The following is a 288358-nucleotide window of genomic DNA, read 5'->3' on the forward strand; positions in this document are numbered from 1 at the left end:
TTCACTGGGAAGTAGCAAAAGTGATCAGGCCAGCTCGTGATGAAACCTCCTGTTCCAAGGATATTTTGGCTATCTAATGGATCATAACCCTGGTGTGGTGGCCATAATGATAATGTCACTTTGTTATAGCTTTATGAACATGGTAGGCTGGCTCATAATGAGACCCCCTATCCTCCATCTGAAATTTTGTTGTTATTACACATTTTTATGATAAATAGAGGGAGGCTCAGTACTCCTAAAGAGCAGGGATGGTAGAAGAAGTTGAACATGTCAATAGAAGAAAAAAAATACCGATAATCTTACTTATAATATATAGAGAGAATTATAGCCAGGAGAAGTGGAACCCCCATGGTAAAGATGATCAATCAGTATCATATACAACAGAAATCAATATAGTAAATTAATATATAAATACTTGTGTCCCTTTTGTTTTTTTTTTTTAAACCTATCATCAAGAAGTTGTCTTTTTAAGGATCATAACGTTAAGGGTATTCCCTTGCCTCAATAGACTCCATAATTTTTGTCCTCATAAAAGTATTGTACTTCATGCCATGAAAGGGAATCAGAAAAATGGGCTGGGATGAGCTAGGAATAATCCCACAAGAGGAAGGAGGTGCTAATCACAACACTCAAAAATTCACAAGAAGCCAAAATATTATTCTAAAGAGGGAACAACAAAAATACTCTAAAAGTGTTTTTCCCTAGAGGGAACAACAAAAACTCAAAAATGCTCAAAAAAATGTTGTTTCCTAGAGGGAACAACAAAAACTCTAAAAGTGTTGTTCCATGGAGAGAACAACAAAACTCTAAAAATTGTTGTTCCCTTGAGGGAACAACAAAAAAAACACTAAAAAAAAGTGTTGTTCCCTTGAGGGAACAACAAAACTCTAAAAGTGTTGTTCCCTTAATAGAACAACAAAAAACAATCCAAAAAAGTGTTGTTCCCTTGAGTGAATAACAAAACTCTAAAAGTGTTGTTCCCTTGAGGGAACAACAAAAACACTCGAAAAAGTGATGTTCCCTAGAGGGAACAGGAAAAAAACACTCAGAAAAAGTGTTGTTCCCTGGAGGGAATAGCAAAAACACTCGGAAAAAGTGTTGTTCCCTAGAGGGAACAGTAAAAACACTCGAAAAAGTGTTGTTCCGTTTAGGGAACAACAACTATTCCCTAGAGGGAACAACAACAAAAAAACACTCGAAAAAAGTGATGTTCCCTGGAGGGAACAACAAAAACACTCGAAAAAGTGTTGTTCCCTTTAGGGAACAAACAAAAAAATACTCGAAAAAAATGTTGTTCCCTAAAGGGAACAATATCTATTCCTTGAAGGGAACAACAAAAAAAAAAACACTCGAAAAAAGTATCATTCTATTTAGGGAACAACAATTGTTCCCTAGAGGGAACATAAAAAAAAACAATCAGAAAAAGTGTTGTTCCCTAGAGGGAACAACAAAAAAACACTCGGAAAAAGTATTGTTCCCTTTAGGGAACAACAACTATTCCTTGGAGGGAACAACAAAAACACTCGAAAAAGTGTTGTTCCCTAGAGGGAACAACAAAAAAAACACTCGGAAAAAGTGTTGTTCCCTTTAGGGAACAAAAATTGTTCCCTAGAGGGAACAACAAAAAAAACACTCAAAAAAGGTGTTGTTCCCTAGAGGGAACAACAACGAAAAACACTCGAAAAAAGTGTTGTTCCCTGGAGGGAACAACAAAATCATACTCAGAAAAACGTGTTGTTCCCTGGAGGGAACAATGGTTGTTCCTTGAAGGGAACAGTAGCTGTTCCCTGAAGGGAACAATAGAGGAAAACATATAGAAAAAGTGTTGTTACCTTTAGGGAACAACAAAAAAAATACTCGCAGAAAGTGCTATTCCTTTCACGGAACAACAAAAACACACAGAAAAGTGTTGTTCCCTAAAGGGAACAACAGCTGTTCCCTGTAGGGAACAACAAATCAACACACGAAAAAGTGTTGTTCCCTGGAGGGAACAGCAGCTGTTCCCTGTAGGGAACAACAAAAGAAAACAGGGAGAGAAAAAAACACAGACAAGCAATCATCCTTACTTCTCTAAACAACAGAAGCGCAATCATAAAAAGAAATAAAAGCAATAGAGAAAAGCAGGGAAAAACAATTGTATTTATAGAAAAACAGAGAAAAACAAGCATATTTACAGAAAGATAGAGAAAATCAATCATATTTACAGCAGCAAACAAACAAAGAAAAACACATAAAACAATCATATTTATAGTTTAAAAAGATTTTTTTTTTTTACAGAAATGAAGTTACTGAAGGATTGCCTTTTGCAACTGAAACTTGCATGGTGGGGTCCTCATTATTCAATCACCAATGGACCGGAAACTAGAATTTGAAGGAAGCAACCTGAAACATAAAAACATAAGAGAAATTAAAAAAAGAACAACATTTTATATAAAAAAAAGAATATATAAATAAATAAATTAAGTTACAACAGCGATGATATTATTTCCTAAGGGAATATCAATCTGTTAATGGAAAAAAAATGATCTCTTGGAAAAATGTTTTGGTAGCAGTGACATGAATCTTCAAATGGAAATCAATTCTTCATTTCTTCTATTATGAATCCGTTAGGTAATGAATTGGATGAAATTCCCTTGTTTCATTAAAATTTCTTTCAAGAATCGCTTGTTCATAAATTGACCCTCTTTATTCTCCTAAGACCTGCAAAAACCGAGTGTCTACCTGCAATAAAACATTAAATCATGGAGAAAGAGAGGTGATCAGGCTCCCCTAATCCAAGAATTATGCAAAAAACTAACAAGTAGTTACTCTGTAAAACAAATCCATGGAAAAAATAACAAAGTAAAATTTATTTGTCACCTGCGGGAGAGCAGTGGTCGACCATACTAACTAGCAGTGTTTTAATCACAACTCCTTTGTTTTTGGTCTGATTCGAGTGATTCAAAATCCAAATGAGAGCTAATTCAAATTTATATCACCAATAAAAATATGTTTTGAAAATTCCATGATATGATATGTCAATTTTACTTAGAACAACCTGCATAACAGAGTCATTTTCGATTTCCCCACTTAAAACAACAATGGATATTTTAAGCATAGTTTTTTCATTTGATGACAGATTTGAATGATTTAAATTGGAAATGAAAGTAGATTCAATTATTTATCTCCAATATAAACCAGTTTTGAAAAAAAAAAAGAATTGATAGGTAAAATACTCTAATGAACAGCCGAAAAAACAGAGTTTTAAGAGTGCTGATTTACGATAGACAGTCAATATTTTGGTCATAACTTTTTCATACGATATCAAAAATGAGTGATTCAAATTGCATTGTAAACTAAATTCATAGGGGAATATATCATAGAAACAAATTTTGAAAATATATTCATTTATGCCTCCAAAAATTGATTGTCCCAACTCTGTTCCTGAGTTGCCTACTAGACACCCAGTCAATATTTTGGTTATAACTTTTCGTTTCAAATCCAAATTGAGTGATTAAAATTGGGCTAGAAAGTATACATCAAGGGATACTTAGGATAGAAATATGTTTTAAAAATATAGTCATTTAGGTCTCCAAAAACTGACTGTCCCAACTCTGTTCCTACGCTGCTTACTAAACACCCTATCAATGTTTTGGTTATAACGTTTTCGTTTCAAATACAAATTGAGTGATTCAAATTGGGTTGGAAAGTAGACATCAAGGGATAATTTGTATATAAATAGGTTTTAAAAATATTCCCTTTTGGTCTCTCAAAACATGACTGTCCTGACTGTGTTTTCAGAAATTTCATCAAGCCCACAAGCCAAAAAATATGATATTCAAGCATTTTTTCCAAATCGGTGATAAAAATGAATATGAGTGTTTGTAGAACTGTTATTTCCATTATAATACATCTACATACACAAATAAATTAAAACATTTATCACCGATGTTGATTTCCATAGCGTGTTGTAACAAAAACAACTATTTTTACATAATAATAAAAATGCGTTTATTTTATTTCCTTATTTATTTTATTTTCTACACTAACCTACTCTGCTTTGAAAAATGAATATGATTATGTATAAGAGTACTTCCAGTGGAGCCATTTTCAAAATAAGGCCTCAAGTGTATATATATCCAAATTTGAAAAATGCATGTTAATGAATATTAGGGTATGAGGAGCCAACTTCCCTTGAAAAGATGGTGTCAAAAATTGGAGTATGGAGTGATGCTGCAAGCAAATGATGGAGTGAAACCAATCTTCAATATATCCTTTACTTTCTTGATTTCCCATAGCCATCATATCATGAAGTTCTTGAGCTTTTAAAATGACTTGTTGATGCAGACTAGAAGAAACCTCATTTTCTTCCATAACTTCTACAATTTTTGGATTTGAAACATTCTGAATCTCAATATAAGTTTTCTCCAATGGTGCATGTGAGATAGAATGGGTGGCAAGGGTGGGTAAATTTTGCAATTCAACACTGTAGGCATGTTGTATTGGTTTATTATGGTGAGGGTGTGGAATGAATTGAGCAGGAAATTGTGTAGGGAATGGAGCATTTTGATGATGTAGTTGATTGGGTTGAGTGGATGATTTTGATAGGCAAGAAAGATGTTGTGGAAGAGCTGGTGAAGAATATGGAGGATGTGTTTATGCTACAAGATGAGGGAGAGTAGTCATGCACTAATAAGATGAACCATGTCAAACTTGTAAACAATATTTGTGGGGGTTATATTGAGATTGACATGGCTACCCTAACACATGAGTATTCCATAATGGATTATGCAAGTAAGAAGATGGAGAGGAAGTGTTTTGAACCATACCTGTAGGCCATGCTTTCCATGGTTTTGACCTTGTTGCAGCTTCCTCATCTCTTTGATATGCTACTTCCATCCTAGATAAGGAAGAACAACTATCTATGGGATGCTCCTTTCGGTAATGAGGGAAAAACACTTCTTCAATTTCTTGATTTTTCTGAACCTACAAAACATCCAATTTTGAATTTAGAGAGCTAATAAAATCAACTTTAAAATTTTCAAATAAAACATTGATTTCAGCTCTTATGTCTCCTGTTCTTGTAGCAGATTTGGAAAAGAAAGAAGAAAATTCTCTAGAATTCTTACCAGCCTTGGAGATTCCTCTTGAATACCTTATGCACAATTCACAAATATCATCATATGACAACTGAAAAACATCACCTTTTCCAATCAGATTTAAGAGTTCTAAAAATTCATCTTTGATTCCTTTGAGTAGGAATGTTTTTAAGATCTCTTTTTCCAAATACTTATGCTTTGATTTTTGAAGGTTATATTGAAATCGCTCTAAATAGTCCTCCAAGATTTCATCTTCTCCTTGTATCATATTGAAAATATCTTCATCAGCCTTGCCATAGTTTTGGTACTTCTTCAAGAATATGTTCTTCATGTCATCCCATGTTTGGATGCAGTTCCCACCTAGGCTCATGAACCATTGGAGAGCTACTCCTTTTAGAGTAAGAGGAAACACTTTCAACCTTTGATCATTAGTACAATAATCATATCCTCTACAAAGTATTTCAAACTCAAATAAGAATGTATCTAGATCTTCATTTGTCAAACCATGAAAATTTGGTAGAGAAGATGGGGGAATTATGTGCATTTGTGTCACTCCTCCTAGATCTTTGATAGGGAATTCAAAAGTTGCAATGTGAGCCATTTCTTACCATAATAGAAGATGTTTTTCATGTGTTTCTTTGAGGCTCCTCCTTCAAATGTTCTTGTCAATTGGTTAGTGAAATGGGTGGTGCTTACATCACCACTTGAGTGGAATTATGAGATTTTTTCAAAAAATCTACCTCTAAATTTCCTACTTCAATTCCTACGAAATTCTGCTGAAAAGCGGGCGGAGGAGCAAGCACTTTACTTGCTCGTTATGCAGGTTCTTACCTTCTATTTTTAATACCCAATTCTTTCACAGTAGACAAACATCAAACACCTACTTCAACTTCTATGCAATTGTGCTAAAAATCGGGCGGAGGAGCAAGCACTTTACTTTCTCATTATGTAGGTTCTTACCTTCTACTTTTAATACCCAATTCTTTCCCAGCGGCAAATATCAAACATACATCACTCTCTGTGAAATGGAAACACTCTCCCCAACAACGACGCCAAAATTTTGGGTGCTAATAGGTGTCTTTTAAAACTCCTAATTGCCTCACATTAATTATCAACCTGGGTAAGTCTTTTTGTTTCAAGAGTGTACACAACATGTGCAAGCTACAAATCTAGAGAGTAATGCTTTTTAAGTTGAACTATAAAACTTGATACAAGAGTAAACGGATGTATTTATAAAACTCAAGCTACAACTGTTAACATAAATATTACATCCAAACATCAAGACTTAATCTCAAGAAAAACCATAATCAGATCTGAAGCAAGCAATTCAATTGAAAATAGCATCAACCGAGAGCATAGTAGCATTAACCAATCTCTTCTAGTTGATTCTATCTAAATCACACTCAATCTCAATTAAGAAATTCAAATGGAAATGATGTCAACCGAGAGTTCAGTAGCATTAACCAATCTCTTTCAGTTGATTCTATAATAACCACACTCTTATTGTAATCAATAAGATTCAATGTCTTAACTGATAATTAATTCAATCTACAGTGAGCATAAATGAAATCGAATGACAAAGTTTTGAAGTACATGAGATTAGAATAAATGAAAGTAAACTAACTGCAATGTAAACTCACAGGAAATGAAAAGATATCAAACAGGATAAACTTGCAGGAAATGTAAAGATATAAAACAGAATAACCTTACAGGAAATGGAGAAGTATCAAACAGGGAATAGCAGTAAGATCTGCCAGAGACCAAGCCCTAGCCATCAGTGAATACTGCTGAGCTACTTCAAAATATCTGAATGACCAACAACACAAATTATATATTAATCATTAAATTCACTCCTCATTACAATACAATCTGTCCTTCAGAACAACATTCTGTATATAGAAATTACAATTGAGGTCCCAAGCAAAAAGCTAAATCTCTCCATTATCCCCTCTCCTCCTATCCTATCATATCTTATCTCTAATTATCCCCTTCTTTGATCTTTGTTTTCATTTAAATACATAGAGAGTAGAGAGAAGTTACAACAGAGATGATTAAAAAATAATTCCCATAAAAAAATTGGATTGTTCACAACAAAATTATCAGCAAGATCATATCTGAAATATCTTTCCATCAGTATTCAATAGGAACAGGTTGAATTTGGTATTGCAACTGAGATAATTTGGAAACCGGCCGCAACAAAGAATCTGAGAAAATTGTCTTTAGAGAAACTTCCATTTCTCTTAATACAAACTAAATTTGGGAAAACTGCTCATAATAAAACTAATTTGGTCCGTTCTGAACAAAACCCATGTTTTGGATTTTCCAGATTCTTCTCCATTTGCCTGAAACATCTAATGCAAACCTATCACTTCTTATTCCAATGAATTTCTGAGTTCGAATATTTAATGATGAGTTGGAGATCAAATCTGCAATCTGAAAAATATCTTGAAGACTAAAATGGTGAGTGATGTTACAACAAATTTATTAATAAACCATTATTAGTAAAATCATGCATAATAATCATCAATTTATTAAAAATAAAGGAGAAGAAATAATATTTATCCATAAGAGCATAAATAATTATAAAATGGAATTATATGATAAATCATGATAAATGACGTGATAAAGAAGGGTAGAAATGGATGAAATAGGTGTTAAAAAGTAATAATAATAATGACATATTAGCTGCCCAACTCCAAACTACTTCGTGTGAGACCTCAATCCACACTCTGCGGATTGTTGGCAAAAGGGCCGGTAGTACTGGGATTTGTTTGGCTAAATCACCGCTGAACCTCAATCAGGCCCCTACAAGCCAACAAATGATTCTGTTGTTAGGACTGAGATCTGCATAAGGGATGTTTGATGTCGTGCCATTGGAATCCAAGAAAGAAAGAAATTGAAGGGTGGTTGGATAAGAAGATTCACAAGTTCGCAGCACAGGAAAATAGAAATCCACGAGTACCTAAGGAACAATGGTTGGAGCGCTACTTGTATACGGAAATCCACGAAATTTTATTTGCATCCTTTCCTTCTGAGCTATATGAGTGGATCGCGAAGCTAGCAGACAGTCAAGAAAGGTGTAGGCTCGATAAACCAATCGTGTGGACTTCGTAAGTAATGCGCAGGCTAGAAGCATCAAGAGATAAGATCGCGTGAGCTGTAGATGATGGGCTCGACTGAATTATATGAGGATTTATCATTGAGTTCATGGTAGACGCGACCGTCAGCTATAATGAGGTGAAGCGACGTTTCCTCAAGGGACTGTGAGGTAAGTATATTAAATATTTGAACACTTGGATTAAGATCCTATTGTGTGAAAAGCGGGTTATGTGAATAATTTAATGTTTGGGACTACGCGAAGTGGGAAGATCTACAGGAGCAGAAGTAGTGAAGAATTAGAAACCAGTCCCTTAATTTTCCCCTCGTGGGAAATTGAGGAAGAGCTCGCGAAAGTTTCTCTAAGAAGCGTGGTCAGTCTGATAAGGCAACGAATTCCCCGCTTACCACCTCCACTTACACCGCCACTTTTCTCACCCTCCTCACCTCCATCTCCACCCATCCCACCTCTGCCAACACCATAGTTCAGTATGGTGAGTGCGATCAAACTACCGGTATTCAGAGGAGTAGGGAATGAAGATCTGGACCAATTCTGGTTCGTGGTAAGGGCGGTATGGGAAGCACAAGGCGTCATGGATGACAATATCAAGAAGGCTATGCTGGTGAGTGCATTGCAGGATCACACACTAACATGGTACATCAAGAATTCTCATGACCATCCAAATGTAGGAATTGCAGAAATCCAGACTGCGCTGAACAGGGAATTTAGCAGGCCAAGTTCAGAAACACATTCAATCATTAGGTTTAAAGAGATTGTGATTCTCCTGAGCGATAATCCCTAATCTAGACCAAAGGCTGAAGGGTCTGATTCACGAAGCCAACATGATGTTGATGGATGGACAACACCACGCATGGTTTGTAGCGTCACTAACACTGCACTTAAGGATGGCATTGTCACAACAAAAACTTTCCACCCAGGCCGAAGCTTTGGAGATGGCAATGAGATTGCATGAGACCCCTATACAAGACCCTAGTCTGGGAGTCCAACAAATCCATGCACAACTACAAAATTTGTGTCTGGAGATGAAAAGTTTGAAGCAGGATAGGACACCTCAGCTAGAGGCGTCTGAGGAGGTATGGTGCATAAAATGCAAAGGCCAGGGGCATGACAAGGACCACTATCCAGCATTCGTGAATTACTTGTTAGGAGGAGTGCCGATGTCGTTAAGACTTGAGGCACAGGCAGGGCCAAGCATGGCACCTGCATTATGGTGCATGATCTGTTAGACAAGAGGGAAACACACTGGATAATTGTCATCTATTATAGAAGTATACGCAGACATCCCAGCAATTGTTTTGTAATTTCTGTAGGTTGGTAAGCCAGGATGAATGCACCTGCAAAAGCTATGAACTAATGATGGATCAGACTTCTTCCTATAGGGTGCAGACTGAAACGCGAGCCCTCAACCCAAATGCAGGATTGGCGTGCGCTATATTTCAGGGGCACGGTCGAGGTTGAGGTGGAATGAGACCAGGAAGGGGTCGCAGACAATTAATTTGTTACAATTGCAGAGGGATAGGGCACTATGCCTGCGATTGTACAAACCCGACAAGGACATCACGTTTGTACTATAATTAGTTTGATCATGAGGTAACAGACTACCCTACATTGATAATGAGGTTGTGCAAAAAAGGGGTACTTTAGCCCCCTTCGACTAGAATTTGCAGATGATGAGATCTAAGTTACGCGAAGATGACCTGAATGTAAACATGATGCTAAGGAGCGGTATGACCACTGTCGATGATAGAGGTAAGCAGTCAGAAGAAAGTGCGTGGTTTCACAAGGCTCCTACAAGGGAACCTGAATTTGATTTAGAACGCGCGAAGGAGACATTCATGGAAGCTAAGAAGAGCTTCATGAAGGCCTCCACTTCAGGTAGTAAGGATAAACTAGAACCAGGGATGGATCCTTTAATGCTCACTACCTTTCTGGAGACATGCATGAAAATGCTATGGAAGAGAAAGGTAGTAAAAGGACTATAGGAACTTATCACTAGGTGCGGGGGTCAGGAGAACCATGCGTGGTCTGGAAACTCGGAAAGCATGCATTGTGCACAGGAAGGGAAATGAGGTTGATTGCGCAAATCGGCGAGTATGAAATGGATTAGGTAATCCTGGATCTCGGATCGGACATGAATGTACTACCAAAACAAACATGGGAATGCATGGGCAAACCCGTGCTATAGTGGTCTCCTATTCAGTTATGAATGGAAAACCAACAGAAGATCTTGCCCATGGGAAGATTACAAGGGGTAACAGTAGATATTGAAGGTGTGAGTGCGCAGGTGGATTTTGAAGTGATAGAGATTGTCAATGACAGTAATCCCTATCCCGCGCTACTAGGAATAGACTGGGCCACCAATATGAATGGAGTCATAAATATGAAGAAGCGCAAAATGATCTTTGAAAAAAAGTCACTACGCATAGTAGTACCACTAGATCCAGTCGAAGGAGCGCAATACACTGAACCAGTGCGCGACGATGATAGTGATGATGATCTTGACTGTATTTACAAGATAACTGTGTGAGAAGAGGATTGGGTGAATCCGACCATAGATGGAAGGATTTCATGGGAGCGCGAAAGCTCCTGCACTTCGGATTCAGATGAAGAGATAGAGTGATGGCAGAATTGGCTGCACGAAGTAACAACGCTTAATTGCAACATGATGGTTAGATCACTGTGCTGTGTGACAACAGAGACAAGGGATCTGCTTACATATGATGGGTTGACAACGGTGGATGAATTCTTGAACAAATTTTAAAGTGTAGTACCAGAACAAGAATGGTTCGATGCTCTAAAATGGGCACTACGCACAACACCCACAAGATGGTGGGGGACGCATCAAGGAAGTTTTGAGGACTGGTGCGGATGTAGAAGGATGATGTGCCTACAATTTGGAAAACCCCAGCTCAAGGTGAGAGCCAATCACTAGGGGCAGAACAACTTATGCGCTCACCTTTCTCGATGAGTACGGACATATGCCATACAACCTGCACAAGCGCACACCACTCTCAGAAAAGAGAATCGGAACAAAACGCAACAGCGGGAAAGGCGACATACACTACCAATTATCCACGAAGAAACATTCGATAGGGTGTGCGAATTACTGAACAGGGTTCCCCAGGCGAGACACAATGATTGGGACCTGCACATACCAGTGTTTCAATGGGACTATAGGATCATGTGCAAAACCCTGACCGCGAAAACGATTCCAAAGGTGAGGAACAGAGTAGGGACCATTATCTCTTAAGAGAATGGAAAAGGGAATCCACACATAATCGCGCCCACAGATGTGACAGTGCATGAAGCCTAGGACGAATAAATCACACAGCTACACGAGGTCAAACACATAAGGCTTCAGGAAGCCATTCAGCGAGGGAACCTTAGACTTCACAAACTCAAAAAAAACCAGGTACAACTGAGGAAGAAAAGCATGTTGATGGACGCAGAGGTCAAGAGGCTGGAAAACGAGATCAAGTAAGCATGTCCTGTCGATAAACCAATGATGACAAGGTAGGGTGCAGATGGTCATACCACTAAATTAGAAGAATATCGTCAAGAATTTATGACTCTGCTGCCATGGCTACGACCACATCTCACCAAACACAGTAATCAAGGTAGTGCACTACATACGATAGAACGTGCGGTGCCTCCTATCGCGAGGGAAATTAAGGATTTTCCACGGACTATATTGGAAGGTGGGCTGAAGCCTCACACAGGTGGAGCGACCACCTGACTAGCCATAGGAAGTACAGTCTCAGTGCTCCAGGTAGTTGAAAGAGAGCGCGGGACTATAAAAGAGTCTGTTTGGGAGCTGCGTGATAAGGGAGGTGCATGCAGAATCAACATGTCACAAGGTTCACGCCCACGCATGGGGGTCTGCACTGTCGTGCGGGTAGGCTGGGAAATGACCGTTGGTGTCACTGTTCATGACGCGATGTCTGATTTAAGGCCAAATGGAGTGGGCGTCGGGCATTTAAGACGCAAATTATGGGCAATATTTTGGACAATCTGCCACCAAGAAAGCATTGATGGCCCGAAATTGAGGGGAATGGTCGAATTTGAATTCAAAAGGCACTATAAAACCCCAAGGGCTAGCCACGAGACAACACTTGCTCACTTGAGATTTGAGCAGTTGATTAGAGCATAGAGTGTTAAGCGCCGAGCGATATTAGAGCCCCTAAGTTCGTGAAAGACCACATAAAGTTCAAAGAAGATGTCGGCTATCAGGAGAGGTTTGGACTTTGCAGAAGGAACCACTGACGAGGCCATGCAAAACCCCACAGTACACGATGTTCCCAAAGATACTGGGGTCGTGCCAGAAATCCCGAAATCTCCTTGGATGCCGAGACTGAAAAAGGATAAGCAGGGAGCGGGACCAGTCTGCATGTCCCCAAGGAATTTGCAGTTTGGTAAGCTCTCAATGGAAGAAAAGGGCAAGGCTGTCATCATTGAGACAGATGACGAGGAGGAGGACCTACATGCTCTCATTGCTGAGTTAGAGGAAGCAGAAGACATGGAATAGGATATCTAGTCGGTGCACTTTGTAGTAAAATTTCCCGAGTACGTCCCTCTGCGAACAGGGAAAACTAAGATATCAAAGGATCTGGATGCCACAAAGAGCACACTCTAGACCCCACTCCTCCTGGATGGAATTGTGTTTGAGGGTTCACACTTGGGCTACATGCCCACAATGAAGTTTGAATATTGGGACCTCGTGAATAGTGAGAAGTTCCCACACTTAGAGACGGAGAGCATCATGAAGTAGAGCACGGAGGGACCAGTAATAACATTAGAGCCACGAAAATGGTTGCACGGTGTGGAGAAGGCTGGATTGCTTCATCTGCTGTGGATACCACACTTTCACCATGCGCCCATCACCATTTTCATCATCAGGCAGCTGCTTTTCCTGGTGCATGATGGGTACTTATGGCTGGAGGAGCCTATTCCCATCACGGCAGCTCTCAACCACAAAATCTCTTAGCTTCCCTATAAGGGAAAGGACCCCACAATGATAGTAGGAAAGAGCGGTGATTTGGCTCTTGCAGAAGCCATGAAGAAAAAATATAAGCTCGAGAAGAAAAAGAGGGGTTACGCCATCAACAGTATCAAGGATAAAGGGGTGTGCGTAGCCACCCAACTCCTGGCCAAGAAGGTAATGAGAAAATGCCGCGGTGATGAAGTACTAGCGTCGGTAGTTGCGTTGGTCGAACAATGCACAGAGGGGGTCTAATTCAACTAGGCTGAGTTCCTCTGTAAGGAATTCTTGATCAACTGCAAGGAAGCCTAGGAGCAGGGTAAGACCTTCCACTATACGTGGTTGCTCTTGTCCATTTTGCTGGTAGCGGGAGAACTGCCGAAGGACAGTCAGTTCCCAAGCATTGAGCGTGACTTACCAGAGGCCGCAAAGTACATGTCGCTCTAGGCTACCAAGGACGTGAAGTGGATTTGTGAGATAAATATCTTCTGGGTGCTCATGGAGGCAAGCATCCGCATGTGGATCAATAGGAGGTTGCGCCTATCCCCCACAGTGCACAATAGTCTGTAGAGTTTTGCAGCCTTCAAAGCGAACATGCACAATATCTACATCAGGGCGCGGAAAGATCTAGTGCAGCAGTGGACCAAGCTCCCATTCATCACCACTGATGATGCAATTTTTACAGTGTTGGAGACATGGCCTCTTGAGTGGTGCGCCCCGAATTTAGCAGAATTGGAAAAGGCGGCAGCATAGAAAAGAAAGGAGGAGGCCAAGCTACACGTCACACAACTGGCTAAGAAGAGGTGCAATGAAAAAGCAGCAGCAAAGGTAAGGGCATTCCATGAGGCAGCACAAGCATCCGTGGAGCAGGCAAAGGTCGTCGAAGTAGCAGCAGCAGTGTAGACAACAGGGGCCACAAAAACACAGGCAGAGGAGGGTCAGCAATTGTCTACAGGACAGGAAGCAGAGGACACAGACCTTGCAGAAGAGGGCACGGACCTAGGCACAACTTCCACCCAACTCAAAAGGCCACATTTCATAGAGCGATCGGGTCCATAGAAAAAGGTCAAGGCCTCCAAATTGGCCATCGACCCAATCACGTTAACGGAAGGTGGCCTCTACGACATCGGCGAGACTATTCACGATGTTACCAAGGAAGTGGTCCAAGAAGTTATGTCGGAGCAGTAGACTGTGTTGGGGGCCCTAAAGGCGTAGCTGCAGGAACTATAGGTTTGGCCCCCACAGGAAGGAACCATAGCCACCTACATTGCACCAACCACATCAGCAGTAGAATAGATGCTACGTGCAAGGATGGCTAATACCATAGTGCTACCAGAAGGGGTGCTAGCAGCAGAAAATGAGATCAACAGAGCCACAGTTGGTAGGATCAAGGGACTTGGCCTTAACTTGGCTTCCCTTCTGCAAGACACATTGTACCAATTGTAAGATGGAGTAACCATAGAACTCCACGCCAAGGAGGGTCACGCGATACAGGTGCTAAGTGAGCAAAAGATCAACATTGAATGGCTCAGCTTGCAGCGTGACAAACTGGTGTCATAGAACTAGCAGTTAGTACAAACAGTGGATGAAGTGTGCCGTCGTGTCCCAGAGTTGTCCATCACCGCAGACCTGAAAACAGAACTGCAAATCCACTGTTTAGCAAGTGGACTCTGAAACACGCGCAAGGAAACAATGCGAGTGCAACTGGAGCTGAATCTCCAGATCGTTGAGCTGTGGCTGAAGGCGCAGCCTTCCATTCCCCCAGAAGTTAGAGAGCAGTGCATTAGTGCAGTGGAAGTGTAGGACTGTACCAGTATGTTGGACCAAGCCTTTGGCGTCCTCACATCCTTGTAGGAGGACCCCAACATACAACGCCTAGAAACAGAGGCGCGCGAACTTTAGGAGTAGTATGACAGTGTCCAAGGAATTGCACAGACAGTCGTCCTCACTCAATGGCTCGCAAAGATGTAGCAATCAAGGGCACTGAAAGAGTAGGTGGATGCCACAAGATAGAAAGAGACACTTCTCAAAGCATGCGTCCAGCCATGGATAAACGAGGCCTTCACCATTATGGCAGATATCAAGGGAAAGCTCACACAGATGCAGGGGATCTATGGACTAAGGAAGGGATTTGATCCTCATAAAGAAGCATCAGAAGAGCGCGTGCAGCAGGTCCAGCAAACCGTAGAGTAGTGTGCTGCGGACCTCCGAGCAGTTCGGGACCAGTTGGAGGGACACCATGCCAAGATCACCGCACTGACATAGTGACTTGAGGGCGAGTCACGATGTTTGTGTTGGGGGCCTGTTGGGCATGGAATCCCCCCACAACATGTTTTGGGGCTCAATGTGCAAGTTTTGGTCAAATATGTTGTAAGACTCTGCGAAGTGCGGGCCCGGAGTGCGAAATGTATATTGAGTCATAGGGTTGTCCACCCTAAGTGTTGTAACGTAATGTAATGTCATATCAGCCTACCCATGGTCGGCGGACCATGGGACTATATAAATAGAGCGAGGCTAATAAAGATAGCTAATTAGCGAGCTAAGAGACAAGAGAGGAATATGAAGGGTTCGAGCATAGAGTAAGAGTCTAAGAGTATGAGGTCGTAGTAGTAGGAAGAGGCTCTGCAGCTGAGTGCACAGAGGCCTAGTAGAGTCCACAGCTGAGTGCACGGACCCCTACAGCTGAGTGTGCAGGGCGAAGTTGAGTCTGTAACCCAAGAAGAAGAGTAATAAAGAGAAGTTTGATTCTAAATACTGTGTATCTGGTTTTGTATGATTTTCTATGCATTTATATTGTTTTATTTATTTCGCACACTTATATGAATGTTGGATATAATGTTAATTATTACTAGACTTACACAAATAAGTTAAGTAATTGGATGAAAACAAGTTAATAGTAAGGAACTTGGGTAATAATACGGATCATGCCCCGAGTAGGGCTGCGTGAAGGCAACATCACAAGTTGTGAGGGACTAACAAATGCACGTAGGGTCAAGCCGTGGACCACCAGAGCTCATTAGACATCCCCACGGTGTAGAAACCTAGTTCTAGCACCCTATCATACTACTTCGGGTGAGACCTTAGTCCGCGCTCTGTGAATTGTTTCTTAAAGGGCCAGTAGTACCAGGATTTGTTTGGATAAATCACCGCTAAACCTGGGTCAGACCCCTACAAGACAAAAATGCACGAACAAATTAATTTGGGAATAAAGAAGGACCTGAAGTTCGTGAATCTTGGTACGTGTTTTACACTGGAAGAGTGGTAATCCTTTATCCGCTTGTTCAGATAGTACCTTGATGTATTCAGCTAGATGTACGATGACTTGAAAACATATGATGCACGAATAATCCAACACATCATCCCAATCAAGGAAGGGGCCAAACCGTTTCAGCAGAAGCTCAAGAAAGTACATCCATCACTGGGGCCCCTCATTCAGAAAGATTTGACTAAGATGTTGGATGATCAGATCATTTACAAATTTCGTCATTCTACATGGGTTTCAAACTTAGTTCTTGTCAGAAAGAAGTCTGGGGAGATCCACTTATGCGTAGATTTCCGTAACCTCAACCATGCCTCATGTTATCACTCCAAAATTTCTTCTAAGTTGTCAGAAAAAAGAAATGATAGAGGTAACCACAAACCAACATTGGAGATTAGGATCTCCTAATCTCAGAGAGGGCTCTCTCTTTATGATTTAAATTTGTTTTAGTTAATTTATTTTAGGCTAGTTATGATTGTACTTGGGATTTTGATTTGAATTTGGGTGGTGGGATCACTTAGACGAACAGAGGATTGCTTTTACCATTGGGCTAATGGGTCAAAAAGCCAGACAAATAGGACTGGATCAAGTTCTAAAAACAGTGTCTAAGGGCAAGATAGAGGAGTTACTACAGATCTCAAAGGCTTTATGGTAAAATGGTTTCCAATCAGATCCAGGGAGCAATTAAGTGTTCCTTAGACCAAATTATGAAGAGAAATGAAAGAAGCCAACCGGGATGGGAGAGAAATTAAGGGTTCTCAAATCCGGATATCAGAGGAAAATGTATAAATGATTAAATGTGAAAAACAGAGTGTACTTAAACAAATTCTGAGTTAAATTTACAATTAATTCATTCAAATTTAGATAACATTTAAGTTTATGAAACACCTAAGAAAGTAACAAAATCAGACATAAGATACTTCACTGCAATAGCTCATCTCATGAATCCTATAATGCAATCTTTTTATTACTTGCTCCAGTATGTTGACTTGAAAATTGGTACAATAACCCTTAGGTTTAAGATCAAAATAACTCTACAAATGTATAGCAATCCACCCTCAATACTTCAAATTATGAAGTATTTATACAAAAAGAATTTACAAAATATCCCAAACTGTCTTGGGAACTAATCTAGGAGAAAGAAATATCTTCATGTAAGAAGATAGAGACAGCTATTGAACTGCTACTTGTTGTCCCTGTTATTTAGGTTCTGTTGGCTTTGATCTTTTGATATTTTTCACTTTAATCTGCTTTGTTGTTTGGTCTTCACATTGGATGTTCTATTTACTTTGACCTTTCATCTGATACACTTTCATCTGATACACTTTGACCTGGCTAACCTGTCAATATCCTTTTACTGTACATTTTACATTTTACTGTGTATTTTTTACAGTAAATCATTTAGTTTTCCCCATGTCTTAGCATCTGGTAATTGGATATTGAGCATATTTTTGTAGATCTCATCTACCTCTATATACTTGGCAAAAGTAGGCTTATTGACAAAAATGTGTTTTACCTCATGCCAGAGGTAAAGCAAATTCTCAAATGTTTGATACAATACTTTGCCAGTAGGTATGCCCTTCATGGATGAAGTATTCACCTGATCTTTGGCTACTTCCCTGATCTTCTTATTATAATCCTCTTGTGTCATTAATTTGTCATTTATAACCAAGGGATTTGGTAAACCCTTTTGCCTCAAAATTCCGAACTTCACCATGAATTTGTCAATGGCCAATTGCATAGTTTGGCACTTATCCTCTAGGTTCAACATCAAATTCCTCTTGGTGAGGACTCTTTTAACATCCAAACTTGTACCTGTTTTTTCAGGTATCTCTCATTCATGCAACTCATACCTCTTCTTAGAGTTGAGGAAGTGAATGATCCTTGTAGCTTCCTCTAGCATGTCTCCAAGTTCTGCTTTGACTCTTTGAATGGCTTCTGTAGCCTACTTTATTAGAAAAATTTGTTCAAAAATAACCTGTATGGATGGCCAAATATCATTGACAAAGTCAATGATATTTTTGTCAATGATATTGGCCCATAGTTGCTCCTTAGTCTGACCTAGAGTTCTTTCAATGTCAGTTCCTTCTCTAGGTTTTTGATTCTTTTGGTCATCCTTGTGGACTTCTGTTGTTCTTCTTTGTGCATGATTTGGGCAAGTTTTTAATCTATTTCCAGCCTGGTCACTTTTTCCTTAAGCATGTTCATCTCAGTGGTTTGAATGTACATTTCTTCCATTGCTTTCACCAACCTGTTTGCCTCCTCACCTATAGACTCTTTTGTTGTAGACCCTTTTGCTGATGTAGTTGGTGTAGATGTTGGTAGTGCTATGGCCATTGGAGCTATGGGGGCCAAAGATGCTGCCAAAGTATAAGATACAATAGTGGTTACCATCGAGATGACAGTTGCAGGAGCATCATCAAGACTAGCTTGTTTGAGCTGAATCAAGCTATCCAATTCTTTCTCCATCTCCTTTAACTGATCATTTAGCTGTAGCACTAGGTCCATCATCTCTTCATGATTGGTTTGGCTCTCCAAGACCTCCTTTGTCTGTGGGTGTTGTAAATGTGGCAGCTTGAGTTGTTTCTTGAGGGCTGCTATATCCTCATTCTTCTTTTTGATCAGCTTTTCAGTAGCCTTAATGTCACTTGGATCATGGCCCAACTCAATGACCAAGTCCTCTAATGACTTTATCCTGTTGTCTTTGGCCTGTGAGGAGGCCTTCTCCAATTTGTACTGGGCTGTCACATTATCTAGTGAATCTTGCAACCTATGTGCAGGCACGGATTTTCCTGTAAGCGTGGAGTAGATCATTTCTCCAGCCTACTTATGGAACTCTATCTGATCAATGGGATGAAAATCCCTGGCCAATATGTCAAAATCAGTCTTTTTATAGTCATACGAGTTCTTTGGTTGCTGAACAGTGGGCTGCAAAAATGATACCTACATCTTTCCTGCTTTAATGTCAAAGGCTAACAGTAGCCTGCTTTGGTTGGCTAGTGTATGTTTGAAGTATTGGGCATATGTCTCTACCTTCAACTTCTCATTCCTCATTTTTATTTCTTTGTACCTATCTTTGATGTCTTTTTCTCTGTCAGCTAGCCTGACAAAGGAAGAAACCTCAACACTTTGTTGTCTTTCAATTAATTGAGTGTTGGAGGTCGATGGTTGTCGTGTTTCACCTAATGTAGCTGTGCCTTTGCTCCTCTGCCCCAATGTTTCAGTGTTAGTTATTTCCAATGATTCAATTTCCTCTTCCTGTTCATACACAGGATTCAACTTGGACCTTTTTTGAGCTCAAATAGCTCATCTATAGTCTCCATGGCAGAACTAGATACCTCTTCCCTATTCCTCTTTGGATTCTTCTCCTCATTGGCTGGGGTCTGTAACACAGGATTAACATTCATTGGTTCTCCTAATTCTAGAACTTGCAGGAAAGAGCTCTGGTCAAATTGTTTTTCTAGATCAATGAGTGTGTTCTCCACATCCACAATTGTGTTATCCATATCAATCAATGTATTTTCAAACCACTCAAATTGGTTGGAAAACTATTCAATGTCAGGTCTTAGGTGATGGATGTAAGGTCCCAATTTGACCCTGAGTCTTAGCTTGTTTATGACCCCATGAGGGTCATACTGCCACATGAAGATATTGTTGAATTTCATTTGTTGTAGTATCTTGTCAGCCTCTGGTCCAGCCTCTCTGTTATTGCAAATCAATAGGCCCAATTGGTTCTTCATCTTAAGCTGGGTCTTCTTCCTAGCAGATAGGAAGTGGACCTCATTAGAGTTGATGATTTGTCTGAAGTACTCAAGTGAAAATATCCTCATAGAGAGGTATTTGGGCAACTTGTAAGGGGCCAATTGGTAGCTATAAACCCTAATTTCAGTGTTGTTCTGGTACAAGTACCAGTCTCCCACCTTGTTGTTCCTAGTCAACTATAGCACCCTCTTGATTTCTTGGTTGATTCTAGGTTGAGTGTTACTAGTCAGCATGTTCATGATTGGGTAGACAAATCAATCTATGAAGTCTTTGTATGTAAATTTTGTGGAGAATTTTTGGATCAAGGGCATCTAGAAGACAACTGATCTCTCTTTTCCCTTGGTGTCCAACTTCTGGATGCTTACAAGGAACTTATCTGCTTGGTAATATAAAAACATGTGAAACAACACTGAAGAGTACTTGAAAAATCTTTCAGTGGGTAGTCTTGTGAATTGTTCATGCATCCTATCTGAAATGAACTGAGCATAATTTTACATGATAGAAGGAGGCTTTTGTATAGTCAATTTAGTATCCTAAATTGCTTTGCATAAAGTATCAACCGAGGCTCGTAAGTTGATGAAATGTAGTGCACTATATGTGCTAGTTAACCCTTCTTACTTCGTCGTTTTGTACTTTATATTGTTTTTGGGGTTTCTATTCTTTGATCCCTAATGATGTACAATTTGAAGTATGAGAAACCAAATCTAAATTTCTTAAAGGTGAACCAAGAGCTCAAAAGCTAGTCAAAATCTAAGTTAAAAGAAGGAAAAAATAGAGCGTCTATTTGATTTTGTCATTGATCCTAAGTCAAGAATTAAAAGGTGAAATTTGTAAGGTCGATAAAAACAATTATAGAGAATTAAACTGACTAAAGCACTTTTAATTGTCCAAGCCTTCAATTTTGAAAGATAACTTTCTTGAAATGGCATACAAGAACCTTACTGTACTTTATAGTCCAAAGAACTAAATCAAATATGTAGAGAGTAACTAATTGATTTCAATCCTCGTGTGAAGTGAATGTTTAACCATTTAGTTTAGGATGGATATCAGCTTAAAATGGTGACCAAAAACATTTATTCACACAGTGCATTGGAAATCTGAACTAGGAAATAAATAATAGAGGAAACAAATAGTAAGTAAACTAATCAACAATGCATCCTTATTACTTTTCAACCTTACCTTGTTTAAAAACAAAGTTGTTTTCTTTATGAAATAGATTGAAGAAACAAGACTGCACCATCGAATTCTAACATTATGCTATTGATCAGAACTAAAAGAAAACAAACTACGGGGAATCAACCTAAACTACAATTATTGCTAAAAGTAAATAATGAAACTAAATTGAAAAGTAAACAAAATAAAAATAAAAACCTCCTTCAATGCAGGGGCCCTCTGCAACTGACTGAGTTGAGATGCTAATTAGCTGAAGATATTCTTTCAAATGATCACTTGCTAAAACATGGCTTCATATTATTAACAGGAAAACAAGTTCCAAAATTATAGAGTTGTAAGTCTGAGCTTAATACATCCAAAAATTCAAACTCCTCTTAGTTCTATACAACTGATATTTAAAGAAAACATTCATAACTGTCTTTTGAGAAAATTTAGCTACAGGTGGTCTCCACGTATTACAACAGATCTGCATAAATGGTTGATCAGCTACAGGTGACTTTAATTCAAGCAAGATGGTTGCATAAAACAATTAACATCGGTGGCTGATCCGAGTTAATGCTGCAACAAAACTATCGGGTTTTATTAATTAACCACGAAGAGTGGACAAAGAGTCCTATTACTCCCGAGTTTCTTTGTTTGACTCCTCCTTTGACTGTGGTCTTGAGCTGGATTTTTTGTCGATCTGGGCTGGGTGACTAGGATAGGATCCATGTCGAGACAATTCCAGAGATGCCCATGTGGCCGTTTTCTTCATTTGACACTATGACATGTTCAACCATGGAAGTAGCTACGGAACACACGGTTAGCTACAGAATAGGCTGTGTTTCGTAGCTAATTTGAAAAAACTTATTTCAAATAGAAAAAACATAAAAGTATAACATGTCAATCATTTAATGTCTTCCTTGAGATAAAATCTATCATTTATCAGTGGTGGGGATCTGTCTTTTACGGAAAACAAGAGAAAGAAGTGAGAAAAGTTGTCAAAGAGAGAGTAATTCTGAGGTCCAACATACCCCCACTACAAAATCATTGCATGTCCCCATGCAATTTTTCCAAAACTGTGAACTCTTCTTTCCTATTGAATCTTCTCATATACCTCTTCTAATACATCTAACTTTCTTCTCTTGCTCCTCTTTGAAGCGACTGCCATCCTGGGTTTCTTCATGAGAAGTCTGTATTTAAGGTTGATGACTGTTTTGTTCAAGTTTCTATTCTTCCTCTTCAACTTCCTATTCTTCTTGTACCATAACCCTAGGTGCAGTATTGTATTATCATGAATGGCTTTATCCAATTTACTTTGTTCCTTCAGGGTTTCATTTTCTTTCTTGATATGCTTGTTCAATATCTCTAACTCATAGATTTCCTATTTGAGAGAGTCAATTAGAGGTTCTTGTGGATTGACAGGTTGTTCTGGATTGGCTAAGGATCCTGGATCCAATGAGGCACTTTTCTTTTCCAGTGATTCTATATAATCATAAATTTGTTGCTGCACTGGGTCTATTCCTGGGGATCCTCTGCTGGGGTTGCATTCAAAATAATGTTTAGGAGAGTTTTGAGGACTATATGTAAATGGAACATTTTCAGGAGATGGTACTGGGGTTTCTTCTTATAGATTTATGAACTCTGTTCCCTTTGATGATACCTTCTTTACCATACCTTGGATTCTAGAGCTCCTTCTAAGTTGTAGGGGGTTCATGTTCTCCTCCTTTGTACCCTTTTTCTCCTTTCCTATCTTTTCCTTCCTCTTGATTTGTTTCCTAATCTCAGTCATTTTTTCAGAGATTAGTTGTTCATCATCTTGTTGTAATGAAGACTCAAGTTTTTTCTCAATAACTCCACCAGCTTTCTTTTTTATCTTTCCTTTTTGCTTGATCTGCTCCCTGATCTCTATCTCAGAGATTGGCTCTTCATCATTTTCTATGTTGAGGACTCAAGTTTGCTTTGAATGGTCATATTGGTCTTTTTCCTCTTACTCCTTCTGACATTACCCTCTTTAGGTGATTTTGGTGTCTCTTGGAAATAGTTTCTTATCAAGAAGTTTTCCCAAGTATCTCCTATTCTTTTCAGATGATACTCAACCAGTATTTTTACCAACCCATGATGGTACATAGTTGTGTCTATGAATTCTATTTTCATTTGTACATTTGAAGACATCCTCCTTAGACTGTTTAGAAGGAAGAAAGGGAGGTTGATGTTTCCATTTTCTAGAAAGTTCATCAACAAATGTATATGATAAACATACATGCTTCTAAATCTTCCCTCACAGGTAATAAATTTTTGTAATATCAAAAGCATGCTTCTCCATTTATTTTTAAGTGCTGAAATAAGGATTCCTTTTCTAAACATAGTCACATCCACACCTGGGTTCCTGAGGATTAACTTCCATGATTCACTGTGAAATTCTTTGTTTTTGAACCGTCTCTCACCAAGTCTTGGAATTTCTGTAGCCTCTGCTATGTAAGATTTTGTTATTGTGAACTTAATGTCTCCACTCTCTGTTGGAAATAATACTGAGAAGGGGGGGAGGGTGAATCAGTATTATCAAATCAATTATTTTTCATTTCACAATCAGATTTGTATATGCTACTTCAGCTATGGGAAATAGCATATATACGCTATTGTGTCTAAAGAAACCAGCATATATCAAGAAACTTAAGATTCGTTAATTGTTGATCTTTAATCAGTGCATCAGGACTTCATTAATCATAAGAACAGTAAACAGGAGTAGTAAAATAGAACATATCATCACACACATGGACACAAAGATATAAGGTGGAAACCCAATGTGGGTGAAAACCACCTGCGGCAATTCGTCTCTATCTTCTTTTAATTAGAAACTTCTTTTTACAATGATTTTGTACTAGTGTAGTATTATACCAATATGCAGGCTGCTACCTGCAGAAGGCTACAACCTTCTCTCATTCTCCAGCTTCTCCTGGAAGGCAGCTACAAACCCCTTAGCTCTTGTACTAGCTGAGGTACTAGTATGTAGGTGCTGACCTACAGAAGACTACAACCTTCTCTTTTCTTCCAGGGACCACGTTTCATAAATTTTTAGATTGGATCCATGAATAGCATTAATCAAACATCAAGTATATCTGTATCAACCAATCTCCTTTGCTCCAAAAAAAACTGAATAAAATAGTCACTTCTCTGAATGTTGTACCCAGAAAATAGTAATATTAACCAGACACCAATTCTGAAGCTAGACCACTGCAGCAATAAATAGAAGCAGCTAAAACAAGAGACTATGCTACTTCAATGTGTACAACCTGCGTGCATACGCTTTTGAATTAAGGCCAACCTGCGTATACACTATCTTGAATTACAGAACCATCATGTATACGCGCCTTTGCTTCACTGAACCTGCGTACAGATCTATAAAAGATAATTCTTCCTTTTCACTTATTCAGACATCAGTTATAGCCAGATTATCAGATTTATAGATCAAGACATGTGCCAAAAATAACAGATCAAAATCACATAAAGAAACTACCATTCAAGCCTAAAGATCTTGACCCATCAATAGTACTTATCCTTCTTCTTGCAATCAGGTTCCTACTAGATTCAGATCCAGCTATGCACCATAACCCAATGACTAGTATTTCAGATTTATCTCTTCATCTGATATTCAATGCTTAAGTCCATGTCCATGCCTAATGATCTCCTTCCCCTTTTATAGTCTTAGGGCTTGAAATACCATGGTCCAAAACCATAAAGAATCAATACCTTGGACCAAATACCTGGGTTCAACACTTCAGACGAGATACTATGGTCCAAAACCATAGGTCCAAATACCAAGGACTAAATACCATGGACCAAAAATAAGTTTTCCCACATGTACGTGCTTTTTCGTGCATGAAAGTGCGTGCATACGCATACGCGAATTTTGATCGGCAATCCCACGTGTATACGCGACTTCATCAAAGGACACCTACGTATATATCTTTTTCTTTCATTCTGAGAGCCTGAACAGTGATTTGCCATCTGAGTGAGTTGCCATCAAGGACAACACCTGTGTCATAGTGCCAAACCTGTGTCATAATGCCAACAATCTCCCCCTTTGGACTTGATGGAAACCCCAAGTCACTCAAAGTCATTCTCCCCCTTTGACATCAAGGGCAAAGGGTTATGCTCCCCCTGAGTTCATGCTGAAATCTCTGCTCTGTTGTGCTATCCATGCTCCCCCTGACTGTAGGCAAGGTCTGCAAGAAGATGTTCTACAAGAAGATACATAACTTTATACATCATAAATGACCTTCCTACCACCAAGGACTCATACATACATCCATCTCCAAACCAAATGGGGATTGACTCATTCACCCAACCAAGTGGGGACACACCAAAAGTTTACACAAGATAAAATAAGAACATTACATTATCCATCCTAGGCATAGTGGGGAAACCAAAGTAGGTCGTTACATGACCTTGATAAGAAAAGAAATATATGACATAGAGACGAAATATCTACAACCAGATTATGATAGTTATCAACAACTATCATCAGCAACATCTGTCAATCATCATTCAGACTAGCAACCATGTTCTCCTTCTGCACCTGTTCCCCTTGAAACCAAAACACTGTGCTCTTGAACCAAGATCTTCTAGGATAATGCCAACAATGCATTATTAAAAGAATATATATGCTCCCCCTGAACCTATGCCAGATGGTCTCTGTCAAACTCATATCAGACTCCATTCATCCCGAGCCTGGCCCATTGTTTGTCTTCAAACCAACATATACGTGATTGTATCCACATAAACCGGAATATGTATGCAGATTCTCCTCATTAAACTTGCGTACAACCACTTTTCTCTGAAACAGACAAGTTTCAACAACAAGATGATGCATCAACTACTCCCGGCTTCTATCTGAGGTATTCAAATGTCTCCCTAGGCAGTGGTTTGGTGAGTATATCAACAACCTGTTCCTTGGAGGGAACATATTCCAATTTGACCTTTTGTTCAAGCACTTGTTCTCAGAGAAAATGATATTTGATAGGTATGTGCTTTGTCTTTGAATGCATGACTGGATTTTTTGAAATGCTGATGGCACTTGTATTATCACATAAAATAGAGATAGGTGGAGTACAAGTGATTTGAAAATCTTGCAAAATTTGCATCATCCAAAGGAGTTATGTACAGCAAGATGCAACAGCCACATATTCCGCTTCAGCTGTAGATAAAGCAATTGAACTTTGCTTCTTGCTGAACCAAGAGACTAATCTAGAACCCATAAAGAATGCACAACCACTAGTGCTTTTTCTGTCATCCACGCTTCCTGCCCAATCTGCATCTATATATGCATGAAGTGTGAGATCTGTATCTCTAGGATACCATAAGCCATAGTTTTGTGTCCCTTGAAGATGTTTGAAGATTATTTTAACTGCCTGAAGGTGTGCTTCTTTCGGATTTGCTTGGAATCTTCCAAATATTCCCACTGCATGCATGATGTTTGGTCAAGTACCTATCAGATAGAGCAGATTACCAATCATGGATCTATAGGTTGGTTGATGTACTGCTACTAAATCATCATTGGAGTTGAGGCTGCATCCTATTACCATAGGGGTACATACTGGTTTTGAATCTTCCATGCCATATTTCTTCAAGATCTCCTTGAGGTACTTGGTTTGTGACAAAAAGATACCGTCTTTATTTTGTTGGACTTGTAAACCAAGAAAATATCTCAAATCACCAAGCAAGGACATTTCAAACTCTTTCTGCATCAGCAAAGCAAAATTTTTACTCATGGATTCTTCATTGCTACCAAAGATGATATCATCAACATACACAGCAAGTATTAGAAATTTATCATTATCAATTTTTACATATAGATTGCTATCTGCTGATCCCTTTGAAAAACCTTATTGATGGAGGTATTTGTCCAGACGATAATACCAAGCCCTTGGAGCATGTTTAAGACCATAGAGTGCCTTCTTAATTCTGCATACAAGTTTTGGATCATTTCCAAGGATGAATCCATCTGGTTGCTCAATATACACTTCTTCTTCCAAGTCTCCATTTAAAAAGGCAGATTTCACATCCATTTGAAAAACTTTGAACTTTTGAAAGCTAGAAAGAGCAAGGAACATTCTTATGGCTTCAAGTCTAGCAACCGGTGCAAAAGTTTCTTCAAAGTCTATACCTTCTTGTTGAGCATACCCTTTACAAACAAGTCTGGCCTTGTTTCTAATAACCTCTCCATTTTCATTCAGCTTGTTTTTGAATATCCATTTTTTCCCTATGACATTCTTATCGTTTGGTCTAGGAACCAACTCCCAAGTGTTATTCTTTTCAATCTGCTCAAGTTCTTCATTCATGGCCTTGACCCAGCATTCATCTTTGCATGCTTCTCTTACATTTTGTGGTTCAATGGAGGAGAGCAATGCTAGATAGCTTGAAGCTTCTAAAATAGTTCTTCTTGTTTGTACACCCACCTCTTTCTGCCCCAAAATTTGAGTTTCTGGATGATTCTTCTGAACGTACCTGGATGGAGTCTTTTCTTCTATCCTTATCTGTTCTTTTGGTGCCTCATGGGTTTCTTCTTCATCATAAGTCTGATTTGATGTTGAAGGGTAGTCCTCATCATCTTCGAAAACTTCGGATTTCACCTGCCTAGGAATGTTTCCTTCTTCATCAATCACTACATCAATACTTTCAACAATTTTTCCAAGTCTTTTATTGTAACACTTATATCCTTTGTTGTGGGGAGAGTAACCAAGGAGAATTCCTTCATCTGCTCTAGGTTCAAACTTGCCAAGGTTTTCATCAGTCCTTTTGATGTAACATTTGCTTCCAAAAATTTTGAAGTATTTAACCATGGGAGTCTTACCATACCAAAGTTCATGAGGAGTTTGAGTGTTGTTCACTCGGACGTTTGTCTTGTTGAGAATAGTAACCGCAGCAAATGCAGCTTCACCCCAGAAGGTTGTGGGAGTTCTAGACTCATCAAGCATAGCAAAAGCCATTTGTTGAACCGTTCTATTCATCCTTTCCACTACTCCATTTTGTTGAGGAGTCCTTGCAGTAGAGAATTCCCTTCTTATCCCATGTTCTTCACAAAAATAAAAAAATTCATCCGAGGTAAATTCCCCTCCTCGATCAGACCTGAGGCATTTTATTCTACGATCTGATTCGTTTTCAACCAAGGATTTGAATGCTCTGAACTTTTCGAAAGCTTCTTCTTTATGCTTCAGAAGTCCTATCCAACACATCCTTGAAAAGTTGTCAATGAACAATATGAAGTATTCTTCTCCTCGAGGTGACCTCTTCCTAGTTGGACCACATACATTAGTATGGACAAGTTCAAGTGGCCTACTAGCTGATCCTTCCTTCTCAGGGAAATTAGTTCTGGTTTGCTTCCCAAACTGACATGATTTTCATATTGTATTGTCTGGAATTCTAATGTCAGGGAGATCATGAACTGCTTGATATTTGCATGCTTTCCTTATCTGAGAGAAGCTTAGATGCCCCAATCTTCTGTGCCATAGCCAGTGTTCATCATTCTTGCTTAGATAGCATTGTTGTTGTCCTCCCTTGAGTATGTATAAATTATTTGGTGTTCTTATGCCTTTGATCACTGTTTCTCCTGTATCAAGCTCATGAACAATACATCCATTTGATCGAAATATTACCTCATTTCCTTGATCACACATTTGACTGACACTCAATAGATTATGCTTTAAGCCATCAACATACATAACATTTCCAGCTTTGACCTTTTCTTTCAAAAGAACAGAACCTTTACCTTTTATGAATGCAGGAGTGTCATTTCCAAATGAGACCTTCTTTTCCTTTTCTAAGGCACTATATGATTGAAGTTTTTCTTTATCACCTGTCATATGTTTCAAGCATCCACTGTCGATGTACCACGGATTTTCCTACTCTTCTGGATATAAGGCTATACCACATATTTCTGGTTGCGGTTCTTTCTTCCTCCATGTTTTGGGACTTGATGAAGCTTGCTCCTTCTGAGTTGTTTGCCGAAACCTACTCCTGCATTTAGAATCTTCATGACCGAAGTTGTTACAAATAGAACATTCTATTTCATTTTCAAGAGCAGAAAAGTTATTGTAGTTTCTTTTCATGATTCCAGTCACACTCCTTTGATTTCGTGCTTCTCTGGTTATGATGGTATTGTAGGCAAAAAATTGAGCTGCTTTGTGTCCAAATCTATTACAAGAGAAACATTGGCCATTGAAGAAATTCCTGTGATTATCAAGCCTTCTGTCCAGGTGATTGTAATTTCCACAGCCATTCATTCTTGAGGTAAATTGAGAATGATTTACCTATGGTTGGTTGTAGATTCTGTTCATCCTTGAAGTATATTGCTCTCGATTTACTTGGTGATCTCTATTCATTCTTGAAGTAAATTGTCCCTGATTGTTCCTTTGTTGTCGATTGTCAACCTGTTCACTTCTCCTTGCTGCTTCAAGATAACTTTTGGAGGTAGATGGCTTCTGTGCTTGAGATTCTTCTTCAGTATACCCAAGACCTGTCTTGATTAGAGGAGAACACTGCACTTTGATAATCTCATCTAAAGTTTCAGATCCTTTAGCAAATCTAAGATTAAGAGCTTTTGTTTTCTTAATATCTTTTCTAAGTCCCACAATTTCACATTCTAACTTTTCATTGTGTTTTTCCCTTTCAGCAAGTTGGAATGTCAGAGTATCTATAATCATATTCTTTTCTTCTAAACAAATTTTAAGTTTAGAAATTTCTTCATAAAGACCTTCTTCATCTATAGCATCCAAGAAATCATCATCTTCAAAAGCCATAAAAAGTCTATAATCATTACCTTGTTCATCTTCATCACTATTTGAAAATCCATCACTGTCTTCATGTGTATAATAGCTCTTCTTACTTACATTTTGTTTTCTGTTCCATCTAATTGGTTCCTTACCTTTGTCAAGCTTATCTTTATGAGGACACTTGGCTGCATAGTGACCGACTCTTCCACAAGAAAAGAATTTAAAAGGTAGCTTACTTTGAATCTTCCAGAACCCCATTGAAGATTCTTGACAAAATTTGATTCTTCCTCTCCTTTTGACATATGTCCTGACTCATTGTATTCTCCTTTTCCTAAGGCTTTAAATGCAGATTCTCTCATGTCTGATGGTCCCCCTTTTCTCATTTCGAAAGCAGTTAGGATCCCATGCAGCTGTGACATGGTAATGCTTTGAAGATTCTGCTTTTCTTCTATGGCCGAAACTTTTGATTCAAACTTAGAATACAAAGATCTTAGAACCTTTTCAACCAAAGTAGCTTCTTTTATCTCTTCACCCAAGTTTTTCATACAATTAACAATCTCATCTATATGTAAGAAATAATTAGCCACACTTTCATCATTGTGCATTCTAAGATTTTCATATTGGATTTTGAGAGTTTGTAGTTTTGCACGTTTTACCTTATCATCTCCTTCATAGCTCAGAACGATCTTATACCATATTTCTTTTGTGGTTTTGAGCTGCATAACCTTGATGAATTCTTATTGAGATAAACTCCCTAATAGAGTATTGACAGCCTTTGCATTTGTTTCATATTGCTTCTTACCAGCCGTATCTGTAGGAGTTGCTGATGGAAATGTGTATCCTGTTTCCACGATATCCCAAACTTCTGTACCAAGAGATTGAAGATAGGTTGTGATTCTTACCTTCCAATAGACAAAGTTGCTTCCATCAAAGATTGGTGGCCTGATAGATGCCTCCTTTTCATAGTTGCTCATGATGATAGATCTTCCTTCAAGCGATCAAGCCTCTTCTGAGGGACTTGATCTGATACCAATTGTTGGAAATAATACTAAGAGGGGGGGGGGGGGTGAATCAGTATTATCAAATAAATTATTTTCATTTCACAATCAGATTTGTATACGCTACTTCAGCTATGGGAAACTACGTATATATGCTACTGTGTCTAAAGAAACCAGCGTATATCAGAAAACTTAAGATTCATTAACTGTTGATCTTTAATCAGTGCATTAGGACTTCATTAATCATAAGAATAGTAAATAGGAGCAGTAAAACAGAACAAATCATCACACACATGGACACAAAGATATAAGGTGGAAACCCAATGTGGGTGAAAACCACCTGCTGCAATTTGTCTCTATCTTCTTTTAATTAGAAACTTCTTTTTACAATGATTTTGTATTGGTGCAGTATTATACCAGTACGTAGGCTGCTACCTACAGAAGGCTACAACCTTCTATCTTTCTCCAGCTTCTCCTAGAAGGGAGCTACAACCCCCTTAGCTCTTGTACTAGCTGAGGTACTAGGACGTAGGTGCTGACCTACAAAAGTCTACAACCTTCTCTTTTCTTCCAGGGACCATGTTTCATAAATTTTCAGACTGGATCCATGAATAGCATTAATCAAACATCAAGTATATCTGTATCAACCAATCTCCTTTGCTCCAAAAAAACTGAATCAAATAGTCACTTCTCTGAATGTTGTACCCAGAAAACAGTAATATTAACCAGACACCAATTCTGAACCCATACCACTGCAACAATAAACAGAAGTAGCTAAAACAAGAGACGTACACTACTTCAATGTGTATAGCCTGCGTGCACACACTTCTGAATTAAGGCCAACTTGCGTATACGCTATCTTGAATTACAGAACCAGCGTGTATACGCACCTTTGCTTTGCTGAACCTGTGTACAAATATATAAAAGAAAATTCATCCTTTTCACTTATTCAGACATCAGTTATACCTAGATTATCATATTTATATATCAAGACATGCGCCAAAAATAACAGATCAAAATCACACAAAGAAACTACTATTCAAGCCTTAAGATCTTGACCCATCAATAGTACTTAACCTTCTTCTTGCACTCAGGTTCCTCCTAGATTCAGATCCATCTATGCACCATAACCCAATGACTAGTATTTCAGATTTAGCTCTTCATCAGATATTCAATGCTTAAGTCCATGTCCATGCCTAATGATCTCCTTCTCCTTTTATAGTCTTAGGCCTTACAATACCATGGTCCAAAACCATAAAGAATCAATACCTTGGACCAAATACATGGGTTCAACACTTCAGACGAGATACTATGGTCCAAAACCAAAGGTCCAAATACCAAGGACTAAATACCATGGACCAAAAATAAGTTTTCCCACACGTACACGCTTTTTCATGCATGAAAGTGTGTGCATACACATACGTGACTTTTGATCAGCACTCCCGCGTGTATACGTGACTTCGTCAAAGGACACCTGCGTATATATATTTTTCTTTCATTCTGAGAGCCTGAACAGTGATCTGCCATCTGAGTGAGTTGCCATCAAGAACAAAACCTGTGTCATAGTGCCAAACCTGTGTCATAATTCCAACACTCTCTACTTCTGTACCATCGAATGATCTAGCAAAAGATTTTGTGATCACCTTGTGATATCCATCAAAATTTTCAATGAAATTGAGCCATCCAGTCTTCTGCAACATCTCCTTGAATTGTGGGTACCCTTCCATAAACTTTGCCCCTACAGGCTCTGCCCTGACAATGAGTCACATCGTCTTTGTTTCGTAGAATTTTCTAACCTTCAAAATTACTCTCCTGGTCTATGAAATGGACTGACTGCAGGTATGGTGAAAAAGAACTATGGGTTTTCATGGAATAAGTAGATGGTGAGGGTTTGGAGAGACGTGAATACATTGGTCACATCGTAGTTTTGACCGTTAACAGATGGAGTTATTAGAGACCGTTTAAGTACAGAGTAGCAGAGGTGTGGTATGATGAAATCATTATAGACCATTTGGTATTGAATGTGGAAGATGTGGTGAAGATGTGGTATCATGAAGTGGCATTCAAATCAAATGATGACTTGTTAAGGAGACATATGATCATTCATATTATACATGACTTATGTTTATGACTTGTTGTTTGAAATAAATTTGCATTTTACCTTTAGAACTTAACCTTTTTCTTGATAATTCTTTTGGTGTTGATCCGTAGGTACTTTGAGCATGGTTGATCTCCAAAAATTGATTCTTCAATTTCCCTACATTCATGATTTATTTGTAAGCTGTACAATTGTGCCAGAGCTGATAAGTAAGTTGTAGCTGCAGAATCAGATTAGTTGCGGAATGGAATCAGCTGCAAAATGTGAAAAGAAGGAAAAGTGAAATATGTCTTATGGAATATGGATGTAAAAATAAAATGGAAATGAGTTATGACAGTGAGATGGAATGAGATGTAAGATTAAATGAAAAATAGGGTGAAATGGGGTAAAACTGTAAGAAGATAAAATGTAAATGAAATATGACAGTGAGATGAAGTGGAACTGTAGAAAAAAATGAAGACAATGAGATGGAATGAGATGATGAATTTGCAGACTCTAAATTGTAAATTAATGTAGCTTTTTGTCACTACTTATTATAGAAAGGAAATGGAAAATATAGGATGTCAGAAATCTCTGATTTTCACCCTGTATTTTCTGTATAGAGATGCCAATTAATGACTGGTTTTCAACCTCATAAAATTTTTATTATTATTATTTATTTTTAGGAAAAATAAAGACTAAGTCACTGGAGAAGAAGAATTATTTTTCACTAGCTTCATTTCAGAGTTATCCTGGAAAATCTTAATGAACTCCTCTCTTGAAACTGGTTTTTGATATATCTTCAACCGATGACCATTCACAAGAAAAGGTATTTTTCTTCCATCTATTGTCCTTATCTTTACTGCTCCATTATTAAATACTTCTTCAATCTCATATGGCCCAAGCCAATGATTTTGAAACTTCCATGAAAATCTTTGAACTTTGAATTGAACAACAGTGCCCAATCTCCTGCTTGAAAATTCTTCTCCTTAACATATTTATCATGCCATTTAGCCCTCTGTTGTTGGACTATACTGGTTCTTTGGACTGCATATTTCATCAAGTTCATTGAGTTGCTCCAATCTATGTTTTTCTGCCTTTGATAAATCCAATCCCAATTGGACTGCAATCTTGAAGGTTTTAATTTGAAACTCTATAGGGAATAGGGCTTGTTTCCCATAAACAAGTTCATAGGGTGTATGTCCAGTTGTGTTCCTCCATGTAATTCTATAGGCCCATAAGGCTTCAGGAAGCCTTTTTGCCCAATCTCTTCAATGTAGATGCACAGTCTGAGTGAGAATTCCTTCAATCACCTTATTTGTAGATTCAACTTGACCATTTGCTTGTGGATGATAGGGAGTAGATTTCCTATGTTTGATCTTGTAATCCTCCACAAGACCCTTCACCATTTTAGATGTAAATTTAGATCCTTGATCTCTCACAATTTCTCTTGGAACACCAAAACGAGTGATGATGTCCTCAAAAAGAAAATTAACTATAGATTTTTCATTAGCAAAAGGTAATGCTTTGGCCTCTGCCCATTTAGTGACATAATCAGTGCATACTAATATATACTTCTTTTGATTAGATGAAGGATTAATTGGCCCAAAAAAATCTAAGGCCCATTTTTCAAAAGGTTCAATGAGTACCTGAATTTGTAGTGGCATTTCATTTGAAGGAGCAGGTTTCCCTACCCTCTGGCAGCTATCACACCTCCTGAAATATTGTTTGGCATCTTTTAATATGGATGGCCAATAATATCCTAAAGAAAGGATTTTATAGGCTATCTTCTTGTCAGCAAAGTGTACACCACACAGCTCATCATGACATGCGTTAAGAATCTCAGGCATTTCATATTCCCTAGCACATCTTCTGATCATAAGATCTGGGCCTGTTTTATACAATTCATTAGTGATCCATAAGTATCATGAACTTATCTAGATGATTTTTCTTTTTTCTCTAGGAAACAAATGTGAAGGTAATTTCCTTGTGACTAAGTAATTAACAATATCTGCAAACCAAGGAGTTTGAGTATTCACTACAAAAAGATATTCATCAGGAAACTTATCTTCAACCGGAGTGTCATCTTTGATATTTTGAATTCTGGACAAGAAATCAGCAACTGTGTTTTGTTTTCCAGGTCTATCTAGCACAATAATATTGAATTCTTGCAAGAGTAAAATCCATCTTGTAACTCTGCCATTAGTAATAGGTTTATTCATTAAATATCTAATTATAGAGTGATCTGTATGAACAAAGGTTTCATAGCCTGTTATATAATGTCTAAACTTGTTGATTGCATGAACAACAACTAAAAATTCCTTTTCAGTTACAGTATAGTTCAACTCAGTGGGAGTCAAATTTTTGATTGTATAGTAGATGGCATAGGGAATCCAGTATTTTTGTCCTAATACAGCTCCCAAAGCTATATTTGAAGTATCTGTTGAAATGTGAAAAGGTAGTTTCCAATTTGGACCTCTCAAGATGGGTGTTTCAGAAATTTTTGTTTTTAAAGTCTCAAATGCTAACTGGCAGTCAGAATTCCAATTGAATTCATAATCCTTGGTGAGTAATTTGAAGAGTGGGGATGCTATTTTAGTGAAATTTTCTATAAATTGTCTATAGTATCCTGTGAATCCTAGAAAAATTTGAACATTCTTTTGGAAATTTGGAATTGATAATTTAGAGATGACTTCAACTTTAGATTTATCAACTTTAATCCAATCTCCTGAAATGTGATGCCCTAAAACAATACCTTATGTAAACATCATAAAACATTTTTCATGGCTTAGTGAAAGGTTTGCTTCCTTACATCTTTTAAGAACCCTTTCCAAATTTTCCAAAGCTTCTTCAAATTTATTCCCATAGACTGTAAAATCATCCATATATACCTCTACACAATCATGTATTAGATCAGAAGAAATTCCTAGTGCTGCTCTTTGGAATGTTGCAGGTGCATTACATAACCCAAAAGGAAGTACTCGGTAGGCATAAGTGTTGGCATTATGATACATATGTTGTACTTGATGGCAACCCACTCATCTCAGATAATAAATTATAGTGTAGAGAAAAGTTCACGCACTTATATGCAGAGACAAGTTTATTTCATGTAGAGAAAAGTTCACGCACTTTTATGCAGAGAAAAGTTTATTTCATGTAGAGAAAAGTTCACGCACTTTTATGCAGAGAAAAGTTTATTTCATGTAGAGAAAAAGTTCACGCACTTTCATGCAAGGAAAAGCGCGTATATGTTGGAGAACTTACCTTTGGTCCATGGTAGTTAGTCCTTGGTATTTGAACCTATGAGGAAAAGCGCGTATATGTTGGAGAACTTACCTTTGGTCCATGGTAGTTAGTCCTTGGTATTTGAACCTATGAGGAAAAGCGCGTATATGTTGGAGAACTTACCTTTGGTCCATGGTAGTTAGTCCTTGGTATTTGAACCTATGGTTTTGGACCATGGTACGCACTTTCATGCAAGGAAAAGCGCGTATATATTGAAGAACTTACCTTTGGTCCATGGTAGTTAGTCCTTGGTATTTGAACCTATGGTTTTGGACCATGGTACCTCGTCAAAAGTGTTGATCTCACGCAATTTCATGGTTGGTTCATGGTATTAGTCCGACAGTTTTTGATCCTATGGTTTTGGCCCGTGGTATTGCATCCAAAAGTGTTGATCTCACGCACTTTCATGATTGGTTCATGGTATTAGTCCAACAGTTTTTTGATCCTATGGTTTTGGCCCGTGGTATTGTGAAAGGCCTAAGACTATAAAAGAGGAAGGAGATCATTTGGCAAAGCATCTTCTGAATTATCGAATATCTGATAAAGTGCTAGATCTGGAATATTGTGATTGGGTTTTGGTGCAGATCTGGATCTGAATGAAGAAGGAACCTAAGTGTAAGGAGAAGGATAAGTTCTATTGATGGGTCAAAATCTTAAGGCTGGAATAGTGGTATCTCTATATGATTTTTGATATGTGGCATACGCTTGATCTATAAATCTAATAATCTAGGTCTGAATTATTGATGCATGTTTTCTTTTACACATGTTATGATCTGGGTATGTCTGATGTAACAACTGCAAAGTTATAAGGAAATATTTGCAGATCTATATGTGGGTTGGCTTTGGTGAAATCAGAGATTGATGATGCAAGTGTAGTTGATGGGTTTTTGATGTTCTTGGATCCAGTTTGAAAATTTATGAAAAGTGGTCCTTGAAAGAAAATAAGTAGGGGGTTGTAGCTCCCTTCCAGGAGAGACTGGAAAACGAGAGAGAGTTGTAGCTCTCTGCAGGTTGCAGCCTGCGTACTGGTAAAGGACTGCACCAGTACAAAACCATTGTAAAAGAAGCTTCTAATTTGAAAGAAGATAGAGACATATTGCAGTAGGTGGTTTTCACCCACATTGGGTTTCCATCTTACATCTTGTGTTCTTTGGTGTGACTATCTGTTTTCTTTGTTCATGCTCATTATTTTATGGTACTGACATGAAAAAATAATTCAAATAATAAATAAGGAAGATTTATTAAAAGAACTTGATAATACTGATTCACCCCCCCTCTCAGTATTATTTCCAACAATTGGTATCAGAGCAGGTCCTTCAGAGAAGCTTGATCGCTTGAAGGAAGATCATTCATCATGAGCAACTACGAGAGGGAAGCATAAATCAGGCCACCAATTTTTGATGGGACAAACTTCAATTATTGGAAGGTAAGAGTTACTGCCTATCTTCAATCTCTTGGTACAGAAGTTTGGGATATCATAGATACAGGCTACACTTTTCCTTCAGCTACTCCTACAGATACTGCCGAAAAGAAGAAATATGAAACAAATGCTAAAGCAGTCAATACTCTGCTGGGATGCTTATCTCAAATAGAATTCATGAAGGTTATGCAATATAAATCCGCAAAAGAAATATGGGACAAGATTGTCTTGAGCTACGAAGGAGATGAACAGGTAAAGCGTGCTAAACTTCAAACCCTCAGGATTCAGTATGAGAATCTCAGAATGTATAATGATGAAAGTGTGGCTAACTATTTCCTTTGGGTAGATGAGATTGTTAATTGCATGAAAAACTTGGGTGAAGAAATAAAAGAGGCTATTGTGGTTGAAAAAGTTCTAAGATCATTGTCCCCCAAGTTTGAATCTAAAGTGTCTGCAATAGAAGAAAAGGAAAATCTATGAATTATTACTATGTCTCAGCTACACGGAATTCTAACTGCTTATGAAATGAGAAAGGGAGGTCCATCAGACAGAAGAGAAGCTGCTTTCAAGGCTTCAGGCAAAGGAGACTATTATGAAGCAAGTCACGTGCCAGAAGAAGAAGAAGAAGAATCAAAGTTTGTCAGAAATCTTCAATGGGGAACTGGAAGGTTCAGAGGTAAGTTACCTTTTAAATGCTTTGCTTGTGGAAGAGTAGCTCATTATGCTACAAAATGTCCTCATAAGGATAAAGGAAAGGAACCTACTAGATGGAACAAGAAACAGATTGCAAATAAGAAAAGCTACTACACTCATGAAGATAGTGATGGTCTATCAAATAGTGACGAAGATGAACGAGGTAATGACTATAAACTCTTAATGGCATTTGAAGATGATGATTACGTGGATGCTATAGATGTGGATAGCTTTTGTGAAGAAATTTCTAGACTCAAGACATGTATAGAAGAGGAGAATAGGATCATTGATACTCTACAACTTCAAATTGATGAAAAAGAAAAATATCTTGAAAAATTAGAAGGAGAAATTGTTGGTCTTAGAAAAGAGATTGAGAAAATAAAGGCTATTAATCTTAAGTTTGTCAAAGGATCTGAAACTCTGGATGAGATCATCAATGTACAGCGCTCTCCTCTAAACAAGACAGGTCTGGGCTATAATGGAGAAACTTCTCAAGCATCCACCTCAAAGAGTTATCTTGATGCAGCAAGAAGGAATGAGCAAAAGCACAATGGAGATCACCAAGTAAAGCAGGGACCAATTACAAACAAAGACTATCAGGCAAATCAGGGGCAATCTGTCTTAAGGATGAACAAAAGCTACAACCAGCCACAGGTAAAATCCTCTCAATTTGCTTCAAGAATGAATGACAATAGAAATTACAATCGTTTGGCCGGAAGATTTGATAACCGCAGAAATTTCTTCAATGGACAATGCTTTTCTTGCCATAACTTTGGTCACAAAGCAGCTCAATGTGTTGCATATAAAACGATCATGACTAGAGAAGCTCAAAAACAAAGAAGTATGACCGGGATTACAAAAAGGACCTATAACAACTTTTCAGTTCTTGAAAATGAAGTTGAATGTTCTATTTGCAATAACTTTGGTCATGAAGATTCTGAATGCAGGAGCAGGTTTCAGCAGACAAAGGAACAAGCCTCAAGCACCAAAACATGGAGAATAAAGGAACCACAAACAGAAAGATGTGGGATAGCATTTTATGCAGAGGGACAGGAAAATCTATGGTACATTGACAGTGGATGTTCGAAGCATATGACAGGTGATAAAGAAAAACTTGAGTCATATTCTGCTCTAGAAAAAGGAAAGAAAGTTTCTTTTGGAAATGATACTCCTGCAACTATAAAAGGAAAAGGCATTGCTCAGTTAAAAGAAAAGGTCAAAGCTGGAAATGTTTTGTATGTTGATGGATTGAAACATAATCTTCTAAGTGTCAGCCAGATGTGTGATCAAAGAACCAAGGTGATATTCAAATCAAATGGATGTCTTGTTCGTGATCTTAATACAGGTAAAACAGTGATCAAAGGTAAAAGAACTCCAAATAATCTATACATATTTGAAGAAGGACAACAACAATGCTATCTGAGCAAGGATGATGAGCATTGGTTATGGCACCGGAGGTTGGGGCATCTAAGCTTTTCACAAATAAGGAAAGCATGCAAATATCAGGTAGTTCGTGGTCTTCCAGATATCAAAGTTCCAGACAACACCATATGCAAATCATGTCAGTTTGGAAAGCAAACCAGAACTACCTTTCCGGAAAAGGAAGGATCAGCTAGCATGCCTCTTGAGCTAGTACATACAAATACATGTGGTCCATTCAGGAAAAGGACACCTCAAGGAGAAGAATACTTGATATTATTCATTGACGATTTCTCCAGGTTTGTCTGGTTAGGACTTATGAAGCACAAAGATGAAGCATTCGAAAAATTCAAATCCTTTAAAGCCTTGGTTGAAAATGAATCAGGATACAAAATTAAGTGTCTTAGATCTGACAGAGGTGGGGAGTTCGCCTCAAATGAATTTTTCGATTTCTGTGAAGAACATGGGATAAGAAGAGAATTCTCTACAGCTAGAACTCCTCAGCAAAATGGAGTGGTGGAAAGAATGAACAGAACTGTCCAACAAATGGCTCGTGCTATGCTTGATGAATCTGGAACTCCTGCAACTTTCTGGGGTGAAGCAGCACATGCTGCGGTTATTATTCTCAACAAAACAAATGTTCGAGTGAACAGCACTCAAACCCCTCATGAGCTCTGGTATGGTGAGACTCCTTCGGTAAAGCACTTCAAAATCTTTGGGAGCAAATGCTATATTAAAAATACTGATGAGCAACTTGGCAAACTTGAACCTAGAGCAGATGAAGGCATCCTTCTTGGTTATTATCCACACAGCAAAGCATACAAGTGCTATAATAAAAGACTTGGAAGAATTGTTGACAGCATTGATGTAGTGGTTGATGAGAAGGGATACATTCCTAGGCAAGTAAATCATGAAGATATCAAAGAAGATGAAGGCCATCCTCAAAGACAGAATGATGAAGAAGAAGAACCTCAAGAAGAACCAGAGGAGCAGATAAGGATAGAAGAGAAGACTCCATCCAGATATGTTCAGAAGAATAATCCAGAATCTCAGATTTTGGGACAGAAAGAAGCAGGTGTACAAACAAGAAGAACAATTGCAGAAGCTTCAAGCTATTTGGCATTACTCTCTTCCACTGAACCACAAAATGTGAAAGAGGCATGCAAAGATGAATGTTGGGTCAAAGCAATGGATGAAGAACTTGAGCAGATCGAAAAGAACAACACTTGGGAGCTGGTTCCTAGACCAAAGGATAAGAATGTTATAGGAACAAAATGGGTCTTCAAAAATAAATTGAATGAAAATGGAGAAGTAATTAGAAACAAGGCCAGACTTGTTTGTAAAGGGTATGCGCAGCAAGAAGGAATAGATTTTGAAGAAACTTTTGCTCCTGTTGCAAGACTTGAGGCCATCCGAATGTTCCTTGCTCTCTCAAGCTTTCAAAACTTCAAAGTATTTCAAATGGACGTGAAATCAGCCTTTCTGAATGGAGACTTGGAAGAAGAAGTATACATTGAGCAGCCAGATGGTTTCATTCTTGGAAATGATCCAAATCTTGTATGCAGATTGAAAAAGGCTCTCTATGGCCTCAAACAAGCTCTCAGGGCTTGGTACTATCGTTTGGACAAATATCTTCATCAACAAGGTTTTTCAAAAGGATCAGCAGATAGAAATCTTTATATAAAAGTTGAAAATGACAAATTGTTGATACTTGTTGTGTATGTAGATGACATTATCTTTGGCAGCAATGAAGAAGCTATGAGTCAAAGCTTTGCCTTGGTGATGCAGAAAGAATTCGAAATGTCCTTGCTGGGAGAACTGACATATTTTCTTGGTTTGCAAATCCAACAAAATGAAGGAGGGGTCTTCTTGTCTCAAACCAAGTATCTCAAACAGATTTTGAAGAAATATGGTATGGAAGAAGCAAAACCAGTATGTACACCCATGGTCATAGGATGTAACCTTAGTGCAAATGATGAATCAGCAGCAGTGCATCAACCAACTTACAGATCTATGATTGGAAGTCTACTTTATTTGACAGGTACCCGACCAGACATCATGCATGCAGTGGGAATAGTTGGAAGATTTCAGGCAAATCCAAAGGAAACTCATCTTCAGGCAGTAAAGAGAATCTTCAAATATCTTCAAGGGACTCAAAACTATGGCTTATGGTATCCTAGAGATACAGATCTCACACTTCATGCTTATACAGATGCAGATTGGGCCGGAAGCGTGGATGACAGGAAAAGCACAAGTGGTGGTGCATTCTTTATGGGTTCCAGATTAGTATCTTGGTTCAGTAAGAAACAGAGTTCGATTGCCTTGTCTACAGCTGAAGCAGAATATGTTGCTGCTGCATCTTGTTGCACTCAACTCCTTTGGATGATGCAGACCTTGCAGGATTTTCAAATCACTTGTACACCACCCATCTCCATCTTATGTGATAATACAAGTGCAATCAGCATTTCAAAGAACCCAGTCATGCATTCAAAAACCAAGCACATACCAATCAAGTATCACTTTCTCCGGGAACAGGTGCTTGAACAAAAGGTCAAGTTGGAGTATGTTCCTTCTAAGGAATAGGTTGCTGATATACTCACCAAACCATTGCCTAGGGAGACCTTTGAATACCTCAGGCAAAAGCTGGGGGTTGTTGATGCATCATCTTGTTGATGAATCTCTTCTGATTGTTGGTTGTATGCAAGGTTCATCTGAAGTATATGCGTACATGTGCTGGGTTGCGGATTGGTCAAAGATCGAATGGCACAGGTTCAGGGGGACCATATCATGCATTGTTGGCATTATGGAGGAAGTATAGAAGGAGATCATGGATGCTGGTCTGAATATTGCTGCAATACATCTCTATCTCTTTCGTGGTCATGGATTATGGTTCTTCTTTGCAGATCTGGTTTATAGTCAAGGGGAACATGTTCTTAGGGGGAGCATAACCCTTTGCCCTTGATGTCAAAGGGGGAGAGTGATTGGTTGTTGTTGCCATCAAGTCCAAAGGGGGAGATTGTTGGCATTATGATACATATGTTGTACTTGATGGAAACCCACTCATCTCAGATAATAAATTATAGTGTAGAGAAAAGTTCACGCACTTATATGCAGAGACAAGTTTATTTCATGTAGAGAAAAGTTCACGCACTTTTATGCAGAGAAAAGTTTATTTCATGTAGAGAAAAGTTCACGCACTTTTATGCAGAGAAAAGTTTATTTCATGTAGAGAAAAAGTTCACGCACTTTCATGCAAGGAAAAGCGCGTATATGTTGGAGAACTTACCTTCGGTCCATGGTAGTTAGTCCTTGGTATTTGAACCTATGAGGAAAAGCGCGTATATGTTGGAGAACTTACCTTTGGTCCATGGTAGTTAGTCCTTGGTATTTGAACCTATGGTTTTGGACCATGGTACGCACTTTCATGCAAGGAAAAGCGCGTATATATTGAAGAACTTACCTTTGGTCCATGGTAGTTAGTCCTTGGTATTTGAACCTATGGTTTTGGACCATGGTACCTCGTCAAAAGTGTTGATCTCATGCAATTTCATGGTTGGTTCATGGTATTAGTCCGACAGTTTTTGATCCTATGGTTTTGGCCCGTGGTATTGCATCCAAAAGTGTTGATCTCACGCACTTTCATGATTGGTTCATGGTATTAGTCCAACAGTTTTTTGATCCTATGGTTTTGGCCCATGGTATTGTGAAAGGCCTAAGACTATAAAAGAGGAAGGAGATCATTTGGCAAAGCATCTTCTGAATTATCGAATATCTGATAAAGTTCTAGATCTGGGATATTGTGATTGGGTTTTGGTGCAGATCTGGATCTGAATGAAGAAGGAACCTGAGTGTAAGGAGAAGGATAAGTTCTATTGATGGGTCAAAATCTTAAGGCTGGAATAGTGGTATCTCTATATTATTTTTGATATGTGGCATACGCTTGATCTATAAATCTAATAATCTGGGTCTGAATTATTGATGCATGTTTTCTTTTACACATGTTATGATCTGGGTATGTCTGATGTAACAACTGCAAAGTTATAAGGAAATATTTGCAGATCTGTATGCGGGTTGGCTTTGGTGAAATCAGAGATTGATGATGCAAGTGTAGTTGATGGGTTTTTGATGTTCTTGGATCCAGTTTGAAAATTTATGAAAAGTGGTCCTTGAAAGAAAAGAAGTAGGGGGTTGTAGTTCCCTTCCAGGAGAGACTGGAAAACGAGAGAGAGTTGTAGCTCTCTGCAGGTTGCAGCCTGCGTACTGGTAAAGGAATGCACCAGTACAAAACCATTGTAAAAGAAGTTTCTAATTTGAAAGAAGATAGAGACATATTGCAGCAGGTGGTTTTCACCCACATTGGGTTTCCACCTTACATCTTGTGTTCTTTGGTGTGACTATCTGTTTTCTTTGTTCATGCTCATTATTTTATGGTACTGACATGCAAAAATAATTCAAAGAATAAATAAGGAAGATTTATTAAAAGAACTTGATAATACTGATTCACCCCCCCTCTCAGTATTATTTCCAACAATAAGTTCCCCATGGAAAAGTAAATGTGGTTTTATCTTGATCTTCATGTGCCACCTGAATCTGATTATAACCTCTAAAACCATCCAAGAATGAGAAATACTTCTTACCTGCTAATGTATCTAACACTTGATCTATAAAGGGAAAAGGAAAATGATCTTTAAGGGTAGCTTTATTCAATTCTTGGTAATCGATGCGCACCCTCCATTTACCATTCTTTTTAGGCACAATTATTGAAGGGGAAACCCATTGGCTGTCTAAAATTGGGTAAATGAAGTTTACATTCAGCAGTTTTTGCAGCTATTCTTTCACAATTTCCCTAAGATTTGGATTCATTCTTCTCTGAGGTTGTCTGATAAGTCTACAATTTTCCTCAATGTAGATGTGATGTATACAAATCTTAGGACTAATTCCTTTCATGTCAGTATATTCCCATGCATATGTAGCAGAATGTTGTTGTAATGTATTGATTAGCTTTTCCTGTTGTAATTTCTCCAAGTTATTGTTTATGTTCAATGTTCTCCCTAGAAATATTTCGATAGTAAAGCTACCAAATTCTTCCATAGAATAAAGAGACATCTCCCTAGATGACAAATATTCAATATTGGATTTTTCTTGAAATTGATCATGTTCATATTCTGGAGATGATTCAAAATTTTCCATTGTATTTAAGATTTAACTATCTTCACTAATATTTGAAATAGTAAAGAGAGGTTGAATGTCATTTTCATCATCAATCCATTCTTTTTCATCTATTTCTGTGATTGTTCTTGCTGGAGGGTATAGAGTGAATTTCTTTGTTGAATTCCCATCAGAAATATACATATCACCAGATCTACAGCTAATGAAACCATCAGCTGTGGCCAGCCAAGGTCTTACTAATATGAGTGGATGTCCTCCTAGATTGTTCTTGGGGGTTAAGATCATAAAATCAACAGGATATTCCCAAGAATCTAAGGATACTGAAATATATTCTAACACTCCATCTGGTTTGATTACAGATCTGTCCGCTAATTGTAGTGATGTAGGGTTGTAAAGAAGATTAGGAAGCTTGAGTTGTTCCATGGTTTCTTTGCTCATGATGTTTATTGTTGCCCCTAAATCAATCAATGTATTTGGAATTTTAACTCCATTGATATGTGTTTTCACAATTGGACTTCCTGGATCTACATATTTTTGTATGGCCATTTTTCCCATCATTATATCTACTATTTTTCCTACCAAGTGAATTCTTTTTGTTTCTTTTGCTTATCTTCCTCGTTTCTTTATGCTCAACTCCTCTATTGTTTTAGCTAGGATTGGAATATCCTTAATGGTTTGTAACGAAGGAATTTTGATATAGACATTTTTTAATTCATCTAGAAAATCATAATTAGGCAACATGATCTACTTTTCTATTCCTCTATCAACTTGTAATCTTTCAGGAAAAGGAGGTGCAGAAGTAGATACTGGTTGCTCAATGATAGGAATTGAGTTCACTGGTTCTTGTTGTTTTTCATTTTCAGTATTTTGGTTTTGTAGAGATGTTCCCTCAAAACTTTTATTAGGTTGTAGAGAATCCTCCTCAGAATTGTCTTGTTCCTGAATATCTACAGAAGGTCTTTCCTTTCCTAATATCCTACTAGATCTTAGTTGAACATCATTGAGATCTAGAGGAGTGATCATATAAGTTGGAAATTGTTGTCCTTCCACCATGTAAGTATTCTGAGGATTTTTATTGTTGGGGTTTGGTAATGGTTGGGCAGGTAGCTGATTTGGTCTCTGCTGAAATGGCAATGAAAGTTGAGGACTTTGTTTTTGTTGTGGAATTTGTTGTGGAAATGGTAATGGAAGTTGAGGGTTTTGATTTTGAAGTTGTGGCTGTTGATTTTGTTGTGGAGTGTGTGGGGGAGGATAATTCTGATATGATGGAGGATATTGATATATTGAGAAAATCTCCCATAAGGATTTTGTACTCCTTGTGCCCATGGTTGAGATTGAGATTTAGGTTGGGGCCAAGGTTGCTGCCAAGAATTCCAATTTGGTGGGGGATGAAGATACATTTGATTATTAAATTCCTAATTTTGTGGCCCCTGCCAAAGTTTTCTAGAGACAAAGCAAAGAGGTTCTGTTGAATTTGGAACTGTTTCTTCTTGAAAAATAGCCTTAAGACCTGGAATCGAAGGACAACCCTTGGTTTCATGATTCTCTGAGCAAATCATACAAGTCTCTATAATTTTTGCATCTAAAGGGCATTCTCTTAGAGCATGTTTTTTTTCTGCATTTTGGATAAAAAATAGCTAAAGCATCAGCCTTGGTTTTCTACTTGTTTTTCAACTTAAGGGTGTCTATTTGCTCACTAAGACTCCCTAGAATATCTATTTTGAATTCATCAAGAATATTACCAATTTCTACCCTACTCACTGATCCAGTTGCAGACTTATTTACTCTAACAAGAGAAGGATCTCTTGGACCTTTCCCAGTTTTGGGTTTCACTCTTGAGAGATGAACAGATAATTCTCCTATATCATTTAATGGGAGTTGAGAGATATCTCCCTTCCCCATCATGTTAAGGATATCTATCCACTCATCTCTAATGGCTTTTAACAAAAGAGCTTTTAAGGTATCTTCATCTAAATTATCCATCTTTTCTCTTTTCAAATTATAGTTGAATCTCTCAATCAAATCCTCTAAATTTTCATTCTCTCTTTGCATCATTTTGAAAACTTCATCTTTGTGATTGGTAGGCATGCAATAATCCAAATACCCATCCAAAAGCACTTTTTTCATGTCATTCCACGTTCTAATGGACTGAGTGGCTAACCCCATGAACCACTTCAAAGCATCTCCTTTCAGTGTTCAAGGGAACAACTTAATTTTTTGAGAGTCTTCTAGATAATCATAGGTTCTGCACAAGACTTCAAACTCAAATAAAAAGGTTTCAGGATCCTCAATTTTTAACCCATGGAAGTTTGGGAGGACAGAAGGTGAGATATTTTTCATTGTGGCATTTGTTTCTTCATCCAATATAGGGAATCCAAAAGAATTATCTATTTCCCTATTTCCTCTGCCTCCTCCATTATTTCATCTACCTCTTTCTCTACCCCCTCCTCCAAACAATGTGAATTCTTCATCCTCTCCTTCTTCTACCATTATAGTTTCTTCAGGGTCAGTATAGGGTTCAACCTGCAAGGTTACTTTCTCCTACTCTGGTTCTTCTATTAATGGGATATGGGGGAGAGGTTCTAATTCTTCTTCCTCACCAAGTATTTCTAATTCTCAACTAAAATGTGCTCCCCTGTGGAGGTGAAAAAGGCTACTCCTGCTATTGGAGATTCAAGATTTTTCTCCTCTAGGACTGACTTGGTAGATGAAGTAGGAGATTCTTTTGATTGGATTTTTGCCCCTTGAATTTCAAGAGTTCTATGGCTGGGAGTATGAGTTTGGGATGGAGGTGTATCTCTTCTTGTTCTTAGTGGAGTAGGTGGTGTTGTAGGAATTGAACTCATGCCTCTAGCTATAAATCTACCCCTAGAGTCTCTTTCTCTATGCATATCATTTTTTTTTAATGTAAGAGATAAAGTTACCTAGTTACACTTCCCCGGAAACGGTGCCAAAATGTTTAGTCAATTTAGTATCCTAAAATGCTTTGCATAAATTATCAACCGAGGCTCGTAAGCTGAGGAAGTGTAGTGCACTGTATGTGCTAGTTAACCCTTCTTACTTCGTTGTTTTGTACTTTATATTGTTTTGGGGATTTCTATTCTTTGATCCCTAATGATGTACAATTTGAACTATGAGAAACCAAATCTAAATTTCTTAAAGGTGAACTACGAGCTCAAAAGCTAGTCAAAATCTAAGTTAAAAGAAGGAAAAAATAGAGGGTCTATTTGATTTTTTCATTGATCCTAAGTCAAGAATTAAAAGGTGAAATTTGTAAAGCCAATCGAAATAATTATAGAGAATGAAACTAACTAAAGAACTTTTAGCTGTCCAAGCCATCAATTTTGAAAGATAACTTTCTTGAGATGGCATACAAGCAACTTACTGTACTTTATAGTCCAAAGAGCTAAATCAAATATGCAGAGAGTAACTAATTGATTTCAATTGTCATGTGAAGTGAATGTTTAACCATTTAGTTTATGATGGATATCAGCTTGAAATGGTGACCAAAAGCATTTATTCACACAGTAGATTGGCAATCCGAACTGGGAAATAAATAACAGAGGAAACAAACAGTAAGTAAACTAATCAACAATGCATCCTTATTACTTTTCAACCTTACCTTGTTTAAAACAAAGTTGTTTCCTTTATGAAATAGATTGAGGAAACAAGACTGCACCATCGAATTCTAACATTATGCTATTGATCAGAACTAAAAGAAAACAAACTACAGGGAATCAACTTAAACTACAAATACTGCTAAAAGTAAACTCTGCAACTGATTGAGTTGAGCTGCTAATTAGCTGAAGATATTCTTTCAAATGATCACTTGGTCAAACACAGCTTCATATTATTAACAGGAAAACAAGTTCCAAAATTATAGAGCTGTAAGTCTAAGCTTAATACATCCAAAAATTCAAACTCCTCTTAGTTTTGTACAACTGATATTTAAAGAAAACATTCATAATTGTCTTTTGAGAAAATTTAGCTACAAGTGGTCTCCACGTATTACAGCAGATCTGCATAAATGGTTGATCAGCTACAGGTTACTTTAATTCCAACAAGATGGTTGTATAAAACTGTTAACACTAGTGGCTGATCCGAGTTAATGCTACAACAAAACTATCGGGTTTTATTAATTAACCATGAAGAGTGGACAAAGAGTCCTATTGCTCTCGGGTTTCTTCATTTGACTCCTCCTTTGACTGTGGTCTTGAGCTGGATTTTTTGTCAATTTGGGCTGGGTGACTAGGATAGGATCCATGTCGAGACAATTCCAGAGATGCCCATGTGGCCGGTTTCTTCGTTTGACACCTGTAACCTGTTCAACCATGGAAGTAGCTACGGAACACATGGTTAGCTGCAGAATAGGCTACATTCCATAGCTAATTTGCAAAAACTTATTTCAAATAGAAAAAACATAAAAGTATAACATGTCAATCATTTAATGTCTTCCTTGAGACAAAATCTATCATTTATCAGTGATGGGGATCTGTCTTTTATGGAAAACAAGAGAAAGAAGTGAGAAAAGTTGTCAAAGAGAGAGTAATTCTGAGGTCCAACAGCTTTCCTAGGGTAAAAATGGACAAAAGGCTAGGATGGCCTCATCCACATGCTCATCTATGGTGTATCCTAGGATGCATGAAAGCATGGTGATTATATGTCTACTAGTTTTTGAAAAAATAGTGGTAGCATAGGGTGGGGTATCTGTAGGAGTATGGCAATCTTCAATGATAAAATTATGGAAGATTTGTCGTATATTAACCAGGTCCAGGGTGATATACAGGTCCAACACGTCTCCAATGGATAGAGGGGTATGATTTTGGCTAGGTTGGACTTGAAGCATTTGGTTGATGGACTCTGGTGTAATGGTGAATAAGAGTTGTTGGTTTGGAGCAATAATAGCTCTTTGGCTAGGGGCATAGTAGGCATGAAAAAAATGTATGATATTAGGGAATTGGTGGACTTTTGGGAATAGATATTTGGGTAAATTGGATTCCCAAAGGTGGATGTCATATGCATGGTTCAGAAATCTGTCCTTACTCCAACAGTGGAGCCTCAGAAGGTTGGCTGGGGTAACAGTGTCTTTTATTTGGAAATCCCTGTCTCCTAGTGCCAGATGGTCGATGTCCAGGTGAGGGGTTGAGACAAGTCTCACATGCAGAGAGGTCTGCGAAGCCATTTCTAGGGGGAACGGTATGAATTAGGCTTGTATAGGCTGTAGTAGTGAGGCTTTGAAAACTCTGGTGCAGTGAGAGGGTAATTTGCAGTTTGCAAAAGAGGGGTTGGGTATTCGAGTGGAAATACTCTTCAATTTAGGGAAAATTAATTAAATTAAATTAATTAATCTTTTAAATTAACCGTACGTTTTCAATTGAGAGGGTCGTTCTAGTTTTTTCTCAAAATACCTGGAAATTGGTGGTTCAGGCTGCAAACTGGTTTCAATGGTGACTATAGAGGGTACGGTGGCTTTAGTTGTGCACTAGATGCTTGAATGGGGCATCTTGAGCTTGTTCGGGTGGTAATTGGTGGTCAATTTGGGTTGCAAAGGCTCAAAGTGGTGCAGGAAGGCTTAGGCAACATTCACAGTGCAAACGACCGAAAAGAGCCAAAATGGGCTTGTTCGGCCTTTTAACTGGCAACGGTTAGAATTTGGTGCTGAATTCATAAATGAACAGTGGTTGGTTTTGGCCTTCTGTGGGGAAGCGGTTTCAGGGGCCATCACACCACTTTTGGCAGGTGGGCGGTATTCCCTTGAGAGCACGTGATTTCACCTGGAAGTGCCAAGTAGCAAAATGGGGCTCAAGCAAAATTGCGAATCTCGCGTGCTCTCGAGCTGGTAAAGGTCGGAGAGGGAATAAGTGTGATATGGATGCACGTCATTAGATTTGGGGGTGGGAGATCTAATGGCTGTCGTGCGGTCGAGATGCACGGAGGGGAATCGGGGTGAAGATTTGCAGGGCCCGGGGGATTAATTACAACTAATTGTAATTAATTAATGAATAAGGCGGGGATTAAACATAAGCGGGTTAATGGAGTGGGACCAGGGTTTAATGTGGTGGGGTTTTCTTAACCGCACCAAGGGTGGTGGGTTAAAAGGTTTTTTAGGAAAATATGAATTCGAGGAATTAATTAAATAATGCAAGGGGGAATAAAACCTTAGGATAAAGGGTTTTTAGGTAAAATAGGGGAATTAATAAGGGGGAAGTTGATTTTTTCAATGGGGAATGGGTTTCACACTAGGGAAAAGGGGTTTTGGATAGGGGGATGACCTTTGGAGGGTAATTTGCTAGGGAAATGTGTGAAACCAAGGGGTAAGGATCAAAATGAAGGGAAAAGGGTATTTTCATAAGACATGATGGGATAATGGGGAAATTAGTAAGTATGTAGTGGGGGTGAAATGAAATGAGGGGAAGTTAATCAAGTAAGCTTGTGAACATCTTTTCACTCTCATAAATGCTCCTGCACACTGAAACATAGGATTAAGCATGATAAATGTGCTTATGATTTAACAACCTTGTACATCTACAACCTTTCTTCTACCTACCCTTTACTTATCCTAACATTTTTTCTTCATTTTAATGGGTGCATTTAAGCTAGCAGGCCCTTTCTTTCCTTTTATTTTGACAAGAAAACTATCTAATTCTAACCTTATAACTTCCAATGGCTCATATTAAGATTATGAGCACATTTTTATTTCTCTACCTAACTACTGATCTGCTAAGGTTAAACAGTTTGGCTAGATCTTTATTCTCTATCTATAAACATGAAATTTAAAGCATGAATTAGTCAAGATTAAGCTATTTGACTATCATGGGTTGTGGCATTTATGAAAAGCTGCACACAACCATTATTTTGCACATAAAAGTAAAAGTAGTGGCACTTGAATTTGCACACTTTCATGATTTGTTTTTGTTTGGGGTTCATATTTTTCACTTTTTTGATCTTTTCTTTTTCTTTTTGTCCTTTGATTATTCTTTTAGGACATACCCTCTTTACATTTTTTAATTTTTAATATGGAAAACATTTTGTAGAAAGCAAAAGTATGTACAATATTACAAGACTAACCATAGCCAATTCAAAATTATGAATCCTATTATTATAGGACCCTAACACCTCAGACAAAGAGAATTACCGTATGCCATCCATGGAACACATCTTGCAGATAGTATCTGGAGCAAAAATGTTTTCTTTTCTAGATGGTTTTTCAAGATATAACCAGGTTCTAATGGTAGAACGTGACAGAATAAAAACAACTTTTCGTACCAAGTGGGGTATGTTTTCTTATCGGATAAAGCCATTTGGGTTGGTAAACGCAGGTGCAACTTTTCAGTGTGCAATGGAAATAACCTTCACTTGCTAATTGAATAGAGCATGGTGGTCTACCTTGATGACGTAACAATTTTTTTTCAGAAAATGGTCAGACCACCTACACTATCTCAAGAAGATCTTTCAGCGATGTCACAAGTATGAGATATCCTTGAATCCCAGGAAGAGATTCTTTGTAGTGTATGAGGGAACCTCCTTGGGAACATCATTACCAAGAGTGGGATCAAGGTAGATCCGGACCAAGTCCGCACCATCTCACAGATTCCTCATCCAGTGAACAAGAAAGCCATGCAGTCCTTCTTGGGGAAGATCAAATTCCTCCGGAATTTCATCTCAAATTATGCGCAGATTGTCAAACCCATACAAGAGATGATCAAGAAGGATACAGTTTACAGTTGGGGAAAGAAGGAAAAGTACGCATTTTCTTGTATTAAGAAAGTGATAGAAGAATCACCTACGCTATACAACCCAAATTTTAATAAATATTTCTTTCCCTACACATTTTCTTCCGACACTTAACTTGTTGCAGTACTCACTTAGAAGGACGAGCTCAATAAAGAACGTCCCATCTCCTTCATGAGTGCGAGCTGGCAGGGACCATAGCACAACTATCCCACCATGGGAAAATAAGCATATGTTGTATACAAGGCAGTGAAACACTTCAGACCCTACCATTTGAAGAATCATTGCATAGTCTTTATGCTGCACTCAACACTCAGCATTGAGGTCATTGCTTGCTCAGCAAGAGTTGGGTGTAAGACGTGCGAACTGGATGATAGGACTGCAATAATATGGCCTTGACATCAAGCCAGTTCACACCATCAAGGTTCATGGTCTCTACAGACTAGTAGTGAAAGCAGTGCACTCGCAAGAGGAAGAATAAGAGCTTATTGTTTGGGAAGAAGAAATTGACATGTATAATGTTGAGCGACCCCCCCCCCAACTTTGCACGATAACTCTTGGTAAAAGAAGTGCGTGAGGACCTTGAGCACGACACCATGCACTCTCACTTCTCTATGTAGTAGAAGAGGGCATTCCGACTGAAAGCCTTATCTTACCGATTGGTGCACAAAGTGCTTTATAGAAAGCACCACAATGGAATTTTTCTTAAGTGCCTGGAAGCATAGGATTCAGAGAGAGTATTGTGTGATCTACATGATAGACCAGATAGGGGTCACTTCGTGGGTAACAAAATAGCACATAAAGTCATGAGGGTCAGTTTCTACTGACCCACATTGTTCAAAGATGCACACTCTTATGCATGCAAGTGCCTGGTTTGTCACTGATGCGCCGAAAGACAATGAAGGTGAGCAACCCTGCTGTAGCCTATTGTAGTGGACGAACCATTCCAACAGTGGGGCTTGGACATCATTGGGGAGATTTTCCCACATTCATCAAAGAAACATGACTACATCCTATCTGCCACTGATTACTTCACACAGTGGAGAGAAGCATTTCTGCTTAAACAAGTGAATGACCAGGAAATCATCAACTTCCTTCAACAGAACATTATCTCGAGTTTTGGCATTCTTGTATCACTTGTTTTTTAAAATGCAATGTACTTTTCCTCGTTAAACATTTATGAATTTACATTGAAAAATGGTATTTTGTTAAAGCATTCATCTAACTACTACCCACAGGGAAATGGTCTTGACGAATCTACAAACAAAAATCTTATCCGCATCATAAAAAATATCATTTACTCTAAATAGGGAAATTGACATTCTTCTCTAGTGAATTCTCTATGGGCTAATTGCGTCACACCCAAACCCTCTCTGAACACATCTCCATACTTCCTGGTATATGGAAAATAAGCCATCCTCCCGCCGAACATCTACTTTCTTTCTCTCTAATTGTCCCAAGAATCCCAAGGAAAGTCGTGTCTATTAGTTCAACGTAGGATGAACACACTCCACATGTTACAGGAAGAACAGATGAAAGAAAAATAAAAAAATTCACTCCACCAAAACCGTATCAAGAGATGGTTTGACATAAATTCTCCAGGGAACGCCAAATTCAGTGTGGGTGACTTAGTCTTGAGATGGGACAAACCCCACGAGGACAAAGGAAAACACACAAAGTTCTAGTCTCTATGGATTGGTCCTTTCATTGTTCATGAAAATCTTGGCCAACACACATACCATATTGAACCACTTGACGGGAATATTTCCAACTTTCTTCTCAATGACCAAGATCTAAAATCTTATTTTCAATGATCTAGGGCCACAGCCCGCACTGTGTACATAGCATGTGTTATTTATTCTTTTGTTGTTTTTCTTCCATGTTTTTGCTTTGTGTTGCTTTGCTTTGTTTTTATATCTTGTCATTTCATTTTGTAAATAAGTGTTATTCTACACTATGTTCTAGATTTTGAATAAGTATGTGGCTAAAGTTTAGGAGTCTTGTAACACTGCAGCGCTTGGCTAGTCATGTGGTCGTCTTCTCTGTGCTTGGTTGTAACTTTTGTTTAATGAAATTTCGATGAAAAATATGATCTATCTGTAAGGGAAGATCTGGTCAAACCATGAACCTGTGTCCAATCTGGGGAACCCCATGCCTATACTTAGTTTTCTGCTCTGTGTGTTTAAGCCCATCTAACTAGTAGAAACGGAGAAGGAGAAAATCTAAACGAGCAAACCTGAATCAGAGGTATTACATGTTTCTCTGAAGGAACAACCTCTCCTTCTCTCAATAAGTTGGGATCCCTCTTCTGCGCCAAAAATAAATAAGTTCCTATGCACAGTCTTGTTTCAAAAAAAAAAATACAAAGGCAAGAGAAGAGAAAGGCTTCCTGCGTAGAGAGGTGAAGCAGGCAACTCCACTAGGTTACTAACCAGACTCACTGGCAGTGGAGCAATGCTTGTGTTCCTTTGTGACTCCACTGGGGTACTTTCTAGGCTTGTTGGCAGCACAGCAACACTAGAGATGAAAACTTATACTCTGAAAATCTTAAGCTCACGAGCCAAACCACCCTTCCCAATTTTGAAACTCTATGATCTGGCTTAATCTTTTGTTTTGTTCAATTGACTTGGTACAAGCTGAACCATGTCTATCCATGGGGTAAGTGGGGAAGCCAAAGTGACCTACAGAATGAATCAATACTCCCTAAAAGGCTAAGGACCTATGCTGAAAATGAACGAAAACGGAGAAGTTGGTATTCAACCAGTGTGTCGCCAAGTGTTGTAGTGGCTGCAACATCCTCCAAAATGCTGGAATGCATCCAAATTTCAGAGTCCTCCTTGGTCTTTTCACTGATGATTGCAAACACTCGAGCTCATTCCATGAGCTCTTATAGAGTCTTTACACCCTTTTGATTGTCCAACCAATGGTCGTCTTTTGGCATGTTGATTGCTTTGTCATGCTTGCGATCTTATTCTGGTGGTTTTGAAGGTTGGTCTTTGTGTGTATGAGTTGTCTTCACTCTGTGAACATCAATCATATTCACACAAAAATTTGTAAGCATTGTCACACAAGTGTCATCACAGTCATTCGAAGGTCTATCTCAAGTGTCACACTTGGCACTCTTAACCTTCAGAAAGTCTTACTGAGAACATGTTTGTCCTCTTGGTTTGTGGTTTCCTGTCATCGAGTCATGCTAAGTGTTTGATCACAATTTCATGCCTACACAAGTTCACTTTATCTCACACTTAGCCATTTTTCCTAAAAATCTGCAGACGAGACAAACCCCTTCAATTGGACCCCGACTGAGCTACACTGCGCAGTCTCAGCTCTCTGTGACCGTGCTTTGCTGCCCAAAACTGTCCATTGCTTGAGGTTGTCCTCTAGGGTAGTTGCACTACACAATTCTAGAAGTGAGCAGGCTATCTATCTCCCAGAACTACACAGAAGTTGTCTCCAAGCCCGATCCAATTTGCGCTTCCCGCAAGATCAATTATCAAGCCTCCCTCTAGTCTACCAAAAATTTGCATTACACTGTGACCTGGGGCTGCACTGCTCTCCAAAATTGTGAAGAATTTCCTAGATATCTACCCTTCACTGCCTGCAAAAACTGTGCAATCATGTTGAATCAGGGCTTTGTTGCCTTGCTCTGCACTATTCCTAGAAACTGCACAGGCCTGTCTGGCAGACCCTCTTACTGACTTGTTCTGCTCTGCTCTTGAAAATTACATAGTCCTGACTAGTACACCTTCTTCAGCCCCACTTTGCACTGTTTCTGTAAAGTATGCAGTCATGATGGAAAGGCCCTTGCTACCTGTCCCACATTGTCCCTCAAAATTTTGTAGTTGTGACTAGCAACTCCCCGCACCCTGATCATGCCTTGCTTTGGAAAACTTCACAGGATTTCCTGCCAGTGCCCTATGCTATCCTACTCTATCTCCCTCCAATAAACTACATAAATTCCCAACTAGACCCCGAGTGACTCGTTCAGTCCTCATCTTGAAAATTGTACAGAACTATCCAGCAGTTCCCCCAGACACCTTGTCTTGTCTTCCTCCCAGGAATTGAGTAGTTTTGCCTAGCTAAGTTCCACCTTGTAGCTGTCACTGTTGTTCATGATTGTGTAATTTTTCCTCCCAATGACCTCTGTGAAGTTTTTCCCAATAGTACTCTAGAGCCTCTCATCCCAACCTGAGCTGTGCTCTGTGCAGTTTCAGTGTCTTGTCCTCCCTCCTGGTCACTTGGACCTGAAACCGAAAACAATGCATCATGCTAGACTAGGAGATTTTTGGATTTGATGTCATCTCGTCATGAGTGAATTGTAGAAATAAGTACATTGGTGGAACATGGTGCGGTGACGAATGGGATGAAGAAGGAACGCATGTTTGGAGACTTTCTTGCAATTGAATAGACATAAAAACCTTATCGAACATAAAGCGAAAGGGATACATGCACTGAACCATAAAGAAATAACCAAGACCAGCAAACACCCTGCAACACTTTGACATGCAGAGGTGAAGGTACAACACACCGAGAGCACATCCATCACTCAGCAACATATCAACTTGACATGGACACCACAGTCTGCTAGTACATGTCAATAGTGTCATGTCGAGTTGTGTCATGAGTTGTCTCGGCCACATCACTACTATGGGCCATACTTGTTGTAATCAAATGTAATGTAAGGTGAAAGTCCAATGGATGCACATATGAAGTTGAAGAGTCACTTTAGTTGAAAATTCATAGGAAGTTGAATGGTCATGAGGGAAGTCTAAGAGTCACAAGGGTTAGGCATCATCCTTGGCTATATATACCACCTCATTGTATGAGAAAAGGACTTTTCACCTTGGCTCCTCCCAGATAGCCTTGAGAGTCGGTAGTTTGTTCTTTGAGGAGCGAGGGGTGGCTCCAATGTCCTTCTACTAGGACTAGTGATGTATGGTGTATAGATGTGTCTTAGAACTTTTTCTTAATGTAGAAGCTTGTCTCAGGTGAGCATGTTTTCACGCATGTTTTGTATCCATTTGTAAGACTACTCTTTAAACATTTGTAATGTATGTTTGCTTAACCTGTACTAATATAGTTGAACTACTTCTATGATTTTAGTACTTACATTGTTGAAGATGTGTTGTATTGTTTATCACTGTTGTCTCATCCGTGTGGACTACTCTGCAGGACATTGGACATACCACTCTTGTTTTATTGGTTATAACGACTGTCACCCCCATGTGGATTACTCTGTTGCATGGTGTACATTTTTTCCCTTTCACTTTGGTTCTAACGACTGCTACATCTGCTGTGGACTGCTCCACTAGATGTTGGATAGACCCTTGTTGTTTCACGTGTGTCTCTCCCCGGGTGGTACTACTACCTCTTATCTAGAGGCTCACTTTTACCCTCTCCCTTATAGTAAGAAAACCCAAGTACAAAGTTACATTACACACTCACCAGGCATATTCACCTTGCTTTCTTGAAGCTACAAGCATAACACTCTCATGTGTTGAACAACAAGAGCTAAGGAAAATCTCTAAGATAATGGAAACCAGGCCATCGTATTGTATGGGACTCCTACACCAAATGGTGTGAGTTCTAGTTAGGACTTCATACCAGGGAGATCCCTTGAATTTTGGTGGGTCCAACACTGTCAATAGAACCCTAAAAGCATATATTATATATATCTAGCCTCCATGGGGCTTTGTTAGGGTTTATGGAACGCATGTCTAAAATTAAAGAAACAGCAAAACTTGTCCTAAGATTGAAAATAACCACTTTGAGCCACTTGCCAAACATTAAATTATGCACTCCCTATTTTCTAGGGATGATCATTAGCTTGTTCCAGGAAACTATGCAATCACACTAGTAGAAGGAACTGCACAATTCCTATCAAAAAGGGATTGCAGAGTTCATTGACTAAGTGGATTGCACAGTCATGATTATGAGAGAGAGATAACACAATTTGCATGCTCAGTGAGTGTCTACCTTCTTATATTGTGCAGTTATGATCCTCAAGGCATAACGCAATTCCTAGTGACATAGAATTTCCAAATTCCCAGAGGGAAGAATGAAAATTGGTGCAAGATCAGGGAAGGAGTGGCTTGTGTTTAAAAGTTGGTTAGTTTTCGTTGACAATACTTAGTCATCATCAAGACAAACTAATCAAGTCATCACAAGCACTACATGAAAAGATAAGTAATATCAACAAACAACAAGAAGAAGAATACTTAACAACCGTGAAAGATAAGCTATTATGATAGAAGGTAGGCTCACAGATTAAGGTATAGGAAACATTTTGGAGGGGGACTGTAGCAATTGGAAACACACTGGTATAAATCCAAATTTTGTATGGGTATAACTATATAAACTTGGTCTAGCTCTTTAGGAAGTATTTTTCATCTCATTGATCACTACAACCTCTTTACTTCGCTTGAGTTAGAGATACAGTTCCTTCATTCTATTTATTGATGACACATTGACAAAAGAAAATCAAACTCAATTGTTTCAATTGGGGAATAAGGAGTATATAGATATGCAAGTGAAAGAAGGATTGCCAAAGTATTGGTTTTCATCACTGGTGTTGCTCCGCTACTAGCAGGCTTGGACAATCCCTCAACGGAGTCACTTCAAGAACACAAACATTTCTTTTCTACCAACATGCCTGGAAAGTACCCTAGCGAAGTTTCTTGCTTCACCTCCCTGTGCAAGAAGCCTTTCTCTTCTTTCAGCCTTTATTTGTCTTTTATTTATAGAAATATTGACACTATCTATTTAATGGGGTAGAAGAGGGATCATGAATTATTGAGAGCAAAAGAGGTTGCCCATTCAGAGAAGGATATTTATACACCTATGAAATATAATCCACTTGTTTAATCTACCTCCCCTCTTTACTCTACTCGACTAATTTTGCAAATCAAAATTGATTAAACATAAAATAAACTAAAGAAGAGGGTACTAGTTATAGATTTGAGAATCACAATTCCACTAAGGTTTTCTCCGAGAAAGAACATATTTTCCATCTGAGCGTCATTGACTAGAATATACAAGGCCCATGCAAAGAGAATGAATAAATAGAAAGGCAAGCATTCACAGTTATACAATATCCTCTCGTAATTTTCCATGCTCATTTAAGAAGAAAAAAATGATCTCATATAAGGCTTATTACAAAGGATGAACAAAAAATAGGGAAAAGAGAAAAGAAACAAAGAAAAATCAAAACAACAAAATTGAAGAGAGATAAACCTACTCCTAAGCTAATAAAGGATAGGCCAGGTGTTACACAGTAATTTGTCACTGTCCTCATCTCAATCCCTTTGCTGTGTCATACATCAAATACACATGTTCATATCTTCCCACTTGTGCAAGAAGATTAAGCAAATGCTCTCTAATGTTAAATATTGACCCACTTTTACTAAGTTCCTACATCGTCACTAGTAAACCCTTAAAATGCACGATGGTTCTCTTTCACGCACCGTATCATTGTGACGTCGTTGCTAGTCCCCAGTTCATGACCTGCGACGATTCAGATTTGGCGAATTAGTTCAAATAGTTGGCCTTCTGGATGCCTCTAGACCTGGTTGTTAGGTCAGTTTGGGTTTCCCTTCTCCCTCTGGGATGGTAGTTTCGTATTTTGTGCTACCTTACTTGAGGATAAGCTCCCTCTCCCTCATTTCATGGAGACTCCTTCTCCTATAAAATCACTCACCATTTCTATGATCTGCTAGTTCTTTAGTTCTTTTGGTTGGACAGTGTTGCTAGTGCTTTTGAGTTTAGTAGATAGTTTTGGTGTGAGTGTGACAAGTGTGGGATTGCTAATAGTTTGTAAGAGGTTGTGGAGTGCCCTTAACTTTGCATTAAATCTTGTGAGTGAGAGAGAGATATTGTTTATTTGGGAGACTCATCCTTGAGAGTGAATGCTTGAAGAAACATATTGGCTGGACCCTTTGAGAAGGCTTGCAATGTCAAGACCTGGTTGTAATCTTTGCTCTTGATTTATTATTAATACAATCAATGATGATTTCCGATGTCTTGTATGTAATTTACCTGATAACTCATGATTTCTTGACTTTATGAGTAAATAGATCGTTATTGTTCTCGGTTACGTGCTCTGCTATTCTCTTGTGGTGTTTCAAGTTGATTTCTCATTAAGGACAAGGGAACAGAAGCTGGAGCAATGCAATGGAACTTCATCAACCACCGACTTGAGGTAGGCTTCCAATGATGACTATTTAAGGGAATCAATTTTTGTTTTGTCTTTGTTGTGACTAGACCCACTCTAGGGCTAGAGGGGTTGCCTCTGTCCACAGAGGGAACACTTTCCTTTATCACAAGTTGGCGACTCCGCTTGGGAGTCCATCGTATGTTTTTCTCTTGTTTTCTTTTGTTTGGTTTTGGTTTAGTGTCTCTTGAATTTTGGGGTTAAACCATCAGTTTTTTGGGTTACTTGGGTCAATATGGGAATTCCCCTTACTTCTTGGAAGGTTAATCTAGTGTCATTTAGGTGATTTTACTTTGTCTTTTGCTTAAGTAAGATCGTCGCTGAAGATAGCCTAACAGTTGTGACGACGTCACTGATGTTCTAGCTTTGTACCCGTGACTATTTGGCTTTCGTCTCAGGTTTCTAGTTTAATTCCCGCGACGATTCCTGAAATCGGACCGTCTCTAAAAATAGGTGTACTTTAGCGACTAGTCTCTAGTTGTCATTGTAACACCTGCAACGATTCCTGTAAAGTTGTTTTTACAACTTTACCTCTTGAATCCACCAGTCTTGTTTATCCCCTGCTATTTCCTCTCTCCCATCATCTTGTTTTGATTGCTTTTGGTTAAGGTACTATTTCTTTGGTTTCATTGAGTGAGTCTTGTGTTTTTAGACCATGTGACCTAGCTCTCTAGAGGTTTTGTCAAGAAACCGTTTGCTTGGATTACTTGTCTGTCCAAGGTTCATCCACAACCGTATTATTGATTTGCTTGAGGCTTTTTCGTTGCTTGCTTTCTTGCTGGTTGATTTTTAGTGTCAATTATTGAACCAATTTTTGATATTGATTTGATTTATTCACTACCACACATAGATCATAATTGTTTGTATCGATCAGTTCACACTTTATTGTTTGTCTCTTTTGTTAGAGTCGGTCTGGTCAGCCCTCCGTCAGAGATCAAAGCTCTTTGTGCATTTCAATTTTAAGTGTCCCGCTCCATCCACGAAGCTGCATTTCGCTAGGGACATACCATGATCTGATGGAGAAAGTCATGCTACTCATTTCCCCTCATGTCTGGCCCCTGCTGGTTCAGGTCTTGGTCCATAATCACTGAAGTTCATGATAGTCAAGGTCTGGTCATATGACAGGACAAAGTCATTTTTGTTGTTGGGTCTAGGAAATCATCAATAAGGTCTTTGAAAAAACATGTCCAGAACAAGTTATGCAGGCCAGAGGGAGATCTTATATACCTACAGTGCAGAAAGCTTCATCATCACCGCAATAGACATCGACTCTTCTTCAAAACTCTGTTTTGAAGAAAAGTCAAACAAGGTCAACTATGACAAAATTTTCCAAAAATCGACAGTTGACATTTTCAGATGCAGTCATGGATTTCAAAGCCAGAGGCTCAGTCACACAATCCCCACAAAGAAACGCCGAAAATTTTATCATGAGAGCCAAAATTTCAAAGAAAAAGGAAAAACACAGTGTTTTAAAAGTCCATGAAAAGTGCAAAACTCAAACATTAGAAAGTGGGTCTTCAAAGAGGAAAAAATTAAACCCAACTCTCCCAAAGCCTATATATATTTGTTTTGGCCCAAGACTCAGTCATTGTGTTGTGAAAAATATTGAGAGAGGCATTGTTGAAGAAAGGAGAGCTAAGGAGGAGGAATTCGAGCAAGGAGAGCAGACTTCTAGGTGGCGTGGCGCACACACCAAGGCGCGCGACACACATGGAGGGCGTGACGCATCGGCAGCTAGCCCACAGTGCAAAATCCACAAGGGCGTGACACACTCAAGGCGCACGGCACACTGGGCTTGGCGCGCAACGCACATAGCAAGGGGCATAAAAATAGTGCCAAACCGTTTCAAATCTTCATGAAAGCTATCAAATCACGAGATTTTCAGAGCATTCATCAGTGTCATTGGATTCAAAAGGTAACACTAAACTTGGGATACAAGCAGCATTGATGGCATCAGAAAATTCATCAGATTATGAGGGGAATACACACAGTGACACATCTTCAGGAGAGAGGGCCCATAGGAGACATCACCAGAGTGGCAGACATCTCAGAGATGAGCCCAACAACCTCACAGAGCTACAGGCATGCCCACTTGCCATGTCTTGTTTCCAGCACTTGGCATGTTATGAATTTTTCCAAAGGGTGGCAAATGTCAGAGTACATCATGAGTTGGCCCGCCTTTTTGCACTTCATCTACAGGGAGGCCAAACTGTCCTGGCTGGGATCACTTCCACCTTGACACCGGAGGCTATATCAGTGGCAACGGGGATACCTAATGTTGGGGAGTAGTGGCATAAGAAAAAGAAGGTGGAGAGGCATCACTATGAGCCTTACATCAAGAACAACTGCTTGAGCCAACTCACCAAGGTTTTTCCATTCAGATTTTTGAGGGATGAGTATGCCCCACTCATGAGATTGATCATGAAATATTTCAGTTGCGAGGGGAGGTTTTCTCGCCTTTATGCCTACCACATCCGCCTGCTCATGCACTTCACCAGGGTGAAGATGATGAGCCTCCCATTTTTCATCTGCAACAACATTGAGAAGATGAAGAAATTCATGCAGCGCAAGACCCCACAACAGCAGCTAAACAGTGTCTATCATTTTGCTCTCATCCGGATTTTGGTGGACTATCAGTTGGGATTGCTCGGTATTGATTGGGAGGACTTCATCTCCCGTGATTTCTTCAACGCTCCACCGGTGATATCAGAGGCAGAGCATAAGGTGGGAGATCCTTCACATCAGTTTGAGCCTGAGATGGGAAGCCCTCCACATCAGTTTGATAGCCATGAGACTGCCACCATGCCAGTATACATCACATATCAGAAAGGCTATCCAAAAGGCACCAGACATTTGTTTGCAGCAGCAAAGCGAGCGTTATCTCCACTCGGGGTGGAAGGGACCTCGCTTCCTACATCGACAACACAGGTACAGGTCAAGGGCAAGAAGCCCAAGCACGAGGAGGGGCCTTCAAGTGTGCCATCAGGTGAGCAAGAGACTGAGTTTGTTCTCCTCCAGGATTATGAGACGGATGCAGAACCTACAAATGCTGAGCTGGGAGAGATCATTCAGGAGCAGCAATCCGTGATTGAGAAACTATCCCTAGACTTGGATAGGGCCAAGTGGAACATGCAGTATCTAGAGTAGAGGAACAAGAAACTTGAGGATCGGCTAGCCGAGATAGAGTTGCAAATGATCAAGGAAAACCGGCGACACATCCTAGCAGCGCAAGGCAGACCTATGGAGCAAAGAGACGAAGACCGTGAGTATGTGCTAGAGAAAGTGAACGTTCACTTGGAGCAGTGGTTGGACAAAGCAAACAGGGAGAAAGACATGCTAAGGCGCATGACTCATCACTACCAGGCATGCAACATGAGTTCCAAAGCAAGAATCAGGAGCCTAAAGGCAAAATTGAGCAAAGCAACAAAAGAGGCAAAGGAGGCAAAGGAGCAAGATCGGCTTCGAATCTTGGTTGAGGCTTCCTTGGCCCAGCAAAGCACTTCATAGGGAACCTCCAGCCCAAATTTCAAGGAATTTGGGCAAATTTTGGTCACAGGAAAATTTTTTGGGCACAAAACAGGAAATTTCTCCCTGTGCGCCGCGCCACTGGCGCGATGCTAAAAATATAGAACTCAGATCGAGGAAAAACTTGCATATTTGGATTCAGCATCGAAAAATACGTCTACTAGTGTCCGGGCTAGAAATTTTGACAAGTTTTGGGTCTCCTAAAGGTCAAAAAACACCCAAAAATGGCCTCTCTGCCACTTTTTGGACACACAGAAAGCAGTCTTGGGAGAATGAAGTTTTGGAGGGGCAAATGAGCTTCAAATTCAGAAATTATAGTTGGGTTGGAAAGTAGACAGGACAGGCTTTCGAAAAAGCCCACTTGGGCACATTTTGGACACCTACAAGTGCCCCAAAGTAGGCTCCAAAGTGGCGCAATGCACAGGGAATTTGGCGCGACGCACAGGGGAAAAAACGGCCAAATTGCTCCCGTTTCGCGAAATTTCGGGTCGCGACTTCTCCAAGTGGGCCCGGTCATCTAATCTTCAGTTTTTTGGCACCAAGGATTCCTTTTAAAGAATTTTATCTCCAGGTGGGCATCTATCCAAGTGGCAAAAGAATGCAAAGGGTCACCACAGCCAAATGTCATGCTTGAGAGCGTTGCACATGTAGTTGATGGTTGGCTCTCCATCTCCTTTTCGAAATGATTTGAGTAACTTCCCAACCCCTCAGCGTTCCATCTCTTCTCTACACTTTCTATATATTATATGCAAGTTATTTGCAAAGGGTTGGCTGGCTTGTAACTTCTGAGAGACTGTGGGAAAGAAACTCTGTTTCTGCACTATGTATTTTTGACATAGAGTTTAATGAAAGGCAGCGGCTCTGTTTCATGAGATTCTTGTGGTTGTGAGTGTAGCAAATCTGTTCTTATGTTCCATATGTATCTTGTTATGTTTCATAATTCATTTCATGTCTCATTTCAGTGAAATTTTCTAAGTGAGGTAGAATTTGTTGGCATTATGAGACAAGTGTTGTCCTTGATGGCAAATCACACTGATGACAAATCATAGTGCAGAAGGATAGCAGCAAGGAATTGATGATCAGTCTACAAGTATGAAGAAAAATATATACACGCTGGTTCACTATATACCAAGTCGCGTATACAAGCAGGTTCACTATATACCAAGTCGCGTATACGCAGGTTCGCTATATACCAAGTCGCGTGTATACGCAGGTTTTCTTCAGTAAAAGAGCGTGTATGTGGAAAACTTATCTTTGGTCCGTGGCGGTTATTCCTTGGAAGTTGTGCCTATGGTTTTGGACCATGGTGTCTCGACGGATGTGTTGATCCCTAGTTTTGAAGTTGATGGTATTGTGTTACTATGGTTTTGGCCCGAGGTATTGAGCAAGGCCTAAGGCTATATAAGGAGAAGAAGATCATTAGGCAAATGGATCTGAAAAATCTTGAACATCTGATGAAGTATTAGATCCAGTGTGCAGGTTATGGGTTGATGATGCATTACTTGATCTGAGCTAAGGAGAGATCTTACCAGTTGATGGAGAACAAGATCTAAGGAGAGATCGGGATCAAATGGTTTGAAATGAACTATCTTTATATGGTTGATTATGCTTATTCTAGATCTGCATACTGACACAAATAATGTTCTATAAGTGTTATAGTATGATTGATGTCTGGTACAGCTGCAAAGTTATAAGGGAATATTTTTAGATCTGTACGCGGGTTGGCCTTGGAAAAAGGGCATATACACGCAGGTTGGGTTCATCGAAGTAGCGTGTACATTGTAAAGCTTGCTATTTGAAGTTCCAGATGAATCTGATGGTTATTGCAGAGTTCTGTGTCTGCTCTGTGTTCTGGTGACTATGTTGTGACAGTGTTTCAGTGATCAATGATGCAGGTTGTACTACAATGATAATTGTCTTATGGATCCAGTATGAAAATGTATGAAACATGGTCTCGGGTAGATTGTAGGCCGGCACCTACGTACTGGTAAACATATCAGCCAGTACAAGAGCAAAGGGGGTTGTAGCTCCCTTCCAGGAGCAGCTGGAAAACGAGGAAAGGTTGGAGCATTCTGTAGGTAGGCACCTACGTACTAGTAAATGGATTGGCTAGTACAAGAGCTAAGAGGGTTGTAGCCCTCTGCAGGTTGTAGCCTGCGTGCTGGTAAAGGACTACACCAGTACATTGTAAAAGAAGTTTCTTATTAAAGGAAGATAGAAACAAATTGCAGCAGGTGGTTTTCACCCACATTGGGTTTCCACCTTATATCATGGTGTTCATGTGTGTGCCTTATGTGTGATGATCTGTTCTATTATACTGCACATGTTTACTGTTAATATGGGTAATAATGTTCTGATGCATTTACTGAAGATAAGCTAATTGAATCATAAGATCACTGCATGTACGCTAGTTTCCCTTAACAAAGTCGCGTGTATACGCTGATATCCTTAACTGAAGCTGCGTGTATGAATCTGAGTATGAAATTGAAAAGTTTTATCTGATCTGATAATACTGATTCACCCCCCCCCCCTCTCAGTATTATTTCCAACAGAATTCAATTTATATTGCTCTGCCTGTGGGAAAATTTCATGTGCAGTGTTATTCTTCTGTTGAAAAGGATTCATGCGACCATGCCCTTTTCACTATCTTTGGCAATCTTTCCATTCCGCATCACCTTAAGTTGAAATTGCTGCGCTTCCCGCCTACCTTGCCTCACGGAATAATCTGTGCCTTCATTCTCAATTCTCTGTTCTTTGCTAAGCGCCAGTCCCATATACATCTCAGAAGTTCAGTCACTTCGAAAATCTTTTCCAAAATCCCTTTTCACTTACTAGCCTAAGGTAAATATCGCATTGCAAGTCATCTCAGACCATTTTTCTTATCCATTCGCTGAGTGTGACTCGGAGAGAGCCCTCTCCTGCTCTCATAGGGCTAGCTACGAGACTGAGCTTGGTTTGATGTTGCCTTGAACCTTGCCTTCATTCAGCCTGAGGCAGATTCAAGTGCTAACATAGTGGCGACTCCACTGGGGACGAGTTGAAAATCAAATCCCCTTGTTTCATAAGAATTCTAGGCTTCTGGATGATGAACTTAGGATTGGAAAGGCTGAGTAAGTTGGTAGTGTCCCGTAATTCCTCTCAATAGCACGCTGGCTTCAAGATGATACACCAGAGTGAATCCGGACCTGGACCCTCCTCACATTTACGAAAATACAAATTTGATCCCAAGACTCCCTCGTCAAGAAATCACCATAACTCCCGTGTTCAAATCCCCTTCATGTCCTGATATTTTTGAGTATCTTGAGGAGCTTGAGTTTGACGAACGATTTGAGATATCACTATTTGAATCTAAATCCGAAAAGGTGGTTGATTACACCATCCCCGATCCGCAATTTCTGGTAAACCTTGAGACGGAAAGAGCTAATAGATTAATTGATAACTACATTGCCACATAGCCGCAAACTCCAAGTGCAAGCCCCTTGCAAACTGTGCATACTCCTCCAACACCTCCAAGGCCAAATCCACCGAGAATGATGGCTGCCCGTTTTGCTTCTCTTGTTCTGACCCAAGTCCTAGATGACATGCCAAATGACTATCAAAGAAAAATCCCATCTTTTTATGGCACTCCTAATAGTATCACAGCTCAACAACATGTGGATAAAATGGCAGATTTCTATGAACTTCATGAGATCGATGCGGAGAACGTGGAAATGAGGCTCTTTGTACAAACATTTGTAGGAGATGTGAGGAAATGGTTCAAAGGTTTGATGGCTGCAAGCATCACCACCTTGGCTGAGCTACAAAGACAATTTTTGAACAAGTGGGAAGTAAAAAAGAATCCCCTTCAAATTCTAGCCGAGTATGAACAAATCAAGCGGAATTCCGGTGAGTCAGTCCAAGATTATTGTGTTAGATTTAATGCAGTCTACAATGATATCCCAGACCATCTAAAGCCACCGGTGGGACTAGCAATGATGAAGTTTCCGGATGGTTTTGATGCTAACATGGCATACCAATTACGAGAGAGAGAACCGGCTACAATGGAAGATATGCAGAAAATTGCAGTCAGCGTTGAGGCTAACCTGCTGTCCAAAAGAGCAAGAGCGAAAGCAGAGAAGAAAACCACATTGAAAGAAGAATCTTCTTCAATGGATCAGCTGCTCAAGAAGGTAGAACATATGCTCGAAAGGGTAAAACTAGACAAGCCAGAGCCACAAGTTAGGAATCCTAACTTTCGTGGCCAACAGCAGCCACAATATAGAATTAGACAAAGAGATCAGCGGACTCAAGAGCAGACAGAACAACAACCGATACAAACACCTTTGCAGCAGAATTTTGTACATGGACCAGAATCAGATGAGGAAGGGAATGTAATAGGTGAGGAAAACCATCTTTTTACTCCAGATGAGCTACCTACTTACATCACCAAAGAAAAAGAATGTGTAGTGAACTCAACTACACACCAAGACATTGATTTTATCCTAGCTAACGAAATCGTGTTGGAAGAAGAGTCAGAAGAATATCAAAGGGGGTATATGAATGCTTTGTCCACACAACAACAGCGATATTCCCTTCGAAACAGAGATGTACCTGCTAAACCAATTCAGAAAAAGAAGGAGGATGAAACAACAAAGAAAGATCTATCAGCTGCACAAAGAAAGGGAAAAGAGGCAGTTGTTCTGGAGAGCAGCAAATCGAAATTAGCAGAGCAATCACAGCAACCAGCCACCTCAAAGCACAAGGAAAGGAAAGAGATCCTAGTCAAAGAGGTAGAAAAAACTCCCGCTTTCAGCCTAGAGAATGGGATTTCTAAGCTAAAGGTATCCATCCCTTTGACTGAAATCATGAAGAATAGCAACTATAGAGGACAGATTTCTAAATTGTTGAACTTGGACCCAATGTCTGACATGGTAAATGTGGAAGATGATCAGCCTGAAATGATTTTTGGGCCAGCGAAAAATGGTGAGTCTCCTGAGAGCGAAGTGCTGCCCTTCTATATCAGTTTGCGATTGCATGACTTTGTGCTACACAATGCCATGTTCGATTCCGGAGCCTCTCATAATCTCATGCCCAAGGCTATCATGGATAAGCTTGGTCTGGACATCACCCGCCAATATCATGATCTCTATTCATTTGACTCCAGCAGAATAAGATGCATAGGGCTCATCAAAGACTTAGTGGTGAGTCTAGATCAGCTTCTTATGAAAAATGTTCTGATGGACGTAGTGGTAGCATACATTCTTCCAAGGTTTGGTATGCTTCTTTCCAGGTCTTGGGTGGCAAAAATGAAGGGGACACTACAGCTGGATTTCTGTTATGCGACAATCCTGGTATTTGGACAAATGAGGAAATTATATCGGGAACAAAAGATGAAGTATATGATCACAAGCAAGGAGAAACCGATAAATCATCCTATAAACTATGTACATACAGATTTAGAGTCTTTTGTTTTATTTTCAAATAGTTTAAATGAAATAGATAGTCAGATGGTAGAAGCAGACGACATTCCAAAGATAACAAAAAATTTTAGAGAGATTTTGAAGAAAGAAAGACAATAAAAGCAACAAAGATTGGGCAATCAGTTGAAAACGATGGACAACAAATAAATAATGGACAGCAAACAAACAATGGATAGCAAATAAATAATGGACAACAAACAAACGATGGATAGCAAACAAACAATGGACAGCAAAAAGATTTTCAGCACTTGCAAGAGGAAGAAGAAGGCTTATGGACCATGGATTTTGATGGAGCAGTAGGGAATGATGGAGCTGGTATTGGTATTTGGGTACACAGTCCTTTCTCCGCCCCAAACAAAGTACCTAGCAGCATGAGAGTTTTCTCCTACAAGCTGGCCTTCGAATGTTCCAACAATGAAGCCGAATATGAAGCTCTGATTGCTGGCCTGAAGATTCTCAGGAAGCTGAATGCAAAGAGGATTTCAGTATATGGAGACTCCTAGTTGGTGATAAAATAGATCAGAGGTGAGTACCAAGCAAAACATCCTAGGATGCGGGCCTATCGTAATGCAGTTTTGGACATTTTGAAGCTATTTTCCGAATACACCTTGACATGTGTGCCACGAATACAAAATAGTATTGCTGATGCTCTTGCCAAGGCAGTGAGCAGCTTGAAGATCCCCATGAACTCCAGCAATAAATTTGAAATCCATGTCAAGCATCGTCCAACCATTCTAGACAATCAACGACATTGGCAAGTGTTCCAAGACGATGAGGAGATTAAGGATTTTCTGCTCAACAAAGGTAAGTTCAGAGAAACCTTAATCGATGTGGAAAACGATGAGAACAAAGGGAATGGTACAAAAGAAGTTCAAATCAATCAAATGGACGTACTGTAGCTAAAGAACAACGTCATTCCTAAAGGCTTGATACCCCTAGAAGAACTTTTCGGTCAGGATGATGTAGCCCGCAAACCAACTTTGCAGCCCACGGAGAAAGTTGTAGAAGAAGTCAACATCGGTACAACAACAAATCCAAAATTCGTAAAATTGTCCAAGACACTACCGCCAAAGATCAAGGACAAATATATCAGTTTGATGGCTTCATTTGCAGATGTATTTTCTTGGGATTATTCAGATTTAAAGACCTATGATACAAACATCATTCAGCACACCATACCTATCAAGCCCAATCAGAAACCATTTAGACAAAAGCTGAGAAGGATCAATCCAAAGTTGCTGCCATCCATCGAAAAAGAGGTAAATAGGTTGTAAAAGTCAGGTATCATTGTGCCTATCAGATTTTCAGATTGGATATCTAACTTAGTGCCTGTATGAAAGAAGATCGGTGAGATCCGCCTATGCATTGATTTTAGAAATCTAAACAAGGTCTCATTGAAGGACAACTATCCGCTGCCCAAGATGGACCATATACTTCAGCGAGTAGTGGGGGCATCTTGTATGTCTCTACTTGATGGTTATTCCGGATATAACCAAATTTCAGTCCATGAAGATGATAGGGATAAGACATCATTCACAACTCCATGGGGAACATTTCACTATGCCAAAATGCCATTCGGTTTGAAGAATGCAGGTGCCACATTTCAGCGTACAATGGAATTGGCGTTTGCAAATGAGAAGGATGCGTTTTTGGTGGTGTACTTGGATGACTTGACGGTGTTTTCAAAATCTGATGAAGAGCATATGCATCACCTAAAAATTGTCTTTTAAAAATGCAGGAAATATGGCCTATCGCTGAATCCTAAGAAGAGCTTGTTCGCCATGGAGGAAGGAAAACTACTTGGCCATATCATTTCAAAAGATGGCATCCACATACACACAGCACGTGTCCAAGCAATTCAGCAAATCGATCTGCTTAGGAACAAAAAGGAAACACAGTCATTCAATGGTAAGATGAATTTTCTACGTCGCTTTGTGCCTAATGTTGCAGAACACTTGAAAGAAATGACCAACATGCTTAAGAAGGACAACCAGGTGAAATGGACGGATGAGGCTGTAAAATATTTCAACTTGGTCAAATTGGCCCTCTCTTCAACTCCAGTTCTAGTCAGCCCGGATTATACTCAAGATTTCATATTGTTTTCATTTGCTTCTAAGCACACTATGGCAGCGGTACTATTGCAGTAGAGGGATGATCATGAAAGACCTATTGCATTCTTCAGCAGGGCTATAAGGGATGCAGCTTTGAAGTACAACATCATTGAGAAGCAAGCCCTGGCATTGGTGAAGGCACTGAAAGATTTCCAGGTGTATGTCTTACATTCTCACATTCTGGCCTATGTTCCTAATACTGCTGTGAAAGATGTTTTAGTGCAGACCGATCTGAAAGGGAGAAGAGGCAAATGGATCGCATCCTTGCTAGAATATGATGTGGAGATAAAGCCTACAAAGCTGGTCAAAGGATAGGGATTGGCGAAACTAATGGCTGAGTCAAATTTGCATGCATTGGACATAAATCTGATCGCTGCCATGACCGATGAGAATGATGAAGGAACTTCAGTTCAGGTATCCAAAATGTTTGCTTTGTCCCCATGGTATTCTGATATAATCTATTTGTTGAAAAATCTATCACCACCGCCTGTCATGGTTAGAAACAAAGCGAGAACACTTAAATTGAGGGCTGCCAAATTTTGTATCTTGAATTCTGCACTGTATTGGAAAGATCTTGGTGGCATTTTACTAAATTGTCTGGTGGAAGAGGAGGCAAAGAAAGTCATGGAAGACTTCCACAGAGGAGAGTGTGGTGGACATCTTTTTTGGAAGTCAACAGCGAACAAAATCTTGAGAGCGGGGTACTACTGGCCTACTTTGTTCGCTGATGTGCATAAGATGGTAAAGCGTTGTCATAAGTGTCAAATTTTCGAAGGAAAACAGAAACTACAGCCTTTGCCACTCAAACCTATCGAAGTGAGCGCTCCATTCCAGCAGTGGGGGTTGGATTTCACTGGGGAAATTCATCCCGCATCTTCCGGACAGCATAGGTGGATCCTTACAGCGACGGAATACTTCACAAAGTGGATTGAGGCAGCACCTACCAGACAAGCGACGGACACGGTAATCATCTCATTTCTTGAAAATAACATCTTGTCTCGCTTTGGTTGTCTAAACAAAATAATCACTGATAATGCAGCAGCTTTTAAATCGAAAAGTATGGTAGAATTTTCTCACAAATATCACATAATTTTGGGTCATTCAACTGCCTATCATCCACAAGGCAATGGATTGGCAGAATCTTCAAATAAATCTTTGGTCAACATCATCAAGAAGCTACTGGAAATTAATAAGAAGAGCTAGAACAAGAGGCTGGTTCATGCACTTTGGGCGGATCGAATCAGTCAGAAAAAGTCTGTTGGTATGTCACCGTTTGAGCTGGTTTATGGAGTGGACACAGTATTTCCCACTTCCCTTGCTGCCCTGGTGGTCAAACTTCTTCAGGAGGCCGGAAGTGAGGAAGATCCCATGCAGAGAAGGCTAAATCAAATGATCCACTTGCAGCAAACGAGAGAAGAAGTTTTCAAAAACACATCCAAGTTGCAGGAGAAGATAAAGAAAATTTATGACAGAAAAGCTAAAGCGGACAAATTTCAGTTGGATGATGTGGTGCTGAAGTGGGATGCAAGGAATGAAGAGAAAGGCAAGCACGGAAAGTTTGAAAATCTGTGGAAAGGTCCTTTCAAGATCACAACATACAGGGGTCAAAATGCCTTTCTTCTCAAAGAAATGAATGGGGAAGACTATCCTGGAGGGCCGATCAATGGTCGGCTACTCAAGTGGTATCATTGTTGATCTATTAACACTACTTCCACTGTCATTGTAAATACCATTTTTATTTCAGTTTGGTTTCAGTATGTACAGTCAGTTTTTGAGTTATTCCAATTGTCAAGTTTGAGTCAAGTTCTTGGTTACTTCAGTTTTGTAAATAAGTCAGAGTCTTGTGCTGTTTATCAAATGATGACTCCATAGCCCAAAGGACAAAGAGGCACTATCTAGCTCCTCCAGAGATCTACTATTCTTGGCACCTCCAAGGAGCTACCATCCCCCATTGGAGCCAATGTTAGAGTCGGTCTGGTCAGCCCTCTGTCAAAGATCAAAGCTCTTTGTGCATTTCAATTTTAGGTGTCCCGCTCCATCCACGAAGCTGCATTTCGCTAGGGACATACCATGATCTGACGAAGAAAGTCAGGCTACTCATTTCCCCTCATGTTTGGCCCCTGCTAGTTCAGGTCTTGGTCCATAATCACTAAAGTTCATGATAGTCAAGGTCTGGTCATATGACAGGACAAAGTCATTTTTGTTGTTGGGTCTAGGAAATCATCAATAAGGTCTTTGAAAAAACATGTCCAGAACAAGTTATGCAGGCCAGAGGGAGATCTTATATACCTACAGTGCAGAAAGCTTCATCATCACTGCAATAGACATCGACTCTTCTTCAAAACTCTCTTTTGAAGAAAAGTCAAACAAGGTCAACTATGACAAAATTTTCCAAAAATTGACAGTTGACATTTTCAGATGCAGTCATGGATTCCAAAGCCAGAGGCTCAGTCACACAATCCCCGCAAAGAAATGCCGAAAATTTTATCATAAGAGCCAAAATTTCAAAGAAAAAGGAAAAACAGAGTGTTTTAAAAGTCCATGAAAAGTGCAAAACTCAAACATTAGAAAGTGGGTCTTCAAAGAGGAAAAAATTAAACCCAACACTCCCAAAGCCTATATATATTTGTTTTGGCCCAAGACTAAGTCATTGTGTTGTGAAAAAGCTTGAGAGAGGCATTGTTGAAGAAAGGAGAGCTAAGGAGGAGGAATTCGAGCAAGGAGAGTAGACTTATATGTGGCATGGCACACATACCAGGGCGCGCAACGCACACGGAGGGTGCGATGCATCGGCAGCCAACCCACATTGCAAAATCCACAAGGGCGCGACGCACTCAGGGCGCGCAGCGCACTGGGCTTGGTGTGCGACGCACATAGCCAGGGGCATAAAAACAGGGCCAAACCGTTTCAAATCTTTGTGAAAGCTATCAAATCATGAGATTTTCAGAGCATTCATCAGTGCCATTGGATTCAAAAGGCAGCACTAAACTCGGGATACAAGCAGCAGTGATGGCATCAGAAAAATCATCAGATTATGAGGGGGATACACATAGTGGCACATCTTTAGGAGAGAGGGCCCATAGGAGACATCACCGGAGTGGCAGACATCTCAGAGACGATCCCAACACCCTCACAGAGCTATAGGCATGCCCACTTGCCATGTCTTGTTTCCAGCACTTGGCATGTTATGAATTTTGCCAAAGGGTGGCAAATGTCAGAGTACATCATGAGTTGGCCCGCCTTTTTGTACTTCATCTACAGGGAGGCCAATCTGCCCTGGCTGGGGTCACTTCCACCTTGACACCGGAGGCTATATCAGTGGCAACGGGGATACCTAATGTTGGGGAGTAGTGGCATAAGAAAAAGAAGGTGGAGAGGCATCACTATGAGCCTTACATCAAGAACACCTGCTTGAGCCAACTCACCAGGGTTTTTCCATTCAGATTTTTGAGGGATGAGTATGCCACACTCATGAGATTGATCATGAAATATTTCAGTTGCGAGGGGAGGTTTTATCGCCTTTATGCCTACCACATCCGCCTGCTCATGCACTTCACCAGGGTGAAGATGATGAGGCTCCCATTTTTCATCTGCAACAACATTGATAAGATGAAGAAATTCATGTAGCGCAAGACCCCACGACAACAGCTAAATAGTGTCTATCATTTTCCTTTCATCCGGATTTTGGTGGACTATCAGTTGGGATTGCTGGGTATTGATTGGGAGGACTTCATCTCCCGTGATTTCTTCAGTGCTCCATCGGTGATATCAGAGGCAAAGCATGAGGTGGGAGATCATTCACATCAGTTTGAGCCTGAGATGGGAAGCCCTCCACATCATTTTGATAGCCATGAGACTGCCACCATGCCAGTATGCATCACATATCAGAAAGGCTATCCGAAAGGCATCAGACCTTTGTTTGCAGCAGCAAAGCGAGCGTTATCTCCACCCGGGGTGGAAGGGGCCTCGCTTCCTACATCGACAACATAGGTACAAGTCAAGGGCAAGAAGCCCAAGCATGAGGAGGGGCCTTCAGGTGTGCCATTAGGTGAGCAAGAGACTGAGTTTGTTCTCCTCCAGGATTATGAGACAGATGCAAAACCTACAAATGCTGAGCTGGGAGAGATCATTCAGGAGCAGCAATTCGTGATTGAGAAACTATCCCTAGACATGGATAGGGCCAAGTGGAACATGCAGTATCTAGAGTAGAGGAACAAGCAACTTGAGGATCAGCTAGCCGAGATAGAGTTGCAAATGATCAAGGAAAACCGGCGACACATCCTAGCAACGCAAGGCAGACCTATGGAGCAAAGAGACGAAGACTGTGAATATGTGCTAGAGAAAGTGAAAGTTCACTTGGAGTAGTGGTTGGACAAAGCAAACAGGGAGAAAGACATGCTGAGGTGCATGACTCATCACTACCAGGCACGCAACATGAGTTCCAAAGCAAGAATCAGGAGCCTAAAGGCAAAATTGAGCAAAGCAACAAAAGAGGCAAAGGAGGCAAAGGAGCAAGATCAGCTTCGAATATTGGCTGAGGCTTCCTTGGCCCAGCAAAGCACTTCATAGGGAACCTCTAGCCCAAATTTCAAGGAATTTAGGAAAATTTTGGTCACAGGCAAATTTTTTGGGCACAAAACAGGAAATTTCTCCCTGTGCGCCGCGCCACTGGTGCGACACTAAAAATATAGAACTTAGATCGAGGAACAACTTGCATATTTGGATTCAGCATCAAAAAATACGTCTACTGGTGTCCGGGCTAGAGATTTTGACAAGTTTTGGGTCTCCTAAAGGTCAAAAAACACCCAAAAATGGCCTCTGCGCCACTTTTTGGACACACAGAAAGTAGTCTTGGGAGAATGAAGTTTTGGAGGGGAAAATGAGCTTCAAATTCAGAAATTCCAATTGGGTTGTAAAGTAGACAGGACAAGATTTCCAACAAGCCCACTTGGGCACATTTTGGACACCTACAAGTGCCCCAAAACAGGCTCCAAAGTGGTGCAACGCAAAGGGAATTTGGCGCGACGCACAGGGGAAAAACGGCCAAATTGCTCTCGTTTCGCGAAATTTCAAGTCACGACTTCTCCAAGTGGGCTGGGTCATCTACTCTTTAGTTTTTTGGCACCAAGGACACCTTTTAACGAATTTTCTCTCCAGGTGGGCATCTATCCAAGTGGCAAAAGAATGCAAAGGGTCACCACAGCCAAATGTCATGCTTGAGAGCGCTACACCTATAGCTAATGGTTGGCTCTCCATCTCCTTTTCGAAATGATTTGAGTAACTTTCCAACCCCTAGGCGTTCCATCTCTTCTCTACACTTTCTATATATTGTATGCAAGTTATTTGCAAAGGGTTGGCTGGCTTGTAACTTCTGAGAGACTGTGGGAGAGAAACTCTGTTTCTACACTGTGTATTTTTGACATAGAGTTTAATGAAAGGCAACGACTCTGTTTCATGAGATTCTTGTGGTTGTGAGAGTAGAAAATGTGTTCTTATGTTCCATATGTATCTTGTTATGTTTCATAATTCATTTCATGTTTCATTTCAGTGAAATTTTCTAAGTGAGATTAGGTAGAATTCAATTTGTATTGCTTTGCCTGTGGGAAAATTTCATGTGCAGTGTTATTCTTCTCTTGAAAAGGATTCATGCAACCATGCCCTTTTCACTATCTTCGGCAATCTTTCCTTTCCGCGTCACCTTAAGTTGAAATTGCTGCACTTCCTGCCTACCTTGCCTCATGGAATAATCTGTGCCTTCATCTCAATTCTCTGTTCTTTGCTAAGCGCTAGTCCCATATACATCTCAGAAGTTCAGTCACTTCGAAAATATTTTCTAAAATCCCTTTTCACTTACTAGCCTAAGGTAAATATCGCATTGCAAGTCATCTTAGACCATTTTGCTTATCCATTCACTGAGTGTGACTTGGAGACAGCCCTCTCCTGCTCTCATAGGGCTAGCTACGAGACTGAGCTTGGTTTGATATTGCCTTGAACCTTGCCTTCATTCAGCCTGAGGCAGATTCAAGCGCTAACATCTTTAAATTTAAAACAAAAAAAAATAAGGGGTTGCATTCATTTGATATATGAAAGTGAAAGTATATGTGCATTTCAAATTTTCATGTTTGAGAAATTGAAAAGCGGACTCTAAATCTTTCATTAGTAGTATCGATGCATCGTGAGATTAGTGTATTGATGCATTATGTTTCTTAGTGTTTGCATTCGCTTGTCTTTTCTTGGGAATGAACTTTCTACCCTCCTTTAAGTAGGTGTTCATTGAAATGAAAGATGCTTTACTTATTCTAGTTGCATCCTAGGGTTTTTGATATACATATGGTAGGGCCTGAAAATTGAAACATAATTCAAGATCAACTCTAAAATGAACTGAATGAACTTAACAACGCATTGGAACTTAATGCACATTATTTAGAGGTCTAGGCTAGAGACGTGTTGCGGCGTCATTAAACCTAATCACTATTGTTTTTGCTTAAGGTTGGGTGATTCCTCCTCTATGACTCAATAACTGCTAGTACAGACTCGTGCTCCTAATACCATTGAGTATATATCGATAGACCCCACTAGGTTATCATCCTACATCCATAGGAAGTTGTGTCTGTCACCTTGCAAACCATAACACACCAAACACAACATTCGGGAAGATTGACTGCTGTACGGAAAGTCCTTGGTCATTTGATCACCAAGGTGCATATGAAGTTTTACGATTTGTCTAGTAAACCTTTGCCTAGTTCTCTAGAGTAGTCACTTTCATTCCTTTTCCAACTCCTTAAAACAAAAGGTCCATCTGAGCACTTGTCCTTTTAGGCTCATTAAAACTCAAAAGAGATCGAGTCACCTTTTCGTCCTTTTCTCGACTCTCAAAACATGAAAAGGTCAAGTTTTGTTCCTGTGTCACAAAATTTACTGCCCACGAAATATTCCTGGTAGTAGTTCGAGTTCTTGGTTGTGATAAGAGTGTTTTTCAAGCTCGTTCCTGGTGGTAACATTCTCTGAGTCTACTGGCCAAGGTCTTCCCCCGGATGGAAATCCTGGTCCGTTTTCGTGTTTTGGAAATGCTGGTGCTCCATATATGGCAACATTGTCTTTGCCTGGGTTAACCATCGATCTACCCATTTGGTTGTTTTCAACCTCGGTGGTCCCGAGTGTCATGACTCCTATTCCACCATCTACTTTGTCTGAACCATGACACGTTGATTCCAAGGTTGAGTATGTGCCTTCTTCCCCTGTTTCTTCATCCTCCTCTCCTACTTCGCCTGGTGAAAGTTCCATATCTAGTAACCAAGAGACTAAGAAGAAGAAGAAGACGAAGAAGAAGAAAAGTCTGATAAGCATGAGGCCACCTATGCAACTATTTCTCCGAGTACACCTCAGGTCAGAACACCTTCTGCTCCTCCTCGAAAGGTTAAGTTTCCTTGTAAATTGTGCAAGGGTGACCATCTTCTTTGTGATTGTCTTGGCATTCCTAGGGTCTTGGAAGTATGGTCTCATGATCTGGCTCATCCCTCATCATCCTCTAAAGCTCATGATGATGCTATCCTATCAATTGGCAATGGTAAGCAGAAAGGGAAGATTCGATTCCCCTATAGGCTATGTGAAGGCAACCATCCCCTTCACCTTTTTCTGCTCGCGGATAAAGCTTCCGTTGTTTTGGAAAGTCTTACATCTTCTTCAACCCGACTTCTCATTGGTTATTAGAGGCTCTCTTCAGACCCTCTCCCCATTGACAAAGAGATTGACTTAGATTCTTCTCTTGTCCATCCTCCTCTTTTCGAGTCTGGCTGTGCTAAGCCTGTTCCACACCAACCATTGGTTGGACAGAGTATCGACTTGGGTTCACCACCCATTGATCACTCTGTTTTAGAAGAGCATCATGCTCATGTTCTTCTCGTCTCATCAAATTCTCCTGAGTCCAAGAACGACCCTCTTATCCCCGCTGATCAAGAGAGTCCTTCTTCAGTTCCTGTAGAGCAGGGGGGCAATCATACGATACCCCCACCAAGTAGTTCATTTGTTTCCTTCGACTGGAGTCACTTGACTACTTTCCACCTTCCATCCTATGTGCCTTTCCAAATTACAGTACATGCCTATGATAAGGCAATACCTAGCACTGTCTTGGATGAGGGTGCATTGGTTAGCCTCATGCCTTTCATTACTTGGCAAGCTTTTGGATCCCCATAGCTTGTGCCAGTCACTTAGAATCTGTTAGCATTTGACAGAGGAACTAGTCAACCTTTAGGGATCCATCCGAAGTTTCCTGTTACTTTGGGAGGCAAAACCATCTATATAGATGTGATGGTTGTGCAAAGTGCTTTAGATTTCAGTCTTCTCCTTGGCCGTGATTATATTTATGCCATGGGAGCTCTCGTTTCTTCACTTTTCCGTGTGGTTTGTTTTCCGCATGATGGAAGAATGGTGACTATTGATCAATTGTCATTATTTAGTCACCTGGTGCCTTCTATACCACCATCATCCCCCATTGGTTGTCATCCGCAAGCAATACCTTCCTTGCCACAGGTCAATTATGTAGCTACCCATTCTGTCTCTACCTCTGCTGATGATCATGCAGATGGTCTCGTACATCATGTATTGGGGGCATTGGAACCCGATCTGTCATTGGTGTCTAATGACATGTGTTTCTCCTAGAACATGCTTCTTCCATCCCGTGAAGACCTCTTTGGAGCCATGTTCTCATATGGCCCATGAAAGGAGTATGAGGATAGTTTGTTCCTGTGTCAACCTTGTTAAAAAATGAAACAAGGAGTGACGAGCATAGTTCCCAATCTTGTGTCAAGCTCGTTAAAAAATGAATCAAGGAGTTCTGAGGAGAGTTCTTTTTTTGTGTCAACCTAGTTAAAAAATGAAACAAGGGTTATGAGGATAGTTATTTTACTGTGTGAACCTCATTAAAAAATGAAGCAACTCCCTTTTCCAAATTGAGTGTTTGATTATCTGAGTCGAGTCTTTCCAAGATCTTGAAAGTGAACCTTAATTCCATCTACCTCGTTGAATGCAATGAAGCTTGGGGGGCATGCACCTCAATTTGCGTCATTATGCTGGGGGAATGCAAAATTATAACAAGCATAGTTTTTCGTTTCAAGCTTGTGTAAACATGAAACCGAATCCAAGCAGAGTTCTCCATGGTTCAAGCTTGTTTAAACATGAACCCATACATGATTTACATCTCGTGATTGCGATTTTTATCCGCTAAATTATGTTAGATGAGCCTTGGTTGTTTCATTCCATCGGCACCATCTCTTTGGCCGATCATATGCTTTCACTTGGTTGTTTTTCCTTTCCTGAGGGACCGCAGTGATGAGTGGTTTTATTAGCCAGTCTCTTGACCATTACATGTTTTGAGCAGTTCCACCATTTCCGGAACCAATTGCTACCCTTTATACCACTCGTTCCTCTAGGAAAAGTTTTCTTTAAGCTCTTTTATGACTTATAAAAGATGAAAAGATTGCCAAGTTTTCCCTTTTAGCTCGTTAAAGGAATAAAAAAGGGGTCCACTTTAAGCTCTTTTATGACCATATAAACATGAAAAGATCGCCAGACTTTTGTTGTTTCGAGGCCGATACTAGTTATGAAACGACGTGTCTTTGATCGCTTTTTTACTTTTTTGGATCAAGGCCACTAATTACGAAAATTACTCCTTGATCATAATGGTCAAGCGGTTCTCTCGAGTATTATTTTCTACTTTTTCAGGCTCGAGGGACACAAATTTACGAAAAAAGACCCCCCTGGAGTTTTCTTTTCCGTGTCTTTTTCAAACTTTCTAAACATGAAAAAGACTCCGAGTTTTGCCTGTGTCAGACTCATTAAACCCTGACGACATTGGACTCGTCACCATGACGAGACTTGAGTTTCTCCTCCCTATGGCTCGTTAGACTATTACTAGGTTGGATTCGTCCGAAGGACGAACTTATATCACAAGCATATGTTATCCCCTTCAAGCTTGTTTTTCAAAAATAACTGGGGTACTCGCCAGCAATGGTGGGGGGAAATTTGGAAGTCATCATCGGTAGCTACAGCAGCTAGTCACTCTTGAGCATCGACACTTTTGATTTTCGTCGGGTTGGGATATCCTCACATCGTCATCAGCCTTCCAGGTTTGGGTTTCCATTTTTCCTCATTCCATCTGATCTATGTTGTCTCCATCAAACCTCTAATCCTTTGGTCCCAAAATGTTTCCACCTTCCGGAATTATGTCGCTGATATGTTCAAGAGTATAATCTTTCTGTAGTTCACACCCTTACCTCCTCCTCCGATTCTCTTTTTCACCATCTACCACTTGTTCTTTTTCTCATGTCATTGATGAGGGAAACATTACGGCCCTCCTACGACGGATCGCTTCCTGTTGACACCGGCTCATTATCCAGGAGGTTGATCTAGAGATCTCTTTCAGTACCTTGGAGCTTGCATGCCTCAATGGCAAGTTCTTCGCGCTTGATGACAGAATTTCATCGTTGGTCTTCGATTGGGTGATTCCACGAGTGTTTGACTTCAACTCATTTTTTCACACTTAGAGGATTATACTGGACAATACCTTGAGAGCCATTGGCATTATTGGTGGTTTCTCTCGTGCTTGTTAACGATTTTCATTATTGGCCGATAATCAAGCAACTTTCTATCATGCTCGACCTCAGCACATCTGTTCGCATGCTAGAATTTGTACTAAGATTGGTTAGGGTTTCAAGACCCCGAACTAAGATTACATATGTTTGGGCTATGTGGATTGGTTCGTGATTACATATATGACTCTTTCATTGGATGGCTGCAACCATACCTGAGTCTTCATGGATGGCTACGACCATACCTGAGTCTTCATGGATGGCTACGACCATACCATTATCATTATCATAGTCTTATCAACTGGGTGGCTGCGTCCATACCACAAACCAAGCTTCATATGTCTAGTTCGGTCATGGTTTCATAAAGCATTTCACCCCTCCCATTCTCTCGGGCTTCATGTTTTAGGGGGCATTTGTTACACAATAATTTGTCACTGTCCTCATCTCAGTCCCTTTGTTGTGTCATACATCAAATACACATGTTCATATCTTCCCACTCGTTCAAGAAGATTAAGCAAATTCTCTCTAATGCTAAAGATTGACCCTTTTTCACTAAGTTCCTGCATCGTCCCGAGTAAACCCTTAAAATGCACAATGGTTCTCTGTCATGCACTGTATCGTTGCAACGTCGTCACTAGTCCCCAGTTCATGACCTACAACGATCCAGATTTGGTGAATTAGTTCAAACAGTTGACCTTCTGGATGCCTCTAGACCTAGTTGTTGGGTTAGTTTGGATTTCTCTTCCCCCTTTGGGATGGTAGTTCCATCTTTTGTGCTACCTTCCTTGAGGATAAGTTCCCTCTCCCTCATTTCATGGAGATTCCTTCTCTTATAAAATCACTCACCATTGCTATGATCTGCTAGTTCTTTAGTTCTTTTGGTTGGACAGTGTTACTAGTGCTTTTGAGTTTAGTAGATAGTTTTGGTGTGAGTGTGACAAGTGTGGTATTGATAATAGTTTGTAAGAGGTTGTGGAGTGCCCTTAACTTTGCATTAAAGCTTGTGAGTGAGAGAGAGATATTGTTTATTTGGGAGACTCATCCTTGAGAGTGAATGCTTGAAGAAACATACTGGCTGGACCCTCTGAGAAGGCTTGCGATGTCAAGACTTGGTTGTAAGCTTTGCTCTTGATTTATTATTAATACAATCAATGATGATTTCCTATGTCTTGTATGTAATTTACCTGATAACTCATGATTTCTTGACTTTATGAGTAAATAGATCGTTGTTGTTCTTAGTTACATGCTCTGCTATTATGTTGTGGTGTTTCAAGTTGATTGCTCATTAAGGAGAAGGAAACAGAAGCTGGAGCAGTGCAACGGAACTTCATCAACCACCGGCTTGAGGTAGGCTTCAAACGATGACTATTTAAGGGAATCAATTGTTATTTTGTCTTTGCTGTGACTAGACCCACTCTAGGGCTAGAGGGGTTGCCTCTTTCTATAGAGGGAACACTTTCCTTTATCACACCAGGATTACGTAAAATGAAATTTCCTATGCAACCAACAAAGCATTGCCTGACCTATATCGACAAGGGAACCAAGGAAAACAAGAATCATCAAGAACAACACATAAAATGAAAGATCAAACTTGAGATACTTAAGAATCGAAAGAAACACAACTCAAGCGAAAAAATACAATAAGAAAGCATGTTCTAAACATTCTTAAGATGCATCATGATGGTCATATATATCATGATAGCTTCTCATATCAAAGCATTCATTCTAACTTTCAATATTGGCAAACATGAAGAAAGACAAAAACTTGAATTTTGCAAGAGGGCTTGCCAAGTCTGATTCCTCCAACCATTGAGCAATAGTATCACAGTAAAGAGGTGAAGGATCTTGATGTTAAGAGATAGGTTCATTTTAAACTTTTTCGATCACCTCACGGGGATTCTTCCGAGGAAGAGTGTTAATTTTATCATGCTTGGAACAATTATCAAGATCATGAGAACTTAACATAACCATCATTGTAGGCTGAAGTTTCTTGACAACTTGACATGGTTCCATGACATCCGAAGATAGATCATCGAAAACTAGAGGCTTGGAATAATCGATAGTTAAAGAAACAAATTCATACTGGATGAATCAATTAAAATATTATGAAAACCATTATCATAATTTTATTTGTTGTTTAAGAGAAGAGTCCTCATGATCAGATGAATCATAAAGGGGCTGATTGAAAACAGGAAATTCCATTCTATGTTCCTTCTTATTGGTAAAATGAGGGATGAGATAGATTATTAAGAGAGTATCCTCCCTCTCCTTCCTTTAATGTAAAATCAACATTCCACCACTCCTGACTATAATCAAAATTATGATTCTAAAAAACGGACTCACTGAAAGATGAGACAGGTGTGATAAGCTCATTAAATATGTCAAGATAATGGGCGAGAGGTGAGAAAGAATTTAAATATTATATTTCATCGCATATCCTTGTTCAAAATTAGAATTGCACACATAATCATTATGCAATATATTGCAAGTTTCTTGGTCCCCGCTAACTCCACCACAAGCTTGATCCTCTTGAGTATCAAAAGAAATTGTTATAAGAGGATGATATGATAGCTCAAAATAAGGAGGATCAAATTAAATAACTAATGGAAAATGAGAGGAAAGAATGCCACTGATTAAATCAGAATCAAAACTTACGTTTGAACCTTGAATATGAGGGGCGAGATGTAGAAGTAACTCAAAATTTTATACTTCTATTGAAATCAAGCTAAAATCAAGAGACATAAATTTCTTCTAATATTGTACGGAAAGGAAAACACATGATAGAAATACATGCAATAACATGCAACCATAAAAACAGAAGGAACTCAATGATTTTACAGGGGAACCCAATTAGGAAAAACCCATCTTCTTTTTGTATTATATTAGAAGAGAAAATTTGATCAATTAGAATGACTAGTTCACACAAGAAGCACACCCTGCACTACAATTCTAATTTCCTCCTTTTGAGACTGCTCTGAAAAGGACTCATCCAAATATTCACCTCCTGCTCCTCTTTCCTTGCATAATTCCTAAGGAAATTAGCTCCTAAAGAATAGGAGAAGTCCCTTTTTTCTTGTGCAATTCCCAAGAGAAGAGTCTCACTTGCTGCATACAAATTGTATACACTCTCTAGTATACAATAATAAATACATTGATGCCTTTTTCTTCCACTCAACTAGGCAATTTGATTTCTATGCATGACTAGGTATAATTTTTGTAAATTGATCAGTTAAATGAGAGATCAGTGAGATAACAATTGTTATAACTACTCAACTAAACTCCTACTAGCTCCACTAAAGAATAGAGCTCATATAGCAGAGTTTAACTAACAATAAATCCACTAGATTGCTAACTTTTAGTAATAAACCCATGCACAATCTACTTCTAGCCTACAACTCGAATTTATTGATTTAACTATGAGAAAAGTCCATGTCACTGTAGCTAACTGCAATACAAGTCATCCTGCTGATGTGGAAAATCAAATTTCTCCATTTGACTAAGGCACAAGTCAAATGAATCCTTTTCTTACTATAATTCCAACACTCCCAATTAGCAAGAAAAGGCTTTTGCACAACCCCAATCTTTCTCTTGTAGGAAGTTAATGTAACATAACTCCCTCACATTATTGTTGTTGCTACTGCAACAACTACAAGTGAGAAGCATCCAAAATACTAAATCAATTGTTTCTCTGATCTACAACTGTCTCCTGAGCCTCTACTTTCTACTAGCCTTTACAATGTTGCTCAAGATCTGTCTACATCAACTAACAATGATCCTTCTATTATTGAATACTATGGGCCCCTATAGGAAGGGTAATGATCCATGATATGAGTATATTGCAATTGTTGTTTCTCTCATATGGACCCTACCCAAATATTTGTAACTATGGGAATAAGGCTCTACATCACCCCACCTCACTCTTGGAGGTATAACGACACACATGGCGAAATATACATCTAGATTGTAGAGATTTTTAACTCTAACACCAATTTTTGTACATGTCTAGTAGCAATATGCTTCAGATATGCCTCCCCTCTACTAAACATCACATCATATCCTCTTTCTTCCAACATAACTACATAAATCAATTTTTTCTATAGACTAGGCACATACATTACATCCTTTAGGTGAAAATAGGAGCATGAATCCCTCTTAAAGGTGATAGTGTCAATCCCTTTGGTACTATATTTTCTAGCATCTCTAAGCTCTATGTGTAATTGTATGTCCTTCTCTAGGCTGCTAAATAACTCCTTACTTCATGTCATATGATATGAGGCACTAGATTTTAGGTACCACTCACTCCCTCTTACTATGGTTGTCATGCAAGCAATGAGGGTGAAATCCAACTCAAATTGTGATGCAAGAGCATGTCCTTCTTCTATTGTTGTAGGCTATTTGTTGTATTTTTGGTGTGGACACTTGGTTTCATAGTGTCCATACTCATGGTAGTGAAAGCATTTAATCTTACTGAGGTCTTTCTTCTTGCCATGGTTCTATCTAGATTATGCCTCACCATGGGCCTTCATGCCTTTGGCCTTCTTTCCTTTTCCAACTAGAGCACAATCTTCTTCCTCATCCGCAATGGATTTGACACCCTCACTAAGGTTTTTTCTAATCTCCTCTTACACCAAATCGTACCAAAGTCTCTCCCAATATGGTAGCTTGTCTCTTCCATTAACTGATTCTTGATAGCTATTCCAAGATTTCAAAAGGCCAAAGAGTGATAAGCTCAGAAGTTTATATGATGGCACATTTTCTTCTACTTCTCCAAGTTCATCTTAGACCTAAGTGAATCTGGATAGACATTATGTAATGGTTTCATTTTTCTCCATTCGAATGCTCCTAATTTTATCTCTCAATGCAAATTTCCTGGCATCACTACTACTCTAGAATAGATAATGAGATTTTTCCACTTTGCAAAAGGAGTCTCCTTTCCATGCAAGTTCGAAACCACATGATATCTAACACCCTCCAGAATAATCCTATTGTATTTTTTTGTGTCTTTCTTCCACTGAGAAAGTGCTTGTGCATCTGATGTTGATGGTTTTGGAATACCAGTATGTGTATATTTGCATACTCCATTTTCATCTAAGACAAGTTCCATCCCATATTCCCAAGAACAAAAATTCAAGGTGCTCTCCAATGCATACTCCATCCTCAATCCATTAAAATACATTTTTCCTGTGCCAAAGAGAATCTACATGAAAAAGCTCTACAAATTGAAATTTATTTGAGGATATCTAGAACAAGGTTTCTATGTAGTCTTCTGATGCTCTGATACCATGTAGAAATAACGTGAAATTCTCTACTGCTAATGAAATCGAGCTAAAATCAAGAGATACAAATTTCTTCTACTATTATGTGGAATGGAAAACACACAATATAAACACATGCAATAACATGAAACCATCAAAAAACAAGGAACACAATGATTTTACAGGGGAACCCAACTAGGAAAAACCTCTCCTCTTTTTGTATTATATCATATGAGAAAAAATTGATCAATTACAATGACTTCTTCACACATGAAGCACACCCTACACTACAATTCTGATCTCCTCCTCCTGAGACTGCTATGCAAAAGACTTAGCCAAATCTTGGCCTTTTGCTCCTCCTATTTCCTTGCGCAATTTCCAAGGAAATTGGCTCCTAAAGAATAGGAGAAGTGCCTATTTTCTTGCACAATTCACAGGGGAAGAGTCTCACTTGTTGCATACAAACTGTATACACTCTATAGTATACAATAATAAATACATTGATTCCTTTTTCCTCCACTCAACTAGGCAATTCAAATTCCATGCATGATTGGGTCTATTTTTAGTAAATTGATCAATTAACTAAGAGATCAGTGAGTTAACAACTGTTATAACTACTCAACTGAACTCCTACTAACTCCACTAAAGACTAGAGCTCAAATAACTGAGTTTAACTAACAATAACTCCACTAGATTGCTAAATTTTAGCAATCAACCCATGCACAACTCTACTTCTAGCCTACAACTCAAATTTACTGATTTAACTAGGAGACAAAGCCATGTCACTCTAGCTAACTACAATCCAAGTCATCCTGTTGATGTGGAAAATAAAATTTCTCCATTTGACTAAGGAAAAAGTCAAATGAAGCCTTTTCATTATACAATTCCAACACAAGAGAATATGGTGATAGATTAACAAATTGATTTTTCACGTTCTCTAACCTCAACTTGTGTATGGAGTAGTTTGATCGCAAGAAGATGAAATTTTTGTAACCACCATCGTCCCACATTTACCCAAGTTAGCTGGTCCACTAGGGTAACCATGTGATGAGAGGTTACTATGATCTAATTCAACTCCCCATGTACAGTTAAGTAATTGGAACCGACAACACACGACCATTCTGACCTTCCACACCTACTACATAACATCCAGGAGCCAACCAACCTTTCTAGGTGATGAACCCCTAAGACAACTTGACATTTCACTGACCTAGAGCCTCAGTTACTCCCATGACATGGGCATTCATGTGAATGGGACCCTCCAATCACTCCCACAACAAGGGCATGCCAGCGACTGGGGACTTTTTCAGGTATTTCTAAGTCTGTGACCCCAAATTATGTGCCACTTTTTCAGGTCTAGGTCTCAGGCCACTTCCCATAACTTTATGAAACCTCTAGAAATGAAAATAAAAATCAAAAAAATGATTCTAATGAAAATACTTGAAAAAATACTTGATTATACCCCTACTAGCCATGACAGGAATTTCGTCAAATATGTCACAAACATCCATTCTACAAGTCAAAATAACAGATCTGAGCATAGGGGTCTCATACTTATCTGGGAATCGTAAGGAAGCATTGATGCCTTATCAAAATAGATGCATTATCATCTATTAGCTCATATATTCATTACTAATTCATTTGCAAATAAAAATATGATTAGATCCATACATCATCACTATCATCAAACATATTCATAACTAGCATACGACCAACAGAAATAACAAGAATATATCAGCCATAAAAACCACATATAAACAAGTATATTTATATATCAATACAAGAGGAAAGAATCTCTTATTAACATATGCAAATTGAAACAGGTTTGGGACTTCCATGTACCACCCGACCATAGATTAGCTTAACCAAATCTTTCTTTCAGCCAATCACCCTCTTGCCATATTCCAAGCTTGAATGTGGGATCTCATGACACACATCCAACAAAACCAAGCCAAGGCTTCCAGAGGCCAAACTACCTCAACCATCAACCAATGATTCAACTTCATGGTCGTACATCACCAACCATCACCATATTGGTCTCTACCCAAGTTGTCAAGGGCTTGGGAGTGTTTGTTCCAACCAGGGATTTTAGGACTAGTAACTCAACCCACAATAATAAGGAACATGAGAACGAACCAGAAAACAAAAGGAAAGACTCACAACACCATGGCTATATAAGACTGCCAAGGCTAGGAAAAGCCACTGTCAATCCAGACAATCCTCCATGCTAATGACATATCATAAGCAAGAAACCACATGCATGTGTCATGCATGCCAAAACTAGAAAGGAAATCATACATGCAATTTGGTATCTGCAAGAAAAACCCATTGTAGTTGTTGATCTCAATGTCCTCTTGTGCTTTCCTGCTCTTCCTTTGTCTTCTTTCTCAAAATACCAAGTATGGCACACTCCTCCAAGAGTGCTCCACAAAAAATCTAAGTGTCCAAGAGTGAGAGAGAGAGAGAGAGTAGAAAATGAGAGATCCAAAATTGAACTGATAGAAGCTATGAACTGATCCTCAAAATCCTTTTTATTAATGAAGTCTCTATTTTCTTCAATTTTCCATTATTTTCCTTCAATTTCCTTCTCACATGCAACCTGTGACCTTTCGCCTTCCTTTTCACCTAATTTCCATTATTTCACAAATAAAATGCCAATTAATTCCACTTTTACTTTCCAAAGCCTTTACCATTTCCTTTCCCAATTTCCATAGCCATTAATAATCACAAGTGATCCCCATCGCTATGTGTTTGCCCAACATTCATCTTGGAATATGTGTCCCATGACCATGGCTATTATTTTTCATTTATTAACTTTATTACATGTATTTTTAACCAAGGTTGTTATAGAAACCTCCCCTTTGGGGGAACACCATCCTCGGTGTTCAATGACACCTACAATGAGCAAGCCTGCTAAAAAGAAAAACAAATTTCCCATGGAGCTTTATAACTTCGCTCATTGTAGTATTTACAATGATCAACCTGCTGAGAAGCAGACAAACATGAGAAACATAACAACATGATACCCATACCACTTATTGGATCTTTATAACACAACTGACGGTGGTATTTACATCCATATACATATATATGTAGACCAAACATCAAACCAAAACATATGCCAAAAACATTTGCTCAACTAGCAAATAGATAAGGATACATATCCCACATCTGCCATCTCCCATGTAGCTTCATTGGGTCCAAAATGATTCCACTACACTTTAACCTACTTGATTGCTCAATTCCAGAGCATGAGCATCTTTCTCTACAAAATGCACTGAGGTTCTGGTTGGAATTCTCCTTCTCATTCCACCTGCAATACAGACCAGTCAATCACATTATCAACATCTTTAATATACTTCTTAAGAAATGACACATGGAAAACATCATGGACTTTCACTGTCGGAGGCAGTGCAATTTGATAGGTTACTAGTCCAATCTTCTCAAAATATTGAAATGTCCACAAAACTGAGGTTCCATCATAACACATCATCCAATCCTCAAGGAGATATTCTTGGGCTTGATACACAAGTACAGTTGTTCCCCAACCTCAAACTCTTTAAACAATCTGTTATGATCTACATAACTCTTCTATCTATCCTGTGTTGCCTTCATATTATTCTCAATTACTTGAATTTCCTCTTCCATCTCTATCAACATGTGTGGTCCAATAAACACCTTTTTTACTGGATCACTCCAACTGATGGGAGTGTTACAACTCTGCCCATACAGTGCCTCAAGTAGATTCATCTTCAAAGATTCTTGATACCCATTGTTGTAAGCGAACTAAACTTGTGGAAGATATTCTTCCCACTTCCATTGCTGATGCATGACGTACATTCTCAACATGTCCTCAAAAATCCTATTGAAGCTCTCTGTATGTCCATCTATCTACTAATGACAAGCTATGTTGAAGGCAAACTTTGTACCCAATCTATAAGTGAACTTAACATCCATGTTTGACACAATTTTCTTCAGTATACCATGCAACCTCATTACATCTCTAATGAAGACATGTGTTATGTCATTAGCTGAATATGTAGACTTCACTGGAATGAAGTGTGCTACCTTTGTCAACTTGTCAACCATGACCATGATAGAATCATGTTTTCTAGATGTCCTCGGAAAACCTATAATGAAGTCCATGGAAATTACCTACCATTTCCACTCTGGAATCGGAATCAACTAAAGCAACTCACTTGGATGCTTACACTTTGCTTTTACCTATTGAAAATCTAAGCATATAGCCACAAACACTACCATTTCCTTCTTCAAATTCAACCAATAATAGAACTTCTTCACCACTATCAATGTCTTTTGATATCCTTGATGACCTAAATATGGTTTAGCATGAAATTCCCTCAAGATAAGCTTCTTGAGCTCACTGTTGTCTGGCACATATATCCTGTCCCTAAATCTGACCAAGCCATCTACTGTGAGACGATAGTCCACATCCTGATCACCTGTACCCTATTGTAACCTATGCCTAAGCTCTCTATACCTATCATCCCGATGACATGCCTGTAAGATCCGATCTTCTAAATCTGTTCCCTAGAATATCATAACTGCTATATGATTCACGGATATCCTCCTGCTAAGAGCGTCTGCAACCCTGTTCTCTTTACCTTTAATGTACCTAATATCAAAATCAAAATCACTGATTATGGCCAACCATCTATCTTTCCTGAAATTCAGATTTAGTTGGTCAAATAGATACCGCAATCCACTGTGATAACTCATTAAGATGAATCACCTACCAAGCAGACAGTGCCTCCACATCTTCAAAGCATGGATGATTTTTTCCAACTCAAGATCATGTGCTAGATAATTTTTCTCATGATCATTTAATTTCCTTAATTCATAGAATACCACCTGTCCTTCCTACACAAGGACTCCACAAAGGCCTCCCTTGCAAGCATATGTACATACCACAAACTCTTTATCTAGATTTTCAATGTTTAAAACTAGAGCATTTGTCAACAACTACTTCAACTTCTCAAAACTTGTTGAACATTCCTCTGTCCATTCAAATTTCTTACCTTTCCTTTGTAATGACGTAATAATATAAGAAATTTGTGAGAAGTTCTTGATGAACCTCATATAGTCACCTTCTGACCTCATGAATTGTTTTATCTCGTCCACATTTCGAGGAGTTGTCCATTCCATGATAGCCCTTATATTTTCCAGATCCACTGTTATGCCTTCCTTGGAAACCAAATGCCCCAGGTAGTGTACCTATGACTAAAAGAAACTACATTTTCTAATCTTGGAATACAACCGATGCTCTCTCAACAATCTTAGTACTCTTGCTAAATGTTTGACATGTTCTTCCTCATCTTTAGAATATACCAATATATCATCAATGAATACAATAACAATCATGTCCAGATAAGGATGCAACACATTATTCATCAAGCATATAAAAGTAGCTGGAGAATTATTCAAACCAAATGGAACTAAAACAAACTCATAATTCCCATACCTGGTTCAAAAATTATTCGTGTATATGTCCTCTTCTTTAATGTGTACTTGATGATATCCTGATCTTAGATCAATCTTTGAGAACACTGCTGCTCCCTTAAACTGGTCAAACAAGTCATCAATCCTTGACAACATATACTTGTTATTGATGGTAACTTTGTTCAAATTCCTATATTCGATGCATAACCTGAGAGTTTCATTCTTCTTCTTCACAAACAACACTAGTGCACCCCAAGGAGATACACTTGGCCTAATGTATCCCTTATCAAGCATTTCCTTCAACTGTAAACTCATCTCTACTAACTTTGGTGTGCTTATCCTGTATGGTGCCTTAGATGTTGGTGCTACCCCTGATACCAACTCAATAGAAAATTCTACTTCCTTATGAGGTGTAAACTCTAAAATTTCTACCAGAAACACATCCTGAAACTGCTGTAGAACTGGGTATCTGGTCAAGACATCCACATCCTCAACTTCGTTACCTTTTTCACTAGAAATATGCACTACGAATAACACACACCCTTTCCTGTGACTTCTCTTCGTCTGAAGAGCTATCACCATTCTAACTATCATTGCCTTATTCTTACCCTACAAGACTCTTTGTTCCCCATTGCCATCTAGAAACTCAATAGCCTTTTCATAAAAATCCACCTTGGTCCTACGAAGATACAACCAGTCCATACCAAATAACATACTATATGATCCCAACGATAATACATTCAAATGATGTGGGAATACCATTCAACTCAAATGCACAAGCTCTTACCCAGTGATGAACTCTCTTCTTTGTACCTGTAGCCAACTGAACTAACCAATATTTTGCATGCAATTCTTTATTCAAACCACACTTATCCACTAGGTCAAGACTAATAGAACTACAATTAGATCTGGGGTCAATAAAAATAGAAACAAATTGATCACAAAGCTTACCGGCCATCTTGATAATAGACATTTGGTGATATTCTTTCATGTTCTCCAGTGCTACATAGATTTGTGGAATACTTCCATAGACACTGAGGGGAGTTTAAAGACAAAACACATTTGTGTGGCTCCATTTCAGAAAATTGGGCAAATTGTATTTTTCCAATAGTGGAAAAATCGGACTAGTGCCATCCCGAGGAAGGGAGACTGTGCAAGCCTATGAGTGCACCCTAAGTTGTTTAAAATTCTAAAAAAAAAAAAGTACCATGAAAATGCAAAATCAAAACCGTCAATCTCAAGAGAAAAATATGATCTCTTACCTAGAGACAACAACATGTGAAATGGTTCACCGGTCTGATCATAATCTGCTGCTGAAGGTTTGGGTGAAAATGCACTCTCAAGAGCTCTCAAAATGGTAAAAACACAATGGTAAAATATTTTTTACTTTTTTATATTTTATAAGAAAAATAGGCTATGAAAATAATATTTTTTTCCTCTAGCTTCTAAATTTCAAAATTTTTAAATGTTTTTACAATTTTTCTAGCAGTTATAATAATTTTTGGGCTTGAATGTGCAGTTTATAGGGTTATTTATGAAAATATATAATTTTGGCAACGAGTAAACTTTTATCACTTTTTTGGGCCCTTAAAACTTACAAAAAAGTGAAGCCCTCAAGTTACCTTTGAGCTCTTTTCTGACTCTAGAAATATGAGAATATTATTGAGTATGCATGTTTATTTCGAACTGATTAAAAGTAAACAAAAAATGTCTACTTGATATAAGTTTACCCCTTTTACAGATCATGTATAATATTTAAGAAAAAGGTATTCTTTGACTAATCAAGGTCAAAAGAGTTTTCTCTTGTATTATTTTACCCTTTTCCGGGTTTGAGAGACTAAATATATGAAAAAGGACATTTCATAGTTTACTTATTTTTTTCTCATTAAAACTTTACATTGAAAGAACTGAATGAGTTTTCATTTCATGTTTTTTTCAAAATCTTTAAATGTGAAAACAACATCGAGTTACCCCTTTGCTAGCCTCATAAAATGTAAACAATGCAGGACTTTCCAATCATGATGAGACCAAACCACTCCTTCATAGGGTTCTTTAAAAATAATGCTAAGGACTCATTCGAAGGATGAGCTGATAGGACAAACACATATTATCCTCCTCAAGCTTACATAAAAATAAATAGGTACTTGCTAGTAATGGTGGGGGAAAATTGGAAAGAAACATTTATTTTTGTATTGTAAGAAGGAAGTATGTCACTCTTGAACATAAGACTCTATCACTCTTATGTTTGGGTTGGGAAATACATTTGCCTCTCACTTGATCATACCTTATTGAAAGCCTTTAGATTGGTCTTGGGTTTTATTGTTTGAGTCAAATGCTTCCAATTCAAAATGTCATTTCACCAATATGTTCAAGAGAAGTCCAACCTTAGTCAAAATTACCTTGCAATGCATAGCCTTCAATTGTGTCAGTCATCCCTGAGTTAGTACCGAGTTACTCCAAATTTCTCTTTAAAACTTGACATGAGTTTCGTGTAATAGGCCCTCTTGTGACGGGTCGTTTCCTATTGACTTCAACTTATTATCTCGGAATTTGACCTAGAAACCTCCTTTGGTAGCTTGGAGCTTGCATGCCTTAATGGAAAGTTTCTTGCCTTTGACAATAGGTTCTCATCATTGACCTTTGATCTAATGATTCTATGAGTGTTTGACTTCAACACATTTAATCATAAATTGTACTGGAGTACCTTGAGAACCATTGTCATTATTGGTGGTTTCTTTCGCACCTGTTAATGGTTCACATCATTGACTGATAATTAGGTGGTTTCTACCATGTTCGACTTCAATACATTCACTAACATGCTTATATCTGTATTATGGATTGATATAGATGAAGACCAAGACCCTGGATCTAGTTTCATCCATCTAGGTTGTGTAGAGTTTCAAAATATTCATGATTGTAAAGATAGATCCATATTGGATGGCTCCGTCCATACTTTGTCTACTATTGACATGGATATCAATACATTTACGTACTTGTTCTTTGATATACTTGTACTATGAGTATGATAATGCCTACCTCAGTGATGATTATATGAAGATATTCTATCGTAATCCTTGATTGTTTATTTCATGTCTCCATCCAATTGGTCTCTAATCTGAACTTTGGCATTCTAATGCACTCCAGTCCTCAAACATCTTTTTTGAATTTTTACTTTAGGGGGCAATATGTTACACGCCATTTTTTCACCATTAGGAAAATCAACACCAATATGGATCTCTCGCTATCCAATGAAATGTTCCAAGCATTCCCCTACAAATGTTCGAAGCAAAACAATCCCAAAGACAACAAGAATCCTAGATTACATTTATCAAATCCATATTTTTAATCACTTACATAGTTTCCTAGCCATTATCTACACAAGCATAGTTTTTACCATTGTGTCCTGTGCCATTTTTCACTTTGTCTTCCACTAAAAACTGTGCAAATCACTTAACGAAGGTGAAAATAAAAATTGATTTCTAGAAGCCTTGTTGAAGGAATATTTCCCAACTAAAGGCCTCGACTCCCTACATACTTGGGCCTCATTCCTTTGTTCATGGAGAAAACTCCCTCCCTTTGTGGAACACTAATCCCTCTCTTTATGGATCTCATCCCTTGAGAATAGGATCTCAAACCTCCTCCTCTTGGCCTATAAATTCAACAGAGACCAAAGGATGAAGTAAGACTTCTGAATCTAAACTTATGTTATTGAATTAGGGCTAGAAAGCTTGTCACCTAAGGGGAGGATTGGAGACCATTGTGAGGAGCCATACATCATCAAGGATAAGGTTGTATTGCTTCTTCTTGTTCAAGATTAATACAAGCACTATTTCTTTCCTATTTTTACTTGTTCTAATTCCCTTTGAAAAAATCCTTGATCCTTTACATAGTTTATAATTGAATATTGGTTTAATATTGTGATATATTCCATGTTGCAATTTACATTCACTTTGTGTTTCACCTTTATCTATGTCTTGCTTTTATGCCTTTTTTATTTCTATTTATGTAGATCTTCCTTTAAGTAGCAAGGAAAGGATTTTGAAAGCATCAGAAGGAATTCCATGGGAATTTCGTAGAAAAGGTAAAAGGAGCTTTCATACTTCACACTTCATTCTTTAGTTATGAATTATGGAGAGGTAGCATTCACTTGTCTGTTTGTTACTAGATCTCTTTCGAATCTAGGGAGATCACTCTTGTTTGAAAGAGAGATTTGTCCACCATAAGAATAGCGTAAAATTAAGGTATGGGAGGAATTCAAGTTGTTGAATATCATTTGAGCTGGGAGAGGATCGTTCGAACTTTCTGGGAGAGAATTTGATCAGGGTAGAATAATAATACAGAGAGGAGAACACAAAAAATATATCTAGAAAAGAATAACATAGAGAAACCTAGAGAAGGGAATTTGAACTACCTAGGAAGAAAGAAAAGTAGTAGAGAAAATGATTTCTCAGTTGGAAAGAAGTCAGGAGGAAATCACTTACAAGTGCGGAATAAATTGCCTCTTGATTCCCCATTGGCCAGAGGGAGGAGATATGCCTAATTTGATTTCCTTGGGGGTTGGGGTGGAGTAATTAGTCCTGGAAATTCCTAGAGGATTTATACATACTTTCTTGTTATAGCTTTATTTTATTGTTGGTTATGGAGTCTCCATGCTGGGTGGAACCACAATGTTACACTTGGAAGGATGGAGACAATAGGTCTCAAGACACCCTGTGCATTTTTTACTGCAAATCGGTTGGTGGGTGGAGGTGGGAGAACCTCTAGAATTCCTGGTTAATTGGAAGTTGAGTTTAAATCCCTAAGAAAAAGACCCCTCAGACTCTATGGATTTTAAATCCCTGAGCATATATGCAACATAGATCCCTAGATCCATGGAATAGATTTGAGGAATACTTAGTATAAAATTTGCCTCGTAAGGAAATTATAAAATAATAATGGAAATAATAAAATAAGATTAGATTACATCATCAAATTTTAGAAGGAAAAAAGATAAAACTATTTTTTCAACTCGTATTTTCAACTTATCACCCTATGGGTTCACTCAAATTTCGAGTGGAAACACTCATTGATGAAAAATTTGATTCCTCATCCAGGGAGTACCCATGTTGCATACTTTTGATGGACCCTACTACACGAAAAATGAGAAATACATGAAAAACGTGATTGCAATCACGTTTTATAATGTATTTCTCATTTTTCATGTAGCAGGGTCCATCGAAAGAATGCAACATGGGAACTCCTTGGATGAGGAATTAAATTTTGCATCCAACGAGTACTCCTACTTGATATTTGAGTAAAACCTTAAGGAGATAAGTTGAAAATATGGGTTGAAAAAATAGTTTTGTTTTTTATTATTTTTTAATCCTTTTAATTTTTTACTCCAAAAATGGTGGATCATCCCCCATGGTTGACATCATCATCTTGAGTCCTATTGATTCTTATAAAGTTTATTTTGGTCGTACATTTTTCTTAGGAGGCCCATTTTAGACCTCAAAATTCCCCTAATGCTCTCCCACTATCTATGCCTCTTAAGCACTGTAGATCGACGGTCTACCACCCTGATGCTATGGACAACCTCTCCTATGATCCTCTCCTCCACAACTGAAGCACTGCAAAGGCATCCAACCATCACACTTGTTTTTCTCCTTAAACTGAAATCATTGTCCTCTATCATATGCATTGAACTTCTTATGCGGGGTTGCATTCTCTCTGTTACTTGTATATTGAGGTGTTGTTTACTTCTTGTCCCATTTTCCTTTATTCTTTGCATTACCCTTCAAATATGGCTTAGTCTCATATATGCACTTTGAATGCTCAAACCAATGCTTCAGCTTCCAAATGGTCTCCTCCAATGATCTAGGCTCATCAAGCTTAATCCTATCCTTGAATGCTACCAAAAACCCATTGATGGATCTCTGAATGTTGTCCTTCTCGTCCTTGAGGTAAGGCACATATCTCAATAGCTCCAAAAATATGCTAGTGTACTCCTCATCAGTCACAGATCCCATCCTCAGCTCATAAAACTCTTTTTCTTGTTGAATTTCCATGATCTTGGGTCTATGTTAGAATCTTAAAAATTCTAATGCTACCAAACCAAGAATCTCAACAAGAACTACTTTGCACAACAAAAAATATAAAGCAGTAAGTCACATATGCACAAGTATACACATTTTTTAACAAAATATTGTATAATAATGTACAACCAAATCTTCGTTATATTAAACCAATCTGAATAATACAACAATCTATGGTATACAAGATACAATGACAATCTTCACTGTATCTTTGTCATATCTTGCCCTCCTAGTCCTTAGCTTCCATACTTCTCTCTAGTTTCCCCTTAGTCCATCAAAGGACAACACATAGAGACTCTAGGACGGCTGCCACCTAACATTGTCGCAAGTCACTTTTGATGCGTGTACATGGGTTGATCCAATCCGCTCTTCTAGGCTGGCCAATCCTTGAGCTCCAATCCTCCAATATAGCAATCACTTTTCTCCATCAAAGTGTTGCACTTTAGGCACCAAACTTCATTCAACATTCATCTCTCTCCTTCACTTCAATATTTCTATTCTAGGGCTACTTTTGATAGCCAACACACTTCCCTCCACCAGATCAATGGCTCCCAATACTTCACTATGAGATCTGCACCTTGCTGAGGCTTCCAATCACCCAAGTCACCTTCAACTCATGGCTCCCATAGGCTGCATAAAAATGATCCAAAATTGGTCAACCCTTTGACCCAACACAAGACAACTCTTTGGCCCAACACAAGACAACTCTTTGGCTCCAAGTCTGATATGTTGCTGCTATTCCTATCTGTGCCTGGTTAGGGCACCATGGAACGCTGCAACAACCTTAACACAATCACCCAAACAACCCTTTCTTACTGTGACCTAACCTTGAAATTCCTGCCTTCACCAACGCTGCTAACCTAGGCATGAACAAGCCATAAAACACCCTTACACAACTCTATTTTGGGTTGGTTAGGCCCGCGGCCTACACACAACAACCTTCTAGCGATGTAACTGCCTCTTCCAAGGGTCTATCCACCCTTAATACCTTCAGATTTAGCCCAAAATTGATCTCCTCTACCTCAGCCTTCTATCACAACATCTCAGTCATTAATCCAGCCGTGAAAGGTGCCCTAAATTTCCCTCTCCTCCTCGTTGGTCTATCCCTTTTGCCTGCTTCCAAAAAAAAAAATTATCACTCCTCTTCAACGAGTTTCTTATCTATTTTCTGCCTTTTTTTGCACAAGTTTGGATAAGATAAATGACTCTCCATCACCTTCTATATATATACAATATAATGGCTCCTCAAAACATCCTCTATGGGCTTGTCCAGCTGTCAAGAGGCTTATTTAACTCAAGCTGACCTTAACTCATCTGGTGCAAACCCACTCCATAAATTCCAAAACTCATAACTCCATTTCTACAACTTGGAATCGGGTGATCTTCATTTTGTTTGATTCTTCTTGACGAGGGCTATCATTCTCATCCATCATAGGTCGAAATGTGTCCATGATTTTGGCCCAAATCACGATGGTTGAAAAACCCCAACCTTGGGTTCCAAGCCACAAGTGACTCTTGTGGCACTTTTCCCTCTAAACCCTAAACCCTATGGCTTGGAGTACCTCCCAAGATACTCAAAAATCAACACCCTCTTAGTGAGGGAGGTACTTCCAAGACTACGAAGTAACTCATAATCATCATCACTACTCGCACCACTTGCCCAACTCTTAGCACTCACTACTGCAACAATCCTTGAAGCATGAACTACGCCTCTCTCGGAAGTGTCGTTCTTGCTAGAAGCATCCCACTTCTTCTTCTTCTCTTGTAATGTCTTCCACTTTCTCCCCATTGACCATGTTCTCTTCTTGGGCTACAAAGTCTGTCTCTGAATCTATAAGATCCTGCTAGAACTCAACTCCCTTTGAGCCTATAGAATCTGGAAATTCTTCATAGGAAGTTGTACTTGCTCCTCTGAAGCTTGCACCTGCAACTGCTTCTTTGGAACCTGCACCTACTCCATCTGCTTCTTTGCATGATCCATAGGCTTTCTTATTAGCCTATATAGACCATGCACTCTAACTCCAAACACAATTCCATCAGAGTTAGAGCCTTTAGGTCTGATTCTTGCCTTCCCATCTTAGAACAAGACCTCAAACCCCTTCTTCTCAATCATCGAGATAGAAATCATGCTATATCTAATCCATCATAAAAACAATACATCATAGACCCGCATCACACGTCTTGTCTCCATCCTGAATGGCACAACTCTTGATCCTCGGATCTCCTTCCGACTCTTATCACCCAACACCATGTGCAAATTCGAGTCCCACTCAGCTAGAGTCTCAAAAACCTCCTGTGACGCTGTCATATGATTCATCACACCATTGTCCACATACCATCCATTCTCATTAATAGTACCCTGTGAGAAATGAGAGATCATAGCAAAGTCCTCCTCCTCCAATTTTCTAGTGAGAGAATCTATCTTAGCAGAAGTGGAAACACCGATGACCTACTTTCCTTTTTTCTTCTTATCATCTCCCTTCTTCTTCATCAGATATCTCGATGAAAAATGACCCCTGTCGCCACAGTTGAAAAAATTGACTTTACTCAATTCCTTATTATACTTACCCTTAATTTGTGCTGCAAGTTCCATGTCATCCACTTAAGCCTTCTTTCTTGGATGAATATCCTCATCTTGCAACCCTTCTTGAATGAATTCATCCCATAGCCTTTTCCAGTCTGGCAACTTCTCTCTGGCAAAAATCCCTTTGATGAATGGCTTCCATTCCTTAGTGAACCCTTTCAAATAAATCCTCACCATATCCGAATTTGAAATAGTCACACCAATGGTAGCAAGTTCATATTTGACCTGAGACAATCTCGCCAGATACAAAGTCATTTCTTCAACATATATCATCTTAGTGGACTTCAACTTATCCTTTAATACCATTACTTGGTTCTAGTTCTTATTCTGGAACAAATTCTGAAGTGCCATCCACATCTAATGTGCAGTTTTCTTCCCGAAAAAATGAGGTATTAGGGAATCCTTCACACCATCAAGGAGGATCAATCTCACTCTCGTATCCAAATCCTCGTACACTTCCAGTTGCTTTGGGTCGATTGGATTCTTGATGGCTTTCTCGGTGAACTCCCAGATCTTGTTGACTTGGAAGACCAACTTGATCCTTTCTTTCCATGGACTATAGTTAGATAACCCCTACAACATGTTGTCATACTGGATACCATCCTGAAACTTCAACATTGTCACCTACAATGTGACTAACTCTCTCTCAAGTTGTACTTTGCTGTTAGCTCAAATACACTCTCATAGCATGTTGAATTTCCAGGATCTTTGGTTTAGGTTAGAATCTTAAAAAATTTTATGTTACCAAACCAAGAATCTCAATAAGAACTACTTTGAACAGTGGAAAATATAAAGCAGTAAATCACATATGCACAAGTATACACAGTTTTTAACAAAATATTGTACAATAATGCACAACCAAATATTCATTATATTAAACCAATCTGAATAATACAACAGTCTATGGTATACAAGATACAATGACAATCTTCGTTGTAGCTTCTCTGTCATATCTTGTCCAGTTGTTCCTTCGCATTCATACTGCTCTCTAGCTACCCCTTAGTCTTTTAAATGACAACACATAGAGACTCCAGAAGGGATGCCACCTAGCACTACTTCAAGTCACTTTTTCTGCATGTACATAAGCTGATCCAATCTACTCGTCTAGGTTGGCCAATCCTTGAGCTCTAATCCACAAATCTAGCAGTCACTTTTTTCCATAAAAGTGTTGCACTTTAGGCACCAAACTTCACCCAAACTTCAACTCTCTTCATCACTTAAATATTTCTAGTCTAGGGCTACTTTGGGTAGCCAACACACTTCCCTCCACCAGATCAATGGCTCTCAATACTTCACTATGAGATCTAGACCTTGTCAAGGTTTCCAATCACCCAAGTCAGATTCAACTCATGGCTCCCATAGGCAGCATAAAAAAGATCCAAAACTGGTCAACCCTTTGACCCAACACAAGACAACTCTTTGGCTCCAAGTTTGATATGTTACTGTTGTTACTAACTATGGTTGGTTATGAAACCTTGGAACACATCAGCAACCCTAACATATTCATCCAAATATCCCTTTCTTGATGCGACATACCCTTGGAAGTCTCCCCTTCACCAACACTGCTAACTTGGGCATGAACCAGCCCCAAAACTCCCTTACGTTGCTTTGTTTTAGTTGGTTAGGCCTGTGGCCTACCTAACAACAACCTTATAGGGCTATGACTACCTCTTCTAAGGGTTTGTCCACCCATAACACCTTCAAATTTAGCCCATAATTTCTCTCCTATACCTTGGCCCTCTAGCATAGTAGCTCGGACATCAATTCATCCATGAAGGTGCCCTAAATTTCCCTCTCCTCCTCATTGGTCTGTCCCTTCTACTTGCAGCCCAAAACAAAGTTTATCGCTCTTCTTCAACAAGTTTCTTATCTCTTTTATGCCTTGTGTTGCACAAGTTTGGATGAGAAATTAATCTCCATCACCTTTTATATATAAACAATAGAAGGGCTCCTCAAAACTTCCTCTATGATCTTGTTGAACTATCAAGACGCTTATTTAACTCAATCTAACCTTAATTCATATGGTGCAAACCCACTCCATAAGTTCAAAAATTCATAACTCCATTACTACAACTCATATTTAGGTGATCTTCGTTGTGTCGAATTCACCTCGACGAGATCTATCATCCTCATCCATCACATGTTGAAATCTGTCCATGGTTTTGGCCCAAATCACGATGGGTGTGAAACCACAACCTTGGATTCCAAGCCCACAAGTGACTCTTGTGGTGCTTTTCCCTCCAAACATTGAACCCTAGGGCTTGAAGTAACTCCCAAGCTACTCAAAAATAAACATTACCCTGTCATCATAGTATCTCTCCGATAGATAATTCTTCCTAAATAGTCTCTCGAACTCACTCCAAGATAACTCCTCTTCATTAATACCTCTGATATTCTTTACATCTTCCCACCAGATATCTACTTTACCTTTAAGAATGAATGTAGCTATTCTAGCCTTCATGTTTCTCAGTAATCATGCAATCTGAAGAACTTATTCATACCTAGCAACCATGCTTTTGCATCCTGTGACTTCTTCATTTTCTCGTCAAATGTAGGTGGATTTGCTTTCTTGAACTCATCCAAAAAATATCCCTTGTCACTCTTGTAAAGATGATAACGATGATGACCATGATACCTGTTTGAACCAAAACTAGAGTAAATCCCATGTCCACTGCCTCGTCTATCAGGTGTATCCAAGAATATGCCATCTTTGATCGTGTCATATATATCTAACATGTACCCACCGTGAGACCTACTTCCATATGCCCCATTAGTTTTGTCCTCCTGCCCATGGCTGATCAAAAGTGGTCCTTGTCTCTACAATTCTGACAAACTTTGATGGATTACTACACTAACTTCTACTTGTTTCTCCCGTGCCTGAATGATTCTATCATTATTTTCCTTGAAACTCTATATTTCTTCCTTAAACTTCTCAATGTGTCTGTTAAGTCAAAAGAATGGCCAAGACCACGCTTCTCATTTGATCCATAGGGAGATTCACATGAAATGTAGTCTACCATCTTGCTAGTCATCTTTGATCTCTTTCCTGCAAAGCATACTATGTCAGCTAAACCAAAATATAAACATAATCAACATACCTCAGTATAGTTCGGGGAGGATATATCATATGAAAGATAAACTATATTAGCACAATACATGTATAAACATAATCATAACAACATATAGATATCATCCTAACCATAGTCTAATCATCAATGCATGACCATATCAACCACACGTGATGACCTCATGGATGATAACTACAACTATATCAACGTATGCATAACAATGTATAAACACTGACATGCATAACCAATGCATAGCTGACATACACTCTTGACGACCACATCCAACAACACACCATCTATTTTCACATAGGAACACCACTTCAACCATGACCACCACCATGCATACACAAAAAGTACATAGACCACAAACGTAGAGAAAACATATGTGCAATTGACATGAATGCATGACCAACACACCGCTCATTTAGTCCAAGGGGTGAACCATGCTTTGATACCACTCTGTAACCACCCTCCTCCCATATTTACTCAAGTTAATTAATTCGATGGGGTAAACATCTGACGAGAGGCTACTATGATTTGTTTCAACTCCCAATGTACAGTTAAGGAAGTGGAACTAACATCACACAACCATTTTGACCTTCCACACATGCTATAGAACCTCCAAGAGCCAACTGATCTATTTTTGAATGTTAGTATTGTTGTGCTAATTTCAACTTTAGATTTATAAACAAATGCTTGCCAATTTCTTCATGTGCATAGGTTCCCTTATGGTGTTTGTGATTTAAAACGGGTAAATTTATAACAAGTTTTATGTTAGAATCATGAGAAAAATAAAATGGAAGACAAGTGTTTAACAACAACAAGCAAATGTACATAAAACCATCAAGAAGAACACTTAACACAGTGTTTTGATAAAGGAGTTCACCACTCCTGGGCTACATCTCCTTGGTCCAGCTTCCATGGCTGGGGCCTCTATATTTTCTCAACATGGAAAAAAAGAATAGTTGAAAATGCTCTACTACTCCTGAAACCTACTTCAATGGACTCAGAGCATCCAAAAAACCCAAATATGACTCTCTAAGATCTACAATTGGACTACAGGTGATCTAGGCTTGACCTCCTCTCCTATTGGCTGTAGGCTTCCTTAAATGTAAACATGGAAAAATCATGTACAAAAGTGCCTCTCTACTTTTGCAACCTATTCCATTATGTTCAAATTATCCAAATCATCTAAGAACACCTTTTCCTGAGCCTCATTTGGTCGAAGTTTGCCAAAGTTATGACATAAACTGTTTCTCCTAGTAAACCTCCACTAAAACTGGAGGAACTCCAGTTAACTCCACTAAAACTAGAGTTAGCACCGAAATTGGAGGACTCTGCCATCTTTTCCGCCAAGTTAACTACGAGTTAATTAAGGGATAAGTGGGATTAATTAACATTAATGATGCAGTTAGCACATAATCTACACGTTTAATGGCTAACTATTAGCCTTAACCTGGCGGTCTTTGCAATAGTGGACACATATGTGGTTTACTGGGCACAGTTAATGCAAACAGTTACGGTTTTATGTTGACCGCTATATGGTTGGTGTTGGTCACATGTCGTGGCATTGAATTTCATAGTTATGGTATACACTAGCCGTTGATAAACCATAACTGTAGCCGTTACCACCGGAGGAGTGTTCACATGGGAGGGTTGGCCATCCTAACCCCCAACCGCCCAAACATTAAACTTCAAATATATGTGAAGAACATTATAGTTAAGAACCAAATGGTAGCAGAGATGGTTAAACGATTGGTCTATGCAAAGGAGGTCACGGGGTTGAACCCCGACGCCTCCATAAAAATTTTACACTGTGCCAATTACCTGGTCCTTTGGGGAGGGACACGTGGCGGCCTCCGGGCTTGCCACTTGTCCCCTCCTCACTGGTCCATTCTTGAAATAATAAAAACATGCCACATCACCATACCATCAACCAATATTAACATGACACTTGGAGAAACCACACTGGATGTTGACCAATGTGTTGACCCCACCCAGTCACTAGCCACGTCAATAGTACAGCTATTGACTGTGTAGTGACTGTACATTTTTTTCAAAATTTTCTTTTGTTTGACATAGTGGTTGGTGGGTTCTATCTTGCTCATACGAACTTTGTTTTGAATGAAATGAGTTGTGTTGGGATGATTTTTCCAAGATCGGCATGGTCATTTAGGTTTTGAATGATCTGAGCACTTTGATTTTTGAGCTAATTTTTGCCCCTAATCCAGATTCTGATCACCAACCAACCTTTCCAGGTGATGAACCCCCAAGAAAAATTAACATTTCACTAACCTAGAGCCTTATTCACTCCCATGACATGGGAATGCATGTGATTGTGACCCTCCAGTCGCTCCCACAGCAAGGGCATGCCAACTAGTTTTGAGCCTGTGACCCCAGATTCTGTGCTACTTTTTCAGGGCTAGGTCTCATGCCACTGCTTAGAACTTCAGAAAACTTCCATAAATGAAAAATGACATTGAAAAATGATACTAATTCAAATACTTTAATAAATACTTGAATGGACCCTTACTAGCCATGACAACCATTTTGTCAAATACGTCACAAATATGCATTCTACAGGTCATAAAAACAAATTTAAGCATAAGGGTCTCACTCTTATCTAAGAATCGTAAGGAAGCATTGATTCCTTATCAAAATATTTCCATTATCATCTATTAGGTCATATATTCATTGTTCATTCATTTTCAAATCAAAATATGATGAGATCCATACATCATCATTGTCATAAAATATACGCATAACCAACATAACTAACAAGAATATATCAGCCATAAAAAACACATATAAACAAATATATTTACCCATAAATACAAGAGGAAAGAAGCTCTTATTAACATATACATAATACAACCAGCTCTAGGAATTCCACGTACCACCTAACCATAGATTGGCTAAACCATTTTTCTTTTACCCAATCACCCCCATGCCATATTCCAAGCTTGAATGTGGGATCTCATGGAACACATCCAACAAAATCAAACCAGGGCTTCCAGAGGCCAAACCACCTCAACCCTCAACCATTGATTCCACTCCACAATTAGACATCACTAAACATCACCAGATTGGTCTCTACCCAAGTTGTCCAGGAATCCAGAGCATTTGTTCCAATCAAAGCTTCCAGGACTAGTAACTCAACCCACATCCATAAGGATCATCAGAACCAAATATAAAATAAAAGGAAAGACACCCACAACACCATGGATATCCATAAATGTCAAGGCTAGGAAAATCCATCGTCAATCTAGGCAATCCTCCATGCTAATGACAAATCATAACCAAGAAACCACAAGCATGTGCCATGCATGCCAAAAAATGGCAAGGAAATCATACATGCAACTCAGTACCTGCAAGTAAAACCCATTGTAGCTACTGATCTCAATGTTCTCTTGTGCTTTCCTGATCTTCCTTTGCCTTCTTGCTCCAAATCCCAAGTATGCCACACTCCTTCAAGAGTGCTCCAAGAAAACTCTAAGTGTCCAAGAGTATGAGAGAGAGAGTAGAAAATGAGAGCTCCAAAATTGAACTCACAAAAGCTATGAACTGATCCTCAGAAGCCATTTTATTAATGAGGCCTTTATTTTATTCAATTTTCCATTGTTTTGTTTCATTTTCCTCCTCACATGCAACCTGTGACCTTTCACCTTCCTTTTCTCCTAATTTCCATTATTTCATAAATAAAATGCCAATTAATGCCACTTTGCCTTTCCAAAGCCTTTGCCATTGTCTTTTCCAATTTCCATAGCCATTAATTGATCACAAGTGATCCCCACCACTATGTTTTTACCCAACATTCATCTTGGAATACATGTCCCATGACCATGGATATTATTTTGCCTTTATTAATTTTATTACATGGATTTTTAACTAGGGTTGTTACAAGTCACACAAAACAACAAATTCTCCGTTCGTAGATTTAAGAGCTCCATAACTAAGAAATGTTGGGGGACTTTTAAAAGATTCATATTTAGGAAGATTCAAAGAAATCTAAACAAGATACTCAAATTTCTCTTTCATGAAATTCCAATCTATGTCATATTCAAAAAATTCATAATAGAAGTGAATGAAACTATCTTGAAAATGTTCAATAGATTCATCAGGTTATTTTTTAGGACGAATGATTTTCTTATAAACACTTTCATAATAATACCTATAAAAGTCACGATCAAGCTCCTTGATGTCTGAAAGAATGAATAGATGTGGTCAACAATGTCTAACACCATTTCTTAATGTGTGCTTCGAAAGAAAGGATGAAAAACCTGCAAGGAGTATCCTCACAATTAATTTCATGGTAAGTGAAAATTTTAAGAAAGCGAGCGATGTACTCAAGAATGGTTGTTCCACCCTCGCCATCAAATTTCAAATTCAATAAGTCATGAATTATCCCTTAGGGCACTTTCATATTTTCAACTCTAGAAAAACATGTTGTGGTTAAAATTTGGGAAGAAGCCATTTTAAGATGAGAAAGGTTCAACAAAATTCACAGGATCAACTTTGTCATTTGACACTCCTTCCACCGTGAAAATCTTGTTGATGGTGTTAGAAGCTTCCAACAAGGGAGGGGGTCTCCCCAATGTTAAGTCCCAAATAGACCCCACACTGTTTGGAGTAGGTTCCTCAACCAAAAACAACCGATTTCCAAAGTGGTGGTTTCAAAGGTGTGCCTTGGCTACAATAAACACACAGAATGAGATATACATGTCTTTGGTGAAAAAAAGTGTATGAACTTTGTGTAGTATCAAATGTAATGCATGAAAGGTTCCATCACACTAGAGGGAAAATGAGTGAGCCCCTTAGAAGCATGTAATAGTACTTAGCTTAAAAGAGACACATGAGCCATAAAAGAGAATCATTAGTTAACCTACAAAATAGTTCACAATATAACAATGAAGACCATAATATAACAACACACATTCAACAAGATTTATACTAAAGCAAACAAATTAGTTCATAAGAATTAGTGTAAATGAAACAACACATATGAAAAACATAACAAGAATAAGTCTTACTACATCCACGACATATGCATGAAGACATGTCATCTATGAGCTTTTATTAAAGAGTGAATGTTAAAGACATAAATTTACAATTGACATGACACTCGCCCCAACAGTGGAACATGAAGCCAACACTTTCTTCTCTAAATAATGATATTCATTCTATGCTAAACTAGAGAAGCCAAGGCTGCTAAACAAATATTTCAAGCCTTCGGTTCCAAGTCATTTGCATGAGTTATGAGGCTAAATTTATAACATATGACATGACTCTTCATCTCCCTTTGTGACTCTTGAGATACCCTCATGACTCTTTGACTAGTTTTTTCCTTTTCCAACTTATGACTTTTCATATTCCTCAATTGACACTTGGACTTCCACTTACATATTATTTCAAATACAATATTACAAAAAACCATATGAGACAAAAATGGGTACAGCCTAATGAGACAAAATAGACATATCGAGCTTGAGTTTGGGGAAACTCTAGCTCACCAGCTTCAACTTTTAGATCTTAAGTCACATAGTGATGCAATGATTTGTATTGTACTATGATCTCCTCAAAATTTGTAAGAAATTAAACTAAAAGCGAACTCTAGCTTCCATCGCATCGGGGTACACAATTTTGGAACCAGTTTGTGTCTCCTTCTTCAATAAGAACAACATAGTGTTGATCTTAGTAGACCCACCAATATACTTGTGCACAGCATGTCTATTTATTTCTAGGTCCTCTTTGGTAACAATCTACTTCAGCTAGTCCAAGTATTTAGAAACTTCCTACCTCACCACATTTCTACCCTTTGCTTCTGTGAATGTCTCGAATGAATGGATCTTATCAGATTTCACCAGAAAGTCAACACTGTTGAACAACATGCATAGGAAGACAAGATGTTGGCTATGAAAGTGTTGAGTTTTTCATTCATTTGTATAAGCATCTTGATTTCAACTTTCTCCAACTCATCTTGTTGTCTTGTTTTCTTAACCAACTCTGGTGGTGTACCTCTGTACTTCATTCCCCATTCATGAACTGCAGTGATAGCTGCATGAATGAACTTTAAAGATTTAGCATTCTCCTGTGACTTCTTCTATATGTCATGCAAGGATAAAATTACTTTGTGCATGGTGACCAACACCTCATAAAGGTTCATCATAGTTTCTCCCAATGCTCGCACTTCACTAAATATAGTTGCCTAAAAATATTTCAAGTACACATGTGTAGGAGCAAACTTCTGAGTTTATGTCTGGATTTGTTCTATCTGTTGTCTCACAACTTCCAAGTTCTTTTTCAATTGTCTATTCTCTACCATCATATACTATGTATTTTCCTTAGAAGCTCCTACAAAGGCCAAGTTAGCTGCAACAATAGCTTCAAGATTCTTTCTGGTGTCCATGACAATCACCTTCTCCTTATTTATGAAAGAAGGATGTGTGAGGTTATTCAAAAAATGCTTCTTTCTTTCTTGCACAATTTTCCTTTGAAGGTAATAAAAAATTAAGATGAAAATATCCATGGCTAGACTATCATCTAGAGGAGCAATTTCCTCTTCATCAGCTACAGATTTCCCATCTATAAGAGGAGGTGGAGACGAGATGATGATTTGTTTTTTGTTGGGCATAAGATCCACATATTGATTCTTCTGCTCTTGTTCTAGCTCCATGTCTTGAATGCATATTAACTTTTCAATCTCTTGGGAAAGTTCTTGACCCTGTTGTTGTTTGATTTCTATTTCCTGTAGTTGATTGTGTCCTTCTTCTTATGATTTCTTCAACTTTGTTTCTTCTTCCTCCTTTCTCCTTATTTCTTCTTCTTGCATCTGCCTTTATTCTCATTCTTTCTTTTCTTTTTCTTCATTCTATCACTAATCTTCTTCCTGTCTCTTTTTCTCATCTTGCATCCACTTCCTCTTTCTCTCAACTTCCATAACCACTTTCAAAATAATCGGATCCACAATTAATTTGTGGCTCTGTTATTCTATTATATTGTGTGCAACCTTCCTTTTATACTTTATGCTCACTTGGTCACACATTTCTGGTTGCCTTGCTTCAAGAGTATTTTCCTATTCTAGAGTCACATGAGATGGACCTACTTGGATGACTAGTGTGTGGGGTCTGGAGGCATTATAACAATTCTTGATCTTCTCATCCTCTAGTTAAGAGTAGGTACCACTTGGTCAATTGAAATGTATCTTGGCACAATGCTGATTGAAAATTATTTTGGGATCATACGAATGATACTCCATAATTCCAAACATGAAGTTCTCTAACTCATTACCTTCAACTTCTACTACTTTCAGGCTCTTAATTTCATATGATACCACCTGCAAAGGAAGAGTACACTAGGGTGATTTCTTTTTCCTTTGCAGTACTTCTGATAAGCCTATGGAAATATGATATGCAACTTCCTGCATGAACAACTTATATGTGGCATATCTTGGTAACAAATGTGATGAATTCTAGTGGCTGAACACCCTAAGTTAAGTGCCATCTGGTGAGGCAAACCAATCGACAAGTTCTACTACTGAGTCCATGGACTCACGGGATATGTAAGGTGGCTCCTCTTAAAAAATCAACGGATACAAAACTATGAGGAAGTAGTCAACCAACTTCTCCATAACTCCTCTATAACTGCACTCTGAAAGCAACTTGCAATAGATATTAACAAGAGGTTCTTTGGGTGTCCAAGTCCAGATCATGCTCGGAAAATCATTCCGAGTACATATCCTTTCCAATAGGTATTTAGACTTATATAATCTGAATTTCTTTCCCTTAGCTGGATTCTTTGCATTAGTCACATTAATCCTCAATTGTTGAGCCAAAACATCTGACAAGTTGAATACCTTCCCCTCATTGATAATATGATGCAATTTGTAAACCTAACCTTATTGGAAGGTTTTAGTTGTCTTCTAACCATATATCCAACAACATAATACAATCAATTACTGGAACACCTTTTTAAGGGATCTGGTCTTGTATGTGTTACTGGGTGTGTGGCGAAACTTAGATGACTCTTTAACCCAAGGCTTGATGACATCCTTGGTGCTCAAATAGTTGGTCGTTGCATAAAAGTGTGAATCCATATATGGCTCTAGCTTAGGGAAGTGATACATCAAATGAATATCATGGGCCAAATATGAAGCAAGCCATTTCCCATTGACACTGTTGAGGGTCATGATCTTTGTATCCAAGTGTGGCAGGATCCACTTGATGACATATGTCTAAGGGAGGAATGGGATCCTACATTCATCTCTATGAAAACTTGACTTCTAGATGTTTATGTAGACCTATTGGTCCTCGAGATTTTCTTTGAATTCAGTTGGTATGAATACATCTTTGATTGTATGTCATGTGATATTTGAATCCTTCTCAATGAAGAGTTGAGTATCTGATAGAATAGGAAAGGTAAATGGAGTTCTCTCAACCACTTAATCGCTACTGCTCTCAGTTGTTTATTTTCAGGTTTATCTCTTTAGAGGCATGATGATGACAACTTATTAGGGATAGATGAGCTCAAAACCTATAGTACCTACAACCAATAGATGCATTCATGGTGAAAAAAGTTAGATCAATCATATTAACATCCATCAAGATTAAAGTAGGAAAACACTAACTGAAGAGGAAGTTTGCGCTATTTCTAGGCTGCAGGAGGTAGTCTGGGTTCTTGAACTACAAATTATGAAATCTCAGCAGACAAGAGAGGAGCTTAAGGCTTGAGACTACATAATGCGTAGTCTTAGCTGGGAAGGAGATGGAAGAGATTGCACATTGCACAGTCTTAGAGGTCAAGACCGAGGACTGAGGCATGGAACTACATAATGCATAGCATGGAAAGCTAGTGATTGCACATTACATAGTCTCAGAGGAAAAGGATGAGGCTTGAGCCTTGAAGATGTGAAATGGAAAGGAGTCACCTTCACTAAGTGGGCCCGCAGGCTATTTTTGGCACAAAGTCTATTTTTAGACTATGTCTATTTTTAGACATATGGATCATGGTCTATGAGTTGCAGGATGTTATTTGTGGATGATTGGTCATGTTGTTAAAAATAGATGGACTTCTATTTTTAGACATATGGGCGGTTTCTATTTTTAGATTGCCAGGCTAAAAATAGAACAGTCGAATATTATTAGCTCATAATAATATTTGGACTATAAACATTATCTTATCCTCTTGGAGCACTTCAGTTCGAGCTACAGATGTGGCACATGCAGCTGTTAGAAGGAAATAGACTTTTCTTATGATTCAGTTGAGCTATTGCATGGTGGACTTCAGTTAGAACTCATGTGGTTGAGTTTGGTGGAGTTGATTGAGGAGTTGATGGAGTTGTGTTCAGTTTGACTTGGTTGAACTAGTTGTATTTTAGTCTAACTAAAGAATACACTAGTGATGAGTTGTGTGAATTAATTATTAATTAATTCACTAATTATTAACTCATAAAGCAACTAAAGAATACATCAGTTAACTCAGTGCATGGACAGTTCAGTGGAGACAGGTGTTAGAGGTTGAGATTGCTATCAGTTGTGACTATAGTTGTGCATGAGATTTGCACATGCATGGATGGAGATTGCCAATGAGGCTTGCGTAGTATAACCAAGGGAATTCGAATTCACATAGTGATTGATTCTCATGCAGGATTGCGCAGTGGAGGCAGGCAAACAGTGGAGGAGATTTGAGGCATCAGATCTGAGCTAGTTTGTGTGTAACAGGTGGAGATAGTACTGAGTACTTGTGAGGAGTATTGTACTATGTATTGTTACATGTTCTCTATCATTATAATATACAGATAGTGTGGGGTTTTCAGCTGTATGCTTTCCCCGGGTTACATACTGTGTTAATGTGCGCATGCGATTAATGTTTCATTGTTTTTAATACTGCAAAATTGATGATCAACGTAGAGGAGGTTATGTATTATGCATATATTCCACAATAGTGTATAATCGGGATAATCTCTGTGAATAAGTGTTTATTATTCAAAATTTCTACATGGTATCAGAGCTGTTGATCATCAGATCTATTATTCAGAAAGTGTTTACATTTAATTTCTTCAGGCAGAGTCTGTAATCGGGCCAGGTAGCCTCTGGATTCATCCTTCCTTTGGAAGGTGAGATATCTAGTAAAATCCCATACAGTCAATCTCTGTACGAGAAATACTTTGTTCTCATGAATTTTAGATCAGAAGCGATTGAGTTTTGAGCTGGTGGAATTCGAATTTGCAGCAGTGTTTTCTTGGTGTCAACGTTGCAATGTCTTTCAACGGATTGTGATTGGAGTATTCTCTTGAGGGCAGCTCAAACTATATTGCATGGAAGGACAAGATGGAGTTGGTGTTAGATGACAATGGGTTGAAGGAGTTGATAGAGGCTAAGGTCCCAAAGCCTACTGATACTGTGCAAGTTGATGCTTGGCAAAAGAAGACAACAAAGTGTCGAAGGATTCTATTGGAGGGCGTGAAGGATCACATTGTGTCTAGCCTGCATGGAAAGTATTCTCCATACTTGATGTGGAAAGCGTTGACATATCTATTCTAAAGCAAGAGCGATCAGAGGAAGTTGGCACTCAAGGATAAACTCAAAAACATTAAGTGCGAGAAGGGAGACAGTATGCCCAAGTATCTCATGAAGTTCACTCAGTGCAGGGATGAGCTGGGAAGTGTGGGGGTGACTGTCGATGATGAGGACTTGGTGAGCTTGGCTCTCCTTGGTCTTCTGAAGAGCTGACATTCCTATCAGGACTCTGTCAATGGTCGGGAGAAATTTCCAGGATGGGAGAGACTTTGGTCAGATCTTGTGCAGGAGGAGATCAGGAGGAATACCAGGGATGGATCTTCATCAAAGGAAACTGATGAAGAAAATTGCGCTTTGGCTGCCAAAGAAAAGAAGGGGAAGAACAAGAAAGCTTCTCATTCCAGTGCGAAAGGCAAGAAGCAGGACATGTCCAAGGTGAAGTGCTTTCACTGTCACTACCACAGACACTATGCCACAAATTGTCCACAGAAGAAGAAAAATAAGCAAGTTGTTGGATCTGCAGCGTGAGAAGCCTTAGCCTCACAGTTTGAGCTTGATTTTTCATTGATCGCATGCTTGGTATCAAGTGTGATGGGATCGGTATGGTTCTTGGACAGTGGTGTGTCTTTTCACATGACAGGAGATCGAGATTTGTTTCCTGATCTGGAGGAGAAAGATCTTGGAGTACACATCGAGATGGGCGATGATGGTAGATACAGTGCGACCGGTATCGGTACCATTTCCTTTGAGAGGGAGTCTAGTAAACACTTCGTATTGAAGGAAGTGATGCATGTTCCAGGATTGAAGAAGAATCTTATCTCTATGGCAATGTTAGAAGACAAGGGATATGATGTTGTTTTCAGCGAGGGAAAGGCCTTCCTGTGCAATAAGACAACTGGAGAAACCCGGAAGATAGGGGTTCGAGTGAGGAACCTTTATCAGTTGCATGTAAATGGCTGCGCAACAATGGCATGCAAGGAAAAACGATTGGTGAGCCGGGATGATGGCGAGCATTGGCATAGGAGATTGGGCCACCTTCACCATGGAGCCTTGAAGATACTGCAGTAGATAACTACTGGGCTTCCTAAAGGCACTCTTGCGTAGTCAGATCAGTGCAAGGGGTGTACTTTGGGAAATTTTTTGAAAGCTATAGAAATTTTGAATAATTTAACATATATTCAATGGAGATTATCCTGATCATGTACTATTGCGGAATACATACACAATACATAAGCTCCTCTACGTTGATCATCAATTTAGCAGCATCAATAACAATAAAACATCAAGAGCATGCACACATTAACACAGTATGTAACCCGGGGAAAGTTTATAGCTGAAAACCCCACACTATCTGTATATTAATGATTGAGAACATGTAACATTACAAAGTACAATGCTTATCACAAGCAATCCAGTACCAGCTCCACCTGTTACACACAATACAACTCAGATCTGATCTCCAAATCTATTCCACTACTTGCCTGCCTCCACTGCTCAATACCTACTCAAGAATGAATGAGAATGGTTTAACCAAACTCGTATTTACCTCCAAAGAATCACTCACACTGGGAAATACGTGATCAGAGGCTATAATACTAGGCATATAATGGGCAATACTCATTGGCATACTCAATCCCTTGATTGTGCAAATCCTCATGCACAACTATAGTCACAACTGATAGCAATCTGATCCTCTAACACCTGTCCCTACTGAACTGAACATGCACTGACATGCAACTGAGTTAACTGATGTATTTTGTAGTTGCATTATGAGTTAATAATTAGTTTAACAACTCATCATTAGTCTATTTGCAGTTAGACTAATTACAACTAGTTTAACCAAGTCAAACTGAACACAACTCCATCAACTCCACAATCAACTCCACCAAACTCAACTGATTGAGTTCTAACTGAAGTCATGCATGCAACAACTCAAATGACCCACAAAAAAAGCGTACTTCCTTCTGACAGCTACATGTGCCACATCTGTAGCTCAAACTGAAGTGCTCCAAGAGAATAAGATCAAGTTTATAGTCCAAATATTATTATGAGACAATAGTATTTGACTTTTCTATTTTTTGATAGCCAGTCTAAAAATAGACTTTGATCACTCCTGCTGTGATCACTCCTACTATGATCATCCCTTATGTGGTCACTCCTGTTGTGATCATCCCTGCTGTGATCCAAAAATAGAACTTGCGCCATAATTTGCCTACGGGCCCACTTAGTGAAGGCGACTCTTTTCACTAAGCTCCATCATCTTGTTGCAATCTCAACACTCCCTCTCGACAAGATATGGATTATCAGCAACCCCTATCTTGCCTCGGTGGTATTTGAATTTTCTCCTGGTGAGAGCCCTCGTCAGAATAGCAGCATCCTGATCCTCCGTTGGAATGTATGAAAGCAACATGATCCTCCATTGCACACAATCTCTGATATGATGGTACCTGATGTCAATATGCTTAGATCTATCATGAAATATAGGATTAGCTGAGAGTTTAATGCAACTCTGGTTATCACAGTAAATCACAGTAGGATCCAAATGAGAACCGAACAAACCAACCAGGATCTTCCTCATCTATATATCCTTGCATGCAGCCAAACTCGCTGCCATATACTCAACCTCTGCTTGAGTGCCACGGATCTCTGCTTCCTGCTGTACCAAGAAACTACTGTCGATCCAATACTGAAGACCCCTCCTGATGTGCTCTTTCTGTCCGTTGGGCTCCCTGCCCAATCTGCATCTATGAAGCCACATAGCTTCAACTCATCCTCCTGTCTGTACCACAATCCATATCCTTATGTGCCTCTCAAATAATGCAATACATGCTTGCTCGCCTTCCAGAAGAGCTTGGTAGGCTTAACCATAGCTTGTGAAAGCTGTTTAACTGCATAGCATATACCGGGTTGTGTATTGACCAAATACATCAGCAACCCCACCAACTGTCGATAAACAGTGGCATCCACTTCTTCTCCCGAAGTGGCATTGTCCTTCCTCCAACCTCCAGGAAGATGAGTATCAACAGGCTTGCAGCCATGCATGTTGAACTTCTCCAGTATCTCCCGAGCATACTTGCCCTGAGAAACAAACAGTCCACCAGTACGCTGCCATATTTCCAATCCTAGGAAATAGTGAAGGAGGCCCAAGTCCTTCATCTCAAACTCCTTAGCAAGATCATCCTTGCATGAATGTATCAACATCTCATCACCCGTTAGAATCAAATTATCAACATACAATACAATGATAAGCAACTTACCCTCCACCACAATCTGGTATAGGTTCGGATCCACCTCGCTCTTGGAGAATCCAAGTCCTGAGAAATAGTTGTCTATCCGTATATACCAAGAACGTGGTGCTTGCTTCAACCCATACAACGCTCTCTTTAGCCTGCACACATGCGACTCGCTGCTGAAGACCTCAAAGCCTTCGGGCTGCTCAATGTACACCTCCTCCTCAATGACTCCATTGAGGAATGCAGTCTTCACATCCATTTGATGAATGTGCCATCCCATCTGCGCTGAGAGAGCAAGAATCATCCGTATGGAAGAATACCTTGCAACAGGTGCAAAGGTCTCCTCATAATCAATCCCTTTTATCTGTGAAAAGCCTCGGGCAAGAAATCTTGCCTTGTACTTCTATACACTCCCGTCAGCTGCCTGCTTAACTTTGTAGATCCATCTCGAACCCACCACTGATTTCCTTTCCAGTCTAGGAACAATCTCCCATGCACTGTTTCTGACAATAGAATCATACTCTTCCACCATGGCGTCCACCCATGCGGGATCCTCCACAGCTTCCTCGAAAGAGGATGGCTCAGTCACAACACACTTTCTCATAAGAGCCATGTATCCAGTGTACCGATCAGGTGATTGTCTCTACCTGCATTGGGCTGTAGGTGGTCCTACAACTTTCTCTGCATCTTGAGCCAGTCGCTCAGCTTCTGTCAAGCACTTTCGCCCTCTGATGGTTGGCGCTGCATGAGTGGTCTCTTCCACTCCATGAACCTCATCCTGTGGCTAATCCACTTCCTAAAGCTCATCCTTAGGAACTAATAGCTCCTCATCTGCATGCAAGTGTAGCTCCCTCTCAAGCGAACACTTCATGGCTTTCTCCTCCTGAAATTTTATATCCCATCGCATAACAGTTTTACCACTGTCTAGCAAATACACACGATAGTTGTGGGGCATATCAGTGTACCCCACAAATATCCCAACCTCTGTGGTCATCTCCAAATTCTTCCTGGCATCCTTCATCACATGCATGTAAACGTTAGCACCAAAAATCCTCAAATGAGAAAGATCAGACTTCTTACTAGAATAAGCCTCCTCGGGTGTACTCATGCCAAGTATCCTATGAGGACAATGGTTCTGCACATAAACTATTGTATTGCATGCTTCCGCCCACAAGTGAAGGGGTAGGCCCTGATCATGCAACATTGCCTGTACAGCACCCACAATCGTTCTGTTCTTCTGCTCAGCTACCCTGTTCTGCTATGGGTTATGGGGAGCTATGAGCTCTCTTCGAATCCCTTCTGCCTTGTAGAAATCCTTGAACTCGTCCGAGATGTATTCACCACCATTATCGCTCCTAAGATCCTTCACCTTCTTCCCCGACTCCTTCTCGACCAGTGCTTTGAATTCATAGAAATTTGAATATGTCTTGCTCTTCTTCTGCATGAAGAAGATCCAGAACTTACGAGAGAAATCATAAAAAAAAATCACATAATACCTATGTTTTGTTGTCGAAGCAACTGAGAAAGGTCCACACATGTCTGTGTGAATTCTCTCAAGGATCGTCGTGGCGTGACTATCCTTCTCGTGAAAGGTGGCTTTCACAAACTTCCCCAAAGTACACCCCTTGCACTGATTTGATTGCACAAGAGTGCCTTTAGGAAGCCCTGTAGTGATCTGCTGTAGTATCTTCAAGGCTCCATGGTGAAGGTGACCCAATCTCCTGTGCCACAACTCGCCATCATCCCGGCTCACCAATCCTTCTGCCTTGCCTGCCATTGCTGCGCATCCATCTACATGCAACTGATAAAGGTTCCTCACTCGAACCCCTATCTTCCAGGTCTCACCAGTTGTCTTGTTGCGCAGGAAAGCTTTTCCCTTGCTGAAAACAACATCATACCCCTTGTCTTCTAACATTGCCACAGAGATAAGATTCTTCTTCAATCCTGGAACATGCATGACTTCCTTCAATACGAAGGGTTTACCAGACTCCCTCTCAAAGGAAATGGTACCGATACCGGTCGTACTGTATCTACCATCATCGCCCATCTTGATGTGCACTCCAAGATCTTTGTCCTCTAGATCAGAAAACAAATCTTGATCTCCCGTCATGTGAAAAGACACACCACTGTCCAAGAACCACACCGATCCCATCACACTTGAAACCAAGCATGCGATCAATGAAAAATCAAGCTCAAACTGCGAGGCTAGAGCCTCTCCTGCTGTAGATCCAACAGCCTGCTTGTTCTTCTTCTTCTGCGGACAATTAGTGGCATAGTTTCCGTGCTGGTGACAGTGAAAACACTTCACCTTGGACATGTCCTGCTTCTTGCCTTTCGCACCAGACTGAGAAGCTTTCTTGCTCTTCCCTTTCTTTGCTTTGGCAGCCAAAGTGCAATTTTCTTCATCAGCTCCCTTTCACGAAGATCCGTCCCTGGTACTCCGACTGATCTCCTCCTACACAAGAACTGACCACAGTCTTTCCCATCCTGGCAATTTCTCCCAACCATTGACAGAGTCCTGATAGGAATGCCAACTCTTCGGAAGACCAACGAGAGCCAAGCTCACCAATTCCTCATCATCGACAATAACCCCCACACTTCCCAGCTCATCTCGACACTGAGTGAACTTCGTGAGATACTTGGGCATACTGTCACCCTTCTCGCATTTGATATTTCTTAGTTTATCTTTGAGTGCCAGCTTCCTCTGATCGCTCTTGCTTTGGAATAGATCTGTTAAAGCCTTCCACATCAGATATGGAGAAGTCTTTCCATGAAGGTTGGACACAATGTGATCCTTCATACCCTCCAACAGAATCCTTCAACATTTTGTGGTCTTCTTTTGCCAAGCATTAGCTTGAGTAGCATCAGTAGGCTTTGGGACATCCGTCTCTATGAACTCCTTCAACCCGTTATCATCCAATACTGCCTCCATCCTGTCCTTCCATGCAATATAGTTTGAGCTGCCCTCAAGAGCATACTCCTTTCGCAATCCGTTGAAAGACATTGCTGCATTGCCACCAAGAAAACACTGCTACAAATTCGAATTCCACCAGCTCCAAACTCAACCGCCTCAAATCTAAGATTCGTGAGAACACAATATTTCTTGTACAGAGATTGACTATATGGTTATCCACCAGATATCTCACCTTCCAAAAGAAGGATGAATCCAGAGGCTACCTGGCCCAATTACAGACTCTGCCTGAAGAAATAGAATGTAAACACTTCCTGAATAGTAGATCTGATGATCAACAACTCTGATACCATGTAGAAATTTTGAATAATTTAACACATATTCAATGGAGATTATCCTGAGCATGTACTATTTCGGAATACATACACAATACATAAGCTCCTCTACGTTGATCATCAATTTAGCAACATCAATAACAATAAAACATCAAGAGCATGCACACATTAACACAGTATGTAACCCGGGGAAAGCTTACAGCTGAAAACCCCACACTATCTATATATTAATGATTGAGAACATGTAACATTACAAAGTACAATGCTTATCACAAGCAATCTAGTACCAGCTCCACCTGTTACACACAATACAGATCAGATCTGGTCTCCAAATCTATTCCACTGCTTGCCTGCCTCCACTGCTCAATACTTGCTCAAGAATGAATGAGAATGGTTTAACCAAACTCATATTTACCTCGAAAGAATCACTCACATTGGGAAAGACGTGAGCAGAGGCTATAATACTGGGCATATACTAGGCAATACTCATTGGCATACTCAATCCCTTGATTGTGCAAATCCTCATGCACAACTATAGTCACAACTGATAGCAATCTAATCCTCTAACACCTGTCCCTGCTGAACTGAACATGCACTGACATGCAACTGAGTTAACTGATGTATTCTATAGTTGCATTATGAGTTAATAATTAGTTTAACAACTCATCATTAGTCTATTTGCAGTTAGACTAATTACAACTAGTTTAACCAAGTCAAACTGAACACAACTCCATCAACTCCACAATCAACTCCACCAAACTCAACTGATTGAGTTCTAACTGAAGTCATGCATGCAACAACTCAACTGACCCACAAAGAAAGCGTACATCCTTCTAACAGATGCATGTGCCACATCTGTAGCTCAAACTGAAGTGCTCCAAGAGAATAAGATCAAGTTTATAGTCCAAATATTATTATGAGATAATAATATTTGGCTTTTCTATTTTTTGACAGCAAGTCTAAAAATAGACTTTGATCACTCTTGCTATGATCACTCCTGCTGTGATCACTCCTACTGTGATCATCCCTACTGTGGTCACTCCTACTGTGTCATCCCTGCTGTGATCCAAAAATAGAACTTGCACCATAATTTACCTGCGGGCCACTTAGTGAAGGTGACTCTTTTCACTAAGCTCCATCATCTTGTTGCAATCTCAACAAAAGACACCTTTCACGAGAAGGATAGTCATGCCACGACAATCCTTGAGAGAATTCACACAGACGTGTGTGGACCTTTCTCAGTAGCTTCGACAGCAAAGCACAGGTACTATGTGATCTTTGTTGATGATTTCTCTCGAAATTGTTGGATCTTCTTCATGCAGAAGAAGAGCGAGACATACTCAAAGTTCTGTGAGTTCAAAGCACTAGTCGAGAAGGAGTCGGGGAAGAAAATGAAGGCTCTTAGGAGTGAAAATGGTGGTGAATACATCTCTGGTGAGTTCAAGGACTTTTACAGTGCAGAAGGGATTCAAAGAGAGCTCATAGCTCCCCATAACCCACAATAGAACGGGGTTGCTGAGCGGAAGAACAGAACTATCATGGGTGCTGCATGGGCGATGTTGCATGATCAGGGCCTACCCCTTCACTTGTGGGCAGAAGCATGCAATACTACAGTATATGTGCAGAACCGTTGTCCTCACAGGATACTTGGCATGAGTACACCCGAGGAGGCTTATTCTGCTAAGAGGCCTGATATTCTCATTTGAGGATTTTTGGTTCTAACGTTTACATGCATGTGATGAAGGATTCCAGGAAGAAGCTGGAGCCGACCGCCGAGGTTGGGATATTTGTGGGGTACACTGATACGCCCCACAACTATCATGTGTATTTGCCAGACAGTCGCAAGACTGTTGTGCGACAGGATATAAAATTTCAGGAGGATAAAGCCATGAAGTGTTCGCTTGAGAGGGAGCCACACTTGCATGCAGATGAGGAGCTATTAGTTCCTAAGGATGAGCTTCAAGACGTGGATCAGCCACAGGACGAAGTTCATGGAGTGGAAGAGACCATTCATGCAGCGCCAACCATAAGAGGGCGAAAGCGCTTGACAGAAGCTGAGTGACTGGCTCAAGATGCAAAGAAGGTTGTAGGACCACCTACAGCTCAACATAGACAGAGACAGTCACCTGATCGGTACACTAGATATATGGCTCTTGTGAGCAAATGTGTTGTGACTGAGCCATCCTCTTTTGAGGAAGCTGTCGAGGATCCCGCATGGGTAGATGCCATGGTGGAAGAGTATGATTCGATTGTTAGAAGCATGGGAGATTGTCCCAAGACCGGAAGGGAAATCAGTGGTGGGTTCGAGATGGATCTACAAAGTAAAGCAGGTAGCTGACAGGAGTGTGGAGAAGTACAAGGCAAGATTTGTTGCCCAAGGCTTTTCACAGATAGAGGGGATCGATTATGAGGAGACCTTTGCACCTGTCACAAGGTATTCTTCCATACAGACGATTCTTGCTCTCTCAACACAGATGGGGTGGCACATTCATCAGATGGATGTGAAGATTGTGTTCCTCAACAGAGTCATTAAGGAGGAAGTGTACATAGAGTAGCCCAAAGGTTTCGAGATCTTCAGCAGCGAGTCGCATGTGTGCAGGCTCAAGAGAGCGTTGTATGGGTTGAAACAAACACCACGTGCTTGGTACACGCGGATAGACAGTTATTTCACCAGACTTGGATTCTCCAAGAGTGAGGCGGATCCTAACCTATACCAGATTGTGGTGGAGGGTAAGTTGCTCGTCAAAAACTAAGCACCATGTCTGCTTGGAAAGCGCCTCTATTATCGCTAAGGAAGAGCAACACCATAGGCGAAAGATCAGAGAAGCTCTTGAAATTATCAAACACCCGCATAATCTCAACAGAGACAATGGTATGGAGATTAATGGAAGTTGGCTTCCCCTAATCAGAAAAATTAACCCGCTATCAGTATAATAATGATAATAATAATAATAATAATTAATTCACAATTAAGCATTTACAATATTAATTATGATATTGACCTTTATCATTAATTAATTAATCAATTTATTAATTACCCCTATTAATTACTTCGATTCTTAATATTAAAATATCTATGTTAATATAATAATAATTATTATTAATATTTATACTTTTAAATAATAATTTTAACTAATTTTAATATTATCCCATTACTCTTATAATTCTTCTCCCAAATTATCAAAATTATATTGATAATAATTCTAATTAAAAATATAAATAACATTGTACTAACAGATTTATTATATATAATTAAATAAATATTAAATATTAAATATTAAATACAATTTACTAGGATTAATATTTTCAATATTATTCTTAATACAATATTCTAGGATTAATTTGATCAATTCTAATTATGTTCATTATTAATATTATTAATTCTAATTATTATTATTAATTATTAGATTAATAAATAATAATTATTAATAATAATAATATTTACAATTAGCAATTATTTCTTTATTAATTTCCTTACTAAGCTAAAACCTATTCTTAAAAAAATTAATAAATAAATTAATAAAAATTGTACCAACATATATTATAATAAATATTAAAAATTAATACAATATACCAAGATTAATATTTTTAACATTAATTATGATCAATATAATATCATTAATACTAATTATTATTATTAATTATTATAATTATTATTACTAATTATTATATTAATAATAATAATTAATGATAATAATAATAATTATTTCAATTAATATTAATAATAAATATTAAGAAATATTAATGATCAATCATTTATAAATATTAAATATTAATTCAATTTTCTAGGATTAATACTTTTTAACATTAACTATGATCAATATAATATCATTAATTCTAATTATCATTAATTATTATAATACTAATTATTATTATTATTAATTAGTATATTAATAATAATAATTATTAATAGAATTAATATTAATAATAACTATCATATTAAAAGTAACTAATTAATATTAATATTAATTTTATTATGATAATGATCAATCTTAAAATAAATAAATAAATAAATAAATATAAATATAAATATAAATAAATAAAAATAAAAATTAATTAATTAATTAAATTAATCAGAGACAGCCGACTTCTTATCAAAAATTATTTTTCAAAAATTGAGAGCCGACATTCATCTCTTTTTCTCTTCTTAAGAACTGTCGTGACAATAATCTTATTCCCCCATTTGCTCAAATTAATCATAGATTGCATAACAGATATAATAGCAAGGCATTTTTTCAACTCAGCATGTCTCTAATAAGGGCAGAAATTAAAAGGGTTAGGGCTTCTTTGGATAATCTTGGACGCTCAGCGCTCTCAGCACACCTAAAGCTAGCCAGCATCATTAGCGAGAATCTCTGGTCTGTTATCGATGCCAGGGCCGCTCTGAAAGGCATTAATGAAGGACAAGTTACTGAAAAACGACAACGCAGGAAATTGTCCAATTTACTACACAAATCGCAGTATAATAATGAAAAACTGGGCATTTCCATTGAAAGTTCAGCAGACGCAGTAGAATCAAGAAACTTAAAGGGTTTTGATTCATCTGAAAGCTCGGTCACAAACAGCTACATTGGTGAAACAGGTCGCTCCCTGCAGACCAGACTCACGGAAAATGGAGCTGATATTAAGAATGAAAGGTCTCGTACTTCCGCCCTGGCAGAACACTCGTCAAAAACTAAGCACCATGTCTGCTTGGAAAGCGCCTCTATTATCGCTAAGGAAGAGCAACACCATAGGCGAAAGATCAGAGAAGCTCTTGAAATTATCAAACACCCGCATAATCTCAACAGAGACAATGGTATGGAGATTAGTGGAAGCTGGCTTCCCCTAATCAGAAAAATTAACCCGCTATTATAATAATAATAATAATAATAATAATAATAATAATTAATTCACAATTAAGCATTTACAATATTAATTATGATATTGACCTTTATCATTAATTAATTAATCAATTTATTAATTACCCATATTAATTACTTCGATTCTTAATATTAAAATATCTATTTTAATATAATAATAATTATTATTAATATTTATACTTTTAAATAATTTTAACTAATTTTAATATTATCCCATTACTCTTATAATTCTTCTCCCAAATTATCAAAATTATATTGATAATAATTCTAATTAAAAATATAAATAACATTGTACTAATAGATTTATTATATATAATTAAATAAATATTAAATATTAAATATTAAATACAATTTGCTAGGATTAATATTTTCAATATTATTCTTAATATAATATTCTAGGGAAAGATTCCTCGGCGAAAATCACATGGAATCTCATTTGTCGACGCGTTTTGAACAAACTAGTGTGGTTCATCGTCAGGACAACTTGTCCTGACGATGAACCACACTAGTTGGTTCGAAACGTGTCGACAAATGAGATTCCATGTGATTTTCGCCGAAGAATCTTTCTCTAACTTGATATGGATCACAGAAGCCTAAACTCTATTATAATATTCTAGGATTAATTTAATCAATTCTAATTATGTTCATTATTAATATTATTAATTCTAATTATTATTATTAATTATTAGATTAATAAATAATAATTATTAATAACAATAATATTTACAATTAGCAATTATTTCTTTATTAATTTCCTTACTAAGCTAAAACCTATTCTTAAAAAAATTAATAAATAAATTAATAAAAATTGTACCAACATATATTATAATAAATATTAAAAATTAATACAATATACCAAGATTACTATTTTTAACATTAATTATGATCAATATAATATCATTAATACTAATTATTATTATAATTATTATTACTAATTATTATATTAATAATAATAATTAATGATAATAATAATAATTATTTCAATTAATATTAATAATAAATATTAATGATCAATCATTTATAAATATTAAATATTAATTCAATTTTCTAGGATTAATACTTTTTAACATTAACTATGATCAATATAATATCATTAATTCTAATTATCATTAATTATTATAATACTAATTATTATTATTATTAATTAGTATGTTAATAATACTAATTATTAATAGAATTAATATTAATAATAACTATCATATTAAAAGTAACTAATTATTATTAATATTAATTTTATTATGATAATGATCAATCTTAAAAAAAAATAAAAATAAAAATATAAATAAATAAATAAATAAAAATAAAAATTTATTAATTAATTAAATTAATCAGAGACAGCCGACTTCTCATCAAAAATTATTTTTCAAAAATTGAGAGCCGACATTCATCTCTTTTTCTCTCCTCATTACTATTTAAACCCTCAAATAAGCTCTTCTTCTATCAAGCATTCAAGTTGTCCTAATGATGGATCCCGGTTGGGATTTGAAACGTTGGCAGAAAATGGTTCTTACCGTGGATTCTCCGGTGACTAAGTCGAAAGTTGCTTATCATTATACTTTATGTAGATGATTTGATTCTAACAGGTGATGAGCTGTTGATACTTTCATGCAAGGATGATCTTGCTAAGGAGTTTGAGATGAAGGACTTGGGCCCCCTTCATTATTTCCTGGGATTGGAAATTTGGCAGTGCATTAATGGACTATTTGTTTCTCAGGGTAAGTATGCTCGAGAGATACTATAGAAGTTCAACATGCATGGCTGCAAGCCTGTTGATACTCCTCTTCCTGAAGGTTGGAGGAAGGAGGATGCTACTTCAGCAGAAGTAGTGGATGCCACTGTTTATCGATAGTTGGTGGGGTCGCTTATGTATCTGGTCAATACACGACCCGATACATGCTATGCTGTTAACCAGCTTTCACAAGCTATGGTTAAGCCAACCAAGATCTTCTGGAAGGCAGGCAAGCATGTATTGCGTTATCTCAGAGGCACATCGGGATATGGATTGTGGTACAGACAGGAGGATGAGGTGAAGCTCTGTGGCTTCACGGATGCAGATTGGGCAGGGAGCCCAACGGACAAAAAGAGCACATCCGGAGGGGTCTTCAATATCGGATCGATAACAGTTTCTTGGTACAGCAGGAAGTAGAGATCCGTGGCACTCAGTTCAGCAGAGGCCAAGTATATGGCAGCAAGTTTGGCTGCATGCGAGGCTATATGGATGAGGAAGATCCTGGTAGGGTTGTTCGGTTCTCACTTGGAGCCTGCAATGATTTATTGTGATAACCAGAGTTGCATTAAACTCTCGCCTAATCCAGTATTTCATGATAGATCCAAGCACATTGACATCAGGTACCATCATATTAGAGATTGTGTGCAGCGGAGAGTCATGTTACTTTCATACATTCCAACGAAGGATTAGGATGCTGATATCTTGATGAAGGCGCTCACGAGGAGCAAATTCAAGTACCACCGAGGCAGGATAGGGGTTGCAGATAATCCATATCTTGTTGAGAGGGAGCGTTGAGAATGCAACAAGATGATGGAGCTTAGTAGAAAGGAGTCGCCTTCACTAAGTGGGCCCGCAGGCTATTTTTGGTGCAAAGTCTATTTTTAGACTATGTCTATTTTTAGACATATGGATCATGGTCTATGAGTTGCAGGATGCTATTTTTGGATGATTGGTCATGTTGGTAAAAATAGATGGACTTCTGTTTTTAGACATATGGGCGGTTTCTATTTTTAGTTTGCCAGGCTAAAAATAGAACAGTCGAATATTATTAGCTCATAATAATATTTGGACTATAAACATTATCTTATCCTCTTGGAGCACTTCAGTTTGAGCTACAGATGTGGCATATGCAGCTGTCAGAAGGAAATACACTTTTCTTATGATTCAGTTGAGCTATTGCATGGTGGACTTCAGTTAGAACTCATGTGGTTGAGTTTGGTGAAGTTGATTGAGGAGTTGATGGAGTTGTGTTCAGTTTGACTTGGTTGAACTAGTTGTATTTTAGTCTAACTAAAGAATACACTAGTGATGAGTTGTGTGAATTAATTATTAATTAATTCACTAATTATTAACTCATAAAGCAACTAAATAATACATCAGTTAACTCAGTGCATGGACAGTTTAGTGCAGACAGGTGTTAGAGGTTGATATTGCTATCAGTTGTGAATATAGTTGTGCATGAGATTTGCACATGCATGGATGGAGATTTCCAATGAGGCTTGCGTAGTGTAACCAAGGGAATTCGAATTCACATAGTGATTGATTCTCATGCAGGATTGCGCAGTGGAGGCAGACAAACAGTGGAGGAGATTTGAGGCATCAGATCTGAGCTAGTTTGTGTGTAACAGGTGGAGATAGTATTGAGTACTTGCGAGGAGTATTGTACTATGTATTGTTACATGTTCTCTATCATTATAATATACAGATAGTGTGGGGTTTTCAGCTGTATGCTTTCCCCGGGTTACATATTGTGTTAATGTGCACATGTGATTAATGTTTCATTGTTTTTAATACTGCAAAATTGATGATCAACGTAGAGGAGGTTATGTATTATGCATGTATTCCGCAATAGCGTATAATCGGGATAATCTCTGTGAATAAGTGTTTATTATTCAAAATTTCTACAGGAAGGGGAAACAAGTGCTCAAGAATTGCACAGTTCTTCTCGGGAAAGAGAGGGAAAACTTCAAGATATTATTTTTGGGGTAGGAAGAAGTGTAGATCATCCTTAAGGTAAGTTAGATTAGTCATAACATGGGCCATAAGAGATCATGGAAAAGGAAAAAGTATGCATGCACAAAAAGGCCCAACAAAAACAACTGTTGGTAGGAAAAAAAAAAAAAGGCAATGTGACACTTATAGAAACTGAATGACAGACTCAAACAATAATTTTAAAAGCTAATAACAGTAGAAACAGCAACTACCATGAAGAGAAACAGGAAAAATAACTCTCATAGAAGAAAAAGCAACAAAAAAAGGAGCAAAAGAATGACACATGAAAAACTTTCTCGGAAAAGTGTTGCAAACAAAGTTGAAAGCTCCTTAATATGATGGGGAAGGCTAGAGCTCCATTGTTGAGAGTGAAAATGAACTCTAAGAACATCTATTATATATATCTAGCCTCCACAAGGTTAGGTTAGGGTTTATTATTGGGGTGGAGCTTGATTATCTTCTTGATTGTTCAAATGTTTTTGTTTCAGTCATGTTGGATCCCTGTTCCTAACGGGGCAGAAACATTGACCATTTAATGATCATTAGGGGGGCCTGGGGGGGGGGGGGGGGCAATGACTTTTATGAGCACCCCCCAGCAAGAGTTCGGGGGATAACACCCCCAAAGATAAAAATAGATGAAAATTTTCCTTGTAAAATATTGTAATTTCATGATCAATCCGAGTCGTTCATTAGGCAGATGATCTGATGGTAGAATTTATGTTAATTTAGGGTGTTTTCCCTATAAGACAACCCTTACTTTATGTGAGGGAATTGTATTGTGGCTATGTATGATTATTATGAGTGACAGAGAGAGAGGAGGTTGTGAAAGAGATAAGAGGAAATGACAATGGATCTTTGTAGGTTATATCTCTTCATTTTGATGGCTAATATAAAAGGAAGGTCTGGTTGTTTCTTTGTGGACGTAGCCCAATTTGGGTGAACCACATATATCTGTGTCTCTCTTGTTTTATATGTTTCTATATTCAACTACTCCGTAAAGTAATTTCTAACAACTGGTATCAGAGTTGAAGGTTTATTTGGCCAATAAACTCGTAGGAGAGAAGGGTTTCTAGTTTGAGTGGGAGCAATGACCGAAGATGGTATGTTTAGGGTCGAGAAATTTAACGAAAAAAACTACTAGCTGTGGAAGATGTCGATGGAAGATTATTTGTATTAAAAAGACATGTACCTACCATTGGGAGGAAAATCAAAGAATTAGATGAGTATGACATACACAAAATGGGATATTCTCGACAAGAAGGCACTAGGAACAATATGGTTGTGTGTGGTACCATCAGTGGCAATAAACATTTCAAAGGAAACGAAAACAATAGGTTTAATGATGACAGTGGCCAACCTATATGGAAAACCATTGGCCCCAAATAAGGTATTTCTTACGAAGCGTCTATTTAATATGAAGATGTCAAAAGGTGGACATGTTGTTGATCATTTAAATGAATTTAACATGGTTACCAGTTAGTTAATTTTTGTAGGGGTAAATTTTGATGATGAATTTAGGGCTTTATTATTTCTGTGCTCATTTCCAGAAAGTTGGAATGGCTTAGTTATGGCTATTAGTAACTCTATCTTTAGATCTAGTACTTTAAAGTTTAATGATATTGTTGATGTCATCCTTAGCGAGGAAAAGCGACAGAAAAGCTCTGGTGCAACATCAGGTAATGCTTTGACTATAGAAACTAGCTGAAGAAAAATGGAAAGAGGAAGGAGCCCAAGAAATTGCAGTAAGTCAAGAAAATTTAGATCCAAATCTAGAGCATGGATAGTGTGCTAGAAATTTGTGAAGAAAGGACACCTGAAGAAAGATTGCAAATCTCGAAAGGGAAAAGGAGGAGATGGACAACAAGAGAACAATCATGAAGCGAATGTGATAGGTGATGTGTTACAAGATGCTTTGATTCTTCCATTAGAGAATATTATTGATGTTTGGGTGATAGATTCATGGGCCTCATTCCATGCCACACCTGATAGGAAACATTTGCATGACTATATTCAAGGAGATTTTGGACAGGTTCATCTTGGTGATGATAAACCCTGTAAAATCATTGGAATGGGTAAGGTTTTTATAAAAAAACAGAATGGAAATCAATGGTTATTGAAGAAGGTACGGCATGTTCCAAATATGAAGAAAAATATTAGTTCAACAAGGTAGTTAGGTGGTGAAGGTTGTGTAACTACATTCAGAGAAAAAACCTCGAAGGTCACTAAAGGAACCCTGGTAATAGCAAAAGGAGAAAAGGTTGGTACATTGTATTTATGCAATGATATTTCTAATTTTTTTAATGATTTAACCTCCAAAGGAGTAGATAAGAAGTTGTGGCATCATAGGCTTGGGCACATGAGTGAGAAAGGGATGTAGAATATTCACTCAAGATTTTTTTTTCCAAGTTTGAAGCATGTTGATTTGGATTTATGTGAGAATTGTGTTTATGGAAAAAAGAAGAGAGTCAGATTTATCAGACTTGGAAAGGAAAAGAAGAGAAACAAATTAAAGCTTGTGCATACAAATCTATGGGGATCTTCTTAGGTATCATCTCTTGTTGGCTCTCACTATTATGTTACTTTTATTGATGATGCAACTAGGAAAAACCGGACTTGTTGTATTCAAAATAAATATGATGTATTTGATACTTTCAAGAAATGGAAAGCTTTGGCTAAGAATGAGATAGGAAAGAAGTTGAAGTGAATCATATCAAAAAATGGAGGTGAATACTGCAACAAATAGTTTGATAACTACTTTTCACAAGATTGAATTCATAGAGAGAAGACAGTTCCAGGAACACCACAGGAAAATGGTGTGTCAGAAAGGATGAGTAGGACAATCATGGAGCGTGCAAGGTGCATGAGATTGCATGCAGGATTTCCCTTACAATTTTGGGTATATTTTGTAGATAATGTTGTTTATCTAATAACTAGAGGACCTTAAAGTTCCTTGGATGGTGGTATTCCAGATGAGGCATGGATAAGTAAAAAGGTAAACTACTAATTTTTAAATACTTTCGGTTGTGAAGCTTTTGTCGACATCAATAAAGAAAACAGAACAAAGCTTGAGGCAAAATCAAAGAAATGTAAATTTATTGGATATGGTGTTAATGATTTTGTTATCGCTTATATGATTATGAAAATCACAAAATCATTAGGAGCAGAGATGTCATATTCAATGAAAAGGTCTTGTATAAGGATTAGATGCAGGAAAAGAAACAAGAAAAGGAAAACAAAGAATACACAGTGCTTGATGAGATCACAGAAAAAGTAAAGGTTCCTGAAAATCATAATGATCAGCACCCACAACAACAACCACAATAGCCGCAGGCACCTCAAACATCTAAAAGTGGTGTTAAAAGATCTAGCAAGATAAGTAGACCCGCTAAACAATACTCTATTTCATTATATTATGTATTTTTGACTCATTCTAGTGAATGAGAAAGATATGAAGAAGAAATGAAGGTAGAAACTAGGAAGAAGTGGGAGCAAGACATGTAATAAGAGATGGAATCCTTGATGCATAACTAGACTTGGGACTTAGTCAAGTTTCCTGCAGGTAAAACAACATTGCATAATAAATGGGTTTACAAGTTGAAGGAAGAATATGGAGGAAAATAGAGGTATAAGGCTAGAATTGTGGTGATGGGGTTTGCACAAAAGAAAGGTATAGACTTTGATAAAAAAAATATCCTGTTGTTAATATGACTTCAATCAGAACTATTTTAAGTCTAGTGGTAGTAGAATATTTGCATCTTGAGACATTAGATGTAAAGACAACCTTTCTCCATGGAGATTTGGAGGAAAAAATATATATGCAATAGCCAAAAGGGTATGAGGTCAAAGGGAAGGAGAAATTAGTGTGAAAATTGAATAAGAGATTGTATGGCTTAAAACAAGCTCCAAGGTAATGGTATCTAAAATTTGACAAGTTGATGTCTAAACAAGGTTATACAAGATGTCACTCTGACCATTGTGTTTATCTTAAAAAAAATGGTGGAATCTATATTATATTGCTATTGTATGTAGATGACATGCTTGTTGCAGAGTCTAACATGCAGGAAATAAATGTGCTCAAAATAAAATTAGCAAATTCATTTGCAATGAAGGATTTGGGTGCTGCAAAACAAATCCTTGGTATGAGAATAACTAGAGATGGGAAAAATCGCAAATTAACATTGTTTCAAAGTGAGTACATAGAAAATGTGTTGGAAACATTTAATATGAAAAATTCAAAACTAGTTAGTACACCTTTGGCTAGCCATTTCAAACTAAGTAAGGAGATGTGTCCAAAGACTCGGGAAGAGATGGATTATATGTGTAAACTTCCATATGCATCAACAATTGGAAGCTTAATGTATGAAATGTTCTGGGCAAGGCCTGATATTACACATGTAGTGGGAGAAGTAAGAAGGTATATGAACAATCCAGGAAAAGAGCATTGGATGGCAGTGAAGTGGATTCTCAGGTATTTGAGAGGTACAAAAAAGCAAGAATTATGATTTGGTGGTTCAGACATAGCTCTACAAGGATATGTTGATGCATATATGGTAGGTGATAGAGATAACAGTAGGAGCACCACATTGTATGTGTTTAATGTAGGTGGAACAACTGTTAGTTGGGTTTCAAAGTTGCAAAATATTATTGCACTTTCAACAACAAAAGTAGAGTATGTTGCTGCTACAAAGGCTAGAAAAGAAATTATTTGGTTACAAAGGTTTATGGATGAGTTGGGAAAGAAGCAGGAGATGCGAAGGTTATACAGTGAAACCCATAGTTCCATTTATCTTGCTAAGAACTCAACATTTCATTCAAAGAATAAGCATATACAACTCAAGTGCCATTTCATACAATCAATGTTGGAAGATGGACAATTGAAGCTTAGAAAGATACACACTAGCCAAAATCCTGCAGACATATTAACAAAAATTGTAACCATGGAGAAACTAAGATCCAAAGTGGAAGCATTTTCCAACTAGTGAAGATACAATGGAGTTTCTATAATCATTCTCAAAGTGGGATATTGTTGGGTGTGGAGCTTGATTATGTTCCTAATTTTTCATAGGTTTTTGTTTCAGTCGCGTTGGATCCCTGTTCCTAATAGGGTGGATACGTCGCATGTTTAATCACTGTCAGGGGGGTCCAGGGGGGGTGAAGATGAATTTTATGAGCCCCCTCGTGGTGGGGGTTTAGGGAAATCACCCCCAAAGCTAAAAATAGATGAAAATTTTCCTTGTAAAATATTTTAATTTGTAGTCAATCAAGGTCTTTCATTAGGAGGATTATTTGACAGTAGAAGTTACATTAATTTAAGGTTTTTTTCTCTAGAAGGAAACCCTCGATTTATATGAGGGAATTGTATTGTGGCTGTGTGTGATTATTCTAAGTGAGATAGAGAGAGGAGGTTGTGTGTGATAGAAGAGAAAATTGCATTAGATCTGCTATAGGTTGTATCTCTTCATTTTGTTGGATAATATAAATCAAAGGACCAATTGTTTCTTCATGGATGTAGCCCAAATTGGGTGAACCACGTATATTTGTGTCTCTCTTGTTTCATGAGTTTTCGTATTTTTTTCTACAATATTTTTCCATATTTCATTTCTCCATAAATTAATTTCTAACATTTATGACACACATTCCTAAAATCAAGGAAAGAGCAACACTTGTCCTAAGATCGAAACTAGCAATTTTGTGCCACTTTTCAAATAATGATTATGCACTCCCTATGTTCTATTGATGATAATAAGCTTTTTCTGGGAAACTGTGCAGTCACACTGGTAAAAGGAACTACACAATTCCCAGCAATAAGGGATTTCATAGTTCATTGACTCGGAGGGAAGATCGGTAGTTGGTGCAAGATCAGGGCAAGAGTAGCTTGTCTTTAGAAGTTAGTTAGTTGTCATTAACAAGACTTAGTCATCATCAATTTATCACAAGCATTGTATGCAAAGATAAGTAATATCAAAAACAAAGAACAAGAATAATACTTGACAACCATGAAAGATAAGCTCTTATGACAAAAGGTAGGCTCCAAAAGCAAGGCATAGGAAAATATTTGGAGGGGGGTTGTAGTAGCTACAAAAATTAGTGACACACTAGTATAAATCTATCTCTTTGTATGGCTCTAACTCTATAAACTAGTTCTAACTCTTCAATAAGTATTGTTCATCTCATTGATCACCACAACTTCTTTACTTAGATCTAGTTAAAAATATACTTCCTTCATTCTCTTCATGGCAACACACTAAAAAAAGTGAATAAAACTCATTTTTTTCAATTGGGGAATAAGGAGTATATAGATATGTGAGTGAAAAAATATTTTCAGAGACTTGGTTTTCATCTCTGGTGTTGCTCTATGGCTAGCTGGCCTAGATAATACCCCAACAGAGTCACTTCAGGAACACAAAATTTCTTTGTTTTCAGTGAGCCTGGAAACAACCATGAAAGATAAGCTCTTATGAAAAAAGGAAGGCTCCAAAAGCAAGGAATAGGAAAATTTTTGGAGGAGGGTTGTAATAGCTACAACAATTAGCGACACACTAGTATAAATCTAGCTCTTTGTATGGGTCGAACTCTATAAACCAAGTTTAACTCTTCAGGAAGTATTGTTCATATCGTTGATCACCACAACTTCTTTACTAATCTCTAGTTAAAGATATACTTCCTTCATTATCTTCATTGGTGACACACTAACAAAAGTGAATAAAACTCATTTTTTTCAATTGGGGAATAAGGAGTATATAGATATGTGAGTGAAAAATGATTTTCAGAGTCTTGGTTTTCATCTCTGGCAGGCCTCGACAATAGCCCAATAGAGTCACTTTAGGAACACAAACATTGCTTCGCTGTCAGCAAGCTTAGAAACTACCTCAACAAAGTTACTTGCTTCAGCTCCCTATGCAGGAAGCCTTTCACTTATTTCACCCTTTATATTTATTTTTATTTATATAACCGTGCATCAAAACTTATTTATTTCATGGGGTGGAAGAGGGATCCTAACTTATTGAGAGAAGAAGATGTTGTCCCTTCAGAGAAGGATATTTATGCACCTCTAAAATACGTTTGACTTGTTTAAGTTACCTCCCATCCTTACTCTACTCAACTAAGTTGACAAGACAAGCCAATTAAACATAAAACCAACTAAAGAAGAGGGTACTAGTTATAGATTTGAACATCGCAATTCCACTAGGTTTTCTCTGAGAAAGAATGTATTTTCCATCTGAGCATCATTGAATAGAAGATACAAGGCCCATGCAAAGAGAAGGAATATATAGAAATCCAAGAATTGAAAATTTTACATTGTCCTCTAGTACTTTACCATGCTCATTTTAGTAGCAGAACATGATCTCATACAAGCATTATTACAAAGGAGGAAAAAAAAAGCGGGAAAAAGAGAAACAAAATAAAGAAACATCAAAACAAGAAAATTGAATAGACCTAAACCTACTTCTAAGCTAACAAAGGATAGGTCAGGCTTACATAAAATGAAATTTTCAATGCAACCAATGAAGCATTGCCTAACCTATATCAATGATGGAACCAAGGACAACAAGGATCATTAAGAACAACACATTACAAGAAAGATAAAATGTGACATGGTCAAGAATCAAAAGATGCGTGATGCAAGTAGAAAATTTTAATAATAAATCATGTTCTAAACATTTTTATAATGCATCATGATGGTCATACATATCACGACAAACCTATCATATGAAAGAATTCATTCTGACTTTCAAACTTGGAAAACATGAAGAAAGACAAGAACTTTTATTTCGCAAGACGGTTTGCCAAGTATGATTCCTCCAACCATTGAGTAATAAGACCATAGTAAATAGGTGAAGGATCTTGAGGTCGAGATATAGGTTTATTCTAAACTTTTGCGATCACCTCATGAGGAGTCTTCCAAGGAAGAGTGTTAATATGATCATGATTGGAATAATCATCAAGTCGCGAGAACCTGACATAACCATCAATGTACGTTGAAATGTCTCGACAACTTGACATGGTACTAAGATATCCAAAGATAGATCATCGAAAATAAGAGGATTGGAATTATCGACAATTATAGGCACAAAATCATTACTGGATGAATCAATGAAAATATTATGACAATCGTGATCATAATTTGATTTTTTTCTCAAGAGAGGAGAGTCCTCATGATCTGATGAACTATAGAGAGGGGATGATTGAAAACAGGAGATTCCATTCTATATTCCTTCTGATTAGTAAAATGAGGGATGAGATGAATCATGAAGAGAGGATCCTTCCTCGCCTTCCTTTAATGTAGAATCAACATTCCACCACTCCTAACTATAATCAGAACTATCATTCTCAAAAATTGGCTCATCAAAAAATGCAACAAGTGCAATAGGCTTATTAAATATGTTAAGATAATGGGAAATAGGTGAGGAAGAATTTGAAATATTATATTTCACCACAGAACCTTATTTAAAATAAAAATCCCACACATAATCACTATGCAAGATATTGCAAGTTTAATGGTCCCTACTGACTCCATTTGGAGTTTGATCCTCTTGAGAATCAGAGGAAACCGTTATATTAGGTTGATGCAACAACTCAAAATCAAGAGGATCAAAGGAAATAACTGAGGGAGAATAAGAGGAAAGAATGCACTGATTAAATAATAATAAAAAACTTGCGTTCGAATATTGAATAGGAGGGGTGGGAGAAAATGATGATAGATTGCAAGATTTATTTTCACGTTCTCCAACCTCGACTTGTGTGCATGGAGCTATTTGATCGTAGGAAGATGAAAATTCGCACAAAACAACAATTTCTCCTGGATACCTTCAAAAGATTTGTATTTAGATGGATTCAAAGAAATCTAAACAAGATACTCAAATTTCTCTTTCATAAAATTCCAATCTATGTCATTCTTTAGAAAATTAATAATAGAAGTGAATGAAACAATCGTGAAAATGTTCAACAAATTAATCAGGTTCTTTTATGAGATGAATGATTTTCTTAAAAACACTTTCCTAATCATACCTATCAAACACGCGATGAATCTCTTTGACAATATGTTCGAAAGAATGGATAGAGGAGGTCAACAATGTATAACACCATTGTTTAATGTGTGCTTTGAATATAAGGATGAATAATCTGCAAGCAGTATCCTCATAATTAATTTTGTGGTAAGTGAAAAAATCAAGAAAGCGAGCGGTGTGCTCAAGAATGGTTATTCCACCCTTGCAATCAAATTTCAGATTCAAAAAGTCATGAATTATCCCAAAGTTCACTTTCAGATTTCTAACTCTGGAAAAACATGTTGGGGTTAAAATCTGGGAAGAATCCATTTTAACATGAGAAAGGTTCAACAAAATTCATAGGCTCAACTTGTCATCTAGCCCTTCTTCTAGCACCAAAAACCATTTCATTGTGCTGGAAGATGCCAATAGGGGAGGGGGTCTCCCCAAAGTGAGATCCCAAGTAGACCCCACACCATTTGGAGTAGGAACCCCATCTTGGAATCGATTGCGCATTTGATATGAATACGGTCATCAACCTAAAGAAGTGCATCATGATGTTAGAGAAGAAGGAACTGATAGTCATTGTTCCACTAGATCCAACCGAAGGTGCATGATATATTGAACCAGTCCGAGATTACTATGAGGAGGATGATATTGAAAATATTTATAAGCTTATTGTGCGGAACAATGATTGGATCAATCCTATGGTGGATCAAAGAATTACTTGGGAAAAGGATAGCTCCTGCAACTCAGATTAAGATGAGGAGCTCGAGCATTAGCAGAATAGGTTGCATGAAGTATCAACGCTGCGATGCAACAAACTTACTAAATCACTCTGGTATATATCCACTGAGGTACAAAATTTACCATACTATGATGGCTTAGAAGATGTAAATTTGTTTCTTGATAAATTTGAAAGGGATGTGCTGGAGGAGCATCGATTCCAGGCATTAGACATCAGACTGAGAGCTACACCTGCCATATGGTGGGGTATACATAAGGACAATTTTGCAGATTGGAAGGCATACAGAAGGATGATGAAGTTGCGATTTGGATATGCAAATACCCGCATTACTGAAAAATATACAGGGAAGGATGATCTGAGAGAGAATTTGGCTCATTGGACGAAAGCATGGGGAGAGGAACCACAGCCTGAATGGGTACATATATTCTACCACACCTTAGATACTATTATGATCAATTGGTACATAGAAACAAAGCTGTGACATAGCACTGTGGAGTGGGATGTTCTGAAGGAGATATTTTTGCTAACATTCAGTTTTGAGGATAGATTCGAATGTATTGATGAAGCATTATAGGAAATCAAGGCTGTGATATTCATAACGCCTGTAGATCCTATCACGTGGGTACAACTGACTGGATCACGCAGTTACACCATGCTCTGGAGTGCTACAATGTTACCACAGAAGAAGGTGAGGAAGATCGCAGGAATATCAGTATCCTTGAGTCAGAGGGACAAGACGGAGTCACTGGGCCTGAGGTAGAGGTGTCTGAAATTTCAAAACCAATGAAGGCCAAGCAAGTGAACATTGGGTCAGAATCACAGCCGAAGTTCATGAATATAGGAATTTACTGGGATGAGCACACAGTTAACAAGGTCGCAGAGTTGTTATGTGAATATCAGGACTTATTTCCAACAAAATTCTCTTATCTAAAGGGGATAGTAGGTTATCTAGGTGTTATGAAGATCAATCTAAAGCTAGATGCAAAGCTGGTAAAGCAGCGCCCATACTGATTGAATCCTAAATACAAATAAAATGTGCACGAAGAGCTAGATAAGATGCTCGTACCAGGGATTATTGAGCTTGTAGAAGAACCGGACTAGGTTAGCCCTATGGTAGTTCAATAGAAAAATACAAAGGGAAAAATCAGGATCTGCATAGATCTAGGGAAGTTGAATGATGCTTGTGTACATGATCCATTCCCTATGCCATCACAGATGAAGTGTTGGAGAACGTTGGTGGTCAAGAAGCATACTTTTTTATAGATGGATTCTCAGGATATCTCTAGATAAAGATCGCGCCAGAAGATCAAAGTAAGACTACCTTCGCCACAAATGGGGCTCTTTTTAGTATACAATTGTGCCCTTTGGACTTAATAATGCCCCTGCAATCTCTTCTACAATGGTAGTCACAGTCTTTAAGGAATTTATTCACAAGTTTTTGGAGGTCTACTTTGATGATTGGATGATGTTTGGGTTAGTTAAAAAGCATGCTTCAAGTCTTCACCTGATGCTTGATACTTTTAGGAAGTATCATATCTCCCTAAATCTGAAGAAGTGTATATTTTGCGTACCATATGGGATAGTTTCGGGCCACGTTGTTTGTAGGAAAGGTTTGATGGTGGACCCTACTAAAATTGAGGTGATTATCAATTTGGATCCCCCGAGGAATGTCAAACTATTGCATGAAACATTGATCTAGACATGAGTGATATAGGAAAGCGTGATTCAAGCAAGTGCGGGTCAAGCGAGCATGAGTCAAGCGATCGGGACATGAAAAGAAGAAATGACTATAGACCTCTGCGCAGTAATGTTGCCAGAGGGTTCTGATGATCCTCATAAATGGGTAATTATATGGGATCATTTTACCTTCTAACCTAGTCAAAACAACCATTCTCTTAGCTTATTACATGATTTTCTGATTATATTTATGCTTATAGAGTGAGTTGAGTTAGTTATCATGCCATGTGGTGTAACATGTATTTAATGCAGATTATTGATGAGTTTTGAGGTCAAAGTCAAGGATCCAATGGACAAATGGCAACAATAACTTGAAGTGGACAAAGGAGAGGACTTATAGGAGGGAATCCCCCTCATTTATTACTCCTCACTTTGAATTCCCCTTCATTCAGCTCGAAGTACAAGCAGTCGAATCATACACTAGAAGGCAGGAGAGAAAGTGGAGGATGACTGGTGATTATCTCAAGTTTTGGGAACCAAGCCTCCTTGATTTTAAGGAAGTTGTTGGTAGCTTCATTTGTATAAGTATAGATTCCTAGGGCCTCACTAGGGTCAGATTTTTGTTAGATTTTTTCTTATGTAAACTCTGCTCAAACTTCGAGCTTATTTTTGTGACAGTTTCATGTAATCTTGCTATTGTTTTGAAAATAAAGATGGAATCCCTTTTGAGCTAGCACTGAGTTACCTTAAAGGGATGAAGCTCTTGGGTTAGGGCCCAATACAAGTAGCCAAGCTCCTCTTTACTTGTATCTGTATGCTTTTTTTCAGTTTGTAGATTAGTTTGCTGTTAGATGTATTTCTTTTATGGTTAAGAATAGGTTGTTTTTGATGATTTAGTAGTTTGCTTCCATTTGTGCTTTCTGTAGCAGGTTAAACAATTATCAAAAAAGATTCAAAAGGTTATCAATAGTGCCTTGGCCTCTCTTCCTCCCTTTGGGACCATGATTTGAGGCAAAGACCCTCTTGCTACCCCAAAAACACAGATTTTCCTCCTTCATAAGACTTCTAGTGTTTGCAACTTTTTAGTAGGTTAATAATCCAGCTTTGATTTGCTTTAGATCTTCTTCATCATGCTTACTTCCTGATTTGCAATAGTCTTCTTTCATGCTTTCTTTTCCTACAATATTTCTCAGCGTTTCCTTTCATAGATCATAGTTTAGACACTTTTTATGCAAAACTCTGTTTTTCCTCAATACATTCATTTCACTTGTTGCTTGATTTCCTGGGTTGACTGTTAGTTTCTATGCCACAGATCTCTTCCAGCAGTAGTATAGCTTATCATTGATCACACCCTCCATCTAATCCATGCCCTATTGGTCTCCCAAACCTCACCTCATTTCTGCCTTAGTTTCTTGCATTTTTCCTAGGACTTCTTCCTCTCTCCTTGAGCAAATCCAACCTTGTTTCTCTCTCCTGGTGGTTCATGGTAGACCATAGGTGCCCTAACACCTCATTCCACCCTTCATCCATCTTTTTTTCCCACTCTCACATGCTCAAAACAATGAAAACTTCTCTCGGCCTCCTCCTGTAGGCCTCCTGTAGAACATTGTTTTTCCTCCTGTAGATTTCTTGTGTCCTCTTGTAGATTTTCTTGTAGGCTTTCTTTTGAAGTTCGAGTGTGGGAAAAGCCTCCAGAAGGCCACCTGAGACCTCCTAGGACCCGTCCACACCATCCTACATCCTCTCAAGTACCAAAACCCCCCTCCAACGCCACCTATTCGCTGCCACATTCACACACAATAAATTACATGCATGTCAATTTCACATAAAAATCCAAAAATATGTTCTTTGCTTATTTACTTCCAGAAATAGCATAGTTAGATGTTATTTACTTCCTTGAGTAGGTAATGGCATTCCTTTCATGTTTTTCACAGTGCTTTCTACAAAAGTATAATTAGTTGGTTAATTAGGGTTTACTAAGTTTGCTTTACATTTCATTCTTTCTCCTTTCTGCAATTAGAATAGCATATGTAGAGTAATATTTCTTTCCTTCCATCATATATAGAGCTTCTTCTGGAATCCATAGAAGTTGGCTTGAGATCCTAGTGATCTCGTGCTGACTAACCAAGTGAAAACCTGTAATTAGAACTATTACTTGTGCATATAGCACCGACGCTTCCAAGTTTGTTACGAACTACCGGGTTGATAAGAGTAAAGTAGGCAGCCCAGGAGTTGCAACATTATTGCTGCAATACTGGTGCCCACCACTTTTTGGCGCTGTTGCCAGGGAAGCGTCAGAGTATTCTGTGATTACTACTTTCTTCTATTTCCTATTGCAACATTCTACTAATAGTTCATTTCAGCAAAAGTAGACTAGTCATTTCTTTTCGTTTCAAGTTCTGCATTTCTTTGCCTTCTTTTTCAATTCAACAAATTTCCATTTCAGCAAGTTCATTTCAGTTAGCTACAATTGTTTTGTTCATATCACAATTTCAGTTTCTGTAGGTACTATCAGTGTGGGGAAAAGAAAAAAGAAAAAAATTCCTTTCATGCCTCGTAGGAATAGAGATAACTTAGGAAAATTCTTGCCCAACACCCCCACTACTTCACACAGCCAACCTTCTCTCTTATTTGGTGGCTGCGATCAAGATGAACCCTTAGGTGAAAATCTAGACATATTTGAAGAACCTATAATGGAAGAAGAAGAAGAAAGCATTCCTCTGGAGTCAATGGCTGAAAACAGAAATGCTGGGGGCAGTGCCTTTTCTTCCAACTCATCCATTAAAGGGGAAATTGGAAACATGTTGGAAGACTTCAAGAGTGAGATGCTGCAGATTCTTTCCATGCAAATGGATACCTTACATTTCAAAAGAAAGCAAGAGGAAGCAGAGAGGGCTTTGGCCATTTTTTGCCCTAGATGCACCAGGAGGCATCCTAGGAATGAATGCCCTTTGAACTCTATAGAGGCTTGTTCAGTCTGTGAAGATCATTCTATAGATAAGTGCCCTTCCTTGCCCGGACTTAAAGCTATATACCAAGGGGCCAAAGTGTTACAGGGAAAAGTGTCTATATAGAACTGCTCTATCCCACTAAGGTGTGACAGCTACCTTAGAAACAATCAGAGTAAAGCTACTTTCATTTTTCCTTTATGAATTATAGATAGAGAGGAACAAGAAGACCAACCTCTGTCTTGTGCTAATCTCCTGATTTGATTCCTCTCTTCCTTGATAGTATTTCGCTACTTGTTCCCTTGCACGCCCAGCTTCACAAAGTACCTGTAAGATCACAGTAGCATAGCACTATACAAAGACATGGATCTATAATCATAAACAATCTAGGATCATATGTAAATTGACCATACAAATGCAGCAAACAACAATGACACAAGAGTATGGAGGAAAACTTGAATAGCTTTTATTGATAAACAAGAAAGAGCCAAGAGGAGTTACAACCAGTTGTTCTGACCCAACATCAACCTCTCAGCAAAGAATCCCCTCTTCACCTCATACAAAGCTTAGACCACCCAACAATCTGATGTTTGTCTCAAGAAACTAACAGCAATTCCTTACAATATGCAAAATTTCGGCCTCTCACCTCTGGATCTCTGGGATGAGAGATCTATATATAGATATTTGCAGAGGTGTGAGTCAGCTCTGGGTTTTTGATTAGTGTCTTCTCTCTGATAGTTCTTGATGCCACTTGGAGATCTCATTGATCTCTTACTCATCCTTGGGCGATTCTGAGAGGCAAGTGTCCCAGGAGAAGTTTCTGGAAGATTCCATGATCATCCACCTCGCAAACTGTCTCCGCCACTTGTCTTTTCCCATCCATTGCACCCCATAGAAGGGCTTTTTGAAATGCAACGCACTTCCCGTGTGTACAAGGTGCAATGCATCGCACCCTGGCCATGGAGCAAGTGAAATGATCCAGTTTTGACCAGTTCTGAGCAGTTTTTCATGGAGAACTTCTGGGAGAAGCTGTAATCAGTTGACCTTGTTCCTTTAGGGGTTAGAACAACACTTTTAGGGACTTAGGAGCCCTTGGTTTATGGACATTTCATGCTTGGGGTTGTAGTGCCCAAAAATATCTATAACAGTTGCCCCCTAAAGCATGAGGTCGTTAATCTTTTGATGTTGGGTGAAATGCTTTATTATGAGGATCCGAAGTTCTTTCAAGCTGGGAGGAGACCTGTAATAAGATACAATACAATACATTATCTTCATAATATTTTTCATGATCTAGCTGAGTCGGGCATTCCCATGCTCAGCTTTATAAATTCATTTTCATGTACATAAGACAGACAATCGTCTGAGTGTAGACTGATGATTCTGATAGAGCCATCATCCCTTTGATTGGATGATTATCTGTGCAGCAATGATGTACATTTTATGTCTTTATTTTCCTGAATATATATTGCAGCCCGGATGGATGAAACTAGATCCGGGGTCTTCAATCTCGTTTGATCTTCACTCGAAGTACAAGTCTATCCATGTGAGAGATGTTCTGAAGTCGAACATGGAAGGACATCACTTGATTACCAGCTAATAATATAAGTTGTTAACAAGCGCGAGAGGAATCACCGATAATGATAATGACCCTCAAGGTACTGCAGTACAATTCACGTGGTGTGAATAAAGGACTTGGCGTCGAACACTACGCAAAATCTTTCGGTCGAAGGTCATTGATGTAAACCTGTCGCTGGAAGTGAGAAACTTGTCATTGAGGCATGCAAGCTTCAAAGTACTGAATGGGGTGACCCTAGATCAACTTCTTGGATAATGAGCTGATGTCGACAAGAAGTGATCTGTCACAGGAGGGCCTTAATGAATCCCACATCAATGACACGGAATGGAGAAAATGATTTTAATGGAGGTGAAAATGATCTGGTGATATAAGGTTCAGGGTGGCGGTCATGAAAAAATGGAGTATAAATGTATTGTAGTGGGTGAGAAACAGGTGAATTCTCTGAATGACTTCTCTTGAACATATCGGCGACACTGACGTGATGGATTGGTAGCATTAACCCCAAATGTGGATGGTATGATGGGACCATGGTGATGTGACCGGTGAATGAAACAACCCAACCTGACTTGGATGCGAAATGAAAGTGTCATGTTCAAGAGCGACTTGCTACCAACAAAGTTTCTTCAAGTTTTCTTCCCAATTTTCCCCAGTCATTGCTGACCAGTACCTCTTTATTTTTATCAAGCTTGAGGAGGATAACATATGCTTGTTCTATAATTTTCCCTTCGGGCAAACCCATCGCTATGTTTTAACGAGCCTAGTAATAGTGAAACTCATTCTCGTCTATAGACAAGTTTGTCGCTATTAAAATTTTAACGAGTTTAACGACAAAGATAACTCGGTCCTTTTCAATTTTAGAGAGTCTGAAAAGGAACGTAAAGGAAACTCCAAAATTCCTTTTTCGTCATCTAATCCCTTAAGTCCGAAAAAGTATAAAACAATACAGAAGGGATGAATTTTCGATACTTTTAACGAGCCGAACAAAACAAGCGCTCGATCTTTTTGTGTAATAATCCCTCAGGTCCAAAAAGATTAAAATTTAGAGGAGGGATAACACTTCCGGTCCCTTTAACGAGCTAGAGAGGCCAATGGCTCGGAAATATTTTCATAATTTATGAGTCAGTTGAAAAGAGCTTAAAGGAGACTCGTCTTTTGAGGAACAAGTGATAAAATTGGGTAGCAGCTGATTCCAGTTAAGGTTTGGAATGTTCCAATCACGGCAGTGTTAAAAGGATGGCTAGTGAGATCACTCTTCGGAGTTGTTCCTCGAAAGGGGTAAACAATCAAATGGAGGTGAATGATCGGCCAATGTAGAGTGGAGGTGATGATGAGAACACGACCAAGGCTTTTAAAGGCTGAAGTACTACATTCACGATGGTTATTTACTGGGAAATAGTTCATTTTTTAATGAGCTTAAACGCGGGGAGAAACATTTGCTCATGATTAATGTTTATTTTTTAACGAGCTTGAATTCCGCGATAAAACTGCTCGATGCGGGTTTATTTTTTAACGAGCTTGAACCCTGCAGTAACACTTCTCGTGATAAGTTTGCATGCCCCCAGCATAATAACGCAAACCGAGGTGCATGCCCCCCAAGCTTCATTGCATTCAACATGGTGGTTGGAATGAAGGTTTACCTCCGAGATCTTCGTAAGAATCGACTTTCATTTTATGAGATTGTAATCAAAGGCTCGATTTGGAAAGGGAGTTGTTTCAACACAGGAAAAGAACTATCCTCAGGACTCCTTGTTTCATTTTTTAACGAGGTTGACACGAGATAAGAATTGTCCTCGGAGTCCACCGTATTTACAGTATTTGATAGAAAATCAAAAACTGATGGATGATTAAGGTTGCTGGAATAATCTTCGTGGTAATCCGGAAGATGGGAGCGATGGTGGTAATCTTCCCATGGTGCCTCTCCTATCATCATTGATTGAATGATTCCTTCGTCTGTAGAATGTACATGCGACCAAGGATCTGAAGAGGTGCCATATTCCTTAGACCTATCTATCCAAACACTCGATGAGCGTTGATTTGGGTTTGCCCCCCAAGCCAAGAAAATTGATTGCTACAATATTTCTAAAACGGTGATGATCCATTCTGACAAAATGTTTAGGAATCTTCTGAATCCATTAGATATAGAAGATTTCATATTGCAGGTTTCCACTGTGGCCACTTCCGCCAAATTACTCGGAGGCGGTAGGGCAAAAGTACCCATTAAGGCAGGGTCTTTTAGGAGGCCTACTCCAATATTTTGAAGCGAATGATTGCTTCCATGGATCATTGGAATGCTTCCCGTAACTTGTGAACTGTTGGGGAGAAATGTTTGTTGGTCGACGATTGTAATTCCTCCTTGAAAGGGAAATGCAATCTTCCTGAAGTAGGTCGACACAACTGCGGCCATGGCATATATCCAGGGCCTTCCCAGTAGGATGTTGTAATCGAGGTTTCCGTCGATTACTTCAACATCAATTTCTACTGTTTGGCCCCCCAATTCAACTTTCAAGTTACTTAAAATCCCGTATGGAGTGTATGATCGTCCATCAAATGCTTTTAACATCGTTGACGATCTCGACAAGGGTGGTGAGCCTAAATTTTTCCAGCAACTCATCGACATAATACATGTAGATGCCCCCTCATCAATAATTGTTTGATGAACATTTTTGTTGAGGGCTTTCACTTGAATAAGGAAAGCTAGTTGAGCTGGTAATTGAGGGTCATATCCTTTATGATCAAAGGCCACAAGATTGGAATCCATTGGGCCAATCCCACCTATTGCTGATAATAAAGCTTGCTTTTGGGAGGGGCAATTTTGCGGTACCTCAAGTGTCGACATAGCGAATGGCGATTGGGCCAGGTCCTCTATTATATTATAATTCTGTGCTACTTTTGCACAAGGATTAAATGTCGATTTGTTTACTACTCCCTTTGGCGACTTTATCATTGGTTCAGGAATGATGGGTGGCACAACTTTGGTCAAAGTTGTTGTCGAACTACTAGGTTGTTCATTAGCCTTGTTATTCGACAGCTGTGGATTCCCGTAATCTTTATTTCTTGTCAAAGCATCATTTTGCTGCTTTGAGATAGAAAACATAAGCACTTGGGATCGGGAAGCATTTTGATTAGCAACCAGTTTGGTTCCCGGGCTTGGAAACGGATCAGTCAATACTGCTGAGGTTTTTGAACTCTTAAAGAGTTTCTTAACTTCAACTTTATGTGGACAATCTCTCGTCTGATGATCCTCATCAAATATATGACACCCCGCAGGGGGTTTCCTTTGCCCAGAAGGGTTTGCAGAAGCTTTTTCAGGAGATGACTCATCCTGCTTCTTTTTTCTCCCTTTCTTTTTCTTCTTGCCCCCTGGTTGCTTCAGTTGTTTGCCCTTGTCGGTCGACACGGCATTTACTTCTGAGGCAAGAAGTTCCTCATTTGCATTTTGTCTAGAAATCTTACGGGCCTTTTTAGATGTAGCCTTTGTTGATTTCGTGTTTGTAGTACCAATCATGCCATCGCCGGCATGAGAGTCATTGTTCAATTTAGGAGGAGGAGGAACGGTAAATTCTGGTCTGGGAGCGTTAGGGATTTTATCGTATAGCGTGCCAGACTGAGTATAAATCAAGTCTAAATATTGCGCACGAGCAATAACTTGCTCTTCAGTGACGACTCCTCCCTTTGCCACATCTTCTGTAATAGAAGGTAATAATGACTTAATAAACCATTCAGCTAAAAGCTGATCAGGAACATACGTTTTTACCATTCTACGACGACGTCGCCATTCATGAATATGATCAGATATGTGAGTCGCCGTTGGTTAAAAAGGTGGTGGCTAGGGCACTGAAGTTGTCAAATGAAGCTCTGGGCAATTCGATATACCATTTTGCTGCCGGACCAGTTAACGTCCTTTGGAAAAGGCAGAGCCTAATTGAATCATCATTTAGGGTGTTTGATGAACACCACAGATGAAATGTCATCACATGATTCGATGGGTCTTCACCCGGATTTCCATTAAATTTAGGAATATCTGACGGAAGTTTATGCAGAATCGTCAGCCACCAAGGGGCATAAGCAATTGGATCATTTGTCAGCCGGTTTAGATCTGGTAATTCTAGAGTTGCTACAAAGGGCAACTGTTGATTTAGGTTAGGCGAAGCATACCCAGGATAAGATGGAATCGCCTGAGCAGTGGGTCTTTGCATACCAGCATAATGTATTTGACAAGGTTGATGGGCATAACCATTATAATATGGTTGTTGATAACTGCTTTGGAAATGTGATTTCCCATTACTTACAAAGACTTGTTGCTCAGGTCCTTGATATGATTGCTGGAATGGGGGTTGTTGAGATTGAACCAGCCATGATTGTTGGACCATTTGTTGTTGCCCAATACTGGATGATTGACCAAGATGAGGAGTCATAGTATTTGTTTGAACCTGAGTTGCTCCAGATAAGGAGGCACTAATCTGAGGTTGTGATTGAGCTATCAAGACAAGAGGCTGTTGTATTGCAACCTGAGATACTTGGGGTTGACATACAACAGGTAGCGCTTGTACTTGTGATGCAGTCACCACAACAGGTATAGTGGGAATATTCGACACAGGGTGGACTGGTTGCATTGAATATACAACCCTTGGTTGCTGAGGCAGTATTGGTACCCAATCGATGGATGTAATTCCAGCATAACCCGAATGTTGTTGTGAACTCCCATATGGATATCCTACCGGAGGGGATAATGAAAGGGTATACTGTCCCCCATACAGTGGTAATCCAGAACTCAAGGGAATGGTTTTCCCTTGAGGGTCGGACTGCCCAAATTGACCTCCAAATGGATCAATTTGTTGAGACTCAACATAAGAGTTTCTGGATATTATTCCGGATGAACAAACAAGAACAGACCATACTGTCGAAATGGCCCCTGAGTGGGCTCTTTCTAGCGGTTGAGAGCTAGTTGGGACAGGTGGTATACCGGCGAACATTGTTGGAGTAGCAGCGAGAGGTTCTGCTGCCGCTGTGTCGGATGACACAGTCCTAGATGTCGACGGTTGTTCAGACATTTCTAGTCTATCCAAAAGATTACCTAGCGATTCTACAGGAGCTTCCGCTGGCGGTAGGCTAACTTCTGATGAAGAAGGATACAGAGTGATCCTGACTCCAAATTGCAATGGAGTACTAGTTGGAGGATCTTCCACAATCTCTTCTATGGCAATCAGACCAGGTGGAAGGGGTAGACCGTCAGGTCAGAATATTTCTGGTGCCGAAGAAGGTATGGAATCAACAACGATAGATGTTTGAGGAGCAAGACTCTCTGAATCGGTTGTAAATGGAACTAGTTCGGTAACACAAGTGTTTACCCTCAGACTAGGATCAATACTACTGTCCTTCTGTGGTTGCTGAACTTCTACTGTAGAGGTAGGGATACCAGAAATGTTTGGAGTAACCGGAGTCTCTGATGTTGTTGGAACACTTGTTCTAACTTTAACAGGAGATTTGGAACCGGTTAAACGAGTTCGCTTTGTCCGTACTAGCTTCGATTCAGGAGACAAAGACGGTTGACTCATAAGCCTCTGCGAACGATGGGGTTTCAATTGACTTTCTTCCACGATTGCGGATTACTCGATCAACTAAAAATAAAGGGGAAGTATGTTTCCGAATTAAATGAATTTTAGACGCTTTGACACAACTTGTTTTTTCAATTTTTAAGAGTCGAGAAAAAACAAAAGATGACTCTAGTCTCCTTCGATTTTTAATGAGCCTAAAGTGACAAGTGCTCAGATGGACCTTTTCTGTTAAAGAGTCTGAAAAGGAACGAAAGGGAATGCTCTGGAAATCTAGGTAGAGGGATTACCAAACCAATCGCAAAACTGCAGAATATTTTTTACGGTACGGCAGTCAATCTTCCCGAATGCTGTGTTCAGTGCATTGCGATCGATAGGGTGGCAGACACGGCTTCCTATGGATAAAGGATTAAGCCTATTGTGGTCTCCCAAAATATACTCGACGGTACGTGGGAGCACAAGTCCGTACTGGAACTTACCGTCTCAAAGTGGAGGAATCACCCAACCATCAGTGAGAACAACAGTTACCAGGCTTTACGACGCCGGAATACGTCTCTAGCCTAGACTTCTAAATGTTGTGCGTTTAGTTCCAAAGCGTTGTTAGATTCATTGAATTTATTTTATAGTTGATCTTGTTTATGAAGTTTGCCTTTCAGGTTCACCGCGAGATGTAGATGTAATTCCTAAAATGCAATCTAAGATGATAAACAAACTTTTTATCTTCTTTGTGCAATGAAAATCCTAGCTACTAAGGAAAGAAAGATAGAATCTTTTCACAAAGAGCAAAGAGCACACTCTAAATGCACTTTCCTAAATCAAACCAATCAGATTGTCTATATGCAAATGCACATGCATGTATTTGTTTTCAACTTTCTTAGTATATGAATGATAAGAAGAAAGTTGATGCACAAATCTGAATTTCTTTTCAAGCGACAAATATCAACAAGTTTCTTTTCGAAATAAAAAATGGAGACGATCACAACACCTTACGATTTTGAAATGAATACTTGTTTTGACACTAGAAAAATTACAAATTCAGACCAAAAACAATAGTAACAGGATAATCGACTATCAACAGCAATCAAACTCTTTCCTATGATTGAAATCGACACTTGCGACAGTTTCAAATCAAAGGACGACAGTACGATTACGCTACTTTTACAAAGGAGAACTGAAAATGACTCAACAAACACACAAAAACATTTACAGTTATTTTGTACAAAGGAGGCAGAATAACAGCAAGGAAAAGGGGTTTCAAACAGACATATACTGATTGCAGGCAGCAAAATTCAGGAATAGAACTGGAAAGAATGAATCACAGAAACCAACACTGCACAAAGCCTAGTCTGATCAGCGCACCTGCAACATAGAGAATTTGAAATGCAGCGCACCTTCTCCACTCGGGAAGTGTGCTGAAGTTCAGATTCTCTAAATAGTACCTGTGTTGGGCCAGAAACAAGACTCCATTTGGGTTCTGGGTCACAGTTTGCAGTTCAGTTCATGGGTTTTGGCTGAGTAAAAGGTAATCAGTAATGCAACAATCAAGGGTAGATCTAAGGAGGATCTAAGAGCTATCACAAGGGAAATCAGAGAGTTTGTGAATCAGTTGTTTAAATCATAAACAAATCCCGTAGATGGACTGAAGTAGTAGTTATCTACTTTGCATTTGTTATGGAAAATGCAGTTCGAATGCTACCTGTAAGTTTATGAAATAGACAACAAAGAATGATAAACAAACAAACTAATTCGTCCCCAGTGGAGTCGCCATTTTGTTACAGGGAAAAGTGTCTATATAGAACTGCTCTATCCCACTAAGGTGTGACAGCTGCCTTAGAAACAAACAGAGTAAAGCTACTTTCATTTTTCCTTTATGAATTATAGATAGAGAGGAACAAGAAGACCAACCTCTGTCTTGCACTAATCTCCTTATTTGATTCCTCTCTTCCTTGATAGTCTTTCGTTACTTGTTCCATTGCACGCCCAGCTTCACAAAGTACCTGTAAGATCACAGTAGCATAGCACTATACAAAGACATGGATCTATAATCATAAACAATCTAGGATCATATGTAAATTGACCATACAAATGCAGCAAACAACAATGACACAAGAGTATGGAGGAAAACTTGAATAGCTTTTATTGATAAACAAGAAAGAGCCAAGAGGAGTTACAACCAGTTGTTCTGACCCAGCATCAACCTCTCAACAAAGAAGCCCCTCTTCACCTCATACGAAGCTTAGATCACCCAACAATCTGATGTTTGTCTCAAGAAACTAACAGCAATTCCTTACAATATGCAAAATTCCAGCCTCTCACCTCCGGATCTCTGGGATGAGAGATCTATATATAGATATTTGCAGAGGTGTGAGTCAGCTCTAGGTTTTTGATTAGTGTCTTCTCTCTGATAGTTCTTGATGCCACTTGGAGATCTCATTGATCTCTTACTCATCCTTGGGAAATTCTGAGAGGCAAGTGTCCCAGGAGAAGTTTCTGGAAGATTCCATGATCATCCACCTCGCAAACTGTCTCTGCCACTTGTCTTTTCCCGTCCATCGCACCCCATAGAAGGGCTTTTTGAAATGCAATGCACTTTTTGTGTGTACAAGGTGCAATGCATCGCACCCTGGCCATGGAGCAAGTGAAATGATCCAGTTTTGACCAGTTCTGAGCAGCTTTTCATGGAGAACTTCTGGGAGAAGCTGTAATCAGTTGACCTTGTTCCTTTAGGGGTTAGAACAACACTTTTAGGGACTTAGGAGCCCTTGGTTTATGGACATTTCATGCTTGGGGTTGTGGTGCCCAAAAATGTCTATAACACAAAGGAGCCACCGAATAGATCTATTACATAAACCAAAGGAGGTCGCATGGACCTAGACCATACAAGCATGGGATGCAAGGGACATCTCAAGCATACTACAACCCCAACCAAGTCACCTCCATACCTTCTTGGAGTCCCCATGCTCATCCTTCCTAGTCCATGTCTCCTCCTTAGTCCTTCACATCTCAATATCATGCCCAACCAGCCACCCATTCATTTCAATCCTATGCTCAGCCGCAACCTCAGTGGAATGCATCTCATTAGGGGTGGAGGCCCCAATACAACTCTCTTCCCGCTCTTCTAGCTCGACAACTTGCCCAACCACAACCCCATCCATATCCATCTCAAATATACACTCCCACTCAACTACCTGTACCACCATTTCCAAAACCACACATTGAAGTAGCTTAACCCATTTACAATGCCGAGGTACAACACTTCCAAACAACTCCTCTTGAGCTCAATGGTATTCACCATAGCTCAAGAAGAGCATTGTAGAAAAGAGATTATATTGATATCATTGAAGGACCACCTCCAGAAGAATAAGATTCAAAAGAGAAGATCAAAGAACCATGGGCTACACTTGATGGAGAGAAGCCATCAGAATTAGAGATCGAGAGAGCTCCCTCATGGTTACGATCAAATCCTCCATGTATTCAAGAGAAAAATCAGCAAAAAGAGGAAGATGTGAAGGTCATGGTAGAAGAAGACATGAAGAATAATCTAGATGAGAGAAAGGACCAAGGACATCACAACTATATTCAAACATGGTTCCAGACAGTCACTAAGTTGCAGCATCACTCTCTTCCTTAATTATGCTTGATCCTTTCAAAGTCAAATCATTTGGTCTTTGAAATCCAAGTACATGTCAAAGCATACATTTCAAGCCTCCACATCATTTTGTCTATCATCTTGATGTGCACATGTCTCCATTGGAAGTATTCTTATACTTGAAAGTGATTTTGCTTTTCAAGTAGGGTAGGGTAGAAAAAAAAAACATGAAAAATAAGAGAAAAAAAATAAAAATATAAGGTGAAAACCTCCTTGGAGGCACCTCATATTGGCTCATTGACTAAAAACCTCCATGAGGTGGTCAATGGGATGGAAAGAAGAAAAAAGAGAAAAAGATCCTAGGTGAAAACCTCCTTTGAGGCACCTAGGCAGACCTACTAGTTGAAAACCTCATTGAGGCGGCTAGTAGGCCTAGAAAAAAGAAAAAAAAAAAGAGAAAAAATAAAAATCCTTGCTCCATGCATGCATGTACTCTCCAACATCTGCAAGCAACAAGAACAAGTTGGTACCAAAAGGAAAATTGGTCAAGCCTAGTCAAAAGAAGTCAAATTTTGACTTTCTCCTACTTCGCTCAAATGCTCCAACAAGGCCAAGGCCATGCCAATCCATCACTGTCATCTATTCTCATCATCCACCTATCATTCTTGAGCTTCTATCACTCATTTTCCTTGCTATCTTAAAAAGAAAACTACAGGATACTCTGTTTTACTATAGGATACAAAAATACATAGACCATAAATTTGTTTTTTCCCTAACTTAAAAACCATGCATCCATTTAAAAAATTGTTTCATGGGGAGATGCATATGGATGATGGTAACATGCTCAAGCAATTTCAACAAATTCCAGTGCATAGTTACTAAGAAATTGGCCTCCATCACCTTCAACCATTTTTCTCGTTTCTCAATATTTGTGCATCCATTTAAAAAATTGTTTCATCGGGATATGCATATGGATGATGGTAACATGCCCAAGAAATTTCAGCGAATTCTAGTGCATGGTTTCCAAGAAATAGACTGCCATAACCTTCAGCCATTTTTAGTTTTTGTCGAGATCCATGCATCCATTGACCAAAATTTTTATATGGGGAGGTGCATAGTGATGATGGAAACATGCTGAGAAAGTTTTAGGTCAATCCAGTCTACCATTTGGCAGATATGGAAAAAACAAGAGCTCTTGTAGGAATTCCTGTAGCAGCTGATCCCATAGAAGTCCAGCACCAGCAGCAAGGGATAGCACATGCAGCTCAGCTCCAAAAAAAAAAGAACCTGCAACAACACACAACAACACATCAACAAGCAGAGACAGCATGCATGAAGGAAAATAAAGGCATGCAGCAGAGAGAGCCACAACACCTCACAACAAATACATTCAGATCACAGGTAAGTAACTAAATTCCTCCTCTGTTTGCATTTGTGTAATTAGAAGTCATGCAAAAGCAACGAGATGGTTGAGGTTGAACGAGGAAAAGGTGTCCAGTTAACTTGGCCACCTTCATCTAGTTGACTCCACTCATCCAAGATGTCACCCACACGTGCGCATAGTCAACTCCAGCACAAGATGCCAAGGACAGGTAGTGGAGGAGGTGTGAACTTCGATGCAATAATGAGAGATGATGATGAGGAGAGGCCATAATGACCAAGTAGGTGGGGACGAATGGTCCAAATATGGCGAACGTATACCTTGCCAGCGCAACACTCATTACCGAAAATATCCATCAAGGGTAATAAGTACTCCTCCCTGATCATTCTAACCACCTTTTCCTTAATTCTCTCCTCGTAACTCAGCTACAGTAGTCTCCTTGTGCCCCCATAGCCTCGTAACCATCATCCTCCATTGATCTCTCCCATATTCTTGCTCTCGGGATTTTCTACAGGAGCACCTACAGGTTCTATAGGAGCACCTACAGGAAATCTACAGGAGGGACAGCAGGCTTCTACAGGAGGGCAGTGTGTCGTTTTGAATGGAGAAAACTCAATTTTTTGCACGATTTTTGGTCTGAAGAGGTAGGGTTCATGCATGCCCCTATTGAATATCAATATATGAAAGAAATGGTCTCAATTTGAGGAGGAAATAAGTCTTTAGGAGAGGAGAAAATACATATAAAAAAAAATCTATTTATTTAAAAAAAACACAGTCTCCTCTGTTTCTCTGTTTTTCTCAAAATTTGTTGTCTCCATCTCCACATTTGGTTTCCCAAAAGAGTATAAACAAAATGACAAGAGGGTTTATGAGAAAGGAGCCCACTAACTCCACTAGGCTCCATGCACATCCACAAGTGGTGGACATCTTCACAAGGGCAAATTGGATGAATTTCTTTGAGAAATTCCAAGGGTTTGATGAGGAAATTGCCCAAGAGTTTGCTCTCTCTCTAGTACCCCACACAAGAACTCATGCCACTGTCACCTTTAGAGGTCTTTCCATGGAGATAACCCCTGAATTTATTAGTAGGGTCACTACCCTTCCTCTTGGGCTGCCTTGGAGTAAGGATGAGAAACCAATTGGCCAAGTTGCCAAGAAAAACTTTTTCCAAAATAATGAAACCCCTGTAGAGGATAAAAATGGCATTAGAATGGATAGCATACCATATCCCTGGGATGAGGTTAGCTACCAAATAAACAAATACATTTCTTGTGAGGGGAGGTACAACATTGTCTATGGTTATCACTTTAGAATCCTCCATGAATTAAGGTATGGCATGGATACTCCAGCGCCTCAGAAGCTCAGTATCCCCTACTTCCTCCTACAGTCCCTCATTGACTCTGGCACTAAGGTTCAAGTAGGAAATTAAGAGCAGCTAGCTCACCATGGGTTAATCAAAATCCTAGTGGAGGAAGCCCTCCATACATTTACATTCCCTATAGCATGGGAAGTCTTCCGAAACATGACAGCTGAGGATGACATAAAAGCCTTAACCTATGATGTCAGTCCTACTGGCAGTGAGGAGGAAGAGCAACAAGGGGGAGAAGGTGAAGCCACTGGTGACTTAGCAGAACAAGAAAGGAAGGATGAAGAAACTAAAATAGAGGAGGAGAGAGCTGAAGAAACAGAGCAGGAAGAGACAGAAAAAGGGATAGAAGGAGGAGAAAAAGAGGCAGAAAAGGTAGAACAAGGAGAAGAGTCCCCTGAGACTCTGGAAAGGGATGTAGAAACTGCCCTCACTACCCTCAGTACACCAATCAAGCCAAATCAAAAGAGGCATTGCAATGTAGAACACCAACAAAAGCCTATGGCCTCTATCTCAAGGACCAATGGTTACAATTCCAGATAAAGACTTTGGCACAAAGAGGCACAATGCCTTTCCAATATTATAGGCAGTTTATGGATTTGTGTGGCCAAAGCACATAAGAGGATAAGGCAAAAATGGCAGAATTCTACCTACATAACATGGCCCTCACAGACATGAATGTGTGGGACACTAATGCCAAGCTAGGGGACCTGCAATTAATGGCCATGGCCTCATGGATGAACCATGAAGAATTGAGGGTAGCAGAAATAAAAAGATTGATGATAAAGGAGTAGAATGAGCCACTAATGATAAGAGCTGAGCCATCAGATCCTATGGCACTCATGAGCACACTCAACCTACTTGATAATGACCCTCAGATTGCCCCTAGATATCTCACCAATTAGGCATAAGCCATTGCACACTTTGAGGATATGCAAAGGCTACTTGAGGATCACTGTGTGCATGCATGCATGAGGAGATGGAACACCTTACCACATATTTTTTAGATCAGGGAATATCATTCCCCCATAAGGCTGAAGGAGGAATCGAAAAGAGTGCCAATGTACAAGCACTCCATGCAGAGGCAAAAGGTCAACTGGATCAGCCTCAAACTGAGTCCCCCACTGCTGTTAGGCATGCTGGAAGGTAGAAGGGAAGAAGAAGAGGAAGATTAGTGGAAGGAGATAGACAGGAAGGCAAGATTCTATGGCAAAGAAGAGCATACCACATCAGAAGCCTGGGATGCTAGGTAGGCCACCAGGGCCATAAAAGATGAGGAGATTGACTAAGTTGCTCAGAGGATGAGCAACACTTTCAGTAGGGGGGTGATGATGAGCCTCATAAATGGGTAATTATATGGGATAAGTTTACCTTCTAACCTAGTCAAACCAACCATTCTCTTAGCTTATTACATGATTTTCTGATTATATTTATGCTTATAGAGTGAGTTGAGTTAGTTATTGTGCCATGTGGTCTAACATGTATTTAATGCAGATTATTAATGAGTTTCGAGGTCAAAGTCAAGGATCCAATGGAAAAATGGCAGAAATAACTTGAAGTGGACAAAGGAGAGGAATTATAGGAGGGAATCCCCCTCATTTATTACTCCTCACTTTGAATTCCCCTTCATTCAGCGCGGAATACAAGCACCTGAATCATACACTAGAAGGCAGTCGAGAAAGTGGAGGATGACTGATGATTATCTCGAGTTTTGGGGGTCAAGCCTCCCTAATTTTAAGCAAGCTGTTGGTAGCTTCATTTGTATAAGTAGAGAGGCCTAGGGCCTCACTAGGGTCAGATTTTTGTTGGAATTTTTCTTATGTAAACTCTACTCAAACTTCAAGCTTATTTTCGTGACAGTTTCATGTAATCTTGCTATTGTTTTGAAAATAAATATGGAATCCTTTTGAGCTAGCACTGAGTTATCTCAGAGGGCTAAAGATTTTGGGTTAGGGCCCAATCCAAGTAGCCAAGCTCCTCTTTACTTGTATCTATATGCTTTGTTTTAGTTTGTAGATTAGTTTGTTGTTAGATGTATTTCTTTTATGGTTAAGAATAGGTTGCTTTTGATGATTTAGTAGTTTTCTTCCATTTGTGATTTATGTAGCAGGTTAAACAGTGTTCAACAAAGATTCAAAAGGCTAGCAACAGTGCCTTAGCCTCTATTTCTCCCTTTGGGGCCATGATTTGAGGCAAAGGCCCTCTTGCTGCCCCAAAAACACAGATTTTCCTCCTTCATAGGACTTCTAGTGTTTGCAGCTTTTTAGTAGGTTAATAATCTAGCTTTGCTTTGCTTTAGATATTTTTCATCATGCTTACTTCCTGATTTGCAATAGTCTTCTTTCATGCTTTCCTTTCCTATATTATTTCTCAGCATTTCCTTTCATAGATCATAGTTTAGACACTTTTTATGCAAAACTCTGTTTTTCCTCAATAAATTCATTTCACTTGTTGCTTGATTTCCTGGGTTGACTGTCAGTTTCTATGCATAAGATCTCTTCCAGTAGTAGTCTAGCTTATCAGTGATCATGCCCTCCATCTAATCCATGCCCTATTGGTCTCCCAAACCTCACCTCAATTCTGTATTAGTTTCCTGCATTTTTCCTAGGACTTCTTCCTCTCTCCTTAAGCAAATCCAACCATCTTTCTCTCTCCTGGTGGTTCATGGTAGACCATAGGCAGCCTAACACCTCATTCCAACCTTCATCCATATTTTTCACCTACTCTCACACCCTAAAAATAGTGAAAACTACTCTCGGCCTCCTCCTGTAGGCCTCCTGTAGAATGTTGTTTTTCCTCCTGTAGATTTCTTGTGTCCCATTGTAGATTTTCCTGTAGGCTTTCTTTTGAAGGCCGACTGTGGGAAAAGCCTCTAGAAGGCCACCTGAGACCTCCTAGGACCCATCCACACCTTCCTACATCCTCTCAAGTACCGAAACCGCCCTCTAATGCCACCTATTCACTGCCACATTCACACACAATAAATTACATGCATGTCAATTTCACATAAAAATACATAAAAATCCAAAAATATGTTCTTTGCTTATTTACTTCCAGAAATAGCATAGTTAGATGTTTTTTACTTCCTTGAGTAGGTAATGGCATTCCTTTCATGGTTTTCATAGTGCTTTCTACAAAAGTAGAATTAGTTGGTTAATTAGGGTTTACTAGGTTTTCTTTACATTTCAGTATTTCTCCTTTCTGCAGTTAGAATAGCATCTGTAGAGTAATATTTCTTTCCTTCCATCACATATAGAGCTTCTTCTGGAATCCATAGAAGTTGGCTTGAGCTCCTAGTGATCTCGCGTCGGCTGACCAAGTGACAACCTGCAGTGAGAACTAGTACTTGTGCATACAACACCGATGCTTCCAAGTTTGTTACGAACTACCAGGTTGATAAGTGTAAAGTTTCTAGCCGAGGAGTTGTAGCATTATTGGTGCAATACTAGTGCTCACCAAGTTCGCTGCATGTCAAAATAGCTGAGGATCAGGCCAGGTTGCTGCATATGACCAACATGAGTATCAACATTGCAACACTTCCTATCTAGACCTTCCATGAGCTACACCAAGGAATTTTAGATGAGATCTGTGTCCAGGAGAAAAGAGATATGTTGATTATAGAAGAAGTAAAGACTAACAATCAACAAATGTTTTTAGATAAGTGTAGGACTTAGAGGCCCGTGATGAGGTGATACAACACAACCAATAGGTAGAGGCAACCCTTACTGATCTGAAATCACCCCTAGGTGACCTCAGGAAATTAATGAAGGTATTATAGACTCATGTGTTGGTGTGTGTGTCTATGTTATCTTGTGCAACGAATCGATAAAATTGCGAAATACACAGACACTTGAAACAGTAAGAGATCGTAGCAAGCAAACATAAACACAACAAAATTTAATAAGGAGTTCACCCAATCCTCTTGGGCTACGTCTTCTGGTCCAGCCTTCAGTGGTGGCCTTTTTATTATGTTTTTAAAGCAGATTCTTACAATAAGGAGCTCAATCTGAGTCTCACTTGACAGAGGAAGATTAATAGGATGGCACTTGGAATTCCCAAGTCCTTAGAGTTCACAGACTCCCCCTACTGAATTTCGATCTCAATTGGTCTCTGTCTGCTCGATGCTACCCTTACTCTGATGGTCAGCTCGGCTTCTGTACCCTCTACAACTTTGCCTCTCTTTCTGTGTCTCTCAGCCTTCGGCTTCTTCACTGCTTCTTTGCCTCATTGTTAGCTCGTGGCTTTAAAGCCAGTTCTTTCCTCCGACTGTTTGTTTCTGCTTCCAGCTCTCTGGATCGCCTACCTCTATCCACTGGGACTCCTCTACTCTACATCATCATCGCTGTGTAATGCTTCATAGAGAGGTGGCCACCTGTCTCTTTGCGAACTGAGTGTCAGTTCTTCTTGAACAGTCATTTTTTTCCGTTATTTCCCAGATGCCTGTGAAACGGATCCTTTTGTCGATTCAATGGTCAAATCGGAGTTCAAATCTTATGCGTCGTAGTTTATTTCTCCCTTGAGTCCAGTCATCCATCAGGTTGAACCTCCGCTGTTGATCTGGAGCCCCTAGATCCTATGGTCTTCGCTTATATCGCGCAGTTGAGTTGCTCAACCGTTAGTTCGCGATGTAAGCAGTTTCTCTCTCTCTCTCCACCAGACACGCGTCACTCAGTGTATGGAATCGCTGGATCCTCGGCCAAATCCGCTTGCCACCTAAAATGCCTCCGATATTCTACTAGTTTTGAGCATGGGACTTGCCTTGTCGGTTTTAATGCTTTTCCACGGTTTTTTGGTTTCCCTTGTGACCGAGTGCTCAGGGCCTTTCCTTCTCGAGGGGTTTTGCCCAGCGATATGCGATTTTCGCTAATCGCGTATCACAAACAAACTCCATTTCCAGATCTGAGCTTCCAAATTACCATTTTTGCGCCATGCGCGGTCTCCATGGGCCAACGGTCAGTGCGCTTTGACCGAAGGTCCTCGTTGCTCCGTGCTGGCTGCAAATTGCCATTATTTAGAGGTTATTTTTGATAGCTATAATATTTCTTGAAGTCTGTCATTCATTCTTACCAATCATGGAATTGTTTGAGGATCCAATTTGGATCATGGCCTTCCCACTAAAAAGCTTTTAGACCACCAAAAGTTGGTTTTCAAGCATCGACTAAGTGAGGATACAACTTTCTCACCTGTCCAATCTCTATCCATTTTGCACTACTTGGATTTGAACCCCTGAGCCCAATTCTGAGGTACTCAACATCTCCCCTATGCGTCGTTCTCACCTTCCTGTCCAGAACTGTGTCTTCCTGTAATTCATTAAGATATTCAGGTAACAGGTCATCAATAGAAGGCAATTGACTCTACTCTTGAGGATCTTCAATTAACGAAGGTTCAAATAGTCTCAAGCTATCTGCATTGAAAATTGAGTAGATGTGCATATAAGCTGGCAAATCAAGGCGAAAAGCATTCTCACCAATTTTCTCAAGGATCCTGAAAGGTCCATACCTTATTGGTTTTTGTTTTTTACCTTCACCTTGCATCCTGTCCTTGCTGATATATAGCCAAACTTGATCACCAACTTGGAAACTATGCTCCATCCAATGCTTGTCATGCCTTGCTTTGTATTTGGCCTGGCTCTTTTCCAGCTGTTCCTATATTGCCTGATGGATCCCTTGAATTTGTTCAATGAACCTAGTTGCATTGTCCACATTGCTTTGTCCATCAACTGTTGTGTCCTTACCAAAGAAAAAATCCAAGGGAGACCTTGGTGTGAAACCTCGTAGGAATAGAGATAACTTAGGAAAATTCTTGCCCAACGCCCCCACTACTTCACACATCCAACCTTCTCTCTTCTTCGGTGGCTACGATCAAGACGAACCCTTAAGTGAACAGCTAGACATATTTGAAGACCCTATAGGGGAAGAAGAAGAAGAAAACATTCCTCTGGAGCCAATGGCTGAAAATAGAAATGTTGGGGGCAATACCTTTTCTTCCAACTCATCCATTAAAGGGGAAATTGGAAACATGCTGGAAGACTTCAAGAGTGAGATGCTACAGATTCTTGCCATGCAAATGGATACCTTACATATCAAAAGAAAACAAGAGGAAGCAGAGAGGGCTTTGGCCATTTTTTGCCCTAGATGCACCAGGAGGCATCCTAGGAATGAATGCCTATTGAACTCTATAGAGGTTTTTTCAGTCTGTGAAGAAGATCATTCTACAGATAAGTGACCTTTCTTGCCCGGACTTAAAGCTGTATACGAAGGGGCCAAAGGAGCCACTGAACAGATCTATTACATAAACCAAAGGAGGTCGCATGGACCTAGACCATACCACCAGGGCATGCAAGGGACATCTCAGGCATACTACAACCCCAACCAAGTCACCTCCATACCTTCTTTGGGTCCCCCTGCTCATCCTTCCTAGTCCATGCCTCCTCCTTGGTCCTTCACATCTCAATATCATGCCCAACAACCACCCATTCATTTCAATCCTATGCTCAGCCGCAACCTCAGTGGAATGCATCTCATCAGGGGTGGAGGCCCCAATACAACTCTCTTCCTGCTCTTCTGCCTCCACAACCTGCCCAACCACAGCCCCATCCACAGCCATCTCATTTATACACTCCCACTCAACTACCTGTACCACCATTTCCAAACCCACACATTGAAGTAGCTTAACCCATTTACAATGCCGAGGTACAAAACTTCCAAACAACTCCTCTTGAGCTAAATGGTATTCACCATAGCTCAAGAAGAGTATTACAGAAAAGAGATTATATTGATATCATTGAAGGACCACCTCCAGAAGAAGAAGATTCAAAAGAGAAGATCAAAGAACCATGGGCTACACTTGATGGAGAGAAGACATCAGAATTAGAGATCGAGAGAGCTCCCTCATGGTTACGATCCAATCCTCCATGTATTCAAGAGAAAAATCAGCAAAAAGAGGAAGATGTGAAGGTCATTGTAGAAGAAGACATGAAGAATAATCCAGATCAGAGAAAGGACGAAGGACATCACAACTATATTGAAACATGGTTCCAGACAGTCACTAAGTTGCAGCATCACTCTCTTCCTCAACTATGCTTGATCCTTTCAAAGTCAAATCATTTGGTCTCTGAAATCCAAGTACATGTCAAAACATACATTTCAAGCCTTCACATCATTTTGTCTATCATCTTGATGTGCACATGTCTCCATTGGAAGTATTCTTATACTTGAAAGTGATTTTGCTTTTCAAGTAGGGTAGGGTAGAAAAAAAAAACATGAAAAATAAGAGAACAAAATAAAAATCTAAGGTGAAAACCTCCTTGGAGGCACCTCAGATTGGCTCATTGACTATAAACCTCCATGAGGCGGTCAATGGGATGGAAAGAAGAGGAAAAGATCCTAGGTGAAAACCTCCTTTGAGGTGCCTAAGTAGACCTACTAGTTGAAAACCTCATTGAGGCGGCTAGTAGGCCTAAAAAAAAGAAAAAATAAATAAATAAATAAAAATCCTTGCTCCACGCATGCATGTACTCTCCAACATCTGCAAGCAATAAGAACAAGTTGGTACCAAAAGGAAAATTGTTCAAGCCTAGTCAAAAGAAGTCAAATTTTGACTTTCTCCTACTTCGCTCAAATGCTCCAACAAGGCCAAGGCCATGCCAATCCATCACTATCATCTATTTTCGCCATCCACCTATCATTCTTGAGCTTCTATCACTCATTTTCCTTGCTGTCCTAAAAAGAAAACTACAGGATGCTCTGTTTTACTATAGGATACAAAAATACATAGACCAGAAATTTGTTTTTTCCCTAACTTGAAAACCATGCATCCATTTAAAAAACTGTTTCATGGGGAGATGCATATGGATGATGGTATCATGCTCAAGCAATTTCAACAAATTCCAGTGCACAGTTACTAAGAAATTGGCCTCCATCACCTTCAACCATTTTTTAATTTTCTCAATATTCGTGCATCCATTTAAAAAATTGTTTCATGGGGAGATTCATATGGATGATGGTAACATGCCCAAGAAATTTCAGCAAATTCCAGTGCACGGTTTCCAAGAAATCGGCCGCCATAACCTTCAGCCATTTTTAATTTTTCTCGAGATCCATGCATCCATTGACCAATATTTTTCTATGGGGAGGTGCATAATGATGATGGAAACATGCTCAGAAAGTTTTAGGTCAATCCAGTCTACCGTTTGGGAGGTATGGACAAAACAAGAGCTCTTGTAGGAATTCCTATAGTAGCTAATCCCATAGAAGTCCAGCACCAGCAGCAAGGGACAGCACATGCAGCTTAGCTCCAACAAAAGAAGAACCGACAAGAACACACAACAACACATCAGCAAGCAGAAACAACATGCATGAAGGAAAATAAAGGCATGCAGCAAAGAGAGCCACAACACCTCACAGCAAATACATTCGGATCACAGGTAAGTAATTAAATTTCTCCTCTGTTTGCATTTGTGTAATTATAAGTCATGCAAAAGCAACGAGATGGTTGAGGTTGAACGAGGAAAAGGTGGCCAGTTAACTTGGCCACCTTCATCTAGTTGACTCCACTCATCCGAGATGTCACCCACACGTGCACACAGTCAACTCCAGCACAAGATGCCAAGGACAGGTAGTGGAGGAGGTGTGAACTCCGATGCAATAATGAGAGATGATTACGAGGAGAGGCCATGATGACCAAGCAGGTGGGGACCAATGGTCCAAATATGGCCAACGTATACTTTCCAGCTTAGCACTCATCACCGAAAATATCCATCAAGGGTAATAAGTACTCCTCCCCGAGCATTCTCACCACCTTTTCCTTCATTCTCTCCTCGTAACTCAGCTACAGTAGTCTCCTTGTGCCCCCAAAGCCTCGTAACCATCATCCTCCATCGATCTCTCCCATATTCTTGCTCTTGGCATTTTCTACAGGAGCACCTACAAGTTCTATAGGAGCACCTATAGGAAATCTACAGGAGGGACAGTAGGTTTCTACAAGAGGGCAATGAGTCCTTTTGAATGGATAAAACTAAATTTTTTGCATGATTTTCGGTCTGAAGAGGTAGGGTTCATGCATGCCCCTATTGAATATCAATATATGAAAGAAATGGTCTCAATTTGAGGAGGAAATAAGTCTTTAGGAGAGGAGAAAATACATTAAAAACATTCTGTTTATTTAAAAAAAAACACAGTCTCCTCCGTTTCTCTGTTTTTCTCAAAAAAATTTGTCTCCATCTCCACATTTGGTGTCCCAAAAGAGTATAATCAAAATGATAGGAGGGTTTATGAGCAAGGAGCCCACTAACTCCACTAGGCTCCATGCACATCCACAAGTGGTGGACATCTTCACAAGGGAAAATTGGATGAATTTCTTTGAGAAATTCCAAGGGTTTGATGAGGAAATTGTCCAAGAGTTTTCTCTCTCTCTAGTACCCCACACAAGAACTCATACAATTGTTGACTTTAGAGGTCTTTCCATGGAGATAACCCCTAAATTTATCAGTAGGGTCACTACCCTTCCTCTTGGGCTGCCTTGGAGTAAGGATGAGAAACCAATTGGCCAGGTTGCCAAGAAAAACTTTTTCCAAAATAATGAAACCCCTGTAGAGGATAAAAATGGCATTAGAAGGGCTAGCATACCATATCCCTGGGATGAGGTTAGCTACCAAATAATCAAAGACATTTCTTGTGAGAGGAGGTACAGCATTGTCTATGGTTATCACTTTAGAATCCTCCATGAATTAAGGTATGGCATGGATACTCCAACACCTTAGAAGCTCAGTATCCCCTACTTCCTCCTGCAGTCCCTCATTGACTCTAGCACTAAGGTTCAAGTAGGAAATTCAGAGCATCTAGCTCACCATGGGTTAATCAAAATCCTAGTGGAGGAAGCCCTCCATACATTTACACTCCCTATAGCATGGGAAGTCTTCCGAAACATGACAGCTGAGGATGACATAAAAGCCTTAACCTATGATGTCAGTCCTACTGGCAGTGATGAGGAAGAGTAGCAAGGGGGAGAAGGTGAAGCCACTGGTGACCTAGCAAAACAAGAAAGGAAGGAAGAAGAAACTAAAATAGAGGAGGAGAGAGCTGAAGAAATAGAGCAGGAAGAGACAGTAAAAGAGACAGAAAAAGGGACAGAAGGAGGAGAAAAAGAGGCAGAAAAGGCAGAACAAGGAGAAGAGTCCCCTGAGACTCTGGAAAGGGATGCAGCAACTGCCCTCACTGCCCCCAGTACACCAATCAAGCCAAATCAAAAGAGGCATTTCAATGTAGAACACCAACAAAATCCTATGGCCTATATCTCAAGGACCAATGGTTACAATTCCAGATAAAGACTTTGGCACAAAGAGGCAGAATGCCTTTCCAAGATTACAGACAGTTTATGGATCTGTGTGACCAAAGCACATAAGAGGATAAGGCAAAAATGGTAGAATTCTACCTACATAACATGGCCCTCACAGACATGAATGTGTGGGATGCCAATGCCAAGCTAGGGGACCTGCAATTAATGGCCATGGCCTCATGGATGAACCATGAAGAATTGAGGGTAGCAAAAATAAAAAGATTGATGATAAAGGAGAAGAATGAGCCACTAATGATAAGAGCTAAGCCATCAGATCCTATGGCACTCATCAGCACACACAACCTGCTTGCTAATGACCCTCAGATTGCCCCTAGATATCTCACCAATTAGGCATAAGCCATTGCACATTTTGAGGATATGCAAAGGCTACTTGGGGATCACTGTGTGCATGCATGCATGAGGAGATGGAACACATTACCACATAGTTTGTAGATAAGGGAATATCATTCCCCCATGAGGATGAAGGAGGAATCGAAAAGAGTGCCAATGTACAAGCACTCCATGCAGAGGCAAAAGGTCAACTGGATTGGCCTCAAACTGAGTCCCCCACTGCTGTTAGGCATGCTAGAAGGTAGAAGGGAAGAAGAAGAGGAAGAGTAGTGGAAGTAGATAGACAGGAAGGCAAGATTCTATGGCAAAGAAGAGCATACCACATCTGAAGCCTGGGATGCTAGGGAGGCCACCAGGGCCATAAAAGATGAGGAGATTGACTAAGTTGCTCAGAGGATGAGCAACAATTTCAGTAGGGGGTGATGATGAGCCTCATAAATGGGTAATTATATGGGATCATTTAACCTCCTAACCTAGTCAAACCAACCATTCTCTTAGCTTATTACATGATTTTCTAATTATATTTATGCTTATAGAGTGAGTTGAGTTAGTTATTGTGCCATGTGGTCTAACATGTATTTATTGCAGATTATTGATGAGTTTCAAGGTCAAAGTCAAGGATCCAATGGACATATGGCAGCAATAACTTGAAGTGGACAAAGGAGAGGAATTATAGGAGGGAATCCACCTCATTTATTACTCCTCACTTTGAATTCCCCTTCATTCAGCTCGAAATACAAGCATCCAAATCATACACTAGAAGGCAGTCGAGCAAGTGGAGGGTGACTGATGATTATCTCGAGTTTTGGGAGCCAAGCCTCCCTGATTTTAAGGAAGCTATTGGTAGCTTCATTGGTATAAGTAGATAGGCCTAGGGCCTCACTAGGGTCAGACTTTTGTTGGATTTTTGCTTATGTAAACTCTGCTCAAACTTCGAGTTTATTTTTGTGACAGTTTCATGTAATCTTGCTATTGTTTTGAAAATAAATATGGAATCCTTTTTGAGCTAGCACTGAACTACCTCAGAGGGTTGAAGCTCTTGGGTTAGGGCCCAATCCAAGTAGCCAAGCTCCTCTTTACTTGTATCTGTATGCTTTGTTTTAGTTTGTAGATTAGTTTGCTGTTAGATGTATTTCTTTTATGGTTAAGAATAGGTTGTTTTTTATGATTTAGTAGTTTTCTTCCATTTGTGCTTTCTGTAGCAGGTTAAACAGTGATCAACAAAGATTCAAAAGGCTAGCAACAGTGCCTTGGCCTCTCTTTCTCCCTTTGGGACCACGATTTGAGGCAAAGACCCTCTTGTTGCCCCAAAAACACAAATTTTCCTCCTTCATAGGACTTCTAGTGTTTGCAGCTTTTTAGTAGGTTAATAATCTAGCTTTGCTTTGCTTTAGATCATTTTCACCATGCTTACTTCCTGATTTGCAATAGTCTTCTTTCGTGCTTTCCTTTCCTACAGTATTTCTCATCATTTCCTTTCATAGATCATAGTTTAGACACTTTTTATGCAAAACTCTGTTTTTCCTCAATACATTCATTTCACTTGTTGCTTGATTTCCTGGGTTAACTGTCAGTTTCTATCTAGCAGATCTCTTCCAGAAGTAGTCCAGCTTATCAGCAATCACACCCTCCATCTAATCCATGCCCTATTGGTCTCCCAAACCTCACCTCAATTCTGTATTAGTTTCCTGCATTTTTCCTAGGACTTCTTCCTCTCTCCTTAAGCAAATCTAACCATATTTTTCTCTCCTGGTGGTTCATGGTAGACCATAGGGAACCTAACACTTCGTTCCAACCTTCATCCATATTTTTCAACCACTCTCACACCCTCAAAATACTGAAAACTGCTCTCGGCCTCCTGCTGTAGGCCTCTTGTGGGTTGTTTTTCCTCCTGTAGATTTCCTGTGTCCTATTGTAGATTTTCCTATAGGCTTTCTTTTGAAGGTCGAGTGTGGGAAAAGCCTCTAGAAGGCCACCTGAGACTTCCTAGGACCCATCCACACCATCCTACATCCTCTCAAGTACCAAACTGCCCTCCAATGCCACCTATTCGCTGCCACATTCACACACAATAAATTACATGCATGTCAATTTCACATAAAAATACATAAAAATTCAAAAATATGTTCTTTGCTTATTTACTTCCAGAAATAGCATAGTTAGATGTTTTTTAATTCCATGAGTAGGTAATGTCATTCCTTTCATGGTTTTCATAGTGCTTTCTGCAAAAGTAGAATTAGTTGGTTAATTAGGATTTACTAGGTTTGCTTTACATTTCAATATTTCTCCTCTCTGCAGTTAGAATAGCATCTCTAGAGTAATATTTCTTTCCTTCCATCACATATAGAGCTTCTTCTGGAATCCATAGAAGTTGGCTTGGGCTCCTAGTGATCTCGCGCCAGCTGACCAAGTGACAACCTGCAGCGAGAACTAGTACTTGTGCATACAACATTGATGCTTGGAAGGCTAGGAGCAACACTTACATCTTTGTAGTTGTGAGTGGTAGACTTCCTTGTTTCCATAATTTTTATTTCAACTTTTCTTGCCACCCTGAATGCCTTCTCCAATGAATCACATTCCCAAAGGTCAACCTCATTTTGGATTCTATCCTTTAAAGTCCCTATGAAGACATCAATCCTATGCTCCTATAGAATATCATTTACCCTTATATTCAATTTTTGGAAGTCCTCAATGTGCTCTGCCATTGAAACCTTTTGTTTGAGATTTATCAATTGGCTAAAGAAGGTATTGCTCTTTGTATCCTCATAATGTGCTATCATTGCCTCTGTAAAAATTGACCAAGTGATAAGTGGTTTATGAGAACAAAGCCATCGATACCATACAAACTGATTTTGTTCTAAATATAAAGATTCAATGCATACCTTTTGTGTGTTCGACACATCATGTCAATCAAATAATTGCTCCATTTGTAGTATCCATGTCACCGAATCCTTGCCATAAAAATTCCTCGTATCGATCTTTGGAATGTGGTTAGTATTCAACCCACTATGTGAGTCTCTCAAATCATAATTTGTATTCCTTTTATCTTCATCATGATTTTCATAGAGTAGCTTGTCACCACTAGGAAGCATTTCTTGTAGCAATTTTATCAAACCTTCCTTCAAACCTTCCAGGTCCCTTTTCAAATATGTTTTTAAACCATCCTTCAAAAATTCCATATTGACATACATAATTTCTTCCATGTTAGATTTCAAACCATCCATATTATCTTCCAGCTCATTTTTGGTTACTCTTTATGAGAGTGAAATTTGTTGCACTTGATCTCTTAATTTTGATATATCATGTTTCATTTCTTCCTCTTCTTCATGTGTCATAGAAGATTTTTCTGGTTTTTTACTAGGTGTGTCCATTTTTTTAGACATTTTGAACTCAAACAATGATATATGTGATTTACTATGCCCTTTAAATCACTTCAAACTAATTTTTCAAACAAATGTTATGCAAAATTTTTAAAATACACACCTTTTTCTTTCTTTTTAGGAGATATATATTACAGGTGGTGTATCTCTGTAATTGAAAATCTCCAAGACCTAAATTTTTTTCCTATAGTAGCCCTCTAATCCTTGTTTCCAACAAAACAATTCATACCAATATTTTATTCTTCAAGGAATAGTTATGCCCAATCTCCCACAATGACATGATTATAGACTGGTTCAGTAGATCAAACTTGTGTGAAGTTCTACGTGTCAGTGTTTCGATCTTTGGCCCTAAAAATAATACCCAAAAGTCTACATTTCATCTTATTTCGATCACATTTTACGAAATTCAAATCCAATGCTCAGAGACAAAGTTATTATGATGATTTTCCCTATGTCACATGTTTGAGATGGAATTCTAGAACTTGCAAAAACCATAACTTCCTCATATCATATCACAAAAATATAGTGCAACGAGATATGAAACTCGTACAAAATGGTCCCGAAGATTTCAACTCCATGTGGTTGAAATTTTAGCTTCTAAAGCTTCGTAGAAAAAAATTTATAGCGAAATTTCCACAATGACCTGTTTGAGGTCGCGAAACCCTAGAATCCAAAGCTCTGATACCAAATGTTATGCAACCAGCTCACAAATAGATAGATCAACGACTTAAAAATTATCCTCTTCGAGGGGAAAACCTCCTTTAAATTAAATAAATGAACAATTCTTGGATGATACAAATGAAAATACCTCCTTTCTATACGTAGGAATTTAATGGGTCACAATATAATGAGAGCCTACATAACAATAATAATGTAAGGGCACAACAATAACATTAGTGGGCTTATATGGGGCACAATAATGACAATATGGGTACTACATGGGAATAACAATAACAATAAGGGGGCTATACTAACAATAACAATAAGGGGGCTATACTAACAATAGCAATAAGGGGATACACTAGTATTATAGGGACCTAACAATAGAGCATAGGTATTCCACTAGCATTGTTGCAATCCCTCCTGCATGTAGGGATGCGTAATTTCAGCCCTAAGTACCAAAACCTTGTCCCCCTTTTATTTTTCTCAGTGTGTTCCCCTTCTACTTTCTCCCTGACATGTTTTGCTCTCTATTTGACCCTCTTTGTGTGTTGACTCTGTCAACACAACCCACAAGGCAATTTGTAGACTCATCCTCCCATTCAGGAGCCCATTTCCTCCATGAACTACCTACAACAAGGCCATTTCCTCCAAAAGGGAATTAGGTAATACTTTAAATGAAAAATATGGCTTCCAGGCAACTCCTCCTCCTATAAACCTCTGAATGTGTGTCTCATCTTAGCCAAACATCATTATTTTTAATTAGACATATTTTACATGAATTTACAATTCATAATAATATTTACAAGAGGGTTAACAAAATGATTGTCATAGACCCCACCCCCTTAGAGAAACATTGTCCTCTATTTTCTATATATGAATACACACATTATCTACAAGCGCATTATGTATACATAGCTCTTATTCACAATTTCATTTATTTTCGCATTTACATTTTCTTACCCAATAAAACAAAATGGGTATAACATGCTCATTTGCTCAACCATCTCCGAGATGGCTTCCTCTTTTCCAAAGTGTTTCCATTGCACCTTGATATGTTCGATTGTTTGATTCTAGAGTGTTATAGACATTTTTGTGCCTTACAGCTATAAGCATGAAATGTCCATAAAACAAGGGATCCTAAGTCCCTAAAGGTGTTGTTCCAGCTCCTAAAGAAACAAGGTCAACAAATTACAGCTTCTCCCAGAAGTTCTCCACCAGAAACTGCTCAGAACTAGTCAAATCAGGATCATTTCAGCTGCTCCACTAGCTAGCTGCATTGCAAAGCACCCAAATACACTGGCTAGGTGCGTTGCAACGCACTTGAATGCACTACCAGGGTGCGTTGAGCGGGAAATGACAAGTGGCAGAGTCATTCCACGAGGTGGAGAGACAATGGAAGCTTCCAGAATCTTCTCCAATGACACTTGCCTCACTGAATTTGACCAGTGATGAGTAAGAGGCTCTCAGTCTCCAAGTGGAAGCAAGAACTAACAGAGAGAGGCCACTAATCAATTCATGAGCTGACTCATCCTCTTTGCATACATCTATATATGGATCCCTCACCAAGAGATCCAGAGGCTGGAATTTTGTACATTGCAGAGAATTGCTGTTGGTTTTGAGATAGATATCAGAGTATTGGGTGATTTATGCTTTGTTGGAGGTGAAGAAGGGATTCTATGTTGGGAGGTTGATGTTGGATCAGGAATCATCGGTTGTAACTCCTCCTGGATCTTCTTGTTTTATCAATAAAACTATTTGAGTTTCTCCTACATGCTTGTATATCACTGATGTTTGTTATATTCGTATGTTTAGCTTAAAACTGATCCTAAGCTTTTTATGAACATAAATCCATGTCTTTGTGTAGTTTCCTCCTTCTGTGATCTTGCAGGAACTTGGTGACGCTGGGCAAGTAAGGGAGCAGGTAGCTGGAAGCTGTCAAAGAGAAGGGAGATTGGATCAAAGGACTAGCGCAAGACACAGGTTGGTTCATCTTATTCCTCTTCGTTTATAGTTCATAAAGGAGAATATAAGAGCAGTTTTCCTTGTTTGTTTTTGAGGTCTCTGCCACAACCCAGTGGGATAGGGTCGTTCTGAATAAACACTTTTCCCGATAACAAAATGGCGACTCCGCTAGGGATCGTGTCTAGTTAGTTTGTTTGTGTTTCTCTGATTGTTTGTTTCATAAACTTAGAAGTAGCGAATCGAACTGCATTTGCCATTTACAAATGCAAAGTAGACATCTGCTACTTCAATCCATTCACTGGATCTGTTTATGATCTGAACAGCTGATTCACAAATGATCTGATTACCCTTTGTGATAGCTCTTAAACCTCTTTTAAATCAACCCTCTGATTGTGCATTACTGATTGCTTTTACCCGGCCAAAAACCATAGATTAAACTGCAAACCGTGACCCAGAACCCGGATAGAATTCTCGTTTCTGCCCCAGCGCAGGTGCTGTGAAGAGTTCCTGCATTTCAGCGCAGTTCCCGAGAGGGCTACCTGCGTTGCAATCCAGTTTCTCTGTGTAGCAGGTGCGTTGATCAGCTTAGCCCTGTGTAGCTGAGGTTCTTTGCTCATTTTTTCCAGTTTTGCCTCTGATTTTTGCAGCCTGTGATCAGTGTGTGTGTCTGTTTAAAAGCCCCTTTTCTTTGCCTTAATTCCACCTCAGTTGTATAAAAGAAACTATATTTGTTTTTGTGTGTTTGTTACGTCATTTACAGTTTCCCATTGCAAAAGTAGACTAGTCATACTGTCGTCCTTGGATTTAGATCTGTCGTGAGTGTCGATTTTGATCATAGGAGAAAGTTTATTTGCTGTTGACAGTCGATTATGCTTTTACTTTTGCCTTTGGCTTGAATTTGTGAATTTCTAGTGTCGAAACAAGTGTTTACTTCAAAATCATAAAGTGTCGTAATCGTCTCTACCTTTTGATTTCGAAAAGAAGCTTGTTTGTGTTTTTCACCTTAAAGCGAATTCAAATTTGTACAACAACTTTCTTTTTAGGCATCAATATTAAGAAAGTGAAAAACAAATACATGCACATGTGCATTTGCATATTGACAGTCTGTTTGGCTTGATTTAGGAAAAGTGCATTTACAGTGTGCTCTTTGCTCTTTGAGAAAAGATTGTGTCTTTCTTTTCCCCTTGTAGCTAGGATTTTCATTGCTGAAAAGAGATAAAAGCTTGCTTATCATCTTTAGATTGCATTTTAGGAATTACATCTACATCTCGTGGTGAACCCAAAAGGCAAACTTCATAAGAAAGATCAACCTAAAATAAATTCAATGAACTTAACAACGCTTTGTAACTTAACGCACAACATCTAGAGGTCTAGGCTAGAGACGTATTCCGACGTCGTAAAGCCTGGTAATTGTTGTCCTCACTGATGGTTGGGTGATTCCTCCACTTTGAGATGATAAGTGCCAGTACGGACTTTTGCTCCCACGTACCGTCGAGTATATATTGGGAGACCCCTATAGGCATAAAACCTTTATCCATAGGAAGCCGTGTCGGCCGCCCTACTGATCGCAATGCACCGAACACAGCATTCGGGAAGATTGACTGCCGTACCGTAAAAAGTATTCTGCAGTTTTGCGATTGGTTTGGTACTCCCTCTACCTAGACCTCCAAAGCAGTCCCTTTCGTTCCTTTTCAGACTCCTTAACGGAAAAGGTCCATCTGAGCACTTGTCACTTCAGGCTCATTAAAGTCATCTTTTGTTTTTTCTCGACTCTTAAAAACTGAAAAAACAAGTTGTGTCAAAGCGTGTTAAAATTTATTTTAAACGGAATATTCATACCCTTTCCCTGCGTTGATCTTTAGGTTGAGAAAATGGAGCCTACCAACCAAGGAATTCCCCTTGGTGGAAATCCTAGTCCCTTCTCCTCGTGGGGAGATGTTGGTGCGCCCCATATGGCCACATTGTCGCTTCCAGGACTGACAATTGGCTTGCCAGTATGGCTCTTCTCAACCAATGTCGTTCAGAACACCACTATTCCTGAACAATCGAATCAGCAATTAGACGAGTCCAGAGTTACCCACCAGCCTTCTACTTCCTCTAATTCTTCCTCTCCTCCTTCCTCTTCGCTTGATGGGACTGGTAAAGCTAAAATCCAAGTTCCTAAGGAGAAGAAGGAAAAGAAGAAGAAAGAGAAAAAGAAGAAGGAGCCAAAGGCGAATGGGGGAAAACGAGCGTCGTCTAACAAAAATCCACACACAGCACCGACCAAGCCTAAATCGCCATGTGTCATTTGCAGAGGAGACCACTTTCACAGAGATTGTCCTTGCATCCCCCGGATACTAAGGGACTGGTCTCCTCGTTTGCACAATCCGGTGTCATCAACCTCTGGAAATCATGTTGAAAGCACACCGTCAACTAGTGAAAGTGAAGCCCCAGGACAAAAAGGGAAAGCTAGATTTCCTTATAAATTGTGTGAAGGCGACCATGCCCTCCACCGTTGTCCCTTCTTAGATGAGGCTAAAAGGGTTTTGGATGATCAACCGGTTTCACCGTTACGACTTCCTCCTGGATATAAAAAACTCTTGCCAAGTCCGTCACTAGTTGAGAATCCAGCTGGCCCGCTCAAGTGGTCGGCTGAAGCATTTATCATCGAGGATAAACCAAATGAATCCATACCAGATGAAAGTCAAAAGGTCGAGGCGGCAGTTGACCCGGTCTTGCCTTCAGAGGTTTTATCTTCGGATGATACAGTCACTGAAGAGAACAAGGATGACACCGTCCAAATCCTCTTCATCAACACAGACTCCGACGAACATGGGGGCAATCTACCCATTCCCTTACCGCAGGAGGGAATTTCGTCAGATCCATACCCGGCCATCTACTCGGTCCCACCTCCAAGCAACCTAGTTGTCTCCTTCGACTGGAATCAACTAGGCAGACCCCGTTTTCCAGCAAGCATACCATTCCGAATTATCGTTCAAACATATGGAATGGTCATGGCTGGTACCATCATAGATGAGGGGGCTTCTGTGAGTATCCTTTCCTCTATTGCTTGGAAAGCGCTTGGTTCGCCATCACTTTTGCCTGAGATGAGAAATCTGACAGGCTTTGATAAAGGAACCAATCGACCTTTAGGGATCCTTCCCAATGTGCCCATAACATTGAGAGGGAAGACAGTTCAAATGAACGTAATGGTAGTTCAAGGATCCTTGGATTATAACCTACTCCTTGGACGAGACTATATTTATTGCATGGGAGCCATCTTCTCCTCACTCTTTAGAGTCATGTGTTTTCCGCACGAAGGAAGAGTGGTCAAGCTCGTGGACCAGCTTTCATTTCCCGGATCACGCATAGCAAATAGTCATATACCATCCCTAAATGGTCTCTTCACGCAAGAAATGTCTCAACCCCGGTCCGTCCTCCCGATGAGCGCGAGTAATTCGGAGGGATATGACTGAAACCCAGGGGGCATGCGTCCTGGTCTGCTTCGGCAGGAAAACTTCGGGTATAGGGTAGGTTTCCGCGGGAGAATATGACTAGTCTGTACCCCGTCTGTGATTGGAAGAGGGGTTATTCTAGAATAAGATTCTCTTGTCAAAGTTATGTGAGTTGATAGAACTGAGTCACTCGCCTTTGTTTATCTCGGTAGACATCGCCGAAGAAGTGTTTTGTTTGCACCGCGAATAGAACAATCTTTGGGTAACCCGTAAGAGGTAGGCCTTTCTTGATAGAACAAATGTTTTGTCTGCAAATTGAGGGGTAACCTTGAAACCATATTTTATACCTGGGGGCATGCAAACCTTTTGGCATGCAAGCAAAAGAGCGATTATTTATCTGTTTTTGGGATTAGTCATTTCCTAACTTGCATAAAGAAAGGATGTGGGGCAAAAATCTAAAAGTTGTCGTTTTTATATGAGACATTCTTATCATATGACTGGATTAATCAAGCAGTTTTAGCGCATATTTCAAGCTCATTAAAAAATAAACATAAGACTGAGCAAGTGTTTCCACCCGCGTTTAAGCTCGTTAAAAAATGAACTATCCCCAGTAAATAACCACCGTGAATGTAGTACTTCAGCCATTAAAGCCTTGGTCGTGTTTGCACCATCACCTCCACTTTTCCATTGGCTGATCATTCACCTCCATTTGATTGTTTACCCATTTTGAGGAACAGCTGCGAAGAGTGATTTCACTGGCCATCCTTGTGACACTGCCGTGATTGGAAAATTCCAAACCTTACCTGGAATCAGCTGCTACCCGTTTTTATCACTCGTTCCTCAAAAGACGAGTCTTCTTTAAGCTCTTTTCATCTGACTCGTAAAATATGAAAAGATTGCCGAGTTTTGGCCTTCCAGCTCGTTAAAGCGACCGGAAGTGCTATCCCTCCTCTAGATTTTAATCTTTTTGGACCTGAGGGATTATTGCACAAAAAGATCGAGCGCTTGTTTTGTTCGGCTCGTTAAAACCATCGAAAACTCATCCCTTCTGTATTGTTTTATACTTTTTCGGACTTAAGGGATTAGATGACGAAAAAGGAACTTTGGAGTTACCTTTACGTACCTTTTCAGACTCTCTAAAAATGAAAAGGACTGAGTTATCTTTGTCGTTAGACTCGTTAAAAAGATTAATAGCGACAAACTTGTCTTTAGGCGAGAACGAGTTTCATTATCGCTAGGCTCGTTAAAACATAGCGATGGGTTTGCCCGAAGGGCAAATTATAGAACAAGCATATGTTATCCTCCTCAAGCTTGACAAAAATAAAGAGGTACTGGTCAGCAATGACTGGGGAAAAATTGGGAAGAAAACTCAAAGAAACTTTGTTGGTAGCAAGTCGCTCTTGGACATGACACTTCCACTCCGTGCCAGAGTCGGGTTGGGTTGTTTCATTCACCGGTCACATCACCATGGTCACGCCATACCATCCACATGTGGGGTAAATGCTACCGATCCATCACATAAGTGTCGCCGACATGTTCAAGAGAAGTCATCCAGAGAAGTCACCCATGTCCCATCCACTACCATACATTATACTTCATTCTTTCATGACCGCCACCCTGAATCATATATCACCAGATCGTTTTCACCTCCATCAAAATCATTTGCTCCGTTCCGTGTCATTGATGTGGGATTCATTAAGGCCCTCCTTTGACGGATAGCTTCTTGTCGACATCAGCTCATTATCCAAGAAGTTGATCTAGGAACAACCCCTTCAGTACTTTGAAGCTTGCATGCCTCAATGGCAAGTTTCTCACTTCCGGCGACAGGTATACATCAATGACCTTCGACCGAAAGATTTTGCGTGGTGTTCAACGCCAAGTCCTTTATTCACACCACGTGAATTGTACTGCAGTACCTTGAGGGTCATTATCATTATCGATGATTCCTCTCGCGCTTGTTAACAGTTTACATCATTGACTGGTAATCAAGCGATGTCATTCAATGTTCGACTTCAAGACATCTCTCACATGGATCGACTTGTACTTCGAGTGAAGATCGGACGAGATTGAAGACCCCGGATCTAGTTTCATCCATCCGGGCTGCGATATATATTCAGGAAAAATAAAGACATTGAAATGTACAGCATTACAGCACAGATAATCATCCTACCAAAAGGATGATGATTTCATCAGAATCATCAGTCTACCATCAGACGATTGTCTGTCCTATGTACATAAAAACGAATTTATAAAGCTGAGCATGGGAATGCCCGCCTCAGCTAGATCATGAAAACAGTATGAAGATAATGTATTGTATTGTATCTTATTACAGGTCTCCTCCCAGCATTGAAAGAACTTCGGATCCTCCTAATAAAGCATTTCACCCGATAAACGGCCTCATACTTTAGGGGGCAACTGTTATAGACATTTTTGTGCCTTACAGCTATAAGCATGAAATGTCCATAAAACAAGGGATCCTAAGTCCCTAAAGGTGTTGTTCCAGCTCCTAAAGAAACAAGGTCAACAAATTACAGCTTCTCCCAGAAGTTCTCCACCAGAAACTGCTCAGAACTAGTCAAATCAGGATCATTTCAGCTGCTCCACTAGCTAGCTGCATTGCAAAGCACCCAAATACACTGGCTAGGTGCGTTGCAACGCACTTGAATGCACTACCAGGATGCGTTTAGCGGGAAATGACAAGTGGCAGAGTCATTCCACGAGGTGGAGAGATAATGGAAGCTTCCAGAATATTCTCCAATGACACTTGCCTCACTGAATTCGACCAGTGATGAGTAAGAGGCTCTCAGTCTCCAAGTGGAAGCAAGAATTGACAGAGAGAGGCCACTAATCAATTCATGAGCTGACTCATCCTCTTTGCATACATCTATATATGGATCCCTCACCAAGAGATCCAGAGGCTGGAATTTTGTACATTGCAGAGAATTGTTGTTGGTTTTGAGATAGATATCAGAGTATTGGGTGATTTATGCTTTGTTGGAGGTGAAGAAGGGATTCTATGCTGGAAGGTTGATGCTGGATCAGGAATCATCGGTTGTAACTCCTCCTGGATCTTCTTGTTTTATCAATAAAACTATTTGAGTTTCTCCTACATGCTTGTATATCACTGATGTTTGTTATATTCGTATGTTTAGCTTAAAACTGATCCTAAGCTTTTTATGAACATAAATCCATGTCTTTGTGTAGTTTCCTCCTTCTGTGATCTTGCAGGAACTTGGTGACGCTGGGCAAGTAAGGGAGAAGGTAGCTGGAAGCTGTCAAAGAGAAGGGAGATTGGATCAAAGGACTAGTGCAAGACACAGGTTGGTTCATCTTATTCCTCTTCGTTTATAGTTCATAAAGGAGAATACAAGAGTAGTTTTCCTTGTTTGTTTCTGAGGTCTCTGTCACAACCCAGTGGGATAGGGTTGTTCTGAATAGACACTTTTCCCGATAACATAGAGTGTGATTTTCCTTCAATATAGAATGCATAGAGGTTATGTCTTGAAGTCTCGACCTGATTTCACCTAAAGTACAAATCAATCAATTACATGATTAGTATCCCGCACATATCTTTTGAGTAAACAGACATGGAAAACATCATGAATCTTCACTGTGGGTGGCAAGGCAAATATATATGCCATTTGTCCTTTTCTTTCAAAAACTTTAAATGTTTCCCACCAACATACATGGGATCTCTCCGATATGAATACCAAATTAGACCTCTCACCGTTTGGTATAGAAGTCCCATCTAAAAATATGGCCCGACTGTTATTTCCTTAAATATTTGCCATGACTTAAATAGTCAGCATAAGAGAGTAGCATGCATGTTATTTTGAATGAGCAAAAGAGTATGCCTTGTGAAATGTTCAATTGTAAATGTATCAAAGTTCTTTTACTATAAGGAACAAAAGTGAGTCTCTAAAAGAAAAGTAATAGTACCAATCTAGTAAAGACACACACACATCATATGGAAGAATCGTTAGTCATCCAAAAAAATAGTTCACCTAGATTCAATTATTGTTAAAATAATCACAACACATTTCCAAAAAGTTAAGCACCAAAGCCACCAAAATAGTTCAATTTCTTTAGTACATATGGATGCCAATATAAACTGAAAAAATTTCAAGATTAGTCTTGAAACATCCATGATCTATGCATGAAAATGTGTTGTCCAAATGGATTAAAGTATTAATCAGAAGTTCTAATATACATGAGTACAATGAACGCCACTAGCTCCAATAGTGGGGCGTTAGAGACACTAATTGCTCTCCAAAAGAACTATCTACATCTCTAATGCCTTGTGGGAGAAGCCAAGGTGAAAATCCTTTTGCTTGAGTAATGAGGCTTCTTTTATAACTAGAGGCATGACTTTTCATATTCTCATGACTCTTGAGTTTATCATATGAATTTTCAACTCCTAATTACCTTTAGACTTCTATACAACTCTTGGAGTTCTAGATGACCTTTGAACTTATTTATGAATTTTGGAATTACATGTCTTTTGGACTTCTCCATGTGGCTTTTTTGTCCATATATGACTCTTAGATTTCCACATATTTGTATTTACAATGATTACATCATTATTTCCACATCATCATGCGATGATAACATGACATGTCACTAATTGGTGACTTATATGACATGGACTTTCTTGAGAGGCGATAGTGTTGCCACTTGTGCCTTCACTCTTGCATGCAACTTTCATGTTTTTGTTGCCTTTACTGTTGGGTCCCTATAATACTAGTGATTACCCCATTACTATTGTAGTTGTATCCCTTATTAATATTATTGTGCCCTTATTGTCCCCATATTGTTATTACTGTGCCCTATAGAATCCCTCTATTGTTATTTTTGTGGCTTTATATTATTATTGTTAGGTCGGCTGGGTTACATTGTACTCCTTAGACTCCTATATATAGAAAGGAGGTTTTGTCATTTGAATCATCCAAGAATTGTTCATTTATGTAATGTAAAGGAGGTTTCCCCCTTGAAGATGCTGAATTCTAAGGCGTTGATCTATCTTTTCTATCTTTTTGTGAGCTAGTTTCATAACATTTGGTATTAGAGCTTTGGATTCTAGGGTTTCGCTGCTCCAAATAGGTCATCGTGGCATTTTCGCTATAACTTTTTTTCTGCGAAGTTTTAGAAGCTAAAAAAAACACCCATTTGAGAAGACATCATGCTAAACCTCGGGTCCAAATTTAAGAGCTTTTCGCAATATATTTGCGGAGATATGATCTAAGGAATTTGGTCTTTTTGCAGACTCCCGAATTACATTCCAAAAAGGTGACTTGGGGAAAATCGTCATAAATTTCTCTATGAGCATTGGATTGAAATTTCATAATAAGGTATAGAAAGAGGATGGACTGTAGTTTCTTGTATATATTTTTTAGAGCCAAAGGTCGAAACAGGGACATGTGGCACGTCGTACAAGTTCGCTCTACTGAACTAGTCTATAATCAGGTCACTGTGGGAGATTTGACGTAACTCTTCCTTGGAGAATCCAATTTGGATCATACTAGTGGCATTGGAAAGAGGACACAGAGGGCTACTGCAGATCACAATTTTAGAACTGGATGATCAGAAAGTACAGAGATACATCAGAGGCAATATCGAGCTCCTACAAAGTGAGAAAAGGTGTGTAGATTTTCTTTTTAATTTTTGCTTAAGCTTGGTTTGAAAATTTATTTGGAAGGAATTCAAAGGGCATAGTAGAACATTATTATCGGTAACTGATGCCTTGAGGAAAGAAAATTCAAACACCTAGTAAGAAACCTGAAAGCTCTAGAATGACTCATGAAGAAGAGGAAGAAATGCTACATGATATATCAAAATTACAAGACCAAGTGCAACAAATGTCACTCTCACAAAATCTAACAGAAGCTAAGATAAATGGCATGGAATCTAAGATAAAGGGCATGGAAGCCAAGATGTACAATTTGAAGATAGATCTGAAGACAGATTTGAAGAGAGACATGGAAAATTTGAAGACAGATTTGAAGATAGACATGGCAGATTTGAAGACAGATTTGCCAAATTTTCTACAAGAAATACTTACTAATGGTGAAAAGGTAGTAAAGGAAACTCATGATGCGAACAAAAGAAATTTTAATCATGATTTCATAGACTCTAATGTAGGATCGAAGACCTACCATATTCCAAAAATTGATATGAGGAAGTTTGATGGCAAGGATCCCGCAACATGGATATTATAGATGGAGCAATTTTTCGATCTCAATAATGTGCAAAACACACAAAAGGTATGTATTGCAACTTTATATTTGGAACCAAATCTGTTTGTATGGTATCAATGGCTTTGCTCTCGTAAACAAATTATCGCTTGGGCAATTTTTACGGAAGAATTGACAACACATTATGAGGATACAAAAAGCAACACTTTTTTTAGCCAATTGATAAGTCTCAAACGAAAGGGTTCAATAATGGAGCACATTGAGGAGTTCCAAAAATTGAACATAAGGGTAAAAAATATTCCAAAGGAGCATAGGATTGATGTGTTCATAGGGACTTTAAAGGATAATATCCAACATGATGTTCTCCTTTGGAAACCTGATTCATTAGAGAAGGCATTTAGGTTAGCAAGAAAAATGGAAAGCAAAATTATGGCAACCAGGGAGCATACCACTCACGACTATAAAGATGGAAGTGTTGTTGCCCCTAGTCTTCCACAACCTATAAGGTTGACACCACAACAATTGGAAGAAAAAAGAGCAAAAGGGCTTTGTTACAATTGTGATAGCAAATACACTAAAGGTCATAAGTGTGTTGAGAAGAAATTATTCTACATAGATTGTGAAGAGGAAGAAGAAAAGGAGCAAGAAAGGTCAAAAGAAGAGGATATACTCCAAGAACAAAGCCTAGATAAAGAAGAAATGAATCCAACCATATCTTGTAATGCATTGGCAGGAATTACCACTCCTCAAACCATCAATATAGAAGGACAAATCAAGAAGAAAAAGGTAATAGTGTTGATTGATTCAAGAAGTACCCACAATTTTATTCATTGTAAGGTAGCAAAAGAATTGAATTGCTTCTTATATCCAGCACCAGAGTGTCAAGTGATGGTTGAAAATGGAGGAACAATAAATTGCTCTAGAAAGTGCCATAATATCAAGCTATCCATGGGAGAATATGTATTGACTAGCCCAATGCTTTCCATTCCAATGGGAGGTGTTGATGTTGTACTAGGAGTCCAATGGCTACAATCCTTGGGTACAATAGCTTTTAATTTTCAAGAACTTTTCATGAAATTTTCTATGGAAGGAAAGGAAGTGGAATTAAGGGGTATTGTAGGGAAACCAAGAAATATAATCAGCTCTAACAGTATGACAAAGCTTCTAAAAAAGGAACAAAGAGGTGTAATTGCACAATTATGTTCGCTAGATGTTTCCACGTTGGAACCATCTATTTCTCCAGATCTCCAAAAAGTCTTGGACAATAATTCCAAGGTATTTGAGACTCCCAAAGGTCTCCCACCTATTCATGATCATGATCATGCTATTCATTTGATTCCAGGAAGTGTTCCTCCAAACATCAGGTCGTACAGATATCCCTATGCCCAAAAGAGTGAAATTGAACGTATGGTTGCAGAAATGCTAGAGGCTGGTATAATTCAACCAAGTCAAAGTTCTTTCTCTGCTCTAGTAGTATTGGTGCACAAGAAGGATGGATCATGGCGCATGTGTCTGAATTATAGGGAGCTCAACAAGCTCACTATTAAAGATAAGTTTCCCATTCCTATCATTGATGAATTACTGGATGAATTGCATGGATCAATTTACTTCACCAAGTTGGATCTTCATTCAAGATATCATCAAATCAAAATGAAGATTGAAGACATTCCGAAAACAACATTTAGAACTCATGAGGGTCATTATGAATTTTTGGTCATGCCTTTTGGCCTTACCAATGCACCTTCAACATTTCATGGTTTGATGAATTCCATTTTCAAACCATTCCTTAGAAAATTTGTGTTAGTAATTTTTGATGATATACTAATCTACAGCAAGTCTTGGAAGGATCATGTTGAACATGTTGACAGGGTGCTACAACTATTGGAGGAGAAACAATTATATGCAAAAAGATCCAAATGTTTTTTTGGAGTAAAAGAGGTGGAATATCTGGGTCATACTGTATCTCATGAAGGAGTTAAGGTAGACCCTAGCAAAATTAAAGCCATTAAGGAAAGGAAAACCCCCACATCCATAAAGCATCTGCAAGGATTTCTCGGGTTGGGAGAATAGCAGCACCTCTAACAACATTATTGAAGAAAGATGCATTTTCATGGACTCCAGAAGCAACAAAGGCCTTCGAACATCTTAAAGAGGCAATGTGCCAAGCACTCGTCTTAGCTACACCGGACTTCAAAAAAACCTTTATTGTGGAATGTGATGCTTCAGGAAATGGAATTGGTGTTGTTTTAATGCAAGATGAAAGGCCCATTTCTTTTGAAAGTCATCCAATTGAGGGAAATTTTTTACACAAAGCTATTTATGAGAAGGAAATGTTGGCAATACTCCATGCACTTAAGAAATGGTGGCCCTACCTAATGGGAAGACACTTCAAGGTAAAAACGGATCATGATAGCCTTAAATACTTTTTAGAACAAATTTTATCCTCTGAAGAGCAACAAAAGTGGGTCACAAAGATGTTGGGTTATGACTTTGAAATCATCTACAAAAAAGGGAAGCAAAATGTGGTGGCAGATGCACTCTCAAGAAAGGATGAGGATGTGGAAGCATTGTTGTGCGCCATTTCTATTATCCAACCAGATTGGATAAATGAAACAAGGGAGGAATGGAAGAATGACGAAGAAGTGTGGGCACTTATTCGAAAGTTACAACAAGATTCCAGTACATCTGATACATTTAGCTGGAAAAATGATTCGTTATGGTACAAAGATCGCTTATACCTCTGTAAGAATTCCCAACTAAAACAAAATATTCTTATGGAATTGCACACTTCTCCCTTAGGAGGGCACTCAGGATTTTTAAAAACTTACCACAGAGTTAAGAAGGAATTTTTTTGGGATGGCCTTAAATCAGATATTCAAAAGTTTGTGGCGGAATGTTTGGTTTGCCAACAAAATAAAGTTGAAACAATTAAGACACCGGGTCTATTACAACCTTTATCCATTCCAATCCAATGTTGGGAGGAGGTTTCAATGGATTTTATCACAGGTTTACCCAAGTCTAAGGGAAAGAGTGTCATCATGGTGGTAGTTGACAGACTTACCAAGTATGCACACTTTTGTGCATTATCACATCCATTTAAAGCCAGTACAGTTTCTACTGCATTTATGGAAACAATTCAAAAGCTACATGGAAACCCAAAGATTATTGTGAGTGACAGAGATCCCATTTTCACTGGAAATTTTTGGACAGAATTATTTTCTTGCCTTGGTACTCAGTTAGCTCATAGCTCATCTTATCATCCTCAATCTGATGGGCAAACTGAGATAGTAAACAAATGTTTGGAAGGATATCTTCGTTGCTTTGTATATGATAAATAGACACAATGGGTCAAATGGTTGCCTCTGGCTGAATGGTGGTATAACACTTCCTTCCATACAACAACAAAAATGACCCCATTTATGGCACTTTATGGATATCAGCCACCATCCATCACATCATATTTAAGAGAAAATTCTAAAGTTCAAGCAGTGGAACATCACATCGAACATCAACAACAAGTTCTCCAACTCTTAAAGGATAACCTCGTGTTGGCACAAAATAGAATAAAACAACAGGCAGATCGACATTGCAATGAAAGAAGTTTTGATGTAGGTGATTGGGTATTCCTACGACTACAACCATATAAGCAAATGTCCCTCAAGCAAGCTAAGAAGGATAATAAATTATCACCAAAGTATTATGGTCCGTACAAGGTGTTGCAAAAGATTGGTACTATGGCATACAAATTGGAGCTTCTTGTAGCTTCTCGATTGCACCCAGTTTTCCATGTTTCATGTTTAAAGAAGGTTATAGGCGACAAGCTCCCAGTTCAAACAATATTGCCAAAACTTGACAAGGAAGGAAAAATTATATTGGAACCGGAAGTAGTCACAGATATAAGAACTCGACAGCTACGAAATCAATCAATTTCGAAGTATCTTATCAAGTGGAAGAACTTATCCACTGAAGATTCCACATGGGAGGATGAGAATTTTATACAGAAGCATCCAGAACTACTCAAACGTTGAGGACAACACTTTTTTGAAGGAGAGGGGCATGTTGGGTCCCTATAATACTAGTGATTACCCCATTACTATTGTATTTGTATCCCTTATTAATATTGTTGTGCCCCTATTGTCCCCATATTGTTATTACTGTGCCCTATAGAATCCCTCTATTGTTATTTTTGTGGCTTTATATTATTATTGTTAGGTCGGCTGGGTTATATTGTACTCCTTAGACTCCTATATATAGAAAGGAGGTTTTTTCATTTGAATCATCCAAGAATTGTTCATTTATGTAATGTAAAGGAGGTTGCCCCCTCGAAGAGGCTGAATTCTAAGGTTGATCTATCTTTTTGTGAGCTGGTTTCATAACATTTACCCTCTAAAGAGGCTTGGATCATATGGAGTCTTTATGTACTTATTTTATCATTAGGGTTCCAATGTTCTTCATCTTCTCACTTCATGTGTTCTTTGTTCTTGAATGTTTCCTTAAGCTACTACCTTTGACATGTTTCTTCATGCATCCTTGCCACGTTGTTTTGGAACACCCAAAACTAATATCACTCATGGCAAGCAAACATCAGCCCAAAAATCTCCTATTCTAACATGTTTCATGCAATTTTTATTATTATTGTTCAAATGTGTGCTCGAGAAGAATAGAGTGAACTTTTGGGTGCAGGGCACTTTGTCAAGGGACAAGGGCTTAGTGTTGAGGCTTGAGAATGCATTCTATGATCTACTGGAAGGAGAAATATTGATGGTGGGGACAAAGCATAGTATTAAGGATGAAGGAGACCTTAATTATTCTTGTTGATGTGTCATGCACTCAACTAAAAGAGGAGCTTGCTGGAGGGTGCAGTTCAGAAAGACAAGGAGAGATTGTTGCTTGGTAGTGTGTTATGCACTTGGGAGGGGCATAGGGCGCAATATGAACAAGGAAATGGGTTTCAACTGATCCTTAAGAGCATGTTATGTGCTTTCTTAGCCTTAATGGGACCAGTGCGTGCAAACCAAATTTTTGTAATTATGGAAGATAATACAAGGGGAAAACATAATGAGTTAGGAGTAAAATCAAGTGCGACACATACCAACTCATTATAAAAACTTAGATAGGATCAAATACTAAGTAATACACATCAAAATTATAGTTTACAAGCATTCTCCAAGTACAACAGACAAATCATGTGCAACTGCGACCAAAAGTGTCGTTTTATAACTAGTAAGTGTATTCTAACCATGGAGTGCACAAAAGATGTTCTAAACCATACTATGACACTTAGGAAAGAACAATAACACTTGAAATATGTAGAATTACATGCAAAAACACTTGACGGCCAAAGAAAAACTTGATACGACAGCTAGGTAGGCTCCAAAATTTAATTGTAGTAAAATTTTGGAGGGTGTTGTAGCGACAAAAACATTTGGCAACATGCTAGGTGAAATTCAACTTCTCTTACTAGGAATAACTTTCAGTTAGAGGACTATCCCTTCAATAAGTATGTATTCACAAATTATATTTCCTTGACTTTCCCCTTTCCAACCTGGTTATATGTATAGCACCCAACATTCCTTTCCTTGGTTCAACACGCACAAGAGACTATGCCATATCACAATTATTTCGATCTAGGAAAGGACAATGTGAAATGGCAAGTTTTAAGATATTCAAAGTATGAGTTTCATCTCTAGTGTTGCTCTGTTTTAGTAATCCTAGACAGTTACCCAGTGGATTCACTATAGGAGTACAAGTGTTTCTTCATTTCTAGTGAGCATGGTCAGTGCCTCGACAAAGTCACTTGCTTCACATCTCTTTGCGGGAAGCCTTTCTCTTCTTTCACCTTTTATTTATTTATTTAGTAGTATTGTGATTTGGAACTTATTATTTCAATGGGGTGGAAGAGGGATCCTAACTTATTAAGAGCAGAAGAGGTTTCCCATTCATAGAAGTATTTATATAACCACTAATATAGGTTTGTTGGCTATATATATTCCCCTTATCATTTCTCTACTTGATTGAATTAGCATGTAGAACACCAAGTTGAGGAGTTTGGACACTAGCATGGATGCAAGTCTTATAGGTTTTAATCAAAGTTCTCTTCTTTCATGCATCGTATTTTCTGTCCATACTTGACTCAACCTAAGGAGTCTTCCAAAGCAAATAAGAAGAACTAACAGATAGCCAAGCGTTGTGGTTTCCACATTCTCTCATTCATTTCACTGCATATCCCTTCAAATCCATGCATTCTTTCACATAAGGTCTTATTTATGTACAATGACCAAATGAGGAAAACAAGATGATTCATGACTTGACATGACAAACAGAAAATAAGTGATAGACAACAACAACAACAAAAAATTGTACAAGGAACACAAATTAGAGATGATATTGAAAATAGTGCTTCAAATCTCGACCATTAATGGGAAGATGGTTAGTCCTCCCATCTAAGGATTTCAGCTTGAAATCATTATGACCATGTTTTTCTTCGATGGTGAAAGGACATATCCATAGGGATTGAAACTTCATGTGTTTTCCTTTCTCTTCGTGGGATTTATCCCACTTCAATACTAAGTCACTCACACTAAAACCTTTATTCCCTGTGAATTTCTTATAGAACTAGCTTGAAACGGTTTTTGTGTATGTCTAATATTTCTTTAGCTTTGAGCCTTTCATCCTCGAGTTTAAGTAAGGTATCTATCCTACTTTGTACCAGAAGGCATGGTTTTCCTTGGGATTCTTGGGAAACTTGCAAGGCTGGGAGATACTAGTTAGGTGGAAAGATAGCTTCTTTACTGTATATGAGGAATTATGGTGAGGTTTTGAGAGAGGGTTTAGGAGTTACATGGTCAACCCATAATGCATTCACCAAAGCATTGTGACAATTCCTTTCCTTAGAGAAAATGGTTTTCTTGATTATGCGAATAATATTTTTCTTAGTTGATTTTGCTAAATCGTTTCCCTATGGGTAATAGTTAGATACATGCTTTAAAATAATCCCATTTTCTAATGAAAACTCATATAGTTTCAACAAAGAAAAATATGTTGCAATATCAAAGACAAGTGATGTTGGAATGCCAAACCTAGTTATGATGTTTTTCTTTAGAAATAGAATGACTTCCTAATCGTTGACTTTCCTCAAAGGAACCGCTTCAGTCTACCGAGTAAAATAATTTGTCTCTCTCAGGATGTATCGATGTTGCTTTGTTGAGTGTAGAAAGATACCACGGATTACATCTAGTCCTCATTGTCAGAAAGGTTCCTAAACTGCTATTGATAGTAGTGGGGTGGCTGACTTTGAATCTCGACCAATACATCTCTAGCATGATGGGAAATTTTAGGCATAAGAATGAACATCCTTAAACAATGTGGGCCAGTAGTAACCAACCCTCATTACTTTATGTGTAGTTGTATCACCCAGAAAACATCCACCTATTGTTGCATCGTGTAAGTCTCTTAATACCCTTTATGTGTCCTAAGGCTCTAATCATCTTAGCAAGACACCATCATGGTGCTTTCACAAAATCACTCCATGGACAATTTGATATGACTAAGATTTAAGGATAATTTCCCTTCTCTGTTTATTCAATAAATGTGTGGGAAATGTGCCATGCTATAAATACTGCCATATATTTGAATACCAAAGCATTGTTGATATTTTTGGAGGGACTTGTTCAATGTTATACATCTCTATTTCCTGCTCCCATCCTGAAAGATCTTGTTCTGTAGAATCTCTTGCTTCTGTTGCGAGTTGACAAAGGCCATAACCCTTAACCTTATAAACTAGCTTTAATTTCCAATCATATTCTTGCAAACAGTTCATCCAAATTTCCCTCTTCTCTCCCATATATAATCGTGTGGCCTTTGAGGAGATAAGGCCTGAAATGCTTAACTGCCTTATATACTGCATAACCTTGTTTATCGATTGCATAGTAGTTCAATTCTTACCCTTGTAAACCAACACTCATAAAAGAAATATGAAATTCATTTCCCTCATTATCCTTCCATGTCAATACATCCACAATAGATGAATTATAAGTGAAGGTATATAACAAAATATTTTCCATAGTTAGGACTAAAAAATGAAAGTGCATTAGTAATAGCTTGTTTAATTTGAGCAAAAGCATAATTTCCCCTTTTATCCCATTTATAGATTTCATCTTTCTTTATGATCTATTGTAGTGGTTTAATGATCTGTGCATAGTCAAAGATGAGCTTACGTGAGAAATTAATCTTCCATGTGAAATATTGCACATCCTTCTTGTTTACGGGAAAATGGATTTGGGCTATGTTATGAAACCAGCTCACAAAAAGATAGAAAAGATAGATCAACGCCTTAGAATTTAGCCTCTTCGAGGGGGCAACCTTCTTTACATTACACAAATGAATGATTCCATGATTATACAAATGAAAAGACCTCCTTTCTATGTATAGGAGTCTAAGGGTTCATAATATAATCAAAGCCGACATAACAATAATAATGTAAGGGCACAATAATAACAATAGTGGGCTTCTATGGGGCACAATAGTAACAATATGGGCACTACATGGGCACATCAATATAATAAGGGGGTTGTACTAATAACAATAAGGGGTTACACTAGTAGTATAGGGGCCTAACATGCCCCTCTCCTTCAAAAAGTGTTGTCCTCAACGCTTGAGTAGTTCTTGATGCTTCTATATAAAATTCTTGTCCTCCCATGTGGAATCTTCAGCAGGTAAGTTCTTCCACTTGATGAGATACTCTGAAATTGATCGATTTCGTAGCTGTTGGGTTCTTGTTTCTATGACTGCTCCAGGTTCCAATATGATTTTCCTTCCTCTTCAAGTTCTGGAAATATTGTTTGAATTGGGATCTTCTGCAACTTTTGAATGAGTGGCCACACTTCTTCATCCTTCTTCCATTCATCCCTTGCTTCGTTTATCCAATTTGGTTGGATAATAGAAATAGCACAAAACAATGCTTCCACATCCTCATCCTTTCTTGAGAGTGCATCTGCAACAAAATTTTCTTCCCTTTTCTATAGATGATGTCAAACTCATAACCCAATATATTTGTGACCCATTTTTTTGTTCTTCTATAGATAATATTTGTTCTAAAAGGTATTTAAGACTATCATGATCCATTTTTACCTTGAAGTGTCTTCCCATTTGGTAAGGTCGCCATTTCTTAAGTGCATGTAGTATTTCCAACATTTCCTTCTCATAAATAGCTTGCTTGAGATGTAGCAGTAAAAATACCCAATCACCTACATCAAAACATTTTTCACTACAATGTTGATCTACCTGTTGTTTCATTCAATTTTGGACCAAAGTGGCGTTATCCTTTAAAAGTTGGAGAACTTGTTGTTGATGCTCGATGTAATCTTTCACTGCTTGAACCTTTTTCTTCTTGATATGTCATGTTGAGAGTTTGAGGAGCGGTAATGTCTTTTAATGCTTTACAAGATATGGTCAGATTCATTTCTTGATGCTCGATGTGATCTTTCACTTCTTGAACATTTTTCTTCTTGATATGTCCTTCTATCTTGATAATTTGAGTGGTAATTCCGGCCAATGCATTACAAGATATGGTTGGATTCATTTCTTCTTTCTCGATGTGATCTTTCACTTCTTGAACCTTTTTCTTCTTGATATGTCCTTCTATATTGAGAGTTTGAGGAGTGGTAATTCTTGCCAATGCTTTACAAGATATGGTCGGATTCTTTTCTTCTTTCTCTAGGGTTGGTTCCTGGCGTATATACTCTTCTTTTGATGTTTCTTGATCCTTTTTTTCCTCCTCTTCATAATATATGTAAAATAATTTCTTCTCAGCACACTTATGACCTTTAGTGCATTCGCTATCACAATTGTAACAAAGCCCTTTTTCTCTTTTCTCTTCCAATTATTGTGGTGTAACCCTTGTAGGTTGTGGAAGGCTAGGAGAAACAACACTTCCATCATTATAGTTGTGAGGGGTAGACTTCCTTGTTGCCATAATTTTACTTTCCACTATGTAATAAAGCTCTTTTACTCTTTCCAATTGTTGTGGTGTTGCTCTAAAGAAGGTGTTGCTCTTTGTATCCTCATAATGTGCTATCATTTCCTCCATGAAAATTGACCACGTAACAAGTTGTTTACGAGAACAAAGCCCTTTATACCATAAAAATTGATCCGGTTCTAAATATGAAGATTCAATACATACCTTTTGTAATAGTGGTACACCATGTAGATCAAAATATTGCTCCATCTAAAGTATCCAATTTACTGGATCCTTGCCATCGAACTTACTCATATCGCCTTTTCTTGATTTTAGGAGCTCGATCTTGAAACGACTATAACTTTGTAATTTCAGTTCTTCCAATTCTAAAACTGCAACCTGTAGTAGTCCTCTGTGTCCTCTTTCCAATGCCACCAGTCTGTTCAAATTTAGATTCACCAAGGCAGAGTTATGCACAATCTCCCAAGATGACCTGATTATAGACCTTTTCAGAAGAGTGAACTTGTAGGAAGTGCCACATGTCACTGTTTCGACCTTAGGATCTGAAAAATATACACAGGAAACTAAAGTTTGTCCTCTTTCTGTAACTTTTTACGAAATTTCAATCTGATGCTCAAAAGAAAAGTTATGACTATTTTCCCAAGGTCACATGTTTGGAATGTAATTTAGGAGTCTGCAAAAAGACCAACTTCCTTAGATCATATCTCCGCAAATATAGCATGAAAAGCTCTAAAATTCAGACCCGAGGTTCAATGCGATTTTGTGTCAAATGGGTTTTTTTTGTTCACTTCTGAAATGTCGCAAAAAACAAGTTATAGTAAAAATGCCACGATGACCTATTTGGAGCAGAAAAAACCCTAGAATCCAAAGCTCTGATACCAAATGTTATGAAAGCAGCTCACAAAAAGATAGAAAAGATAGATCAATGCTTTACAATTCAGCCTCTTCAATGGGGAAACCTCCTTTATATTACACAAATGAATGATTCCTTGATGATACAAATGAAAAGACCTCCTTTCTATATATAGGAGTCTAAGGGTTCATAATATAATCAGATCTGACATAACAATAATAATGTAAGGGCACAATAATAACAATAGTGGGCTTCTATGGGGCACAATAGCAATAATATGGGCACGACATGGGCACATCAATATAACAAGGGGGTTGTACTAATAACAATAAGGGGTTACACTAGTATTATAGGGGCCTAACAGGCTATGGTTTTGACCCTTTTTGTATTGAACTTGATTCCACTCTTAGAAATGATGTTCCCTAAGAGAGTACCTTTTGACACACCAAAGATGTTTTTCTTGGGATTGAGAGAAATCCCATACTTCTGACATAGCTAGAATATTTGTTTCAGATGACACATTTGATATAATCTTCTTTTAGAAAATACAATTACATCATCCAAATAGACTACTACAATTTGACCAATTAAGCCATGAAAATTAATGTCCATTTCTCTTTGAAATGTAGTTCCAACATTAATAAGTTTGATTGGCATGTGCTTATAAGAAAAATTCCCCTACTTGGTCCTAAAAGTGGTTTTTAGGCGATCTAGTTCTGCCACTAGCACCTGATTATACCCTGAGAACCCATCTAACAACGACAACATCTCGACCCCAGATACGGTTTGGAGAATATGTTCCATAGATGGAACTAAGTAATTATATTTATCTGATGCCCAATTTAGATTGCGAAAATCGACGCATAAGCATATCTCACTGTACTTTTTCCTAACTAGGACCAAATGTGAAACCAAAGTAGAATGTCTAACCTTAAAAATAATCTGAGCATCCATCATCTTCCTTAATTCCTTTTGGATTAGGAGATCGAGCGTCGAATGAACGTTTCTAAGCTTCTATTGATATGGCTTCGCCACTTCTTTAATCCGAATGACATGCTGGATGATACGAGTATCGTATGTCTTTAAATCATTGTATGTCCATGCAAACATGTCATGACATTGTTTGAAAAGGTGAATAAATGCTTGTCATTCTTGTGGAGAACAACATGTACCAAGGTTTACATATTTCGGATCGTCTTGAGTTCCCAAGTTGACTTGTCCATATGATAACTTTGAGCTCTGAGTCTTAGTTTTGATTGGTCTTTGGAATTGGTTTTGCAGGTCATAAAGATTTTCCATAGACACCACACCTTTAGACATAGTATTCCCCTTCATTACATGGGTTTCTTCATACAAAGCCTTATCGTACTCATCTTCTTCAATCGTCGCATCTTTAAACACCTCCGCATTGGCCATAAAATGCAGTATCTTCTAATTGTCATTGAAAACATGAAATTTAGTCACGTTATCAATAATTGATGGTTTATAAATAATCTCTATAGAAAAACCAATTTTTATAAGTGACATCCTAACAGCTACATCAGCTAATGTATCTGTGGTGACATCTCTACTTCTAGGAATATAGATAATATTAAAAATTTTAAAATGAGAAATAAGTCACCATAACTCATGCTGGTAGTTTTTTAGGTTTGGTGAAACATAATGGATCGTATTCCATACCTAATGGGTGATGAAATTTGAGTCACCAATTACCTTGAGTACCTCTACCTTGAGGTCAATGGATTTCTTTAATCCTAGGATGAGTGCTTCATATTCAACAATGTTATTTGTGCACTCAAACTCCAAATGACATTATAGAATAAACTTCTTATTATGTGGGTTTGAATAACACAACTAGCTCTAGAACCATCCTAATTTTTTGAACCATCAAAATACAAAGTCCAAATATCATTAGTTACTAAGCTAATTCCTACATTACTACTACTATGTACATCTATATTACGGGATTAATTTGCACCAATTGGAGTGCAAGGAAGGAGCTCCAACTGTGTATCTAGTAGGATGAGTGATGGTTGTGCTTGATAACACCCATGATTAATTTCTAAGAAACAATTCCCAAAGATTACGTTTGCACATCCAACAAGTTTGTTTTGACCCTCAAGTGGTGTCAGTATATTTCATGTAGGGCTCACTTTCTACTCGAATTTGACTGTTTTTTCCCTTATATGGAATCCATAAATGTGTTTAGTTTGTTGAAAAATATCCTTGTAATTTACTAGACCAATTTCTACTCAACAGTAAACTGTAGGCTTTAGGAATGTCCACAATAAAAATATTAATACGTTGGTGTACTCTATGATCTGATGAAATGTGAATAATAACATTGTTGAGTTCACCAATTTCCTAGATTGGTGACATGTCCAGCTGAATGATTTGGATGTCCGTTTTATCCTATTTTGCATTGATTTTCTTATCCAACAAAGAGAGGCATTACATTTGTAGATGAACCTGAATAAACCAAATAGTTATGGACATTAAAATTAAATATTTCAAAATTTAACAAGAATGGGGGGTAGAGTGTTAGTATTTAAATTGACAATGTTAACTACAGATTCGAGAATTCCAAGAGACTTACCAGACACCATTTGGGAAGTAGAAGCTTTGTCACAGATGAGGGTTGTGACAAAAAGGCTTGGAAAAGCATCTCGTGTTGGCCTGGTATCTTCATGAGCTCAAATATTGAAATGTTAGCACAAGCTTTTTTGATGTCCTCAATGATGTTATAGTCAATACTTTCATTTCTAACAGGAAATGCTAAAGTTTCTAGAATTGTGACTTTATTTAAAGCTTCCAAAGTGATGGACTTGCTTTTACTACTAGTGGAAGTGGTCATAGAAGTAGTAGCATTTCTAAACTTTTTTTGTGCTTTCTAAGTAGGATTAGTTGGTTGTAGGATCATCCTTAACAATTGTTTCTTCAACTCTTATATTTTCAATTCATGTTCAATAATGAGCCCCTTGCTCCTCAAATTATAACAACTAGTTGACTGTTGAGGAGGAGCTTCACTTTTTGGTGGTTCTTTAACACTTTTCTTATCAACATTAAAAATAATATTAAAGGAATTAATTGAGTGTCCAATACTTGAACTTTCTTCAACCACGAAAGGCTCATTTGTTTCTTATGTCTGCTTGGTCTTCTCATTTGCTAATAGAGTATCAACAATATGGGTTTCCCTAGCATTCATTTTGTGGTTCCATTGTGGGCATGTCTTCTCTGAATGCCTCTCCTAATGGAAAGTGTAGTATTTGTCCACTCATAAACTTTCAACATTCAACACAACATTTGAGCTTTGAGCATATTTGATTGATTTATTATTATTACTTCTTTTGAGTAAAAACGACTTAAAGGCATTGCTGCTGGTAGATTCCTCGCTTGACTTTCTCTTTAATTCAAATACTTCATTAGTAAGTGACTTCAAATATTTGGTCAAGATTTCAATATCAAAAGAATCCTTTTCTTTAGCTTTATTTGAAGAGGCTTGGTTTTTCTTACCAGCATCTTTAGAGTCTTTAGAATCATCATGATCTTCAATTGCTACAATGGAGCGTGGCTCCTTTTCAATCGCAATGGCTTTTACAAGATTTAAAACCAAAGACTCCTTTGCAACTCTCTTAAAAAATATAAAAATGTTTGTGGGAAAGGAAGTTGTGTAATAATCCTTTGTAATAGAATCATGTGTTTGAACATCAGTGTGGAACTTGTTTAATATGCGAGTGAATATTTGATTGAAATCATTTACTTTCTCTTCGTTCTCCATCTTGATTTTCCCAAGTTCTTTCAATAGCATGGTGGGATTTTTATCTTTTGAAAACTTCTCTACGAACAATTTCTTAAACTCCCTCCAAGTGTGAATTGAATTGGTTGGAAGATTATGATACCATATAGACGTTATACCTTCTAAAGTGTATGGAAAAATTATACAAGCAACATTGTCAAAGTGTACCTCAAGAATTATTAAATGCATGTAGAAGTTGTCTATATGATCTTTAGCTTTAGTTTCCTTATTAAGATTGAACTTAGGTAACAAATTCTTTGGATTTTTTGGCATTTTATGGAGATTCTAAAGAAAAGCGAGTGGCCCTTGGGCTATCAAATCCAAGTCTTGATTAGACATATCTTATCCTCCTTCTTCCTCCTATTGTTATGAATAGGAAGAGTATTCTCCTACATCGTTCAAGTCTTCGTTATTCCTAGGATGCTCCTCATCAGAATATTGAAAAATCCCTCATCACCATCTTCCACAATAGGTGGAAGGTCCCCTTGTTGAATTGTTTCTTCTGAGGTTTGGCTAACTCTTCAAGGGTGGTAAAAACCAAATATTCCACCGATGAAACTAATACACCACTGCAAGTTATTTATTTCTATTTCGAAGTATGAGGAAGATTATGAGCAATAGGATGTAATCCAATATCTTTCAAAAAATAATAAGTAATGGGCCTGGCTGTCTAGAACAAATTGTAAGTAACTTTAAAAGTTTGACTCGGACCTAAGTGAGAATATTCTCCAATTTCAGGAATAGGAGTTGGATTAGAACTCAGAACATTACTTCCTTATATAGATGCTTCATTGTTAGGGTGAGATGAATTATCATCCATTAAAAGGTGGCTACCCTCCTAGTGCCAGAATGTTGATGGTACTGGATCCTGCCAACATAAAGGGGATCTCCCTAATATGAAGTCCCAATTAGACTTCACACCATTTGGTGTACGAGTCAAATCTAGAAATATTGCCTGACTGCCATTTACTTAAATATTTTCCTTGCCTTAAATAGTTATCATAATAGAGTAGCACACATGTGCTTTTGAATGAGAAAGAGAGTATGCCTTGTGAAATGTTCAATTGTAAATGTATCAAGTTTCTTTCATTGCAAGGAAAAAAAACGAGTCTCTAAAAGAAAAGTAATAGTATCAATTTAGTAAACACACACACACATCATATGGAAGAATCATTAGTCATCCAGTGAAATAGCTCACATGGATTCAATGATTCTTATAAGAATTACAACACATTTCCAATAGTTTAAGCACCAAAGCCACCAAAATAGTTCAAATTATTTAGTACATATGGATGCCAACATAAACTGAAAACATTTCAAGAATAGTCTCGAAACATCCACGATCTATGCAAGAAAATTTGTTGGCCAGATTGATTCAATTATTAAGCAAAATCTTCAAGATACACTAGTACAATGAACACCACTAGCTCCAATAGTGGAGCGTTGGAACCACTACTTGCTCTCCAAAAGAACTATCTCTATCTATCTAATGCCTTGTGGGAGAAGCCAAGGTGAAAAGTATTTTTATTAAGTAATGAGGATTCTTTTATAACTAGAGGAGTGACTTTTCATATCCCCATGACTCTTGAGTTTCTCATGACTTTTAAACTCCTAATGACCTTTAGACTTCTATACAACTCTTGGATTTTTAGATGACCATTGAACTTCTTTATGACTTTTGGAATTACATATGTATTTTAGACTTCTCCATGTGGCTCTTTTATCCATATATGCCTCTTGGAATTCTACATATTTGTATTTACAATGATTACATAATTACATCATTATTTCCACATCATCATGCGATGATAGCATGACAAGTCACTAATTGGTGACTTGGATCCATAATGACTGATGACATGGAATTTCTTGAGAGGTGACAATGTTTCCACTTGTGTCTTCAATCTTTCATGTAGCTTTCATGTTGTTGTTGTATTTACCCTCTAAAGTGTCTCAGATCATATGGAGCCATTATGGACCACTTTAATCATCAGGGTTCCAATGTTCTTCATCTTGTTACTTCATGTGTTATATATTCTTGAATTCTTCCTTAAGCTACTCCATTTGACAAGTTTCTTCATGCATCCTCGCTAACACTTGCAACTAAGATCACTCATGGAAAGAAAACATCAGCCAAAAAATATACTATTCTAACATGTTTCATGCAAACTTTCTAATTATTTTTCATTAGTGTGCTCAGGAATAATAAAGGGAACTTTTGGGCACAAGGTGCACTATCAAGGGACAAGGGTTGAGTGTTGAGGCATGAGGATGAGCTATGCACTATACTAGGAGGATAAATCTTGATGGATGGCATAGAGTGTAGTGTGAAGGATGAAGGATACCTTAATGATGCTTGTTCATGTGTCATGCACTCAATTGGAAGAGGGGCTTTCTGGTGGGTGAAATTCGGAAATACAAGGAGAGCTTGTTACTTGGGAGTGTGTTATGAGCTTGGGGTGGGCGAAGTGGATAGTTTGAACAAGGAAAGGGGTTCCAACTGAGCCTTAAGAGTGCACTATGCACTTTCTTAGCATTATTGGGGCCCACTTGTGCAAACTAACATTTGTCTAAGTTCGGAAGATAAGACAAGGGGAAAACATAATGAGTTAGGAGTAAAATCAAGTGCGACACATACCAACTCATCAGAAAAACTTAGATAGAATTAAATACTAAGAAATACACATCAAAATTCTAGTTTATAATAATTCTCCGAGTACAATAAACAATGCATGTGCGACTGTGACCAAAAGTGTAGTTTTATAACTAGTAAGTGTATTATAACCATGGAGTGCACCAAAGATGTTCTAAACCATACAAAGACACTTTTGAAAGAAAAATAACACTTGAAACATGTAGAATGACATGCAACAACACTTGAATACCAAAGAAAAATTTGATACGTCGGCAAGGTAGGCTCCAAAATTCAAATGTAGCAAAATTTTGGAGGGTGTTGTAGCGGTGACAATAGGACCTTGTTCATTGGATCACTCCAACTAATATGAGTATTTCACTTTCAACCATAAAGTGCCTCAAATGGACTCATCTTCAATGATTCTTGGTATCCATTTTTGTAAGAAAACTCCACAAGTGGAAGAAATTCTTCCCACTTTCTCGTTTGGTGTATAACATACATTCTAAGAATGTCTTCCAACACTCTATTTTTCCTCTCAGACTTCCCAGCTGTTTGTGGATAGTACATTGTACTAAACACTAATTCGGTCCCCTAACCAATCCTATAGGATTAAATGCATGGTGTATGGAGAATGAAGGAACCCTCAAGGGTCTTCCCAGGAACCTTGGCAGAATATAAGATTATCTGCAGTTGTCACAAAGCTACATGCATGTCCATATTCAATAACTATCAGAGCAAAATAAATTCATTACCTCGAGTCTCCATGTAGATTTGTTGGAGAGCACAATGAAACTAGGCTAAAGTCCCCTGAGCCGGCTCCAGATCAAGTCCTGCACATAGGAGAGACAAGCATAATCACAGCATAAAACCTTGACAATTAATGTATGAATATACAAAAGACATCTAGTTGCACATAACTAAGCTACTCATGCTAAAAGACATTGAATAAACATATAAATGAATTATAGTACCAACACCACGGAGTAGACAGTACAACTGCAATTCTATATTAATGTTGAAAGATTGATTACAACCATCAGTTGCATCAGCCTTCCCTTACCCCTCCAGCTCCTCTCTCTCTCTCCCTTCTTACCAACTTCTTATGCTTAGTTCTGAGACTCTGCTCGACAATCAAGTAAGCTATCCTTTCAAATGATTTGACCTCTTTCACAATAGCCCAAGCTCTGCTTATGTATCATTTGAGGTTAGGGTTGTCAATTTTCCCCATGAGTTTCCTTAGGTAAAAGCAATGATGTTGCCATTCTTTTGAGCTCTTTCCCATTTGCCTACTTCATTAGTATTAGAAATCCCCCAAATAGGTCAAACTTTGATGTTTCCTTGCTTTTTTGAGTTGATTTAGGAGAGAATATAGGGATATTTCTTAGTTAATTCGCTCCTTTTAACTTAGATCCTCATTAGAGTTCACTAACGTTGTCCCCGAGGTAACAAGTAGAGTTACTTGGGTCACTAACGCTCACTTAGGCTTGCAGAGAAGCTTTATAAAGCAGGTTGTTAGTGTATAGGCAGTGTTAGCTTGGAAACAAGGCTTGTGAACTTGGTCATTGCTTCAGTCATCATGTCTTTCCCCTCTGAGCTGATGAGGAGGTCATTTTACTGTATAACAGATGCCCCCTAAAGTGTGAGATCAGAGGCTGTGACAATGGCTCAAATACTTTACTTAATTTTTTTTTCCTTCTTTGACAAAAAGAGAGAGAGGATCGTAGCTTTGGGTAGTACGGGAAACCTGATACAACACATATATAAAATAGCTAAAATCATGTCCTGAGTCAGGCATTCCCACACTCAGTAGCTATGTCAAAGTGATTTTCTCAAAAAAGAGATATGACAATGCTGGTCGCCGATAAGAACAATGCGGAACCAATGTCATAATAGGATCATTCTGATGAGTTGTTTCCAAAAAAAAATATACACAACTCGGGAGAGGAAACAAGGTTGTGTGATGCAAGCCTCTACCCAAGGTCTTGATTTTCGCTTCACCAAACATCATAGATTGATGCATGTGAATATATGCGTTGATGTCGAACATGCATGAAATCGTCTGATTACCAGTGAATAATGGAGACTGTTAACAGACGTGAGGAAGGCCACCAATAATGGTGATGGTCTCCAAGATGCACAGTACAATCTAGCAAGTGTGAAAAATGTTTTTGTCGTCGAACACTCATAGAATTGCTTAACCAGGAGCCAATAATGAGAACCCCTAATCAAACACAAGGTGACCTGCCACTAATGTCTACAAGTACCAAGGCACTAAATGTGTTTCTAGGTTGTCTTCCTAGATAGAGTGTTGAAATCGATAAGAAGAGACCTGTCAAAAGGTAGCCAATAATTTGTCCTATATCAATCGACACGAAATGGGACAAGAATGATTTGTTTTTTGAGGAATCTTTGAGCATTGGGTCAAAACGAAATAGGGCATGATGAAAGGATATGCTTGACGGGTTGATGGAGGAAACTAAAGGCTATACCTTGAACAATAGAAGGCATGACAACGGTTTTAACCATGCAGCACTAGAATCATGAACACCAAAGAGTGTTAGGAAACAGAGATGCAAGAACATCAGGGTATTTAGGCTAAACTCATAGGATGGTAAGATTCATATTGAGAGGCCGTCACAAGGAAGGTTTATTTGAGGGAGTTCCATGTTCAAGGGAACAACCGCTACCAAACCACGCTTTCAAATATTGAACACAGTTGTATTGTCCAATTTCCCCATATGATTAGTTTAGTGAGTCCAGACAGGTAAACTCATCAATCTTTTCATATTTTAAGAGTCTAAAAAGGACCACAAAAAGAGCAACTCTATGCCCTATCTGATTAGTTTAATGAGTCCAGACAAGCAAACTCGTCGATATTTTCATGTTTTAAGAGTCTAAAAAGGATCATAAAAAGAGTGACTCTACACCTCGTCTGTGTAATTTAATGAGTCTAGACGAGACAACTCGGTGGTCTTTTCATATTTAGAGAGTCTGAAAAGATCATAAATAATGACTCCAGGGTGGTCCCTTTGTCATAGTTTTTAACTGGGTGCGACAAAAGTTTAATAGTATACCCAGATCGGTTAATTTTCTATGAGTTAATCTACTGAGTCTGGATAAACAGAAACCTATGTTCAATAGATGTTGACCTCATTTTGTTATGAGTATGAGGAGACGAACTAAACTCAATATTTGTCGTGAATTTTTAATGAGTCACATGACGACAAACTCAATACCTTCATCAAATTTTAACAAATCAAATGAAGAAAACTCAAGGTATATTTTTTAGTTTAGTGAGCGAGGAAAAAGAGGTAAAAGAACTGCTCAATCCTTCTTCATAAATTTAATGAGCCCAAAGAAGCGAAAAGCTCGAGGATTTTTTGATTTAAGAGTGAGAAATGGTCCCAAAAAAGCAAGTGCTCTTGTTGTTGTCATAGATTTTTAACAAGCCTGGTGACAAAAACTCAGGATTTCTTGGTTTAACGAGCGAGAAAAGTACCTAAAAGAATGCTCAGGTCATATTCATAAGGTTTTAATGAGCCTGAAGAAAAACTCGTGATTTTTTCAGTTTTATGAGTGAGAAAAAAGCTCCTAAAAAGAATGCTCTAATGATCTTTTTCAGTTTAATGAGCTAGAAAAAGAGCGAAAAAGAGTTTCTTGGGCTGTCATCGTATGTGTTTAACGAGCCCAACGATGAAAAACTCAGGGATTTTTCAGTTCAAGAGCAAGAAAAAGCCCCTAAAAAATGCTTATATCTTCTTTGTAGTAGTTTAATGAGCCCAAAGAAGGAGACTAGAGGTTTTTCAGATTAACAAGAAAGAAAAATACCATTAAAATAATGCTCGATCTTCTTCGTGGTAGTTTAACGAGCCCGATGATGGAGACTCAAGGATTTTTCAGACTAACAAGCAAGAAAAATACCATAAAAAGAATGCTCAATCTTCTTCGTGGTAGTTTAACAAGCCCGAAGACGAAGACTAGAGGATTTTTCAGATTAACGAGCAAGAAAAATACCATAAAAATAATTCTCGACACTTCTTGATCTCATGCTTGACAATAGAAGGGTATATGCCATGCATTTCCTCATAAGACCAAGGGAAAACATCGCGGAAGTCCTTAAAAGGGTAGGTGAAGCTTGTAATTTCCTCAGGATTGCGATTAGCTCCAATCTGTATGTTTTCCACGATGCCTGTCTTGACTGAAATATCAATGAGCAATGTCTTTGAAAGATTGCCCATGTTTCCCTCTGATTCCAAATTTTGGATAGTCGTATAAGGTGAGGAAATGATTTCAGGTGCGTCAAATGATAGGATTTGCAGAGGCATCATGTCCGAATCAAATATCGAAACACGATGGTGCAAGTCCTCCCAAGGTTTCTCTTCTAAATTGATGATCTCTCTAATAGCTTCGTCCATAGGTAGGACTTGATTGAGGGGATCGAAAGAAGGAGCAGTTATGGGAGGGGTGGTGGTACCGTTGGCCGTGACCAAAGTGACCAAAGACTCGGATGTAGATTGAATGGCCTGGTAGGCCAATTTAGTTGGTGACAGCGGCATTTGTTCTCCGTAAGTGTCAATGTCTGAAGGGGCCGGTAGGATCCAAGGATCGGTCAATTCGTGAGGAATGGATGAAACCATATTGACCATTTGTGGAACCGTTGGTGGCAGAAGAGGGAAACAACCCATCAGGGAAGAGCCCTTCAGTAGACTGGTACTGATACTGATGTAAGAGTCAGGTACACCACCCACTAAGGGTACATAGCCACTGGGTAACAGGGAAAAATCAGGGGTGAAAAAGGACAACTGGTCCACTGTGACTATCTTTCAATCCAATGGAAATAGGATGATGCGAAAGACAATAGACACAATGGCAGTCATGGTGTAAGTCCAACTACGACCCAACAAGAGATTATAGTCGAGATTTCTATCTACGACTTCGATGTCCATTGTTACCATTTTCCCATGCAAGGTGATGGGTAGCTAGCTAGGTAACCTTTTGGGATGAAAGTGTGGTCGTCGAAAGCTTTAAGGGAATTTGACGACAAGGATAGGGTTGGAGAACCCAATGCGATCCAACATGAAGCCGACCTTATGTAGGTAGAAGCACCTTCGTCAATGATAGTTCTATGTATTCCTTTACCTTTCGAAAAGATTTGCACCTGAAATGCAAGCTGGTGAGAAAGGGGAGGTTTACATTTTTCCATGTCAAAAATTGCAAGCATGGAATCCTGAGGGTCGATACCACCAATAGCCGAAAGAAGAGATTTCCTTTGTTCTGGACATGTTTGTAATACTTTGAGCGCCGACATAGCCGATGGCACTTGTGCCAAATCTTCTATAATGCTGTAGTTTCAGGTGGCACGTGCAGATGTATTGTGTGTTGTGCGTCGAACTGCCCCTTTAGGGGGGCGAATCATAAGGTCAGAAACTAGCCTTTCGATATGAAGATTGTTAGGCAGTGGTGGGTTTTGACTTGAGGAGGGTTCCTCTGCATGAGCGACAGGAGCTCCATAAGATTTGGATCTGGTCTGTAGATCTACTGTTTCAAAGGTGTAAATAGTAGAGGGTCCTTCACCAGCTGAAGGATGTTGCAAACCACCATTGCCCCCTTGCGGGGGTTGGGGTTGGTTTGCAATAAGGTGTTGTTGTTGCTGAGCGGGGAAAGGATTATTCAGGATAGTAGGGGTCCTACCAGTATCCTTTTTAGCAATGAAATTTGTGCATTCCTGAAGACATGGGCAGCGATAGGTCATGTGGTCTTTGGCATAGATTTTGCAAAGGAATCCGGCAGGTTTATCCTCTCCATCATCAGGGGGCGCAACAACCTTATGCTTTGGGTTTTGCTGCTTTGTTGACTGCTCTTCAAAAGGAGCGGTCTTTTTCTTATTCTTCTTGTTCTTACCATCGGGTTTTTGCATAGACTGCACAGAGTTGATCGTGGTGGTAGGAAGAGCAGTCGATTTGGTAGAGGGTTCCACTAACATCTGGGCAATGTGACTGCTGAGTTGTTTTACAGTAGCCCTAGAGGTTATGCCGGTAATCCCATCGGCGTGCGCTCCGAGTTGCTAAGTAGCAGGAGCATTGGAGTTGCGAGGGGCATTGGGAATTACATCATCTAGAGTGCTAGACTATGAATATATCAGATCTAAGTGCGGGGCACAACTTATGGATTGGTCTTCTGTGACCACACCACCTAACGTGACATCCTTAGCGATTTGGGGGAGTAGAGACTTGCAGAACCAATCCGCTAAGAGATAGTTTGGGAGGGGAGCTTTGACTAACCTCCGCCTACGTCTCCATTCATGTATATGATCAGAGATGTGGGTGGTGGTATTCTAACGTAATGAAGTGAGGAGTTCCATCCTAGTTTCATAGTGGATGGGTAGCTGGAAGTGCTTTAAGAATTCCATCACTAGAGCGTCAAAGGTATTGACTGACGCACATGGTAACTCAATGTACCACTTGGCTGCGTTGCCAGTAAGGGTGTAGGGAAAAAGACATAACCAGATACTATCATCCACCATGGAGTTAGAAACACACCATAGATGATAAGTGGTGATATGTGTACCTGGATCCTCCCCTTGTTTCCCTTCGAACTTAGGGATGTCTGTCGGTATTTTATGCGGGATTGGTGGCCAGAGTAAGTTATGATAGATGGGGTCATTTGTAAGTTTGTACAAGTCAGGGATATCAAGCGTTGCCAAGAAATTCAGAGTGTGTGATGCACCTGAATCAAACCAAGGTGATGACATATGACTTGAGGATCCTTACGGTCCTCCCATCACATGATTCCCAATATTATACACAAGTTGCATGGTATAGTAGGTGCCTTGGGGTATGGTATTGTAATGTGGATTTCCATAGGGATTGTTAGGCTGGGGGATAGAGTTGCCCCCAGGATAAGCAGTGCCCCCTTGACTCATTTGAGGTTGTGAGTAGGGTACCCCCATGGATTGATTGGGACCTCCTTGAGGATTCCCGCTCACCACAGAACTAACCATAAGTCCTTGACTAGCATAAGGAGTGTTCATGTCAATCAGTGACTGACCATGCATGCCTGAAAATAGAGGGGGAACTATTACGTTCCCGGCCAGTATATGCATATTGGGAGTGTCCCCATATACTTGAATCTGGGGGTTAGAAATATACAATGGATCCCAACCATATTGTTGGTTGAAGGGACCTGCGCTAACTGTGCTATATTGAGCGTTATAAGGAGCATTGTATGTAGCACTTGTTGAAGGTATAGGGTTTGACACTAAAGGGGTGGAACCCAGAATAGACTGGGTTCCACTCGTGGAGGGTGTCATGTTAGGGGTTGAACCTAGGACAAATGGGATAGCAAGGTTCGCCATCAAAGGTGTGGTATTGATTGTCGACTAAGGAAGTGGTGGGGGACCAAAAGTGTCCAAAATGTCCCACAACCCATTAGTCATCAACAGGATGGGTGGAAATGTTCCAACTAAAGGAAAAGGAGGTATAGATGCAATGGGAACCAAAAGTGGGCCCAATGGATTCGTGATCGAAGGATTGTATGGAGGAAGAAATCTTGCAGTAAAGAAATCCTCTGGTAAGCTTGAATCGTTGGATGTCCAAACTGATTCTGTGTGAGATCTTGGAGACTGATTTCCTGAAGATGGGGAATCCGGTTCACTGGAGCTCGATGGATCCTCCATAATGAGTGGGGGAAGTCCTAACAATCATCTAGATTGACGACGAGGGCTGGATGTAGCCATGGTGGCTGATAATTTTTATCAATAAATTTTACAGTGATGTTTATTAAAGTCTCAATGATAACACTCTAGCACCTAAAAAATAAAAAATAAACTAAGTAAATCAATCGGAAAGCATATGGAAATGACCATGTTTGATAAGCACCGATCACTAGAGATGAAACCCAGTATCACAATGAATAACAAAGAGAGTTGGCCAAATGTACAGTTACGGTTACTCAAGAGCTTCACCCGAACCTCAAATTGAGGGGCCAAGTACTCTCGTGAAGATGAGCACCCTCCAAAACACTGAAGACAAAGTAGGTCCATCTGTGTTAGGTACCAAGGTAGCCCACCCCAGTCACCTTGTGTTAGTCCCTAAAAGTATTTCCACTAAGGATACCTTAGATCACAAACACTACCAGGGGGGGGACATAGTCGTAGACAGTACGCTTTGTGGGCAAGATACCTAAGTCCCCGAGTCAGCTTCAAAATCCCCGAAGGGATCCCCGATACATAGAATACCCAAAGGAAATGTAAGCAAAGTTGGGCTACCTTCAGTTACAGTCCAATGTTGTCTCGTATTTAGCTCCGCTTTTACTGGATTGGTCTTGGTAGTATGAGTGCAGAAGGATTTCTCTCTTTTAATGACACTAGTTTTGGTGTATGATCTTGGGCAGTTTACTCACACTGCCTAACCCAAGATCCTAGCCTAAACTAATGTATGTTTACTCTAGAAAGAGTTGCTGATTGATTTTAGGTAGATTTTAAGTGTACTTTGTTAGAGTCTTCGGTGGGGATGTTGACGTATGATATTTTATGGGACTCTAACTCAAATCATGCAAAATACAATGCTTGTAAATTTTCAATTTCGATGAATAGTTGTTTTTTACAAAGGGAGAGTCATTCATACATCAATATTCATTCCATGCATCCTATTCATTACAACACTAGCATAACTGATAGAAATTTTCAATGCTCTCTAACAACTACTGAAACCAAATAATGTAGAACTTAACCAACTAAGCAGAAAAACAAATAAAAAATTTTGATTTTTTCTTTTATGAAAATAAAAAATTTTAAGAAGAAAAGTTATTTTCTTAAAAAAAAAATTCTTTCAGGACACAGATCAGTCAAACAAAACACAGCTACAGATCCCTTATCAGTCTAGAAGCAAGTTTCCCAACCCTTTGAGGTCATAGACACAGTTGTATATCAAAAAATGGGTGACTAACGCTGTGTGCTAGAGGCTACAGAGAGTTACTAGAGGCACTAACACTCTATTTGTGCAGCCACAGAACTTTATAAAGCTCTTTTTACACTACTAACCTGCGTTAGTGAGGGAAAACACTTCAAAAAAGGGCTATGGGGATCAGATCCAAGGCTGAGCAATGAAAGAAGAGTACTCCAAGGTCCTGATTGGTCAGAAAAGGAATTAAGAAGTACAGGAAGGTCTGGAAGGAGGAGGAAAATAGGAACTTTCTAGGTAAACCAGGAACTAAAGTGTATTCCCCAGCGGAGTCGCCAATTCTCCTATAGGATTAAATGCACGGTGTATGGAGAATGAAGGAACCCTGAAGGGTCTTCCCAGGACCCTTGGCAGATTGTAAAATTATCTGCAGTTGTCACAAAGCTACTAACTATCAAAGCAAAACAGATTCATTACCTCGAGTCTCCATGTAGATTTGCTGGAGAGCTCAATGCAGCTAGGCGGAAGTCCCCTGAGCCAGATCCAGATCAAGTCTTGCACATAGAAGAGACAAGCGTAATCACAGCATAAAACCTTGACAATTAATGTATGAATATACAAAAGACATCTAGTTGCACATAACTAAGCTACTCATGCTAAAAGACATTGAATAAACATATAAATGAATTATAGTACCAACACCATAGAGTAGACAGTACAACTGTAGTTCTATATTAATGTTGAAAGAGTGATTACAACCATCGGTTGCATCAGCCTTCCCTTACCCCTCCAGCTCCTCTCTCTCTCTCCCTTCTTACCAACTTCTTATGCTTAGGTCTGAGACTCTGCTCAACAGTCAAGTAAGTTATCCTTTCAAATGATTTGACCTCTTTCACAATAGCCCTAGCTCTGCTTATGTAGCATTCAAGGTTAGGGTTTCCAAGTTTCTCCATGAGTTTCCTTAGGTAAAAGTAATGATGTTGCCATTCTTTTGAGCTCTTTCCCATTTGCCTACTTCATTAGGATTAGAAATCCCCCAAATAGGTCGAACTTTGATGTTTCCTTACTTTTCTAAGTTGATTTAGGAGAGAATATAGGGATATTTCTTAGTCAATTCGCTCCTTTGACCCTTAGATCCTCATTAGGGTTCACTAATGTTGTCCCCGAGGTAACAAGTAGAGTTACTTGGGTCACTAACACTCCCTTAGGCTTGCAGAGAAGCTTTATAAAGCAAGTTGTCAATGTATAGGCAGCGTTAGCTTGGAAACAAGGCTTGTGAACTTGGTCATTGCTTCAGTCATCATGTCTTTCCCCTCTGAGTTGATGAGGAGGTCATTTTATTGTATAACAACCAACAAGTAACTCCTTCCAAAATCTTGAAGTAAAATTTTTGTCTTGGTCTAAGATAATTTTCTTGGATATCTCATGCAACCTTACTATTTATTTTATGAATACTTGTCCTATATCACTTACTCTATGAGTGGATTATATAAACACAAAGTGAGCTACCTTGCTCAAATTTTCCACAACAACGATGATTTCATCATGTTTCTTGGTTTTCCTTGGAAAACATGTAACAAAATCCATGGAAATCATATCCATTTCCATTTTGGAATGGGGATTGGTCGTAGTAAGCCCATTATATGTCTACATTCAGCCTTTACTTGTTGACATTCTATGAATTTAGAAATAAAATCAACCACCTCCTTCTTCATTCCAGACCAATAGTAGAATTTATTAATGGATGTTAGCATCTTTTGGTAACCAGAATGACCAGAATATTGATTTTTATGAAAATAATTCAGCATGAGGTTTCAAGTCACCCTCACTTGGCACATATATCCAATTTTTAAATTTTATCGACCCATATTCATGGAAAGTAAAATATTTATTCCACACTCCATCTGATGCTTGTTTAAACTCTTCTTTTAATTATTAATATTTAATATCTTGATGCCTAGTTGTTTTAATTTTCTCTAAAATATTAATCACATAGGAACTCATGGTTGATATATGGCATAATTGCACCCTCCTATTAAGTGCATCAATAACCCTGTTTTCTTTTCCTTTAATGTATTTTAACTTGAAGTCAAATTCACTAATTGTGGCCAACAATCTAGCATGTCTGGCATTTAACTTTGGTTGGTCAAATAAATATTTCAAGCCCCTATGATCTATCATCAAAGTGAATTTTCTTCTAAGGAGATAATGTCTCGACATCTTCAATGCATGAATGATGGTAGCCAACTCCAAATCATGATTCATGTAGCTTTTCACATGCTCATTCAATTTCCTTGATTCATACAAACTACTTGGCCTTCCTACATCAAGAATCAAATAATCCCTTCTTTGTTGGCACTTGTGAAAACCATAAGGTCTTTCTCTTGATCTGTTATTTTGAGCATCGGTGCATGAGTTAACCAATACTTTAGTTTCTCAAAACTTGTAGCGCACTCTGTTGTCCACTCAAACTTAAGCCCTTTCTTTTTCAATGTTGTGATTGGATAACAATCCTTGGATAAGTTCTTGATGAACCTCCTGTAATAACCTTCTAGTCCCACAAATGATATAATTTCAGTTACATTTCTCAGTGTAGGCTAATCCATGATTACCTTGACTTTCTCTAGGTAAATTTCCATACCCTCCTTTCAGACAATATGCCCCAAATATTGAATCTATCACTGGAAGAACTTGCATTTATTGATATTTTCATAGATTTTTTGTTCCCTTAACAACTATATAACTGCAGCTAAGTGTTCTTCATGCTCCTCCTTGGTTTTGGAGTAAACCAAGATGTCATTAACAAATACCAATACAAACTTGTCCAAGTAAGGCCTCAACACATCATTCATGAGACACATAAAATTAGTAGGTCAATTGGTAAGTCTAAAGCCTAACTACCACAAATTCTTAATTCCCATACCTTGTCCTGAATGTTATCTTATCAATTTCCTCTTCCTTAATGCATACCTGGTGTATCTAGACCTCAAATCAATCTTTGAAAACATTATTTATCCCCACAATTGATCAAACAAATCATCAATTCATCGCAAGGGGTATCTATTCATGATGGTGACCTTTTTTAACTACCTATAATCTATGCACAACTTGAGTGTGTTATTCTTCTTTTACAGAAACAAGACCAGTGCTCCCCATGGTGATACACCTTGCCTTATGTATTGTTTATCTAGAATTTCCTTGAGTTTAGCTTTAGATCCACTAATTCAAGGATGCTCATCTTATAAGGAGCTTTAGATGTTGCTACTATTTCAGGAATTAATTCTATGGAGAATTCAACTTCCCTATGTGGTGGTAGTCTTGGTATTTCCTCATGGAAGACATCCTTGAACTATTATAGAACAGGATGTTCCAAATCCTTGTTGTCGTTTCTAACAATATTGTTGGTTATTTGTACAACAAACTAGTTACACCCCTTCCAAAAACTCCACTTGGATTGTTGTGATTAATCTAACTGATATAGGATTTTTCTTTCCTTGCAGCAAAATCCTTTCACCGTTCTCATTAATGCTTTCAATCAACTTTTCAAAGTTGTTGACCTTTGTGCTATGATGGGACAACCAATCCATTCTAATAAGAGCATCATAAGCTCTAAAGGAAATATATTAAGATTAGCCAATTTTTGCATGTTACTCAATACAACAGGGCATGACTTCACTATGTATTCCACCCACTTTTTTCAACCATGTGGCAAACTGAACTAGCCAATACTCAATGTGCACTTCTTGCATTTTCGTTAACTATTGGACTGATATAACTAAATATCAATATTGGTTCTATTAAAACAAATATATAATGGTTACAAATCATACCTTCCATCTCAATAATATATGCTTGGTGGTCAGCTTATTGATTATCCACAACAACATAGATTCTAGCCATTTTCCGAGCCACGTGTTTGACTATCTATGGTTCTTAGACATTATTAATTCCCAGGAATTTCCTCTATATATCGGGACAATCTCTCTACAAATAGTATTCCCCACACTCCCATCATACAATGGGATTCCTCCAAGGCCCATCCACTTCTGTAGTCTTAAAGGATTGGTCAAAACTAGTGATAGTGACAAACCTCACACTTTCACCTTGCTAGCAACCAGTGGTCTTCCACCTCTTTCCTTTGCAGCTGGGATTTCCATTTTCTTTCCACTTGGTATTTTAATCTGGTCTATCTTGATTTCTCATAACAATGTTTTAATTTTCTCATTGTTCCCTTAAGAGTTTTTGGTTCATCAAACTCAATTCATTCCTTGAACATGTTGGAAATAATACTGAGAGGGGGGGTGAATCAGTATTATCAAGTTCTTTTAACAAATCTTCCTTATTTACACTTTGAATTATTTTTGCATATCAGTACCAAGAAAAACAGATAGTCACAACAAAGAACACCAGATATAAGGTGGAAACCCAATGTGGGTGAAAACCACCTGCTGCAATATGTCTCTATCTTCTTTCAAATTAGAAACTCCTTTTACAATGATTTTGTACTGGTGCAGTCCTTTACCAGTACACAGGCTGCAACCTGCAGAGAGCTACAACTCTCTCTCGTTTTCCAGTCTCTCCTGGAAGGGAGCTACAACCCCCTACTTCTTTTCTTACAAGAACCACTTTTCATAAATTTTCAAACTGGATCCATAAACATCAAATGATCATCAAGTACATGTAAATTACACAGTCAACTGCAGTAACCAGATCAACAATAACAGAACTAAACCCAGAACACCTTATCAACAGAAATATTCAGTCAACAGAAGATCTTAAGACAGATACGCAGTTTTTCTTTCTCTGGCCTGCGTCGCTATGCACTTCACCTTTTGCTTCCCTGCGTATACCCGCAGAGAGCCTTCTGCTGCACCGTGTGCCCATGCACTGCTTCTTCAATCACGCTGCGTACTGTTACAGTAGGTACACACCCAGAGACATTATCACGCCGCGTACTGTTACTGTAGCCACGCACTCATAGACACTATCGCGCCGCGTACCTTTACTATGCGTACGCACCTGAACCTTTGTTGCGTTGCGTACCCACGCAGTTCTCCTTCTTCTGCTCTACGTACCCACGCAGTGCCCCTTCTTCTGCTCTGCGTACCCATGCAGCTCTTCTGTTTCTCCTCTGCGTACCCACGCACTTGCACCGTTAATCACCTGCGTACTTCTGATTAGGGCCGAATTGGCAGTTCACCAGTGTGCCACAGTTAGTCAGATGCCCAGATCTGATCATGCGCTCGAGAGATCACCCTTCATAGATTCACTTTCAACTTCACTTTCATATAGATCAAGCTTTTAAAACAACAACCCAATATTTCAGATCTTAAGATATTCAATTTGCAAAAGATGCATAGCCAAGTGATCTCCTTTGCTTTATATAGGCAAGCTCCTCCTAAAATCATGGATCAATACCATAGATAACCAATACAAGGGGCCCAAAAACATGGGGCTCAATAATAATAATAATATAAAACAATACCACGGGCCAAAACCATAGAATCAAGAGCGGCGGGCTAAATACCATGGGCCAAACATAGGAAACCCCACATGAACGCGCTTCTCTGCCTTGAAGTAAGTGAAACTGGGGGTACACACCCTCTGAATGGGTGACCTGCGTGTGTGGCCGCAGTTCCTTCACAGTGTACCTGCGTGTACGCAACTTCTAAACTATTCTCCTATGTACTTCTTAATTTTCAACATTTTGAGATCCTGAGCAGAGCATTGCCACTTGAGGGTGTTGCCATCAAGTACAACATCTGTAACATAGAGCCATACCAGAATCATAATGCCAACAATCTCCCCCTTTGGACTTGATGGCAACCTCAAAATCTTCAGCTTCATTCTCCCCCTTTGACATCAAGGGCAAAGGGTTATGCTCCCCCTAAGAACATGCTCCCCCTGAATATGAACCAGATCTGCAAAGAAGAACCATAATCCACCACAACACCATAAATGACCATGAAAGAGATAGAGACATATTGCAGCTATGTACATCCTCCATAATGCCAACAATGCATTATATGCTCCCCCTGAACCTGTGCCATTCAATCTTCAACCAATCTGCAACCCAGCACATGTACACATATACCCCAGATGAACCATGCATACAACCATCAATCAGAAGAGTTTCAACAATAAGATGATGCATCAACAACCCCCAGCTTTTGCCTGAGGTATTCAAAAGTCTCCCTGGGCAATGGTTTGGTGAGTATATCAGCAACTTGTTCCTTAGAAGGAACATACTCCAACTTGACCTTCTGTTCAAGCACTTGTTCTCGAATAAAATGATATTTGATTGGTATGTGCTTGGTCTTTGAATGCATGACTGGGTTCTTTGAAATGCTGATTGCACTTGTGTTATCACATAAGATGGAGATAGGTGGTGTACAAGTGATTTGAAAGTCCTGCAAGGTCTGCATCATCCAAAGGAGTTGAGTGCAGCAAGATGCAGCAGCAACATATTCTGCTTCAGCTGTAGACAAGGCAATCGAACTCTGTTTCTTGCTGAACCAAGATACCAATCTGGAGCCCATAAAGAACGCACCACCACTTGTGCTCTTCCTGTCATCCACGCTTCCTGCCCAATCTGCATCTGTATAAGCATGAAGTGTGAGATCTGTATCTCTAGGATACCATAAGCCATAATTTTGAGTCCCTTGAAGATATTAGAAAATTCTCTTCACTGCCTGAAGATGAGTCTCCTTCGGATTTGCCTGAAATCTTCCAACTATTCCAACTGCATGCATGATGTCCGGTCGGGTACCTGTCAGATAAAGTAAACTTCCAATCATAGATCTGTAGGTTGGTTGATGCACTGCTGCAGATTCATCGTTTGCACTGAGGCTACATCCTGTGACCATGGGTGTACATACTGGTTTTGCATCTTCCATGCCATATTTCTTCAAAATCTGTTTGAGATACTTGGTTTGAGACAAAAAGATCCCTCCCTCTTTTTGTTGGATTTGCAAACCAAGAAAATATGTCAGTTCTCCCAGCAAGGACGTTTCGAATTCTTTCTGCATCACCAAGGCAAAGCTTTGACTCATAGCTTCTTCATTGCTGCCAAAGATAATGTCATCTACATACACAACAAGTATTAACAATTTGTCATTTTCAACTTTTATATAAAGATTGCTATCTATTGATCCTTTTGAAAAACCTTGTTGATGAAGATATTTGTCCAAACGATAGTACCAAGCCCTTGGAGCTTGTTTGAGACCATAGAGAGCCTTTTTCAATCTGCATACAAGATTTGGATCATTTCCAAGAATGAACCCATCTGGCTGCTCAATGAATACTTCTTCTTCCAAGTCTCCATTCAGAAAGGCTGATTTCACGTCCATTTGAAATACTTTGAAGTTTTGAAAGCTTGAGAGAGCAAGGAACATTCGGATGGCCTCAAGTCTTGCAACAGGAGCAAAGGTTTCTTCAAAATCTATTCCTTCTTGCTGCGCATACCCTTTACAAACAAGTCTGGCCTTGTTTCTAATTACTTCTCCATTTTCATTCAATTTATTTTTGAAGACCCATTTTGTCCCTATAACATTCTTATCTTTTGGTCTAGGAACCAACTCCCAAGTGTTATTCTTTTCGATCTGCTCAAGTTCTTCATCCATTGCTTTGACCCAACATTCATCTTTGCATGCCTCTTTCACATTTTGTGGTTCAGTGGAAGAGAGTAATGCCAAATAGCTTGAAGCTTCTGCAATTGTTCTTCTTGTTTGTACACCTGCTTCTTTCTGCCCCACAATCTGAGATTTTGGATGATTCTTCTAAACATATCTCGATGGAGTCTTCTCTTCTATTCTTGTCTGTTCCTCTGGTTCTTCTTGAGGTTCTTCTTCTTCATCATTCTATCTTTGAGGGTAGCCTTCATCTTCTTCGATGTCTTCATGATGTACTTGCTTAGGAATGTATCCCTTCTCATCAACCACTACATCAATGCTGTCAACAATTCTGCCAAGTCTTTTATTGTAGCACTTGTATGCTTTGCTATGTGGAGAATAACCAAGAAGAATGCCTTCATCTGCTCTAGGTTCAAGTTTGCCAAGTTGCTCATTAGTATTCTTAATATAGCATTTGCTCCCAAAGATTTTGAAGTGCTTTACCGAAGGAGTCTCACCACACCAGAGCTCATGAGGGGTTTGAGTGTTGTTCACCCGGACATTTGTTTTGTTGAGAATAACAACCACAGCATGTGCAGCTTCACCCCAGAAAGTTGCGGGAGTTCTCGACTCATCAAGCATAGCACGAGCCGTTTGTTGGACTGTTCTGTTCATTCTTTCCACAACTCCATTTTGCTGAGGAGTTCTAGATGTAGAGAATTCTCTTCTTATCCCATGTTCTTCACAGAAATCGAAAAATTCATTTGAGGTAAACTCCCCACCTCTGTCGGATCTGAGGCACTTAATTTTGTGTCCTGATTCATTTTCAACCAAGGCTTTGAAGGATTTGAATTTTTCGAATGCTTCATCTTTGTGCTTCATAAGTCCTAACCAGACAAACCTGGAGAAATCGTCAATGAATAATATCAAGTATTCTTCTCCTCGAGGTGTCCTTTTCCTGAATGGGCCACATGTATCTGTATGTACTAGCTCAAGAGGCATGCTAGCTGATCCTTCCTTCTCTGGAAAGTTAGTTCTGGTTTTCTTTCCAAACTGACATGATTTGCATATGGTGTTGTCTGGAATTTTGATATCTGGAAGATCGCGAACTGCCTGATATTTGCATGCTTTCCTTATTTGTGAAAAGCTTAGATGCCCCAACCTCCGATGCCATAACCAGTGCTCATCATCCTTGCTCAGATAGCATTGTTGTTGTCCTTCTTCAAATATGTATAGATTATTTGGAGTTCTTTTACCTTTGATCACTGTTTTACTTGTATCAAGATCACGAACAAGACATCCATTTGATCTGAATATCACCTCGGTTCTTTGATCACACATCTGGCTGACACTTAGAAGATTATGCTTCAATCCATCAACATACAAAACATTTCCAGCTTTAACCTTTTCTTTTAACTGGGCAGTGCCTTTTCCTTTTATAGTTACAGGAGTATCATTTCCAAAAGAAACTTTCTTTCCTTTTTCTAGAGCAGAGTATGATTCAAGTTTTTCTTTATCACCTGTCATATGCTTTGAACATCCATTGTCAATGTACCATAGATTTTCCTGTCCCTCTGCATAAAATGCTATCCCACATCTTTTTGTTTGTGGTTCCTTTATTCTCCATGTTTTGGTGCTTGAGGCTTGTTCCTTTGTCTGTTGAAACCTGCTTCTGCATTCAGAATCTTCATGACCAAAGTTATTGCAAATAGAACATTCAACTTCATTTTCAAGAACCGAAAAGTTGTTATAGGTCCTTTTTGTAATCCCGGTCATACTTCTTTGTTTTTGAGCTTCTCTAGTCATGATCGTTTTATATGCAACGCATTGAGCTGCTTTGTGACCAAAGTTATGGCAAGAAAAGCATTGTCCATTGAAGAAATTTCTGCGGTTATCAAATCTTCCGGCCAAACGATTGTAATTTCTATTGTCATTCATTCTTGAAACAAATTGAGTGGATTTTACCTGTGGTGGGTTGTAGCTTTTGTTCATCCTTAAAACGAATTGCCCCTGATTTGCCTGATAGTCTTTGTTTGTAATTGGTCCCTGTTTTACCTGGTGATCTCCATTGTGCTTTTGCTCATTCCTTTTTGCCGCATCAAGATAACTTTTTGAGGTGGATGCTTGAGAAGTTTCTCCATTATAGCCCAGACCTGTCTTGTTTAGAGGAGAACGCTGTACATTGATGATCTCATCCAGAGTTTCAGATCCTTTGACAAACTTAAGATTAATAGCCTTTGTTTTCTCAATTTCTTTTCTAAGACCAACAATTTCACCTTCTAACTTTTCAAGATATTTTTCCTTTTCATCAATTTGAAGTTGTAGAGTATCAATGATCCTATTCTTTTCTTCTATACATGTCTTGAGTCTAGAAATTTCTTCACAAAAGCTATCCACATCTATAGCATCCATGTAATCATCATCTTCAAATGGCATTAAAAGTTTATAGTCATTACCTCGTTCATCTTCATCACTATTTGATAGACCATCACTATCTTCATGCGTATAGTAGCTTTTCTTATTTGCAATCTGTTTCTTGTTCCATCTAGCAGGTTCCTTTCCTTTATCCTTATAGGGACATTTCACAGCATAATGACCTACGCTTCCACAAGCAAAGCATTTAAAAGGTAACTTACCTCTGAACCTTCCAGAACCCCTTTGAAGATTTCTGACAAAATTTGATTCTTCTTCTTCTTCTTCTGGCGTGTGACTTGCTTCATAATAGTCTCCTTTGCCTGAAGCCTTGAAAGCAGCTTCTCTTCTGTCTGAAGGGCCCCCCTTTCTCATTTCATAAGTAGTTAGAATTCCGTGTAGCTGAGACATAGTAAGAATTCGTAGATTTTCCTTTTCTTCTATTGCAGACACTTTAGATTCAAACTTGGGGGATAATGATCTTAGAACTTTTTCAACCACAATAGCCTCTTTTATTTCTTCACCCAAGTTTTTCATGCAATTAACAATCTCATCTACCCGAAGAAAATAGTTAGCCACACTTTCATCATTATACATTCTGAGATTCTCATACTGAATCCTGAGGGTTTGAATTTTAGCACGTTTTACCTGTTCATCTCCTTCATAGCTCAAGACAATCTTGTCCCATATTTCCTTTGCGGATTTATATTGCATAACATTTACGAATTCTATTTGAGATAAGCATCCTAGAAGAGTATTGACTGCTTTAGAATTTGTTTCATATTTCTTTTTCTCAGCCGAATCTGTAGGAGTAGCTGAAGGAAAAGTGTAGTCTGTATCTATGATATCCCAAACTTCTGTACCAAGAGATTGAAGATAGGCAGTTACTCTTACCTTCCAATAATTGAAGTTTGTCCCATCAAAGATTGGTGGCCTGATTGATGCTTCCCTCTCGTAGTTGCTCATGATGAATGATCTTCCTTCAAGCGATCAAGCTTCTCTGAAGGACCGGCTCTGATACCAATTGTTGGAAATAATACTGAGAGGGGGGGTGAATTAGTATTATCAAGTTCTTTTAACAAATCTTCCTTATTTACACTTTGAATTATTTTTGCATATCAGTACCAAGAAAAACAGATAGTCACAACAAAGAACACCAGCTATAAGGTGGAAACCCAATGTGGGTGAAAACCACCTGCTGCAATATGTCTCTATCTTCTTTCAAATTAGAAACTCCTTTTACAATGATTTTGTACTGGTGCAGTCCTTTACCAGTACACAGGCTGCAACCTACAGAGAGCTACAACTCTCTCTCGTTTTCCAGTCTCTCCTGGAAGGGAGCTACAACCCCCTACTTCTTTTCTTACAAGAACCACTTTTCATAAATTTTCAAACTGGATCCATAAACATCAAATGATCATCAAGTACATGTAAATTACACAGTCAACTGCAGTAACCAGATCAACAATAACAGAACTAAACCCATAACACCTTATCAACAGAAATATTCAGTCAACAGAAGATCTTAAGACAGATACGCAGTTTTTCTTTCTCTGGCCTGTGTCGCTACGCACTTCACCTTCTGCTTCCCTGCGTATACCCGCAGAGAGCCTTCTGCTGCACCGCGTGCCCACGCACTGCTTCTTCAATCGCGTTGCGTACTGTTACAGTAGGTACGCACCGAGAGACACTATCGCGCCGCGTACTGTTACTGTAGCCACGCACTCATAGACACTATCGCGCCGCGTACCTTTACTGTGCGTACACACCTGAACTTCTGTCGCGCTGCGTACCCACATAGTTCTCCTTCTTCTGCTCTGCGTACCCACGTAGTGCCCCTTCTTCTGCTCTGCGTACCCACGCAGCTCTTCTGTTTCTCCTCTGCGTACCCACGCACTTGCACCGTTAATCACCTACGTACTTCTGATTAGGGCCAAATTGCCAGTTCACCAGTGTGCCACAGTTAGTCAGATGCCCAGATCTGATCATGCGCTCGAGAGATCACCCTTCACAGATTCGCTTTCAACTTCACTTTCATATAGATCAAGCTTTTAAAACAACAACCCAATATTTCAGATATTAAGATATTCAATTTGCAAAAGATGCATAGCCAAGTGATCTCCTTTGCTTTATATAGGCAATCTCCTCCTAAAATCATGGATCAATACCATAGATAACCAATACAAGGGGCCCAAAAACATGGGGCTCAATAATAATAATAATATAAAACAATACCACGGGCCAAAACCATAGAATCAAGAGCGGCGGGCTAAATACCACGGGCCAAACATAGGAAACCCCACGTGAACACGCTTCTCTGCCTTGAAGTAAGTGAAACTGGGGGTACGCACCCTCTGAATGGGTGACCTGCGTGTGTGGCCGCAGTTCCTTCACAGTGTACCTGCGTGTACGCAACTTCTAAACTATTCTTCTATGTACTTCTTAATTTTCAACATTTTGAGATCCTGATCAGAGCATTGCCACTTGAGGGTGTTGCCATCAAGTACAACATCTGTAACATAGAGCCATACCAAAATCATAATGCCAACAGAACATTTTTGGCAGATCACTAAGATAGCTATGAACTTTTCCCTTTTCATACTTTAGATAGGGGACATACCTTATCAATTCAAGGAATTTTGTGGTGCATTCCTCATAATATAACTACACCATCTTGAATTCACAGAAAGCCTTGGTCTTGTTGTCAAAGTATCCTTTAGACAGGTAGTTCTCCTGAGAGTATATTTTAAATATCCTCCAAGAAAGTTCTTCTTGAATGTCCTTGATATTCTTTAGGTATTCTCACCATATGTTAGTTTTTCCTCTTAGGTTAAAGGTGGCTACACTTGCTTTCATATTTTTAGAGTAGTCATGAAATCTAAAAAATTTCATCATCCCTAACAATCATGCCTCTACTTATTCAACCTTCTTCACCTCTCCATCAAATGTAGAAAGAATTTCCTTCTTCAATTATTTTGGCATGAATTTATTTCCTCTCCTCCTTTGCTGATAGTGTCTTTTTAATATATCACTAAGTAGTTATTTGGGGCTTCTTATTCACCTATCTAGGGTACTCAGAAGAGTTCCAACCCTCATTGTGTCTTCACTTTCATTTCAATGTCTTTTCTTGGATCTGTTACCCTCTGCACCATTAGTCTTCAACTCTGGTCTTTCAAGCCCTGATGAAGTTTGCTCAATCTTGTAGATGGCTCCCAGTTCATGCTACTTTTGTCTCTGCAAATATGATAGGCTTTTCAATATGACTACACTTACTTCAGCTTGCCTTTCTTGAGCTCTAACAATTCTCTCATTGTTAGCCTTGTGTTGTCACTGCTAAAATACCCTCCAAAATTTTGACCTGCACCAAATTTCGGAGCCTACCTTGGTCTGGCATGTTGTCGTTGTAAACATTGAGGTCCATTCAATGTGTTTTCTTTAAGTGTTTTGATTCCTTTTGCAAGAGAGGAAAAATGTCGTATTTTCACATGTTTGTTGTCGCATAATGTGTAGAAGCTCGTTTTGGTGGTTTCAAGGGGTTATCTTTGTGTGAATGAGTTGATATAACCATGTAAATATTTGTCGCACTCATTCCCAAATTTTTAAGCAATGTCACACAAGTGTTGTCTCCATCGTTGCAAAGTGTACCTTTGGTGTCACACTTGTCATAAGTCATTATCGCACTAAGGGAAATGTCTGGTTTATGTGTCATCAATAATATATGTTGTTGTGTCATCAAGTGTTTAAGTTTGGTCACATTCAAGTCATGTCATTGATCACATCAGTTCACTGACCCCACACTTAGCCAATTTCAGAACTTAGCCTCATCTAACCTTCCCTAATTACGCATTACATAGTTTCAACTGATCTGAATTTAAATAGGAACGCAACAAATTACAGATATAATCATACATACAGAGATGCAGCAGAAATAATACTTCATTTCATTGCTGTAAAATACTGAAATATGCTTACAAACAGAAATGGAAATAAACTAGCTAGGGCGATGGTAGCTTATCTCTGAGAAGAGATGTGGTGGCTACATGCCTCTGAACTATCTTACAATGAGGCTCGAAGGCCTATTTATTGTTGAGAAACAATGGAAAACCCTAAACATCCAAAAACCTAACCCTAGGAGATGAAGCGCCAAACTGTGGGCCCCGTTTCAAGTAAATTGGTACATCAACTTCCCGGGTTGTAACTTTGGCATACGATCTCTGTTTGACGCACACAATATCTCGTTAGAAAGATCTATCTAAGGACTACAACTTTGGAAGGAGAAACATAATTCCATGGACCTGGTCTATTGACCCATGTTGCTCCCAGATTTCCCAAAAAAACATCGTTTAGGGCCTCAAAACAACTTCGGAAGTTCAGGACCCAAAAAACTGTTAAAAATAGTAAATTGTGCTACAATTAAGGAAACTGAAAAACTGAAAGAGATAGTTGTGGGGGTCCAAGTGGGATAGGTGGATGGCCACCAAAATCCACTTGGATCATTCCTTTCCCCTTAGGAAGCAATGGTCCCCATTGCATTGAGTTCCTCCATGAGATGAGGAAACTTCTGCTAAACATGGTCCCTGGTGAGTTGTTCTGCAACCTCTGATGTGTCTAGTAATGGTGGGAAGCATGGTCGAGGGCAGTCCACATTGAACAATCAATGCAAGTGAAGGAATGGGGGAATGCTATGCTCCAAAGCATTGTTTCCCACAGCCTTGGTACTGGTGTAAGGTCCATATCAGAGTGGTCTGAGCTTCTTGTGGGCTCTTGTAAGGCATTCTTTCTATAGATGCAACCAGACTTTGTCGCCCACCTGAAACTTGTGTGGCACCCGATGTTGATCATTTCGCTACTTGTACTTGGAATTTTCCAGAATGGAGTGGTGATAGATCGACCCGTTGGGTAGAGGTGCTCCAGAAGTCAGATCAGCCAAATTCTTGACCTGACAACGCAACAGTACCCCTGTGGGTGAGGAGAAGATGATCGTATCCCTCTGATGCTGTTGCTTCATGGAGGAACCCTTCATGGGGGTCATGGATGTGGCGATGATCTTCCCCTTACTTTGGGAGCGAACCAGACAAAAAATGAATTTCCTAGTCTAGGAGATGAGCTTGTTGCATTTCTTAGCAGTGATCAAAGAGGTGGCGATAGGTGGGGCTAGCTCCAGTATCTTATATAATGAATTACCCAAAGTAATAATAACAACACGAGGCCTTGATTCATACACAGCATGTCACCTCCATAAGTATGGTTGGCCTAATAATACATCACAAACATCAAGAGGTGCAACATCACACAATACCTCATCTGTAAAGGGCTTGATGTTGTAGGGAAGGCGGCACTGCTGGCAGACTCGGACATCTCGTCCTTGGTGAAGCCACCTGATACTGTATGGTTGCAGGATTGGTGTAGTTGGTAGGCCCAACCGCTTCACAACCTCTACTGAAATGAGATTCTTTTGGCTGCCACTGTCGACAATGAATTGTAGCGGCGAACCCTTCACCCACATTTGTGAGTGGAAAAGACCTTCCCCCTCCTCTAGATCATCGAGCTCATTCTTCTGGATCTTGGTAGTGGCAATAGTGGCACTGGGCTCTGTGTCAATTATCTACTTCCCTTTTTCATTCCCCTTGTTGGGTTTTGACTCAAGATCGTAACATGCATCTGATTCAGAAGCCTTCAACTCAGCCACCAGCGACTGCTTGGTCCGACACTCACTTGTGTTATGAGTGCGGCTCTTATGGAACTCACATCACTTTCCTGAGTCCTTCTTTGACGTTGTGGTGTTGTTCTTTTCTTGCGGATTCGACGGGTTGTCTTGGGTCACCCCACCTTGGCTTTGTCCTTTGTTCTTCGGATTCGCAGATCCAAAGTCTTGCTTCTTTTGTTTAAACTTCTGCTCGATCTTGACAGCGTATCGGTATGCCATGCCGAGCGAGGAGATTTTCAAGAACTTCATCTCATCTTGGATGTATCTGTGTAGGTAGCCATGATATTTGAGTACCAAATGCAAGCTAGAATCCTTGATACCCAACTGTGTGCGAAGGGTATGAAAAATGTTTGTGAACTCCGGCACATCTTGGTCCCTTCCCTGCCGCAGGGTGGTCCTGTTGAAGCCCCGAAAATTGGGTCTACAATAAGGGGGATACCCACCTGGTCCGGACCTTGGTAAGCAGCTCCTTTCCCGTTTGGGATGGTGGGTCCGACTAGGGATATGGGACCAATTTCCCAATTTATGTGTGTGTGTGTTGAGAATCGATATTTCTTTTCTAATAATTCCTAAGTAAAATGATTTTATTCTAAATCTAATCTAAAAACATGCAAATTGTATTCTAATAAATAGAAATATCTAATTCTAAAACTGACTCGGGATTTAATATTTCAATTTATGTGATCTAAAATAGTTTCTACATCAATTGGTAATAAAGATCATTCAATCGCCATAAGAAAAGAATTCAATAGAGATGAACTATTTTGTATAAGAAGTTAGCCGAATAGTTGTGAAAAACATATCGCATAATAAGTCATTCATATATTAAGCACAAATAGAATAGCCATCACCGTACAAAAGTGCCAAATGATAACTCAAGCATTCAGGCATTCATATATAAATAACTAAACATGAATATCACTTAAACACATAAGTAGAAATCGTTAAGAGATAAAAGTACCATTGATAACAAGTTCTACTCATGAGCTTCAGCAATAATGATCTATCTCTTCTTAGTTCAACATCTACTAAGAGTACAAAAGTGCAATTTCAGTAGCAGATATTAAACACAGATATCAATAAACCTTGTTCCATTCATTCATCAAAACCTCCTCTGAGGGTGCAGAAGTGCATGTTCTGAGGAAACGTTTTTGACAAATTTCAGGACCCTTCTCTAAATGCATGAGAAGGGTTGAAATACTACTAGCTAAATCCTAAAAATAGTCTATTACAAAAATATAGGAGGCAGTTTAAATGACCGTCCTCATCTAAGGCAAAAATAAAACTAAAACTAAAACTAAAACTGAATCTAAAAATTACTATCTATGTATCTGTTCTCTGTGGTCGCAAGCATTCAACATCGGCTTGAGGAGAGTTGGTTGGCCAACCTCCGACTTTAGTTGTCCTATGAAAACAAAATCGGCAAGCGTTGGCACTATCTTCTCGGCAGAGTTAGTGAGGAATTTGAGAGTCACGCATTGACTGTGTGTTTTAACCAAGTACTGCCAGTAAGAATCCCAATTCAACTTAGTTAACCTATTAATGGACTATGCTCTTTCTTCAGCCTTTTGGCTCCAGCTGGTCTATAAATGTTGTGCATTTGGAGAAATTTACACCACATTTAAATATATCCCTAATAAATACCACTGTTTTTAGAACTCAAGTTTTTCTTTTAGCCTTTAGCACTCTTTCCTGCAATTTTTCGAACTTTCTGGTGACTGAGCATTCAGAGGCTTTCCTTCTCAAGGGGTTTTTCCCAGCGACGCGCGACTAAAACTAACTCCAAAAACTACCTCCGTTTCTCGATCCGGGATTCTCTGGTGCCAGTTTTCGCCTCTTGCACATTTTATTATATGACTTCGGAAATCGGAGTTTTTCCTTCTTTTCCCATTATACTTTGAACATTGCTATGTATATCTTTTTGTTTTCCGCTCCTACAATTTACGAAATCAGGAAAGAGTAATGATATGAATAAGGTGATGAGAAAACTTTAAATGTTGAAATCGTATAAAATATATCACCCTACGTGAACTGACTTCTTGATCAGATCGAAACCTTATGTCATTAACAATCATCAACTAACTCATTAATGCGCATGACTTGACATCGGATTACGAAAAAACTTTTTGGAACGACGTGCCCTACAGATCTGCGATAATGCGATTTTGCGATTTGCATCGCAATATCGCTAATTCGTTATGTTTTGACAATCATTCATTACCATGTGTTTCTACGAAATGCGATTTGTGAGACTCGTTATTGCATATCACCAGCTTTGAAGTATTTCACCTTAAGTGATGTTTGAAGCATATGAAAATTGCGATGCGATGAGTTCCTTCGGTGTGCGATCTCGCATCGCGATTTCGCATTTGTAGGAGTTTGCTTATATGATGTCGTTATTTCCTTTTTGCGGTATGATGCTTTTATCATTGAGAGAAAGATTTTGTTCGAACTTATCATAAACTTATGTCTTTTTGGATTTTTGCATATATTCTCCTAAATTTATGATAGTAAGATTTATTCAAAAAGGGAAGACAAGTTCTAATTTATCGTTATTTTCTAGATGAAGGGTCCCCACTTATTTTAGTATTGATGTCAAAACTAAAATAAGAAGGGGGGTTGTTGCTGGCCACAACAATTGGCGATTCACTTGGAAGAACCAGTTATCTCTGATTTTCTTTTGAATTTTCTAAACTTCCAAAACAGAAAGGATTTTTGGAAAATCAAACTTTATTATAGAAAGATAAAGTATATCATGCTTTCAGCTGTTAATGCTAGTTTGTTTCTTCTATGTTAACTTTGACTATTTACTTCCTAAAGCTAGTCATTGTATTTACATCAGCCACTACTTAGTTTGTAAAGATAAAAACAAATACTCCTCTGTAAATCAATTTTAAATATTCTCATTTGTCGTAGGTAGAACCTCTGCTACCAGCAGGCGTTCATAGCCTCGACAGGGTTACCTGTTACCCAACAATGATCCTGTATCCTACTTGGAGAAATATACAAATTTCAAAGAGAAATCCATATCCACACTTATTGCTTTTATTTTCTTTTAATTCTTAAAGAACAATGTCTTGGTTTGGTAGCCAAATTATGGCAGTGTCACTCACTTGATTTATAACTTTGCTAAACAAGCTGGCTTGTGATGAGACCCCTTGTCATTTGATTGCAACAATCTTGAGTCATTGCCCTATTTTGGTATGCAGTTTTGGCAAAGTCAGCAAGCTATAATATCTATGATCATGATAAGTCGGCTCGTGATGAGACCTCTTATTCTTTAAGTTTAAAGTGTATCATTGGATTATTCCTTGAAGATCGTAATTCTCTAGGTGGGGAGGAAGTCATTGGTTCCTTAAGAATAGCTCTGGACGACAATTATAGAGTTTTTGGAAAGAGCTTTTCTACAAAGAATCCTTGTTTTTGTTATTGATGCTTTTCATTGACTGATATAAAACAAATTCCCACTAAAGGTTTCTTTTTATCAAAATTCACAAAGTTAAAACTAGTATCATTTCTGAGCTTTTAACCTTTGACTGTAGCTTTCAATAGTAATGACCAATTTTCCAAATCAATTCTATTTATACAAGCGAAAAAACAAAATCTAAAAGAAATGCTAGTCTTTTTGATGAATTCCAAACGTAACCATTTACAACTGGTTTTATTATCTAAATCAAATGAAAAACTAATCTACAAAAATAAGAAAATATTCTTCTATGGAAAGTATTTTTTAAGGATCTTCCCATTAACAGGTAAAGATTCTCTTTTCCCTGCTAAATCCTGCAACATAAAAGTGGATGGGCCTATGATTTCTGCAATTTGGAATGGGCCAAGCCACATTCGTTGGAACTTCGTATGTTTGCCTTTTTCTTCGTGAGCCTTATCCCATTTTAAAACTAAATCTCCAATTTGAAAGTCCTTTCTGGATACCATGTTTGAATCAAAAGAATCTTTTACTAATGCTTGACGATGAGCATGAGTTATTTTAGCATTTTCTCGTTGTTCTTCTAGCCTAATAATTTGCAGTTGTCTTAGCTGTAAGGATGAAGTTGTTGTTTCGTCAATAAACTGAACTAAGGCCAAAGAGGGAATTGCTAGATGAGTTGGGAGAACCACTTCCTTCCCATAAACCAAATTAAAGGGAGAAGTGCCAATAGAGGCTTTCTGTGTTATTCGATCTGCCCATAAAGCATACATCAAAGCTTTGTGCCAATTCTTATGATTTTGGTCAATGGTTCGCTTCATAATTCTGATTACATTTTTATTTGTTGATTCAGCTAACCCAATCCCCTGTGGGTAATAATTGGCAGAGTATTTGAGTTTAAAACCTATTTTGAGTGTAAATTCAGTCATAGTATTGCCAAAAAAGTATGATATATTATCAAACATTAAAGCAGAGGGTAAACCAAACCTAGTGATTATGAACTGATCTATGAAATTGATGATTTGTTCAGCATTAGCTGTCTTGAGAGGAACAGCTTCTACCCATTTAGTAAAATAATATGTAGCTGTAAGGATATACCTACGCTGTTTAGAAGAGTGAGGAATGATCTAACCTATTATATCCAGTCCCCATTGATCAAAAGGTTGATCGATATTGACTGGTTGCAAAGGCAATGATGGTTTCTTTTGTCTTCTAGCAACAGTTTGACAAATTTGACATTTCTTTACATAGCTATGCGCATCTTTAAATAGTGTAGGCCAATAGTACCCTGCGCATAATATCTTATGTGTTGTAGCATCTCTAGCATAATGTCCACTTGCCGATCCATCATGGAGTTCCTGCAACACTTTTTCGGCTTCATATTTCTCAAGACATCGAAGTAGAACAGAATGATAATTCATACTAAAAAGTACATCGTTTACAAGTTGATATTTCTTAGCCTTCAATCTTAGAGCTATTTTCTTTGTATAATCCAAGTTTGAAGGAGAATATCTGTTCTTTAGATAAAATATGATATTAGCATATAATGAATCAATATCGTTTAGGCTTACCTCATACATTTGTACTTTTGAATATGGTATTTCAGAAATAAGTGATGCTCCAACCAGCATTTTGCAAAAACCTTGACCTTTTACAATGTTTGTTGGTTTAATTTCAGCATCGTATTCTTGTAAGGCAATAACCCAATTTGCTCTTTTCTCACCCACATCTTTCTGTACTAAGAGATTTCTTACCGCTGGAAATGGTACTATGATCTTTGTATGGGTTTTAAGCAGAAAGGGTCTAAAGTGCTTGATCGCTTTGAAAACAGCATACGCTTGTTTCTCTACGTCAGAATAATTTAATTCGGCTCCTTGTAAATTTGAACTGAAAAAGGCAATTGGGGATTCTGCCTTATCTTGATTTGCTTGAGTGAGTATCGCAACATATGATCTTTCAGAGGAAAATGTATAAAAAATGAAAGGATCGGAAAAATTTGGAGTTGCTAAAGATGGGGCGTTTACAATCGCTTGCTTAATCAGATTGAATGCTTCATATTCCTCTTGGCCCCATTTGAAGATTGAATTCTTTTTAATCATTGCTTGTAAGGGAGATACAATCCTTGAGAAGTCTGGAACAAACCTCTTGACAAAGTTAATTTGGCCAAGGAAGGATTGCATGGCTTTCTTGTTGTGAGGCAAGGGTATTCTGGAAATCTCCTTAATTCTATCGGGATCAATATGGATTCCATATTTTGACACTATAAATCCAAGAAGTTTTCCTTCACTTAATGCAAAAAATGACTTTTTTGGATTAAGTGAAATCCCATACCTTTGGCAACATTGGAAGATTTGCTTTAAGTCTCTGAGATGATTACCACGTTTCTTAGAGTATACAGTTATATCATCCAAGTAGATTACTACTGATTTGTTTACTAATCCCTTAAATGCGATGTCCATGGCCCTTTGAAATGTGGCGCCAGCATTGATTAGATCAAAAGGCATCTTTTGATATGCATAAGTACCCCATTTGGTTTTGAAAGTAGTTTTTAATTGATCGTCAGGATGGACCAAAACTTGGTTGTAGCCAGAGAAACCATCCAAGAAGGACATTAATTCTGATCCTGCGACTATTTGCAAAATTTGCTCCATGGGAGGCAAGGGAAAGTTATCCTTTTGGCAAGCTTTGTTCAGGTTTCGAAAGTCAATGAAAATTCTAATGTCTTTGTTTTTCTTTCTGACGGGAAAATTAGAAACCCATCTATAATGTCGAACGAGAAAAATAATTTTGGCTTTCAATAGTTTGTTGAGCTCAAACTTAATCTGGCTTTTGAGATTAGGATGGATCTTCCTCAACTTTTGCTAAATGGGTTTTTCATCGGTTATCATTGGGATAGTATGCTGGATGATAGAAGTGTCGTAAGTCTTTAGATCATCGTAGTTCCAAGCAAAGACACTTTTGTATTGTTTCAAGAGATGGATTTAAGCTAATATTTCTTCTTTGGTTAGGCCAAGACCTAAGTTGATATTCTGCGGCTTGGTATCAGTTCCTAGATTTACTAATTCATAGTTCAGAGCTGAACTCTAAAGTTTTGAATTGGTAAATCTCTTGAATCAGTCTTTCAAATCATATAGGTCTTCCAACTTGACTACTGACTTTGGTATAGCATTATTAGTGCTTTCTTGTTGCAATTGTTCGTCATGTTGGTCCTCGTCAATTATCTGATTAGTGTAAGATCCTTCTGATGTGAGGAAGCTTACAATATCAGGATCATCGTTGAAAATTATCCAGTTTGTAACATTGTCAGGAATTGAGGGTCTAAAGATTAATTCAATTGAAAATATGTCTGGGCTATAGTATTCTGAGGGAATGAGCTTGGAAGCTACGTTTGCCAAGAGGTCAGCACTAGCATTTTGGATTCTTGGAATTGATGAAATATTGAATGCCATAAAATGTTCGGTCAGACCTTGCACTAAAGATTGATAATGCTTTAAATGACCTGATAGGCAATGTATAGTATTTCATACCTCTCTAATTACAATTTCAGAATCTCCAAAGACTTGTAGATACTTAATGTTTAATCCAATTTCCTTGTATAATCCTTGGACTAAGGCCTCATACTCTGTAGTGTTATTGGTGTAATTGAATTCGAGTCTACAAGTTAGCATAGTTTTGTTTCCCTTTGAACTAACTAACACGCATCCTGCTCCTGCTCCATCGTTAGACTTTGAACCGTCAAAAAATAACTTCCAAAATAAAGATTTATTTACAGGACTATCTATAAAATTAACACATTTAGAACTATCTATTTGGAAAAAAAATTCTACTTGAGATAAAACAGAATTTTCTAAGTAAGGTGAAGTATGAGCATTAAAATTTCCTAAGAAGAATCAATAGAATAGTTACCAATTATATTGTTGTTGTATGCTACAAGTTCATTTTCTCCTTCCAATTCTGTTACTATGTATTTTTTATGTCTTTCTTGCTCAACCTTTATCTGATTTGGTTTACCATTATAAGGGAGCCACATATGTTACCAATCAGTAGCAAAGTATCCATGAAGCTTTTCAGACCAATCCCTGCTAAGAATTAAGCCATAAAATTCTGGAATGTCTACAACTAGAATATCAATAACTTGACATACCTTTGGATTCGATGACAGCCTTATGGTAACTTGATTTAGTTCACCGATCACTTCAACCTGCGACCGGTCCAGCTGAACTATACGTACTACAAACTTTTGCGGCTGAACATTCAACTTTGCACATATTGATTTGGGCAAGATATTAGATGAAGCTCCTAAATCTACTAAACAATTATGCAAGTTTTTGTTGAAAACTTCATAAGTAAGAAGAAATGGGGGAGTATGAGATCTGGACCTTCCTCCAATTAAAGCGATATTGTTTGGATCAACTTTATTAGTCACATTAGTTGGAGGTCTTCCCATCTCATGGGAAGCTTGTGAGATTACAGCTGCGGGTAGAGGTGCAACAGGTATCGCATGTAATTCTTTCAAAAGGAGCTTTTGTTGATGTTTTAATTTGCTCAATTCATGAAAGGTAATATTAGCCCTAGTCTTCTTCATGTCTTCTACGATATTATACTCCATTTCATTAGAAACTATCAAGGTTTTGGATGGAGTTGGTGAATCGGATTGGACTGGGCTTGTTTGAGTCGCTTTGGGTGATGTTTTCTTACCTGCGACTTTATCTTTAGATATCGAGCTTGCGCTCTTCTGTTTAGGAGTTGGTTGTGGAGGATCTAGTTGATTTCTGCTTTTGGTACTAACCAGTGATGCCTCTTGATCCTCTTCGTTAGGGAGAATTAAGTCCCACATTCCTTGCACTTCTACAACTTCTTCTTCATCAGTGGGCTCTTCATTGGAAACTTCCTCTTCTTCTTCTTCTGATTCTACATTTGTAATAGCATTGGGAGGCTTTGGATTAGTCAAAGGATTTCTTCTATAAGGCTTGTAAGGCTTTTTAGAAGAAGTCTCTGCTACTTGTTTCTTAATATCGACCATCTCGTTAGACATGGTTTTCAAAACTTTTTGCAATCCTTCTAAATCGAATGGGTCCTTTGGTTGTTTTTTCTTGGGCTCTTCTTTGAACATGACCTTCTTTGATTTTTGTTCATCAACAATGTTTTTCTTCTCTAGGGCTATGATACGTTTTTCTACCGCTATCACTTCTTTCATATTATCAGCCAAAGTGGTTTTGGCAGCCCTATCAACAAAGATCGCTATGTTTGATGGTAGCGTAGATATGTACCATTCACTTCGAACTTCTTCGCTAGGCTTGGAAGCAGCAGGAATTTTATTCAAAAGTTTGTTGAAATGTGAGTTAAAATCTTTGATAGGTTCTCTTGTTTCGGTATTAAGATTTGACAGGTCATTGATCAATGTCGCAATAGACCTATCATCACCAAACTTAGTCAAGAATTGTTCTTGGAAAATATCCCAACTAGTGATAGATCCAGATGGTAATGAAAAATACCAGGATCTAGCTACTCCTTGTAAAGTGTAAGGAAAGAGTCGGATAATAGCATCTTCATTAGTGACTCCATTGAGATTTATAGATAACATGAAGTTGTTGATGTGTTCTTCTGCTAGCATGCCTGCTTCAGGATTAAACTTAGGCAACTATTTTTCAGGATGGGCCGGTAATTGACTCAAGGGTGCAGGCATTAAGACTGCCCCTGGGTTATTCCATGGATTTTGGGCCATTGTTGAACTACTAATAGAAGAAAGCACAAAAGATGTTCCTTGCAGTTGAGAAGATGAAGACATTATAGTTCTAGATGATTGTGAAGGAGATGTTGAAGTTCCAGTAGTGTGCTGGACAATAATTTGAAGTGGAGGAGTGGACGGTTGACTTCGCAATGGAGAGGTGGAGATGGATGATGATGATGAAATAGTCTCGCTATCATACCCTTTAGGTGATTTCCTTGCTCTCTTCCTTTTAGGTAGAGGTATTTTAGTTGGTTCAATACCAAACTTTTCACTCTACAATCAAGTAAGAGGATGAGAAGGGTTCTAATGCAAAGTCACACTACCTTGAGATATTTCAGATTTCTGGGGCGATATAGAAAATCGTTGAAGTTTATGGATCAAAGATTCAACTTCAGGAGGTTCAATAGTCGATTTCTCTGAAATGTTTGGGTTGGTGGTAGTGGTTGTTGTTTTATCGACTTCTCGCTCAAGATTTATATATTCTAAGTGCGATGAAGAAGTAGGGGGAGATGTTGAGGGCGATTTACTCTCAAAATGGCATTTGGATTTAGATTTACTAGCCATTCATAGTTCGGGCCCTCCTTCTAGCGCCAAATATGTTGAAGCCCCGAAAATCGGGTCTACAACAAGGGGGATACCCACCCAGTCCGGACCTTGGTAAGCAGCTCCTTTTCCGTTTGGGATGGTGGGTCCGACTAGGGATATGGGACCAGTTTCCCAATTTATGTGTGTGTGTGTGTGTTGAGAATTGATATTTCTTTTCTAATAATTCCTAAGTAAAATGCTTTTATTCTAAATCTAATCTAACAACATGCAAATTGTATTCTAATAAACAGAAATATCTAATTCTAAAACTAACCTGGGATTTAATCTTTCGATTATGCGATCTAAAATAGTTTCTACAGCAATTGGTAATAAAGATCATTCAATCGCTATAAGAAAAGAATTCAATAAAGATGAACTGTTTCGTATAAGAAGTTAGCCGAACAGTTGTGAAAAACATATCGCATAATAAGTCATTCATATATTAAGCACAAATAGAATAGCCATCACCGTACAAAAGTGCCAAATGATAACTCAAGCATTCAGGCATTCATATATAAATAACTAAACATGAATATCACTTAAACACATAAGCAGAAATCGTTAAGAGATAAAAGTACCATTGATAACAAGTTCTACTCATGAGCTTCAGCAATAATGATCTATCTCTTCTTAGTTCAACATCTACTAAGAGTACAAAAGTGCAATTTCAGTAGCAGATATTAAACACAGATATCAATAAACCTTGTTCCATTCATTCATCAAAACCTCCTCTGAGGGTGCAGAAGTGCATGTTCTGAGGAAATGTTTTTGACAAATTTCAGGACCCTTCTCTAAATGCATGAGAAGGGTTGAAATACTACTAGATAAATCCTAAAATAGTCTATTACAAAAACATAGGAGGCGGTTTAAATGACTGTCCTCATCTAGGAAAAAATAAAACTAAAACTAAAACTAAAACTGAATCTTAAAATTACTATCTATGTATCTGTTCTCTATGGTCGCAAGCATTCAGCATCGGCTTGAGGAGAGTTGGTTGGCTGACCTCTGACTTTAGTTGTCCTGCGAAACAGAATTGGAAAGCGCTGGTGCTATCTTCTCAGCAGAGTTAGTGAGGCATTTAAGAGTCACGCATTGACTGTGTGGTTTAACCAAGTACTGCCAGTAAGAATCCCAATTCAACTTAGTTAACCTATTAATGGACTCTGCTCTTTCTTCAGCCTTTTGCCTCCAGCTGGTCTATAAATGCTGTGCATTTGGGAGAAATTTACACAACATTTAAATATATCCCTAATAAATACCACTATTTTTAGAACTCAAGTTTTGCTTTTAGCCTTTAGCACTTTTTCCTGCAATTTTTCGGACTTTCTGGTGACTGAGCATTCAGAGGCTTTCCTTCTCAAGGGGTTTTGCCCAGCGATGCGCGATTAAAACTGCCTCCATTTCTCGATCCAAGCTTCTCTAGTGCCAGTTTTCGCCTCTTGTGCGTTTTGTTAGATGACTTCAGAAATCAGAGTTTCTCCTTCTTTTCCCATTATACTATGAACATTGCTACGTATATCTTTATGTTTTCCGCTCCTGCAATTTATGAAATCAGGAAAGAGTAATGATATGAATAAGGTGATGAGAAAGCTTTAAATTTTGAAACCATATAAAATATATCACCCTACGTGAACTGACTTCTTGATCAGATCGAAACCTTATGTCATTAACGATCATCAACTAACTCATTAATGCGCATGACTTGACATCGAATTACGAAAAACCTTTTTGGAACGACATGCCCTACAGATATGCGATAATTCAATTTTGTGATTTGCATCGCAATATCGCTAATCCATTATGTTTTGACAATAATTCATTACCATGTGTTTCTGTGAAATGCGATTTGCGAGACTTGTTATCGCATATCGCCAGCTTTGAAGTATTTCACCTTAAGTGATGTTTGAAGCATATGAAAACTGCGATGCGATGAGTTCCTTTGGTGTGCAATCTCACATCGCGATTTTGCATTTGTAGGAGTTTTCTTATATGATGTCGTTATTTCCTTTTTGAGGTGCGATGCTTTTATCATTGAGAGAAAGATTTTGTTCAAACTTATCATAAACTTAAGTCTTTTTGGATTTTTGCATATATTCTCCTAAATTTATGATAGTAATATTTATTCAAAAAGGAAATACAAGTTCTAATTTATTGTTATTTTCTAGATGAAGGGTCCCCACTTATTTTAGTATTGATGTCAAAACTAAAATAAGAAGGGGGGTTGTTGCTGGCCACAACAGGTCCGCTTTGTATATTTTTCCTCATAGCTTTTGACAAGGCAATACTTCTCCTTAATGGCATCCCGGAACGAATTCCAAGTGGGTACGTCTGAAAATAGTGAGCCTCTACTTTCATCCTTCTGTTCGTAGTAGGTTTCCCACCAATCCTTGACATGGGGGGCCGCTTTGAGATGAGCAAAAATAATCTTTTCCCGACTAGAAAAATCATGAACAGAAAAATACCCTTCTAGTAGATTTAACCATTTATCTATGGAATCTGCATCTATTTGACCCTCGAATATGTGGATTTCAAAGTTAACCTGTACCTTAAAGGGTGTGGCGTTTCCAAAGTAGTTGTTGGAAGCCAATGCGTCACCCCTGGGTAGCCGCTGAAGGATCTGGGCAAAGTTTTCCATCATCGCATTCCTTTGTCGCTCAAGGGCTTCTTCAAGCAAGATTTTGATAGGATCTCTTGCCCCCTCGTCTTTATTTTCATCCGCCATGGGAGGTCCTTGGGATTTATGAGGCTGGTCTTGCAAAGGTTCGACTAGTTCAAGCCCTAACTCCTTATATCCCGACCTCGTTGGGGACATGCAAAGAAAAACAGAGAAAAAGCAGACCCCTCTGATACCACTAATCTGGATTTAAATAGGAATGCAACAAATTATAGATATAATCATACATACAGAGATGTAGAAGAAATAATACTTCATTTCATTGCTGTAAAATACTGAAATATGATTACAAACAGAAATGAAACTAAACTAGCTAGGGCGATGGTAGCTTAACTCTGAGAAGGGATGTGGTGGCTACATGCCTCTGAAATGTCTTACAATGAGGCTCGAAGGAATATTTATTATTGAGAAACAATGGAAAACCCTAAACATCCAAAAATCTAACCCTAGGAGATGAAGCACCAAACTATGGGCCCCGTTTCGGGTAAATTGGTACATCAACTTCCCGGGGTCGTAACTTTGGCATACGATCTTTGTTTGACGCGCACAATATCTCATTAGAAAGAAATATCTGAGGATTACAACTTTGGGAAGAGAAACATCATTCCATGGACCCATGTTGCTCCCAAATTTCCCAAAAAAACATCATTTAGGGCCTCAAAACAACTCCGGAAGTTCAAGACTCGAAAAACTGCTAAAAATAGTAAATTGTGCTACAATTAAGGAAACTGAAAAACTGAAGGAGACAGTTGTGGGGTTCCAAGTGGGATAGGTGGATGGCCACCAACATCCACCTAGATCACCACCCCTCAAGTTGCAGCCTTGTCCCTTTCTACTATGCAATGCATGGTTCCTACCTCCCAAGATTGTGCACTGTGCAATTCCAGTGCTCAATCCCAGACTTTCGCCTCCAGAAATGTGTAATCCAGTCCTCCAACCTGGCCTTAATTGCGCATTGTGTAGTCTATGATCTCAAGCTCAAACCTTGAGCTCTTGAGCTACACAATTACATAGTTACCCAACCTCCTTTTCCTCCCAAAACTACAAAATGGGTTGAACTAGTGCCCATCCCCTCAGCCAGTCACATTGATCTCCCATACTTCATAGTTTCCTTCCTCAGTTTAGCCTAGACTACGCATTGCATAGTATCAAGGCTCAAGCTTCACCCCTGAGCTCCTGAACTTCACAATTTCATAGTCACTGAGCCTCTCTCCCAAGCTGCAACCCGGTTCTGGCTCAGTCAATGAATCAACATGTGTCATCTTAGACTAGGAGTTTTATCAAACTGATGTTGTCTCGTCATGAGTGAATTGTAGATGCATGTACCCTATCATACCATGACAAGATGAAAAAGAAGGATATAGATAAGGGAAACACATTGAAAGACACATGTGTAGTTGATTAAGCAAGTTCATCAATCAAGAAAAGGAAAAAGGGACACTAGCTTGTGGCCGCAACTCAATACTCAATATCATTAAATACTCCTTACCTCTAAGCCATAAGGAGGTAGATAGAAGAGCATCCTCAAGAAGGCATGTAGCAAGCAGCAACAAAAGTGGCTTGACATTGCCATGTCCTCAAGTAGTTCATGTCAGCAATGTCATGTCATGTCATGTCATGCATTTTCATATGCAACATCATCATTGTGGGCTATGTAATTATATATTCAAAATGTATTGTAAAGTGGAAGTCCAAAGGACACATTCAGAATATGAAGAGTTATGTAAAGTCTAAAAGTCATAGGAAGTCAAAGAGTCATGAGGGTAGTCAAAGAGTCACAAGGAAGGTGAAGCATCACCTCATTGGTTATATGTATGCCCTCATTGTATGAGCAAATGACTTTTCACCTTGGATCCTCCTGCAAAGCATTAGAGAGACAAGCTATTTAAGTTTGGGGAGTGAGTGGCTCCAATGCTCCACTATTGGAGCTAGTGGTGTTCATTGTATACATGTGTCTTGGAACTTTTACTTAATATAAGAAGCTTCATGGCCAACATGTTCTTCATGCATGGATTATGAATATTTGTAAGACTATTATGTGGATGTTTGTAATTCATGTTTGCTTTCATCTGTGCTAAAGTAGTTGAACTATTTCAGTTATTTTAGTACTTATCATATCAATAATGTTTGGTAATGGTTAATATTTTTGTCACTTCCTTGTGGACTATTCCATTGGATATTAGACAGATCTCTCTTATTGATTGGTTGTATTGACCGTCGCATATTTGTGGACTATTCTGCTGGATGTTAGATGGAGCCTTCTTGGTTACGTGGTGTCTCTACTATGGTGGTACTATTACCTCTCTCTTAGAGGCCCATTGTCTTTTCTCCCTCTGTAGTAGAAGAAACTTGACACACTTACAATCAAACACTCACTAAGCACACTCACTTGCTTTTCGAAGGCTCATTTGCATTCCTCTCTTTTGCTGATAGTTAGAGTCAAGGTAAATCTTTAAGAAACCAGCAACTGGGTCATATTCTGAATGGGGATTCTACCCAAAAGGTGTGAGGTCTAATTGGGACCACATATTGGGGAGACCCCTTGAATGTTTGCGGGTCTAGCACCATCAACATTATTGGCACTAGAAGGAGGGTAGCTAGATTTTGATGGCTAATAACCTCACCCACAAAAATCCTACTTCCTTCAGTAAAGGTAGTAATATTCCCAGCACCTCCCCTATGCATATTCCTAAAGTTGGTAATCTTTCTCAGCTTGAGGCTATACAAACTTGTGATATCTCTTATGACCAGAAGCGGGCTATCTGCCCTATCACCCGTAAGTTTGCAAGAGTTATTGGATTGATACCCAGAGTACATAATCTTCCATATTTTCCAAAGAAGAACCCAACCAACCCCACTAGGATGGTGGTTTCAAAAATTTAATATTTGGTTCTTTCCACCCTTGAAGATTTAGCATACTCTAAAGATAACCTAAAAAAACTAAAGCAGCCTACATCATTCAACGGTGGTGACTGTGATAATGTGGTACTCTTGGATGATACCTTCTGTGAGTTAGGCAGTGAAAAAGAAGAAGAATACCAATCATATTCTCGTGAAGAGGGAGAAAACAGTGACAAAGACATGGTGGACCAAGATCTGGACTAGATGACTCAGAGCCCACTTGCATTGTCGGGTGTGTTACACAAAATGCCAAGGCACTTGGAGAAGTTGTTAATAAACTACGACCCTAACAAAGCAGTGAAGCTGGAGGCTCACCCGGACAACTTTCACCCGCATCTGCAAATGCTTGAGGTACATTATGATGATGTTACATGTAGACTTTTTCCATGTACCTTAGATAGAAGAGAAGTTGTATGGTATCACAGCCTTCCTTCGAACTCAATCCAGAATTGGAGGCGGTTTAAGAAACTATTTCTGGAGAAATTTGTAGACGATAAAACCTCTGCCATGCTTTTAAGGGAGATGGGAAGTCTTAAGATGGAGTAGAAAGAGAAAGTCAAAGATTTCTAGCAGATAAAAAACATCATGACTCCATCACCATCGATTATTTCAGATCTACCTTACCAACAAGCATTGTGTAGTTTGTGAAAATAATTGTGAGGCCAACTTTGGCTAAAAAGTTCGAAGAGGAAATCACAGCTGAAAAGGAATTGCATGTGATTGGAGTCATCATAGATGAAAAATCAATGAAGGACTCAAAATACATCGGTAAAAGGTCTCAGGTGTCCGTAAGCAAGGCCAAGGAGAAAGAAGAAATTGATCTTGAGAGCTTGGCCTGCACTATCAAGTCTTTATCCAATGCGCTAGTAGAATTGAAAAAAAAGTCAAGCGAGACCACCATGAGAAGCAAGGCTCCTGGATTCAACATTTTGAGAAGGGTTGCTAACTTTGGCAGTAGAACCAACCAACTAGCCAAGTCTTCGCAAAGATCGAACCTTATGTTGAATGTTGAAAGTATGGGCATGGATCAGTATTGTTCGTTTCATCAAGAGTATCATTCAAATAAGGCATTCCCACAATGGAACCACAGCATGAACGCTCTTGTTATGCACATTATTGATACAGTGCTTTTAGATGAGCAGACTGACCCTATGGAAGAGAAGGAAGAGAATGTTGCAGCTGAAGAAATTGTGAATGTCGGATACGCAGTAAACACACTCAATTTTGCTATTTAAGCTAAGAAGAGTGTCAAAGAACAACCACTGAGTGAGGCCCAGGCTTAACAGCAGAACACTCAATAAAAATTGATAAACCTGACACTGCTCGGTTAGTTGAGATCTACCTCACTTCCACCTTTTTTAGTTTTGAGGGAGAGTTCTTTGAGCAAACCTGTGGGGTTGCCATGGGCTCACCCCTATCCCCTGTCGTTGCTAATCTTTTTATGGAAGATTTTGAGTCCAAGGCTCTTAACTCTTCCCGTCTCCTGCCCAAGCTTTGGAAAAGGTATGTGGAGGACACCAATGTTATCTGGTCTCACGGCCAAGAGGAATTAGATCTCTTCTTTGATCATCTCAACAATCAATCCTCGGCCATTAAGTTCACTAAAGAGCAGGAAGTTGATGGGTGCCTCCCTTTCCTTGATATTCTTATTTCTAAGAATAGTGATGGTTCCCTCTCCCACCAAGTTTTTTGAAAGAAAACGCACACGGAGCAGTATCTTCATGCCAGTTCCCACCATTTCCCAGCTCAGAAGATGGGGGTTCTCAATACCCTTGCTACTAGGGCCTTAAGGATCTCGGATAAAAAGAGTTTTGAGAAAGAAAAATCCCATCTCCTGGATGTCTTCGTTGAGAATGGTTATAGTAGATACATGGGACAGAAGGCTTTCCTAAAAGCTGCCAAGAATTCTCTTGCTAAAAGGGAACCAAAGGAGCGGATTCTAGGTGTCCATCTTCTATTTTTTCAGGGGACCACTGATAAGATTGCAAGGATTCTCAAGATGCATAGTGTCCCTATTACCTTTAGACCCCTTAACACCATTCGTATGTCCCTCAGATCAGCAAAGGATCCTATTGATCCTAAGGATATGAAAGGGGTGTATATTATCCCTTGTTCCTGTGGGACCCCCTATATTGGTGAGATGGGTCGCTCCATCAATCAAAGGATTAGTGAGCACGTAGCTAACCTTAAGCATAGGAGATCAAAGTCTTTAGCTTTAGCTGAGCATGCGGAAAAAACCAATCATCATGTTTGTATTGAGGAGGCTAGCGTCATTGCTAGAGTTTCACAGTTCCATCATTGGAAATTTAGGGAAGCTCTGGAGATTGAAAAGAGGCCGAGCAATCTCAATAGAGAAGATGGCTGGAAGATCAGTAGATGTTGGGTCCCTGCTCTCTCTTCCTAGTCACTTTCTTCCTTTCCGCCCCTCCTCCTCCCCCCTCCCCTTGTTTCTTGTCTCCTCTTTTTATTTTTAATTTTATTTTAAGTTAGTTTTTACAAGTTTTTATATGATTTTATTTATTTTTATTTACAAGTTAATATTTCTTTTAATTAATTTATTTATTTTTATATTATTATTTATTTATTTATTTTTATTTTATTTTTATATTTATTTATTTATTTATTTTATTTATTTTTATTTTTATTTTTTTTAACTTAATATTATTTTATTCTAATATTTATTTATTTCTTTTATTTCTTTTTTTATTTATAGTTATTTATTTAATTTGTTATTAGATATATATATATATATATATATATATATATATATATATATATATATATATATATATATATATATATATTATATTTTTTTAACTTAACAACCAATTTTTAATCTCTATATATAGTTAACCATACGTTTTATTACATTATTTATATTTTCTATGTATTTGTTAAATTAGTTAGTAACTCTATAAATAGTTAATTATACATTTTATTCTAATATTTTTCTATGTATTTATTAAATAGTTAATAACCAATTAAATTAAATTATTTTTATATTTATTTAGAGGTAAGGTTATTATAACTAACTTCCAATTAAATTAAATTATTTATATATTTAGAGGTAAGGTCCCTAGTCCAATTTAGCCGTTGGAGGCTCTGCTCAAGCTATTTATCATGCAAAGCTGGATCTGGTTCTTCAACTTGTCCTGACGATGAACCACACTAGTTGGTTCGAAACGCATCGACAAATGATAGATCTTGTGATTTATGCCGAAAAATCTCTCATAAACTTGATATGGATCACAAAAGCCTCAACTCAAAAATTGATAAGCCAAGGTTCAGCCTCTGCACAAGAGTTAATGAAGCATAAATTGAAAGAGAATTTGCTGAGGAATATCACACCGCCCTTCAACTCATCCCATAATAATCAGAGCAAGTCTGGCAATGCAGCGACAATGAAAATTACTTTCGCGAATAGTAAAAGTAACCCCATCACTCCAAAATTTGCAAATAAAGCAACTTCACCAGACACTTTGGTAATGTTCTTACCTTGGATTATAACTTAGTTGATGAGATGAAGAAATCTCGTGTGAATATTTCACTCTTCGAAATGACAAAGATAGTTAGCCAATGGGAACTGCTTGTTTGTGCACTCAAACAGTCTACCTCAGGTAATGGCGATTCTTCACAGAAGGGATCTGGTATGTCCTCTAGTTCCCTCGAATATGTACTTAATGCTTTAACATTAGATGTAAACTGATCCAGGTGGATATTTGTGGCCACCCGCCAATTCCACTTGGACCCCTATCATTGTTTCTTTCAGTTTTTCAGTTTCCTTAATTGTAGCACAATTTACTATTTTTAGCAGTTTTTCGGGTCCTAAACTTTCAGAGCCATTTTGAGGCCCTAAACGACGTTTTTGGCAATCTACGCCAGTGATTTTCTATTTAAACATTTCTTTTTCGTCGTATTCCTCAGAGATATCTTTCCAATGAGTTATCATGCGCATCAAATGGAGATAATATGACCAAATCGCGACCCCGGGAAGTTGGCTGTCCAACTCACCCAAACGGGGCCCATAAACTCTTGGTGTTACATCTCCTTGGGTTAGGGTTTTGGTTGTTTAGGTTTTTCTCTTATTTTTCAATAATAAAAAGGCCCTTGAGCCTCATTGTAACGCAGTTCAGAGGCATGTAGCCGCCACATCTCTTCTCAGAGATAAGCTACCATCGCCCGAGCTAGGCTTATTTCCATTCTGTTTGTAAGCATATTTCAGTATTTGATATTAATGAAATGAAGTGTTATTTCTACTGCATCTTTTTATTTATGGTTATATATGTAATTTGTTGTGTTCCTGTTTAAATCTGAATTAGTGGAATCAGAGCGGTCTACTCTTTCTCTGTTTTTCATTTCATGTCCCCGACGAGGTCAGGATATAAGGAGTTAGGGCTTGAACTGGTCGAACCTTTGCAAGACCAGCCTCGAAAATCCCGACGGCCTCCCATGGCAGATGAAAATAAAGACGAGTGGGCAGGAGATCCTATCAAAATCTTGCTTGAGGAAGCCCTCGAGCAATAAAGGAATGCGATGATGGGCAAATTTTCCCAGATCCTTCAGCGGCTACCCAGGGGTGACGCATCTACTTTCGGTAGCTACTCTGGAAGCGCCACACTGTTTAAGGTACAAGTTAACTTTGACATTCCCATATTTGAGGGTTAGATAGATGTAGATATTGTGGATAAATGGTTAAATCTACTAGAAGGATATTTTTCTGTTCATGATTTTTCCAGCCGGGAAAAGATCACCTTTGCACTTCTCAAAGAAACCCCCCATGTCAAGGACTAGTGGGAAACCTACTGTGAGTAGAAGGATTAGAGTACAAACTCACTGTTTTCAGTCGCACCCACTTGGAACTCGTTCCAGGATTCCATCAAGGGGCATTACTACCTTGTCAGAAGCTATGAGGATAAATACATAAAGTGGACAACGTCGTGACAAGGAAGGGACCAAGATGTGCTAGATTTTACCAATGTTTTTCATACCCTTTGCATGAAGTTGGGTATCAAGGATTCTGAGAAGCATTTGGTTCTCAAGTCCCTCAATTGCCTGAACAGGTACATCCAGGACGAGATGGAATTCCTAGACATCTCCTCGCTCAGCACGGCATACCAGTGTGTGGTCAAGATCGAGCAAAAGTTTAAATAGAAGAAGCGAGACTTTGGATCTGCGAATCTAAACCAAGGGAAAGGTGCCCCCAAACCGTAGAATAAAGGACAAATCCAAGGCGAGGCAGCCCAGGACAACCTACCAAAGCCGCAAGCAAAGAATAATGCCGCGAAGCTGAAGAATGACACAGGAGAGTGGTGTGAGCTCCATAAGAGCTCCACTCACAACACAAGTGAGTGTTGGGCCAAGCAGTCGCTGGTGGCTAAGTTAAAGGCTTCGAAATCATATGCATGTTATGACTCTAAGTCAGAACCCAACAAGGGGAATGAAAAAGGGAAGTAGATTATCAATGCGGAGCCCAACGCCATCATTTCCACCATGAAGATCCAAAAGGAGGAACCCGAAGATCAAGAGGAGGAGGAGCACCTCTTCCACTCCCAGATGTGGGTAAAGGGTTCCCCACTACAGTTCATTGTCGACAGCGAGAGCCAAAAGAACTTCATTTCAGCAGAGGTCATGAAGCAGCTGGGCTTACCAACCACACCACATCCACAACCATACACCATCGGGTGGCTTCACCAAGGACGGGATCTTCACGTGAGCTAACAGTGTTGCCTTCTATACAACATCAAGCCCTTCACGGATGAAGTATTATGTGACATTTCTCCCCTTGATGTTTGTGATGTATTATTAGGCCAACTATACTTATGGAAGCAACATGATGTGTATGAGTCAAGGCCTCGTGTTGTTATTGTTACTTTTGGAAATAAGTTGTACAAGATACCAGAGGTAGCATCGCCTACTGCCATCTCTTTGGTTACTTCAAAACAATGCAGTAAGCTCATTTCCAAAACAGGGAAATTTGTTTTCCTAATGATACAACCTTAGGGAAAGAAGAAGATGGTGGCCATGACCTCCAAACAGGGCCCCTCTGCACGGCAACAACAGATGGACAAAGTCGTGGAGAAGTACGAAGAGATCTTCACCTCCCCCACAGGGGTGCCTCTGCACTATCAGGTTAAGCACTCCATCGATCTAACCCTAGGTGTGGCGCTGCCCAATGGACTAATCTATTGGTGCTCCATTCTGGAGAACGACAAAATCAAGAGGCAAATTCAGGAGTTGTTGCATAAAGGTCACATCCATCTGAGTTCATCGCCCTGTGGGAGCTCGATCGTGTTGGTACAGAAGAAGGATGGGACTTGGAGACTCTGTATTGACTACCGGGCAGTGAACAATATCACTGTCTAGAATAGGTACCTGATCCCACGGATTGATGACCTTCTGGACCAATTGAAGGGGGAAAAATATTTCAGCAAGATCGACATGAAGTCCGACTATCACCAGGTACCAATCGAACCCTCTGATGTGTGGATGACTGTCTTCAAAGCCAAGGAGGGCCTTTTTGAATGGTTGGTTATGCTTTTTGGGTTGACGAATGATCCTGCAACCTTCATGAGGCTGATGGATGACATCTTGCAGCCATTCACTAACTCATTTGTAGTGGTATACTTGGATGACATCCTGATCTTTAGCCAGACTTGGGAAGAGCACCTCCACCACATCTGACAGGTTCTCCAAACACTACAGCAACACAAGCTGTGTGCCAATTTGGAAAAATGCACTTTTGGCATGACCTAGGTTCAGTATATGGGATACATGATTGATGAACGAGGGGTGCATGTAGATCCAACCAAGATCCAAGTCATTCAGGATTGGCCAACCTCAACCACTCTGACAGAGCTCCATAGCTTTCTAGGTCTTGCCAATTTCTACCGCAAGTTCGTGTTGGGATTCTCTCATATCAATTGGCCCTTGAGTCAAGTCACCAAGGGAGGAGTGAAAGTAAATTTCTTTTGGTCTGAATCTCAACAGAAGGCATTCGCAGAGTTGAAACATCACCTCTTCTTTGCACCATTACTCACTTTACCAGACTTGCAACAACCATTTGAGATCAAGACAGATGCCTCTGACTATGCTATTGGGGCAATCCTTACTCAACAGTGGCATCCAGTGGCATATCACAGTGAGACACTTTCAGACACAGTCCAGAAGTATCCCATTTATGAAAAAGATATGTATTCTATTGTGCAGGCTTGTCGACAATGGAAGCATTACATTTTGGGGAAGGAAATGGTCATCCGCATAGACCACCGATCCTTGCAGTTCATACAGACGCAAGGGAAGTTCCAAAATGATCGCCATCAAAAGTGGTCCACATACTTGCAGCAATTCCATTTGAATATCAAGTATAAGAAGGATAGCACCAATAATGTTACAGAATGCCTTAGCCGACCATCGATCATGGCATTAACCACCGTGCTCAACTCTTGTGGGCACGAGACTTCTAATTGGCCACTTCTCTACAAAAGCGACCCAGAGTTCGGCCACACATACCAGATGCTCTTAGAGGGTCAGCAAGTTCCATATTTTCACCTCCAGGATGCCCTACTATGCCACCTGGGACACCTTTGTGTTCCTTCAAGTGAGCGAGCCAAGATGATTTGGGAAGCACACTACAGTCAGGTCGTTGGGAATTTCGGGGTCGAGAAAATAGTGGCAGTACTGCAAAAGTATTTATACTAGTCGAATCTTTGATAGGATGTCAGGAAGTACATTAGATCCTGCATTGCCTGTGCCATTGCCAAACCGACCATCAATAAGTAAGGCCTCTATACTCCATTGCCTACCCCTGGTCGACCTTGGGAATCCATCTCCATGGATTGCAAGTGAGGCCTTCCTTCTACTAAGCATGGCAACGACTGTGTTTTTGTGGTTGTTGATAGATTCTCGAAGATGGCAATTTTGGTGGCCTATAAGAAGAATATCACAGCAGAAGCTACTACTAAACTCTTCTTTGAACAAGTGTGGGTACACTTTAGGATCCCATAGTCTATCATCTTAGATTGGGATAGCAAGTTCCTCAGTACATTTTGGTCCAGTCTCTGGTCGATGCTGGACACCAAGCTCACTAAGTCCACAACTTTCCATCCCCAAACTGATGGATAGCCAGAGGTTGTCAACAAAATGATCATACACATTCTACGCATGTACAACTCAAAGCATCCACACACATGGGATGAGAGCCTTCCCTATTTCTAACACAAAAATAACTGGGATCTCCACAGCTCGACTGGCCACAACCCTTTTCAAGTGGGCTTGGGATTCCAGCCACTATGTCCCATTGATGTGGCCATACCATTTGCAGCTACTCAAGCAGATTTGACTCATGTCCAGTCAGAAGCCGATAAGGGAAAAAGATTCATTGAGCACATCCAACATATCCGCCAGTAGGTCCATGACATTCTGGAGAAATAAAATGCCAAGTACAAGCAGTGACATGATCAACATCGGGTGCCACACAAGTTTTAGGTGGGCGACAAAGTCTGGTTGCATTTGTAGAAGGAATGCCTTACCGGAGCCTATTGTAAACTCAGACTACTCAGATATGGTCCTTACACCATTAGCAAGGCTGTGGGCGATAACGCATTTGAGCTCAGCATTCAATGTGGACCCACTGTTCAATGTGGACCGCCTTCGACCATACTTCCCACCATTGCTGGACACATGAGACATTGCAGAACAACACATACCTATAGAGTTAAATCCAAATTGCATGGAGCAAGCCACAAATGATAGTATCATGGACACGCAAATAAAAAACACTCGCCAGCAGAAGATCCAATTGTATCAAGCTGTCAAAGCAGGCCAACTCCTTCACCAGGCAAGTTCAGCAAAAGTTTCCTTATCTCATGGAGGAACTCAATGCAATGGGGACCATTGCTTCCTAAGGGGGGAGGAAAGATCCAGGTGGATATTGGTGGCAACCCACCAATTCCACTTGGACCCCCATCATTGTTTCTTTCATTTTTTCAGTTTCCTTAATTGTAGCACAGTTTACTATTTTTAGCAGTTTTCAGGTCCTAAACTTCCGAAGCCATTTTGAGGCCCTAAACGACGTTTTTTTGGAAATCTACGCCAACAATTTTCTGTCCAAACTCCTCTTTTCTGTTGTATTCCTTGGAGAGATCTTTCCAACAGGTTATCATGCACGTCAAACGAAGATAATATGACCAAATTGCCACCCCGGGAAGTTGGCTATCAAACTCACCCCAACGGGGCCCATAAACTCTTGGTGTTACATCTCCTCGGGTTAGGGTTTTGGTTGCTTAGGGTTTGCTTTTATTGTTAAATAATAAAAAGGCCCTTGAGCCTCATTGTAACGCAGTTTAGAGGCATGTAGCTACCACATCTTTTCTCAGAGATAAGCTACCATCGCCCGAACTAGTCTTATTTCCATTATTCAGTATTTGATATTAATGAAATGAAGTGTTAATTCTACTGCATCTTTGTATTTATGGTTATATCTATAATTTGTGGTGTTCCTGTTTAAATTTGGATCATAAACACACTCTTCCCTCCATTTCTATTAACATTCGAAATTTTTAATTATAATGTGCACAATTGCTTAGTTGATTCCGATGCATCTATAAATGTAATGCCTTATCAGTAGCAAATAAAATCAATGCAAAATGGGATAAAACAGATGCATGATCATTCAACTGAACATGACTCTTATCCATGTAATTTGTAAACTCAAAAATGTGCTTATCTTCTTATCATCTGATCAACGAGTTCACTAATGTATAAATATAGTAATTGTGGACATTTTGGAAGCATACAGTGTATTTTTTAGCAAAGACTGGTCCAACAAGTTACAGAGGTATTTTTCTACGGACTGGTCACATTTATGGATTCCATACAAGGGCAAGAATAATTAGATCCGGGTGAACTCAGAGTGATATTTGAAATACACGGTTACTCCCTTCGAAGGCAAAAATGAGCTAATGGATTTTGTAGATCTTATATTTAGAAATTGATTTCTTGAAATTGATATGGGGTGTTATCATGCTCAGCCATCCCCAATCAAACCTGACACACAGTTGGAACTCCTTCCTAGTCCAACTGGTGAAAATGACATATGTATAGTTAGTAGTAGTAGTAATAGTAGTACTAGTGCAGCATATAGTCCATATGATGTTTCGACACTATATTTTGATGGTTCTAAGATGCACGCAGGCTCTATAGATGGTTGTGTTTTAATAGACCCACGATAGAGGAAACATTTGATCTCCAACTACTTGGAATTTGAGTGCACCAATAACATCGTGGAATATGAAGCACTCATCTTGGGTTTGCAAAGAGCCATTGACCTCAATGTTACAGTCCTCAAAGCAGTAGGTGACTCAAAAAATTTCATACAACAGGTACATAATATTATATACTATATGTCACCTCATCTAAAAGGGTATCAGAAAGAGGCATGGTGTTTGATTTTTCATTTCCAAGCTTTCAATATTATTTCTATTCCTAAAATAAGTAACATATTTGCGGATGTATTAGAAAATGTTGTTGCTAGGTTGTCACCGCCTAGGGATGTTTTGTGTGTCCATCAAAAGAAGCTCGGAAAAATATTTACAATGGTATATCACACTCCTGTAACCGGCTCCCAGATTAGAAGATATGGTTGAAATGAATGAGTGATTCATGGTTATGCATGTTTTGAGGTCAGTTGCTGCACACAATGACAAGTTTAGTACAAAATCAATTTCTGAAATAATGGTAAGGAATTTTTCAAAAGTGAAATAGGTTTTTGTTCATCACATACCAACTAACAAAAACCTCCTTCATTTTATGCACAGGTGCTTCTATGTGGGAGATATACAGTGATATTTGGAGCCTACATTAAAACAAAGCAAATTTTTCATATTTTTTACTTTTTTAGTCATTTTAGTGTGGTGCCATTTTACAATAGATGGAAAGTAATTTTTCAAAACCCAAGGACATTTTTGTTAATCACAAGCCATATAACAAAAACCTCTTTCATTTTATTCACAGGTGTCATGAATTGGGATATGTGACTAGATCTTTATAGCTCATTTTCACAGATTTAAATTTTTAATGATTTTCTGTTTTAGAGATGATTTTGTGGCACATATTACGAGAAACTTGAAATGAATTTCCAAAAATTGAGAGAGGTTTTTCTCCAAAATGACATTATCTACAAAAACCTCTTTCATTTTTGTAGAAGGTGCTATGTTTTAGGAGATACGAGTTCATATTCAACACCTATTTTCAGAAATTCGGTCCAAGTTTAATGTAACTAATTCTATTTTGAAGAAAATGGTTGAGCTCAATTCCCTTAGTACAAGGATGAGAAAATGTATATATTTTATGAATTTCATAGTGTAGGGGTTGGACTTTGACAGAAGGTTGGACTCTTGTGGATGCATTAAGCTACTTTGTACATCACTTCTGCAGTTTGGCAAGGAAATAAACCAAGGTTTTGCAGCATTTTGTGGGATTCTTGTGGTAATGTGATTTAGCATTGTGTTCTTCTTTGTAATTCAGTTGATCTTATGTTTATGTGTGCCATCATCTCTCTCTTTCTGCATAACTAAATGAATCAATTTTAAAGGTGGAATTCATTGGTGTTTCAGTGCTCTACCTTGGGGTTTATTTAGTTCTACATGTTTTCTGTTGTTTGAAGAGGACTCATGACATTTGCATGCCCTCTCCAACTCCTCACCAGTATTTAGACTCACCATCACATTCATTTCAAAGTGCTAAAACACTTGCCTACCTCGCCCCACAAAAACCTCTGCAAATCTGAGTTGATTTCCTGGACCCAAAGCTGCCTTCCCCATCTGATCCAGCAACCAACCATTAAAATCAACAAAATCCTCTAAGAAAATAGCCTAAAATTAGTCTTTACATCAGTCATCTCAAGCCTCTTTTGCTATATTTTCCTGATATTGATAAGGAGAGAGCCCTCTCCCGACCTAGTAGGGCTAGCTACCAGGTTAAGCGTGGTTTGATGTTACCCTAGACCTACCTTTCTCATCCTGAGGTAGATTTAGGCCCTAACAGGATGCAACTATCGACAAAGACGATCACGAGAAAGTGTTGCAAAATGAAATCCGCCCAAACAAGGAAAACCCCATGCCAAAAGGCATGGTATCACTTGAGAAGTTGTATGACCTATAAAATCATTTTTTAGGGCTATTGACCGCAAAAAACCATAGCTCAACGTTTTCGCATGCAAAAATAAATCTTGGAACAGAGAAAGATCTGAAATTTGTCAATATTGGTACTTGTTGTACACCACAAGAGCAGCAAGCTTTCATTCGCTTATTCAAGAAGTACCAAGATTTTTTCATGTGGATGTATGATGAGCTCAAAACCTATGATACATGAATAATCGAGCATGTTATTCCAATCAAAGAAGGGGCCAAGCCTTTCCAATAAAAGTTGTGAAAGGTACAACCAACACTTGAGCCTCTTATTAAAAAGGAGTTGAAGAAATTGTTGGATGCTTGAATAATATATAAAGTGTGACATTCTATCTAAGTATCAAATTTGGTCCCCGTAAGGAAGAAGACCGGGGAAATCCCCTTGTGTGTAGATTTCCGCAACTTGAATCATGCCTCGAATAAGGATAACTACCTTGTTTCCTCTATGGAGAAGATATTGCAGATAGTATTGGGGTCAAAGATGTTTTATTTGTTATATGGATATTTAGGTTACAACCAGGTTCTCATCTTAGAGCCTGTCATACTCAAAACTACATTCTGTACAAAGTGGGGCACATTCGCATTTAGAAAAATTCCATTTGGGTTGGTCAATGTCTGTGCAACATTTCATCATGCCATGGACATCACATCTGTGGGCTCATTAGGTAGATTGTAGTGGTCTATCTTTATGATGTCATGGTATTTTCCAAGAAGAGATCAGACCACTTGCATCATTTGAAGAACATTTTTGAGCAATGTCACAAATACGGGATATCCCTTAATCCCAAAAATAGTATATTCGTAGTATCTGAGAGAAATATCTTAGGACACATAATCACAAAGAGCGGGATTAAGGTAGAATCTGAGAGGGTTAAATCCATCATTCAGATTCCCTTCTTAGTGAACAAGAAAGCTATGCAGTCCTTCCTAGGAAAGATAAATTTCCTCCGCAAGTTTATCTCTAATTATGATCAGATTGTTAAAACCATACAGGAGATGGTGAAGAAGGACACGATATACAAATGGGATAAAAGGGAAAAGGACATGTTTTCCCATATTAAGCAAGCCATTATAGAAGCACCCGCTTTGTATAGCGCAGTTTTTATCAAATATTTTATTCTATACACTTTTTTTTCTGATACTTCTCTTGCCACAATGCTTACTCATAAGGATGATTATAATAATGAGCAACCAATATCTTTCATGAGTGCTAGCCTTTAGGGACTGGAACTCAACTACCCCACCATTTATAAGTAGGCATTCGTAGTTTATAAGGCGGTGAAGAACTTTCGACCATATCTCTTAAAGAACCATTGCATTATCTTTGTGTCGCACCCAACAGTTATATCATTATTTGTTCTACAATATCTAGGTGAAAGAAGATCAAACTAGATGACTAGTTTACATGAATATGAATTAGAATTCAAGCCAATTCATATAATCAATGACTGTGATCTTTTTCAGCTAGTAGCAAAATAAATATATGCTAAAGAAGAAGATCTGTCCAGTTGGGAGAATGAAATAAAAAATGTACAATGTTGAGCGAGCTTCCCCCACTACCATTGTGAACTCTTGGTACACGAATGTGCACCAGTATCTCGAGCACGAAACCTTGCCCTCTCACTTATCTGCATGGCAAAAGAGGGCACTCAAACTCAAATAATTATCTTATCAGTTTGTGTATGGGATGCTTTTCAAGAAGCACCATAATGCAGTTTCGCTCATATGCTTGGAAGTGCATGATTCAGAGAAAGTACTATGTGATCTCCATGATGGACCAACCAGGGGACACTTTGCAAGTAATACAACCGCACATAAGGTTATGCGGACCGGTTTACATTGGCCCACATTATTCAAAGATGCTCATGCATATGCCCGCAATTTTTTGGTCTATCAAAGGTGTGTCGGCAAAGGAAAGAGGTCAGTCACCCCATTGCAACCTATTGTAGTGGTATAGCCATTTCAACAATGGAGCTTAGATTTCATTGGCGAAATATGTTCACACTCATCAAAGTAGCACCACTACATCCTCACTGCCACAAACTACTTTATGTGGTGGTCCAAAACCTTCTCTAAACACCTCTTCTTACTTCCTGGTGTATGGAAAAGAGGCCATCCTACCCCAAAACATCTACTTTCCTACCCTTCAACTTTCACAATAATCCTGGGGTAGGCCATGCTTATTGGTTCAACGTAGGGTAGACACTCTTCACAAGCTGCAGGAAGAAAGGAAAAAAGAAAAAGAAAAAAAATCACTTCACCAAAGTAATATCAAGAGGTGGTTCGACAAGAAGTATTCCGGGAATAATGAATTCAATGTGGGTGACTTAGTCTTGAAGTGGGACAAATCCCATGAGGACAAAGGAAAACACACTAAGTTCGAATCCCTGTGGATCAGACCATTCACTATACACGAAAAGCTTGGCCAATACACATTTCGTCTACAATCACTATACGGGAAGATCGACTCTCTTCCTATTAATATATAAGACTTAAAACAATATTTTCAATGACGATATGGGGTTGTGCCCTGCCCTATGTACATAGTTAATTTTATTTCTTGTTTTCTTGTTGGTCTTGTTTTGTTTTCGTTTGTGTAAATAAGCGTCATGTGTGAACGTGTTTTCTGACTTCTTTTCATGTGGGTGAATTGAAAAGAGTCTTGTGAAACAACAACATTTGGCTAACTTTTGATCTTCATTGGGGTACTATCCAGGCCTGCTAGTAGTGGAGAAACACCAAAGATGAAAAACTACACTCTGAAAATCTAAAGCTCGCGAACTTCACTACCCTTTCAAATTTGAAACATTGCGATATTGTTGAATCTTATGAACGTTTTCAACTGAGAAAGGAACAAAGGGCACCATCTTTATTCATAGGGTGATTGGGGAAGCCAAATTGATATGCATGATGAATCAATACTCCCTAAGGAATTGAGACCTTGCATAAATGAGTTGACCGAGAAAGAGAAGCCAGAATGCCACTAGTGTGTCACCAAGTGTTTTCACTTCTACAACACCCTCCAAAATTTTGGCTTGCACCAAATTTTGGAGCCTACCTTGGTCTTGCATGTTGTCATTGCAAAAATTGAGGTCCATTCCATGTGTTTTATTTAAGTGTTTTGGTCCCTTTTGCAAGAAATGAAAAATGTCATATTTTCGCATGTTAGCTGTCGAATAACATGTAGAAGCTTTTTTGGGGGGTTTCAAGGGGTTGTCTTTGTGAAAATGAGTTGATATATCCATGTAAATATCCATCACACTCATTCCCAATGCTTTAATCATTATCGCACAAGTGTCATCTTAGTCGTCGCAAAGTGTACCTTTGGTGTCACACTTGTCGTAAGTCATCACAAAGTTGTTGCATTGAGGGAAATGTGTGGTTTATGTGTCATAGATGATCTATGTTGTTGTGTCGTCAAGTGTTTAAGTGTGGTCATAGTTAAGTCATGTCATTGATCACATTAGTTCACTAACCCCACACTTAGTCAATTTTCAGAAATTTCCCAACAACTTAGCCTCATTCGGCCTTCCCCAACTGTGCATTGCACAGTTCTGTTGTACTATGTAACAACCCACCATTTATGAATAACAATAGGTTGGTTAGAGATATAAATGGGGACCCTTTTTAAACATTTAGTCTTAGGATAATAAAACCTAACTCTAAGAAATTTCCTTGAAAATCTTGCAAAACAACCCAAGGATGAGATCCTTATCGCAAATCGCAAATCGCACTTTTCCATGTGACTATCATAAAACACCTTTAAAAATTTGCGATGTGCGATCAAACCTCCTGCTGCGATATCCTGATTATAACCACCTTGTCATTTCGTAAATCGCACTTCACAAATTTTGCAAGTAATTAAGCTATCCCACTACAACCCCATTAACGATTTGCGAAATGCGATATTGCGACATTCGCAATCGCATTTCACCTTATAATAAGAACAATGCTATATTGTATCCATTTGAATATTACGATATGTGAATAAGAGTGGTAAGCGTGTGAAATAATTGCGTTTTAAATACAAAAATGAACAAATTGACAAGATAATAAATATTTAGCAGCTAGAGGACAGCTAATCATTTTCCAAGTTATGGGTAGTTAACGTTGAGTATCTCATTAAACCTTTCTCACGATCCAAGGTCATTTCAGAAATGCTTTCAGTCTTAATTGCCTGATATTGTCTGCATTGATATATCTTTTCCATTTCAGGTAAGCTACAAAAGACATGTCATTGAGGAAGGTGATGAAGAAATAGAAGAAACAGAGCGTTGCCGAATTCAAGTTTACAGATATGGATAACATATTCTTTGATACAATTTTCAGCTCTGATGGAGGAGGAACAGCTTGGGAGGTCATTTACAATAGGCTTGAGAACGAGCGTCCCAAGATTACTATTACAAGAGCAACAAATGACTGAACAAGACCTTTGGGACTTCAATTCAAGGACGTTGTCTGTTCTTTCTTGCATATGATAGGAGCAAGGAATAAAATCCTCCCATACACATATATCATCAGGTAGGTGGTCGAAAACCTCACCGTTGAAGATAGGCAATTCAAAAACTCAAGAAACAAACTCATGGGATCGTTCAGAGTAGAGGACATCAAGAAAATGTATCATATACCTGATCCTCAGGATATATATGATAAGACATACATGGCCAGCTTCGCAAAGGAGAACCCAGATCCCTTCAAGCTGATTCAGAGCTGGAGAGTATTAGACAACAAATTCAAATTTTACAAATCAGGTATGTATGCTATAGCCTCTTTGGAAAACCCTTATAACTATGCATCAATATGTTATGTAAACTATATGTGTGGCCCAATAATTCTAAGTTTTCCATAGAATGGATTCCTCTGATTGATGCATGTGTTAAATCCCACATCATGAATTGGGCCACCATCCTATCTGACAACCTAGCCACCATCATTACCGAGTATCTACAGAAGAGAGCCTCCTCTCCAGAGAACCTTCCCCCCTTCTATTTTTGTGCCTACATTATGGATGCCATTTTTTTCTGCACTTCATTTCCAACCATGGGTTGGAAATGGACCTTACAGGACCCCTACCCTATCCACCTCAGTCATAAGCAAATATGGAAATCCCATTATATACCTCATTTCTATAAGATATGTAATTCTGTTGTTTTGTCCCTGCATCAAATACTTTTCAATAAGAAAGCCCCCAGGTTTTCCCAAGAGACCGCAACAGACCTTCTAATTGTCGGCAAATATTTTATTGAAGAATGGTTCACCTACATTAGGGTTTTTGGTAGTACAGCTGACCCACATGTCCTTCCTTTATATGTTTATGATAAATTGTTAGCAAGGTAAATCGCCTACCAGACCATAGGAAAAGGCCTAACTAAAGTCCTCAAAGAAAACAAGAAGTTAATATGGCCCTCTTTTCCTGTCAAGTGTGGTTCTTTTGCTTTAGAAAATTTTAATCATGCCATTAAGGAGTCAACAAACATGGAAGTCCTCAGGCTTCATACATTGCCGAAAAGGCAATTCGATCCAAACAAGGTAGCACATAACATCACTACTGCAGTAAAGCTCAAGCCATACAACCATGAGGATAATGATTTTGAAGACCTGATACAATCATCCAAGTCCTTCAAACAAGCATTCGAATGGGCTAAAGTGAACCTGAGTCTTGAAAATCTTGAAATATTTCGGGAATTCAGAAATGAAAGGCTTGCAGTAATCCCACTACACTTGTTGAAAATTGAAGATAAGGCTACACCAAGTGTGACTGTTAACAGTGAAGGACCTAGTTCTCGCACAGTGTCTCAAGTGAATACTGAGAAAACACCAGATACGGGGAAGTCCCAAGAGACAGATAATACAACAAAGTCCAGCAGGAAGTCAGCTGAGAAACAAGTTCTGAGCACCCCACCTAAAGAAATCAGTTCAGAGGTCAAAGGCAGCAGTTTGGAGCAGGAGTGGGATCAATTTAATCAGAAACTGTAAGACACTCCCAAAACGATAGATACCAAAGATACAATGGAGTGTCAAACTCCTCTACATATTCAGAAGAATAGAACGTCCAAGCCCATGGACGAGTAGTCCAAACCCATGGATGAGCATTCAAAGCCTATGGATGAACAGGTGACAACATCCCAGCAGACTGAGATTATCCCTGCTCTGCCCACATCAGAGATCATCTTGAAAGTGACCGAAATCCCTCCACTTGATGTGTTCTACAACCCTCTCCACAAGGCAGTAGTAAGAAGACAGAGAAAAAGGAAAAGGGTAGAAACACCTGAGCTTCCACCTGGAAACGAGCCAATGGACATAGTTTGGAGGGACATTTCTTTCAACCTAGTTGAGAACTTGACTAGATTGTCATAGTTCATAGGAGCATATGCAACGATCACTATGGACAAAGCCACTGAAGTCTCTATTTTTTGAGAGAAAAGGAGGAGAGGATTGCACAGCTCGAGCAGCAGCTCGAAACAGAGAAAGAAAATGTGAACAAGCAAGCAACTAAGCAACTTGCCCAATTGCAACAGAACATGGAGGTCCTGAAAATATATCAGCTAAAGACATGCAACTCCAAGAATTACAACAAGCCATGGAAAGATATAAGGACATTCCCACTATTGTGGAGATCGTTAAAGAAGCTCTAGAACTGAATTCCCTCCTAATGAAACAATAGGAACATTTCTGCCAAAAGATGTCACACATTACTCCTTATCTGACCACTAGCGATTAGCTCACAGATAAGGCAATCGACCAGAGAACCGAGTTTATTGATCTCAACACCAGAATCTCAAAGTTCATCAAATCGCAGGAAACAGAAGACGGAAGGAAGGCCAATCTGCCTGAAATCGAGGAAACACACAAAGACATTCTTTTCATAGATTGCGATGCAAGAATCAAGCAATCTGAGCTAGCAGTGGCAAGGGAAACTAGGGTATCGAAGAATATAATTAAGGTGGTGAACCACACTCTGTTTGTCACTAACCTGCTAAAGGAAGGCAGTCTAAAGGAAATGCCTGATTTAGCTTCTTTGCATAAAAGATGGCAAGAAAAGGTGAAGACTCAAAGGGAGGCAATCGAAAAATTGAACACGACCAACTGGGAGTCATATTGGAAATACCTCGTAAAACCACACAGCCAGATCATGACCCTTAACTGCTCACTTCATTCAACTCAGCGGATGTTGCCACCTCCCACCGATGCGATTTTCGCAGGAAAACTCAGGACACATTTTAGGGCACCTCCTCAACTCAAACTAATGACCGATATTTGTGAATTGAAGGACAAGCTGGCAAATAGCAAGTCATCATCTTAGTTTTTCTCATTAGGCCACTTTTTATTTTTGGAGTTAGTTAACTAGTTAGGAGGAAGGTTGTTTGAAATCTCCTCAATTTTTGTATAATCTATTTTTTCACGTTAGTTAGAATAGTATTTATACCCGTCTCATGCATTTAGAGAAGGGTCCATAATTTTACCAAAAACATTTGCAAAGAATGCACTTTTGTAAGTTTGTGAATGCTTTGGTGGAATTATGGAACATGGCCATTTCTTTTAGATATTAGACTACTTTCCTTTGTTGATGAACTATTGTGTTCTTGGGAGATAATTTGATTTGAAGAAAGGAGTTGATCCATGTCATTCGTTAAATGAGCAGAACTTCGCACATATGGTACTATTATCTTGTATGATTTATTCTATTTTCTTTTAATCAGTGACAACACTTTACTTTCATGAATTGTGTGTGAGATTTATTCTTTCTGTTAAGCGTTAATTGCACTATTGTATGATGCCTAGCTGAAATGGTTAATTTTCATATATATAATTCATCATATATGCGATATATTTTATAAATTTATTTGACTAACTATTTAGTCAATGAAATTATCTTATATGTTATCATCTCTATTTATGCGTGATTAATCTTTATTATCACATGTTAAGCAGATATCTATGTAGATCGCATACCACACATAAATAACCAGGTTTATATTAGAATAAGTTAGTTAGAAGATTTGTATGATAGAATAGATCATTTAGATTATCATTATTCTATTTGCAAATGCTCATGAACCACCCACTCTCATATTAAAACCCACATTGGGAAACTGGTCCCATTATCCCCAGTCGGAGCCACCGCTTTAAACGGAAAAGTAGTTGCCTTAAGATCCAGACCGGGTGGTTACCCCCCTTGTTGTCACAGTGATTTTCAAGGCCTCAACATTTTGGCGCTAGAAGGAGGGCCATCCAACTATGAATGGAATATAAACCTAAAGATCAATCGAAAAACATTCATAAGAGTCAAAACCCCTCCACAACTTCTACATCTTCTAGATCTCGTTCAGAATCTCCTTATCTGAAATTTGAAGTTTAGAAACATCTCCCTCGTCTCCTCAAGTAGTAAGATAGTCACCTTCCCCAAATCACATTCCCGAGTCTCCCAAAGTTCATTCTTTGATACAGAAATTGGAACAGATATCCATTTCTGCTGAGAAGCCACAAAGGCTCGAAGTTTCTGATGAAAGTGTTACTTCCTTATTACAACAAACTGGTGTATTAACTAGATTGCAAAGTGAAAGGGTTGGAGTAACCCCTTTTGAGTTCCCCATCCCTCCATGACGTCGGAAATCTACATCACCAAGATCTGAATCGGATACTAGTGAGATCACATCACCTTTCCATCCATTCACTTCCCCATTCACTTCTACTCAATCCACAACTTCTCAACTATCCACTTCTTCAATTAGTACTACCACTAGTAGTACTAACCCAGTAGTAAGTTTTTCACCATCTATACCTACTTCTAGACCAACCTTCCCATCTTCTCAGTCTCCAACTCAAGTTATGGCCAATCAACCCGCTCAACCTTGGACAAACCCTGGTGTTGTCCTGGTTGCAAATCCAAATGCACTCCCAACAAACCCAGAAAAATGGCTACCCAAGTACAATCCCGACGATGGTCTTCTAGCCGAAGAACATCTAAATAACTTCATGTTGGCCATGAATCTTAATGGAGTTGCACATGAAGATGTTGTAATCAGACTGTTCCCTTATACCTTCCAAGGATCTGTTGGATCTTGGTATTTTTCCCTTCCAGCAGGATTGGGATACTTTTCAAGAAGTATTTCTTGCAAAATTTGGTGATGATAGGACCATAACATCCTTGATCAATGATCTTTCTAATTTAAAATCTAACTCAGATGAAAGGATCAAAGACTTCAACTCCAGATTTAACAAGTTGCTAAATAAAATCCCAGCTACCTCAAAACCTGTTGTAGATGTACAAATAGAATGGTACATATCATCTCTTCCCTCTAATATTACAATTTTCGTAGATAGAGCCAATAAGGCTACCCTTGTAGAAAACATGAAAGAACCCCTTTCTGTAGAAAGAAGGATTATAGCTTTAGAAAAAATATCAAAAACAGACGAGAGGAAGTCAAAGAAAGTAACATTTAAGGATGATTCCAAAAAGAAAGTTTCAAAGGACCCTTTCGATCTTGAAGGCTTGCAGAAAGTATTAAAGACAATGTCTAATGAAATGGTTGAAATCAAGAAACAGGTCGCAGAATCCTCTACTCCCAAGAAACCTTTTCACTCATTTAAAAGGAATCCTTCTTCTACATCACAACCCCTGAACACCATTTCAAATGTTGAGTCTGATCAAGAAACTGAAGAAAACTCACCAACTGAAGAGGAAGCTGAAACGAAAGGAGAAGTTGAATTAAATGGAATGTGGGATTTCATGATCCCAAATGAAGAATAGGCACAAGCTATTCCAGTAACTACGAGGAGAAAAAAATCTCCTGACATGTATATCACAAATCAGAAACAAAAAAATGCTACTCCTATAAAGGAGAAAACAGTAATAAAAAAGTATAAGACTAGTCAGACGGACCCTATTCCACTAGATTCTCCAAATTCTTCCAAAACATTGGTAGTTTCAGATACAGTGGAATACAACATAGTCAAAGATATGAAAAAGACTAGAGCAAACATTTCTTTGCATGAACTCACTAAACTCAAGAAACAACATAAAATTTTGTTAAGAGAATTAAAAGCAGTTCCTATATCCCCTTTGCCATCTGTTGTAATTACACAAGCTACCTACGATATGGGAAAACCTCCATCATCTTCCAACAAAGTAGATCCTTTAGATTTAGTCCTAATCAGTGATATATCTATTTCTCATATTCCTCCATTTCTGCTCACTTATGAAGTCTTCAACAGGAATGTTCATAACTGTCTTGTTGATTCAGGAGCCTCTTCAAATATTATTCCAAGATTCGTGTGCACCAAATTGAATATTAAACCTCAAAAATCTGTGGTACACATAATTCAATTAGACAGGACAAAAGTAGAGGTACTTGGAGAAATAACATCAGTATCAATCAGTCTTTCCTCTAATCCAAAAATTTCGCAAATAATTGATATTTTAGTGGCTGATATCCCTAAATTTTATGGTTTAATCCTAAGTAGGGATTGGTCTAAAAAGTTGCATGGTTACTTCGCAACTGATTGGTCTCACATGTGGTTGCCACATAATGGGAAACCAAACCAAATTAGGGTAGATAGAGAAAAGTTCATGAAATATATAGCCACTGACCTTGAGGGAAGCAATGAACCTGTTGCCTTCACCAATAGCATCATTGGAAATTACTCAGCTGATTCATTTTTGGGATCATTTAATGCTTAGAGGTCTCCCTTCCCAGATAATGCCATAGGGTCTCAAATAGAGAATTTTTCACAAATAGATGCTTCCAAGTGTGTAAATTTTGTAGATAAACTATCAAATAATTATTTGTTCTGGACTCTCTATTTTGATGGTTCCAAATCTGAAGACAGTGTAGGGGCATGACACATTTTAATCAATCCACAAGGAGAGAAAACCATGTTAGCCTGCAGACTTGAACTTCAGTGTACCAATAATGTCACCAAATATGAAGCATTGATCCAAGGTCTGTACAAAGCCATTGGCCTTAATGTCAAATATCTGCAATTCTATGGTGATTCTGAAATAATTGTGAAGTAGGTAAGAAATACAATTCATTGTGTCTCTGGGCACCTTAAACATTATCAATCATTAACCCAAAATCTAACTTCTCACTTCTCTAATTTTAACATTTCTTTAGTTCCTAGACTGCAAAATGCAAGTGCTGACTTACTTGCTAATGTGGCATCCAAGCTTATACCCGCAGAAGAGTTCAGTCCAGACATATTTTCAATAGAGTTAATCTTTAGGCCATCTATTCCCGATAATGTAACAAATTGGAGAGTATTCAATAACGATGCGGATATAGTTAATTTCCTCACATAAGAAGGGTCCTATGAGGAGCAGATCATAGATGAACAAGAGCATGATCTCCAAATTAAAAATGATCAGAATTGAAACCCAATCCTGAATTTTGTAGTTAAGGTGGAAGATCTCTATGATCTAAAGGATAGATTCAAGAAAGTTACTAACTCCAAAACTCAAAGTTCTAATTTGAGATTTGAAGTAGTAAACTTAGGGTCAACTGAAAAACCTCAAAATGTCAATCTAGGTCCTGGCCTATCAACAGAAGAAAAAATATAATTCATTAGGTTATTAAAAACATACAAAGGTGTCTTTGCCTGGGATTACGTAGATCTCAAAACCTATGATACCTCTATAATTCAACATACCATACCTATGACTTCGAACGAAAAGCCAGTTCAACAGAAGCTTCGCAAAATTCACCCAAACCTTGAAAGTCAAATCAAATCCGAATTAAACAAGCTTCTGAAAGCCAAAATAATCTTCCCTATTAGACACTCTAAATGGGTATCGAATATGGTGCCTGTAAGGAAAAAGAATGGTGATATTAGGATTTGTATCGATTTTAGGAACCTGAATAAAGCTTGTCAAAAAGATAACTTTCGTTTTCCTACCATGGAATAGATATTGCAATTAGTTGCAGGTTCTGAATTAATGTCTTTTCTAGATGGATTCTCAAGATATAATCAAATTCTTGTGCATCCAGATGACAGATTAAAGACAACATTCTAAACCAAGTGGAGAACATACGCCTATCAGAAGATGCCTTTTGGACTCATTAACGTAGGTGCTACATTTCAACGTGCTATGGATATTGCTTTTAAAGGTCTGATTAACAAATCAGTTAGTATTTACGTAATGACATAACAGCCTTTTCTAAGGATATGAACAATCATTTAAGTGACCTAAAGCATATTTTTGAAAGATGCAGGAAATATGGCATTTCCTTAAATCCCAAAAAATCTTTTTTTTTTTTACCGGAAGGCAAACTCCTTGGGTTTATAGTATCCAAGAAAGGGATTTACATTGATCCCGATAGAGTCCAAGAGATCAAAAAGATTCCTCTACCACAAAACAAAAAGACCATGAAATCATTCATAGGCCAAATTAATTTTGTAAAAAGATTTGTCCCAGACTTTTCACAGATTGTCCTACCCCTTCAAACAATGATACCAAAAAATGCAGTTTTCAAATGGAGCAAACATGAAAGGGAGTCATTCGAGTTGATTAAAAAATACATTATTAATTCTCCTTCGCTCACAACTCCTGAATTTCTCAAACCTTTTGTATTATATAGTTTTTCATCCGATATATCTTATGCAACAGTTCTAACACAGCGAAATGATGAAAATATTGAAGCACCTATCACCTTTTTTAGTTCTAACTTGCAAGGTGCCGAGTTAAATTATTCAGCTATGGAGAAGCAAGCATTTGTTGTTTTTAAAACCTTGAAATGTTTCAGACCTTTTCTTCTTAAATCCCATACAAATATAATAGTACCCTATCTTGTAGTAAGGCAATTATTAATCCAAAGAGAAGTAGGGGAGAAAAGAGCCAATTGGGTTACTGCACTTCAAGAATATGATGTGGAAATCCGGCTGGCTAAAATTGTTAGGGGTCAAGGTTTTTGCAAGATGTTAACAGGAGCTTCCCAATTATCACCAGAAGAAGATCAAGGTAATGAAGTACAAATATCAGAGGTAATCCTCAATGATACACAATCACAATATGCTGATTTGAAATTTTACTTAAAGAATGGATATGCTCCTATGCACCTTAATTACAAAACAAAGTGTGCTTTAAGGTTGAAATCAAATCAGTATCAATTAGTTGATGATGTATTCTTTAGGAAAAATTATGATTCAGTATTACTAAGATGCTTGGAGAAACATGAAGCTGAAAAGGTCATGCATGAATTACATGATGGACCAACTAGAGGACATTTCGAAGGAAATACCACAGCTCACAAAATCCTGCATGCAGGTTATTAGTGGCCAACGATATTTAAGGATGCACATGAATATACAAGAAAGTGTAAAACTTGTCAAACTACATCTGGAAGAGAAAGGAAGCCAACTTTCCCTTTACAACCAATAAACATCCAACAACCATTTGAACAATGGGGATTAGACATAATTGGTGAGATTGTTCCTAACTCTTCCAAACTGCATAGATTCATCCTTACAGCTACTGATTATTTTACAAAATGGGTAGAAGATATCCCCTTAAGGATAGCCAATACAAAAAACATTACGGACTTCATTGATCAGTACATAATTACTAGGTTTGGCTTACCCTTAGATTTAATGTTTGAAAATGCATCTTACTTTTCTGGAAATGTAATGGTAGAATTTTCTCTAAAGCAAGGTTTTAAACTGAAATATTCAGCCAACTATTATCCACAAGGTAATGGATTAGCAGAATCAACAAACAAAAACCTCATCATAATTATCAAAAGGACTATTGATCAAAATCATAAGAATTGGCACAAAGCATTGACATTTGATCTATGGGCAGACAGAATTACATAAAAGGCATCTATGGTTCTTCCCCTTTTGCTTTGGTTTATGGAAAAGAAGTTGTTCTTCCCACAAACATAGCAATCCCATTTCTTGCCTTAGTGCGGTTCATCGATGAAAACCCTTCTTCTCTCCAGGCTAGACAGTTTCAGATTCTTAAACTTGAAGAAGAACGAGAAAAGGCCAAAGCAACCCACTTCCATCATCAACAATTAGTCAAAGCCTCTTTTGATACAACCTCTGCCAGTCAAAAAACTTTTGAAGTAGGGGATTTGGTTTTGAAATGGGACAAAGCACACGAGGAAAAAGGTAAACATACCAAATTTCAAAGACTATGGCTTGGCCCTTTTCAAATTATTGAGAAAATTGGACAATCAACATTTATTTTACAAGACTTATCAGGTAAGAAGGATTCTTTGCCCGTTAATGGGAAAATCTTGAAAAAATACTTTTCTTAGAAGATAGCCTCTTCCAATTTTGTATCATATCGCCTTTCAAATTCTTAGGAAAATAAAGTTTAAGTAGTATTTACTTTTGGCTTTTCAAAATAAAATCTTTGATAATATTTCTGATTTTTCGCTTCTATAAGTAAGTAAAAGTTAAAAGAAATAATTAGAACATTTGAGTACCAAAGCAAACCTCATTTCTTTAAAAAACTTGATCTTGCTAAAAACATTTATTCTATGAACAAACTCTTATCTTTTTAGAGTATGAATGTTTTGTTATCAGTCAAGAAAAGAATCTTTAACCTAGTAAGGACTTTCTGTAGATCAGTATCTTAAAACTCTATCATTATCATCCAAAACTCTCAAAAGAGCCAATGATTCACCCCATCTGATAAAATTTTCCTTTTTCAGAGTGTAATTCTAAAATATACAAAACTTAGAAGATAAAAAGTCTCATTGTGAGCTTGTTTACCATGGTCATAGGGAAATAATTAAACTGATATTACCAATACTGCATATCAAAATAGGGTAATAGTCGATGATCTCATCGATCAGAAGACAAGGGGTCTCATCAAGAGCCAACTTGTTCAGTTTAGTTACAACCAGTGAATGGCATTATCATTATTAGGTTACCAATCCTAGACAATGTATTTTAAGAAACCTCAAAGAAAAGATTATATTAAAAAAGGAAAAAGGGACAAGATCCAAGTGAAATTCAAAGCAAGTGAATATCATTTTGAAATTTGAAAATTGCCTCAGATGGAATAATGAATCATTGTTAGCTAAAAGATAACCTTGTTGAGGCTATGAACACCTAATGGTAGCAAAGGCTCTATCTGTGATAAATGAGTAAACATCAAAAAATAATCTGTAGAAAACACCTGCTATATCACTTTAACTCTTATTATTGACTAATGCAAACATTTGTATTTATATCATTACAAGAGTAAAGTAGTTGAATAAATAGATTATGTAAGTGATAATGATTCTAGGAAAATTTTGTTTAATTTTATAACTCGTGTTATTATTATTCCTATAACTCTAATTACTTTGAAAGTTTTAGAGATTTCAGAAAACTACTCAGAGATAGCTGGTTCTCCCAAGTGAATCGCCAATTGTTGTACTATGTAACGACCCCCCATTTATGAATAACAATATGTAGGTTAGAGATATAAATGGGGACCCTTTTTAAATTTTTAGTCTTAGGATAATGAAACCTAACTCTAAGAAATTGCCTTGAAAATCTTGCAAAACAACCCAAGGATGAGATCCTTATCGCAAATCGCAAATCGCACTTTTCCATGTGACTATCATAAAAAACCTTTAAAAATCTACAATGCACGATCAAACCTCCCATTTTGAAATCTAGATTATAAGCTCCTTGTCATTTTGCAAACTTCACAAGTAATTAAGCTATGCCACTACAACCCCATTAACGATTTGCGAAATGCGATATTGTGACATTCGCAATCACATCTCACCTTATAATAAGCACAATGCTATATTGTATCCATTTAAAGATTGCAATATGCGAACAAGAGCGGTAAGCATGTGAAATAATTGCATTTCAAATACAAAAACGAACAAATTGATAGGATAATAAATATTTAGTAGCCCAAGGAGAGCTAATCATTTTCCAAGTTATGGGTAGTTAATGTTGAGTATCTCATTAAACCTTTCTCACAATCCAAGGTCATTTTAGAAATGATTTCAGTCTTAATTGCCCGATATTATCTGCGTTGATATATCTTGTCAATTTCAGGCAAGCTACAAAAGACATGTCATTGAGGAAGGTGATGCAGAAACACAAGAAACAGAGCGTTGTAGAATCTGAGTTTACAGAGATGGCTCCCATATTCTCTGATACAGTCTACAGCTCTGATGGAGGAGCAACAACTTGGGAGGTCATTTACAATAGGCTTGAGGACGAGCGTCCCAAGATTACTGTTACAAGAGCAACAACTGACTCAACAAGACCTTCGGGACTTCAATTCAAGGACGATGCCTGATCTTTCCTGCATAGGATAGGAGCAAGGGCTAAAATCCTCCCATACACTGATATGATCAAGTGGATGGTCGAAAACCTCACCATTGAAGATAGGCAATTCAGGAACTCAAGAAACGAACTCATGGGATCATTCAGAGTAGAGGACAAGAAGAAAATGTATCATATACCTGATCCTCAAGATATATATGATAAGACATATATGGCCATCTTCGCAAATAAGAACCCAGATCCCTTCAAGTTGATTCAGAGCTGGAGAGTATTAGACAAAAAATTCAAATTTAAAAAATTGGGTATCTATGCTATAGCCTCTTTGGCAAACCCTTATAGCTATGCAGCTGTTATGTTATGTAGACTATATGGGTTTCCCAATAATTATAAGTTTTCCATAGAATGGATTCCTCTTATTGATGCATGCATTAACTCCCACATCATGAATTGGGCCACCATCCTATCTGACAACCTAGCCACCATCATTACCGAGTATCGACAGAAGAGAGCCTCCTCTCCAGAGAACCTTCCCCCCTTCTATTTTTGTGCCTACATTATGGATGCCATTTGTTTCTACACTGCATTTCCAACCATGGGTTGGAAATGGACCTTACAGGACCCCTACCCTATCCACCTCAGTCATAAGCAAATATGGGAATCCCATTATATACCTCATTTCTATAAGATATGTCATTTTGTTGTTTTGCCCCTGCATTAAATAATTTTGAATAAGAAAGCCCCTAGGTTTTCCCAAGAGGCCGCAACAGACCTTCTAGCTGTCGGAAAATATTTTATTGAAGAATGGTTCACCTACATTAGGGTTTTTGGTAGTACAGCTGACCTACATGTCCTTCCTCTATATGTTTCTGATGCATTTTTAGCAAGGGAAATCGCCTACCAAACCGTAGGAAAAGGCCTAACTAAAGTCCTCAAAGAAGACAAGAAGTTAATATGGCCCTCTTTTCCTATCAAGTGCGGGTATTTTTCTTTAGAAAATTTTAATCATGCCATTAAGGAGTCAACATACATGGAAGCCCTCAGGCTTCATACATTGTTAAAAAGGAAATTTGATCCAGACAAGGTAGCACATAACATCACTACTGCGGTAAAGCTCAAGCCATAAAACCATGAGGATAATGATTTTGAAGACCTATTACAATCATCCAAGTCCTTCGAACAAGCATTCGAATGGGCTAAAGCGAACCTGAGTCCTGAAAATCTTGAAAGACTTTAGGAATTCAGAAATGAAAGGCTCGCAATAATCACACTACACTAGTTAAAATTTGAAGATAAGCCTACACCAAGTGTGACTGTTAATAGTGAATGACCTAGTTCTCGCACAGTGTCTTAGGTGAATACTGAGAAAACACCAGATACGAGGAAGTCCCAAGAGACAAATAATACAATAGAGTCCAGTAGGAAGTCAGCTGAGAAACAGGTTCTGAGCACCCCACCTAAAGAAATCAGTTTAGATGTCAAAGGTAGCAGTTTGGTGTAAGAGTGGGATAAGTTTAATCAGAAACTACAAGACACTCACAAAACAACAGATACCAAAGAGATAATGGAGTGTAAAACTCCTCTACATATTTAGGAGAATACAGCGTCCAAGCCCATGGACAAGCAGTCAAAACCCATGGATGAGTAGTCAAATCCTATGGATGAACAAGCGACAACATCCCAGAAGACTGAGATTATCCCTGATCTGCCCACATCAGAGATCATCTTGAAAGTGAGCGAAATCCATCCACTTGATGTGTTATACAGCCCTCTCCACAAGGCAGTAGTAGGAAGACAGAGAAAAAAGAAAAGGGTAGAAACACCCGAGCTCCCACCTGGAAACAAGCCAATGGACATAGTTTGGAGGGAAATTCCTTTCAACCCAGCTGAGAACTTGACTAGATTGTCACAGTTCACGGGAGCATATGCAACGGCCACTATGGACAAAGCCAATGAAGTCTCTACTTTGTTGAGAGAAAAGGAGGAGAGGATTGCACAGCTCGAGCAACAACTCGAAACAGAGAAAGTGTAATGACCCCAGGCTATGTAAATGTGAAAGTTTACTGTGGTAAAAGACAGTAATACAGTTGTTGTTATGTTTTAAACAAAACTGTGACAAACTATTTTTTTTTAAAGTAATTTAAATATTTCTTGAAATGCTGGCAGCCTCTAAGAGGTGGATCTTAAAGAAAAAGATCAGTTATGATAACTGATGGAAACTACCCTCCAAAACAGGAAAAGTCCTGACTGAGGGAGGAGGTTCTGTGCTGTGAGGACAGACAGAAGAGATTCTTTTCCAAGAAGAGGAAAAAGGAAAAAGAAAGAGAAAAGTGGTTAAGTCTGGTTAGGACCAGATAACCAGGCACAGAGAGTGCACAAATCCTGTTGAGGGCTTGAGGCCTGCAGGATGGCTTGGGGGGAGAATTCCGTCTGAGGGATGGATCTCATGGCTGGGTGGACGAGCAGAATTAAAGCTCAGGTGACTTGTTTTGTTTGAAAAACCATTCCTGAGACTGGCGAACCAGGTACGGTTCCAAACTGTGAAGTCCCTGATTGAGAATAAAAGTGCATTAAAATTACAGTAGTCGAATAGGAAATATGTCTTTTTATTTTCCTAGACACTGTCACGATGATTAGCGTAAATGTATAAATGCAAACTTTAAATTAAGGGACAGACTGTCGAATATTAGACAGGGTCTGGAATAGTACTCCGGTAAAGAAAGCTACACAGAGATAGTAAGCAAAATTGTACATGGATACAAGGAAACATCTATCAAGGTCTGGTTACTGTGTAACGGACTTGACCCAACCTCATTAACGAGGTCAATACACTGTCTGTAACGAATAGTTACCAGCGAATCAAATAGTAGGAAAAACTATGGCAGTTAACCGAACAATACTGTGAAATGACAAGAGAACGAGGGTTTAAACCTCCGAATCTGAATAGTGACGGAGGAGTAGTGAGACAGTGTTAGGCACGAATAATGAATAACCTGTGCATAAACCGTTACATTACTCTAGACAGAGCATTATTGGTGAACTGTACAAACAGAGGATGGAAATTATAATCGCATTTCATTAACCTTTGTCACCAAGACGCAGTACACGCGGACATAGTAAAATAGAACCCGGTGTATTTAGAGCGAAAAATGGAAACACAGTGAGCATGTGAATATAAAGACCCTGTACATCTAGAGCTATAAATAGAGTACAGGAAGTATATGTATATGTAAAACTCTGTGCATTTAGAACGATAAATGGGAACAGCGGTATACATAAATAAAACACTCTGTGTATGCAACTTTAAAGAGAAGATAGTCATATTAATACAAGAGCACCTGTGCGATAACGGTAAGGAGGAAAAACCAACAAGTATATAGTGTAACTTTTCCATAAAGAGAAGAGTCAGCTTGACATTGCTTACAGTCACCGAAAATCATGTTGCATAGATTAGCAATGCGAAGAGCATTTAAAAACACAGAGCACGTAACCAAAATTATCATCACAACTTGATAATAGATTGGCGAATGCCGTTATGAGAATAGGTAGAAATAGATACAACATATAAACCCCATGTTCTGTTTCAAGAATGTCGAAGAAATCAAATTCGAACCATATAAGATACAGGCGTAAATACCCTGAGGGTTAGATAAGTTCCATACACTGTTTACAAATACAAATTGCACCGAACGGTGAGGCATTGAAAATAAATTATAGTACATATTTGATAAAGGGAAAACCCAAAATATTCGTGCTCAGATCTGAGCGCGAAGACCAGACCTGAAACCCATATGTATCAAAACAAATGTACCAAGCTTGCCGCAAGGGCAGCAGTATTGTAAAGCAAATGGGAAAACATAAACATGTATAAAAGAACCCAGAACTTCTCTGTGAGCAACAATTTAACCAGTAAAATCACTGTCATGACCAGTCTACACCACGAAGGCAAACCATAAGGGTTCTCCACAGAGAATACCCAGCGACTGAAGCAAGAAAACCCGCGTTGGGGGTAGTGGTCTGCACCAAACCACAAAACTGTAGTTTATGACCCGTAATCTTTTCACTCTATTATGCAAACAGCGCATCAATAGCCGATGACATACCTGTGTCTACCGGAGAGTTGTATCGCGGTGGGGAGCCACCCTGTTTCCATCCGAGGTATAGGAAGTCCCAGCTGCACAGCTTGGCAAGGAAAAGAAATAATACTGTAAGAAACCTTCCATGGTAAACAAACCAGTTAAAACATATGGCAAAACGGATATCAAATAGCTAGTACCTGCGAGGGTTTGATAACGGACGGTTCGTAGCCTCTGAAGCGTTGCAGAACGAAGGGTTAATGCTGATGAATTCGAGCCAGAGATGGAGCACTGAACCGGGTCCGGAAAGACCGCAAGCGTAAATGAGCTCTGAGACCATGTGGAGGCGTTTAAGTATCACATGGAACCCTTGAATGATTCTCGACCATCCGATCTCTGGAGGAGATCCAGGCCGTCGAAGCAAGGCGGGAACCAAAAATGATAGGATCGAGATCTGCATTTCCAAGGTGTCACATGGCCAAAGGAACCAGGCCATGACACCTGCCCCGGTAAGGACGGTTGTCTTAATAGCGAGGGTGAGTTGGCACCTGTACATGCTGCGGCGGGACCATCATAGCCCGCGCAATATTAACTCACGATACTGTTGGTAAGCCTATCTGAAGGTCTGTCATGAGGGTAGGACTTACACCCAAATACACAATTGATAATACATTACAATGCCGCGTAGTGTATGGAAAGCAAAGTTAACAGAATAATCTTTGCCCGTTGATTTTATATATATATTGTGTAATGTTTATGTATGATTGTTAAAAGTAATGTGCACACATAAGACAGTAGTATTATAAAGTGGGTCGCTAACTTATAGGTTAGGCATACATCAAAAAAATTTTCTATATGTATGTGGATATAGGTGTGACAAATTGGTATCAGAGCCCAGTTTCAACACTGTGGCCTCAAGTAGAACATGTTTCATTGTGCAGAAGGGTACACCATGCATACATATGCAAGATAATAATGTACTTAACTGTGTTCTGTCTATTTGGGGTGAAATACAGAATTACAACAGCTAGCAGTTAAGCCAGAAAAGAGACAAAATGCAAGGAACCGGCAGTAACCCTCAAGAGAATCCAGAGCTGTGGGTACAATTGGGTGCAGAAACACGAAGTACCAACCTTGCAATCCTGGAAACTGTCCAGGAATTGAAGAATGAGATGGCACGGTTGCGAGAGGACAACGCGCGGTTGACAGTTGAACAAGAAAGAATTTTGAAGAGTTTGTCGGATAGGCAAAATCCCCCTCTATCCAACCCCAGTGCGGAACAGCAGAGGATGACCGAAGAACAGAATTATCAGATGGAACCTGAACTTTCAGAAGGCAAGGAGGATCATTCTGATAATGTACCAGAACAGCAAACTTCAAAACGGCAGAAAATGGAGCTGCAGGGGGAGTTTCGAAAAATTAAACCCCCGCATTTTGATGGCGAACAGGAGGAAGCAGCTGAAGCTTGGTTAATAAATATGAATAAATATTTTCAGTTGTACGAGTATGATCATAACCTGAAGGCAAGATTAGCTATTTTTCAGTTACAAGGTAAGGCAACCTTGTGGTGGGAGGAAATCAAAATTGTCAAAGGGGTAAGCGAACGGACCATTACCTGGGAGAAGTTTCAGAAATACTTCAAAGAGAGGTATCTGACTGAACGCTTTTACGATGAAAAGGCAAGGGAATTCCATGATTTAAGATTGGGACAGCAGACAATGGATGAGTTCATTAATCGCTTTACCTCACTGCTACGTTATGTACCTTACATCAAGGAGGAGAAAGCCAAGGTCCAAAGGTTTGTGAGTAGCTTACCTTCATATATAAGGGAAAGGATTGAGTTTGACAATCCTAGGACCATGGATGAGGCTATCCGTAAAGCAAGGATCTGCTACCAGCAGAGTAAACAGAAGGGGGACACCTCAAACAAAAGATGGAATGAAAAAAAGAGCAGTCGGATGGTTGGGAGCAGCAAAGGAGGTCGCAGCAGTGGGAGTAAAGGTGCTGGTAAAGGATTAAACAGTAGATCTGTTGCAAGGAATGCGCCCCGATCTAGGCCAATGAGCGAATCTAGAGTAAATGAGCAGCCTGTTAGACCAGAAGGTGAGGGGATGACCAGACCTCCAGTTCAATGCTGGGGTTGTGGAGGACCTCACTATGTGAAAAACTGCCCACAGCGAAAGGGGACAGACCAGATATCCCAAATTCATGAGGCATCGACCGTTGGGGACGTGGCACGCAGTGTACCCAGAATTAATGCGGCTTTGGAAGACCGACAAGCGGAGTACCAACCATCTATGGTTGAATTCGAAGGTAAAATCTCAAATCTTTCTATAGCTGTTCTTATTGATCCAGGAGCTACTTTAAGTTATGTTAGCCCAAAAATAGTAGAACAGTGTAAACTACAAGCTGAAAAGTTCAGAAATCCATGGCTGGTCCAATTAGCTACAGGAGCCAAGAGACGAGTCTTGGCCAAAGTAAATAATTGCTCCTTAACCATAGCAGGACAGCCAATAGTGGCAGATTTAAATGTACTACCGTTGGGTTCATACGATATCCTGATTGGGATGGACTGGCTGGAAAAACACTGGTCCTTAGTGAATTGCAAGACCAAAACCATCTACTATAAGGATGACCGTGGAGAGCAGCAGGAGTTACAAGGAATCAGACATCCTGTACAGATTCGACCCATTACAGCATCTCAGCTAGCTAAGTGCATCAAGAAGAAATGTCAAATCTACGCTATTCAGGTGGGTTACGCAAATCAGAAGGATAAAACTGCTATGCTGGGTAGCATTCCAGTGGTACAGGAATTTGCAGATGTTTTTCCCGAGGAAGTACCGGGATTACCACCTAAGAGAGATGTGGATTTCACCATTGAGCTGATTCCAGGGGCAGCACCCGTATCACGGGCACCATACCGCATGAGTGTACCAGAACTAACAGAATTAAAAATGCAACTGCAGGAGCTGTTAGATAAAAATTACATCCGTCCCAGTGTATCGCCCTGGGGAGCCCCAGTGCTGTTTGTCAAAAAGAAAGATGGAACTTTTCGGATGTGCATTGATTATCGTCAGCTGAATAAGCTCACGATCAAAAATAAATATCCTTTGCCTAGGATCGACGAACTTTTTGATCAGGTGAAGGGAGCGACGGTATTTTCTAAAATCGATCTGCGATCTGGTTACCATCAGATCAGAATTAAAGAGGAGGATATCGCTAAGACCGCTTTCAGAACGCGGTATGGGCATTATGAATTCGTGGTGCTACCTTTTGGTCTGACCAATGCACCTGCTACCTTCATGTGTCTGATGAACAGTGTGTTTCACAGGTTCTTAGACAAGTTTGTGTTGATATTCATAGATGACATTCTGATTTACTCCCGATCAAGAAAGGAGCATGAGGAACACCTTAGATTGGTGTTGCAAACTTTGCGAGAACATCAATTATATGCAAAGTTTAGTAAGTGTGATTTCTTCAAGGAGGAGATACAATACTTAGGCCACGTAATCACAAAGGAAGGAATCGCAGTAGATCCTGAGAAAATCAGAACTATAATGGAATGGCCCATACCAAAGGACGTGGCAGATATTAGGTCCTTTATGGGGTTAGCGGGTTATTATAGAAGATTTGTTGAAGGCTTTTCAAGGGTAGCATACCCTATCACCTCCTTACAAAAGAAGGGAAAAGTATTTAAGTGGACCTCAGAATGCCAGAAGAGTTTTGAACAGCTCAAGCACTTACTCACCACCGCACCTGTACTGAGTATAGCTGATCCTAATAAGGATTACGTGGTCTGCACGGACGCAAGTAAAGAAGGTGTGGGAGGAGTGCTGATGCAAGAAGGAAGAGTCATTGCTTATGAATCTAGGAAACTGAAAGAACATGAGCAGAAATACTCTGCTTACGACTTGGAGCTGGCAGCTGTCATTCATGCCCTGAAAATGTGGCGACACTATCTCTTGGGCAGAAAATTTCTGTTGCTAACAGACCACCACAGCTTAACAAACTATTTCAGCCAACCCACCTTAAATACGAGACAAGCTCGTTGGGCTGACTTCTTAAGCGGGTTCGACTTTGAAATTAAGCATCTAAAAGGGAAGGAGAACCGAGTAGCGGATGCATTAAGTCGGAAGGTACAGTGCGTGTGCAAGATTTCGGTCAGTAAATGGCAAAGTACTCTGATTGAAAAGATAAAAACAGCGGCTGAACAAGATGTTGTTTATCAGCAAATTAAACAGCAAATACAACAACTATCTGGTAAGGAAATCCAACAAGGGTATGAACTAGATGATGCCGGAATGTTGTACTTTAATAAAAAGTTGTATGTACCCAATGAAGGTAGTCTTAAGAAGTTGATTCTGGACGAATTCCACATCAGCCATTACACCGGGCATCCAGGATACCAGAAAATGATTACCGCTCTTCGAAAAGAATATTACTGGCCAAAAATGAAGAAGGAGGTAGCTGAGTATCTAGCACGATGTCTAGAATGTCAGCAGATCAAGGCGGAGCATTTGCATCCAGCAGGGCTGCTACAACCCTTACCCATTCCGGAATGGAAATGGGAGACTATCTCCATGGATTTTATAACTGGATTGCCTCGAACGAAGAAAAATAATGATTCCATTATGGTGGTAGTGGATAAGTTGAGTAAGGCAGCACACTTCATACCTGTGCAATCAACATATAAGGCTGTGCAAATTGCTCATATTTTCATGCAAAATGTATTCAAATTGCATGGACTTCCGAAGGTAATCATCTCCGATCGTGATGTTAAGTTTACATCAGCCTTTTGGAGGACATTGTTTGCTGAACTGGGAACACAGCTGAACTTTAGCACAGCCTATCATCCCCAAACAGATGGCCAAACGGAGCGAGTGAATCAGGTTGTGGAGGACATGCTGAGAGCATGTGTTATGATGAAGCCAACCCAATGGGAAGAATATCTCCACCTGGTCGAATTTGCATATAACAATGGGTATCACTCCTCAACACAGTTGAGTCCTTTTGAGGTCATGTATGGGCGGAAGTGCCGCACACCCTCAAGTTGGGGTGGACCTGAGGATAGGTTACGAATTGGTCCTGAAATGCTCAAGGAAATGGAAGAAACGGTAAAAAGGGTGCGTACCAACTTAAAAGCTGCTCAGGATAGACAGAAAAGTTTTGCTGATCGAAAGAGAAGGTTCAAAGAATTTCAAGTTGGGGACCATGTGTTTGTCAGAATCCAACCCAGAAGGAGTACCTTGCAGTGGAGCGGGTGTGCCAAACTTGCACCTCGTTATTTTGGCCCTTTCCAAATCTTGGCAAGGGTGGGGCCGGTAGCTTATCAACTCGCCCTACCAAGCCATATTAGGATCCACAATGTTTTTCACGTTTCCGTATTGAAACAATACGTCTACGATCCTAAGCATGTGATTCAATGGCAGAATGTTCGGGTAAGAATTAATCTGGTCATTCTAGATAAGCTTTGTTCCGAAACAAGAAAATAACTAAATCTGTTGCTGATTGCAGGTCGAGCCGGAAGGCGAGGTTCTGGTCGAACCACTGACCATTCTCGACCGGAGAGAAGTGCAGCTGCGGAAACGGGTTATTTTCCAAGCTAAAGTGCAGTGGCAGCACTATGGGCCGGAAGAAGCCACTTGGGAGGATGAGGAACTCCTTAGAGAAGCTTACCCGAATTTGTTTAAGAGTGACAGACATCGGGACGATGTCCAATCACAGGAGGGGGAGATGTAATGACCCCAGGCTATGTAAATGTGAAAGTTTACTGTGGTAAAAGACAGTAATACAGTTGTTGTTATGTTTTAAACAAAACTGTGACAAACTATTTTTTTTTAAAGTAATTTAAATATTTCTTGAAATGCTGGCAGCCTCTAAGAGGTGGATCTTAAAGAAAAAGATCAGTTATGATAACTGATGGAAACTACCCTCCAAAACAGGAAAAGTCCTGACTGAGGGAGGAGGTTCTGTGCTGTGAGGACAGACAGAAGAGATTCTTTTCCAAGAAGAGGAAAAAGGAAAAAGAAAGAGAAAAGTGGTTAAGTCTGGTTAGGACCAGATAACCAGGCACAGAGAGTGCACAAATCCTGTTGAGGGCTTGAGGCCTGCAGGATGGATCGGGGGGAGAATTCCGTCTGAGGGATGGATCTCATGGCTGGGTGGACGAGCAGAATTAAAGCTCAGGTGACTTGTTTTGTTTGAAAAACCATTCCTGAGACTGGCGAACCAGGTACGGTTCCAAACTGTGAAGTCCCTGATTGAGAATAAAAGTGCATTAAAATTACAGTAGTCGAATAGGAAATATGTCTTTTTATTTTCCTAGACACTGTCACGATGATTAGCGTAAATGTATAAATGCAAACTTTAAATTAAGGGACAGACTGTCGAATATTAGACAGGGTCTGGAATAGTACTCTGGTAAAGAAAGCTACACAGAGATAGTAAGCAAAACTGTACATGGATACAAGGAAACATCTATCAAGGTCTGGTTACTGTGTAACGAACTTGACCCAACCTCATTAACGAGGTCAATACACTGTCTGTAACGAATAGTTACCAGCGAATCAAATAGTAGGAAAAACTATGGCAGTTAACCGAACAATACTGTGAAATGACAAGAGAACGAGGGTTTAAACCTCCGAATCTGAATAGTGACGGAGGATTAGTGAGACAGTGTTAGGCACAAATAATGAATAACCTGTGCATAAACCGTTACATTACTCTAGACAGAGCATTATTGGTGAACTGTACAAACATAGGATGGAAATTATAATCGCATTTCATTAACCTTTGTCACCAAGACGCAGTACACGCGGACATAGTAAAATAGAACCCGGTGTATTTAGAGCGAAATATGGAAACACAGTGAGCATGTGAATATAAAGACCCTGTACATCTAGAGCTATAAATAGAGTACAGGAAGTATATGTATATGTAAAACTCTGTGCATTTAGAACGATAAATGGGAACAGCGGTATACATAAATAAAACACTCTGTGTATGCAACTTTAAAGAGAAGATAGTCATATTAATACAAGAGCACCTGTGCGATAACGGTAAGGAGGAAAAACCAACAAGTATATAGTGTAACTTTTCCATAAAGAGAAGAGTCAGCTTGACATTGCTTACAGTCACCGAAAATCATGTTGCATAGATTAGCAATGCGAAGAGCATTTAAAAACACAGAGCACGTAACCAAAATTATCATCACAACTTGATAATAGATAGGCGAATGCCGTTATGAGAATAGGTAGAAACAGCTACAACATATAAACCCCATGTTCTGTTTCAAGAATGTCGAAGAAATCAAATCCGAACCATATAAGATACAGGCGTAAATACCCTGAGGGTTAGATAAGTTCCATACACTGTTTACAAATACAAATTGCACCGAACGGTGAGGCATTGAAAATAAATTATAGTACATATTTGATAAAGGGAAAACCCAAAATATTCGTGCTCAGATCTGAGCGCGAAGACCAGACCTGAAACCCATATGTATCAAAACAAATGTACCAAGCTTGCCGCAAGGGCAGAAGTATTGTAAAGCAAATGGGAAAACATAAACATGTATAAAAGAACCCAGAACTTCTCTGTGAGCAACAATTTAACCAGTAAAATCATTGTCATGACCAGTCTACACCACGAAGGCAAACCATAAGGGTTCTCCACAGAGAATACCCGGCGACTGAAGCAAGAAAACCCGCGTTGGGGGTAGTGGTCTGCACCAAACCACAAAACTGTAGTTTATGACCCGTAATCTTTTCACTCTATTATGCAAACAGCGCATCAATAGCCGATGACATACCTATGTCTACCGGAGAGTTGTATCACGGTGGGGAGCCGCCCTGTTTCCATCCGAGGTATAGGAAGTCCCAGCTGCATAGCTTGGCAAGGAAAAGAAATAATACTGTAAGAAACCTTCCATGGTAAACAAACCAGTTAAAACATATGGCAAAACGGATATCAAATAGCTAGTACCTGCGAGGGTTTGATAACGGACGGTTCGTAGCCTCTGAAGTGTTGCAGAACGAAGGGTTAATGCTGATGAATTCGAGCCAGAGATGGAGCACTGAACCGGGTCTGGAAAGACCGCAAGCGTAAATGAGCTCTGAGACCATGTGGAGGCGTTTAAGTATCACATGGAACCCTTGAATGATTCTCGACCATCCGATCTCTGGAGGAGATCCAGGCCATCGAAGCAAGGCGGGAACCAAAAATGATAGGATCGAGATCTGCATTTCCAAGGTGTCACATGGCCAAAGGAACCAGGCCATGACACCTGCCCCGGTAAGGACGGTTGTCTTAATAGCGAGGGTGAGTTGGCACCTGTACATGCTGTGGCGGAACCATCATAGCCCGCGCAATATTAACTCACGATACTGTTGGTAAGCCTATCTGAAGGTCTGTCATGAGGGTAGGACTTACACCCAAATACACAATTGATAATACATTACAATGCCGCGTAGTGTATGGAAAGCAGAGTTAACAGAATAATCTTTGCCCGTTGATTTTATATATATATTGTGTAATGTTTATGTATGATTGTTAAAAGTAATGTGCACACATAAGACAGTAGTATTATAAAGTGGGTCGCTAACTATAGGTTAGGCATACATCAAAAAAAAATTCTATATGTATGTGGATATAGGTGTGACAGAAAGAAAATGTGAACAAGCAAGCAACTGAGCAGCTTTCCCAATTGCAACAGAGCATGGAGGTCATGAAAATAAGCCATGAATCCGATATATCAGCTAAAGACATGCAACTCCAAGAATTACAACAAGCCATGGAAAGATATAAGGACATTCCCACTACTGAGGAGTTCGTTAAAGAAGCTCTAGAACTGAATTCCCTCCTAATGAAACAGCAAGAACATTTCTGCCAAAATATGTCACACATTACTCCTTATCTGACCACTAGCAACCAACTAACAAATAAGGTGATCGACCAGAGAACTGAATTTACTGATCTCAACACCAGAATCTCGGAGTTCATCGAATGGTAGGAAACAAAAGATGGAAGGAAGGCCAATCTACTTGAAACTGAGGAAACACACAAAGACAGTCTTTTCACAGATTGGGACGGAAGAATCAAGAAAGTTGTGCTAGCAGTGGCAAGGGCAGTTGGGGTATCAAAGAATATAATTAAGGTGGTGAAACACACTCTATTAGTCACCAACTTTCTAAAGGAAGGTAGTTTGAAGGAAATGCCTGATTTAGCTACTTTGCATAAAAGCTAGCAAGAAAAGGTGGAGACTGAAAGGGAGGCAATCACAAAATTGACCAAGACCAACTGGGAGTCGTATTGGAAATACCTCGTAAAACCACACAGCCAGATCATGACCCTTAACTACTCACTTCATTCGACTCAGTGGATGTTTCCACCTCTCACCAATCGATTTTCACAGGATAGCTCAGGGCACATTTTGGGGCACCTCCTCAACTCAAACCAATGACCGATATTTGTGATTTGAAGGACAAGCTGGCAGACAACAAGTCATCATCTTAGTTCTTCTCATCAGGCCACTGTTTATTTTTAGAGTTAGTTAACTAGTTAGGAGGAAGGTTGTTTGAAACCTCCTCAATTTTTGTATAATCTATTTTTGAACATTAGTTAGAATAATATTTATACCCTTCTCATGCATTTAGAGAAGGGTCCAGAATTTTACAAAAATATTTGCAAATAATGCACTTTTGTAAGTTTGTGAATGCTTTTGTGGAATTATGGAACATGATCATTTCTTTTAGATATCAGACTACTTTCCTTTGTTGATGCACTATTGTGTTCTTGGGAGATAATTTGATTTGAAGAAAGGAGTTGATCCATGTCATTCGTTAAATGGGCAGAACTTTGCACATATGGTACTATTATCTTGTATGATTGATTATGTTTTATTTTAATCAGTGAAAACACTCTAATTTCACGAATTGTGTGTGAAATTTATTCTTTCTGTTAAGCGTTAATTGCACTATTGTATGATGCCTAGCTGAAATGGTTAATTTTCATATATATAATTCATCATATATGCGATATATTTTATAAATTCCTTTGACTAACTATTTAGTCAAAGAAATTATCATATACGTTATCATCTCTGTTTATGCGTGATTAATCTTTATTATCACATGTTAAGTAGATATCTATGTAGATCGCATACCACATAGAAATACCCGAGTTTATATTAGAATAAGTTAGTTAGAAGATTTGCATGATAGAATAGGTCATTTAGATTATCATTATTCTATTTGCAAATGCTCATGAACCACCCACTCTCATATTAAAACCCACATTGGGAAACTGGTCCCATTATCCCCAGTCGGAGCCACCACTTTAAATGGAAAAGGAGTTGCCTTAAGGTCCATACCGGGTGGTTATCCTCCATGTTTTCGCAGCGATTTTCGAGGCCTCAACAAGTTCCAACCCTCAAGTTGTATCCTTGTCCCTTTCTAATTCGCAATGCATAGTTCCTTCCTCCCAATACTACACACTGTGTGGTTCCAGTGTTCAAGCCCGGACCTTGACCCCCATAATTGCACAATCCAATCCTCCAGCATGGCCTTAACTGTGCATTGTGTAGTCTCTGAGGTCAAGCTCAGACCTTGAGCTCTTGGGCTACAAAATTGCACAGTTACTTGACCTCCTTTTCCTCCTAGAACTGCGTAATGGGCTAAACCAGTGCCATCCCCTTAGCCTGTCACACTGATCTCCCAAACTACATAGTTTCCTTCCTCAGTCCAACCTAGACTGCACATTTGTGTAGTCTCAAGGCTCAAGATTCACCCCTAAGCTCCTAAACTGCGTAATTACACACTCACAGAGCCTCTCTCCCAACCTACAACCTAGTTTCGACTAAGTTAGTGAATTAACATGTGCCATCTTAGACTAGGGATTTTATCAGACTGATGACGTCTCGTCACGAGTGAATTACATATCTAGGTACTCTATCATACCATGACAATATGATGAAGAAGGATATAGAGAAGGGAAACATGATGAAAGACACTTGTGTAGCTAATTATGTAAGCTCATCAATCAAGAGAAGACAAAAGGGACACCATTTTGCAGCCACAACTCAGGACTTGATATCATTAAAGACTCTTTACCTCTAAGCCATAAGGAGGTGGATAGAAGAGCATCCTCAAGAAGACATGTAGCAAGCAACAACAAAAGTGGCTTGACATTGCCATGTCATCAAGCAGTTCATGTCAGCAGTGTCATGTCATGTCATGTCATGTCATGAGTTGTCATATGCCACATCATCATTGTGGGTTATGTAATTATCTATTCAAAATGTATTGTAAAGTGGAATTCCAAAGGACACATTAAGAATATGAAGAGTCATGTAAAGTCGAAAATTCATATGAATTCAAAGAGTCATGAGGGTAGTCAAAGAGTCACAAGGAAGGTGAAGCATCACCTCATTGGTTATATATACACCTTCATTGTATGAACAAATGACTTTCCACCTTGGTTTCTCCTGCAAAGCATTAGAGAGACAAGCTAGTTATTTTGGCGGAGCAAGGAGTGGCTCCACCACTCCGCTATTGGAGCTAGTGGTGTTCATTGTATACATGTTTCTTGGAACTTTTACTTAATATAAGAAGTCTCATGGGCAACACATTCTTCATGAATGGATTATGAACATCTGTAAGACTATTTTGTGGATGTTTGTAATTCATGTTTTCTTTCATTTGTGCTAAAGTAGTTGAACTATTTTGATTATTTTAGTACTTATCATATTGAGAATCTATTGTAATGGTTACTATTGTTGTCACATCATTGTGGAATATTCCATTGGATGTTAGAAAAATCTCTCTTGTTGATTGGTTTTATTGACCATCACATATTTGTTGACTATTTCAGTAGATGTTAAACGGATCCTTATTGGTTACATGTGTCTCTACTACGATGGTACTATTACCTCTCTCTTAGAGTCCCACTATATTTTATCCTTCCCTAGTAGAAGAACCTTGACACACTTATAGTTGAACACTCACCAAGCACACTCACTTTCTTTTCGAAGGCACATTTTCATTCCTCTCTTTTGTTGATAGTTAGAGCCAAGGAAAATCTTTAAGAAACCAGCAATTGGGCCATATTCTGGATGGGGCTCCTATCCCAAATTGTGTGAGGTCTAATTGGGACCACATATCAGGGAGACCCATTGAATGTTGGTGGGTCCAACACCTTCAACACCTTGCAACTTCTTAACTCAACTCTAAGGGTATCCATCAAATCAGGGGAACCTTCCTCTCTTCCATTCTCTATTTATTCCTCTTCATGCCCATGTTGAGACCTGGAAATGTTATATTGCACCATTTTGTTGTGCATTCCCTTCAGCCCTCATGTTATTCCCTTTTATCTCCTTATGTGTTGTCACACACACACAATCATTAGTCGTTACCTTGGAAATCCTTCCATAACAACATGGCTATGAGACTATCATAAACATCAAATTCCAAGTTAGCACATATGTTAGAACAATATGACAATCAACTTGCAATCCATGGTTCAAATATGATGAAAATTATATAACAACATTCATGATTAGAGACTACACTCCACAATAGGTCCTGACATAACATCACACCAGGATAGAGGCCCCTACCTCGTCTCTAGAGGTCTAGTGTTGAACCTTCGCTCTTATATGACTCTACAATAGATCTTAGCATATTACACTACAACATCAGAAACCCTAACCGTTATCTCCAAAGGTCCAAGTGTTGAACCTTTGCTCTGATACCACTTTGTAACAACCCCTCATCCACCTCATAGCCCAAACGAAGGGTGCAAGAAGGTGCTACTATTATAGACCCAACCTCCATAGTCCTTTCATTGAAATGGGATCCTAAAAAATCGTCATTTTTTAATATTTTCAAAGCTTAAAATAAGCAATGCCATTGCGTCCTTTTCGTCGAGAGCCTTTCAGTGATATAATAAAAAAAATTCCTCAATTCAACTCCTGGATCAAAAGATATGGCCATTTAAAGGTTTGGCCAATAACCTCTTGCAATTTCATTAGGATCTGGCACATGGCACTGATGTGGTTCCCATTTGGCACTCCACCTTATTTCCATGGCATCCCCTGAGCAGGTCCATGTCAAAGTTTTATCCCATGGTGTGCCACTGTCACATATAACACATCACCACATAGTGGCCCAACTAGACCACCCCCATGGCTTGCAAATCATGACTTTCATATTGTAATAAATCTCACCCTCAGCTATTTTCCTTAGCACACTGTGTCATCACGTGGACACAACCCTGAGGGTCGAGATGGGAACATTCCTATTAATTGTTGGAGGGGACTTCATCTCCTTGGGTCCCTATTGAAATCAACCCTTTAGGAACGTGGCCATAAAATACGTAATTCATACCACCTTGAGGTCATAAGACCCCAACATGAAATTAATACGAGATGACATCATGTTGATATCATCTTAACCACATGTCCTCTGAGGCCTGGTACCCACCGAATTTGACTTTATAGTAAATCGATTTTCCTCCGTTATAATTAACTTTGGCATTTTTGGCCCTAAGACCTCCATCCGACGACTGTAATGGACTAGGGTATTCATAACCCAAATTAAAATGAGGGACCCCCACCTCCCCCTAACTAATTTTAGGTTTTAACCCTGTATAGAAAATATTTGCAAACAAATTCTTAATATATATATATATATATATAT

This window comes from Pinus tabuliformis, chromosome 2_1 (genome assembly GCF_031772625.1).
Source record: "Pinus tabuliformis cultivar Carrire ecotype Pingquan chromosome 2_1, CPIR1, whole genome shotgun sequence".
Taxonomy (NCBI): Eukaryota; Viridiplantae; Streptophyta; class Pinopsida; order Pinales; family Pinaceae; genus Pinus; species Pinus tabuliformis.